At 40.3% G+C, this 235,838-nt stretch overlaps 2 protein-coding genes and 1 pseudogene across 16 annotated transcripts; 1 reads left to right on the forward strand and 2 right to left on the reverse strand.

Annotated features, from left to right (window-relative positions):
- The first annotated feature begins 21,157 nt into the window (after positions 1-21,157).
- On the forward strand, positions 21,158-163,717 carry FBXL2 (F-box and leucine rich repeat protein 2). Of its 7 annotated transcripts, none has more exons than XM_064590495.1 (15): positions 21,158-21,241; positions 53,963-54,024; positions 54,164-54,257; positions 104,584-104,658; positions 110,223-110,317; positions 117,285-117,353; positions 117,454-117,549; positions 117,994-118,120; positions 118,262-118,336; positions 119,969-120,099; positions 122,393-122,453; positions 123,263-123,307; positions 123,871-123,927; positions 161,684-161,896; positions 162,752-163,717. In XM_064590495.1, the coding sequence occupies exons 1-15, from the start codon at positions 21,239-21,241 to the stop codon at positions 162,857-162,859; spliced, it is 1,311 nt and encodes a 436-aa protein (XP_064446565.1). In that variant the 5' UTR covers positions 21,158-21,238; the 3' UTR covers positions 162,860-163,717. The 7 variants fall into 7 exon arrangements, with proteins under 7 accessions (XP_064446565.1, XP_045760064.1, XP_064446577.1 ...); XM_045904108.3 differs by lacking the exon at positions 54,164-54,257 and adding an exon at positions 104,033-104,087; XM_064590507.1 differs by lacking the exons at positions 21,158-21,241; positions 110,223-110,317 and adding an exon at positions 104,033-104,087 and having other exon boundaries at positions 53,983-54,024; positions 117,435-117,549.
- Positions 80,655-80,994, reverse strand: LOC123863974 (eukaryotic translation initiation factor 1-like; annotated as a pseudogene).
- Positions 163,718-164,828: 1,111 nt separating the features above from the next.
- UBP1 (upstream binding protein 1) lies at positions 164,829-219,188 on the reverse strand. Of its 9 annotated transcripts, XM_064590455.1 has the most exons (18): positions 219,173-219,188; positions 218,602-218,785; positions 203,103-203,254; positions 193,044-193,120; positions 187,739-187,844; positions 187,180-187,286; positions 185,280-185,432; positions 185,068-185,178; positions 184,514-184,621; positions 178,840-178,943; positions 176,715-176,769; positions 175,961-176,054; positions 173,020-173,110; positions 172,725-172,856; positions 172,144-172,259; positions 169,880-170,022; positions 168,890-168,941; positions 164,829-166,844 (listed from the first exon to the last, which is right to left on the reverse strand). In XM_064590455.1, the coding sequence occupies exons 2-18, from the start codon at positions 218,712-218,714 to the stop codon at positions 166,774-166,776; spliced, it is 1,785 nt and encodes a 594-aa protein (XP_064446525.1). In that variant the 5' UTR covers positions 218,715-218,785; positions 219,173-219,188; the 3' UTR covers positions 164,829-166,773. The 9 variants fall into 9 exon arrangements, with proteins under 9 accessions (XP_064446525.1, XP_064446521.1, XP_064446534.1 ...); XM_064590451.1 differs by lacking the exon at positions 219,173-219,188 and having other exon boundaries at positions 218,602-219,113; XM_064590464.1 differs by lacking the exon at positions 219,173-219,188 and having other exon boundaries at positions 164,829-166,800; positions 218,602-219,111.
- Between the last annotated feature and the right edge of the window lie 16,650 nt (positions 219,189-235,838).

Genomic DNA, 235,838 nt, shown 5'->3' on the forward strand with positions numbered 1-235,838 from the left:
CACTAATATTTTCCAGAGTCTTCTGTTTTTTGCTCTGGCAAACAGGAATCTGAATGACGAAACATCCTGGTTCATACCTCCTGTTTATACCTGTTGTCCCAGTATCCCATCCGATTTCATATTTGACCCAGATTTTTCATTTTCTGAAGAAATATTACTAGAAGGATTAACATAAGCCAGAATGGAATCCTCAATCTTGTATTTCTAGTTTGTGAATGTTCTCATCTAATAGTGTGTGAGATGCATGTGTAGTTCTCACTTGAAACATGATTAAACATGGAAGCTAACCAGTGACCCATCTCATTTTCCCTGTTCTTTTTCTGATGCCATGTAACCAACTTCTCCCTTTCAAGGACAGTATGCAGGCTAATCAATTATATAATCAAGGGTGCTCAGTCCCAAGTAACTAGGGACAGCTCACTCCTTACGGTCTGTGGTCATTGTGGGAAAAGTATTCAAAGCTCCTTGCAGCCACTTAGTTTATTAGGCAGTTTGCAGTGGCCTGAAAGATGCATGAGGCCACCAGTCAGCAGGTCAGTAGGAAAAGTGGGATATTATAGGCTAGGTTTATGTGAAATATGTGTAGCAAATAGGGACTAAGGAATTTGGACCTGGAGCACTTAGTGTGTAGTTTGAATGCTCTTTCTACTCAGAATGATCATTTATTGTATGGTGTAAATCTACAACTCTTCAGTTATTTATGAGATTGACAACAGTTTAATAGTTATACTCATAGCGTAGGGGAAGAGGACACTGCATGCCATGCAGGACCACATAGGGGTTGGAACTTGGGAACAGAGTGAACAAGTAGGGGCTAAGGGATACAGGCTTTGAAGTAACAAGAAGGTCAGGTGACCTCTGGTTCCTCTGGGAGGATGTGACTGTCCTTTTGAATAATTTTCTCAGGCTGGTGAAGAACTGGAACCTGCTACTCAGAGAAAAGCAGAAACTATGCCTGGTCCCCATGATAAGGAGGATTGTCTGGCTAGGGGACCTTATCCTTGGGATCACAATGGGGAGGAGAACTTGAGGTTAGCCCTGTGAGGGCCTCCTGATTTTACCAGATATCATGACCTTGGGGAAACAATTTAGGTGCTGGGTATCACATCCTTGTTTATTAAATGGGGATAGTAATACCAACGCCTTATCGTTCTCTCTGTGATTAAATAAGATATCCCAGCACACTATAAATGCAGCAAAGTAATTGGCTAAGCAATAGGTCTGTAATTCATTCTCTTCATTACTTGGGAGACACACCAGGAAAGAAAAAGGGCGAGCCAGTCAAATATTTTTATGAACATTTAATGCAGACCTCCTAGCAAACAAACTAATGGTATTGCTAGTGGGAGAGTCTTATCCTTAGAATGCTTTTAGAAGGATGTACCTGGTTTTCTAGGATTGCTTATGGTAAACAAACCTGTAATCTATGGATTCCTGGGGCCTGGGTGCCTGGAGATATCATGTATGTTATGTAACCATCTACATAGAAAGTGGAGTTGTATCGTGACTTAGATGGCTCCTTACATGTAGGTGTTGTTATAGCACACATCCCTTGATGACCTCATCTGCTGAAAGGTGGACAATGCAGGGTCACTAGGTATCTGAGGAAAACCTGTAAGATGATAGATAGAGACCTAACTAAAGAAATGAGAAGTGGGGGAAAAAAAGAGACAATGCAGGGAAAAGAAATCTTCAACAGAATAACTTTAGTGTTCTCATAGAGATAAGATGCTGCATTCAAAAATGTAGAACAGAGTGTTGTACTCTGTTAAAAAGAAAATCACAGGCCCAAAATGGTGTCGCTTAAGTCAAGTCACCCAATCTGAGCTTAATACCTAATTGCAGTTTTAACCTCCCCCAAAATGTAGTCTTAATTGGTTAGTCAGGAATTTTCTGATCAGCATCTATGAGGAATCTATCACAGGTGCTCTCTCCATACCCCCTAAAGAAGATGAGGTAATCTACCTAATAAGACCTGCTGTCCTTTCCCCTAAGGAAAGGTGACCTTGCCTGAAATAATCCTTTCTTTTCTTTTGCTAATAACTTCTTGCTCCACCCTCCTTCCTATAAAAACCTTCCATTTTGTACAACTCCTGAGAGTTCCTCAACTAGGTGGGATGCTACCCATCTAGTTCATGAATCATTCATGAACCATTTAATAAAGCCAGTTAGATCTTTATGCACTTACTCAGCTGGATTTTCTTTTTAACAACCCCTTCTGCCCCCAACAAAAGGAATATTTAGAGAAAAAAAAAAGATTTCTTAGGAAAAAGTATGGAAAACTCCATAGATGGGTTTGAAGGTAAAGTTGAGAAATATCCCAGTTAAGTATAGTGGAAAGATAGAGATAGCAAATATGGGAGAAAAAGTAACACCCAGGATTCCCTTCGCCTGCACTGCTGTGATCTTTCCACATGGTCCCTTGAGGCACGCCAAGTACCTATTCTAGGACCTGTAAGTAATAAACTTCTTTATGGCTTTACTTAACACATGTTAATTTAACAAAGTCACGAGTTTCTGTGAAAAGTCCAAAGTCCACCCAAAGGTTTCTGAAAATTTCTGAGACATGGGTTTTGAATTCCTGCCCCACTTCTGGTTCTACAGAAAGTGGCTGTCCCTTTATTTTCACCCTTGTGTCCATTCAAATGTGGAATTCATGTTGGAGTACCTTTTTCTTTATTTTTACCAAAACTGTTTACTTAAGGCTTTACCTATGAAATAGTCTTTTATTAAAGGATTTAGAAAAGTGAAAGGATATTATTGCATAAATGCAAACAACATAAAACAGAGTATTAGACTTCCCTATTCTTAGCAGTCCTATTGGTCACTCTGCCATTTTCTGTGGACACCTTCTTTTGTTGTCTCCCTGACCCCTCATCTCCTCCTCTCTCTTCTACCCCCAAATCCATATTCTTTTCAGATCCCCCACCTCCCCTAGTTTCCCATCATCACATATAAACACACCACTCATAAACATTCCGTGGTAATTAAATTTGTATGTGAGAAATGGAGTGAGCTTAGACCGTCCCTGAGAGTCCCATTGTTTATATTCAAAATATTTTGCTTCGGTTATGATATTTCAGAGCTCATGCATTCAAAAAGATGTCTGCCTATGCTCAAAGCCCTAGATAATCCATACACTAGTCTATACTGTCTAACTTGTTATCTTGGTTGTAGGGCAAGTTGTTTTTCTGTCTAAAAATCTGACCAAGGACTCTAATGGCCTAGATCATTAAGTAGGATCTCTTAGAATAACCACTGAAGATTTTAAAATTTAATTAGCTTACCTGGCCTCATTTATATCTTGTTATATCCATATTTCTCCTGGGCACATAGAGTCAGAAGGCCAAATATTGATCGTAGTTTTCTTTTTTTTTTTTAAAGATTTTATTTATTTGTTTGACAGAGAGAGACACAGAGAGAGAGGGAACACAAGCAGGGGGAGTGGGAGAGGGAGAAGCAGGTTTCCCGCCAAGCAGGGAGCCCGATGCGGGGCTTGATCCAAGGACCCTGGGATCATGACCTGAGCTGAAGGCAGACGCTTAATGACTGAGCCACCCAGGCACCCCTGATCGTAGTTTTCTTAACAGTGAAGTAATGAATAATGATTGTCCTAAATAAACTTAACATATCACTTTGGTACTGGAAATTCCATTCTCAATGTTAAATGTGCACTAAGAAGTAATTGCCTTTTATTGATCATCTATGATAACCAGGTATTTTAATACATATGTTATCCCTAATCCTTGCAACAACTCCATAGTCAGGTTGCAGATGAGAAAATGGAACTTTTTTCTGTATAGGTTATGCAAATTGCCCAAGGTCACACAGCTAGCTTGGCAAAAGTGGGATTTGAACACAATTGTATATGATTCCAAAATCTCCACCCTTACCTCTTATACACCCTGTAAGCATTTCTTCCTATTAAATTAGGGTTAAATTCTAGAAAGGCAGACTCTAATGTTGACAGTCTATGTTCAGATGTGAGAAAGAAATCATAAGTAACCTCTTGAGTACCTTGTGACTGTACAGCTTAGGTCATGTGTTGTGACTATGTATTTATGGGTCTGTCCCTTTTTCTGGAGATGTTTCCAGGGGTCTTTCCATCCTCTGTATCACAAGTCCCTACTACAGCCCTTATTCCATGCCTGGCACGTAACAGGTACTCAATAAATGTCTGGTGAAAGAATGAGTGAGGTACTTTCCATGGTATTGGGGACACTCCATTTCCCACAGTCCACCTGGATGAACACCTGCTCATCTTTCTTGAATCAATACCAGCATCATCTCCTCTGTGAAGTCCTCTTTGTAACTTAGTCCAGTCTCTCCACTGATGACTCCTTTGTGCTTCCACTGGAGCCTGAATAGTTGTCTCTTAGTCATTATGGCTCTTTAATGCAACTGTTGTTCTGCAGATCTGTCACTCCCACTAGTCAGAATATCCTTGAGGACAGAGTCCATGTCTTTCCTGTGTTGTTATCTCTGCTGCCTTGAGAAGTACCTGGTTCATTGTATGTTCTCAACCTATGTTTGATGAGTTAATCATATACCTCAATCTGCTGTTAACTCATCAAAGGATCCCAAGAAGAGAGCATGTCAAGTGTTATAGTAATGCTCTCAGTATAATAAGGAACTTGCCAGGGGATTGCACAGGTATCTTCTTAGCATCTTCTTTTTAGGGCAATGACTATGTCCTTTCATGTCTCCTTATCTCTAATAGCTAATACAGTATCTAGCACATAGTAGGCATTTAATTAAGCTTTAATGAATAGAAGGATGAATGAATGAGCCTTCCAAGCAATACACACAAGCCAAGGTAGAATTTCAAATGTGATGGATCTGAAGCAGTCTCACAAATCATCTGCCACCAGCCTGAAGCCACATAACCAAAAAATCACTGCACAATGTAGCATTTACATGTAGGCTGCCTCTGGGGCTATGGAGGTTGTGGGCTGCTCCTGAATAAACACAGGCTGCACTGAAGAGCCATTGTGGGCACTGGTAGTTCTTTCAAGTTCCTCTGGGGTCTGAAGTTGATTTGCAGCTGGAGCCAAGTCCCTGCCATGCCCCCCCCACTTTTTTTTTTATAAACAGTTGAATTATTAACTAAAAGAAAACCATCCAGGGTGTAGCTGTTAGCAGTGGGCTGCCAATGCTAGGGTATTTTTATTTTGTTTACTCAGAGTGTTTGCACCTAATCTAATGAAAATTAGGAATGAGCCCACAGAAAGCAATTCAGAAGCCCTGGCCCCAGAGGAAGACAGGCTTTAGACTTGGCAGGCAGCCAAGGAGTGGGGCTGCAGTGCTATCCTTCTTTCCCAGGGGCATGTTATCACAGGTTACTGCCATGCTGGCTTTTCAGGGACCCAGGGAGGACCCCCGTGCTCCAGTCTCCCAAATAGCTCCAGAAGTCCCTGGTTTGAATCCTACAGCTTTCATGGAAGACTTTTATCCTTGTTGAGATTCAGATGCCACTAAGAGGGATGACTCTGGTAAAGGAGTCAGCAGAACTGAGTTTAAGTTTGACTTTTGGAACTTAATATCCATCATGGAGACATCACTTTACATCTCTGGTCTTAGTTTCTTTACCTATAAAATAAAGATGATAATGCTACCTAACATTCAGGGTTTTTGAGATTGGAATTACTTGGTAAACCAAAAAACTTCCTACATATAAAATGATTATCCCTAATAATTTCTATGTGCATGGTACCTTAGCACATTGTCTTGCTCTGTAAACCACATGAGGGCAGAGGCTGTGTCTCTCTTTACATCTGCAGCTTCTAGCTCAGTATATAGCACAGAGTAGGTGCCCAATAAAGGGTAGGCGAATTGAGCAAGGACAACTTGTGGAGCAGGAAGGATAAGTACACTCCAATCTTCTATCATGTCTGATGTCAAGATCCTCACTTCCTTAAAGATCACAGAGGAACTGCTGAACTACATCCTTTTGCTCTGGGAAAGCGGGACACCTCCTGCTCAATTTCCAGTGGAACCCTCAGCCATTAAACAAGATGACTGCTATTCTGGGGACCATTCATCCTAGATCTCCTTCAGATAGTCCATGAATTGTTAATAGAGAGTCCTATTGTACCCGTTGGTATAAATGTACTTGTCAGACTATGCACCCAAATCTTTATTTCCAGAAGAATGGTCATCATATACATGAAACATGGTGACAAAACAGGAAAAACCCAGCCTAAGGATGTGACATGTTAAATATCTCTCATCTTCGCCCATATGTTGATTTTGCTTTTTACTGAAGTATAACAAAGACATAGAGATTTTAACATTTACTTCAAGAAATTGTATTGATAGAAGGGCCCAAGATGCCTGGCCATTAGAAAAGTAGATTCAGAGGGTGCCTGGGTGGCTCAGTTGGTTAAGCGTCTGCCTTCTGCTCAGGTCGTGATCCCAGAGTCCTGGGATTGAGCCCCGCATCAAGCTCTCTGCTCATAGGGGAGTCTGCTTCTCCCTCTCCCTCTGTGTCTCTGCACCCACCACTCATGCTCTTTCTCTCTTTATCACTCTCTCTCTCTCAAATAAATAAAATCTTTAAAAAAAAACAAAACTAGATTCCCCCTCTTAGACTGTCATCAAACCTATTGTTAGGTTAATTATTCTGTTGCCCTCCATTTGTTGTTCAGTAAACCCCTGCAATGGAGAAATGACTGCTAAGCAGAATAATTAAAAGCCCACTGTTTTTCATTATATTTTAAGACAGCATATTTTCGTATCTACTGACTTTTAAGAGGGGCCTGCCAGATAGTCTGTGTATGAATAAATGAGCAAATAAAAGGGTTGTTCTGTTGCTATTTGGACTTGGTTTTTAAGGAAATTCATCTTCATTCGTATAAAAAATAATATTGTCTAGAATGTATTTTAATTTTTTACATGAATGATATAATGTGTAATCAGCAAATTTCTTTATTTTCTCAATAATTAGGTCTTGGGCTTCTATATTAGAACATACAGATTTTCCTCATTCTTTTTTCTTTTTTTTTTTTAAGATTTTGTTCATTTCATTTGACAGAGAGAGAGAGAGAGAGAAAGAACACACAAGCAGGGGGAGCAGCAGAGGGAGAGGGAGAAACAGGCTCCCTGCTAAGCAGGGAGCCTGATGCGGGGCTTGGTCCCAGGATCCTGGGATCATGACCTGAGCCGAAGGCAGACACTTAACCAACTGAGCCACCCAGGTGCCCCTTCCTCATTCTTTTTTGAACAATACCACCAAACGCAGAATGATGGATAGGTAGGTAGGGTAAGGGTTTGCTTTTCTATATGGTTAGTAGTCAAAGGGTACTTTGGATTTTATATAACATTTTGATTATTTTATAAGGTGAATGAATTTTTTTTTTAGTTATATAATTAAACATTTGAAACATGAGTAGTTATACTGGTGAAAAGAGCATTTTGGAGTAAGAACAGAAGACCTTCGGGTAAGAGAGTGTCACCTTGCCAGACAACTTCTTTGGCATTTGGGGATTATTTTTAACATACTGTGTTTATTTTTTAAAAGATTTTATTTTTTTTAAGTAATCTCTACACCCAATGTGGGGCTTGAATTTATAATCCGGAGACCAAGAGTTGCATGCTCCACTGATTGAGCCAGCCAGGCACCCCTAACATACTGTGTTTATAGTAACTTTTACTCTGTAGCATTTCAAAAGATCCTACCCTTCATTTTTTCTCAGTAATTTGGTCAATATTACCAGCTAGTCAATCCATATAATCTGTTCACTGATAACAGAATCTTCCTCTGAATACTGAGTCATTCTTTCCATCCATTTTTCCCTTTGGCTTCTGTAGGCACACATTGTGCATCTCTGTGGGATCTGGAAGCTGAAGTTAAGAGGTGTTTGTTTGTTTGTTTGTTTGTTTTTAACGCTGATCATCATAGTACCTATGCCCATTTATTTGGAGTGACATTAATGCTGATCATTTGGTTAAGGTGGTGTAGGTAAGAAAGAGTTGCCCCTTCTCCTCAGTTTACTTATTCAATTCAATTATTCACTATGTTATTAGCTGTTTGATGCCTTCTGATACCAGAAGTTATTTATCTATAACATATCTACTTATCTATATTTATGCCTATGATATCTGTTTCTGTCTCTGTCTCTGGGACATAAACAGGAAAACTTTAAGGGAATTTTCACTTCTGGTAATGGTGAAATAAATTAGATAAGTCTCTGAAAATGAGGACAATTTAAAAACTTGCATAAAAGCAAAGGAAACAGTCAACAAAGCCAAAAGACAACCGACAGAATGGGAGAAGATATTTGCAAATGACATATCAGATAAAGGGCTAGTATCCAAAATCTATAAAGAACTCATCAAACTCAACACCCAAAGAACAAAGAATCCAATCAAGAAATGGGCAGAAGACATGAACAGACATTTTTCCAAAGAAGACATCGAAACGGCCAACAGACACATGAAAAAGTGCTCAATATCGCTCAGCATCAGGGAAATCCAAATCAAAACCTCAATGAGATACCACCTCACACCAGTCAGAATGGCTAAAATTAACAAGTCAGGAAATGACAGATGTTGGTGGGGATGCGGAGAAAGGGGAACCCTCCTACACTGTTGGTGGGAATGCAAGCTGGTGCAGCCACTCTGGAAAACAGTATGGAGGTTCCTCAAAAAGTTGAAAATAGAGCTACCATATGATCCAGCAATTGCACTACTGGGTATTTACCCCAAAGATACAAAAGTAGGGATCCGAAGGGCTACGTGCACCCCAATGTTTATAGCAGCAATGTCCACAATAGCCAAACTGTGGAAAGAGCCAAGATGTCCATCGACAGATGAATGGATAAAGAAGATGTGGTATATATATACAATGGAATATTATGCAGCCATCAAAAGGAATGAGATCTTGCCATTTGCAGCGACGTGGATGGAACTGGAGGGTATTATGTTGAGTGAAATAAGTCAAACAGAGAAAGACATGTATCATATGATCTCACTGATATGAGGAATTCTTAATCGCAGGAAACAAACTGAGTGTTGTTGGAGTGGGGGGTGGGGTGGGAGGGATGGGGTGACTGGGTGATGGGCACTGGGGAGGGTGTGTGCTCTGGTAAGCGCTGTGAATTGTGCAAGACTGTTGAATCTCAGATCTGTACCTCTGAAACAAATAATGCAATACATGTTAAGAAAAAAAAAAAGAAGAAGAAGAAGGTAGCGGGAGGGGAAGAATGAAGCGGGGGAAATCAGAGGGGTAGACGAACCATGAGAGATGATAGACTCTGAAAAACAAACTGAGGGTTCTAGAGGGGAGGGGGGTGGGAGGATGGGTTAGCCTGGTGGTGGGTATTGAGGAGGGCACATTCTGCATGGAGCACTGGGTGCTGTGCACAAACAATGAATCATGGAACACTTCATCTAAAACTAATGATGTAATGTATGGGGATTAACATAAGAATAAAATTAAAAAAAAAATAAAAACTTGCATAAAATTTGGTAATGTCTACTTAAACGCATCAAACAGCTAATAGCATAGTGAATAATTGGATTGAATAAGTAAACTGAGAAAGGGTAACTCTTTCTTACCAACCCCACCTTAACCAAATGATCAGCGTTAACATTACCCCAAACAAGACTTATTGACATCATGTACTCTCTTGTGCCACCCACTGAGGAGGAAACAGCCTCTGTTGTATTCTTCCCCCAAATCTATGGCCTCAATCTAATCATGAGAAAGTATCAGACTAACACAAATCGAGGAGTGTTCTAAAAAACACCTGATCAATACTCTTCAAAAAGTATTCAGGTCATAAGAGGCCCCTGGGTGGCTCAGTCAGTTGGGTGACTGACTCTTGGTTTCGGCTCAGGTTGTGATCTCCAGGTCGGGAGATCAAGCCCCACCTAAGGCTCCACGCTCAGGGAGAAGTCTGCTTCCCCTCTCCCTCTGCCCCCCGCCCCCCACAGGTGCTTGCACTCACATGCTCTTTCTCTGAAATAAATAAATCTTAAAAAAAGTATTAAGGTCATGAAAGACTGTAGAGAACTGAGGAATTGACACTGACAAGACAGGACAACTAAATGCAATGTGAGATCTTGGATTTGATGCTGGAACAGAAAAAGGACATCAGTGGAAAACTGGTGAAATCTGAATAAAGTTGCCATTCAGTTAATAGTATGGTAGCAGTGGTAATTTCTGAGTTTTGATAATTGCACCATGATTATATAGGATGTCAGCATTAAAGGGAATGATAACAGCTCTGTCCTATCTTTGCAACCCTTCAACAAGTCTAAAAATCATTTCAAAATAAAAAAAATTTAAATCATTATGCAATATAGTCAGCTGTGAGAGAAAAAAACTAAAAAGATTTTGAAAATACAACACATAGTTGTTGGAATTTGTAAAAGCCCAAATAGATGGGTTGAATAACAGATTGAACATGGCCAAAGAGGAACTAGAGAACTAAACATCAAGCTGAGAATATCTCTTGGCACACAGCACAATGAGATAAAAGGTGGAAATTATAGGGGTGAAAGACAAATCTTTTATAGCCTCCTATGGAGAATTCCCACTATGTGTCTAATAGGAATCTCCAGAAAAAGACAATGGACAGTTAACTTTGGCAATCAGCCACAGATGAGAGTGACTTTGTGGACGTCCAGGAGTCCAGCCCTGCTGGAGAAAAAAAAATATCCAAGATTAGATGCATTGAAGAGGGTAAGAAGAACAGCTTCACTTGACCTGTGTCACGTCCCCCAAGGCTGCATGGCTCAGTGCCTAGAGAAACCTACTCAGCCGGTGATTTCTCCCACGGGAGAGAGTGAGACCATGTGAGTGAGCACCTGGCTTTCCCAGCTGTATGGGAGGCTGCCAAAGAGACCCATTCCTTTCTTGTTCCATCCAGAATATGGAGGTATGTGCCACAACTTGGGTGGGGGGACAAGGGGGGGCTGGCAAGAACAGCAGCTAGGGCACTCCACAGCATCAAAGAGACACAGATCCTACCGGCTGCTTTGTGGACTCCACTGGGAAGCCTCCCCACAAACTGCTGGGGATGATTCGTTTGTGGATTCCCCCCCTCAACTGGCTTATGGGTATCCTCTCTATCCCCTACCCCCAGCTTCACACACCTCCCCATGGCTACCTCCCTATGTGCACCCCCAAGGGCAGTGAGTGTGAGCCTTTGCAAATGGCTAGTGAGCACGTGCAGAAAGCCAGCCAAATCATTTTTGCATTTTGTGATGAAAGCTTGATTATCATTAGTGATTTATTACTTTGCTGGAATTGATGTACTAATGTTAATATTGAGGATTTCCACATCTATGTGTATAAGTGAGATTGCCTTCTGTTTAGTTGTTATTGTTTTGCTGTCTATATATGTCTAACTTTTGTGACAAGGTTATTCCCAACTCACAAAATTAGTTTTCCATTTTTCCTGTACTCTGGAATATTTTATGTAAGAGGATTTTTCTGTTCCCTAAAGTTTTTGCAAAACTTGTTTGTAACATCATTTGATACATTTGGGAAGTTTCCCAGATCTTTCCGTTTCTCATGTGATTAGTTGTCTTTTTATGTTTTCTACACTTCCTTTACTTTTTTTTTTAATATACAATTTACTTTTGAAATTTACAACTTTATAGAAAAATGACTATTTTCGTTGAGGTTTCAAATTTATTAGTGCAAAATTATTCCTAGTATTATGTATTGTTCTTCTCATACAATGCCCTTAATGTTTTTATATGTACCTTCTCTCTTTTTGACTCGATCAATATTATCAGTAGTTATCTATTTTACTAAACTTCTCAAAAAACCACATTCTGGTTCTATTCAACTCTAATTTTTTTCCCTGTGATGAATTTCTGCCTTTATAGTTTTTTTTAAATTAATAGACGCTATTTTTTAGAGCTGTTTTAGGTTTACAGAAAAATTGAGGGGCTCCTGGGAGGCTCAGTCAGTTAATCATCTGGCTTGATTTCACCTCAGGGTTGTGGAATCGAGCCGGCTGTCTGGCTCTGTGCTGGGCGTGGAGCCTGCTTGGGATCCTCTCTCCCTCTTTGTCTACCCCCTCACTCCTCTCCCTCTCTAAAAACAAAACAAAACAAAACAAAAAAAACAGGAAAGAAAGAAAGAAGAAAAACTGAGCAGACAATACAGAGTTCACATATACTTTCTATCTCCTGCCCACCCCCATCCCACCCCACATCATCCCCTCACAATTTCCCCCATATCCTGTGTTACTGTGGTACATTTGTTACACCTGATGAACCAATAAATTATTAACTAAAGTCTGTAGTTTACATTAGGATTCAATCTTTTTTTTTTTTTTAAGTAGGCTCCATGCCCAGTATGGAGCCCTATGCAGTACTTGAGCTCACAACCCTAAATCAAGACCTGAGTTGAGATCAAGAGTCCCATGCTTAAATGGATTGAGCCACCCAGGTGCCTCAGTCTTTTTTTTTTAATGGAAGTATAGTTGACACACAGTGTTACATTAGTTTCAGGTGTGCAACACAGTGATTGGAAAAGCCTATACTTTATGCTATTCTTGCCACAAGTGTGGCTACCATCTCTCACCATAAAATGCTATTATAATAGCATTAAAAAAACTGTGCTATACCTCCATCCAGTCATCACCATGACTTACTCATTCTATAATTGGAAGCCTGTACCTCCCACTCTCTTTCACTTATTTTGCCCATCCCCCCACCCAACCCTCCGGCAACCACCTGTTTGTTCTCTTTATTTATGTGTCTGTTTCTGCTTTTTTTGCTTGTTTGGTTTTTTTTTTAGAGTCCACATATAAATGAGATAATATGGTATTTTTTTTCTCTGTCTGACTTATTTCACTTAGCATAATAAAGACTTCACTTTTGTGTTGTATAGTTCTAAGGGATTGACAAATGTATTTCATGTGTCTACCATTACAGTATCATACAGAATAGTTTCACTGCAGTAAAAATCACCTCTGCTCCCCCAGACTCCTGGCAATCACTGACCTTTTAACTGTCTTTTTTTTTTTTTTAAGATTTTATTTATTTATTTGACAGAGAGAGAGAGAGAATGCGTACAGGCAGGGAGAGCCAGAGAGGGAGAAGCAGGCTCCTTGCTGAGCAGGGAGCCTGATGCAGGGCTTGATCCCAGGACCACAGGATCATGCCCTGAGCTGAAAGCAGACGCTTAACCGACTGAGCTACCCAGGCGCCCCTGATCTTTTAACTGTCTTTATACTTTTGCCTTTTCCAGAATGTCATATACTTGGGAGTCCTACAGTATGTAAGCTATTCTGATTGGTTTCTTTCACTTATCAATATACATTAAAGATTCTTCCATGTCTCTTCTTGGTGGTGATAGTTCATTTCTTTTTATGCTAATAATATTCCACTGAATGATGTAGCACAGTTTATCCATACACCTACTGAAGTGTATCTTGGTTGCTTCCAAGTTTGGACAATTATGAATAAAAGTGCTATAAGCTTCATATGCAGCTTTTTGTGTAGATATAAGTTTTTGACACATTTTAGTAAATGCCAAAGAGTAGAACTGCTGGGTCATATGGTAAGAGTATGCTTAGTTTTATAAGAAACTGCTAACCTGTCTTCAAAGTGGCTTTGTCATTTTACATTCCCAATGGTTCCTGTTGCTCTACAGCTTTATTCGCATTTAACCATTCTAATAGGTATATAGTGGTATTTCATTGTTAATTTGCAATTCCTGTATGACATATGATGTTCAGCATCTTTTCATATGCTTATTTGCCATCTGTATATCTTCTTTGGTGAAGTGTCTGTTCAGATCTTTTGCACATTTTTTTTAATTGGGCTGTTTTCTTATTGTTGAATTTTAAAAGTTCTTTATATATTTTGGATACAAGTTCTTTATCAGATACATGTTTTGCAGTATATTCTCCCAATGTGTGACTTATCTTTATCTTTTCATTGTCTTAAACTGCCTTCATTTTAACTAGTTTTTTCTTCAACATAATTTAGGTTTGTGTACGTTTTCTAGTTTATTCTGCTTTGTTTCAGTTGTTTTGTTTTTTATTTAATGATTTAATAATAATTTTTCCTCTGCTGATTCCCACAAGTATTTGTGTTACTTCATTTTGTTTAGTTCTAAATATTTTTATTTCAATTTTTATTTCATCTTTCAACCATGATTGATTCAAATTTGCCTTTTAGCTTTTAAATTTATGATTATGTTTTGTCATTTGTCTAGTTTTATTGAGCCATGGTCAGTGAATAGAGTCAGTAGGGTTTTTTTTAAAGAATTTCAAGCAACATCCTTATGTCCTACTAAGATTAATTTTGGGCAGGGATATCATGTTGCACAACTCTGGGGGTACCAATTATATCCTAATTTGTATGACTAATGCCCCTCATGGTTCATAGTATGTAGACTTTGTAGCTCTCCCTGATTAAGGAAACAGTTTATGTGTTTGAAAAAATGTGCATCTCAGTCACATTTGTCAATTTTTATGTTATGTAATTTAAGGCTATGTTGTTAATGGAATAAAATCGAGAGTCCAGAAATAAACCTATACATCTGTGGTCTGTTGATTTTCAATGGGGTGCCAAGATCATTCAATGGGGAAAATAACCATCTTTTCAAGAAATGGTGCTGGGATAACTGGATATCAGCATGCAAAAGAATGAAGTTGGACCCTTCCCTCACATCATGTACAAAAATTAACATAGGTCAAAGATCTAAATATAAAAGCTAAAAGCTCTTAGGAGAAAACATATGGATAAATCTTCATGACCTTGGATTTGGCAAAAGATTCTTTTTTTTTTTAAAGATTTTATTTATTTATTTGAGAGAGAGAGAATGAGAGAGAGCACATGAGAGAGGGGAGGGTCAGAGGGAGAAGAGACTCCCTGCCGAGCAGGAAGCCTGATGCGGGACTCAATCCAGGGACTCCAGGATCATGACCTGAGCCGAAGGCAGTCGCTTAACCAACTGAGCCACCCAGGCGCCCCTTGGCAAAAGATTCTTAAAGTATGACACCAAAAGCACACACAGTGAAAGAAAAAAGGACAGCTATCCTGATTAGAAATGAGCAAAAGATGTAAATAGACATTTCTCCAAGGAAGATATAAAAATGGTCAGTAACCCTTTGGAAAGATACTCGACATCATTAATCATCAGGAAAGTGTAAATTACAGCCACAGTGAAATACCACTTCACACCCACTGGGATGGCTGGGATCAAAAAGTCACATAATAACAAGTGCTGACATGGCTGTGTGGAAATTACCATCCTCATACACCACTAGTAGGAATGTAAAATGGGGGAGCCACTTTGCAAAATGTACTGACAGTTCCCCAAATGCTTAAACATAGAGTTTGATTCATATGATCCAGCATTTTTACTCCTGGGCATATACCTATGGCTAATGAAAACATTTGTCCCTGCGAAAATGTGTACATGAATGTTCATAGCAGCATTACTCACAATAGCCAAAAGATGGAAACAACTAAAATGTCTGTTGGTGGAGAAATGGATAAGCACAAAATGGTATATCCATCCAGTGAAATGTTATTTGGCCATAAAAAGAAATGAAGTACTGATACATGCTACAACTTGGATGAATCTTGAAAATGTTGTGCCAAATTAAGGAAGCCAGTCACAAAAGCCCAATTATGTATAAATACATTCATATAAACTTTCAGGCTAGGGAAATCTATATATTTTGCACAATGGAACATTATTTGGTCTTTAAAAAGAAGGAAATCCTCAGGGTGCCTGGGTGGCTTAGTTGGCTGAGCCATCAAACTCTCAATTTTGGCTCAGGTCCTGATCTTGGGTCATGAAATTGAGCCCCATGTTGGGCTCGGCATGGAGTCTGCTTGGGATTCTCTCCCTCTGCCCCACCCCTCATTCATGCATGCACTCGTATGTGCTCTCTCTCTCTAAGTAAATAATCTTAAAAAGTAAAAAATAAAAAGAAATCCTGCCATTTATGACAACATAGATGAACCTAGAGGGCATTATGCTAATCAAAAGAAACCAGATGCAGAAAAACAAATACTGTATGATCTCACTTATATGTGGAATCTACAAATAGTCAAATACATAGAGGCAGAAAGTAGAATGGTAGTTATCAGGGGTTGGGGGTGGAAGGAAATGGAGAGATGTTGGTCAAGGCATACAAAGTTTCAGTTATGCAAGATGAATAAGTTCTGGAGATCTAATGTACAACAATGTGATTATAGTTAACAGTAACATATTGTATACTTAAAATTTGCCAAGAGGGAAGATCTTAAGTGTTCTCACCATACACACACACACACACACACACACAGAAAAGAAAATGTAACTATGTGAGATGATAGATATGTTAATTTACTTGATTGTGATGGTTACTTCACAGTGTATACATGTACCAAATCAGAAAGTTGTACATCTTAAATATATATTATGCTTAATTGTCAATTATACATCAATAAATCAGGGGAAAAAATAAAGGGGATTCAAAGAGAGAAGTTCAGGACCAAGAGAGATATTTCATATTGATACAAAGATAAATTACCAAGAATATATTAGAGTTAAGAATGTGTATGAGCCAACAACAGAGTTTTTAAAAAAAATCTTTATTGATATATAATTCACATACCATGCATTTCACTATTTTAAACTGTACAAGTCAATGTTTTTAGTATAATCACAGATGTGTGCAACAGTTTTAGAACATTTTCATCACCCCAAAAAGAAACCTCATACCCCTTACATATCATCTCTGTACCTCTAGTCCTAAATAACAAATATACTCACCATCTCTGTAGAATTCCTCCCTTTCCACAGGGCTTTCTGGTGTTGATTGTTGAAGGTTGCAGTTGTCCATTTCCAAACTAGTTTTGCAAAGATTGTAATCCTTGTCCTGTATGCTCACTGAAGCTTCTGTTCTGTTATCTCAGCAGTGAGCTAGGAAACAGAATATATTTCCTTAAATGCCTGGAGACAAAAAGAAAAAAAAAACCAACCTCCCTTCCTTGGTCTTTGCATATTGGCTCTGGGCTAGGGTACTCCTTAAATGCTAAGCCAAACTAACTACAACTCTGCCTTAGCTTTCACCTCCTACTTTAGTGGAGTCCAAAGATCAGCCAGAGATGTAAATCTAGGGTCCTCTCAGGTCTTTTCTGAGTATGTGTCTGCCCGCCGGGGAATGCACATTGCATTCCAGATCCCCCAGTCCTGCACTGCTCTTGGTCCCCTAAGAATCTTCCTCCTCAGCTTCCTTATACCCAGGCTTTTGGGCCTGTCTGCTATTTGCCTCATCCTTCATTCCTTGCCCCAGGCAGCAATGGGTACCATATAGCTTTACTGCTTCCATCAGATGCCACTCAGAAAGCCAGTCTAACTTGAGGCAGGCAAAATATAGATCAGTCTCTGTGCTGGTCCCTTAGACAGGTCAAATGCATGACCACAATTTTTAAGAATAAGGTCCATATTGCTTTCCCCGGCACCAATACATTGTGCCAGGAATGGGCTGTCCACAAGGCTGCTGTTGATCTGGGGAGTAAAGGATGCTAGGCAGGTAAGCAAAAACCACACAATGTCTCTTACCAAAATTCAGTTGCTTTTTTTCCTCATTAAGCACTTGCTGTTTGACACAGGCATTTGATTAGGTTCCAAAATTCCAAAAAAGTTTATTGTACCTGTTTTTGCTAGCAGAATTCTTTCTTTTTAAAGATTTTATTTATTTATTTGTGAGAGAAAAAGAGCGAGAGAGAGAGCAAGGGGTAGGGGCAGAGGGAGAGGGAGAAGCAGACTCCCCACTGAGCAGGAAACCTTATGTGGGGCTCAGTTCCAGGACCCTGGGATCATGACCTGAGCCAAAGGCAGACACCTAACCGACTGAGCCACCCAGGCACCCCTGCTAGCAGAATTCTTGCTGGGAAGATCAGTTCTTGCAAGGAAACCATTCCTGGAGCTCTCTACTAATCCCATGTCACTTGTCTTGCAAGTACTTTGGAAAACAGTTTGGCACTATGTGGTAAATCTAAAGATATACAAACCAGGAATTCTATTGCTTGTTATTTACCCTAGATCAGTGATTCTCAACTGGGGTAAATTTTGCTTCTCCAGTAACATATGGAAATGCCTGGAGACATTTTTGGTTTTTACAACTGAGGCCATGCCACTAGCATGTGGTGGGTAAAAGCCATGGATGCTGCTAAACATCCTACAATACATACGATAGTTCCCTCTCACCCTGTTCCCCCACCATCTACAACAAAAGATTATCTGTCCCTAAATATCAAAATTGCCAAGAAACCCTCATCTAGAGAAATGAGTACTCACATGCACAGGGAAGATGCTCACAACTGCTTTGTTTTATAATAGTCCTAAACAGGAAATGATTCAAACAACCCAAATGCCCAACAGTGGAATGGATATATTCTTGTATATATATTCAATAGAATACTTAAAAGAAATGAAAATTAATGAGCTATAAAAACTATATAAAGGAGAGCAAGAAAGTGTTTTTTTATATGGGCGCCTGGGTGGCTCAGTTGGTTGGGCGACTGCCTTCGGCTCAGGTCATGATCCTGGAGTCCTGGGATCGAGTCCCGCATCGGGCTCCCTGCTCGGCAGGGAGTCTGCTTCTCCCTCTGACCCTCCTCCCTCTCATGCTCTCTGTCTCTCATTCTCTCTCTCAAATAAATAAATAAAATCTTTAAAAAAAAGGTGTTTTTTTATAAATATTAAGATAGTGGTTATTGGAGAAGGGGGGAGTTAATATTGAGAAAGGACCCATGGTCTCTTCAGAGCTTTTGGCAATGTTCTATTTCTTGAACTAGGTGGTGTTTACATAGGTGTTCACTTTTTAAAAACTGTACATTTATATTTTACTACTTATATGTATATTTCATATTAGAATAGATAAAACTTATAATTACAGTTTTTCTTCTTCTATCACACTCCCTACTTGGACAGTCATATTCTTATTTGTATCTTCAAACTGACCATCCAGTCTGAGAATGTATGTTCATTCATTCAATCAAGCCTCAATATTGAATATCTACTATAAGCAGGAACTGTTTCTAAACAGTAGGAACACAGAGAGGGAACAAGATAGATATCTTGCATTCCAGGGTGAAGAGACAGGATGTAATTAATATACCAAAAATTGTAAAAGATAATTTCAAGGGGCATTAGGTATTTGAAAACAAGACAGTTATAAGAGAGGTTATAAAGACTGTGGTGAGAAAGAGTAATGGGGTGAGATATTTCAAATTGAATGGTCAGTGAAGGTTCAGTGAAGATGACATTTGGGGAGATAAGTGACCTGTTTCAAGCAAAGAAATGGGCAGTGTGAAGTTCTAGAGGAAGAATATTCTAAAAAAAAGGAAACAGTTGTTGCTGAGGGTCTTTTTTTTTTTTTTAAAGATTTTATTTATTTATTTGAGAGAGAGAGAATGAAAGACAGAGAGCATGAGAGGGAGGAGGGTCAGAGGGAGAAGCAGACTCCCCGCTGAGCAGGGAGCCCGATGCGGGACTCGATCCCGGGACTCCAGGATCATGACCTGAGCCGAAGGCAGTCGCTTAACCAACTGAGCCACCCAGGCGCCCTGCTGAGGGTCTTAAGTAGGAAAGTGTTCAACATGTTTGAGGAACCTCAGGAAATAAAGCATGGCTAGTGTGGATTGGATGAGGGAAGAGGGTAGGAGATGAAGTTAGTGCAGGAGGCAAGATCTCCATCACGGAGAGTTTGGATCTTTTTCCAAGTGCCATGAGAAGCCACTGAGATGCTGCTTTGTGTAGACTGTAGGAGAGAAGACAGGTGGCATGGAGACTAACTTAGGCAAGAGATGATGGTGACTGTGAAGCAGAGATGGTGACAAATGGATAGACTCAGGGTTTATTTAAAGATAGAGTCCAGAACATGTGGTATGAGTAAAGGAGAGAATCAAGGATGATTCCTAGGTTTTTGTCCTGAACAACCAAGGAGAAAATGGGAACTTTTGTTGGGATGAGGAAGACTGGTGAGTGAGCATGACATTTGAATCAAGGAGCTGAGATACACTTCAACAAGTGAGTGGATAAAGAAGATGTGGTTCATATATACAATGGAATATTACTTAGCCATCAGAAAGGATGGATACCTACCATTTGCATCGACATGGATGGAACTGGAGGGGATTATACTAAGTGAAATAAGTCAAGCAGAGAAAGAATTATCATATGATTTCACTCATATGTTGAACATAAGGAATAGAGCGGAGGCCCACAGGGGAAGGGAGGGAAAACTGAATGGGAAGAAATCAGAGAGGGAGACAAACCATGAGAGACTCTGGACTCCGAGAAATAAACTGAGGGTCACAGAAGCGGGGGTGGGGGGATGGGGTAACCAAGTGATGGGTATTAAGGAGGGCACATGTTGGGATGAGCACTGGGGTGTTATATGCAACTAATGAATCGTTGAACACTACAACAAAAACTTATGATGTACTATATGCTGGCCAACTGAACAACAACAACAACAACAACAACAAAAGTCTTACTTGGGCTTTATTAAGTTTCAAATACCTGTTAGACATTCAAAGGGAGATGTCAGATTGGCTGTTGAACATGTCTCCATAGATTAATGCGCTGGATTTGAGGATATCTAAAGTTCCCTTCAACCATATTAAACACATGCAACAAATTGCGAATCAATTTAATAAATTCGAGTCTACACGCACAATGCTATTCCATGAATTGGCATGCAAAGATAATTTTTAATTGAAACAAGTAGGTTATAAAAGTGCATATGGTTTGCTTCAATTTTTAAGAATATAATATATTATAATATATATTTCACTGGAAGCAGATAAACTAAAATATAAGCTGTGGTTACCTGCGCTGGGATTTAGTGTGGTTTTAATTCTTGCTATCATTAGTTTAAAATGTCTTTAATAATCCTGTATTACCTGTGTAATCTCTTTCTTAAAGTAAATCCACAAAGGTCTCTTTCAGCTGGGCAGCCTGTGGCTGGGTTATATGTCAGGTGAGGGATGTCAAGGTGATCAGGGTGATGATGGTCCAGATGCAAAGTGTGAAAGGCGAAGAGGCCCCGCCCAAGAGCAGATGCACGGATCGGAGTGGGGGTGCAGGGGGAGGTCCAAACGGCACCGCCCTGCACGTCACGTGCTCGAAAGCCGCCAATGGCCGCCTCCGAGCCCACCTTGGGAACGGGGCGGGGCGCCCAGCTGGCGTCACCAGGACAACGGGCGTTGCCGGCGCCTTGTGACTCCGGGCTGTGGGCGCGCTCGCGGCTCTTCGGCCATGGTGAGTCTGGGGCCCGAACCGGTTGTGCCACCCTGCCCTTCCCCGCTGGGGCTGAGCCCCCGCGCGGCCACCGCTCGGTTCCGGCGGGCGGCGCCGGGGTCGCGGAGAGGCCAGGCTGCGGCCTTCGGGGCTGCGGGGCAGGGCAGGACTGGGCGGGCCCGGGGGAAGAGGAGCCCCGGGGGGCCCGGAGCGCCCGCCTGCCCGGGGCGCCCGCGACGCAGCGTTCTCTGCGTTGAAGGTCTGGGCCTCCGCTGGGACCCCCCCCCCCCCGGTGGGCCGCCGGACAGCGTGACGCTTTTTGATCCCAGCGAGCCTGGGAAGCCACACAGAGAGGGTGTGGTTTTTTTTTTTTAAAGGGATATGTGTATCATATTCATATTAACAGTATATTGCAGTCTGTGTGCTACCTGTCTTGTGTCTACGCAATTATATATAAATAATATAATACACGATAGGTATTTCTTTAAAATTCATCATTGACAGGATTTTTAGCGTGTGGGGAAATTTCAATATGTAATTTTGGATTTTCCCTCCTTTTCAAAAAAAGAAAAATGGGAGCATTAAGCTGGAGGTTTTTTCCTGTGCGCAGCCCCTTAAGGGATTTAATTAGTAATTAGTACATTGTAAACGTCTTAAATCGCTACTTTTTTTTTTTTAAGATTTTATTTATTTATTTGACAGAGAGATAGCAAGAGCAGGAACACAAGCAGGGGGAGTGGGAGAGGGAGAAGCAGGCCTCCCGCAGAGCGAGGAGCCCGATGCGGGGCTCGATCCCAGGACCCTGGGATCATGACCTGAGCCGAAGGCAGACGCTTAACGACTGAGCCACCCAGGCGCCTTAAATCGCTACTTTTATTCAATAAACTTGAGAGTGAATGGGCATACCACTTGGCCCCCATTAAGCTCGTTTTTTAAAACCTGACTTGAGGACTCAGCAGAGGTGTTGGCTTGACTAGACAGGATTCAAGGAATTGCTGACCAAAGGTGTGATATCTCCGGAGGCCTCCAAAGGGAGTAAAAGAAGAGAGGAGCTGGACTCTGCTGGGGACACACCTTTGATATAGAATATTTGAGAGGGGTTTGGGGTGGGTAATAAGAAAATGCCTGGGTTTAAGAAACAGGTTTTTTTAACCATCACTAGTGTAGATTTGCTCTTTATCTACAGTGGAAGTGCTAATAAGCTGAGAAGGCAGGGGGCTTCCCAAGTGCCAGTTGGCATGGAGAGAAAACCTACCATTTGGAACCCTGGCAGACTCTCTTTTTTTTTTTTTTTTTTGATATCTAGGGAGAGGCATGGTAGGAAGAGAAGGTGGCTGGTCTATATCTATCATTGGTGGCCCAGATGTGTGGCCTTTTGATAGTAGGGGGAAAAAACATTACCCACAAGTAATAGAAATGCGGGCTTTATTTTTGTGTATGTTTCTTTAATTCTGAGTTGTTTTTAAGTGACAAATTAATGGAACCCTGCAAAAGTTTCAGAAAATGAATTTTACAAAAATCTGAGTGTTGTAAATATTGCAATGACTTTTCTATGTTATATGTGGGAAAAGCTCTTAACAATTATAGCAAAGAGAAAGGGAGAATATTCAGGAATTCACAGCTCTCTGAAGTCTCATGTTCCTCCTGTTTCCCATTTTCCTTTTCTTCTCTCCTTCCATCCTGACCCACAGTCCACCTTGATTCACTATTGTGCATGTTAGAGTTTTATTTACTTTAAAAGCATTCTATTATACTTGTGTACTGGTGGTTGCTTTGTTAAACTTAGAAATTTTTTTGCTTTTTGTCTATTTTTTAACATTAAGAATTTCATTCATGGAAGGGATTTAATTTGATGATGAGCTGATGCCTAGGCTCCAACGAAAGTAGGGAATGGTTGGTATGTATAGGAGGGGGAATGAGGAAGCTGCCTGTGTAATCCCCCAAACTGTATTCAAGATTGTTAACATTATCGTTCATTAAATGCTTGAATCTAAACATACAACTTTAGCAGTTGATATGAATTACTTTGCACATCAATTTGGAACAATGCTTCACTGTCTCTCAATGAAAATTTCTTCAATTAAGCCACTTGTTTCTATTCTATAGTGACAGCTGGCATTTATTATGTACATTCTGAGTGAGATATTTTTCCAAGCACCTTATATGTCTTATTTAACCATCACAACAACCCTATGAAGAAGATACCATTTCCCCATTTTAGAGGTGAGCAAATTGAGGCACAGAAGGGGGATAGAGTAACTTGCCCAGGTCACCGAGCTGATAAATTAAGCGAGATTTCAAAACCAGGCAGATTGTCTCAGAACCTGCTTATGCAAACACTGGATTATACTGTAATATATAGTGCATCAGTATATGTTCCCCCAATATATATGCCAGGTATATGTTATGAAATTTGTTTTCCTATTTGGATTTTAATATTTTTGAGCACTTAGGAATACTTGTATTTTGTTATTCCTGGCACTGAGCTAGATGCTACAGAACAGGGTAGGCATGCCTAGCCTTCTCTCCTCTTACTTTTCCCTCCCCTTTTTTACAAAGATGAAATGAAGAGGAATTAATGAAGACAGACTGTTGGATTGGGGTTCATACTCATGGTTGTAATAGCATTGAAAGTTTCTCCTGCCATTTCACTTTGCATTCAGGAATTGGCACATGCTTTTTGTGAATCACAAAGACCAGTGTTTTACATAAAGCCATTTAGACTTGGAGGATGAATATAATTAAAAAAATAAAATCCTATTTTCTGAGATTTTTCCTAATAGTAATTTTAACATACATTTTATTTGTATATTTGAAAATTGTTTAAAAAAGACAGCAATTTGATTCATATGGATCAAAATATACATTGGGATACCTTTTGTCATGTTTTTGCTCTTGCCTAATACTTTAGCTTGTAAGGCAGATTTTTTTTTCTCAGAAATATAACATTGTATCATTACTGTTTTCCCATTTTGATTCATTCACTTGGACTTTCCCCTGTTTTGGCACTTCTCCTTCTGTGTTTATCTGTGGTTAGGACTTGTCAGAGGTGTTGGGAAGCACAAGGTGGGGGGAAAACTACAATAAAATATAACAAGATTTACAGACAGTTTTGGTCCATTTGCTATCACATGGTATAGTTAAGAGAGCTAATATGTTTATATAATGAGATCTATGTTAATAGATCATAAAAAGAATATATTTTCCTTCTATTAACAATATTGGTCTCCTTTTGGTCTGCACTGGAATGGGGATGGAGCATAATTTTTAGAACTGTAACAATAACTTTTTCATAGAGCCCTTCCCCACTGTCCAGTTTTAGGCTGATCACATTTATCTCATTTAATCCTTCCACATACCTCTAAGATTGACATTATTATGCCCATTTAGCAGGCCCATATTGATGAGGTAATTTGTCCAAGGCCTCATAGTGAGTGGCAGAGCCTGGATTTGAACTCAACCAGTCTGACTCTAAAGTCTGGCCTCTTAGCCATTATACCATGGCTTCTTTCCCAACTAAAGATTGTTCCCAGTGCCTGGCATGAATGTACTTCTCCAAGATTAAGAATTTCAGTGTTTTATCAGCTGAGCCAGCAAGCTCTTTTTTATTTTATGACAAATGCTCTATCGTGATGTTGTTTAATGACATCCTGCAGGATTTACTTGGCTCCCCCCTCCCACCCCCTTAATAGTGCAGACAGCCAAAGCTCAAATATGGCCAGCCATGGGTTGGACTACACTTTCACCTCTGCCTTCCCTGCTGCATTTTGTGTTTCACCTCTATCCTGTGTAGAGTCTACTACTACCACCTCCAGCACTGGGGTGGCTATGAGGACAAAAACAGAGGACAGACCAGACAGAAAGTGGAACAGGGCAGTTGTTGGGAAAGTTTTTGTGGAGTCAGAATCGAGGTTCAAACCCAGCTTTTTGAGTTCTCAGAGCTGCCCCTACAATTGTCTTCCCATTAAATTTTCTGTTCTGTGGTTTTCTGTCCAACAAAGGTTTATTGTGTGTACTATGTGCTAGTCACTCTTGTAGGCAGTGGGTATCCAACAATGACACAGGCGAGGCTCTACGCTCATGGAGCTTACGTTGTGGTGGCAGGAAGGCATAATAAACATACAGATAAGGTCATGAAAGTGCTTTGGAGAAAAAGCTGAGTGAGAAAGGAAACTTTACGGCAGGATGGGAGAGTGGATGAGAGGAGGGAGAAGTTGCTTTTTATATAGAATGGAAGGGAAGGCCTCTCTGATAAGATGACATTTGAGCAGAGGCTATTTCATGGGCATGCCTGGAGAAAGGCCATTTCAGGAGAGGCCCCAAATGCAAAAGTCCTGAGGCAAGATCATGCCTAGTGTGTTGGAGGAACTGCAAGAAAGTCAGTGTGGCTGGAGTGTCATAAGACAGGGGTGCATGGTAGGAGGTAAGAAGAAAGTAGTTAGGCCAAATCACATAGGGTTTATAAGCCATTTGAAGGACTTTTGCCTTTCCCTTTGTGAGAAGGGGAAGCAATTGGCAAGTGAAGAAGAATGTACTATTCTGTCCTGTGGAAAATACATTTGGGGTATAAGTGAGGGGAGAAAGGACAAAAACAGAGGACACTAGATGGGACATTATTGCAGTAATCCATAGGGTTAGTTGATGGATTCATTGTGGAATAGAAAAGAAAGTCAAGGATGACTTCCATGATTTGAGCCTGAGTGATAGGAAGGAGTTGTCATCTACTGAGATGAAGACCAGGGTATGGATAAAGAAAGCAGGGGTCAGTTTGGGACTTGATAAATTTGTGATGCTCAGAGAAATGTAAAATCAAAGACACAATTAGACTTTCAGAAACTGTGAGGGTATATATTTTAAAAACACAAACTTAATTGTACCTTGAAGTTTTAGATTTGAAGGAGACTTCGAGTTTCTCTAACACAGTCCCTTCAGTTTACAAACTAGAAATATTGAGAGGGTAAATGACTTGTACAGATCGCCTTTTTACTACCTGTTGTGCAGTACAAAGAATCCCTTTGTGCACACAAAGAACTCCTAGACTTGGAGTCAGGAAATATAAGTTTAAATTACAGTTTTTGTTTTTGTTTTTGTTTTTTTTTTTTTTTTTTTTTTTTTTAAAGATTTTATTTATTTATTTGAGAGAGAGAATGAGAGAGAGAGAGAGAGCAAGAGAGGGGGGAGGGTCAGAGGGAGAAGCAGACTCCCTGCCGAGCAGGGAGCCTGATGCGGGACTCGATCCAGGGACTCCAGGATCATGACCTGAGCCGAAGGCAGTCGCTTAACCAACTGAGCCACCCAGGCGCCCCAGTTTTTGTTTTTTTTTAAGTTCTAAACCTTGTGCAAGTTATTTATCTGCTCCAAGTCTGTTTTCTGTCATCAAAAAGGGTAAGAAAGACTCCCACTTTCTGTGAGGATGTAGAAAGTTGCAGAAGTTAGACGTTGGTTCCATTGTAATAATGAGAAAGGTGAAGAAGCTAGAAAATGGTAGTTCTCTAAAAACCCACCAGAGAGCTGAGGACACAAGGAAATCTAAATGAAATAAAATCCAGAACATAATGAGCCTTCCCAGGAAAAAAGGAGATCCATAGATACTTCTATCCATGGTGGGACAGCAGGAGGAAGAACCTGCTATAGACCAGTAAAGAGAAACCCGCCAAACTTTTATTAACTGCGTGTGGGCTGGAGTGACAATTTGGAATTTTGAAGAGTCCCAGCCACAGAGTAAGGCTGTACCCACCTGCCACCCCTTTCCCATGGGCCTTCACTGAGTTTAAGGATATAGTATGCTGGAGGCTGGGGTCAGGGAAAGAGCTAAGAATTAGATCCTGAGGGTGGGTGGAGTCTGAGGTGGGTGGAGGCAGGGCTGGAGAGTTAATACAAATCTCTCTGAGGCACTAGAGGCTTTTGCCAGGTATAAAGTAGGGCTACCACAGGCTGGGGCCATGGCAGGAGAGCTGACAAATATCCCTCTGGCTATCCAGGTTTTCACTGAGGACAAGGCAACAGCCTTTCAGAAGGTGGAATCAGCACAGGGGAGAGAGACAGACAGATTTTAAGGCACAGACGGTGAAGGGTGCTTACTGGAGAACAAAGACAGCTCCCCAGCTGGCAGCAAGAATGCAAAATAGGGAAAAAATCTCTTGAGTTCAGAAAGCAAGCAGCTAAGTTGTACAGCTCAGAGATCTGTAAAGTTTCACCACTGCTCAGATCCTGAGTTCTCCTGAAGGTTAAGTTCTGATCTCACCCTAAAATGATTTTAAGCCATTCTTGAACTGAATCTAATAAATGCTTAAAAAAATCTCTAACCCAGCCCAACCATAGATTAAAAGAATTCAGTCCCCTTTACCTCCTCATCCCTACCCTAAGCAACGTAATTAAAGAAGGAGCTGCCCTTTGTGGAGGTATATTACTGGTTTTTTTAAATTCAAGTATTATTGACATATAACATTGTTAATTTCAGATATACAACTTGATTCAGTATTTGTATATATTGAGAAATGATTACCACAATAGGCATAGTTAATATCCATTGCCATACAAGTTATAAAAATTTTTTTTAAAGATTTTATTTATTTATTTGACAGAGACACAGCGAGAGAGGGAACACAAGTAGGGGGAGTGAGAGAAGGAGAAGCAGGCTCCTCGCAGAGCAGGGAGCCCGATGTGGGGCTCGATCCCAGCATCCTGGGATCATGACCTGAGCCGAAGGCAGACGCACGCTTAACGACTGAGCCACCCGTGCACCCCCAAATTTTTTTTCTTGGGATGGCTGGGTGGCTCAGTCGGTTGAGCGTCTGCCTTCAGCTCAGGTCATGATCAGGGTCCTGGGATCGAGCCCCACATCGGGCTCCTTGCTCGGCAGGGAGCCTACTTCTCCCTCTGCAGGCCGCTCCCCCTGCTTGTGCTCTCTTTCTCCCTCTCTGACAAATAAAATCTTTGAAAAAAAATTTTTTTCTTCTGAAGAGAACTTTTAAGATCTACTCTCTTAGCAACTTTCAAATATATGCAGTACAGTATTACTATAGTCACCATGTTGTACTTACATCCCCATGACTTATTTGTTTTCTAACTGGAAGTTTGTACCTTTTGACCCTTTCCACCCACTTTGCCTACTCCCCAGCGCTGGGAACCACAATCTGTTCTCTGTATCTATGAGCTCAGGTGTGTGTGTGTGTGTGTGTGTTTTAATTTCACATATATATGAGATCATAGGATATTTGTTTTTCTCTGACTTATTTCAGTTAGCATAAATAACAGGATTTATACCTCTAGATCCATGTTGTTACAAATGGCAAGATTTCCTTTTTATGGCTGAAAAATATTTGTATTTTATATATATACCACATTTTCTTTATCCATTCATCCATCAGTCGTCACTTAGGTTTTTCCATATCTTGGCTATTGCAAATAATGCTGCAGTGAACATGGGGGTGCAGCTATCTTTTCAAGTTATGTTTTCCTTTTCTTCAGATGAATACCCAGAAGTAGAATCTGGATCATAGGGTGGTTCTATTTTGAACTTTTTGAGGAATCTCCATACTGTTTTCTATAGTGGCCGCACCAATTTACATTCCCACCAATAGTGTGCAAGATTCCCTTTTCTCCACATCCTTGCCAACACTTGTTACTCCTTGTCTTTTTGATAATAGCTGTTCTGACAGGTGTGAGGTGATCTCATAGTGGTTTTGATTTGCATTTCCCTGAAGATTAATGATTTTAATCACCATTTCATGTATGTGTTGGTCATCTGTCTTCTTTGGAAAAATGTTTGTTTAGATCTGCCCATTTTTTAAATTAGATTTTTTTTTTTTGCTGTTGAGTTGTATGAGTTTATTGTATATTTTAGATATTAACCACTTATATATGATTTGCAAATATTTTCTCCTGTACGGTAGGTTCATTTTAGTGATGGTTTCCTTTGGTGTGCAGCAGCTTTTTTTTTGGTAGTTTGATATTCCACTGTTTATTTTTGCATTTGTTGCCTTTGTTTTTGGTGTCAAACCCAACAAACTGTCTCCAAGCTATCCTTAAGGAACTTGCTGCTTATGTTTTCTTGTAGGAGTGTTGTGGTTTCAGGTCTTACATTCAAGTCTTTAATTCAGTTTTAGTTAGTTTTTGTGATTGGTGTAAGATAGTGGTCCAGTTTCATTCTTTTGCATGTGGCTGTCCAGTTTTACCGACACTACTTCTTGAAGAGACTGTCCTATCCCCATTGTATATTCTCTGCTTCTTTCTCATATATTAATTGATTAGGTATGCATGAGTTTATTTCTAGGCTCTCTAGTCTATCCTGTTGATCTATGTGTCTGTTTTTATGCCAATACCATACTGTTTTGCTTACTCTATCTTTGTAGTATAGTTTGAAATCTGGGATTGTAATACCTACAGTTTTGTTCTTCTTTCTCAAGATTACTTTGGCTCTTTGGAGGCTTTTGTGGTTCCACATTAATTTTAGGATTTTTGTTCTAGCTTTATGAAAAGTACTGTTGATATTTTGATAGGGGTGGCACTGAATCTGTAGATTGCTTTGGGTAATGTGGACATTTTAAGAATAGTAATTCTTTCAGTCCATGAAACATGGTATATTTTTCCATTTATTTTTGTCATCTTCAATTTCTTTCATTACTGTCTTACAGTTTTCAGAATACAGATCTTTAACCTCCTTGGTAAATTTATTTCTAAGTATTTTATTATTTTTGATGTAGTTGTAAATGGGATTGTTTTCTTTTTTTGCTAGTTTGTTATTAATGTATAGAAATGCAACTGATTTTTGTATTGATTTTATATCCTTTGCTGAATTGAAACTTTACTGAATTCATTTATTCTAACAGTGTTTAGGGTTTTCTATATATAGTATAATGTCCTCTATAGATAGTGACAGTTTTACTTCTTCCTTTCCACTTTGGATGCCTTTTATTCCTTTTTCTTGTCTGAGTGCTGTGGCTGGGACTTCCAGTACTATTTTGAATAAAAATGGTGAGAGTAGACATTCTTGTCTTGTTTCTAATCTTAGAGGAAAAGCTTTTAGCTTTTCACTATTAAGATGTTAGATCTTGGTGTATCACATATGATCTTTGTTATGTTTTATGTTCCCTCTGAACTTACTTTGTTGAGAGTTTTTATCATGAATTGATGTTGAGTTTTGTCACATACTTTTCCTGCAACTATTGAGATGATCATATGATTTTTATGCTTTATTTTGTTAATGTGGTATTTCACATTGATTTGCAGATGTTGAACCATCCTTGCATCTCTGGAATAAATTATACTTGATTGTGGTGTATGATCCTTGTGATGTATTTTTTAATTCAGTTTGCAAATATTTTTTTGAGGATTATTGCATCTGTGTTCATCAGAGATATTGATCTGTAATTTTCTTTTTTTGTTGTTGTATTTTTGGTTTGGGTATCAGTGTAATACTGGCCTTGTAGAATGAATTAGAAACATTCCTTCCTCTTCTGCTGTTTGAAATAGTTTGAGAAAGATAGGTATTAACTCTTCTTTAAATGTTCGGTAGAATTCACCTGGGAAGCCATCTGGTTTTGGACTTCGGTTTGTTGGGAGTTTTTGATTATTGATTCAGTTTCATTACTGGTAATCAGTCTGTTCACATTTTTTATTTCTTCCTGATTTAGTCTTGTAGAATTGTATGTTTCTGGAAATTTATTCATTTTTTTTCTAGATTGTCCAGCTTGTTGACATGTAATTTTTTTTTTTTTAAAGATTTTATTTATTTTTTTGACAGAGAGAGAGAGACAGCGAGAGCAGGAACACAAGCAGGGGGTAGTGGGAGAGGGAGAAGCAGGCTTCCTGCCGAGCAGGGAACCCGACGTGGGGCTCAATCCCAGGACCCTGGGATCATGACCTGAACCAAAGGCAGATGCTTAATGACTGAGCCATCCAGGTGCCCTGACATGTAATTTTTTTGTAGTAGTCGCTCATAATCCTTCGTACTTGTGAGGTATGGGTTGTAACTTCTCTTCTTTCATTTTTGATGTTACTTGATTCCTCTCTCTCTCTTTCATTGATGTGTCTGATTAAAGGTTTACCAAATTTAACTTTTCAAGGAATCAGCTCTTAAGTTTCATTGATTTTTTTTTTCAATTTTTTTGTTTCATTTATTTGTGTTCTGATCTTTATTATTTCCTTCCTTCTAACTTTGGGCTGTGTTCTTTTTCTGATTCCTTTTAGGTATAAGGTTAGATTGTTTTTGGAGATTTTTCTTGTTTCTTCTGGCAGACGTATATCACTATAAACTTCCCTCTTAGAACTGCTTTTGCTGCATCTCTAAGATTTTGAACCATTGCATTTCCATTTTTATTTGTCTTTAGATTTTTTTTTTAATTTCCTCTTTGATTTCTTTTTTGACTCGTTGATTGTTTAGTAGCATGTTGCTTAGCCTCCAAGTATTTGTGGGTTTTTTTTCCAGTTTTTTTTTCCTAGTTTCATACCACTGTGATTGGAAAGGATGCTTGATATGATTTCAGTCTTCCTAAGTCGATTAAGATTTGTTTTGTGGCTTAACATGTGATCCAACCTGGAAAATATCCCATGTGCACTTGAAAAGAAGGTGTATTCTGCTGTTTCTGATGGAATGTTCTGTAATATTGGTTAAGTCCATCCTGCCTAATGTTTAATTCAAATCATTGTTTTCTTACTGATTTTTTGTCTGGATGATCTATCCATTAATGCAACTGAGATGTTAAAGCTTCCTATTATTATTGTAGTACTGTCTGTTTCTCTGTGTCTGTTAATATTTGCTTTATATATTTAGGTGCCCCTGTATTGGGTGCATAGTTATTAACAATTGCTATATCCTCTTGTTTGATTGATCCCTTTAACACTGTGTAATAATACCCTTTTTTTTTGTTTCTTATTACAGTCTTTTTTAAAGTCTGTTTTGTCTGCTATAAGTATTGCTACCCCATCTTTTTTTCCACTTGCACAGAATATTTTTTTCCATCCCTTCACTTTCAATCTGCACATGTCTTTGGATCTGTAGTGAGTCTCTTTTAGGCAGCATATAAATGTGTCCTTTTTTTTTTTTTTTATCCATTCAGTCTTCTATCTTTTGAATGGAGCATTTAGTCCATTTACATTTTAAGTGATTATTGATAGGTATGTACTTATCGCCATTTTGTTAATTTCTGGTTGTTTTTGTAGTTCTCTGTTCATTTATTCTCTTCCTCTCTTCCCTTGTTTGATAACTTTCTTTAGTATTATGCTTGGATTCCTTTTTCTTTATTTTTTGTGTTATCATAGGTTTTTGGTTTGTGGTTACCATGAGGTTCATATATAACATCCTATATATATAGCAGTCTGTTAAGTCAACTGTCGGTTAAGTTTGAACACATTCTAAGAGCACTACAGTATTAATCCTCCACATTTTATGTATATGATGCCATATTGTATACCTTTTTATTTTGTGTATCTCTTGGCTGATTTTTGTGGGTATAGTTGATTTTACTACTTTTGTTTTTTATTTTCATTTTAGCTTTGTAAGTGATTAATCTACTACCTTAACTGTAAGTTTGCTTTTATTAGTGAAGTTTTTTCCTTGCCTTCCCTCGAGTTACTGCCTTTTCTTTTCCACTTAAAGAAGTCCCTTTAACATTTCTTGTAAGGCCAGGTTAGTGGTGATGAATTACTTTAACTTTTGTTTTTCTGGAAAATTCTTTATCTCTCCCCAATTCTGAATGATAACCTTGCTGGGTAGAATAATCTTGGTTTTAGCCTTTTTTCCTTTCAGCATTTTGAATATTTCATGCCAGTCCTTCTGGCCTGCAAAGTTTCTGCTGAAAAATCATCTCATAGCTTTATGGGATTTCCCTTGTACTTAACTGTTTACTTTTCTTTTGCTGCTTTGAAGATTATCTTTAATTTTTACCATTTTAATTATTATGTGTCTTAGTGTGGACTACGTTGGGTTCATTCTGTTTGGTGCTCTCTGTGCTTCCTTGGCCTGGGTACCTTTTTCCTTCCCCAGGTTAGGAAAGTTTTCAGCTATTATTTCTTCAAATAAGTTTTTTGTCCTTTCTCTGTCTTCTCCTTCTGGGACCTCTAAAATGTGAGTGTTAGTATGCTCAGTGTTAATCCCAGAGTTCTCTTAAACTATCCTTAATTTTTAAAATTCTTTTTTCTTTTTGCTGTTCAGCTTGGTTGCTTTCCACTACCCTGCTTTTTAGATTGCTGATCTTTTCTTCTGTATCCTCTAATCTGCTTGTATTTTTCATTTTAATTACTGTGTTCTTCAGTTCTGACTGGTTCTTTTTATGTTTTCTCTTTGTTCAAGTTCTCACTGAGTTCATCAGCTCTTCCCTCAAATCCAGTGAGTGTCTTTATGACCATTACCTTGAATTCTTTTTTTTTTAAGATTTTATTTATTTATTGGAGAGAGAGAGAGAGAATGAGAGAGAGCACATGAGAGGGGGGAGGGTCAGAGGGAGAAGCAGACTCCCTGCCGAGCAGGGAGCCTGATGTGGGACTCAATCCAGGGACTCCAGGATCATGACCCGAGCCGAAGGCAGTTGCCCAACCAACTGAGCCACCCAGGTGCCCCATTACCTTGAATTCTTTATCAGGTATATTGCTTATCTTCATTCGCTTAGCATTTTTTCTGGGGTTTTGTCTTGTTCTTTTATTTGGAACATATTCCTCTGTCTCATTTTGTCTGACTCAGTGTTTGTTTCTATGTATTAGGTAGGGTCAGCTATGTCTCCTGGTGTTAAAAGTGGTGGCCTTATGTAGAAGGCATCCTGTGGTGCCCAGTAGCACAGTCTCTCCTGGATACCAGAACCAGGCACTCCAGGGAGTGTTGTCTGTGTGGACTGCATGTGCCCTTTTATTGTGGCTGAGCTACAGCTGCTATAGGCATGCTGGTGGACAGGGGCTGGCCTTCTGCCCAGCTGGCTACAGTGACTGGCTGTGACTGCTACAGGTGCATAGTGGACAGGCCTTGCCCCCAGTGGGCTGGCTGAGAGGCCTGGCTGTAGCTACTGTGGTTATGCTGGTGGGTAAGGCTAGCTCCTCCCTCTCCACAAGGTGGGAGTTACTCTGGAGGAGTGATGATCCTGGCCAGGGCTGCCTGCTGTATGTGGTAGGGTAAGAACTGCTTTGGAGGGGCATCTGCTAAGGTGGGTCCACAGGGGAACTCCAGGGTGGGGCAGGTGGTACTAGGAAGGTAGATGGAGGGTGTCAGAACTGATTCACACAGGTATCAGGCCAGCTGAACTGAAAGAAGGCAAGAGACATGACACCCACCAGCACTTCCTTTCCCATAGAAAGCTCTTGCAGATCAGGTCCTAAAATTAGTCTGTGAATCTCCTTCATGTATAACCCAGGTGCCTTTCAAAGTGCTGTTTCTCTACTGGGTCTTGGAATGAGTGAAACAGCATGCAGGCCCTTTAAGAGCACAGACTTGGTTTCCCATAGCCCTCTGGCTCTCCCAGAGTTAAGTCCTGCTGACTTTTTTTTTTTTTTTTAAAGATTTATTTATTTATTTTATGGGGCATCTGGGTGGCTTAGTTGGTTAAGCATCTGCCTTTGGCTCAGATCATGATCTGGGATCAAGCCTGGCATCAGTGTTTGTTGGGAGGTATTCAATTACTGGTTTAATCTCCTTACTAGTAATTGTCTGTTCAGATTTTCTGTATTTTCATGATTCAGTCTTGGTAGGTTGTATATTTCTATGAATTTATCCATTTCTTTTAGGTTGTCCAACTTATTGGCATATAGTGTTTTTTTAAAGATTTTATTTACTTGACAGAGACACAGTGAGAGAGGGAACACTTGCAGGGGAAGAGGGAGAGGGAGAAGCAGACTCCCTGCCAAGCAGGGAGCCCGATGCAGGGCTCAGTCCCAGAACCCTGGGATCTTGACCTGAGCCGAAGGCAGACGCTTAACAACTGAGCTGCTCAAGCACCCCTGGCGTATAGTTTTTAATAGTAGTGTCTTATATTTCTTTGTATTTCTGTGGTATCAGTTGTGACATCTTTCATTTCTGATTTTATTTGTATCCTCTCTTTTTTCCTGATGAACATGACTAAAATACCTCCCAACAAACATAAGTCCAGGACTAGATGGCTTCATAGGTGAATTCTATCAAATATTAAATAATTAATATCAGTCCTTTTCAAGTTCTGCCAAAAAATAGAAAAGAGAATATTTTTAAACTCATTTTGCAAAGCCAGCATTACCCTGATACCAAAACCAGGCAAGGATGCCACAAGAAAATTATAAGCCAATATCCCTGATGAACATAGATGCATTATTTATCTTTTCAAAGAAACAGCTCTTCGTTTCATTGAACTTGGTAAATTACTGTTTTTTATACACAATATCTGACATAAAATAACAAATTATGAGATATGCAAAGAAATAAGAAAATGTCAGAAGTAATGAGAAACAAAGTCACTGATGGTCCAGATGTTGAACATGGTGAACAGAAAATATTAGCAGGAAGATGGAAAACTATAAAAAGAACCAGTTTGGAATGCTAGAAATGAAAAATATATCAGAAGTTAAGTATTCATTTGATGGGCTTAACAGTAGACTGGACACCAAACCCAAGCAAGATAAATACAAAGAAGTCTAAACTTAGGCAAGTCATAGTCAAATTGCTGAAAATCAAAGTTTTTTATAAAGGAGGTAGAAAAGAAAAATAATATATAAAAGGGTACAATAATATGAATGATAGCTGACAGATTTTCAGAAACAATGCAGACCAGAGGACAATGGCATAACTTTTTTAAAGTGATTTTTTTTTTTTTTTTAAGCAAACATGCTAACTTGGAATTCTATATACAGGGAAATGTTTTTAAAAATACAATAGAAATAAAGACATTTTCTGGCAGACAAAATATATAGCAAACCTATACAAGAAACATTAAAAGAAGTATTTCAGTGCTGAAGGGAAGTGATAATAAAAGAAACTCAGATCTGAAGGAAGGAATGAATTATACCATGAAGGTAAATGTAAGTTTAGGGGATTAAAATATAAAATCAAAAGATTATGGCTATGTAAAGCAAAAATAATAGCAATGTATTATTGGATACTTAGTATAAGAAGTAAGATATATGACTATAAATGCAAAGCAGGAGGAAGTTAAGTTTGTGATAAGTTAAAGATGCACTCTGTAATCACTAGAGCAAATCTTAAAAAAAAATAAAAACAGCCACAGCTATGTGATCATTAAAGGAAATTGAATAATACTGCTTTATCAAAAATAAGTTATGAAAGCAGGAACAAAGAACAGACAGGACAAATGGAAGATAATATCAGGATGCTAGACAAAATGAATCATATCAAGAATTACATTAAACATAAGTAGGCCATACACTCCAGTTAAAAGTTAGCAGTTGTCAAACTGGATAAAATAGCATGACTCAACTATATGCTGTGTATAAGAACACTTTAAATATAAAGGCACACCAAGTGTCCATCAATAGATGAATGGATAAAAAAGATGTGATATATATCTCACAGAATAGAATATTATTCAGCCACAAAAAAGAATGACATCTTGCCATTTGCAACAACATGGATGGAGCTAGAGAGTATAATGCTAAGCAAAATAAGGCAGTCAGAGAAACACAAATACTGTATGATGATTTCACTCATGTGGAATTTAAGAAACAAAACAAATGGACAAAGGAAAAAAGACAAACAAGAAACACTTTTTTCTTTTTAAAGATTTTATTTATTTGAGAGAGAGCACGAGTGGGGGGAGGGGCAGAAGAAGAGGGAGGGGGACAAACAGACTTTCCATTGAGCAGGAGCCCGATGCAGGGCCCAATCCCAGGACCCGGAGATCATGACCTGAGCTGAAGTCAGACATTTAACTGAGCCACTCAGGTACCCCAAGAAACAGACACTTAACTAAAGAGAAGAAATTAATGGTTACCAGAGGGGAGATAAGTAGGGGGATGGGTGAAATAGGTGATGGGGATTAAAGAGTGCATTTACCATGATGAGCAGAGTAATGTATAGAATTATTGAATCACTAAATTGTACACCTGAAACAAATATAATTAATATAACACAGTAAACTTTTGGAATTAAAAAACAATAAGGATGTGATATATGTATATGTGTATATATTTGCATATATGTGTGTGTAATAATTCTGTCTGCTGCTCCCCCTACTTGTGCTTGCTATCTCTCTGTCAAATAAACAAAACCTAAAAAAGTCTTAAAAAGTCTTATCTTTTTTTTTTTTTTAAAGATTTTATTTGTTTATTTGACAGGGAGAGAGAGCACAAGCAGGGGAAGTGGCAGGCAGGGCAGAGAGAGAAGCAGGCTTCCCACAGAGCAGGGGGAGCCCGATGTGGGACTCAATCCCAGGACCCTGGGATCATGACCTGAGCCAAAGGTAGTTGCTTAACCAACTGAGCCACCCAGGTGCCCAAAAAAGTCTTATCTTTTAAACAAATATTAGTTTCAGGTGTAAAATATAGTAATTTGACAATTACATACATACAAAAGCTCTCCACAATAAGTGTAGTTATCATTCACTGTAAATATTTATATATATATATTTATTTATTTCACCACTCCCCTACCTGTTAAAGCTTACCACATTCAGACCAGGGAGCAAATACTGCCCATAGCAGACAAGAAGAGCCTCTGCAGACAACTGGCCTGAAGGATAGAGCAGCCAAAACACAACAGTAGATACTCCCTGAGGTGCCACGCCCTGAACACTATATGACCTCTTTGTAAGGCCATTACTTTCAGGAGGAGAAGACAGAATGGACTTTTCTAACATACAGAAAAAGGCAGAGACTTATACAAAATACCAAGATGGAGGAATTTATCCCAAAGGAAAGAAAAAGATAAGGCCACAGCCAGAGAAATAAGCAAAACTGATATAAGTAACATGCCTGATGGAGAATTTAAAGCAATAATCATAAGGATACTCAAAGGGCTTGAGAAAAGAATAGAAGACATTAATGAGACCTTTTCCACAGAGATAAAGGAGTTAACAAAGAATCCGAGATGAAGAATGCAATAAATGAGATTGGAAACAGGCTTGTTGCAATGAACAGCAGGCTGGAAGAAGCAGAGGAATGAATTATTGACCTAGAAGACAAAATAATGGAAAATAATGAAGCTGAACAAAAGAAAGAATTAAACAACACAAGAGTAGACTTAGGGAACTCAGTGACTCCATCAAATGTAATAACATATTATAGGAGTCCCAGATTTGTCCTATTCAGTGAAGTGTGCACCTCTTGATCTTGGGGTTGTGAGTTCAAGCCCCATGTTGGGTGTAGAGATTACTTTAAAAAAAATTAAAAAAGAAAAGGATTCCCAGAGGAAGAAAGACAAAAGGGGGACAGAAAATTTATTTCAAGAAATAATAGCAGAAAACTTCCCTAATATGAGGAAGGAAACAGACATCCAGATCCATGAGGCAAAGAGAACTCCCACCGAAATCAAGAAAAGCAGGTGTTGGTGCCTTGGTGTTGAACAAGACCTCTTGTAATTAAATTTGCAAAATATAGTGATAAAAGAAAACCTTAAAAGCAGCAAGAGAAAAGTCCTTAACTTACAAGGGAAAATCCATAAGACTAGCTGGAGATTTCTCAACAGAAACTTGGCAAGCCAGAAGAGAGTGGCATGATATATTCAAAGTGCTGAATGGGGAAAATCTGCAGCCAAGAATACTCTATTCAGCAAGGCTATCTTTCAGAATAGAAGGAGAGAGAAAGAGTTTCCCAAACAAAAACTAAAGGAGTTCATGACCAATAAACCAGCCCTGCAAGAAATGTTAAAGGGGACTCTTTGAGTGCAAAGGAGAAACCAAAAGTGACAAAGACAAGGATCAGAGAAAATCTTCAGAAACAACAACAAAACAAGTAATAAAATGGTAATAAATACATATCTATCAGTAATTACTTCGAATGTAAATGGACTAAATGCTTCAGTCAAAAAACATAAGGTGTCAGATGGATTAAGGAAAAAAAAAGACCCATCTGTATGCTACCTACAAGAGACTCATTTTAGACCTAAAGATACCTGCAGATTGAAAGTGAGGGGGTAGAGAAACATTTATGACGTACATGGATGTCAAAAGAAAGCCAGAGTAGCAATACTTATATAGGACAAACTGGACTTTTTTTGTTTTTGTATTGTTTTTATCCTGTTTTGGGTGTCAGGGTGGTACTGGCCTCATGGAATGACTTTGACTGTGTTCCCTCTCTTCCATTATTTGTAGGGTTTTAATAAGATTTGTAATATTGTCATTACTTTTTAAAAAATGTTTGGTATAATTCACCAATGAAGCCATCTGGTCTTGGCCTTTTTTTTTTTTTTTTTTTTAAGAATTTATTTATTTGAGAGGGAGAGCATGCGTATGAGCAGGAAGAAGGGCAGAGGGAGAGCGGGGAGCCTGATGCAGGGCTTGATCCCAGGACCCTGGGATCATGACCTGAGCTGAAGCAGATGTTTAACCAACTGAGATACCCAGGTGCCTCTGTCCTGGGGGATTTTTGATTCCTAATTCAACTTTCATTCTTGTTATTGGTCTAAGAATTAGATTTCCTATTTCTTGGATTCAAGATTCATGATTCAGTTGTGGTAACTTGTGCATTTTTAGAAATTATCTGATTTTTTTCTAAGTTATCTAATTTGTTAGTATATAATTATTTATAGTAATGTTTTCACACTATGTATTTCTGGGATTATCTGTTGTATTATTTTCTCTTCCCCTTCTCGTTTTGGTTATTGAGTCTTCTCTCTCTTTCTCCTTCTTCTTCTTCTTTTTTTTTTTTTTTTTGGTTATGTGGTTAAAGCATTGCCAATTTTTATTTTTTTGAAAACTTGTCATTACTTTCAATGTTATGTTATTGTTTTTCTGGTCTCTATTTTATTTCTGATTTTTCTTTGTTGTTTCCTTCATCTACTAAAATTCAGCTAAGTTTCTTCTTTTTCTGGGTCCTTGTGGTGTAATGTTAAGTTATGGATCTTTTTTTCTTAATACAAGCATTTATAGCATAAATTTCACTCTAACATCTGCTTTTGCTGCATCCATAGGTTTTGAAATACTGTTTTCTTTTTCTTTTGTTTTGAGACATATTTTGATTTACCATTTCATTTTTATTTGGCCCATTGCTTATGCAGTAGTGTGGTATTTATTATTTACATATTAAGTATTTAGTATTTGCACTACGGGTTTTCCAGCTTTGTTTTATTCTATAGTTTATTGTTTATTTTTCTGTATTTTTGTACCATTGTGGTTGGAGAATATAGTTGGTATGATTTCACTTTTCTTAAATTTGTAATATTTATTTTGTCTCTTTTATATTATTCAACCAGGATTCTTCTGTTTGTACTTGAGGAAGATGTGTATTCTCTTTTTGGGGGTGGAATATTTTATATATATCTTTTAGAACCAAGTATTCTGAAGTATGCTTCATGTAAAAAATGTTCTTATTGAAAAAAATAATAACTTTGAGGGTACTCATTTAAAATAAAGCATATCAGATGAGAGGTGAGTGGGGGGATGGGTGAAATAGGTGTAGGGGATTAAGAGTACACTTATCATGAGCACTGAGTAATGATATATAGAATTGTTGAATCAGGGGCTCCTGTGTGGCTCAATCAGTTAAGTGTCTAACTCTTAATTTTGGCTCAGATCATTATCTCAGGGTCATGAGATTGAGCCCCAGCATGGAGCCAGCTTAAGGTTCTCTCTCTCCCTCTCCCCATCCCCACCCACTCACTCACTCTCTCTTTGAAAAAAAATTGGTGAATCACTGTATTGTATACCTGAAACTAATATAACACTATATGTTAAATATACTGGAATTAAATAATAACAAAAAATGAAAAAATATTAAAGAAGTAAATAAATTGAACACTAAGACATACTGTTTGGTTGCTTTAAAGAGCTGTGTAACACATTTTTCACAACAAACGTAAAAATTTGTATCTGATTATAGTGATAATCTAGAAGATTTTTTTGTATACCCAGGAATGTTATGTACTAAAATGGCCACAACAGCACAGCATAGGGAATGTAGTCACTGGTATTTTTTTTTTTTTTTAAGATTTTATTTATTTATTTGACAGAGAGCGAGAGAGAGATCACAGGTAGGCAGGCCAGGCAGAGGGAGAGGGAGAAGCAGGCTCCCTGCTGAGCAGGGAGCCCGATGCGGGGCTGGATCCCAGGACCCTGGAATCATGACCAGAGCCGAAGGCAGACGCTTAACTGACTGAGCCACCAAGGCGCCCCACTGATTTTTTTTTTTTTTTTAAGATTTATTTATTTATTAGAAAGGGAGAGAGAGCCGGGGGCAGGGGGGTGGAGGGGCAGAGAGAGAGAACCCAAGCACACTCCCTGCTGAGCAGGGAGCCTGACACGGGGCTTGATCTCACAAGCCTGAGATCATGACGTGAGCCGAAACCAAGAGTCAGATGCTTAACTAACTGCACCAACCAGGTACCCTTGTAGTCACTGTTATTGTAATAGCATTGCATGGTGACAGATGGTAGCTTCACTTGTGGTAGCAAAGCATAGTGTATAGATAAATTGAATCACTTTGTTGTACACCTAAGACTAATGTAACATTGTGTGTCAACTATACTAAAAAATGTTTTTAGAAATAAAAAATGGAAACAATGTATATTTGAAAATACAAATGTATATAAGGCCAAAGATTACAAGTAAAAGGATGAAAAAGATGCAAAAATCAGAAGTAAGCTGGTTGTTGCTATATTAGTAACAGTCAAAGTAGATTTTGGCACAAGGATAATTTCTAGAAAGAAAGGATATTTCATAATGCTTTAAGGGTTAATTTATTAAAAATCAATAATCTTAAATGTATTATGTATCTAACTACAAAGCTTCAAAATACATGAAACAAAGCTCAAGAGAACCAAAGGGAGAAAGAAACAAATCTACAGTCATAGTTTTAAATAGCAACACCTCTTACTAATTGATAGAATTTGTAGATCAAAAATAATCAGTAAGGATATAAAAGATTTAAACATCACTACCAACCAGTTTGACCTAATTGACATTTATCTAATGATATACTTCAGTATATAAGAATAGCAAAATGGCAAAAATCCTTGTTAGTAATCATTTTAAATGTGAAATTATTAAGCCTACCAAATAAATGCAGACTGGCAGAATGGATTAAAAATCCAAAACCCATGATCCAATTATGTGCTGTCCACAAGAACTCTTGTTAGACCAAAGATAAATCGGCTGAAAGTAAAAAGATGGGAAAAGATTTTCTATACAAATAGTACTGATGTCATACAAAATAGACTTCTGATTTAAAAACAATAAACAAAGATTTTGATAAATGGTCAATTTCGCAAGAAGTTACAATAATTATAAACATATATGCACCAAACAATAGAGCCCCAAAATATATACAGCAGACTGACAGAATGAAGGATGAAATAGACATTTCTACAATAATAGTTGGAGATCCATCATCATAACTATTATTTGTTGAGCACTCACTATTTGCCGAGACTATTCTAGGCATTTTAAATATATAAACTCCTTTAACTCACAACAACCCTTGTGGCAGGGTTACTCATTATCCCCATTTTACAAAAGAAGAAATCATGGCATAGAAAAATTAAATGGACATACCCAAAGTAACAGAGAAGTACATGGCAGAACCTGGATGGTAGATTCGGTAAATTAGATTTGGTTATTAGAGGTTTTCTATTCAAACTTCTCACTGAAAGAAGTGATTTCTTTTTTCAACATTCCTGGTTCTGTGATCTCTATAGAGCACTGTGGATAGAGCATCACTACTTGAAAGAGTAAAACATTCTATATGGGCTATTCTAATTGCTATACAGTTCTTCCCTATGTTGAGTTGCAGTCTTGTAGCTTTGATTCACTGGTCTTTATAATAACAGAAAATAAGCCTGTCCTTCTCACAGCTATTGAGGTGTGTGAAGACTGTCATGGTGTCACTCACCACCACCACCCTCAACACCAATTGGAGACCTCAATCCCATACTTTCAGTGACATGGCAGTTAGCAGATCAATAAGCAAATAGACCTACTGGAGATATATAGAACACTCCACTGAACAATAGCAGAATTTGTATTCTTCTCAAGTGAACATGGAACTTATCCCTATGAAACCTATCCTGTTCTTCAGGGTAGACCTTATGTTAGGCCAGAAAAATAGTTTAATAAATTTCAAAAGATTGACTGCACATAAAGTACCTTCTCTTACCACAGTAGAATGAAGCTAGAGATAAAAAAAAAAAAAAAAAAAACCTGAAGGAAAACTAGAAATTTCACAAATATATGGAAATTAAACAGCACACTCTTCACCAGTGGGTGAAAGAAGAAATAAAAAGGATATTAGAAAATAATTTGAGGCAAATGGCGTTGAAAACAACATATCAAAACTCATGGGATGCGGTGAAAGTAGTGATCGGAGAGAAATGTACTGCTGTAATGCCTACATTAAAAAGAAGAAAGAGGGGCGCCTGGGTGGCTCAGTCAGTTAAGTGTCTGCCTTCAGCTCAGGTCATGATCCCAGGGTCCTGGGATCTAGCCCCACAACAGGCTTCCTGCTCAGTGGGAAGCCTGCTTCTCCCTCTCCTGCTCCCCCTGCTTGTGCTCTCACTCTGAAATAAATAAAAATCTTTAAAAAGAAGAAAGATCTGTGGTGCCTGGGTGGCTCAGTCGGTTTAGCGTCTGCCTTTGACTTGGGTCATGATCTCGGGGTCCTGGGATCAGGCCCTGAGGTGGGCTCCCTGCTCAGCAGGGAGTCTGCTTCTTTCTCTCCCTCAGCCCCTCCCTACAGCCTATGCCCTCTTTCTCATTCTCCCTCTCAAATAAATAAAATCTTTTAAAAAATCCCAAATCAATAACCTAACTTTACATTTCAAGGAACTAGAAAAAAAGTAAATTATCCAATGAACACTGTGCTTAATGGAGCTTGGAATACAACAGGCACTTAATGTTGGTATCTCACTGTTAGAAGGTGGAGGGGGGTCAGGAATGTATCCTCCAGGTTAAGAAGGCACTTTAATACTGAAAAATGAAGCAAGCTACTCCATACCATTTATACAGAGGTTTTTTTTTTTTTAATTTAATTTTATTATGTTATGTTAGTCACCATACATTACATCATTAGTTTTTGATGTAGTGATCCATGATTCATTGTTTTTGTATAACACCCAGTGCTCCATGCAGTACGTGCCCTCCTTAATACCCACCACCGGGCTAACCCCTTCCCCTACCCCCCTCCCCTCTAAAACCCTCAGATTGTTTCTCAGAGTCCATAGTCTCTCATGGTTCATCTCTCCTTCCCATTTCCCCCTCCTTCATTTTTCCCTTCCTTCTCCTAATGTTTTCCATGCTATTCCTTATGTTCCACAAGTAAGTGAAACCATATGATAATTAACTTTCTCTGATTGACTTATTTCACTTAGCATAATCTCCTCCAGTCCCATCCATGTTGATATAAAAGTTGGGTATTCATCTTTTCTGATGGCTGAGTAATATTCCATTGTATATATGGACCACATCTTCTTTATCCATTCATCTGTTGAAGGGCATCTCGGCTCTTTCCACAGTTTGGCTATTGCGGACATTGCTGCTATGAACATTGGGGTGCATAGGGCCCTTCTTTTCACTACATCTGTACCTTTGGGGTAAATGTCCAGTAGTGCAATTGCTGGGTCAAAGGGTAGCTCTATTTTTAATTTTTTGAGGCGCCTCCACACTGTTTTCCAAAGTGGCTGTACCAACTTGCATTCCCACCAACAGTATAAGAGGGTTCCCCTTTCTCCACAACCTCCAACATTTGTTGTTTCTTACCTTGTCCATTTTTGCCATTCTAACCAGTGTGAGGTGGTATCTCAGTGTGGTTTTGATTTGAATTTCCCTGATGGCTAATAATGATGAACATTTTTTCATGTGTCTGTTAGCCATTTGTATGTCTTCTTCAGAGAAGTGTCTGTTCATGTCTTCTGCCCATTTTTTGACTTATTTGGTTTTTGGGTGTTGAGTTTGAGGAGTTCTTTATAGATCTTGGATACCAGCCCTTTATCTGTAGTGTCATTGCAAATATCTTCTCCCATCCTGTGGGTTGCCTCTTTGTTTTGTTGACTGTTTCTTTGCTGTGCAGAAGCTTTTTATCTTGATGAAGTCCCAAAAGTTCATTTTTGCTTTTCTTTCATTAGCCTTTGGAGATGTATCTTGAAAGAAGTTGCTGTGGCCAATGTCAAAGAGGTTTTGATGGATTCCTGTCTCACATTGAGGTCTTTCATCTGTTTTGAGTTTATCTTTGTGTATGGTGTTAGAGAATGGTCGAGTTTCATTCTTCTGCATGTGGCTGTCCAATTTTCCCAGGACCATTTATCAAAGAGACTGTCTTTTTCCATTGCATATTTTTTCCTGCTTTGTCAAAGATTATTTGACCATAGAGTTGAGGGCCCATATCTGGGCTCTCTATTCTGTTCCATTGGTCTACATGTCTGTTTTTGTGCCAGTACCATGCTGTCCTGGTGATCACTACTGTAACTACTTTGTAATATAGCTTGAAATCAGGCAACGTGATGTCCCCACCTTTGTTTTTCTTTTTCAACATTTCCTTGGCGATTTGGGGTCTTTTCTGATTCCATACAAATTTTAGGATTGTTTGTTCCAGCACTTTGAAAAATGTCATTGGAAGTTTTATCGGGATGGGATTGAAGGTATAGATTGCTCTGGGTAGCATAGACATTTAAACAATGTTTATTCTTCCGATCCATGAGCCTGGAATGTTTTTCCATCTTTTTGTGTCTTCTTCAATTTCTTTCATGAGTGTTTTGTAGTTCCTAGAGTATAGATCCTTTACCTCTTTGGATAGGTTTATTCCGAGGTATCTTATGGTTTTTGGTGCTACTGTAAATGGAATCGTCTAATTTCTCTTTCTACAGTTGTGTTGTTAGTGTATAAGAAAGCAACTGATTTCTGTGCATTGATTTTGGATCCTGCCACATTACTGAATTGCTGTATGAGTTCTAGTAATTTGGGGGTGGAGTCTTTTGGGTTTTCCACATAATGTATCATGTTGTCTGCGAAAAGAGAGTTTGACTTCTTTTTTGCCAATTTGAATACCTTTTTTTTTTTTTAAGATTTTATTTATTTATTTGAGAGAGAGAGTGAGAGAGAGAAAGAGCACAAGAGGGGGGAGCACGAGAGGGAGAAGCAGACTCCCTGCTGAGCAGGTAGCCTGATGCGGGACTCGATCCCGGGACTCCAGGATCATGACCTGAGCCGAAGGCAGTCGCTTAACCAACTGAGCCACCCAGGCGCCCAATTTGAATGCCTTTTATTTCTTTTTGTTGCCTGATTGCTGTTGCTAGGACTTCTAGTACTATGTTGAACAATAGTGGCAAGAGTGGGCATCCTTGACGTGTTCCTGATCTTAAGGGAAAGGCTCTCAGCTTTTCCCCATTGAGGATAATATTTGCTGTGGGTTTTTCATAGATGGATTTTATGAACTTGAGGAATGTTCCCTCTATCCCTATACTCTGAAGAGTTTTAATCAGGAAAGGATGTTGTATTTTGTCAAATGCTTTTTTGCATCAATTGAGAGGACTATATGGTTCTTCTCTCTCCTCTTATTAATGTGTTCTATCACATTGATTGATTTGCGAATGTTGAACCACCCTTGCATCCCGGGGATAAATCCCACTTGGTCATGGTGGATGATCCTTTTAATGTATTGTTGGATCCTATCAGCTAGGATTTTGTTGAGGATTTTGGAATCCATATTCATCAGGGATATCGGTCTGAAATTCTCCTTTTTGATGGGGTCTTTGCCTGGTTTGGGGACTAAGGTAATGCTGGCCTTATAGAATGAGTCTGGAAGTTTTCCTTCTGTTTCTATTTTTTGAAACAGCTTCAGGAGAATAGGTATTATTTCTTCTTTGAATGTTTGGTAGAATTCCCCAGGGAATCCATCAGGCCCTGGACTCTTGTTTTTTGGGAGGTTTTTGATCACTGCTTCAATCTCGTTCCTGGTTATTGGCCTATTCAGGTTGTCAATTTCTTCCTGTTTCAGTCTTGGCAGCTTATAGGTTTCCAGGAAGGCCTCCATTTCATCCAAATTGCTCAGTTTATTGGCATATAGTTGTTGATAATAATTTCTAATAATTGTTTCTCTTTCCTTGGTTTAGTTGTGATCTCTCCCCTTTCATTCATAATTTTATTAATTTGGGTCCTTTCTCTTTTCTTTTGGATAAGTCTGGCCAGTGGTTTATCGATCTTATTAATTCTTTTAAAGAACCAGCTTCTAGTTTCGTTGATCTGATCTACTGTGATTCTGGTTTCTAATTCATTGATCTCTGTTCTAATCTTAATTATTTCTCTTCTAATGCGTGGCTTAGGCATCGTTTGTTGCTTTATCTGTAGTCCTTTAAGGTGTAAAGTTAGTTGGTGAATTCAGGATTTTTCTCGTTTTTTTTTTTTTGAGTGAGGCCTGGATGGCTATGTATTTCCTCCTTAGGACTGCCTTTGCAGTATCCCATAGGTTTTACACCAATGTGTTTTCGTTCTCATTGATTTCCATGAATTGTTTAAGTTCTTCTTTGATTTCCTGGTTGACCCAAACATTCTTGAGCAGAGTGGCCTTTAGCTTCCAAGTGTTTGAATTTCTGCCTAATTTTTTCTTGTGATTGAGTTCCAGTTTTAAAGCATTATGGTCTGAGAATATGCAGGGAATAATCTCAGTCTTTTGGTATCAGTTGAGACCTGATTTGTGACCCAGTATGTGGTCCATTCTGGAGAAAGTTCCATGTGCCGTCGAGAAGAATGAGTATTCTGTTGTTTTAGGGTGGAATGTTCTGTAAATATCTATGAGGTCCATCTGGTCCAGTGTATCATTCAAAGCTCTTGTTTCCTTGTTGATTTTCTGCTTAGATGATCTGCCCATTGCTGAGAGTGGAGTATTGAGGTCTCCTACAACTAACGTATTGTTATCAATATGACTCTTTATTTTGGTTAACAGTTGGGGTGTAGATATTTACAATTGTTAGATCTTCTTGTTGGATAGACCCTTTAAGAATGATACAGTGTCCTTCTGTGCAACTACAGTCTTCAGTTTAAAATCTAATTTGTCGGGACGCCTGGGTGGCTCAGTTGGTTGGGCGTCTGCCTTCAGCTTGGGTCATGACCCTGGGGTCCTGGGATTGGGCCCTGCATCAGGCTCCCTGCTTAGCCAGGAGTCTGCTTCTCTCTCTCTGCCCCTCCCCCTCACTTGTGTGCGCTCTCTCTCTCTCTCTGTCTGAAATAAATAAATAATTTTTAAAAATCTAAAATCTTATTCATCTGATATAAGAGTTGCTACCCCAGCTTTCTTTTGAGGTCCATTGGCATTGAAGATGGATCTCCATCCCTTCACTTTCAGTCCGGATGTATCTTTAGGTTCAAAATGAGTCTTGTAGACAGCTTATGGATGTGTCCTGTCTTTTTATCCAATCTGCAACCCTGTAGCGTTTTATGGGAGCATTTAGGCCATTCAGGTTGAGAGTGATTATTGAAAGACATGAATTTATTGTCATCATGTTGCCTGTGAAGACCTTGTTTTTATAGATTGTTCTTGTTTATTTCTTTTCTATATCACTCTTGGGGTCTTTCTCCTTTTAAAGAACTTCCTGTAATATTTCTTGCAGGGTCGGCTTAGTGGTCACATATTCTTTCAGTTTCTGCCGGTCTTGGAAGCTCTGCATCTCTCCATCCATTCTAAATGAAAGCCTTGCCGGATAAAGTATTCTTGGCTGCATGTTCTTCTCATTTAGTACCCTGAATATGTCTTGCCAGGCCTTTCTGGCTTGCCAGGTCTCTGTGGAGAGGTCTGACGTTATTCTGATGTTCCTCCCTCTGTACATAAGGAATCTCTTCCCCCTAACTGCCCTTAAGATGGTTTCCTTGGTTCTAAGATTTGCGAGTTTTATTATTACACGCCGGGGTGTTGGCCTGTTTTCCTTGACCATGGGAGGGGTCCTCTCTGCCTCTAGGACACGAATGTTTGTTTCATTCCCCAGATTAGGGAAGTTCTCAGCTATGATTTGCTCAGATATATCTTCTAGTCCTCTCTCTCTCTCCACCTCCTCAGGGATTCTGGTCGTTCTACATTGGAACATTTCATGGTGTCACTTATTTCTCTGATTCTATTTTCAGGAATTTTGAGTTGTTTTTCCCTGGCCTCCTCTTTTCCCTTTTTATCTATTAATTGGTCTTCTAGGTCACTAATTCATTCTTCTGCCTCGCTTACCCTAGCTGTTAGATTATCCAGATTGGATTGGATCTCATTAATAGCATTTTTAAGTTCTGCCAATTCAGCTTTCATTTCTGCCCTTAGAGACTCTATGTTGCTATTAATTGATTTCTCTGTTCTAGCTATTGTCTTCACAGTTGCTAGCCTGTCATTTGACATCTTGGTTATATCTGAATCCATTTGTAAATCTGTGGCAGAAGTCATAGTCTCTGAGTCTTTCCTATTTTTGGGCTTCCTCCTCCTATAGTCATTCTGTTGAGGGTGGGTGAGGGAATGTATAGAGTCGAAATTATTGACCACAACGCAAGCAAGATGCACCTGTTTTCTAGGGACCTTAGGGTTGCTGGCCTCTTATTTTCCCAGGTTGTCTTCTGGGGGAGGGGCCTGCCGCCTGTTACTCAGGCAATCCTCTTTGGGCAGAGTTGCCCTGCCCCCTTTGGCGGGGGATGGGCTCTGTGGAAACTGGTTTTTTGGGGCTTTTGTTCTCTGGCAGCTTTCCCTGGTGGCTTTCTGCGTCTCTTCTGAGAGTCAGAGGAGAAGAGACCATTTCCAACTCTCTGCCTCAGAGCAGAGAGATCGCAGTCTGTTCTTCAGTGAGCTCTCCAGGCCACACTATGTCCATTTCTGTCTGTGCTGCTATAAACTGCAGCGTCCTGGGCTGTGCGCCCCTCAGCAGCGCTCCCAGCCCTCGCCTCCAGGTTGGGGCAGCTCTCTGCCCTTTGTGCTTCTAAAACTGCCAACTGCCCCCAGTTCGCACGCGCAGCCCCTCTGCTCTGGGTTTCCATCTGAGGGGCTGCCCTAAAGTCCTTTCCCCGCCGCTACTGGTCTGCGAGTCTGTGTCCGGTCCCCAGCATGGGACGGTATCACTCACTGGCGATGTAGGATCTCCATGGCCAGGCTTCTTCCCGCTGCCATTTATCCTCCGATATCTGCCCAGAGTCACGGCTCCCCGCTTCATACCTCGAAACCAACCGCCTGCAATATTCTGTTTGTAGAGATCCAGATCTATCTTCTTACATCTCAGGCTGATTTCATGGGTGTTCAGAGTGGTCTGGTAGATATCCAGCTCAATTCCAGGGACCAGTTGGAATAGGGTCCCCTACTCCTCCGCCATCTTTCCCCCCCTCCCTATACAGAGTTTTATTCAGGTTCACTTGCTGACAGGGTATTGGGCCAGCAGGTGGATGGAGGATCCAGGGTACTACACCCCCATTCTCCACCCAGCTTGGACCTCAACCCACAGCTTTTGTAGTGCAAGAGCTATGGTGGTGTGGTCACAGGGTAATCTAAAGTGACGCCATTTGTGTACTAGAGGATCTGTACTTGTTACCTAAAGTGGTGCCACCTGTGTGCCAGAGCAGGCTGTCTACTAGTTATCTAAAGTGGCACCATCTCTGCACCAGAGGGGAGAACAAGATGCAGGGCCAAAGATGAAGCCAGTGTTGTCAGCAATCCTATACTCACATATACACCACTAAAACTAATCATTGGAAGTATTTTAAAAATGAATGTAGGATACTATTTACAGCATTCTTTTCATTTTTGCAGTTTGCTTTGATGGGTTACGGTGTATGTGGGTTTTTTATTTGTTTTTATTTATTTATTTGTTTATTAAAGATTTATTTATTTGACAGAGAGAGACACAGTGAGAGAGGGAACACAAGAAGGGGGAGTGGGAGGGGGAGAAGCAGGCTTCCCACTGAGCAGGGAGCCTGATGTAGGGCTCGATCACAGGATCCTGGGATCATGACCCAAGCTGAAGGCAGACGCTTAACGACTTAGCCACTGAGGTGCCCCTGGTATATATGGGTTTTTTAATCCATTTTTAAAAATGAGAGATTATAGGGGTGCCTGGCTGGCTTAGTCAGTGGAGCCTGTGATTCTTGATCTCAGGGTTGTGAGTTTCAGCCCCACATTTGGTGTAGAGATTACTTAAAAATAAAATCTAGAAATAGATAGAGATATTACACATATACTGTGAATTTTACCCATTTAAAATATACAGTCTAGTGTGTTTCAGTATATTCACCAAGTTGTATCTTCATCACAACCTATTCAAGAACATTTTTATAACTCTAAAAAGAAACTACATCAACAGCCACTCTCTTGTCTTAGGTGACCACTAGCCTTAATTCTCTCTCCATGGATTTGTCTTTTCTGGATGTTTAATGTAAATGGAATCATACAGTGTGTGGCCTTTTATGTGTGTTGTCTTTTATGTAGCATGTTTTCAAGGCCCATTCCTGTTGTAATATATCAGTCTCCATTCCTTTTTATTGCTGAATAATCTTCTATTGTATGAATATACCACATTTTGATTATCCATTCATCAGGTGATGAACATTTGGATTGTGTTTACTTTTTTGGATACTGCTATGAACATTCATGTACAAGTTTTTGTTTGGACACTTGTTTTTATAGGTAGTGATGATTGGAATTGCTAGTTTTATATGGTAGCTGTATATTTAACTACTAGATTATTTCCCAAAGTGGTTGCACCATTTTACTTTCCAGTGTATGAGGGTTCCAGTTTCTCCACAATCTTGCCATTATTATTATCTTTTTTATTTTAGCCATCCTTGTGGCTGTGAAGTATCTCATTATGGTTTTGATTTGCCCTTCCCTAATGACAAATTATGTTGAACTTATTTTTATGTGCTTATTGGCCATTTGCATATCTTCTTTGCAGAAATGTCTATTCAGATCTTATGCCCATTTTTAAACTGGCTTATTTTTCTGTTTGTTGCATTGTAAGAGTTCTTTATATATTCCCTTATCAGATATGTGATTTGCAAATATTTTTTCCTATTTTATGGATTTTCTTTTCACTTTCTTGATGGTATCCTATGACACAAAAGTTTTTAATTTTGATGAAGTCCAATTTATTTTTTTTTGGTTGCTTGTACTTTTGGTGTCATATTACAGAACCATTATGTAATCCAAGATTACCAAGATTAATGCTTATTTTTTCTTTCAAGGGATATAGTTTTAACTCATATTTTTTTAGGTCTTTGATCCATACTGAGATAATTTTTTAATATAAGGTGAGGTAGGGATACAACTTTATTGTTTTGCATGTAGACATCCAGTTGTCCTGTCACCAGTTGTTGAAATACAGTTCTTTCCCCCCATTGAATGATCTTAGTGCACTTGTCCAAAATTGATTGCTTGTAAATATAAGGGTCTATTTCTGGATTATTCTGTTCCATTGATCTATATTTCTAGCCTATGCCAATACCATGATATTTTAATCACTGTAGCTTTGTAGTAAGTTTCAAAATCAGGAAGTGTGAGTCCTCCAACTTTTCAAGATTATTTTGGCTCTCTTGGGACCCTTGCATTTCTATATGAGTTTTAGGATCAACTCTTCAATTTATTTATTTTTTTTAAGATTTTATTTATTTGACACAGAGAGAGAGAGCACAAGCAGGGGGAGTGGCAGGCAGAGGGAGAGGGAGAGGGAGAAGCAGGCTCCCCACTGAGCAGGGAGCCCGATGCGGGGCTCAATCCCAGGACCCTGGGATCCTGACCTGAGCCGAAGGCAGAAGCTTAACTGACTGAGCCACCAAGGTGCCCCTCAACTTTTCAATTAAAAAAAAAAAAGGACAGCTGGGATTTTGATAGAGATTTCATTAAATCTGTGAACCAGTTTGAGAAATGTTGCTAAACTTAACACTCTTAAAACTTCAAATTCGTGAACATGAGATGTGTTTCAATTTGTTTTCTTTAATTTCTCTCAACGGAGTTTTTTGTATGGGTTTTCAGTATATGTCTTGTATTTCTTTACATTTATTCCTAAATATTTTATTCTTTTTGATACTGTAGTAATTGAGATTTTTTAAAAAGATTTGGGGGGGGCAGAGGGAGAGGGAGAGAGAGAATCTCCAAGCAGACTTCCTGCTGCACATGGAGCCTGACACAGAGCTTGAACCCAGGACCCTAAGCTCATGACATGAGCCGAAATCAACAGTTGGTTGTTCAACTGACTGAGCCACCCAAGTGCCCCATAAGTGAAATTGTTTTAATTTCATTTTCAGGTTGTTCATTGCTAATGAAGAGAAATACAATTTATTTTTATATAAATATATTGCATATTTGTATATTGCATCACTAAACTCGTTCATTATTTCTAATGGTTTTTTTATGGATTTCTTAGAATTTTTTATATACAGGATCAAGTCATCTGTGAGTAGAAGCCGTTTACTTCTTCCTTTCCAATCAGGATGTCTTTTATTTATTTTTCTGGCCTAATAGCCTTGGCTAGAACTTCTAATACAATGTGGCATAGAAATTGCTGTGTCGTATTTTTATGAAATGGTGATGGGGTACAAACTCCTTTTATACCCATTAATATTGAAGGACGGTGGCTTCATGAAATTAGTATCGTGTATGTAGGACACTAATTGGCACTGTTATGATCATGTAACTTTTTTTTCTAGTTGAGGAACATTTTAACAGTGTCCTTGTTTTTTTTTCTTTTAGGTTTTCTCAAATAATGATGAAGGCCTTATTAACAAAAAGTTACCCAAAGAACTTCTCTTAAGGTAAATGTAGATAAACTTTAATGAACTCAGATTTGATTCAGTCATCAAGTTCCAAGACAGTCTTCTTTCTCACTATGAGTCCATAGCATAGAAAAACAGACAGAATTAGCCTAACTGACTTTTTGTTTTTGTTTTATAGAATGCTGTTCAGCTTGTTGTTAAATTTTACTTGGTCTAATCCAGAATGTACTAAGTATGTACATAACATTGGTCTGGATTCTTTTTGTAATGTGGTAAGTATTGTAATAATCTTCAGTAGGCGCCATTGTTTTGGTATCAGTAGATAATTCTCAATGTAGTCAATAACATGAGGAGAGATTATTGTTAAGGTTGTGAACTCCTGAAGTCCCAGACAGACATTTAGATGTTTTCTGATAAACAAGTTTTAAAATAAGTATGATTATATGTTCTTACTGAGCACTTAAAATGCTCAGTCCAAATATTGATATATTTTTGTACATCTTATGAGAATTGTGTGCTAAGTGACAGTGAGTACTGTAAAACATAGTTTTTGTCCTGTATTTCTGGCATCACTGAATATACAGTAAATGGTGTTTTGCTTGTCATTTTACAAATAAAGCTATCAACCAACGTTTGTTGATCCCAAGGCACTGCAGTTTCCTTTAGTACTCTGCAATCATCGAAGAAATCTTATTTTAGTTTTGGATGTTCTATTTTAATTGTTTACAAGTAATTAATACGTGTATACGTGGTAATCTTTGAGTGGCATTTCCCAAAGTCTTCTCATATCACTGATGTTCCACAAAACAGAACAAGTTTTGTGATCAAATAAGTATGGGAAACACTGGGATAACAAAACCAATTTCTTTACTGCATGACTTCTCAGGGCCTTAATAGGCTAATACACATGATGATACTCCCAGACTGGTAGTCGTGGCATTTCAAACTTACTGACCATGGAACTCAGTAATATTCCATATTAATTCCATATTCTGTGGAAAAAATTTTGGGAAATGCTGACATAGAGTAAGTGATTGACCAGATGACTCCATTCCCTTAGCTTCTTTGTGGTAGTGATCACATTTGAGGGGCTTCAGAAGGTGTTCCATTAGTCATCAGGTGTTGTTTGATATTGTTGTCATAAAGTCATTTTACTCAGTTAATAAGAAAATTATGTCATGACAGGATCATATGAAAAATACAGCAATAATATTTTATTTCAATAAAACAAATACTTGTTTGGATAAGAGAGAATATTCTTTGGCATTTTAGACCCTTATAAAGTTAAGAAAGTAGTAACAAGAAGGGAATGATATGTTTTTCGTATAAACCTGGGAGGTCTTGATCAAGCACAGTGAGCTGTTAGAACCAGCATGGCTGGGATAGGATAGGCAGGCTGTTACTACACAAATGGAGGGGATGCCATCCACAACAGATGACAAAGTTCATGGTGTCCCCTGGAATTGTGCAGTGTTTCATTCTTGGTCTGAACTCTTTCTAGCACAGACATCAAGCTGTAATATGAACATGTCCTTCTTCCTCTGGAGAATCTACCAGCTTCAGGCCGATCCATTATTAGTCATTCAACACTGGGGTGTGATTAATCTCCACTCTTCCCATGACTACTACTGCTATCTGTGACTCAAAGCTGCTACCTTAATATTTTCCCCTTCGGTAGGGTTAGCTTTGACACTGTTCTCAGCCTTGGAATAGTTTCTATATGCTGACAAAGGGGGAGGGATTATATCACTTTCTGTGCTAGTGTGATTTCTGAACTGCTGTTTTAGAAGTTTTAGTTCTTTTAAAGATCCATGATGGACCCAGCTCTTATGAATCCTGCAGTTACAGGTTTTGAATCATGCCACAAAGCTCATACAGAGATCCGTTTTCAAAAAGAATTGCCATTTGAGACCAAATGTTCATAACATGTCTATTCATAGATTTGTATTCCCACTTCTGCTCTTATTTTGGAGTCTGTGAGGGGAATTTAAATTTTAAAGTACTGTCTCTACAGGTCTTCTCTGACTCGTGAGTCTCAAAATTAATTCTAACCAACCATGGTATTTTAATGTTTGTTGGTCTTTAAATCATTTCTGCCATTTTACTCTCAGACTTTACATTCTCAGTAATAGTAGATCTTTCCTTTCCTTTTGCTCCTTTCTGAGCAAAATTTTGAAGAAGGGGTTGAGCCAATTTACCCAAGTAGCCATCTTCATCATCCCTTATGGAGCTAAAGTCTTGATTATTTTGCTCATTTAAATGATGTCTTCATACTTTCAGTCTGTCCTAGGCTTACATTTTACTTCATATTGTAGACTTCTTTGTGACAGTGCAGACTTCCTATTCTTGTTAAATTCCTATTCATCCTCCATCTTACTTCATCAATAGAGGTGAATTCTTTGACTTTATGATAATCTTATTTACTTGCAGCCAGGACATTTGTGTCTGCTGTTTTGTTTTGTTTTTTAAGATTTTTTTTTATTACTTGTCAGAGGGCGCACAAGCAGGGGGAGCGGCAGGCAGAGGGAGGAGCAGACTCCCCACCGAGGAAGGAGCCTGATATGGGACTCGATCCCAGGATCCTGGGATCATGACCTGAGCCGAAGGCAGCGGCTTAATCGACTGAGCCACCCAGGCGTCCCATGTCTGCCGTTTTTTACTGCCATCTGTTACCACCCTGTTAAATTCTCTACTAGCTTCCATTACTGATCACATCGGGCAAAGTCTCAGCTTTGGCTTCCGCTTTGGAGCCATTAACAAGCACAACCTAGAATTATGTGTTTCTTTTCATCTTTTTACATCACTTTGAATCAACTCAGAAAAATCTGTGAGGTGGTTTTTCATCTGATCATCTTATTGCTAGTTTTAAGACTACCCAGTATTGTTCACAGATTCCTTCTATCACCCCATCTTTACTTTGTTACTTAATAAGTTTTTACAATTTTGCTTTTTCTACCCAGCTTTCATTCATAAATTGAGGGTACTCCAGTTCTTCCTCTCTACCCTTTAGGCTCACACAATTCAATAGCTTGTAATTTTACTCTTCCTGGGGAGTCAGTTATATAATGCTTATAACATTATAACAATGGGAATCTTCAATTTGTTGAAATCTATATATCTCTTAGTGAGTTGGGTTGTCCTTACATTTAAAAAAAAATTTTTTTTTTAAAGATTTTATTTATTCATTTGAGACACAGAGATACAGAGAGAGAGAGAGAGAGCATGAGCAGGAAGAGAGGCAGAGGGAGAGGGAGAAGCAGGCTCCCCACTGAGCAGGGAGCCCGATGCGGGGCTCAATCCCAGGACCCTGGGATCATGACCTGAGCTGAAGGCAGACGCTTAACCATCTGAGCCACCCAGGTGCCCCGGGTTGTCCTTACATTTTGTCCTCATTGTTATTCTCTGTATTACTTTTGGAGCCAGTGTTGGTTGAGATTTCAGCTCTCCCCATTTACTGTTTGTGTGACCTTAAAGTGACTTAATACTCTGTGGGCCATAATTTCCTATATCTATAAAATGGAGATAAATAATAGTTCTTACTGAATGGAGTTGTTGCTAGCTCTTAGAGGGCCTGGTATTTAATGAATGCTAAATAAATGTTAGCTTTTAGTGTTAATTAATATCAATTTTAGATGCCTGAATTATTCATTAAATGCTATGTGACAATGTAGTCAGTTTTAATGCAAACAACTGATAAAAGCAAGCTGTCCTGATATGGATCTCAGCATATGCTACTGCTAATGATCTCAGTAAAAAACCTGGTTAATAAGTCAGTGTAAGCCAGTGCTTCATTTCATCACTCTGGACAAATTCAGTCTCAATGGAAATTGCACACTACCAAATGATATTAAACTGACAACTACTAGGGATTAGGCAGGTTAGTGGTAGTGGTATGACAATTGGTGATTAGTTCGTATTATAAAAACTGTAGTTTCTTGCAAGGAACCATTCCTCTTTTAAGAAAAGAAATCTTATGTGAATTGAGTATTGGCCTAAAGTTCAGACTGTAAATTTTAATATTAACTCTTTGACCTTAAGTTTTTATTTCTATTATGGTTGCTTTCAGATGTTGATGATGAAATGAAAACACATGTAAACTACTGCACATGAGATCGAGGGTGCTACATGCAGTAAATATTTTAAAACATTCAGAGAAGATAAAGCTCTTGTTAGTAATAAATAATAATGAAAGAAATCTCTTATTAGACACATTTTTAAAAACTGAAATCATTATTTAGGTCATTTTCTCTCCTTGTAAAATTTATGTGGGCACATGACAGAATTAAGTACTAGTAGTATTTGTTGGCTTGATGAAGGGAAGGTTTGATTACCCTCAACAGGAGAGCTGAGCCTAATAATTCTAAGCAAATGAAATCAGCTACACAATTACATATATTTGGCAGTTTCACTAGTTTGGTAAGGAAAATTGTAAAATGACTAGTGCAAAATTTTTCAAATTTTCCTTTTCTTAAAATCATAAACCAATTCTATGAGTGAAAATAATTGTAGTTTTTGTTGCAGTCGTTAAGTTATAGCCCAGTGCTTATGTATAATTGTGGGACCTTGGGGAGCAGTGCAGTGAAGGGCTCATTCCTGGTTGGGGCAGCATTGAGTGGTGTTCTTGCCTGCTGGTTGGTTTCAGCATTCCGTGGGTTTTTTTCAAGGACTGTTGCATCCACCTCCTGCTGTCTGTGATGCTTTATGTATATTCCAAGGCAGCCTAACAGGTAAGATGCTCTTTTGGGGGTACATACTGCAAATTCAAGTTTAAGCAACTAAGCAGGTTTTTCTTTCTTGTTAAAGAATTTTTTCATTTGTTCATTTTTATTGCTTTTCACTTTGCATGAGGCAGTACATGACTGAATTAATGTGTGTTGAAATCAGATGCAGAAGCTTAAAGGCCCTTCCTTTTCATTACCTCTGTATACTATTATGTACTGTTTTAGGGTTGGCATCTAAGTCCAAATCCTGGCAGAAGCAAATTTTCCTTTGTCTAGGTTGGGGTTATAGTTATACATTAAAAGTCTGTTGATGCCTTTGGATTTTTTTTTTTTTTAACCTACATTGAGGTGGCATCAAACACCAGTAAAGCTCCACAGATAGGAATGATAGAACTAATACATTCTTTTCCAGAGCTTCATCCCTGGAAAGTTATGTTAGAGACCTGTTAAATTAAAAACTGTGAATTCAGAAGTTACAATAGAAAAAGACTGGTAAATTTGACCCTATGAATAGTAAAATACATCCAGGTATGTATACCATACTACAGATACAGAGAGCACAGTGGTAGCACAGTGGTGGGTATTTCACCAATTAGAATGCACATTATAAGCAGGGACTACATTCAATGCACAAATAAAAACTTCTTAAAAATTATTAGGTGATAAGGTGGATTATTATTAAAAGAGCTTGAAGAAAGTATGAACAAAGGAAGAAATACAAATGGCCAATTTGTATAGTACTCAATTAGGCCCATATTTAAATAGAAATCAAAATAGTGAGATATTACCTACCTGACTGGCAAAACCCAAAAGGTTGATAATACTAGGTTTTGGTAAGGAGATAGAAGGCAGACACTCTAAGATACTTTAGAGGTGGGAATATAAACTGCTAGGGTCATGCTGTGGGGCCACTGGGGGAAAATCTTCAAAATGCTAAATGTACATATTCACAAATTCCATTCCTTAGAATTTACTAATAGATATATTTGCAAGACACATATACAGGGATGTATATACCAGGGTGTATGGATGATTACTACAGCTTTTTTTTTTTTTTTTTTTTTACTTAAATTGAATTACAGAATTGGATTACTCACAACTCTTGGTTAATCCTACATTTCATCACTGATCCATGCATTGCCTTTTCCCCCTCCCTACTTTTTCAAGAACTTTGTATTTATGATTCCTTTCTTTAAAAGTTTTTTTTTATCTTAAGTATATTTGACTAAATGGTTACAGTGTTTACTTTTGCTTGTTTATCAACTTTGTAAAAAAAAAAAGGTATATCTTCTGAGACACAGTTTTCACTCAAAATTATGGTACTAAGGTGACCCATGTTGCTTCGCTTGGCTATTACTCATTTTACTGCTGTATAATATTCTATTGTGTGAATGTGTCAAGATTCACTTATTGATTTTTTTTTTTTTTTTAAGATTTTTATTTAAGAGAGAGCATGTGAGAGAGCACAAGTTGGGGAGAGGGACAGGGAGAGAGGGAGAAGCAGGCTCCCCACAGAGCAGGGAGCCTGATATGGGGCTCAATCCCAGGATCATGACCTGAGCCGAAGGCAGATGCTTAACCAACTGAACCATCCAGGCACCCCTTATTGATTGTTCTTTGATAAATACTTGGATTTCCAGTGTTTTGTTAATAAAAGCAGTGCTGCTGTGAATATCCTCATAGATGTCTCTTGGTACAAATATACAGAAGTTTCTCTAGGAGTGAGATTGCTGGGGGTCATAAGCTATACAAATAATCAACTTTATTTTAGTAATATTGTTTTTCCAAAGTGGTCTTATCAGTTTACCTTCATACAATGAATAAGAGCCTCTGTTGAGTCACTCTAACATTTAGTGTTGCTACATGTCTTAAGAGTAGAATAGCATTTCATTGTATTCTTTATTTGAATTTCCCTGAATTTTGGTAGTGTTGAGCATCTATTTATTATTACAGGTATTTCCTTTTGTTTGAAATATATGTTTTGCCTTATTAGGTTGTTTCTTACTGATTTGCCATTGGGTTTTTTTCCCTCTTGTTCTTAATATACTGTATCTTCTGTGTTTGTATTTTTTCTCCATCCAATTTGCCAAATAGTGCCTGAATTTAATAGTCTTTACAAGAGGGCAGTTTGGGGTTTTAATGATCAAAACTCATATTTTATTCACTGTAATTATTACACTTTTCTATTTTGTTATTTCTTTATCTTATCTTTGTATTACTAATTCTGCCTCTCTCCTGCCTCAAACCTTTCCTATTACTTTTAGCATCAAGTCCATTTAAATTGTTAAGACCTAAATTATTCTCCCAGAAATGTGTATTTATTAACTCTTACTCTGTTCCATCTCTCATTCTTTTCCAGTTTCCTTGTAAATTCTGGTGGTTCTGAATTAGCGCCAGTCCCTGAAACTATCATCCTCTAATTTGTTCTCTTCAGGGCTCGTTCTGCTTCTTGAAAATGTCTGTCTTTTGCTTTACCCCTCATGCACTTAGTTCAGCCTAAGGCTTTCCCTGAGTTTGAGGCTATGTTCTCTCCCTCTTGAGTGTGCTTATAGATTTCCTTTAAGCATTTTTTAACTTCTGGTGTTTGACCTGGATTTTATGTACCATAACACAGTAAACCTAGCTTTTAAAATAATTTATATATGTATTTGATACGTAACATTACGTTAGTTTCAGGTGTACGGTATAATGATTCAGTATTTGTGTATATTGCAAAACGAACATCACAACAGGTCTAGTTAACATCCATCACCATATATAGTTACGGAAATTTTTTTCTTGTGATAAGAACTTTTAAGATCTACTTGCTTAGCAACTTTCAAATATTCAGTGCAGTATTATTAGCTGTAGTCACCGTGCTGTACGTTACATCCCCATGACTTAACTGGAGTTTGTACCTTTTGACCTCACTCACTCATTTTGCCTATCCCTTTGCCCCCCACCCCTGGCAACCACAAATCTGTTCTCTGTATCTATGAGCTCAGTTTTTGTTTTGGATTTCACATATGAGTGAGATCGTACAGTATTCATCTTTCTCTGTGTGACTTATTTAATTTACCATAATGTCCTCTAAGTCCATACATGTTGTTGCAAATGGCAAGATTTTCCTTTTTTTATTGCTAAATAATACTGCATTTTATATATATATACTCCGCATTTTCTTTATCCATTCATTTATAAGCAACTTAGGTTTGCTTCCATATCTTGGCTATTGTAAGTAATGCTGCAGTAAACATGCGGGTGCATATATCTTTTCAAGTCATTTTCATTTTCTTCAGATAAATACCCAGAACTGGAATTGTTGGATCATATGGTAGCTCCATTTTTAATTTTTTGAGTAGCCTTCATACTGTTTTCCACAGTGGCTGCACCAATTTACATTCCCACAAACAATGTATAAGGGTTCCTTTTTCTCCACATCCTCACCAACAGTTAACCATTTTTTGTCTCTTTTTTAATTTAATTTTATTATGTTATGTTAGTCACCATACATTACATCATTAGTTTTTGATGTAGTGTTCCATGATTCATTGTTTGCGTATAACACCCAGGGCTCCATTCAATACGTGCCCTCCTTAATACCCATCACCAGGCTAACCCATCCCCCCACCCCCTCCCCTCTAAAACCCTCAGTTTGTTTCTCAGAGTCCATAGTCTCTCATGGTTCGTCTCCCCCTCTGATATCTGACCCCCTTCATTTTTTCCTTCCTCCTACCTTCTTTCTTTAGCATATAATGTATTATTTGTTTCAGAGGTACAGGTCTGTGATTCATCAGTCTTACACAATTCACAGCACTCACCATAGCACATACCCTCCCCAATGTCCATCACCCAGTCACCACATCCCTCCCACCCCCCACCACTCCAACCCCCAGTTTGTTTCCTGAGATTAAGAATTCCTCATAGTGAGATCATATGATACTTGTCTTTCTCGGATTGACTTACTTCACTTAGCATAGTATACTCTAGTTCCATCCACGTCATTGCAAATGGCAAGATTTCGGTTTTTTTGATGGCTGCAGAATTTTCCACTGTGTGTGTGCGTGTGTGTGTGTGTGTGTGTGTGTGTTACATCTTCTTTATCCATTCATCTGTTGATGGACATCTTGGCTCTTTCCATAGTTTGGCTAGTGTGGACATTGCTGCTATAAACATTGGGGTGCACGTACCCCTCTGGATCACTACATTTGTATCTTTGGGGTAAATACCCAGTAGTGCAATTGCTGGGTCATAGGGTAGCTCTATTTTCAACTTTTTGAGGAACCTCCATACTGTTTTCCAGAGTGGCTGCACCAGCTTGCATTCCCACCAACAGTGTGGGAGGGTTCCCCTTTCTCCACATCCTCGCCAACATCTGTTGTTTCCTGACTTGTTAATTTTGGCCATTCTGACTGGTGTGAGATGGTATGTCATTGAGGTTTTGATTTGGATTTCCCTGATGCTGAGTGATGTTGAGCACTTTTTCATGTGTCTGTTAGCCATTTGGATATCTTCTTTGGAAAAATGTCTGTTCATGTCTTCTGCCCATTTCTTGATTGGATTGTTTGTTCTTTGGGTATTGAGTTTGATACGTTCTTTATAGATTTTAGATGCTAGCCCTTTATCTGATATGTAATTTGCAAATATCTTCTCCCATTCTGTCAGTTGTCTTTTGGTTTTGTTGACTGTTTCCTTTGCTGTGCAAAAGCTTTTTATCTTGATGAAGTCCCACTAGTTCATTTTTGCCCTTGTTTCCCTTGCCTTTGGTGATGTGTCTAGGAAGAAGTTGCTGCGGCTGAGGTGGAAGAGGTTGCTGCCTGTGTTCTCCTCTAGGATTTTGATGGACTCCTGTCTCACATTTAGGTCTTTCATCCATTTGGAGTCTATTTTTGTGTGTGGTGTAAGGAAATGGTCCAGTTTCATTCTTCTGCATGTGGCTGTCCAATTTTCCCAACACCATTTCTTGAAAAGACTGTCTTTTTTCCACTGGACATTCTTTCCTGCTTTGTCGAAGATTAGTTGACCATAGAGTTGAGGATCCATTTCTGGGCTCTCTATTCTGTTCCATTGATCTAGGTGTCTGTTTTTGTGCCAGTACCATACTGTCTTGATGACAGCTTTGTAATAGAGCTTGAAGTCTGGAATTGTGATGCCACCAGCTTTGCTTTTCTTTTTCAACATTCCTCTGGCTATTCGGGGTCTTTTCTGGTTCCATACAAATTTTAGGATTATTTGTTCTATTTCTTTGAAAAAAGTGGATGGTATTTTGATAGGGATTGCATTGAATGTGTAGATTGCTCTAGGTAGCATTGACATTTTCACAATATTTGTTCTTCCAATCCATGAGCGTGGAACATTTTCCATTTCTTTGTGTCTTTCCTTCCTATGTGTCTTTGTGTCTTCCTCCTAGTTTTCTGAGTACAGATTCTTTGCCTCTTTGGTTAAATTTATTCCTAGGTATCTTATGGTTTTGGGTGCAATTGTAAATGGGATCGACTCCTTAATTTCTCTTTCTTCTGTCTTGTTGTTGGTGTATAGGAATGCCACTGATTTCTGTGCATTGATTTTTATATCCTGCCACTTGACTGAATTCCTGTTCTAGCAGTTTTGGGGTGGAGTCTTTTGGGTTTTCCACATAAAGTATTATATCATCTGCAAAGAATGAGAGTTTGACTTCTTCTTTGCCAATTTGGATGCCTTTTATTTCTTTTTGTTGTCTGATTGCTGTGGCTAGGACTTCTAGTACTATGTTGAACAGCAGTGGTGATAGTGGGCATCCCTGCTGTATTACTGACCTAAGGGGAAAGCTCTTAATTTTTTCCCATTTAGAATGATATTCGCTGTGGGTTTTTCATATGATATTTCATAGATGGCTCTATCCCTACACTCTGAAGAGTTTTGATCAAGAAAGGATGCTGTACTTTGTCAAATGCTTTTTCTGCATCTATTGAGAGGATCATATGGTTCTTGTTCTTTCTTTTATTAATGCACTGTATCACATAGATTGATTTACGGATGTTGGACCAATCTTGCAGCCCAAGAATAAATCCCACTTGGTCGTGGTGAATAATCCTTTTACTGTACTGTTGGATCCTATTGGTTAGTATTTTGTTGAGAATTTTTGCATCTACGTTAATCAGGGATATTGGTCTGTAATTCTCCTTTTTAATGGGGTCTTTGTCTGATTTTGGGATCAAGGTAATGCTGGTCTCATAAGATGAGTTTGGAAGTTTTCCTTCCATTTCTATTTTTTGGGACAGTTTCAGAAGAATAGGTATTAATTCTTCTTTAAATGTTGGATAGAATTCCCCTGGGAACCCATCTGGCCCTGGGCTCTTGTTTTTTGGGAGATTTCTGATGACTGCTTCAGTTTCCTTAGTAGTTATGGGTCTGTTCAGGTTTTCTATTCCTTACTGGTTCAGTTTTGGTAGTGTATACATCTCCAGGAATGCATCCATTTCTTCCAGATTATCTGATTTGCTGGCATGTAGTTGCTCATAATATGTTCTTAGAATTGTTTGTATTTCTTTGGTGTTGGCTGTGATCTCTCCTCTTTCATTCATGATTTTGTTGATTTGGGTTCTTTCTCTTTTCTTTTTGATAAGTCTGGCCAGGGGTTTATCAATGTTGTTAATTCTTTCAGAGAATCAGTTCCTAGTTTCGTTGATCTGTTCTACTGTTCTTTTAGTTTCTGTTTCATTGATTTCTGCTCTGATCTTTATTATTTCTCTTCTCCTGCTGGGTTTAGGCTTTATTTGCTGTTCTCTCTCCAGCTCCTTTAGGTGTAGGGTTAGGTTGTGTACTTGAGACCTTTCTTGTTTCTTGAGAAGGGCTTGTATTGCTATATACTTTCCTCTTAGGACTGCCTTTGCTGCATCCCAAAGATTTTGAATAGTTGTGTTTTCATTTTCATTGGCTTCCATGAATTTTTTTAATTCTTCTTTAATTTCCTGGTTGACCCATTCATTCTTCAGTAGGATGCTCTTTAGCCTCCATGTATTTGAGTTCTTTCCGACTTTCCTCTTGTGATTGAGTTCTAGTTTCAAAGCATTGTGGTCTGAAAATAGGCAGGGAATGATCCCAGTCTTTTGGTACTGGTTGAGACCTGATTTGTGACGTAGGACATGATCTGTTCTGGAGAATGTTTCATGGGCACTAGAGAAGAATGTGTATTCTGTTGCTTTGGGATGAAATCTTCTGAATATATCTGTGAAGTCCATTTGGTCCAGTGGTCATTTTAAGTCTTTATTTCCTTGTTTGGTCTTTTCCTTAGATGATCTGTCCATTTCAGTGAGGGGGGTGTTAAAGTCCCCTACTATTATTGTATTGTTGTGGATGTGTTTCTTTGATTTTGTTATTAATTGGCTTATATAATTGGCTGCTGCCATGTTAGGGGCATAGTTATTTACAATTGTTAGATCTTGTCGGATAGACCCTTTAAGTAGGATATAGTGTCCTTCCTTATCTCTTATTATAGTCTTTGGTTTAAAATCTAATTTGTCTGATATAAGGATTGCCACCCCAGCTTCTTTTGATGGCCATTAGCATGGTAAATGGTTTTCCACCCCCTCACTCATTTCTTGTCTTTTTGATACTAACCATTCTGATAGGTGTGAGGTGATACTTCATTATGCTTTTTTTTTTTTTTTTTTTAAGATTCCATTTATTTATTTGACAGAGAGAGACAGTGAGAGAAGGAACACAAGCAGGGGGAATGGGAGAGGGAGAAGCAGGCTTCCCGCGGAGCAGGGAGCCTGATGCGGGGCTTGATCCCAGGACCCGGGGATCATGACCTCAGCTGAAGGCAGCCGCTTAACGACTGAGCCACCAAAGCGCCCCTCATTATGCTTTTTAGTTGCATTTCCATGATGATTATCGATGTGAGCACCTTCTCATGTACATGTTGGCCATCTGTATGTCTTCTTGGGGAAAATGTCTATTTAGAGCCTCTTCCCATTTTTTCATTGGATTGTTTGGGGTTTTTTGCTATTGAGTTGCATAAGTGCTTTATGTATTTTGGATATTAAATTTTTTTCAGATATATAATTTGCAAATATCTTCTACCATTTGGTAGGTTGCCTTGTCATTGTGTTAATGGTATCCTTTGCTATGCAGAAGCTTTTTATTTTGATGTAGTCCTACTCATTTATTTTTGCTTTTGTTGCCTTTTTTTGCTTATTTTTGCTGTTGGTGTCAAATCCAAAAAATCATCACCAAGACCAGTGTCAGGGAGCTTCCTGCCTACGTTTTCTTCTAGGAGTTTTATGGTTTCAAGTCTTACATTCAAGTTGTTAATCCATTTTCAGTTAGTTTTTGTTTATGGTGTAAGATAGTGGTCCAATTTCATTCTTTGTGTGTGGCTATCTGGTTTTCCCAGCACTACTTATTGAAGAGACTGTTCTTTCTCCATTATATATTCTTGGCTTCTTTGTTGTAAATTAATTGACCATATATTCACAGGTTTATATCTAGGCTCTCTAGTCTGTTCCATTGATCGTGTGTTTGTTTTTATGCTGAGTCCATACTGTTCTGATTACTGTAGCTTTGTAATATAATTTGAATTCTATTGAGTTCCTTATATTCTCAGCACAATCTTTGTACTGAGGTTAATATTTTCTGACAAGTTCTTTCTCCCAGCTTGTAACTTGTTTTTTTTCCCATTCTTTAAGGCATATTTTGATGAACCAAACACCTTATATAAAGTCAAATATATTAATCTTTTATGGTTAGTGTGTTTTGTGTTTTGTTAAGGAACATCTTCCTTACCTTGAGGACAGATATATTCACATATATTTTCTTCTGAAAGTTTAAAATTTGATATTTCAGTTTCTAGTCACTCTGGTGTTGGTCTTTATTTACAAGATAGAATCCATTTTTATTTTCTTTTCCATGTGGATTATCAGTTTTTTCAGGTTCATTTGTTAAATGGTCCTTCCTTTCCTCAAAAGAATGCCATTATTACCTCTATCATATATTCTATTCTCTAATAGTTATATAGTTAGTCTTTATTCTGTTCCATTAGTTAATTTTCTATGTGCCAATACACACAGAAGACATCTGTATTTTGGGGTGACTAGGGTCTTTAAATTTATTTCTCATTGTTTTTATCTGATTTTGGAATTAATACAAGCCTATAGAATTGAGTTATGGAGTATTCAGTCTTTTCCTGCTCTCTGAAATAGTCCGTGTGTTTTGGTTTAACTGTTATTTGAAAGTCTGATAGAACTAAAATTCTAAAATTGTCTGAGCCTAGAATTTTCTCTGTGGGAAAATTTTTTTTTTTTAAAGATTTTATTTATTTGAGACAGAGAGAATGAGAGACAGAGAGCATGAGAGGGAGGAGGGTCAGAGGGAGAAGCAGACTCCCTGCCGAGCAGGGAGCCTGATGCGGGACTCAATCCCGGGACTCCAGGATCATGACCTGAGCCGAAGGCAGTTGCTTAACCAACTGAGCCACCCAGGTGCCCTCTCTGTGGGAAAATTTTTAACTAATTTGATATGAGTAGGATTTTTTAAGCTTTCTATTTTTTCTTGAGTCACTTTGGTAGTTTCCTTTTTCTAGGAATTTGTCCATTTTGTCTGAGTTTAAAATTTTGTTGATAGGTTTTTTTTTTTGAAAGGATATTCTGTCCCACTGTGTCTTATTTATTTATTATTCAAATGTTAACATACAGTGTTATATTAGTTTCAGGGGTACAGTATAATTCAACAATTCTATAAATTTCTCAGTGTTCATCAAGATAAGTATATTCTTCATTCCATTTATTTTACTCATCACCCCACCCCCCTCCTCTCTGGCAACCACCAATATGTTCTCTGTATTTATGAGTCTGTTTTTTTGTTTGTCTCTTTTTTTCTTTGTCCATTCCACATATGAATGAAATCATATAGTATTTGTCTTTCTCTGACTTATTTCACTTAGTATTATATCCTCTCAGTCCATCCATATTGTTATAAATGGCAATATTTCATTCTTTTTTATGGCTGAATAATATTTCATTGTATATATATATACCGTGTCTTCTTTATCCACTCATCTATCAGGGGACACTTAGGTTGCTTACATATCTTGGCTATTGTAAATAATGCTGCAGTAAACATAGGAGTGCGTATACCTTTTCAAGTTATTGTTTTTGTTTTCTTTCAGTAAATACCCAGTAGTGGAATTACTGGATCATATAGCAATTCTATTTTTAATTTTCTAAGGGACTGCCATACTGTTTTCCACAGTGGCTACACCAATTTGCATTCCCAGCAATAGAGCGTGGGGGTTCCTTTTTCTCCACATCCTCGCCAACACTTGTTGTTTCTTGTGTTTTTTATTTTAGCCAGTTTTGATAGTTCTATGTTTATTTTTTAACTCTACAGTATCTGCTGTCATGTATTTATTTTCGTTTGAACTATCATTAATTTATGTTTAAGTGCTCTCCCCATTTTTTATCAATTTTACTAAAAGTTTTAACTATTTTGTTAGTACTTTTAAAGAACCAGCTTTTGGCTTTATTATTATAGTTGTTATTATTATTGTTGTTGTTTTATTATTTTGGTTTTATTATTATAGTTGTTGTTATTATTTTGGCTTAAAAACAGAAATTTATTTTCTCACAGTTCTGGAGGCTAGAAGTGCAAGACCAAGATGTCAGCATGGTTGGTTTCTTCAAAGACTTCGCTCTTTGGCTTGGTAGATGGCCATCTTTTCCCTATGTCCTCACATGGTCTTCCCTCTGTAGCTGTCTGTGTTTTAATCTCTTATTATGAGAGGATAAGTCAATATTGGATTAGAGCCCACTCTAATGACCTCATTTTTCTTTAGTTATGTCTTTAAATATCTTGTCTCGTATCTTGACACATATGAAGTCACACTCTGAAGTACTTTGGTTTAAGACTTTAATATTTGAATTTTGGGAGTACCCAGTTCAGCCCACAATTGTGCACATTATCATATGTGTGTGTGTAAATGTGTACTTATATATATGTGTATATATGTATTGGGTGGGCATGTTTGTGTGTGTATATGAATGTATATGTGAACATGTGCCTGTGTGTGTATGTGTATTTTGTGGGCATATGAGTATATGTGTGTGTGAGAAGAAACAGCATTTGAAAAAATTATACTCCATTTGGTGAATCTTGCAGTTTAGTTTCCTTATACTCTTGGCCCATGTGTGTATTTATTTGCACTTAGTTGGAATGGAACGTAATCATTTTCCTCTGAGCTTTCCCTTACCTAACATTTTATGATTACCCTCCCCTATCGGCACATAATCTTTGTAATTACCATTTCAGTGGCTGCTTAATATTCCATAGAGTGTGTAAGGAATGATTTACTTAACCTTTTTGTTGCTTTTTATAATTGTAGATATGGCTCAAATAACCACTTTAAATTTTTCTTCTTTTGATGAATTATTTCATGACAACTTCCTGAAGTGGAATTACTGATCAAAGAAAGAGAACGTTTTATAGCTCTTGACAAAACCATTGCTTTCCAAAGGTTGTAACAAATTTTCTTATTGAAATATATTGGACATATAACATTGTATACATTTAAGATATACAGCATGTTTGATTTGGTAGTTTGTATATTGCAGTATGATTGTCATTATAGCTTTAGTTAGCACCTCTGTCACATCATGTAATTATCAGTTCTTTTTTGTGGTGGGAATAATTAAGATCTGGTCTTTTAGCAGGTTTGGTTTTATACTACAATATTGTTGTCTATAATCACTATAGATCTCCAGGACTTGTTTATGTACTAGTTACAAATTTGTACCCTTAAACAACATCTCTTCCATTCCCCAGCCTCTTAGCACCTCGTAATTATTTTATTCTTTGTTTTTATGAGTTCAATAAGCAATTTCATATGATATTTGTCTTTCTGTGTCTGACTTACCTCAGCATAATGCCCTCAGGGTCCATCCATGTTGTTGCAAGTGGCAGGATTTCCTTCTTTCTTTTTCTTTAAATTTTATTATGTTATGTTAATCACCATACAATACATCATTACTTTTTGATGTGGTGATCCACGATCCATTGTTTTCATATAACACCCAGTGCTCCGTGCAATACATGCCCTCCTCAATACCCATCACCAGGCTAACCAATCCCCTCTCCCCGCTTCCCTCTAAAACCCTGTTTGTTTCTCAGAGTCCATAGTCTCTCATGGTTCATCTCTCCCTCCAATTCCCTGCCCCCCATTTTTCCCTTCCTTCTCCTAGTGTCCTCCATGCTATTCCTTATGTTCCACAAATAAGTGAAACCGTATGATAATTGACTTTCTCTAATTGACTTATTTCACTTAGCATAAACTCTTCCAGTCCCATCCATGTTGATGTAAAAATTGGGTATTCATCCTTTCTGATGGCTGAGTAATATTCCATTGTATATATGGACCACATCTTCTTTATCCATTCATCTGTTGAAGGGCATCTCGGCTCTTTCCACAGTTTGGCTATTGCGGACATTGCTGCTATGAACATTGGGGTGCATTGGGCCCTTCTTTTCACTACATCTGTGTCTTTGGGGTAAATACCCAGAGGTGCAATTGCTGGGTCATAGGGTAGCTCTATTTTTAAATTTTTGAGGCACCTCCACACTGTTTTCCAAAGTGGCTGTACCAACTTGCATTCCCACCAACAGTATAGAGGGTTCCCCTTTCTCCACAACCTCTCCAACATTTGTTGTTTCTTGCCCTGTCCATTTTTGCCATTCTAACTGGTATAAGGTGGTATCTCAATGTGGTTTTGATTTGAATTTCCCTGATGGCTAATGATGATGAACATTTTTTCATGTGTCTGTTAGCCATTTGTATATCTTCTTCAGAGAAGTGTCTGTTCATGTCTTCTGCCTATTTTTTGACTTGAATGTTAGTTGTTTTTGTTTTTGTTTTTTTTTAAAGATTTTATTTATTTGTCAGAGAGAAAGAGACAGATAGCACAAGCAGGGAGAGCGACAGGGGCAGAGGGAGAAGCAGGCTTCCCGCTGAGTGGGGAGCCCAATGTGGGACTCAATCCCAGGACCCTGGGATCATGACCTGAGCTGAAGGCAGACGCTTAGCCGACTGAGCCACCCAGGTGTCCCTGAATGTTAGTTTTATGGGTGTTGACTTTGAGGAGTTCTTTATAGATCTTGGATACCAGCCCTTTATCTGTAGTGTCATCTGCAAATATCTTCTCCCATTCTGTGGGTTGCCTCTTTGTTTTGTTGACTGTTTCCTTTGCTGTGCAGAAGCTTTTTATCTTGATGAAGTCCCAAAAGTTCATTTTTGCTTTTGTTTCACTAGCTTTTGGAGATGTATCTTGAAAGAAGGTGCTGTGGCCGATGTCAAAGAGGTTACTGCCTATGTTCTCCTCTAGAATTTTGATGGATTCCTGTCTCACATTGAGGTCTTTCATCCACTTTGAGTTTATCTTTGTGAATGGTGTTAGAGAATGGTCGAGTTTCATTCTTCTGCATGTGGCTGTCCAATTTTCCCAGCACCATTTATCGAAGAGACTGTCTTTTTTCCATTGCATATTTTTTCCTGTTTTGTCAAAGATTATTTGACCATAGAGTTGAGGGCCCATATCTGGGCTCTCTATTCTGTTCCATTGGTCTATATGTCTGTTTTTGTGCCAGTACCATGCTGTCTTGGTAATCACAGCTTTGTAATATAGCTTGAAATCAGGCAACGTGATGCCCCCACCTTTGTTTTTCTTTTTCAACATTTCCTTGGCGATTCGGGGTCCTTTCTGATTCCATACACATTTTAGGATTGTTTGTTCCAGCACTTTGAAAAATGTCATTGGAATTTTGATCGGGATGGCACTGAAGGTATAGATTGCTCTGGGTAGCATAGACATTTTAACAGTGTTTATTCTTCCAATCCATGAACATGGAATGTTTTTCCATCTTTTTGTGTCTTCTTCAATTTCTTTCATGAGTGTTCTGTAGTTCCTAGAGTATAGATCCTTTACCTCTTTGATTAGATTTATTCCGAGGTATCTTATGGTTTTTGGTGCTATTGTAATGGAATCGTCTCTCTAATTTCTCTTTCTAAGTTGTGTTGTTAGTATATAAGAAAGCAACTGATTTCTGTGCATTGATTTTGGATCCTGCCACATTACTGAATTGCTCTATGAGTTCTAGTAATTTGGGGGTAGAGTCTTTTGGGTTTTCCACATAACGTATCATGTTGTCTGTGAAAAGAGAGAGTTTGACTTCTTCTTTGCCAATTTGAATACCTTTTATTTCATTTTTTTTGAAGATTTTATTTATTTATTTGACAGAGAGAGACACAGCTAGAGAGGGAACATAAGCAGGGGGAGTGGGAGGGGTAAAGCAGGCTTCCCGCAGAGCGGGGAGCCCGATGCAGGGCTCAATCCCAGGACCCTGGGATCATGACCTGAGCCAAAGGCAGACGCTTAATGACTGAGCCACCCAGGCGCCCCCCTTTTATTTCTTTTTGTTGTCGGATTGCTGTTGCTAGGACTTCTAGTACTATGTTGAACAATAGTGGTGAGAGTGGGCATCCTTGACGTGTTCCTGATCTTAAGGGAAAGGCTCTCAGCTTTTCCCCATTGAGGATGATATTCACTGTGGGTTTTTCATGGATGGGTTTTATGAACTTGAGGAATGTTCCCTCTATCCCTATACTCTGAAGAGTTTTAATCAGGAAAGGATTTTGTATTTTATCAAATGCTTTTTCTGCATCAATTGAGAGGACCATATGGTTCTTCTCTCTCCTCTTATTAATGTGTTCTATCACATTGATTTGCTAATGTTGAACCACCCTTGCATCCCAGGGATAAATCCCACTTGGTCGTGGTGGATGATCCTTTTAATGTATTGTTGGATCCTATTAGCTAGGATTTTGTTGAGGATTTTGGAATCCATATTCATCAGGGATATTGGTCTGAAATTCTCCTTTTTGATGGGGTCTTTGCCTGGTTTGGGGATTAAGGTAATGCTGGCCTCATAGAATGAGTTTGGAAATTTTCCTTCTGTTTCTGTTTTTTGAAACAGCTTCAGGAGAATAGGTATTATTTCTTCTTTGAATGTTTGGTAGAATTCCCCAGGGAATCCATCAGGCCCTGGACTCTTGTTTTTTGGGAGGTTTTTGATCACTGCTTCAATCTCATTCCTGGTTATTGGCCTATTCAGGTTGTCAATTTCTTCCTGTTTCAGTCTTGGCAGCTTATAGGTTTCCAGGAAGGCCTCCATTTCATCCAGATTGCTCAGTTTATTGGCATATAGTTGTTGATAATAATTTCTAATAATTGTTTCTCTTTCCTTGGTGTTAGTCGTGATCTCTCCCCTTTCATTCATAATTTTATTAATTTGGGTCCTTTCTCTTTTCTTTTGGATAAGTCTGGCCAGGGGTTTATCAATCTTATTAATTCTTTCAAAGAACCAACTTCTGGTTTTGTTGATCTGATCTACTGTGTTTCTGGTTTCTAGTTCATTGATTTCTGCTCTAATTTTAATTATTTCTCTTCTAATGTGTGGCTTAGGCATTGTTTGTTGCTTTTTCTCTAGTTCTTTAAGGTGTAGAGTTAGTTGGTGAATTCGGGATTTTTCTATTTTTTTGAGTGAGGCTTGGATGGCTATGTATTTCCCCCTTAGGACCGCCTTTGCAGTATCCCATAGGTTTTGGACCGATGTGTTTTCATTCTCATTGATTTCCATGAATGGTTAAGTTCTTCTTTGATTTCCTGGTTGACCCAAACATTCTTGAGCAGAGTGGCCTTTAGCTTCCAAGTGTTTCAATTTCTGCCTAATTTTTTCTTGTGATTGAGTTCCAGTTTTAAAGCATTGTGGTCTGAGAATATGCAGGGAATAATCTCAGTCTTTTGGTATCGGTTGAGACCTGATTTGTGGCCCAGTATGTGGTCTATTCTGGAGAAAGTTCCATGTGCGCTCGAGAAGAATGAGTATTCTGTTTTTTTAGGGTGGAATGTTCTGTAAATATCTATGAGGTCCATCTGGTCCAGTGTATCATTCAAAGCTCTTGTTTCCTTGTTGATTTTCTGCTTAGATGATCTGTCCATTGCTGAGAGTGGAGTATTGAGGTCTCCTACAATTAATGTATTGTTATCAATATGACTCTTTATTTTGGTTAACAGTTGGCTTATGTAGATGGCTGCTCCCATGTTGGGGGCATAGATATTTACAATTGGTAGATCTTCTTGTTGGATAGACCCTTTAAGAATGATATAGTGGGGGCGCCTGGGTGGCTCAGTCGTTAAGCATCTGCCTTCGGCTCGGGTCATGATCCCAGAGTCCTGGGATCGAGCCCTGCATTGGGCTCCCTGCTCAGCGGGAGGCCTGCTTCTCCCTCTCCCATTCCCCCTGCTTGTGTTCCCTCTCTCGCTGTCTCTCTCTCTATCAAATAAATAAATAAAATCTTAAAAAAAAAAAAAGAATGATATAGTGTCCTTCTGTGTCTCTAATTACAGACTTAAGTTTAAAATCTAATTTGTCTGATATAAGAATTGCTACCCCAGCTTTCTTTTGAGGTCCACTGGCATGGAAGATGGATCTCCATCCCTTCACTTTCAGTCTGGATATATCTCTAGGTTCAAAATTAGTCTCTTGTAGGCAGCATATGGATGGGTCCTGTCTTTTTATCCAATCTGCAACCTTGTGCTGTTTTATGGGAGTGTTTAGGCCATTCACTTTGAGAGTGATTATTGAAAGATATGAATTAATTGTCAACATATTGCCTGTGAAGACGTTGTTTTTATAGATTGTCCCTGTAAATTTCTGTTGTAGATCACTCTTGGGGTCTTTCTCCTTTTATAGAACCCCCCTTAATAGTTCTTGCAGGGCTGGATTAGTGGTCACATACTCTTTCAGTTTCTGCCGTTGTGGAAGCTCTGCATCTCTCCATCCATTCTAAATGAAAGCCTTGCCGGATAAAATATTCTTGGCTGCATGTTCTTCTCATTTAGTACCCTGAATATGTCTTGCCAGGCCTTTCTGGCTTGCCAGGTCTCTGTGGAGAGGTCTGACGTTATTCTGATGTTCCTCCCTCTGTACATAAGGAATCTCTTCCCCCTAACTGCCCTTAAGATGGTTCTAAGATTTGCAAGTTTTACTATTACATGCCGGGGTGTTGGCCTGTTTTCCTTGATCTTAGGAGGGGTCCTCTCTGCCTCTAGGACTCGAATGTTTGTTTCATTCCCCAGATTAGGGAAGTTCTCAGCTACGAATTGCTCAAATACATCTTCTAGCCCTCTCTCTCTCCACTCCCTCCGGGATTCCAAGTATTCTGACATTGGAACGCTTCATGGTGTCACTTATTTCTCTGATTCTATTTTCATGGAATCTGAGTTGTTTTTCCCTGGCCTCCTCTTTTCCCTTTTTATCTGTTATATTGTCTTCCAGGTCGCTTATTCGCTCTTCTGCCTCAGTTACCCTAGCTGTTAGATTATCTAGATTGGATTGGATCTTATTAATAGCATTTTTTTTTAAAGATTTTATTTATTCATTTGAGAGACAATGAGATAGAGAGCATGAGAGGGGGGAAGGTCAGAGGGAGAAGCAGACTCCCTGCCGAGCAGGGAGCCCGATGCAGGACTCGATCCAGGGACTCCAGGATCATGACCTGAGCCGAAGGCAGTCGCTTAACCAACTGAGCCACCCAGGCGCCCTTATTAATAGCATTTTTAAGTTCTGCCAATTCAGCTTTCATTTCTGCCCTTAAAGACTCTATGTTGCCATTAATTGATATCTCCATTCTAGCCATTGTCTTCACAATTGCTAGCCTGAATTCCATCTCCGACATCTTGGTTATATCTGCATCCATTTGTAAATCTGCAGCATAAGTCATAATCTCTGAGTCTTTTCTATTTTGGGGGCTCCTCCTCCTAGTCATTCTGTTGATGGGTGTTTGAGGGAATGTATAGAGTCGAAATTATTGACCAGAACCCAAGCAAGATGCACCTGTTTTCTCGGGACCTTAGGGTTGCTGGCCTCTTGTTTTCCCAGCCTGTCTTTTGTGGGAGGGGCCTGCCGCGCTGTTACTCAGGCAACCCTGTTTGGGCGGAGTTGCCCTGCGCCCCTGTGGCAGGGGATGGGCTCAGTGAGAATCAGTCTTTGGGGCTTTTGTTCTCTGGCGCCTTTCCCTGGCGGCTTTCTGCATCTCTTCCACAAGTCAGAGCAGAAGAGACCGTTTCCAACCCTCTGCCTCAGAGCAGAGAGACCTCAGTCTGTTGTTCAGTGAGCTCTCCAGGCCACACTGTCTCCGTTTCTGTCCGTGCTGCTATAAACTGCAGCAGCCTGGGTTGTGCGCCCTTCCGCAGTGCCCCCAGTCCTGAAAGTCAAGAAAGATAAAGAAAGGCCGAGTGTTCCAGAATCAAAGAGACTAAAGAGACAAGACAACTAACTGCAATATGTGGTCCTGGGCCAGAAAAAAAATGTTTTTCTTTTGTTTTAAGGGCCATTAATGGCACAATTGGCACATTTTTATAAGTTCTATAGATTAAATAATAGTACTGTATTACTGTCCTTTTTTTGATCATTGTACTGTGTCTTTGAAAAAGAACGTCCTTGTTTTTAGGAGATATTGAGTATTTAGAGGTCAGTGAACATCATGTCTGCAGCTTGCTCTCAAATATTTCAGAGACAATGACATATATGTGTGTATATGATATTTGTTAAAAGATAGGCTGAGGTATATTAAAAATTGTAAGAGTTTTTTGAGCAAGAATCAGTTTGGGGCAGGGCTAAAGCGGGGGTGGTTGGGAGTGCTCTACCAGTCAGAGCCAGGGGAAAGGCTTCTATAGAGAAAGTGGGAAAGCAAAGAAAGGAAGTTATCTGATTGGCTGTATCTTAAAGACTCGTTTGCTCTTTATGATTGGTTGTCCTTAGTGTTCTGATTTTATAATTTTGGGGCATTTAAAAGCTTAGTTTTTGGTTGCTTAGGTAGGCTACCACAACATTAGAGCCACCTCAGTCTAATAGCCTCCCTGTTTAATTAATGGAACATATATATATATGAAGAAAAATGCAAATGCAGTATATTGTTAGCACTTGGGAAATCTGGGTGAAAAGTGCACAAGAATTCCTTGTCGTATTTTTGCAACTTTTCTGTTAGTCTGAAACTACTTAAAAATAAAAATTAGTTGGTTTCTTATCTTTTGAAGGGGTCTTAGATTTTTTACAAGTATTATAAGTTTATGAATTTAAACCTATTTAATGATTTTCAATTCATTGCTATTATTATTTTTATTGAAATTCAAAAGGTCTTATCTTTGACTCCTGAGTCCTTTTACATGACCCTAGTAGTTTTGATAGTTTCCTTCCTGACAAATACACAGATGTATGAGGCTCATCTCATATGATACCTGCTCCAGACCTGGAATCAGCCATTTTTTCAAGAAATGTTGGTTTCTTTTTGTGGGAAAGGGTATTTCAGGACTACAGTCTTGTTGCTAGAGGTATTTCTAGACCTTTTCAGTATAGTGAACATATAGAGAGAGATGAGAAACTCATGATTTCATACTGATATATCTGCTGCAAATTCAGGACTCTGTTATTACTTCATCAGTCTGAACGTCTACATCTCCTTTCTTCCACACTAATAGTCCTGGTTCTGACACAGGGGATTATAGAATTAGAATATTCTATATTTGCTTATTTGCTTTATCTACATCACAGACACCATAACCTCAGAATAACAACACCAATATAGTTTTTACCAATATAATTACTGAAAACAATGACTTTTTTTGCATATGTTCTCTTACTCCTCACCCCTGCTTTTAAATGGTTGTACTAAATCTACACTATCAAATATATAGCCATCATATATCCTCTCTCTTTTAACTTCCATTGAGCTTATTTAATGCTCACCACCAGTCTTTATTTAGTGTCTGTGTACCATTTTGTTGTCTGGTGCTTGTTCTCCAGAAGATTTATTCTTCAGGAAGGGTTCATGGGAACCGTATTCTCTAAGGTCTTGTACGTTGATACCAGTTTGTACCCTTTATACTTGAAAACCAGTTTTGCTGGATATAAACTTCTGTGTTTACATTTTCTTTTCCTCATTATCCTAAATCTATTGTTTCATTTGCTTCTGCCATAAAGCTTTGTATATGTAGTTGGAAAAGGGAAGATTACTTTAATGCCGAGTCATCTAATTATGGATATTTTGATGTGTCATCTAAACTTGACAGGTGGCAGTTTCTTTTTTTTTTTAAAGATTTTATTTACTTATTTGAGAGTGAGAGAATGAGAGAGAGAGAGAGCACATGAGAGGGGGGAGGGTCAGAGGGAGAAGCAGGCTCCTTGCTGAGCAGGGAGCCCGATGCGGGACTCGATCCCAGGACTCCAGGATCATGACCTGAGCCGAAGGCAGTCGCTTAACCAACTGAGCCACCCAGGTGCCCGACAGGTGGCAGTTTCTTAAAGATTAGTTGCAAACTGGAATTTTAAAACCATGGCAATCAACCCTTTGTACTTTACTAAGTTAAATTCCATTTGTCTTTGTACTTTGAAAAGATCTTTTCCTTATTCAAACTGGATTTTGAAACATCATGAAATTATCATTTGGAAAATATCAAGATTTGGGACACTGATGGGGCACTTGTGTGGCTCAATTGGTTAGGCATCGCACTCTCGATTTTGGCTCAGATCCTGTCTCAGGGTCATGAGATTGAGCCCCACATCAGTTCTGCACTCAGTGTGGAGTCTGCTTGAGATTCTCTGGCTCCCTCATTCTTTGCCTGCGCCACCCCCCCCACCCCCCCCGCCGACCCCGGTTCACTCACTTGCTCACATGCATACTCTCTTTCTCAGTAAATACAGTCTTTATTAAAAAAAAGATTTGGGACATTGACAATTCATGGTGGCCAGTACAAGTTTTCCAAAATTCTAATTTTTACTCAAAAACTTGAATTTTATCATTGGCACAATTTTCCTTGAAGTGGCAGGCTCACTTCATTTTTTAGAAAATGTCTGTTATGTACTTTAGTCTGAATTACCACAATTTATGTCAGTAGTTCTTTTAATTTTTTTATTAACATATAATGTACTATTTGTTTCAGGGGTACAGGTCTGTGATTCATCAGTCTTACACAATTCACAGCACTCACCATAGCACATACCCTCCCCAATGTCCATCACTCAGCCACCCTATCCCTCCCACCCCCCTCCATCCCAGCAGCCCTCAGTTTGTTTCCTGAGATTAAGAGTCTCTTATGGTTTGTCTCCCTCCCTGGTTTCGTCTTGTTTCATTTTTCCCTCCCTTCCCCTGTGATCCTCTGTCTTATCTCAAATTCCTCGTATCAGTGAGATCATATGATATTTGTCTTTCTCTGATTGACTTATTTCGCTTAACATAATACCCTCTAGTTCCATCCATGTCGTTGCAAATGGAAAGATTTCATTTTTTTGATGGCTGCATAATATTCCCTTGTATATATATACCACATCTTCATTCATCTGTTGATGGACATCTAGGCTCTTTCCATAGTTTGGCTATTGTAGTATGTCAGTTGTTATTTCATGTTAAAATGTTTCATTTAAAAAAATGACTAGTTAAAAAAAAGTGACTAGTTTTGGGGCACCTGGGTGACTCAGTCTGCCTTTGGCTCAGGTCATGATCCCAGGGTCCTGGGATCGAGCCCCGCATCGGGCTCCCTGCTCCGCGGGAAGCCTGCTTCTCCCTCTCCCACTCCCCCTGCTTGTGTTCCCTCTCTCGCTGTGTCTCTCTCTGCCAAATAAATAAAATCTTTAAAAAAAAAAAAGTGGCTAGTTTAGCTCATAGCTCAAACAATTGGTTTTTCCCTAAGACAATCATTTGAAACTTTTTCTTTTGACTCTTTTCAGTTTATTGCATGAACGAGTTACACTAGTCCAAGTTAAAAGTAGACCCCAAATGGTTTCATTATACAAGCTGTGAGATTTTTAAACTTGTGACAAGGGACAGAAGGGAAATTCTATCACTGCAAGGAAATCCTCACTTAAGCTTCAGTGAGCCAAAAGCACTTAAAACCCATGAACCTTCAGCTGGTTGTCCTGTCAGTCCAGGCTCTATGGGGAACTGGCATATGTTCTTGTGCTGGTGACCCTTTAGCTGAATTACTTCTTCATATTTTGAGTGCTCAATTACAGTACCATTGCAGGCAAATTTCTTCTTAAACACCTTCTCTAGCTTCTTTTTACTGTAATCATCCTTGATCCCTTGGACAGTAGTAAGGGTTTTCCTCCCATTTCTCTGTTGTATTCTTATATGGATATAATCCTCAGTGCCAGCAGGAAGGAGATCATCACCCTTACTTGCATCAGCAAAGGGGTAGAAAGAGTGGAGGTTCTTGAGAGCGGACATACAATATGATTCCTTTTCTTCTGTGGGAGAAGGGAGCAGCCGGACAGTGGTGGGATGGAGCGTCGTGCAGTGAGGGAGCTCAGTGATTGGGACCAAAAACCATTTGAAACCTTTTATGTGTACTTACCATTTTGTCACACAGAAATTAAAAAGATGTTTGTTCAAAAGTCAAGATTCAATAAAATCAATAACTTGTTTCTGCTTTGTCCAGGACATTCTTAAGTGAAACTTTTGGGGGTCTATTATTATTATTATTATAATTATTATTATTATTATTGATTTTAAACACTGAGGGCATGGCATTGAAGGCTAAAATGACTCTAAGTACAGTTTTGTCTCACTGCTTTTATTTGTGCTAAGGAACCAGCAGTTTTACTCACCATTTCTTTTGCACCATCAGTGGAAGTGTTAATATAGAAAAGGTAAATGACGTCTTTGTATTGAGAATAGTTTTGACCTGTTGAATCCCTAAAGGAGTCTCAGATGGTTGTCATGGGTCTCTGGAACATACTTTGAGGCCTGCTGGGAGATTCCTGTATGCAAGTGGCACATATCATGTTCTCACATTTACTCGATAATAATCCAACCACACAGCCCCACCTGACTGCTGCAAAAGAAGTAGAGGCAGCTAGCTGCTCTCCAGAATCCATAGAGCTCTATTCTTCCTGGGCACACAGTTAGACATGTATGCCCAGGAAAAGAGAAAAACATGAAATTTGGTGAGCAGCTAGCCACTTATGCCATAGTCTGCCTTTCTGGTAACCAGATTACCATATTGGTGACCCTTATTTCCACAGAGAACACACCTCTTCCCCAAGAGATAAACCAAATCCCATCCATTCACTGCATCCAGCTCCAAGTCTAGGATCTCTGGCTGATATGCAGTCCTCTCCATCGTATCTCCATGTGGTGCTTCAGGATTTTGTTACCTTTCCCCAACTACTGCCCCTCTCCTTATTCGGATCAGGGACAGGGTGATTGCAATAAACAAAATTTGGGGAGGGGAAGATTGTAAGACACACAGTAGTTACTGTTCTATAGCAATGATGAGATTCTGCTAGGCCAGCTTTAAGGAGGCCCCCTTGTGCCTTCAGTAGGGGAAGTTCCGACTCTGTTTTTCTGTGAAGAACTCTCTTCCCACTGGTTTTTGGTGACCCTTAACTCCAACCTCTGGAAGGTTCTTCCTTGCCCATTATCTTTTTTTTTTAAAGATTTTATTTATTTATTTATTTGACAGAGACAGAGAGAGAGAGCGGGAACACAAGCAGCGGGAGTGGGAGAGGGAGAAGCAGGCTTCCCCCCCGAGGAGGGAGCCTGATGTGGGACTCGATCCCAGGACCCTGGGATCATGACCTGAGCCGAAGGCAGACGCTTAACGACTGAGCCACCCAGGCGCCCCGCCCATTATCTTTCATAACTAACCTGAAGTGGATGTTAGGGAATTTTCCTGTCTTGGGGTTTCTTCCTATTTCATAGTCATTTCTTACCTGTGCAGTTTTGGAGACCTGGGGATTAGTTTACAAGTGGTATATTTTAGGCCAAAATTTTGGATGAATTCTTTGACAGAATTTAATAACTCACTAGTCTTCTGATTTGTTTGATTCTAGTTAATTCCCTCTGCCTGTAACCCCACCCAGTTATTTCCTAGACTGCAGCCTCAGGACTCCTGTATTTTACTTTTTGCCTCTGTGCCTCTCTTTCTCAGTGGTATTTCTCCAGAGACATCTGCAACAATAATAGGCTTGGAAAGAAAGGGAGTGACTTTAGTCTTTGCTACAGGCCTTAGTTAATCTATTTAACAGAGAATTTCAAGCAATCTCCTTTAGCTCAAGATACTTTTAAGTTTTGGAAAGTAGTATTTAGACATAATTGGCTTTTTCAACAGTCTAAGGCCTTCAGTTTCTGTGTTCTCTCCCCTTTTATTTCTGCTTGCAAGCCAACTGGTTTTCTCCTGAGTACTTTCTTTGTTGTAATGCCTTGCTAAATACAGCAATGATAAGCCGTTAGTCACTAATCTTTTGGCACTTTCTAACCTCTTCCCAAATTAGATCTACGTACCATGTCTGCCCTCCACATTACCACAGGCAATAGTGTCACATAGTTGCCAGCTGTGTTTCCTGTGCTGTCGGCCGCTATGCAGATGTCACATATTTTAGATTCTTGTTCTAGAAGCACCCTACTCCAAGGTGTCCCTTTCTTTACTAGTGTAGAGTAGGCTAATGTGGCATATGTATTTAATAATCATCTAATGTTTAAAACACAACAGAAGTTTACTTACTGTTCATGTAATAAAGTTGGGAATGGTGTGTGGAGTCATCAAGGAAGCCCTGCTCTCTGCAGTTATTAAAGACCACTTGGAAGGAAGCTCTACTGTTTTCAACCATGGCTTCCCTCCAGCCAGCCCCCTTCCCGTAGCGAGCTCTTAGTTATGTGGCTACTTGCACCTGCAAGGGAAGCTAGGAAATGAAAATTGAACATTGGGATTGACCCCACATTGCAGCTTTTGAGTATACCCTAAGGAAGCTCTTGCAAATGTAAACCAGGTGACATGTATAAAAATGTTCAGGAGTGCCTGGGTGGCTCAGTCGGTTGGGCGTCCAACTCTTGATTTTGGCTCAGGTCATGATCTCAGGGTCATGAGATCGAGCCTCACATCAGGCTCCATGCTCAGCGTGGAGTCAGCTCATCCGTCTCCTTCCCCCTTCTGTCTCTCCTCCTCCGCAGCTCATGCTCTCTCCCTCTCTCTCTCTCAAATAAATAAAAATCTTTAAAAACATGTTCATAGCAGCACTATTCATCATAGTAAAAATACTGGAAACAACCAAATATTCGCTGGAATATGGAATGTTATTAATGTAGATGATAAATATAATGTGATATAATGTATAAAGTGAAGTATAAACATATAATGAAGTGTACTAAAATCTCACAAAATGGCATGGATAAGTCTTAGTGTTATGATGCTAGTGGGAAAAAAGCTAGTTTCAAAAGACTATACAGCATGTACTATTTTTTTAAGATTCAAAATCAAAAGCCACATTTTAGGAATATATACATTGTAGTAAAATCCTGAAGGGAGCAAAAAACAGAAATCATGAACATACTGGTTGAGAGGTAGAGAATGGAAATAAGGGAGGAACACAAAGTAGATGCCGTGATACTGGTAATGATCTAGTTTTTAAGTTTCAGTAGTGATTCATACACTCTTACTATTAGGGACTACAAAGTCATATATTCTTTTGTATGTATCAAAATATTCCTAATAAAAAGATTTGTGGTAAGTTTGAAAGATACGAAGGTATGCTACATTTTAGTCTTTTCTTGATTTGTCTCCTGATTAGATTTTTACTCACGTGCCTAACCACCTTGTTACTGCATCTTCCCTTGGCTGTCTTTTAGTTATCTTTAATCTTTATAAATATTTTGTTTCCCACTTCTCATTCAGAACTGTTCCCATTTGTTGTGTTCCAGCCTTTTGAATCACCACTTACTAAGTGCACTGTTAATTTCTCAAATTACTTTTATTAAAATTCGGAGTTATTTTTTTCATCCTTTATCGTATTTTGATTCAATCTTAATAATATATTCTACCTGGGGGCACCTGGGTGGCTCAGTCATTAAGTGTCTGCCTTCGGCTCAGGTCATGATCCCAGGGTCCTGGGATCGAGCCCTGCATGGGGCTCCCCGCTCAGCAGGACGCCTGCTTCTCCCTCTCCCACTCCTCCTGCTTGTGTTCCCTCTCTCACTGTGTCTCTCTCTGTCAAATAAATAAATAAAATCTTAAAAAAAATAATATATTCTACCTGGATTTCCTTTCCAATGTTGACTTTGCAAATCTCCCTTCTCCAGTTCCATGGTGCAATGATCTAACCTTGGAAAATTTCACCTTTTCCATCATTCACTTGACTTATATTTTAAAAATCAAATATTTCTTCCAGAAACTCAATTGTGGATTCTTTAAGATCACTAGCATTATGGCAGAAGTAGATTCATCATTGTTTAAGCCTCTTGCATTTGCATGAAGTCATTGATCTTTGATTACACTCTTCTCTTTAAAATGTCTTTTAGGGTGGGGGGAATCAGTGAGATAGGTGATGGGGATTAAATAGTACACTTACCCTGGTGAGCACTGAGTAATGTATAGAATTGTTGACTCGTTATATTGTACACCGGAAACTACTTATAACACTGTTAACTATACTGGAATTAAGAACTTAATAAAACTCTTAAAAATTAAAATTAAGGGGTGCCTGGGTGGCTCAGTTGGTTAAGTGTCTGCCTTCAGCTCAGGTTATGATCCCAGGGTCCTGGGATCAAGCCCCACATCGGGCTCCCTGCTCAGCGGGGAGCTTGTTTCTCCCTCTCCCTCTGCCACTCCCCCTGCTTGTGCTTGCTCGCTCTCTCTCAAAAAATAAATAACTTATTTAAAAAAATTAAAATTTAAAAAAGTCTTTTAAATAACTTTAGTCAGAAGCTAACTTCTTTTTGTGATGTGTTTTAGCTACTATTTAGTGCTCAATATTTATGATGAAATCTTTATTCATAAGATAGTAATTGAATAATTGGAAATTAACCACAAAAGTATCTGTTCTTTATTAGAAAATGTAATGATTGCAAATTTTAATAACTTAGTTTTTTAAAAAAGACTTTATTTATTTATTTGACACAGAGAGCTGTGAGAGGGAACACAAGCAGGGGGAGTGGGAGAGGGAAAAGCAGGCTCCCGGCCGAGCAGGGAGCCTGATGCGGGGCTCGATGGCGGGGCTCGATCCCAGGACCCTGGGATCATGACCTGAGCCGAAGGCAGACACTTAACAACTGAGCCACCCAGGAGCCTCTTTAATAACTTAGTTTTAACTTCCCTTTAAAATATGGAGGGTCGAGGGGCGCCTGGGTGGCTCAGTCGTTAAGTGTCTGCCTTCGGCTCAGGTCATGATCCCAGGGTCCTGGGATGGAGCCCCATGTCAGGCTCCTTGCTCAGCAGGAAGCCAGCTTCTCCCTCTCCCACTCCCCTTGCTTGTGTTCCCTCTCTTCTGTCTCTCTCTGTGTCAAATAAATAAATAAAAATATTTTTAAAAAAGAAAAAAATATATGGAGGGTCAAAACCAAAAAGAGACTAGATTCATATGAAGCTAGTTTTGCTATTGTGGAGTCATTTTCTTTCTGTAGTCTTTTCTTTATTATATTTTAAATTAAAAAGCTTAATAGCTTTAGTAAGTGACACAATAAAAAAGATGAATAAAGAAAAAGATAAATCTGTTAACATGCCTCAGCTCTCACACACTGAGATAAAAAGTATAGTGTCTGTGCTTTCAGAAACATTCCTGAAGTGGTTAACTCTTTTAGGGTTTTGGGTTTTTTTTCCTCTTTTAGATAACATCACTAAACCAATGCTCTGAAACCTCAAATTTAATTTAGTAAACGAACATAATTGTTTTCTTTTTACTGATCTACCTTAGTATATGAGAATAGGCTTAGTGGTCTTTAGAAAAAATTTTGTCTTCTGTATCCACATTTTAAAGACTATTCATTTGCACAAAAAAACGAAGCCCATATTCTTATCTTTGGAGGCATTATTCTAAGTAGGTAGTTCTTTGAAGAATGTAGGGAGGGCCTGGCATCACTTTTTGTTATTCGTTATCCTAGCTGTTCTAAGGATATGAAGGAAGTATATAAATATAGAAATGCCGAAAGTCGTATTCTGGGTGTTATTACCACTCTTAACCCACAGCAATTCTTACCAGAACAACTGACATTCATTTAAAGTTCCCCACACTTTCCTAAAGGCCTTAACATTCTGCCTCTGTTGATTCAGTCTAAGGTTTACTAATGATTATTATTTTGGGTTAAAAAGGAATGTTTTCTGATTACATTGTAGCAATTTCATAATAATCACTTGATACTCAAAATCTTTTAAAGTAAAAGGAACAGTTTTTTTTGTTTTTGTTTTTTTTTAAGATTTTATTTATTTATTTGCCAGAGAGAGACACAACGAGAGAGGGAACACAAGCAGGGGGAGCTGGAGAGAGAGAAGCAGGCTTCCCGTGGAGCAAGGAGCCTGACGTGGGGCTCGATCCCAGGACCCTGGGATCAGGACATGAGCCGAAGGCAGACACTTAACGACTGAGCCACCCAGGCGCCCCTAAAAGGAGCAGTTTTAATCAAAAATCTGAGGCTCAAAGGTTGAGTGATTTAAGATTACACAGTTGTTTAAAAACATGATATTTGGAATTTAAAAGGTCTGTGTGGATCTGAGACTTCAAGGCTTTTAACTTCACATCTCATGTTCTTCCTTTATAGCTAAATGTTCTTCACTCAACAAAAATTGTTTCCACGATGTGTTAGTCTTATAATCTATAAAACAAACAGACTAAAAATCCTCACAGATCTCCATATATCTAACTAAAAGATAAGGCATGTAATTTTTATTCTTTTTGGTAGAGCACAAAATTCCAGTTTAATGGGTTATTCAACACTATAGGTCATGTGTCTTATCAAAAATCTACTAGCTCATGTACCTAGTTTTCTTTGCTGTAGTAACAGAGGTGAAGGGTAGCTGACATTCTACTCCTAGAACATTCTGTATACCATGCTGTTAATTGTTATCAAAGCAGAGGAACATCCTGTAACCTTATAATTGAGCTAGTATGAAAACACAGGAGAAACCATGGTTATAATAGAACAAAAAAGCAAATACATAGTTCAAGAAAGAAATAATCTTAGTGTACTGATAACTGGCGATGGTTAGCAAATCAGCTACCAGACTGCCTATAATAACTAGTGGCGTGGATTTTAATGCCATCAGGGAAAGGAGATGAGAGGCCTCACATGTACATGGAGAGGAATCAAATTTGTGACCACTACGTAATGCAGAGACTCTGGAAAGGTTCCCTCCACCATGTAAGATGGGACTTAAATAAACAAAAGACCTTGCTTCTGCTTAGGGTTCTGGGGGGAAAAGGTCTTTCTTGGGAAATCTAATTTTCTGTGTGGATGATTCAAATTCCAAGTTTAGAGATTAATGTAAAATTGATGCTGGAAATATGAAACCTTTGGAGAACTTGGCAGAATCAAATGTTAAACAATTTCATAGGGACATCTCACAAACCAAGATGCATGAGCTTTCCACACATCAATAATCAGATGAAAATAAGGTCATGATAAAATATTTTTTTAAAAGATTTTATTTATTTATTTGAGAGAGAGAGAATGAGAGAGAGCACATGAGAGTGGGGAGGGTCAGAGGGAGAAGCAGACTCCCCGCCAAGCAGGGAGCCTGATGCGGGACTCGATCCCGGGACTCCAGGATCATGACCTGAGCCGAAGGCAGTCACTTAACCAACTGAGCCACCCAGGCGCCCCAAGGTCATGATAAAATATTACAAGTTACCTAATGAAATGATCCAGTATAAGGTAGAGTAAATGGATTAAACAATTATTAGATCAAGCTAAAAATGGAATTAGGAAACTGGAAAATAGAGATGGGAAATTTAACATAGTTCAGCAAAGAAATAAAAATATAGAAAAGGCTAAGAAACCCAAAAGGTGGGATTAGATGATTCAACATACGTGTAAAGGAAATTACAGACAAAGAATATAGAGAAAATGTAGAAGAGGTGATATTTGAAGCAATACTATTGAAAATGTTTCAGAATGGAATAAAGATATAAATCCTCAAACTTAAGTAGCACAGTGGGTCCTGAACAGGATCAATAAAGTTGAGTTTGTACGTAGGCACAATGAAACAGCAGAACTTCAGAGAATAAAATTACCTAAAAGAATTAACAATTAAATTTACAATAGATCTCTCATCAGGAACAATAGAAGCAAAGAGTAGAAAAATATTTTCTGTGTGCCAGTGGAAATGTAAACCTAAAATTCTTTACCTAAATAATCATTCTAAAATGAAAAACCTTTTTCATAAAATAGTGTAGCCACTGTGGAAAACAGTTTTTAGCAGTTCTTCAAAAAGTTAGAATTACCACATGACCCAGAAATCCTACTCCTAGATACATACCCAAAAGAATCGAAAATTCAAATACTTGTACACAAATATAGTGTCATTGTAATAGCCAAAATGTGGAAACAACCCAAATGTCCATCAATAATGAATGAATAAGGGACACCTGGGTGGCTCAGTCGGTTAAGCGACTGCCTTCAGCTCAGGTCATGATCCTGGAGTCCCGGGATCGAGTCCCACATCGGTCTCCCTGCTCGGCGGGGAGCCTGCTTCTCCCTCTGCCTGCCGCCCCCCCGCTTGTGCTCTCTCTTTCTCTGTCAAGCAAATAAATAAAATCTTTAAAAAAAAAATAATGAATGAATAAACAAATTGTGGTATATACATACAATAGGGTATTATTCAGCCATAAAAAGGAAGGAAGTACTGATACATGCTGCAGTGTGGATAACCTTCAAAAACATTTTGCTAAGAAATGAAGCCACACCCAAAAGTCACATATTGTATGATTCCACTTATATGAAGTATTCAGAATAGATAAATCCACAGAGACAGAAAGTGGGTCAGTGGTTGCCAGGGGCTAAGAGGAAGTGAGGAATAGAGAATGGCTGCTTAATGGCATGGTGTTTTCTTCTGGGGGTAATGAAAATATTTTGAAACTAGATGGAGGTGGTGGTTGTACAACATTGTGCATGAACTAAATGTCACTGAATTGTATACTTTAATGGTTTTGTTATGTGAAATTTACCCCAGTTTTTAAAATCACAGTTAAAACGTTCCAACTTTTAGAACTCACCTATCTGAATGAACTGTTAAAGGATAAAATCTAATAAGTTTGATCTCAGAAAGAATGTGTGAGAAACAAACTGGCAAACCAAATGTAACCATGTGGGTAAATATTATTTAGTATTGACTTTAGAAAAAGAAAGAAAATATTGATGATATTGATAATAACTAACATGGAAGATTTCAAGAACAATTGTTAATGGTTTCATTTGGATGATGGGAAGATGGTGATCAGAGTTAAAGTGATTTAAGTTTTTGGGAGTTGATTAACTTCGACTTTAGAAATATTAATGTAAGATAGGCCTTAAGATTAAAAAAAAAACATTATTATAGAGACTTCTACTTTTGTTTAGGAAGGACATGAAAGACTTTTATGGTAATCACAAGAAAAATTATGGACAAAATTTAAAAGTCATACTTTCTGTAGGGCAAGCAAAGAGCAGTGGACAAGAGGAGGCCTGAATGAACTGAATTTCTCAGAGAGACAAGCCCTATCAAGGGCTATCCACCACTATACCTGGTGGTGGATGCCTGGTCATGGTACAGATGGGCCTGCTTTAGACACAGGCTAAATCAGCCATGCTTTGGAGCCTCAAATGCAAGGACAAATAATTTGGTCTAGCAGTTCTTTCTCGTTAGTTCCTCTCCACTCCTCCCTAGTCCTACCAAGTTTTGCCAAGAAGACAGCGATGGAGGAAAGACTTACAAGCAGGGAACAATTATGTAGGCCATCATTCTTGCAATGATGGGATTCAGAATACTTGCCAGACTTAAATCCAAAGGCAAACCAGAGCTATCTGAAACTGCTTCTAGATCATAAACTGACAAGATATTTTTAATGTTATGTATGGCTCAGGAAGTTGGAGATGATCCAGACACAAGTGAAATTTAATTTTAGCTGTGACCCAGCTCCAGCTCAACTCAAGAAGGATTCTGGATGAGCAGATAGAGGAAAGGGCTTGAACTCTGGGAAATAAGCCAAAATGATATGACATTCTTTACGATTTTAGCCACAATATCTGGAATACAGCCTAAAATTATGAGACATACAAGTAAGCAGAATAATGTGACCCATGAACAAGAGAAAACAGTCAATGTAAGCAGACTTTTAGATGACCCAGTTATTGGAATTAGTATATTAGGACTTTAAAACAACTGTTACAGAACATTATAGATTATGATGTGTCTTCTCAGGAAAAGGAAACAAAAGCAAAAAGAAACTTTTGGGACTATACCAAAATAAAAAGCTTTTGCACAGCAAAGGAAACGATCAACAAAACAAAAAGACAACCTACTGAATGGGAGAATATATATGGAGAGGATATATCTGTAAGGGTCTAATATTAAAAATATATAAACTCCTATAACTCAATACTCAGAACCCAAATAATCTGATTTAAAAATGGGCAGAGGACCTGAATGAATATTTCTCCAAAGAAGACATACAGATGGCCAACAGATACATGAAAAAATGCCCAACATCTTTAGTCATCAGGGAAATGCAAATCAAAACCACAATGAGATACCACCTTACACTTGCAGAATGGCTATTATCAAAAAGACAAGAAATAACAAATGTTGGCAAAGATGTGGAGAAAAGGGAACCCTCATATACTGTTTCTGTGAATATAAATTAATACAACCACTTTAGAAAACATCATGGAGTTTCCTCAAAATATTGAAAATAGAAATACCATACAGTCTAGTAATTCCACTAATGAGTATTTACCTGAAGAAAATGAAAACACTAATTTGAAAAGATATATGTACCTCTGTGTTTATTGCATCATTATTTACAGTAGGCAAGTTATGGAAAGAACCTAAGTGCCCATTGATAAATGAATGGATAAAGATGTGTGTAGTTGTGTACACACGTACGCACACACCAGAAAGTTACTCAGCCATAAAAAACAATGAGATCTAGACATTTTTGACAACATGGATGGACCTAGAGGGTATTATGCTAAGTGAGATGAGTTGAAGACAAATACCATATAATTTCACTTACATGTGGAATCTATAAAACAACAACAAATGAGCAAACAAAAATTAGAAACAATCATAAGTACAGAGGGGCACCTAAGTGGCACAGTTGGTTAAGTGTCTGGCTCTTGGTTTTGGTTCAGGTTGTGATGTCAGCGTCCTGAGATCAAGCCCCATGCTGGGTTCCACACTCTGCACAGAGGTGGGATATTTCAGGAGATGTGCAAATTCTAAAAAGAATCAAATGGGATTTCTAGAACTGAAAAATACAATACTAAATTTTTTAAAAAAAAATTGGTTAAGCTTTTCAGCAGATTGGACACTGCAAAAGATAGGATCGATGAACTTCAAGATAGATTAATAGAAGTTATCCAAAGTGACATACAGAGAGAAAAGAGATAGCAAAATTTAACACATCATTAGTACCTTGTAATATCAAATGGTCTAACACAGGTGTAATTGGAGATCCAGAGAAAGAATGGGACATAAAAAAGCTTAAAGAAACAGCCCCACATTTTCCAAATCTGGTGACAGTCTACAGATTCAGGAAGTTTAGCAAATGCCAAATGAACAAATACAGTGAAAAATAGCACCTAAGTGCACTATGCTTAAATTACTGAAAACCAAAGGTAAAGAGAAAACTTAAGATATATATATATGGAATGATAATATGAATTTTCATTGACTTCTTGTAAGAAATAATTCAAGACAAAAGACAATGGAATGACACCTTTAAAGTGCAGAAAGACGTGCTGTGATGAGCACTGGGTGTTATATTTAACTAATGAATTGCTGAACACTGCATCAAGGACTAATCATGTACTATACAGTGGCTAACTGAACATAGTAAAAAAAAAAAATAGAACTACCCTGTGATTCAGCAATCACACTACTGGGTATTTCCCCCAAAGAATTAAATAAAAAACCCACTAAAACAAAGGAATACATGCACTCCTATGTTTGTAGCAGAATTATTTACAATAGCCAAGATATGGAAGTAGCCCAAGTGTCCACTGATTGATGAGTGGATAAAAAAGAAATGGTATATTTATACAATGGAATACTATTCAGCCATACAAAGAATGAAATCTTGCCATTTGCAATGGACATGAATGGAGCTAGAGTATTATGCTAAGCAAAATCAGTCAGTCAGAGAAAGACAAATACCATATGATTTCACTCATATGTAGAATGTCAGAAATAAACAAGGAAGGGGAAAAGAGAGAACAAATACAGACTCTTACCTATAAAGAACAAACTGATGGTTACCAGAGGGGAGGGTGTGGGGGGATGGATTAAATAGGTGATGGGGATTAAGGAATGCACCTGTTGTGATGAGCACAAGGTGATGTATGGAATTGTTGAATTACTATATTGTACACCTGAAACTAATACAACACTGTATGTTAACTAACTGGAATTAAAATAAAAACTTTAAAAAAAGTGCAGAAAGGAAAAGAACTCTCAAAATTATATATCCAGCAAAGTTATCTTTTTAAAAAAAGATTTTATTTAGAGAGAGAGAGAGGGCGGGGGAGGCAGAGGGAAAGGGAGAGTCTTAAGCAGACTCTGCACTGACCGTGGAGCCTGACTTGGGGCTTGATCTCATAACCCTGAGATCATGACCTGAGCTGAAACCAAGAGTTGGATGCTTAACTGCCCAGGCCACCCCACAAGATTATCTTTTAAAAATAAAAGCATTTTCTGGTAAAGAAAAACTGTCAGAATTCATCACTGACATTCCCATACTGTAAGAAATGCTAAAGGAAGTTCTTAAGGCTGAAGGGAGCTGAAAATCATGTACAGGAAAGAATGAAGAACACCATAAATGGTTAAGTATGTGGGTAAATATAAAATACCTTTACCTCTTAAAAATTATTTGAAAGATAATTGTTTTAAGCAAAAATCATAACACTATATTGTTTGGTTTATAATATATGTCAAATAAAATATATGACAACACAAAAGATAAGAGAAGATTAAATGAGAGCATATTATGGTTGTGGCTGTGGAGGTATAATATTAATTCAAACTAGACTGAAATGGGGATGTATTGTATTCAGAGCAGCCACCAAAGACATAAATATCATTTATTTGGTTGATGAATTCTTAAAAGGAGAGTAAAGGAATAAAGAGCAGTTGGGGAAAATGGAAAACAAATGGCAAGGTGGTAGATTCAAGCTATATCCATGATTAAGTGTAAATGAGCTTAACACTCCTATTAAAAGACAAACTGTGTTAAACTGGAGTTGTAAAAATAAGAAGAGACACAGTTTTTTTTTTTTTTTAAAGATTTTATTTATTTATTTGACAGAGAGAGACACAGCGAGAGAGGGAACACAAGCAGGGGGAGTGGGAGAGGGAGAAGCAGGCTCCCCGCGGAGCAGGGAGCCCGATGCGGGACTCGATCCCAGGACCCCGGGACCATGACCTGAGCCGAAGGCAGTCGCTCAACCAACTGAGCCACCCAGGCGCCCAAGAAGAGACACAGTTTGATCGAAAGTAAAAGATGGAAACATTAAAAGCTGTTCTGGCTATGTTAGCATTGACCATGTAGACCTTAAGGCAAGGTGTGTATTAGACACAAAGAGACATTTCTTGGTAATAAAAGGTCAATTGGACAGCAAGAGGAATCTTAAGTTTTGATGAACCTAATAAAATAAGTTGAAAATATATAAAGCAAAACTAAAGGGAAAAATAGACAAATCCATAATTATATGTAGAGCTTTAACATACTCCTGATAGACTTATAGTAACTGGTAGAATAATCAGACAAAAAAATTAGAAAGGATAGAGGAGATTTGAACCATACTTGACCAACTTGACATATATAGGACACTACATCCAATAACTGTAGAATACACATTCTTCTAAAATATACATGAAACACTTATCAAAATGGATTTATATGTTGAGCCATAATGTAAATTCAACAAATTTCAAAGAATTGACATTATCTAGAGTATGTTCTCTGACAATAGTGGAACTAAACTAGAAATCAAGAACAACAAAATATTAAGCTACATATTTCTAAATTCGTGGATCAAAGAAGTTATCACAGTGGAAATCAGAAAGTACTTCAAACTAAACAATAATGAAAGTATGGCATATCAAAATTTGTGGTATAGTGCTTAAGGGAAATGCTTTAAATACATGCATTAGAAAAGAAAGGATGAAAGTCAGTGATCAAAAGTTCCATCTCAAGTAACTGGAAAAACAGCAGATTCAAAGAAACTATAATGAAGGAATTGATGAAGATAACATAGATTAATGAAATAGAGAAATCAACAAAGATAATTTTTATTACTAAAATTGATAACTCTCTAGCTTGATTGATCAAGGAAAAAAAAAACAGAAAAAGAAGTGATCCCAAAAAAGGGACATTACCGATTTTTAAAAGTAGTTATGGACATAATTATGGAATGCATTTGACGACTGTATGAAATTAGATTTAATGGGAAAATTCCTTGAAAAACACAGCTTTTAAACACCAGAAGAAATTAAAAATCTGGAATTATCTGTTACTACACTTGCATTAGCCAAAAGGCCAAGAAGCAATGGAAAGTTATCTGTTAAATAGAATTTATTACTAAATTTTCCTGCAGAGAACAAGCCCAGAAAGCTTTTCTTTGAATTTTCCCAAACATATAAGGAAGAAATGATACCAATCTTACACAGACTCTTTCAAAGTATAGGAGCAGTTTTATGAGGCCAATGTAACTCTAATACCAAACTGAAGGAGGATGTTATAAGAAAGGAGAATTATAGGTCAATATTTGTCATGAGCATAGATGTAAAAATCCTGAATAAAACTAGCAAGTCAAACCCAGCAGTATATAAAAAGCCTAATAATTATAACCAGTAGGTTTATTTTAGGAATATAGGATTTTTTTTGTATATTTGAAAATCAATCCATGTGATTAAGCACAATAATCTGATTTTCCATTTTTGGAAACTAGAGAAAGAGAATCAGTAGAAGTCTAAAGCAAGCAAAAGAAAGGACCTAATAAAAAATGGAGCAGAAATCAATGAAATTGAAAACAATAGAGGAAATCAATGAAACCAAAATTGGTTCTTTGAAAATATCAAAAAAACTGACAAACCTCTGGCCAGATTAAAAAGAATGAGAGAAGACACAAATTAATACCAGAAATGAGAGAGGGATCATCACTACTGATCTCATGAACATTAAGAGGATAATAAAGGAATATTATGAGCTCCTCTATGTCCACAAATTTGATTACTTAGTTGAAATGGACCAATTCTTCAAAAGACAAAAACTACTAACTCTTACACAAGGAGAAATAGATAAACTTAATGGACATATATCAGTTAAATACATTGAATCAATTATTAATAACCTTCCCAAACAGAAAGCACCAGACCCAGATGGTTACATTGGTGAATTCTGCAAACATTTAAGAAAGAAATGATACCAATTTTTTTTAAAGATTTTATTTATTTGAGAGAGAAAGAGCACGAGTAGGTGGAGGAGCAGAGGGAGAGGGACAAGCAGACTCGCTGCTGATTGGGGAGCCCAATGCAGGGATCCCAGGATCCTGAGATCATGACCTGAGCTGAAGTCAGACACTTAACCGACTGAGCCACCTTGGTACCCTGAAATGATACCAATTCTTTATGTCATCCAGAAAATAGAAGCAGAAGACTTCCTAACTCATTCTGTGAAGATAGCATTACCCTCACACCCAAACCAGATAAAGACATTATAGAAAGGAAAAACTACAGAATATTATATCTTGTGAACATAGATAGAAAGTCTTCAACAAAATATTAGCAAACCAAATTGAACAATCATAAAAAGAATTATACACCACAACCAAGTGGGATTTATTTCAGGTATGCAAGAATGCTTCATTCCAGAATTGAGGTAATCCATCACATCAGTTGTTTAAAGAAGAAGAAATTATATGGTCATCAGTAGATGCAGAAAAAGCATTTGACAAATACTAATGTCCATCATGACAGGAACTCTCATCAAACCAAGAATAGAGGGGAACTTCCTCAACCTGATCCAGAATATCTACAAAAAAACTGGCTGGCTGGCTGGCTGGCTTAGTCAGTAGAGCATGGGACTCTTGATCTTGAGTTCATGAGTTTAAGCCCTATGTTGGGCATAGAGCTTTACTACCTCACCCCAGTGTTCATAGCAGCAATGTCTGCAATAGCCAAACTGTGGAAAGAGCTGAGATACCCTTCAACAGATGAATGGATAAAGAAGATGTGGTCCATATATACAATGGAATATTACTCAGCCATCAGAAAGGATGAATACCCAACTTTTACATCAACATGGATGAGACTGGAGGAGATTATGCTAAGTGAAATAAGTCAAGCAGAGAAAGTCAGTTATCATATGATTTCACTTATTTGTGGAACACAAGGAATAGCATGGAGGACATTAGGAGAAGGAAGGGAAAAATGAAGTGGGGGAAATGGGAGGGAGAGATGAACCATGAGAGGCTATGGGCTCTGAGAAACAAATTGAGTGTTTTGGGGGGGGGGATGGGTTAGCCTGGTGAGGGGTATTAAGGAGGGGACGTACTGCATGGAGCACTGGGTGTTATATGAAAACAATGAATTGTGGATCACCACATCAAAAACTAATGATGTGTTGTGACTAACATGATAAAATTTTAAAAAATAAAAAATATCTACAAAAAACGTTCAGCTAACACTATACTTAATGGTGAGAAACTCAATTCTTTTTTCCCGAGATCAGAAATAAGAAAAGGATGGCCACTCTTACTATTCCTATTTATCATAGTACTGGACCAGAGTCCTAGCTAATGCAATTAAATAAGAAAAGGAAAGAAAAGGTATACATTAGGAAGGAAGAAATAAAATTGGTCTTGTTTGTAAATGAAATGATTGTGTATGGAGAAAAATCCCAAAGAAGTGACAAAACATTTCTATAACAAGCAATTACAGCAAATTCTTAGGATAAAGGTTAATATGTAAAAGGTCATTGCTTTCCTATATGCCATCAGTGAACAACTAGAAGTTGAAGTGAAAAACAATAACCATTTACATTAGCATAAAAAATGAAATACTTAGGTATAAATCTAGCATAATTTGTATAGAATCTATATGATGAAAACTCTAAAACTCCAATTAAAAAAATCAAAATCTAAATAAATGGAGAGATGATATATACTCCTGGATAGGGTGACCTGTGTTGTTAAAATGTTCATTCTTCCCAAGTTGATCTGTAGAATCAAACATAATCCCAATCAAAATACCACCAGGTTATTTTGTGGATATCAACAAGCTCATTCTAAAGTTTATATGGAAAGTCAGAAGACTCAGAAAAGCCAGTACAATACTAAAGATCAAAACTGGAGGACTGACACTACTTGACTTAAATACTTATTGTTAAGGGTACAATAATCAAGACAGTATGTTGTGGGTGAAAGAATAAATAGATCAGTGGAACATAATAAAGACCCCAAAAATAGAGCCACACAAAGTCAACTTATCTTTGACAAAGGAGCAAAAGCAATCTTAAAAAATTATTTATTTATTTATTTATTTATTTATTTATTTATTTATTTATTAGAGAGAGGAAGAACATGCATGAGCAGGGGGAGGGGCAGAGGGAGAGAGAATCTCAAGTAGACCCTGCTGAGTGCAGAGCCTGACGTGGGGCTTGATCCCATGACACTGAGATCATGACCCAAGCTGAAATCAAGAGTCGGATGCTTCACTGAGCCACCCAGGCACACCAGGAGAAAAAGCAATTTAATGGAGAAACTCTCTTTTTCAACAAATGGTGTTGGAACAATTGGACATCTATATGCAAAGGCAGAATGTAAACACAGACCTTACATCTTTCACAAAAATCAACTCAAAATGGATTATAGACCTGTATGGCAAATGCAAAACTGTAAAACTTCTGGAAGAAGCATAGGAGAAAAAATGTAGATGGCCTTGGGTTTGGCAATGAATTTTTAAATATAGTACCAAAAGTATGATCCATCAATGAGAAAATTGGTAAGTTGAACTTTATTAAAATTAAAAACTTATCTGAGAAAGAATGTTAAGAGAATGAAAAGACAAACCACAGACTTGGAGAAAATACTTGTCAAAGTCATATGTGATAAAGGACTGATGTCCAAAATACACAACTCTTAAAATCCAACAAGAAAACAAACCAATTAAAAATTGGGCAAAACAGGAGCACCTGGGTGGCTCAGTGGGTTAAGCGTCTGCCTTTGGCTCAGGTCATGATCCCAGGGTGCTGGGATTGAGCCCCATGTCAGGCTCTCTGCTCAGTGGGGAGCCTGCTTCTCCCTCTGCCTGTCGCTCCCCCTGCTTGTACTCTCTCTCTGTCAAATAAATAAAATCTTTTTTTTTTAAATGGGCAAAATATTTAGACAGGTACCTCACCAAAGAAGACATACACACGACAATGAGCATATGAAAGGATGCTTAGTATCATGTCTTTAAGGAATTAAAAACTAAATAATGAGATATCACTGTACACCTATTTAGAATGGCTTAAATTTAAAAATCTAACAATACTAAATGTTGGCAAGATTCAGAACAACAGGAGCTCTCATTCATTGCTGGTGGAGATTCAAAATGGTACAGGCACTTTGCAAGACAGTTTGGCAGTTTCTTACAAAGCTATACATAAGGTTACATGATCTAGCAATTCTACTCCTAGGTATTTTTCCAACTGAGTAGAAAACATATCCACACAAAAACCTGCATACAAATGTTTATAGCAGAATTATTCATAATCAGGGGCACCTGGGTGGCTCAGTCATTAAGCATGTGCCTTCAGCTCAGGTCATGATCTCAGGGTCCTGGGATCGAGCCCTGCATTGGGCTCCCTGCTCAGCGGGAGGCCTGCTTCTCCCTTTCCCACTCCCCCTGCTGTGTTCCCTCTCTTGCTGTCTCTCTCTGTCAAATAAATAAATAAAATCTTAAAAAAAAAAAAGAATTATTCATAATCACCCAAAACTGAAAGCAAATAAGATGACTTTAAATAGATGAATGGATAAACTGGTACATCAGTTTCAATATTATACAACAATAAAAAATAGTGATCTATTTTGACACTAAAAGACGAAGAGCCTTAAATGCATATTGCTAAGTGAAGGATGCTAATCTGAACAGGCACATACTATATGATTCCAATTATGACATTCTGAAAAAGGCAAAACTGTGGAAATGTTAAAAAGACCAGTGGTTAACAGGGCTTCATCTGAAGGAGGGAAGGGATGAACAGGTGAGGCAGGTGATTTTTAGGCTGGTGAACTATTCTGTATGATACTGTAATGGCGAATACATGTCATCATCCATCTGTCAAAACCCATGGAACTAATTGTACAATACAAAGAGTGAACCTTAACCTAAACTGTGGACTTTAGTTAATAATAATGTATCAGTATTTATCAATTGTAACAAATGTGCCACACTAATGCAAAATGTTAATAATAGGGGAAACTGTGTCAAGATCGGAGGTAATATATGGCAATTCCGTGTATTATCTGCTCTTTTAATAAATTCTTAAAAGAGATAAATGAATGTTAAAGTTGTTTAAATCATGCGTGGACAAAAACCTTTTACAGGGTATAACAAAGTAACTTTTAAAAGTCAAAAAGGTAGGGGAAAAACCCTATAGTAAATATCTAATCAGTGATTAAAAAGTGACAGTTTTTTCTCTGAAATGGCAATGAGAAAAAGCTGCCTTTCCTTAGCATTATTGGCCCTAGAGGAGATCATAGCCACTTCAATAAGGCAAGACAAAGAAAAGTATTGGAAAGGAAGAAAATCAAATGAATTGATTCTGTATGTAGAAAATCATTAGAACTGGGGCACCTGGGTGGCTCAGTGGGTTAAGCCTCTGCCTTAGGCTCAGGTCATTATCCCAAGGTTCTGGGATTGACCCTGTGTCAGGCTCCCTGCTCTGTGGAGAGCCTGCTTCTCACTCACCTTCTGCCTTTCCCTCCCCACCCCCACTCATGCTCGTGTGCACGCTCTCTCTCTCTCTCTCTCTCGCTATCTCAAATAAATTAATTAATTATTTAAATCTTTAAAAAATCATTAGAATTTATTAATGAATTTGGAAATATTGCTGGATACAAGCTAAATATGTGGAAATTTATATACATATATGTGCATATATATATTAACAATTAGAAAATGACATTGAAGGGACACTTGACTAGTTCAGTTGGTAGAACATGTGACTCTTGATCTTGGGGTCATGAGTTCAAGCCCCACTTTGGGCATAGAGCTTACTTAAAAAAAAAACACACAGAAAATGACATTTTAAAATTCCATTTTAATAGTAACACATCAAATAACCAGTGAGGGGGAATCTAAAGATGAACAGAGTATCAATATGGAAAACTACAAAAATTACTATGAGAAAGACATCCTAAATAAATAATGAAATATATCATGTTTCTGGACTGGAAGACTTAATATTGTAAAGATTTCAATTCTCCCTGAAGTTTCTATAACTGCAATGTAATCCCAGTAAAAATTTCATAAAGTTTTCTTGTGAAAATCGACATGCTGCTTCTAAAACATAAGTGGAAATTCTAAGAACCAAGAATAGCCGAGGTAATCTTGAAGAAGAACAAAGTTGAAGGACTTAACGTTACCAGACCTCAAGACTTACAAAGCTTCATAATTAAAACAGTCTCATTGGCACAAAGGTGGAGAAACAGACCAGGGGAATAGAATACAAAGTCCAGAAGTACATCCACTCCTCTATACCCCTATATATATTTGTTGATAACCAAGTTGCCTTTGCAGTGCTTTCCTAATGAAGGGTGAAGTTATCACATTTGAGGTAGGAAGCAATTTCCAGGAAAAAAAAGATGCTTTGGAAAGGCCAGAACTCAATTTACCATGACTCTAACTCCTCTAGCTATCTCTGTTTCTATTGCCAGTGTCCCAGGCTCTGTCATTCAAGGCATTTATCTTATTCACTGAAACATGATTCAGGAATTTGGCTTAGGCTGCATTTGGCAGTTTGGAGTCCTATCATGCCTATTTAACTTGTGCAAATTCACCTACATTCATGGGGTGATGGGAAGAGGGAAAATAATGTAAACACTAAAGGTAATCTACTTTTTCATTCAGTAACCATAAAATTTGGTAGGAAGCACGAGAGGAGTAATGTGAACTTTTGTTCCGGCTGTTGGTTCTCATGTGTGTCTGGATGTGTGAGCATTTTGCTTTAGTTAGTGTGATTCTAGCATTCAAAGATAGGTGTTTTCCATACAGCATGCTCACTAAGCACAATTACTTCATCTGCTGTTCAGTTGCAAAAATAGCATCTAGTCCAGTCCTGAGGGAAAAACAGCTGTGTTAAACTTTCTAAGGCTGTTATGTGTAGTGGTCATAGGCTTGGGCTCTCAAGCCAGACTACCTGGGTTCAAATCCTAGCTCTGCTCTTACTATCTGTATGACCTGGGCAGGTTACTTAACCTTTCTTTTTTTTTTTTCTTTTCTTTTCTTTTTTTTTTTTTTAGTTTCAGATGTAATGTTCAACAGTTCATCAGTTGTGTATGAAACCCAGTGCTCATCACATCATGTGCCCTCCTTAATGCCCATCACCCAGTGACCACTTAACTTTTGTGCTCCATTTCATTCTCCAAAAAACAGAGATAATAATAGCATCTCGTAACAGTGTCAAAACGATTAAATGACCAACACAAACTGTGGCTAGCACATAGTAAATACATAATCAAAGTTAGCTATCTTTATTAACATCAGTGCAATTGTTCTTACCAAGAGGTGATAGAATGTGGTCTCCAGGGTGGTACAGTCTTAAGGGATTCTCAAGGGAAACTTTAGCTAACTCCTTTTTCACCTAGTCTCGTACTTTAGAACCCGACCGCAGCATGAGATATTCTACCATATGCATTTCTCTGTCTGGTCCTTGGTCTTTTAGGGAGCTAGTGATGAGTTGTGGCTCATTGTGGCATGGTCATATGGCACAGAACATGGATGTTTGAGGCAGAAAGGCCTGTGGGTGGGGCAAGATGTATTTCCACAGAGGCAATATAGGTGTTTGCAGACACCCTGAAATATGTTTAGCATATACTTTAGTGCATATTTTCAGCCACCAGCATTTTCCTATATACAAAGTTCCATTCAATCTTTTAAGGTCAGTGCAGCCCTTATGCTTCTGTCCTTTGCTTTTAACTAGAAAATGATTGGAGCCTATATTGTAGAATGGTATCTATAGCATCACTAGCCCCATGGTGCTGCTTGTGTATGCATTATTGTAGGGTATTGCTCTGGTGTTTTATGGATCTACTATCCTTCCCTGAGCCCATGGATTTTCAACTGACCACTGATTGTTATCTCTGGAGAATTTTGAAGAACTTGATAGGTGGCTGTTCGCCATCTTACCTTCTCCCGCTTCTACACAGAGATGGAAACTCATATTTATCTCCCAGGACTATAAGAATTGAGATCCTATTGTCCCTTACCTCATCCTCATTCACCTTTCTTCTCGCAGAAAAGCTGCTCTTTGTTTGCAGCTGTTACTGCACAGCACTGAGACACACGCAGCTATTTGCCACTCTGCTGTCATCAGCAACTCATGTCCACCACCCATGTTGGGACCTCACTCAGACCCCTGCCATGCTGACAGCTACTGCTTCCTCTAAGGGCACTACTGATGTCAACTAGGTTTTTGTTTATGGCTCTGCTTTTCTTTTTCCCCATCTTTCCCATCTTCTGTGGTTCTTGGCTTTTGCTCAGGAAAAACTGGTCACTGTAGAACTTGCCAATGAATGGGCTCCATCTTTCTATCCTGTGAACTAATACATCAAAGCCAAATGGGTTTTATCACTGAGTCTTTCTTGGCTGTGTTATTTGAGGCTCAGGCATCTGAGCCTGTTTGGTACATCTATTACGAGAAGAGGAGTTTGTATTGTAATATGTAAGGGACATGAGAATTAGAAGGATTTAGATCTCCCCAGGCTTAGTGTCTAGGAGATTAGAGAGTTGGTTTTTGAATAGGACAAGTTATGATCTACTGTCCCATGTCCATGTCATAGAACAAGGGACATAAAAGTTTAATGGGTTCTGTTTTAAGGGGATTTGTGTAGTGAGTCTCAAACAGCTTTGGAACATGTGAGCCTTTGATATTTCACAGTAGTGTTGTAGAATTATAGTGAGCTTGTGTATTGCAAATTGAGGAATCTTGAAAAAACTTATGATATATCCAGATGGCGCATTAGATTTTATCTTTCAAGTTGTAAATATTCTAAAATGTTAATACCATCTCATTTTTTTGTTTTTCCCCTTTCTTCCTAGAATATTTTCCTTCTTGGATATAGTAACTTTGTGCCGATGTGCACAGATTTCCAAGGTAGAGTATTAACCAGATTTTTATCAATCAATAAATATTGAGTTTTATTAGAATGAGAACGAGTTTTAGTTCAAGCAAGAAGTTAACTTTTTTTAATTTAATTTTTTTAAGAAAGCATGCATGCGCGTGCGTGTGCAAGTGGGGGGAGGGGCAACGGGAGAGGGAGAGGGTGAGACTCTTAAGCAGGCTCCATACCTAGTGCAGAGCCAACTCGGGGCTCAATCCCAGGATCCCAAGATCATGACCTGAGCCAAGATCAAGAGTTGGATGCTTAGCCAACTGAGCCACCCAAGCGCCCCAAGCAGTTAACTTTAAATGTCATCTTTTACATTTAATATAACATGGTGTTATCATAATTCCATATTTGATTATCCACTTAATGTATATCAAGAATAAAAGTTTGGAAATACAAAGGTTGAATCAGGACTTCCATTAACAGTCTCACTTAGTGTATCTCTTTCACCCCATCTCTCCTCCTCTACCTCCCACCCCCTAGGCTTGGAACATCCTAGCCCTGGATGGAAGCAACTGGCAAAGAATAGACCTTTTTAACTTTCAAACAGATGTAGAGGTAAGTTAGCTTTATTTTAGATAAAAGACTTTTTTTTTCTTTTAAAGATTTTATGTATTTATTTGACAGAGATACAGCAAGAGAGGGAACACAAGTGGAGGGCGGTGGGAGAGGGAGAAGCAGGCTCCCCACTGAGCAGGGAGCCTGACGTGGGGCTCGATCCCAGGACCCTGGGATCATGACCTGAGCCGAAGGCAGACGCTTAAACCAACTGAGCCACCCAGGTACCCTTAGATAAAAGACTATTTAAAAAGATAAGTAAACTGGTCACTCTTTCCTGCCCTTTTCTTTTGCTGCATTTAGATTTAATATTAAGATGTCAAGGTGTAATAAAGAAGAAAAAAAGATATCTATGTACATCAAGACCAAAATTCTGCTTGTATTTTGCTTTGGCTCTGTATCAATAGCAAACTACTTTTCCTCCTTGTTCATGTCTATAACCTTGGTATTACCACTCAGCTTTTTAAAGCCTTATACTTGCATTATTAACACCCAGTTCAGTGCTTTAATCTTAGGAGACTCCTGACAAATATTTATTGATCTGAAAGATCCACTGAGAATTCTAATTCAGCATCTAGAATGGAGAAATGGCAGAAACAGGGGTTCAGGAGTGAAGCTGGAGACCTGAGATATCACTGCAGCTCAGCCACTTAAGCCATATAATCTCTCAATGCTTCAGTTTTATTATCTATAAAATAAAGAAGCAAAATAATCCTTAAAACCTTTTATAATTCTAGGATTCTCATGTATTTATCTGGAAATATGTGAATATCCCCATGTAAGAGTGGTAAGCCTGACCAAATGAGAAAAGTTTATTTTTCTTAATTTTTTTTTTTTTTAAGATTTTTATTTATTTGACAGAGAGAGACACAGCGAGAGAGGGAACACAAGCAGGGGGAGTGGGAGAGGGAGAAGCAGGCTTCCTGCCGAGCAGGGAACCCGATGCGGGGCTCGATCCCAGGACCCTGGGATCACGACCTGAGCCGAAGGCAGACGCTTAACGACTGAGCCACCCAGGCGCCCCGAGAAAAGTTTATTTTAAAACAACTTTTAGATTAAATACAATTTATAACCAAAAAGAAAGAGGGAAGTAATATTCACTGCACATAATAATTATCTAGACTACTCTTTTAAGGATGTGGAGATTCTGAAGTTTATCTACGCAATGTTGGGAAAACCTTATTCATTTCTAGTTTAGCCAATTCAGTTGTAGTCATGGAGTTGTATTTTAATTCAGTTCCTCATATAGCATTTTCATCAAGTGTTTTTGACAAAGTGTATGTTTTGTGCCTTTTTTAATGGATAAGGAAATAATCATGCTTAACAGTGAGATGAGCCCACACAGTTTCCTATGAGTTACTGAACCTGGTGTTCCCTAGAAGAGCTAGCAATCAGTTGTGACGGCCCTTCCCCTACTTCTCTAGGTTACCAGCTGGAGAGACTCTGATCCCATCCCAGACCGGTGGAGCAGAGCACCTGCAGCAAGTGGGGCCGAGCACAGGGTTTCCCACTGTGGGTTTCCTTGCATGTTGTGGTGTTCTGAGTTTGGAAGGGTCGGGGACCTCAGGGCTTCATGCCCAGCCTGGAAAGATAAGCTCTCAGTTGCTGTTTTGGACTGTGGTCCCTGGATTAGGAGTTCTTTAATGCCCTTTCCAGACTTAATAGCAGTGATTGTAGCAATGTCCACCCAAACATGCTGACATGTGATTCCTCTTCAAACTGATAATCTCTAGATCTTTGTTCATTGTGTTTACTTAGTGATGTTGAGAAGCACATTAAATTCCAAAAATTGTAGTCATTTCTGCTCACCAAAGGAGAGTCATTGTTTTTTAAAATTTTTGCAAATTTTTCTTTTTTTGTGGCTCTTATTGTCCCCTCAGTTTTCTTTGATGATTTTTCCAAACTATACAACTTTTTGAAAGGCATATTTAAAACTTTTAGATTCAGATTTTTAAAAATACTGTTTCAAGTAAATAGCACTACCTTGTGCATTATTTGATTTCAGAATTTTAGCTGATGGCTGACCGCAGCTATATAAACACATTGTAGAAATTCTTAAGAGTACTTCCACTAAAGGAAAGACTAGTTTATGGGTCACCAGTTATGTAAAGAATTACATGTGAAAACTTTTTTCTTTTTTTTTTTTTAAGATTTTATTTATTTATTTGAGAGAGAGTGAGAGCAAGAGAGAGAGAGAGAGCGCGAGGGGGGTGAAGGGCAGAGGGAGAAGCAGACTCCCTGTGGATCAGGGAGCCCGATGCGGGACTTGATTCCAGGACCCCGGGATCATGACCTGAGCCAAAGGCAGATGCTTAACCGACTGAGCCCCCCAGGTGCCCCTACATGTGAAAACTTAAAATAGCTGGCACCATATTAGTATTAGTCTAGTCTAATACTATTTGGTTGCCCTTTTGGGGCTAACAATCCAGATTGGATTATGAACCAAGTGTTGAAGCCCCCTGTGTTGTCTAAATAGGACCCATTGGATACTCACCCTGGGAAGCATTCCATGGATAAACTGATCATCTCAAGTTATTTCTTTGGGATGAAAATGATTTATGGATATGTTGAGAGAGGAGAGAATGTACCAAGGTTCAGGATTAATATACTAACAGTATTTACTATGTGCCTGGTACTATTTAAGTAACTTTACATATATTCATTTAATCTTCTCAAAAACACCATATTGAAGAAACTGAGGCACAAAAAGTTTGAGTAACTTACCTGAGGTCATTCATCTAGTAAGAGGAGACAGTAGGTACCCTGAACACAATGGGTTATGTAACTGTTGTGTTTCAGAGAAAAGGTAAAATAAAGTAACCAGATGACAAGAGTACATTGTGCCTTTCCGTGAGCATCACTCTTTCCTGAATAAGTGTTGTTACCCTGATGTTTAGGCATTCTCCATGCCTTTAAAAGTTGAGCATTTTTGTCAATGTCTTCATAGTTAATAAAGATTCCTCCAGGCCAAGAATAAGAAATAACCAAGTAGCATGTTAATCTAAAAGTTACAACTCCAAAGGTCTCTCCATTTAGGCCTTATTTTTCTCTAAAGCCTTTCATTCCAAAATCCACACCTACAACATACTATCTAAGTGGATAATATACAGTCATTGACTTGAATTTTGCATTTGGAAACAATTTGCTAATTTTTTCTCTTAGAAACAGTGGAACAGTTTTCTCTTGGAAACAGTGGAACAGAAAATTCTGAATGTAATTTTTTTAATCTGAGTACAAAAACTTTTACTCCAAAGAAAGGAAGAATAGAAAGCTTATATCAATGTGACTAACTTGAAATGGAGAAAAATATCTTGTGTACTCTATTTGGAGACATTGATATGGAGGGGTTTTCACTGTTTTATTCTGCACTTGGACTTCCAAGTCATAATATTTTTTTCCCTCTAGTGACAGAGATTTATTAACTTAGAGAATACTCAAGAAAGCATAAATAAAGCTATTAGCAATATCAGAGTGTAGATTTTCATCTTAAGATGTTAGCCAGGTAACAGTACAGGTGAGCCCTGCTCCTGTGAACCTGTTGTTTGATGTGTCCTAGTGAATTCTTAGTGCTCACAGTTCAGTGTCAAGGGTGCTATTTTATGAAGTGAGGATAATAGCATTTTTTTTAAAGACCCAAATGGCTTCCTTTCAGTACTTCCTTCCTTGTGGAGGCAGTGGTTGTGCAGCCTTTAGAATCAAATAAATCTCTTAGAACCCTAACTCTACTCCTCACTAAAGTGTAACCTTGGCAATTTAACCATTTAATTTCTTTATTTGCAAAATGAAGGTATGAATCCAGTCTGTTAATAGTCAGGATTCTCCAGAGAAACAATAGGGTATGTATGTATACAAATATATGGATTTATTATAAGGAATTGGGTAATGTGATTATGGAGACGGAGAAGTCCTAAGATGCTGGAGACCCAGGAGAGCTGATATGTAGTTCCAGTCTAACCTGTGAACCAGCAGAGCCCATGGGGTAAATTCCAGTCTGAAAGCTGACAGGGTCCAGACCTAAGACGAGCTGATGTTTTTCAGCCCCAGTCCAAAGGCTGGAAAGGACCAGTGTCTCAGCTCAAGCAGTCATGCAGGGCGAGTTCCCTCTTACTCAGCTTTTTTCATTCTATTCAGGTCTTCAATTGATTGGATGAGGCCCTCCCACTGCTACTTTACTCTCTCCACCGATTCAAATGGTAATCTTATCCAAAAATACCCTCACAGACTCATACAGAATACTGTTGGGCCAAATGTTTGCACACCCTGTGGCCCAGTCAAGTTGACACATAAGATTAATTGTCAAAAGTCACCCCTTGTCAACTTGGCACCCATATGCATCACCTTAAGTCATACTTAATCTCCAAATAAAAACAATGACAAGGTCTTAATTCGACCTAATGTGGTAACAAGTATACAGTGCACAACCAAAACCACACTAACTCCTTCCTCAAAAGAAGAGATAAAGTCCTTGAGTGGTGTTCACTTTTCTTGATATCCTGTATCTTAAATACTATGATATAGAATTAACAATACTTAAATACCATGATACGGTGTCAGCACATCTTATTTTACATAAGGGAACAGAAGAGGAAAGAAAACAAATATATTGGCTTTACCCACACACATACTCTAACAAAATAAGGAGAGACATTCATGACAATTACAGTTTTCATTTCTGTAATTGGTTGCATGGTGGTAGTTGATATTTTTAACTACCTTCTATACCCATTCTGTGTTCCCTTTATCTTCAGCAAGCACCTCAGCTGGTCATGGTTCTTTACCTGGTAGAGTAATCGTTATTCCTGAAGTGTATGGGCCATTGGAAGTCGTGCCTGGATTGACTTGTAGTTTTCCATTGACTTAATCACAGGGCATGGTAATGTTAAGAGAGATGACCTGAGAGATTTGTATTCCAGACATACTCTTCATGGTCTCCATTGTGGAGTAGTAGACCATGAGGTTGTTGTGAATAGTAAATGAGCCATAATAAGTACAAGAAAGTGTTAAAATCGTTCCTGAAAAAGTGAAAGTGCTTAATCACTGTTCATTTTTTTCCCTTTAATGAATCTGCCGGTATCTAGCCCAAGTTCCTATCTCAAAGCAAATGTGTTTCAATAGGGGATTTCTAAGGAGGATGAGGGGGAGCTTTTATGATACATTTTGAAACGTTAGAGTGGTAATGTTTAGCTAAAATAGAATTTTTTTTTTTTTTTTGGAGCAGTGTGGTTTGAGAGTGCCGCTCAGCAGCCAGTGTTCCCACAGCTGACCTCAAAGAGCCTTGTAATTGGCGAGGTAGCTCTGAGCCCTGGGTACGGGAGGCCTACCTCCAGGGCTAAAACTTCCAAAATATAGTGCACTAATTTTTTTTTGAATACTTAATGCTTTAATTGAAAACATTTTTCAATGCTTGCAGCTCCTTTAGGAACAGAGTGGGGTGTTGGAGGAATGCTCCAAAATAACTTCTTTTACACCTGGAAAAATATATTCAGTTTCTAAAATTTCAGGTTATTATGCTGTTAGATAAGCAGCATGAAAAATGAGATTTTTTTCTGACTTTTTGACTCAAGGGTCGAGTGGTGGAAAATATCTCAAAGCGATGTGGTGGATTCCTGAGAAAGCTCAGCTTGCGAGGCTGCATTGGTGTTGGGGATTCCTCCTTGAAGTAAGTTGAATCCACAGTGACTCACTCTGTAATGGCAGCTTATAGCTGACTTGTCATCGGCAAAAATAAACCAAGCATATTATGTGCTTTTTTTCTGTTAAATTCTTTCTGTGGTAATTTGCGTAGAGAACTAAAAGAACCATGACTTGGGAGTCAGCAGGCCTGGGTCTGGGATATGTCTTTCGGACAAATTATTTCACCTCTCCGAGTGTCCGCTCTCTCTTCTACAAAGAGAAGGCAGCTGTAGTTCCTGCATGAGAATGTCATGAGTATCACATGAAGCAACATGTATGAAGTGCCTGGTGCATAATAATAGTTGACTCTGCTGTTCCCTTCTTCATTTGCTGATATTCCTAGTTTCATTCTCATAAGAGTGACTACCTTTTTTGTATATTATACTACCTAACAAAATAATTCTTCCAAAAACTTCCTTAGCACACCTGGGATTTTGCTTACTCATGATGGGATGTAATTATCTAATTGTATCCTATCCAAACAAATGCTTGCCCACCTCTTATTGGCTAGCCATTATTTATTGGAAATGTTATCAATCCACTGTAAGGACACGTGCTTTTCTGGAGACAAGACATAATTAAACTTTTATGTTCTTATCCTTATGGCCTCTACTATTGTTTGAGGTTGGCTAAATTAGAACACACACTGCCCCCTAGAACCTTGGGATAGACTTTGTCTCTTGCAGACCTAAGCATCACTACCATGTATATCAATTGCAGTTGCCAGTAAGAATGTGCAGTGCATAGTGATTATAGATAGTGGAGTTGGTAATTGAAACATCTGCTGTACCATTGCTTAGAAAATTGATTCATAACATATTTTAAGGATCAAAACACTGCCTATAAATGTTAAGGAACAAAATTTTTTTTTTTTTTAATCAAGAAATTCAGATCATCAGACCAAATTTTCTGGTACTTTAAAAGCTTTGTAAACTGATGGAATAGATTGATTCTATTTTAATACAAAGCTTAAATGTACCAAATAGGTCCTAAGATAATTTATAAAAGAGAACATAAGTTTAATAGTGGTTCCATTAAACTAAAATAAATGTGAAGATGTGGATTGTCAATGAGGAATATCAAAGAAATATATTCTCATTTCACTTAGCATAATACCTCCGGTTCCATCCATGTCAGTGTAAATGGTAGGTATTCATCCTCTCTGGTGGCCGAGTAATATTCCATTGTATATATAAACCACATCTTCTTTATGTTGGCTAATTGAATTAAAAATATATATATATTCTTATCTTGGCAGTTGGAATAAAGCCATATATACTAGCAAAACTATCCTGAGAGGCTAAGAATGTTAGTGGTGTACCATAATTTTTATAGTAGAAATCTATATTAATATCTTGTACACTTTTTTTTTTTTTAGAGGATGCACATGCAAGAGAGCCGGGGGGGGGGTGGCAGAGGGAGAGGGAGGGAGAGAGAATCTTAGGCAGGCTCCACCCTCAGCAGTGCAGAGCCCCATGCGGGGCCCAATCTCACAACCCAGAGATCATGACCTGAACAGAAGGCAGATGCTTAACCGACTGAGCCACCCAGGCGCCCCATTATCTTATACATTTTTGGTGTGTGAGACCAGATTACTGTGAGAAATAATGATAAGCATAATTCCAGAATACAACTCAGACAGAATTTTGTTATGCCTCCAGTTTTTTATCATAATCACCTGAAGCCAGCCTTGGCCTCTACTCTGTCCCACGTATTGTTGTTGTTTTAGATGGAGGGAGGCTATTCATTTGCAAATGTTTATTGAGCCCTACTCCACCAGGCACTGATCTAGGGACTGGAAATACAGCAGTAATCAAAATAGATTAAAATTCCAATACTAATGAATCTTACATGTATATTCTCTGTAACTCCTGCTGCATCATAATATATGAAGTCCTATGGATTTTTAACAGTTTTATTGAGATATAATTGAGATACAATAAACTGTATTTAAAGTATACAATTTGATAATTTTTGAAATATGTATTATACCCATAAAACCAACACTATAATCAAGATAATGAACATACACATGTAAAAGTTTCCTCATGTGCCTTTATAATCCCTCCCTTCCTCCTTCCCTGTCTCTGTCCCATTGCTAAGCAACCACTGATCTAGGTTAGTTTAAATTTTTAACAATTTTTATGTAATTATACAGCATATAGTCGTTTTTTCCTGGCATCTGTCACTCAACATAATTGTTTTGGGATCCATCCATGTTGTTGTGTGTATCAATAGTTCATTCTTTTTTAATGCTGAATAGTAGTCCATTGTATGGATATACTACAGTTTATTCATTTCTCATTTGGATTCTTTCCAGTTTGCAGCCATTACATATAAAGCTGCTATGAATATTTGTGTACAAGGTTTTGTGTGTCATATGTTTTCATTTCTCTGGAGTAAATACCTAGGAGTAGAATGGCTAGATCATTTGGTAGGTGCGTGTTTAACTTTTTAAAAACTTTCAAACTCTTTCCCCAAAGGATTATACCATTTTATATTCCCACTAGAAGTGTATGGTACTTCCAGCTCCTTCACATCCTTGTCAACACTTGGTAGGTTTTATTTAAAATATTTATTTATTTGACAGAGAGAGAGAGCAAGAGAGGGGACACAAGCAGGGGGAGTGGGAGAGGGAGAAGCAGGCTTCCCGCTGAGCAGGGAGCCCGATGCGGGGCTCGATCCCAGGACCCTGGGATCATGACCTGAACCAAAGGCCGATGTTTAACGGCTGAGCCACCCAGGCGCCCCAATTTTAGCTTTTCTAATAGATGTGTATAGTAGTATCTCATTGAGGTTTTAATTTGTATTTCTAATGACTAATGCTGTTGAACATCATTTTATGTACTTTTCCTATACACATATTTTCTTTGCTGAAATATCTGTTCAAATATGGGGGTTTTGCCCTTTTTTAAAAATTAGATTTTTTGTCTTATCTTTGAGTTTTGAGAGTTATATTCTGCATACAAGTCCTTGATGAGATTTGTGTTTTGTAAATGTTTTCTCCCAGTCTGTGGCTTATCCTTTTATTCTCTTAACAGTCTTTTGAAGAGTTTTTCATTTTAATGAAATTGAACTTACCAGTTTTTTTGAATGAATCACGCTTTTGGTGAATCATACTTTTGGTGATATACGAGATCTTTGCCTAACCCAAGGTCATAAAGATTTTCCCCTGAAGTACTGATTTAGTAGGATTTCACAAATTCTAATTCTGTGTTTACATTTTTGTTCCATTAAAAATGTATTCTCTTTCCCTTTTGATTTCTTCCTTGACCCATGGGTTATTTAGAAGCATGTTATTTAGTCTATAAATATTTGGACATTTTCCAGGTTTTTTGTTGTTGTTTATTGATTACTAATTTAATTCCATTGTGATCAGTGAATATACTTTATATGACTTGAATCCTTTTAATTTTATTAAAACTTGTTTTGTAGCCAAGAATATGGTCTGTCACGGTAAATGTTCATGTGCACTTGAAAAGAATATGTACTCGGGCGCCTGGGTGGCTCAGTTGGTTAAGCGACTGCCTTCGGCTCAGGTCATGATCCTGGAGTCCCTGGATCGAGTCCCGCATCGGGCTTCCTGCTCGGCAGGTGCTCCCTCTGACCCTCCCCTCTCTCATGTGCTCTCTCTCATTCTCTCTCTCTCAAATAAATAAATAAAATCTTTAAAAAAAAAAGAAAAGAATATGTACTCTACTGTTGGGTGGAGTATTATATAAATATCAATTAAAGTTGAATTAAGACTGTTGATCAAGTCTTTTATATCTTCACTGATTTTCTGACTTCTTGTTTGATCAAATATTGACAGAATTATACTGAAATCTCTGCCTGTAATTTCAGATTTGTTTCTCCTCAGGTTATTTCTTCATGTATTTTGAAGTTCTGTTATTAGATATATAGACTTGTAGGGTTGCTGCACCTTTATGATGAATTGACCAGTTTTTCATCATCACATGGCCTTCTTTTATCTCTGGTAATATTCTTTGATGTGAGGTCTACTTTGATATTATATAGATATGCCAGCTTTCCTTTTTTTGGCATATGATTTTCGATTCTTTTAGTTTTCACCGATTTGTGTCTTTATATTTAAAGTTGTTTTATTTTAGGAAATATATGGTTGGATGTTGCTTTTTTTGATCCATTATTACAGTTTCTGCTTTTTGATTTTTGTATTTAGATCATTTACATTTTGTGTGAGAATTGATGTTATGATTAGTTTTAAATTTACTCTCTTGCTGTTTTCTATTTGTCCCAGACATATTTTCTTCCCCTTTCCTCTTTTTCTGCCTTCTTTTGTATTGAGAATTTTTTTATGATTCCATTTTATATATCCCTTTTAGGATTAGAGCTATAAGTTATTTTTTTGTAATTTTAATGGTTGCCTTAGAGTTTTTATAATGTAATGTACATCTTTAACTTGTTATAGTCTACCTTCAAATTGTATTACAGATCACTTCCATTTTTCCCCACTCAGCCTTTATGCTATTATTGTTACACATTTTAATTCTACATATAGTACAAACTACTCCACACTAGATTGTTAGTATTTTTTAATAGTCAATTATTTTTTAAGAGATTTAAATAACTAAAAAAGTGAATATATGTACCCAAGTGGTTACTGTTTCCAGTATTCATTCCTTTGTGTAGTCACTCTTTTTTCTACCTATAGAATGGTCCTTAACATTTCTTGTACTGCAGATCTGATTAATTCTTTCAGCTCTTCTGTGTCTGCAAAAAAAAAAAAAAGTTATTTTTCCTTAATTTTTGAAAAAATATTTTTGCTCAGTATACAATTTTGTTGACAGTTGTTTCAGTATTTTAAAGATGCTTCTCCTCTGTTTTCTTGCTTTTTTTGTTACCAGTGAGAAATCTGTCAACCTTATTTTTCTTTCTCTGTACATAGTGTGTCTTTTTCTCTGGCTGCTTTTAAGATTTTTCTGTCATTGGTTTTGACCAATTTGGTTATGATATGCCTTGATGTATTTTTCTTCATATTTCTCATGCTTGGAATTCTTTGAGTTTTTTGGATTTGTAGGTTTATAGTTTTCATAAACTTTGGAAAAATTTTGGCCATTGCTTCTTCAGATATTCTACCCCATCCCAACCCCTGCCCAATCTCCTGTCCCTTGGGGACTCCCAGTCACATGTATATTAGATTGCTTGAATCTGTCCCACAGCTCATTTATGCTCTGTTCTTTTTTTTTTTCTTCTTATTTTCTTTCCATGTTTCATTTTGGATAGTTTCTATTGCTATGTCTTCAAGTTCACCAATCTCTTCTTGATAAAATGTCTAATCTGCTGTTAGTCCCATCCAGAAAATTTTTATCTTAGCCATTTTCCAAAAGTTTAATTTGGGTCTTTAAAAATAACTCTAATGTCTCTACATAACACATTTAATAAACAAAACATGTGTAATCTTTATGTAGCTCCATAGGACTATATTCTACAGAACACAGTTATAATAACTTTTAATGTCTTAGTCTACTATTTCTAATATTTGCAACAGTTTTGGGTCAGCTTTGATTGATTTTTCTCCTCATAATGGATATATTTTCCTTCTTTGAATACATGCCAATTTTTTGCTCAATGCCAGACATTGTGAATTTTATTTTGGATGCAGAATATTTTTGTATTCCTATAAATATTCTTGAGTTTTATTCTGGACACAGTTATTTGGACATAATTCCTTTCAAATCTTTTTCTTTTTTTAATTTGTTAAGTTGGACCAAAGCCATGTTTAGTTGAGCACTAATTGTACACCTGAAGCAAAGTACTTCTCAGTGCTCTACCCAGTGCCCCACAAATTGAGACGTTTTTCACTGTTGGTTTATGGAATGGGCACTTTCCTGGCTCTGGGTGAGCTCTGGCTATTGTTCCTTCTAATGCTTTTTGATGATTCTTTCCCTGGCTTTGGGTAGTTTCCCTATATGCATGCTGATTAGTACTCTACTGAATTCTTGAGGGGAACCCTCTGAAGTTCTCTGTGCCCCTGTACTCTTCTCTGATAACTCTAATGACCTTGGTCAGATTTTGGCTTCATATCTTTAACTCGGGGATTCCACCAGCCTCCAGGTCAGTTCCATTACACCATACCAGTGCAGGAGGAGCAGATAAGAGTGACATGGTTTGAGGCCAGGTTTTGGAGACATTTGGTTACTGTATGGAAGAATCAGGACTCAACACTGTAAATACGTTGAAGCTGTATTTCAGGAAAATGTAGGTGACCCAAGCCAGTCCTTGCTGAATATGTTAAGGAATAAGTGGTGAGTAAGGGATGTTTAATTTTCCACTTTTGGCCTTTCTGCCAACCCACAAATCATAGAGGAAGTTGCCCTTCATGACTCAGTATCCTCACCAGTAAGTGAATGGTTCTTCATACTGATCAACTACTGACCCTATTGATGGCCAAAGACAGTTTCTTCAGAAAGGCTCTTGAATAACCAAATGACCATACGGCACAATACAAGAAAGATTCAATCCCCTTGCTTCCAACTGATTTTTCTATAGAGAGGAAGGAACAAGGAGCCAGGGCCTCCATTCTCAGGCATTCACCAAGGTGTGGGTTGAAGGAGAATTATGATGGATACATCATCACTCTTAGGCTTTGCTTCTCCAAGTGTAGTTCCCAGAGTAGCAGCAGCGGCATCACTTGGGAATTTCTTAGAAATGCAGACCATCAAGCAGTTTGTCAAGCTATGCCATTAGAATCTGCACTGTGACAAGAACCCCAGCTGTTTCATGTGCATATTAAAGTTTGAGGAGCACCAGTACCTATAGTCAACAATAATATATTGTACACTTAAAATTTGTTGAGAGTAAGTCTCATGTTAAGTGTTCTTTCCACAGTAAAATAAAATGTAAAAGTTTGAGGAGCACTGTTTTAAATGTGAACAGTGACACGTGCCCTCTAGTGGCTGACCAGGGAGTTTTAAAATGTTTTCTCTTTTTAGGACCTTTGCACAGAACTGCCGAAACATTGAACATTTAAACCTCAATGGGTGCACCAAAATCACTGACAGGTAAGGAATGAGAATGAGTTTGGTGACTGATTGACCATGGGGAGAGTGAGGGGAGAGAAACATGGTTGAAAATATCTTTAGTGTGTCTGCTCTTTTCCAGCACGTGTTATAGCCTTAGCAGATTCTGTTCCAAGCTGAAACATCTGGATCTGACCTCCTGTGTGTCCATTACAAACAGCTCCTTAAAGGGGATCAGGTGAGAGTACCTGTTGTCAGAAGAAACACCTAAACCTATGAGCATCCTGGTGTGTCTAAAACCTTTCTAATGGGGTGCCTGGGTGGCTCAGTTGGTTAAGTGACTGCTTTCGGCTCAGGTCATGATCCTGGAGTCCCTGGATTGAGTCCTGCATCGGGCTCCCTGCTTGGCAGGGAGCCTGCTTCTGCCTCTGACCCTCCCCCCTCTCATGTGCTCTCTCTCTCTCATTCTCTCTGTCTCAAATAAATAAATAAAATCTTTAAAAAAAAAAAATAAATAAAAATAAAACCTTTCTAATGATCCCATTGGAACAAGAAATTGGTGCCTCAGGTCACAGAGGTTTTCTCTCCCCTTAATTGTTTGTGATTTACTAAACTCAGATTTGGTAATGAACTATCTATAGGATGGATTGCACATGTGTGGTCTTGTTTCTTGCTCTCTCAGTGAGGGCTGCCGAAACCTGGAGTACCTGAACCTCTCTTGGTGTGACCAGATCACAAAGGATGGCATTGAGGCACTGGTGCGAGGCTGTCGAGGCCTGAAAGCCCTGCTCCTGAGGGGCTGCACACAGGTACTGAGGGGCTGCTTGAGGTGTGTCTCTCTAACATGAGTTGTGGGCACTTCATTAGAGAACGTGCTGTTGTGTTTTTCTTAGTTCTCCACTATTCCCTCACCTGGTTCCATCCCTCTCTTGTTTTCTTTGTCCACTCAGTTAGAAGATGAAGCTCTGAAACACATTCAGAATTACTGCCATGAGCTTGTGAGCCTCAACTTACAGTCCTGCTCAGTAAGTAACGTGTTTTCCTGGGAGCACCCTCCTGTCCCAAATTCCCTGAGTCTCCTGTGGGCCCCATTTTGAAGCCCCCAGGCAGGAGGGATGGTCGCCACACCCTTTTTTCTTATTCTGCATCCTCATATGATCTGTCGGTTTGCCACAAGATGAAAGGATAACAGTCTAAACAAAGTGGCCAATACAAAGCCACTCACATTTCCTTCTAAAAATAATATAGATTGACGTCTTGGTTTATTTTAAGATATCAGGAATGCTGTGAACTAGTCACTAACCTGAACAAATTCATGTAAGGTCTCAGTGTCTTTTTTTTTTTTTTCTTTAACTTATGAACTGGGGATAATGACACCGCTCACGTCTCAGTGGATAAAATGAAATGATAGATGTGAAAATGCTTTGAAAAATAAAGGATGCATGCAGGAGCAAGGTGTAATTTTCATCATGGCATTAGCATGTGAAAAATTCTGTCCTCACTGCCATTGTCAGTATTGATCCTTAAAGAGAATGCTTGCTATATCCTCCTGGATTTCTCAAGGGGAACATAAATTTTGAGAAATGTAAGAGAAATCCTTGCAGTTGGTATTCAGTGAATGAGTCATATGTCTTTAGAATCCTTGATGGTGGGAGTTAGAACAGAAACTGTCTTCTGGACAGTTTCTGTCTTTCTGGAATTTCTTCTGACTTATGGGCACTGCTCAATATTAGGATCTTGCAGTGTGTGTAGGAGAGCACTGGCAGACGACTTCAAGTAGAATATAAATATGCAAGCCAGGGGCACCTGGGTCTCTCAGTTGGTTGAGTGTCTGACTCTTGGTTTTGGCTCAGGTCCTGATGTCATGGGTCATGATCTTATGGGTTGTGGGATTGGGCCCCCTGCAGGTCTGCTTGAAGCTTCTTTCCCTCTCCCTCCCTCCCTCTCCCTCCCGGCACTCTCTCTCTCCGTCTTTAAAATGGATAAATCTTAAAAAAAAAAAAAAATGCAAGTCATTTATCAGTAATTTAATTAATCTGTAGAAATTCAACCAAAAATTATGATGTCACTTAACCAGGCAAGTCTTATGAGCTCTTTATTTAATCTGATGTTTAACACAAGTTTATGAATTTTTCCTGGAAAAAAAAAATCAAATGAACTCTGGGGAAGGGGATGAAATTTTTGAATTTCACTCTTGGCGGGGCACCTGGGTGGCTCAGTCAGTTGAGCATCTGACTCTTGATTTCAGCTCAGGTCATGATCTCTGGGTCCTGGGATCGAGCCCTGTGTCAGGCTCTGTGCTCAGCAGGGAGTCTGTTTGAGGATTCTCTCCCTCTTATGTCTTCTCTGCACCTCTGCCTACTTGCACACACGCTCTCTAAATAAATAAATAAATAAATAAATAAATAAATAAATAAATAAATCTTTTTAAAAAATTTCATTCTCTGTTAGTAATGCTAGAATAGTTTAAAGCTGTGCAGAGATAACAAATACATGTCAACCCTGTACTTCATCTTGTTTTATTTAAATTATTAGGATAAAATGCTAGTATTTGGCAACCCAACTACCTGACCAGCAGTAGATCCCATTTTTCTGCGGCTCTCATTTCAGTATTGTTGGTGCCTTCTGACATTCCTTCCTGTTCTGGCTTTCCCCAGCACATTACAGATGAAGGCGTGGTGCAGATATGCAGGGGCTGCCATCGGCTACAGGCTCTGTGCCTTTCTGGCTGCAGCAACCTCACAGACGCCTCCCTCACAGCCCTGGCTTTGAACTGCCCGAGACTTCAGTGAGTGCACCATGCTTCTGCTTTGTAGCTCAGAGCTTGGCTGGACTGACCAAGAGGGCTTCCTGCAGGAAGGGAAAGGCTTGCCAGCAGGCCAATAGGTAGTGATGGAGGTGGTGGTGGTTGTGTTATTGTTGGCTTTTGTCACATGGGTTGGGGCAGAACAGTACATAATCCAGTTTATTTAGGGATGTATGGGGGCTACTGAACTGTCCACCACCCCCAGGTGGAACCTGAACTGTAATTTCTTGGTGCACTTGACACATGTGTCCACCTGATTTGCCTCATCCTGTTATAGCTTTGACATCAGAGTGATCTGATAGTGTCAGAATGACAGCCTCACATCCAAATGTCACCAGATTTTCCCCTCAACCAGTTGCTAAATGGACAGAAGGCGGGGAGGGAATTGCAATCACCTTATTTATCACCTTCCCTAGGAGAAGACGTTTTGTTTTAACAAGTAAAGATTGATTTTCTCCAATAATATTGTGAATATTAAAACTTTAATTATGGCAACAAAATACTAATCATAGTTAACATCAGTTGAACTCATTTATGTTCCAGGCTCTGTGTTGGGCAATTTTATAAGTATTATCTCATTTAATCCTCACCACATCTCTAGGAGATATGCACTGTCATTCTCACTTGTTTTGCAGAGGAGGAACTGGGAGTCAAAGAAAATCACATACTCTGTCCTGGGTCATATGATGAGTAGGAAGTCTAAAACTAGAGTTTGAACTTGAGACTTTGTTCAGAACTAGCAATCTTACCCCTGCACAAGAGGCAGGAAAAGGATACTTATTTTATTTTACTTCTCAGTAAAACTGATCCGTTTCTCATGCTTACACCAGTTTCACATCTTTTATGGATTGTCTATTGCCTTCCTGTGCCCATTTTTCTTACTGTTGCATTAAGGATGATTCTAGATAATTTTTTTAAAATTTAATTTAATTTTATTATGTTATGGCTTACACCAGTTTCACATCTTTTATGGATTGTCAATTGCTGTCCTTTGCCCATTTTTCTTACTGTTGCATTAAGGATGAGTCTAGATAATTTTTTTTTAACTTTTATTTTATTTTATTATGTTATGTTAGTCACCATACAAAACTTCATTAGTTTTTGAAAAAGAAAACAAAACAAAACAAAACACATCATTAGTTTCTGATGTAGTGTTCCATGATTCTTTGTTTTTGTATAACACCCAGTGCTCCATGCAATACGTGCCCTCCTTAATACCCATCACCAGGCTAACCCCTCCTCCCACCCCCCTCCCCTCTAAAACCCTCAGTTTGTTTCTCAGAGTCCATAGTCTCTCATGGTTCATCTCTCCCTCCAATTTCCCCCCCTTTATTTTTCCCTTCCTTCTCCTAATGTCCTCCATGCTGTTCCTTGTGTTCCACAAACAAGTGAAACCATATGATAATTGACTTTCTCTGCTTGACTTATTTCACTTAGCATAATCTCCTCCAGTCCCATCCGTGTTGATGTAAAAGTTGGGTATTCATCCTTTCTGATGGCTGAGTAATATTCCATTGTATATATGGACCACGTCTTCTTTATCCATTCATCTGTTGGAGGACATCTCGGCTCCTTCCACAGTTTGGCTGACTTTGCTGCTATGAACATTGGGGTTCATATGGCCCTTCTTTTCACTACATCTGTGTCTTTGGGGTAAATACCCAGTAGTGCAATCCAAAGTCATAGGATTCTAGATAATTTTGATATTTCTGAATAGTAGAAGAATGTGGGTGATCAAAACTGGTCAGAAAGGTGGTCAAAATTACTGCTACAAGGGAGTATTTAACTTTAAAATGTTATTTATTCCTCTGTCCCTATTAAGCATGGGCATTGAGAATTAACTCACATTTTTCATTGGCTGCAAATTTTTTTAAATTCCTTTTAGGGTAACTGGGAATTTCATTAAATGCAGTATATATCAAGATAATTTTGTTGAGTAAAAGTTCATTTTAATTGTGTTTAAGAGTCAACAAATACTGGAATAATATTTAAAAACAACAGCAGCAACAATGTCCTGGAATTGTGGGAAGATTCCTGGGTTCGCCCCCTGAGTTTGGGCTGGAACTGTCAGACTTAGGGCAGGCCACACTTCTCCCTAAGCCTCCTTTCCCTCATCTATCCAGGGGAATGGCATTTGCATTTACAGTCCTCAGGACTATTCCAGAAGCAGAGGTGTGTCCGAAGGCAGAATAAACTCAATAGTGTGAATCATAAAGTGTGTGTTTCTGTTGTTAACCAGTCACTACCTTTTCCTCCCACACACTCTCTATCCCAGGATTTTGGAGGCTGCGCGGTGTTCCCATTTGACTGATGCAGGCTTTACACTTTTAGCTCGGGTAAGCCAGAGGTTTCAAAAAATAAAACCAAACTATAATTCACCTCCCTCATTTCAAAATAACTTTCTGTGGTTTTGGAGTGTGCAAAAATGTGTGTACCTTCAGAAAGGACAGGTACCAAGTTGGATAGAGTCCTCAGTACATTTTCCCATTTTCCCCAGAAAGCGAAAGTGGTCCTGTAGGGGGTTCTGGAGCAGGTCTAGACCTCACTCTCATTTGGTCGGGTGGGGCCACAGCAAGAGGAATGTCCTCCCTGGCAGGACATGCCCTTCCTCATACAAATGCTGACTCAGTCTCTCAGTGGCCTCCCCTAACTGAGCTGTGCTCTCCCTCTGCTCCTTCTTCCACATCACCCTGCAGACGCTGACCATCATAGGGGTCCCTCTGGCCTACAGCTGGGAACCCATGACTTTCTAGGGATGGTGATACACTCTTCCTCCTACCCCAACCCTCACCTGTCCAAACTGCCTGAGCACCCCACCCCCATGCCTTCCTGAGCCTATTCTATGGCTAAAATTTACAGGATGATATCCATAGTCACTGGGAAGGTGGAGGCCACTAATCTTTCCAGGTGAGAGAAGGAAATGTAGCTCCAGGCAGCCACATTCCCATTTCCAAAAGGAATGTGATTCAAAAAGCACCTGCTCAGAAGTGCTGGCTCATTGGGTCACTTTAGGAATAGGACACACTCCTTAATGGAAGAGAAACAAGGATACTGGGCCAGTACTCAGAGGGACACGGCAAGCCACCAGTGTTGCCCTGACCACTGACCACATGGTGTGTGGGGGGGGTCTTACGGACTTTTCCAGAATTGCCATGACCTGGAGAAGATGGATCTTGAAGAATGCATCCTGGTAAGTAGACTCCTGACAAGCCCTGCAGGGCCGCCCCTCAGTCCTGAGAGGCAACCAGGCATAGCCAGAGACCCCAGCTGGCTGTTGTGTGGACCCTCCTCGCCCCAGCATGTCAGGAATTGGGAACCCAATAAGGACCATGGCAGTGGGATGCGAACTTTGGGCTGTACTCAGCCATCAGAGCTACAGCTGAGAAGTTCAGGGTAGCTCCATTTTTTGCCAAACATTAAAAAGAAAGTCTTTCACAGAACTGAAGGGAGAAATAAGTTTGCATGTCCAGTGATGAGGTGACTACAGAGGAGAATCCTGGGGGACCCTCCTTACCAACTCCTTTTTCCCCTGTCCCTGGGCCCCCTTGGGGCACCAGAGGAGAGACCAAAGAACAGCTTTGTGTCTGCAGGATTTGAGGTTGTTGGTGAAGAGAGGGGCTCCCAGCCTGAGTGTGCTTGAGATGAGTTTTTAATTCTGTTTTACACCTTTTGATTCTCATGTTCAGGAGAAACCAAAATTAGGTATTAAGTTCTGGTGTGGAAGTCACATTGACACAGCTTGTTTCTCTCCAGATCACCGACAGCACACTCATCCAGCTCTCCGTCCACTGTCCTAAACTGCAAGCCCTGGTGAGTCTGAGTTTTTCGTGACATTCTTCACCTCTTAGGGAGAAAGAACTCTCCCACCACAGCAAGAATCTGTCTGGTTTTCCTTTCTGTAAAGGTGTCATCATTCTTGGTTTCAAAGATCTATTAGTTGGGCTAACTTGGGAGGCAGATTATCTAAACGTTACTGCTTTCGTTTTAGGATGTGAACCTATAATAGAGACCCATGTCCTTACTACTCCGTTCATGTTCAGGGAGAGTGAAACTTAGCATGTTACAATGATAGAATCTAGAAAAAGATTGAGGCCATCCTTGTGTCATATTTCATTCCATACCTGCTCATATATATCTATGGGGAGAGGAATTAAAATACATTGAAAGAGAGGAGGGGGGAAAAATGGCGGAGGAGTAGGGGACCCTATTTCAGCTGGTCCCCGGAATTGAGCTGGATATCCACCAGACCACTCTGAGCACCCACGAAACCAGCCTGAGATGTAATAAGATCTGGATCTCTACAAACAGAATATCGTAGGCGGTTGGTTTTGAGGTACGAAGTGGAGAGCTGTGATTCCGCAGGCAGATATCGGAGGATAAACGGCAGCGGGAGGGTGCTTGGCTGTGGGGATCCTACACCGCTGGTGAGCGACAGCCTTGCATGCTGCGGATGGGCACAGACTCGCAGACCGGTAGCGGCAGGGAAAGGACTCTAGGGCAGCCCTTGGGACGAAAACCCTGAGCGGCAGGGTTGCACCTGCGAACTGCAGCCCCCGGGGCGGAATCCCTGAGCGTCGGGGTCGCGTGCGTGTGAATTGGGAGCAGCTGGTGATTTTAGAAGCACAAAGGGCAGAGACGTGCCCTGACCTGGAGGCAGGTCTGGGAGCACTGTGGAGGGGCACACAACCCAGGCCGCTGCAGTTTATAGCAGCATGGACAGAAACGGAGACGGTGTGGCCTGGAGAGCTCACTGAAGAACAGACTGAGGTCTCTGCTGTAAGGCAGAGGGTTGGAAATGGTCTCTTCTGCTCTGACTCGTGGAAGAGATGTGGAAAGGCGCCAGAGAACAAACGCCCCAAGACTGATTCCCACTGAGCCCATCCCCCGCCACAGGGGCGCAGGGCAACTCCACCTAAACAGGGTTGCCTGAGTAACAGCGCGGCAGGCCCTCCTGCAGAAGACAGGCGGGGAAAACAAGAGGCCAGCAACCCTAAGGTCCCAAGAAAACAGGTGCATCTTGCTTGGGTTCTGGTCAATAATTTGGACTCTATACATTCCCTCAAACACCCATCAACAGAATGACTAGGAGGAGGAGCCCCCAAAACAGAAAAGACTCAGAGATTATGACTTATGCTGCAGATTTACAAATGGATGCAGATATAACCAAGATGTCGGAGATGGAATTCAGGCTAGCAATTGTGAAGACAATGGCTAGAATGGAGATATCAATTAATGGCAGCATAGAGTCTCTAAGGGCAGAAATAAAAGGTGAATTGGCAGAACTTAAAAATGCTATGAATGAGATCCAATCCAATCTAGTTAATCTAACAGGTAGGGTAACTGAGACAGAAGAGAGAATAAGCGACCTGGAAGACAATATAACAGATAAAAAGGGAAAAGAGGAGGCCAGGGAAAAACAACTCAGATTCCATGAAAATAGAATCAGAGAAATAAGTGACACCATGAAGCGTTCCAATGTCAGAATACTTGGAATCCCAGAGGGAGTGGAGAGAGAGAGGGCTAGAAGATGTATTTGAGCAATTCGTAGCTGAGAACTTCCCTAATCTGGGGAATGAAACAAACATTCGAGTCCTAGAGGCAGAGAGGACCCCTCCTAAGATCAAGGAAAACAGGCCAACACCCCGGCATGTAATAGTAAAACTTGCAAATCTTAGAACCAAGGAAACAATCTTAAGGGCAGTTAGGGGGAAGAGATTCCTTATGTACAGAGGGAGGAACATCAGAATAACGTCAGACCTCTCCACAGAGACCTGGCAAGCCAGAAAGGCCTGGCAAGACATATTCAGGGTACTAAATGAGAAGAACATGCAGCCAAGAATACTTTATCCGGCAAGGCTTTCATTTAGAATGGATGGAGAGATGCAGAGCTTCCACGACTGGCAGAAGTTGAAAGAATATGTGACCACTAATCCGGCCCTGCAAGAACTATTAAGGGAGGTTCTATAAAAGGAGAAAGACCCCAAGAGTGATCTACAACAGAAATTTACAGGGACAATCTATAAAAACAACGTCTTCACAGGCAACATGATGACAATTAATTCATATCTCTCAATAATCACTTTCAACGTGAATGGCCTAAACGCTCCCATAAAATGGCACAGGGTTGCAGATTGGATAAAAAGACAGGACCCATCCATATGCTGCCTACAAGAGACTAATTTTGAACCTAGAGATACATCCAGACTGAAAGTGAAGGGATGGAGATCCATCTTCCATGCCAGCGGACCTCAAAAGAAAGCTGGGGTAGCAATTCTTATATCAAACAAATTAGATTTTAAACTAAAGTCTGTAATAAGAGACACAGAAGGACACTATATCATTCTTAAAGGGTCTATCCAACAAGAAGATCTAACAATTGTAAATATCTATGCCCCCAACATGGGAGCAGCCATCTACATAAGCCAACTGTTAACCAAAATAAAGAGTCATATTGATAACGTTAATTGTAGGAGACCTCAATACTCCACTCTCAGCAGTGGACAGATCATCTAAGCAGAAAATCAACAAGGAAACAAGAGCTTTGAATGATACACTGGACCAGATGGACCTCATAGATATTTACAGAACATTCCACCCTAAAAAAACAGAATACTCATTCTTCTCGACGGCACATGGAACTTTCTCCAGAATAGACCATATACTGGGTCACAAATCAGGTCTCAACCGATACCAAAAGATTGAGATTATTCCCTGCATATTCTCAGACTGCAATGCTCTAAAACTGGAACTCAATCACAAGAAAAAATTAGGCAGAAATTGAAACACTTGGAAGCTAAAGGCCACTCTGCTCAAGAATGTTTGGGTCAACCAGGAAATCAAAGAAGAACTTAAACAATTCATGGAAATCAATGAGAATGAAAACACATCGGTCCAAAACCTATGGGATACTGCAAAGGCGGTCCTAAGGGGGAAATACATAGCCATCCAAGCCTCACTCAAAAAAATAGAAAAATCCCGAATTCACCAACTAACTCTACACCTTAAAGAACTAGAGAAAAAGCAACAAACGATGCCTAAGCCACACATTAGAAGAGAAATAATTAAAATTAGAGCAGAAATCAATGAACTAGAAACCAGAAACACAGTAGATCAGATCAACGAAACCAGAAGTTGGTTCTTTGAAAGAATTAATAAGATTGATAAACCCCTGGCCAGACTTATCCAAAAGAAAAGAGAAAGGACCCAAATTAATAAAATTATGAATGAAAGGGGAGAGATCACCACTAACACCAAAGAAATAGAAACAATTATTAGAAATTATTACCAACAACTATATGCCAATAAACTGAGCAATCTGGATGAAATGGAGGCCTTCCTGGAAACCTATAAGCTGCCAAGACTGAAACAGGAAGAAATTGACAACCTGAATAGGCCAATAACCAGGAACGAGATTGAAGCAGTGATCAAAAACCTCCCAAAAAACAAGAGTCCAGGGCCTGATGGATTCCCTGGGAAATTCTACCAAACATTCAAAGAAGAAATAATACCTATTCTCCTGAAGCTGTTTCAAAAAACAGAAACAGAAGGAAAATTCCAAACTCATTCTATGAGGCCAGCATTACCTTAATCCCCAAACCAGGCAAAGACCCCATCAAAAAGGAGAATTTCAGACCAATATCCCTGATGAATATGGATTCCAAAATCCTCAACAAAATCCTAGCTGATAGGATCCAACAATACATTAAAAGGATCATCCACCATGACCAAGTGGGATTTATCCCCGGGATACAAGGGTGGTTCAACATTCACAAATCAATCAATGTGATAGAACACATTAATAAGAGGAGGGAGAAGAACCCATATGGTCCTCTCAGTTGATGCAGAAAAAGCATTTGACAAAATACAACATCATTTCCTGATTAAAACTCTACAGAGTATAGGGATAGAGGGAACATTCCTCAAGTTCATAAAACCCATCTATGAAAAACCCACAGTGAATATCATCCTCAATGGGGAAAAGCTGAGAGCCTTTCCCTTAAGATCAGGAACACATCAAGGATGCCCACTCTCACCACTATTGTTCAACATAGTACTAGAAGTCCTAGAAACAGCAATCAGACAACAAAAAGAACTAAAAGGTATTCAAATTGGCAAAGAAGCAGTCAAACTCTCTCTTTTCGCAGATGACGTGATACTTTATGTGGAAAACCCAAAAGACTCCACCCCCAGATTACTAGAACTCATCCAGTAATTCAGTAATGTGGCAGGATCCAAAATCAATGCACAGAAATCAGTTGCTTTCTTATATACTAACAACACAACGGTAGAAAGAGAAATTAGACGATTCCATTAACAATAGCACCAAAACCCATAAGATACCTCGGAATAAACCTAACCAAAGAGGTAAAGGATCTATACTCTAGGAACTACAAAACACTCATGAAAGAAATTGAAGAAGACACAAAAAGATGGAAAAATATTCCATGCTCATGGATCGGAAGAATAAACATTGTTAAAATGTCTGTGCTGCCCAGAGCAATCTATACCTTCAGTGCCATCCCGATCAAAATTCCAATGACATTTTTCAAAGTGCTGGAACAAACAATCCTAAAACGTGTATGGAATCAGAAAAGACCCCGAATTGCCAAGGAAGTGTTGATATAGAAAAACAAAGTCGGGGGCATCACGTTGCCTGATTTCAAGCTATATTACAAAGCTGTGATCACCAAGACAGCATGGTACTGGCACAAAAACAGACATATAGACCAATGGAACAGAAGAGAGAACCCAGATATGGACCCTCAACTCTATGGTCAAATAATCTTTGACAAAACAGGAAAAAACATGCAATGGAAAAAAGACAGTCTCTTCAATAAATGGTGCTGGGAAAATTGGACAGCCACATGCAGAAGAATGAAACTCGACCATTCTCTAACACCATTCACAAAGATAAACTCAAAGTGGATGAAAGACCTCAATGTGAGACAGGAATCATCAAAATCCTAGAGGAGAACATAGGCAGTAACCTCTTTGACATCAGCCACAGCAACTTCTTTCAAGATACATCTCCAAAAGCTAGTGAAACAGAAGCAAAAATGAACTTTTGGGACTTCATCAAGATAAAAAGCTTCTGCACAGCAAAGGAAACCGTCAATAAAACAAAGAGACAACCCACAGAATGGAGAAGATATTTGCAAATGACACTACAGAGAAAGAGCTGGTATCCAAGATCTATAAAGAACTTCTCAAACTCAGTCAAAAAGTGGGCAGAAGACATGAACAGACACTTCTCCGAAGAAGACATACAAACAGCTAACAGACACATGAAAAAATGTTCATCATCATTAGCCATCAGGGAAATTCAAATCAAAACCACATTGAGATACCACCTTACACCAGTTAGAATGGCAAAAATGGACAGGGCAAGAAACAACAAATGTTGGAGAGGTTGTGGAGAAAGGGGAACCCTCTTACACTGTTGATGGGAATGCAAGTTGGTACAGCCACTTTGGAAAACAGTGTGGAGGTGCCTCAAAAATTTAAAAATAGAGCTACCCTATGACCCAGCAATTGCACCTCTGGGTATTTACCCCAAAGACACAGATGTAGTGAAAAGAAGGGCCTATGAACCCCAATGTTCATAGCAGCAACGTCTGCAATAGTCAAACTGTGGAAAGAACCAAGATGCCCTTCAACAGATGAATGGATAAAGAAGATGTGGTCCATATATACAATGGAATATTACTCAGCCATCAGAAAGGATGAATACCCAACTTTTACATCAACATGGGTGGGACTAGAGGAGTTTATGCTAAGTGAAATAAGTCAAGCAGAGAAAGTCAATTATCATATGGTTTCACTTATTTGTGGAACATAAGGAATAACGTGGAGGACATTAGGAGAAGGAAGGGAATAATGGCGAGGGGGAATTGGAGGGAGAGATGAACCATGAGAGACTATGGACTCTGAGAAACAAACAGGGTTTTAGAGGGGAGGGGGGATGGGTTAGCCCAGTGATGGGTATTAAGGAGGGCACGTACTGCATGGAGCACTGGGTGTTATACGAAAACAATGGATCGTGGATTACCACATCAAAAACCAATGATGTATTGTATGGTGAACTAACATAACATAAAAAAAAAAACTAAAATGACAAGATACTGGTTTTCCTAGCTAAGTTTTCAGCTTAATTATCATCACATGATATAGAGAAGGCCAATTAAATGCCATGGAAAATTCATTCTGTTGTTTCAAAAGGCTAATTTCTATAGCAACTCCAAAATTACTGTAGTTTAATAAAGCTGATTTTTTAATTTATACAAAAAAAAAAATACATTGAAAGATCCTGGGGCGCCTGGGTGGCTCAGTCAGTTAAGCATCAGCCTTCAGCTCAGGTCATGATCCCAGGGTCCTGGGATCGAGCCACGTGTCAGGCTCCTTGCTCAGCAGGGAGTCTGCTCCCTCTGCTCCTCCCCCTGCTCATGCACGCATGCACGCTCTCTCTTTCTCTCACGTGCTCTCTCTAGTAAATAAATAAAATCTTAATATATATATTTATATTTATATATTAAGATCCTAAATGAGCAGTGAGAAGTCTCATTGACGCTCTTAGCCATGCAGACCTCTCATGCACATTTCACATGTAGCTGTTAGACTGCAAGCCTGGAGCAAGGATGGAATCCCCATCCACTGGGCAAGCCCATGTAAACTGTGCTACTATGCCCACTAACTAGATACATTGTCTCATTCTGTCCCATCCACAGCCCAGTGATGTAGGCACTCCATACATCCCCATTTATTAGTAAAGACACCGAGGCTCAGAGCAGTTAAGAAACTTGCCCAAAGTCACACAACTGTTCAGAGGCCCCAGATTTCTTGGACTCCATGGGGTCTGGTGTTTCTACTGTCCTGAGACACACAACAGATTTTTCTTAAGCCAGCTTTTTCTGTTGTCTTTGAAAGTTGCTCTCTCTTTGGGGGTTGAGAGACCCCATTTGGCCTTGAGAGACAGTCCCCACCAATTTTCCCAATTTTCACATTTCCTTTGGATACTGTCTACCTCATGCACAAGTAGAGGTGGGCCTTGGACAGCTCTGGGACTTTTTTTGTTAAGAGTTTGGGGTCAGATTTCAGAGATTAGTCAGGAACCAACCTGTATCCAAACTCTCCGACTAGAGGTGCCTGGGTGGCTCAGTCAGTTGAGTATTGGACTCTGTTTCGGCTCAGGTCATGGTCTCATGGGTTGTGGGATTGAGCCCCGAGGTGGCCTCAGCACTCAGCGGGGCTCTGCTTGGGGATTCTCTCCCTCTGCCCCTCACCCCCACTAGCATGCTCTCTCTCTCTCTGTCAAAAAACCAAAAACCAAAAAAACAAAAAAATCATAAATCTTTAAAAAAGAAAGAAAAAAAGGCTTGTTTAAAAAAAAATAATATAAAATAAATCTTCAAACTCTCTGACTAAATTGTTTCCCTCTACATATAGCAGATAATTTTGTAGTGTTGTCTTCACTCCCAAATAAGTTCAGATCCAGTTTTATAATTGACAGAACCTGTTACTCAAATGTACTTTCTCCCTTTATCCTCTCCACCCTTTTGTCTCTTGACCCCCAGCCTCTCAGAGATGGGAAATTTAGGAGTCCTGTGCTTTATTTTTCACTTTAACCCCTCCTTTCTGCTGCTCAAGGGCTGACAGAGCTCTCCGTCCACTGTCCTAAACTGCAAGCCCTGGTGAGTCTGAGTTTTTCGTGACATTCTTCACCTCTTAGGGATGAAAGAACTCTCCCACCACAGCAAGAATCTGTCTAGTTTTCCTTTCTATTCCTTCCTATGCTAGCCTAGACTCAGACTCCCAGCACTTCATCAGTATCTACAAGAAATCTTGGATCTGGATGGAGGGACCCAGGGAGGGGCTGCACTAAGTCAGCAAGGCTTCCCGTTAGCTCTCTACCTCCTGTCCTCGCTGCTGCCTCCTCAAGAGTCAGGGTCCCCTGGCAACTTGCCAGGGAACATCTAACAATATAGGGTGTTCTCCCCAGCGGGGAGACTTACGACTGAAAATCTTCTTCATCTTGTTCCCTGTACTTACACAAGCTACTTCTAGAAACATGACTTAGCATGAAAGATAAGCTATAATAAAGCCAAAATGCCAAGATAAGAGCCAAAATAAAAACCAAAAAGGATTATTAGCAGAAAAGCAGGGAAATAATGGCAGTTAGAATCTAAACTTAGCTTTGAGGATGTCTACTAGCCAAGACAGAAAAAGGAAATGAGCTGGAGTCCATCTGTTCCACATTCACCTCATTCACTCTGCTGTCACCTCCAGACCATCACATGCCAGGCACTATTCTAGGCACTGAGGAATAAAGACAGTTCATCTGGAGAGACAGCTTTGTCCCTGCTCTGCAATCCCAGAGAAGTGGTCTGGATCCTTGTGTTAGGGGTACTGTTGTCCGGGAGCACTGGTGCTCTGATGATGGACAGTAAGAGCGGTGCCTCTGTCAGCCCTCAGGTCAAGCTGAGGGCAGGTTAGGGAGCAGGTTTTGTTGGACAGCGCAGGTATGCAGCGGCCTGCAGTCACCTCGACAAAACGGCAGCTCTGGGAGGATGTGGGATGGCAAGCTGCGAGGGTGTGCCAGGTCTCTTCTCGTCCCAGGAGCGGCCCAGGCCCCACCATAAGGCAGCTCACCTTATTGACGGAGCCTCAGACAGTGCTGTCTGTGACAGAGCTGGGAATAGGCTGCTCCAGGCTCCACAGCAGGGACTCCTACCCCAGCCTGCAGACATCAGAGGAGGCAATTATTGTTGGGGGAAAAACTCTGTAGACTCAGAATTTTGAAGCATGGCTTTTATGTTTTACTAAGGATGTGCAAGCAGAAAGAAATGAGGGAAGTGACTACCAGTCCAAAGCCCAACACTGCAGTGTCCCAGGTGAGGCAAATGTCACACACACACCACCCCTTCTGGGAGTCACTCTCGCAGGCAAACCAAAGGCAGAAGGCTGTTTGAAAAGGAAAACTGATCGTGTTTATTTGAAAATAAGTCGTGAGATATTTGCAAACAAGGGGAATTCCAGATTCAAAAGAACACAGGGTAGGACGTGGAAGGATCTGTAGAGTCATGAAATTTGTTCAGAGGAGGTTAAGGATCTTTCTGGTATGTCAGTTTTTTACTTGTAGCATGTATCTTCAGCAGGTTCTGTTGATTTTGAAACTTGCTTTGTTTCCTGGTTTCCTTTTCAATACCATACCAGTCTTGGGGGGCTTTTAAATATCTTATTATGCAACTCATTGTCCTAGAAGCTATCCAAGAAGAATTTTAGCAGCTATTATGTGAAAGAATAAGGAATGTAGCCCAAAAAGGAAATCCCCAGTACTGTCTTCATTGCTAGAGAGTTTTATCTTTCATCATGATTTATCAGAACTCAGTGACGTATAGGAAGCCCAGGTCATCACGTGTCTAGTCAGGCATGGTCCTTTCAGAACGACAAGTGTACAAGTTACCTAACTGGTGCAAAGCTGCTCTTGATGATATGAGACAATCTTATTATCAAACCACTACTCACCTGGGACACAAGAGGAAAAATAGGGACTCAAGCCTTGATAAAATTTAGATGAGTATTTCATCCATTTTAAAATGAAACATTGAACAACTTGGAAAATAACAACATGAAATAGAATGTATGTTGTTCATGTCTCAGTGTCACACCCCACGGTCTGACCAGCATCTCCTGTCTTTCCCAGTCACTCTGTCACTGAACTGCAACCAAAATTGAACCTAAATGGGTCCCTTTGAACCCACCATCTTTTCATTGTCAATCCCCATTTGATGTGCCTTCCCCCTCCCCACTCAGCCTAAATTGTGTGGTCAGTTATTAACTCACTTCCTTGATCCTCAAAATTCTCCTTCTTCACTTAGCTCAGCTATCATTCTCTTGAACTCTCAGCTGCTGAGCCAGTCTTGAAGCAGAAACAAGAGTAGAGAAGGGCTTACTGGCATTGTGTATGGAATGTGTATGGAGGAAACAGCACATATTCTTAGATTGACAGAAGCCATGGCAGGGTTTCAGAGTGAGGGAGGAGAGGAAATGAGGCTGAATGGGAAGCAGGACCAGAGCCTCACAGCCCCTACTAAGGAGGGTAGACCTGTTCCTGTTCCTCTCAACTATCTCTGTGAGCCTAACCAGGCTGATGGTGAGAAGCTGAGATGAGGGCTCACAGTCTGAAGGGCCAGTGTTCTGTGGCACACCTGAAAGAGCAGCCTGGCCCATGTTTTGCTCCCAAATTGGAGACCCTGGTTTATTCATTTCTTCTAACTGTCTCAGCTTAGAATATTGAGATTCACTAGACACATTAGACCAGTCCTAAAACTTTATAAGCAGAACAACTCCATGCATACATGGGGGCCCACAAATCCTGTACCAGTTGCTGGGACTAAACCCCATATCCAGTTCACAGTAGCCTCCCATGACAAAGACCTTATATTTATCCTCACTACTATCTTGTCCTCTGATTTGGGTGCATACAAATTTATGATTGTTATATCTTCCTGAAGAATTGACATTTTTTATCATTATTAAATGTTCTTCTTTATCACTGATAAAACTTTGTCTTGAAGTCTACTTTATCTGATGTTAATATCAGTCTTTTTATGCTTATTTTTTGCATGAGATATCATTTTCTTTCAACTTATCTATGTTTTCATATATAAAGGCTGTCTTGCTTTTATCCAGTCTGATAAGCTCTCTTTTAATCAAAATGTTTAGTCATTTATGTTTAATGTAATATTGATACAGTTGGGTGTTTTCTCCCTTTTGTTTTCTATTCTCTGCTCTTCCTTTCCCACCTTCTTTTTGGGTTAACTAAATATTCGTTTTAACAGCATTTTAATTTGGCTGTTGGCGTTTTTAGTCATATCTCTATGCCTTGATTTTTTTAGTGCTTGCACTAATAGCCAAGGAAGCTTTCCTCAGTGGGAATTTAGGGGTAGTCTAGGATTGGGATTTAGACTATCAATTCCCAGAAGACAGAGACAGGATCTTCCCTCTTTCCTTTACCAACAGCACCTTGCACAAGGCTTAGCCAGGAGAAGCCACTTCTAGTGCTCTTTGGGAACAAAGCGGGATCTAAACAAGGCAGCCCAAATCTGAGAGAGTCAGACACAGAAACTGTTGTGAGTAATGAGGGTGATCCCTACAACTGTGGTGCTCAGGTCCTGAGGATTGCAGCCCTTTTCAGGAGACTACCAGCAGCTCCCTGGCCATGCTAGAACCCCACCATGAGAAGCTGCTGGAGGAAGGAGCAGATGAGGGGTTCCTGCAGTCAGGAATCCTAAACTCCCCCAAGTTCCCCTTACCCATAGTATCAAGCAACCTTGTCAAGGCAGCCTGGCCAGCTCCTTTAGTTTCACACCACCAGACTCAGGGAGGAAAGGAGGAGGGAAAGAGTTCTTGATGTTGGAACAGATCTCAGGGGAAGATTCTGGGCCCTGGAGAAGAGGAGAATGTCTGGATTCCTCAGGTCATGGCCTACCCTAATTTTAACAGATAAGTGGCTTGAATTTTTTAATTTCTTTTTAATATTTCAGTTCAAATTCCATTAAGTCCCTGGCTTTTGGTGGGGAGCACTGCCCAGGATGTGGGGGACACACACTCACACAAACACACTTCTGAATCCTAGGAGACCCCTAGCAGCCTAGTAGAAATGGAAGAAAGGGGGTGAGAAAAAACAAGTCTGAGTACTATCATGTCAGCCTTCTATCTCTACTGTAAGTGAACTTCCTTAGCTTTAAAAATAGCAGTAATAAGTCCTTCCTTATCAATAATCACTCTAAATGTAAATGGATTAAATTCCCCAATCAGAAAACATAGAAGTGCTAAATGGATTAAAAAAACCATGACCCAGCTGTATGACCAGACCTAAGACGATCTAACTTTACACTTTGAGCTAGAAAGGAACAAACGAAGCCCAAAGTTAGCAGAAAGAAGAAAATAACAAAAAATTAAAGCAGATAAAAACTTAAAAATAGAAAATAGAAAAAAAAATAAATGAAACAGTTCTTTTAAAAAAAATAAAATTGGCAAACCTTTAGAATAACTATGGAAAAAAGAGAGAAGACAAGTAAAATCAGAAACAAAAGAAGAGACATTACAACTTATGACATGAATAAAATGAATCAAAGGAGATAACTATGAAGTTATATGCCAACAAACTGAATAACCTAGGACAAATGAATGAATTCTTAGAAACATATAACCTACTAAAACTAAATCATGGAGAAATAGGACTCCTAATCAGACCCATAACCAGTATGGAGATTAAAACAGTCATCAAAAACCCCCTAACAAAGAAAATCCAGGACCAGATGGCTTCACTGGTGAATTCTACCAAACATTTAAAGAGGAATTAATGCCAGTCCTTTTCAAATTTTCCCAAAAAAACTGAAGAGGTAAGAACATTTTCAAACTCACTGTATAGGCCAGCATTACTTTGGTACCAAAACCAGACAAAGACACCACTAGAAAAGAAAATGACAGCCCAATATCCTTGCTGAATATAGATGGGTACATCCTCAAAAAAAACCTAGCAAACTGAATCCAACAGCACATCAAGAGAATAAAAGGTAAAATCACAAGATCATCTCAGTAGATGCATAAAAAGCATTTGATAAAATTCTGCCCCTTTTCATTATAAAAACTCTCAACAAACCAGGAAAAGAAGACCCAGAATGAGGCAATGGTGCCTACGTGTACCATTTGTTTTTAACATAGTACTAGAAGTCCTAGCCAGAGAGGTTAAATAAGAAAAAGAGATAAAACACATCATCCACATTGGAAAGGGAGAAGTAAAATTATCCCCGTTTGCAAACAACTTGGTTAAACTCTCAACAAACCAGGAAAAGAAGACCCAGAATGAGGCAATGGTGCCTACTTGTACCATTTGTTTTTAACATAGTACTAGAAGTCCTAGCCAGAGAGGTTAAATAAGAAAAAGAGATAAAACACATCATCCACATTGGAAAGGGAGAAGTAAAATTATCCCCGTTTGCAAACAACTTGGTTATTATGTGTAGAAAACCCCAAAGAGTCCATTTTAAAAACTTAAAGAACTAGTAGATAAATTCAGTAAAGTTGCAGGATACAAAACCAACATACATGATTTGGTTGCATTTTTGTACATTAACAATGGACTATTCAAAGAGGGAATTAGGAAAAATTCAATTTATAATAATATCAGAAAGAATAAAATATGGGGCGCCTGGGCAGCTCAGTCAGTTAAGTGTTTGCCTTCCACTCAGGTCATGACCCCAGGGTCCTGGGATCAAGCCCTATGTCGGGCTCTCTGCTCGGCAGGGAGCCTGCTTCTCCCTCTCTCTCTGCCTGCCACTCCCCCTGCTTGTGCTTGCGCACTCGTGCGTGCTCTCTCTCTGTAAAATAACAAATCTTAAAAATACTTAATGAACTTAAGGAGGTGAAAGACTTATGTACTGAAAACTACAAAACATTGATGAAAGAAATGAAATAAATGGAAAGACATCCCATGTTCCTGGATTGGAGGAGTTAACATTATTAAAATGTCCATACTACCCAAAGCAATTTATAGAGTCAGTGCAGTACCTATCAAAATTTCAAAAATATTTTTTACAGAAGTAGAGTGATGCTACAATTCATATGGAGCCACAGAAGATCCTGAATAGCCAATCCTGAGAAGGAACAAAGCTGGAGGCATCACACTTCTTAATTTCAAGTTATATTTTGAAGGTGTTGTAATCACAATGGTATGGTACTGGTATAAGGACCAAAATGTACTTATGGAACAGAATAGAGAGCCCCGAACTGAATCCATGTATATAGGGTCAACTCGTTTTCAAGAATTTAAATCAGCACCTTGAAGGGAGATTAGCACTCTCATTTTCACTGTAGCACTATTCACAACAGCTAAGATATGGAAACAACCTAAATGTCCATCCTCAGATGAATGGATACATAAAATGTGGCATATACATAGAATGGAATACCATTCAACCTCAAAAAAGAGGGAAATTCTGCAATATGTGACAACATGGCTGGACCTTTAGGACATTATGCTAGGTGAAATAAACCAGACACAGAAAGACAAGTACTGCATGATTCCATTTATATGTAGTATCTAAAATAGTCAATTTATAAAATCAAAGACTGGAATGGTAGTTACCAGGGTGTGTGGGGGTTGGAGAATGGAGAGTTATCAATAGGCATGAAGTTTTAGTTGAGTAAGATGAATAAGGTCTAATGATCTTCTGTACAACATTATACCTATAGTCAACAATAATATACCCTTAAAATGTGTTAGAAGAATAGAGCTTATTTTAGCACAAGTAAAATCTAAAAAGAAAAGACATTACTATATAACAGTTATATGAGGGTATCTATAGTTGTCAAATTCGTAGAAGCAAAGTAGAATGGTGGTTGCCGGGGGCAGGAGGAGGGGAGATGGGGAGTGTTTTTTAGTGAGTATAGAGTTTTGCAAAATGAAAAAGTTCTGAAGATCCATTGCACAATAATGTAAGTTACATAACACCTTTGAACTGTGCACTTTAAAATGGTAAAGATGGTAAATTTTTTTTTTTTTAAGATTTTATTTATTTGACAGAGAGAGACACAGTGAGAGAGGGAACACAAGCAGGGGGAGTGGGAGAGGGAGAAGCAGGCTTCCCGCTGAGCAGGGAGCCCCATGTGGGGCTTGATCCCAGCACCCTGGGATCATGACCTAAGCCGAAGGCAGATGTTAACAACTGAGCCACCCAGGCGGCCCAAAGATGGTAAATTTTAAGTTACGTGGTTTTTACCACAATTAGAAATTTTAAAGAAAGAAAGAATGAAAGTAATGAAAAAAGGGATCTTAGGACATAGGAAGAAAGAACAATGGAAAGAACAAGGAAAAATGTATAAATAAAACATTTTCCCCCTGAGTTTTCTAAATTGTATTTGACAAAGCAAAAATTATAACATTGTCTGATATGGTTCTCAGTGTATATAGAGGAAGTAATTAAGAGAGCATATATAGGGGCACCTGGCTGGCTCAGTGGAGCATGCAACTCTTGATCTCAGGGTTGTGAGTTCAAGCCCCAGTTGGGCATAGAGTTCACACACACACACAAAAACAACATATTATGAATGAGGGAAGGGTGAAAGGACTTTTTAAAAGGAAGGTTAAGTTTTCATATTTAACTCAAACTGGTAAAATATTGATGCCAGTAGGTGGTGATAAGTTATGGTTGCATAATAATACCTAGAGCAACCTCTAAGAAGTCTACAAAAGAGAAACACTCAAACACAATAGATAAATCAAAATGGAAATCTACAAAATGTTTCAGAGATCATGGGATGGCAGAGAAATGAAAATCTGAAAGAATAGGGAAAAAGGATCAGACTTAAGCCCAAGTATATCGTTAAATATAAATTGGTTAATATACCAATTAAAAGGCAAAGATGGCCAGAATGGATAAAATAACATGATCCAAGTATAAGCTGTAAGAAACTCACTTCGAATGTCACACTATAGGTTGGCTAAAGTAAAAGAAAAGGAAAGATCTACAAAAGAAACTTCATTTTTTTAAAGATTTTTATTTGAGAGAGAGAGTGCAAGAGAGCACAAACAGTGGGGAGGGGCGGAGGGAGAGGGAGAAGCAGACTTCCCGCTGAGTAGGAAGCCTGACGTGGGGCTTGATTCCAGGACCCCAGGATCATGACCCATGCCAAAGGCAGATGCTTAGCCAACTGAGCTACCCAGGTGTCCCCAAGGAAACTTTATAAACAAAAGAAAGCAGGATGGTTATGTTATTATTAGATCCAGGAAACTTGAAAGCAAGGAAAATTACCAGGGAGAGAGAAGGACATGACATAGTGATAAAAGAGTCAATCCACCAAGATGATGGGGCACCTGGGTGGCTCAGTCAGTTAAGCGTCTGCCTTTGGCTCAGGCCATGACCTCAGGGTCCTGGGATTGAGCCCTGAGTCAGGCTCCCTGCTCAGCGGGGAGTCTGCTTCTCCCTCTTCCTTTGCCCCTCCCCCCTGCTTATGCTCTCTTACTCTCTCTCGAATAAATAAAATCTTAAAAAAAAAAAAAAGATGACAATGCCATTTTTGATGTATGTACACCAAACAACAGAGATGCAAATTATGTGAAACAAAAACTGATAGAAACAGAAGATCCACAGTTATAGTTGGACACATCAGTATTCTTCTCTCAACGACTGATAGAACAACCAGACAGAAAATCAGCAAGGATATAGAACTTAACACCACTATGGGAATGCAAACTGTTGCAGCCACTCTGGAAAACAGCACCCCAAGGAAAGCTTTTTAAGAGTTAAACTAAATGAAAATTAAAGTAGAACGTATCAAAATATGTTGGATGCAATAAAGCAGTGCTAAAAGGGAGATTTATGGCATTAAATGATTGCATTGAAAATAAAGTCTTGGTGTGTCTTTTTGGTTCAGTCGTAAAGCACGTGACTCTTGATCTCAGGGTTGTAAATTAAAGCTTATACTAGCACCCACATTAGGTATAGAGATTACTTAAAGTAAATAAAATAAATAAACTTTAAAACAAAAAGTCTCAATAATCTTAAACTCCCACCCAGATGAAACCAGAAAAAGAAGAGCAAAATGAATCCAAAATAAGGAAAAGAATATACTAAATATAATAGTAGAGATCAATGAAAGTAAAAACTGAAAAATAATAGAAAAAAATCATCAAAACAAAAAGCTGGTTCTTTGAAACAGACCTCTAGCAAGACCGACGAAGAGATGACACGTTACCAGTAACGGGAATGAAACAGGGGTGCTATGGTCTGAATGTTTGTGTCCCCCAAAATTCATATGTTGAATCCTACCCCCCAACAGGGATGGTCTTAGGATCTTGGGGAGGTGATGAGGTTCAGAACTTCCTCATGAATGGGTTAAATGCTCTTATAAAAGAGGCTCCAGGTGGACCCCTCCCTGCATCCACCTCTGACGGAGTGTACAGTGAGGAAGCATTGGCTGCGAACCAGCTACCACATCAGATCTGCCTGCAGCATGATCTAGGACTTACAGCCTCCAGACTGGGAGAGAGAAATTTCTGTGGTGTATAAGCCAGCCTGTCTAGCATTTTGTTACAGCAGCATGAACAGACTGAGACCTGCACCATCACCACAGGCCCTGAAGACATTAAAGGATGATAAGGGAATACTAGGAACACCTCCACATAAATCCGTTTGACCACTTCCAGTACGTTTAAAAGCACAAACCAACACAGCTCATTCATTATAAAACATCATTTGAATAGCCTTGTTAGTACTAAAGTAATTGAATTTATAATTTTTAAACTGCCAAAAAAGAAATCTCCAGGCCCAGATGGTGATACTGAAGAATCCTATCAAACACTGAAGCCAATTCTACACAATTTCTTCCAGAAAATAGGTGACAGAATACTTCACAACTCATTTTGAGGCCAGTAATACCTGATGTAAAAAAGAGGTAATAATAGTACGAAGAGAGAAGACTACAGACTAGTATCCCTCATAAATACAGAAGCAAATGCCCTTAAAACATTAGCAGATAGAATTCAGCAATATATAAAAATAATTATACACCCTGACCAAACAGGGTTTCTTCCAGGGACGCAAGTCTAGTTTAATATTTGAAAATGGATCAGTGTAGGGACGCCTGGGTGGCTCAGTCGGTTAAGCATCTGCCTTCGGCTTAGGTCATGATCCCAGGGTCCTGGGATCGAGCTCCGTGTCCGGCTACTTGCTCAGCAGGGAGCCTGCTTCTTCCTCTGCCGCTCCCCCTGCTTGTGCTTTCTCTCCTTCTCTCTGTCTCTGACAAATAAAATCTTAAAAAAAAAAAAAAAAAAAGGATTAGTGTAATCTACCATGTTAACAGGCTACAGAAGAAAAATTAATGATCATACCAATTAATGCAAAAAAAAAGCATTTGATGAAATTCAAAAGAAAAAATTAAAGTTTTTTTTTTAAGTGCCAAGAGTACAAGAGAAGAATCGCACTCTCATTTAAAACCCCCAGTTACTCTGTTTCCCCACCTGCCCCCTTCAGGGATAATCTCTGTGGCCAATGTCTGTTCCTTCTAGAGAAATTGTATGTGAGGTTGAGAGATTTTCTTCCCCCACTCATCCTCCTCCCAGCAAAAGACACCTGCTGTTTTGCATTTAAAAGCAGTAGTACTCCCTGCTGTGCATATTTGTCCCTAACCCCCTTGACTACTTCTGCCTTCTCAGGAATGCTAGTATAAGCTGTTCACCTCCAGAACGTGGCACTCCTTTTTTTTTTTTTTTTAAGATTTTATTTATTTATTTGACAGAGACAGAGATAGCGAGAGCAGGAACCTAAGCAGCGGGAGTGGGAGAGGGAGAAGCAGGCCTCCCCCTGAGGAGGGAGCCCGATGTGGGACTCGATCCCAGGACCCTGGGATCATGACCTGAGCCGAAGGCAGACGCTTAACGACTGAGCCACCCAGGCGCCCGGGAACGTGGCACTCCTAATTAGCCTGTGGATAGATAATGCCTAGCAGTGGCAAACTTGTTTTTCTGGAATATCCCTTCCTCCTAACACACCTGCCATAAACAGATGAGGAAGTATAAATAGTCTTAAATCTGTAGGATACCAGGGGTGGGCGAGATAATGCAGGGCAGGGGGAGAGGCTTATGAAGGCTAGCCTGAGCTTATTATAATGGGCAAGTCTCAACTTCTTTGAGCCTTAATTTCCTCATCTGTAAAATGGCGATTCGCAGGGAGGCCCTAAAGCATAAATGAGATAATGTATAAACAATGAGTGGCCTAAAGCAGATGGCTTTGACTGTTGGCTCTTTATTAGCATAAACTAAAAGGCCCCTCTGCTCTGTGAACCATGGTGGCAGATTTTCCTATAAACTCAGGGAACATGTCAAGAGCCCCTCTGATTATCCTTAAATTAAACCAGTTTTTAAATTACATAAGCACTTGCCTATGCTAGTGTAGAAGCTTGTCAGTTACTATGAGAGCATCTGTCTCCTTGGTCTGCAACTGTTAACTTTTTGATTCCTCAGTTCCCCTGTTTTAAAACAATGAAGTTGGTACTCTGACACCATCTCCATCAGCTCCATCTTCCTCTAATCTGCGTGGTGTTATATGTGTGTATATTCATGTATGTGTATATGTAAGTAATATATATATATACACATACACACTTTGTTTCTGGTTGTACTTTATTGTAAATAATTAAATTCTATTTCTTTTTAAATTTTTAAATTAAGTTTTCTTTTCAAATTCTGTTTTTTTAGAGATTTATTTATTTATTTAGAGAGAGGGAGGGAGGGGCAAAGGGAGAGGGAGAGAGAGTTCCAGGCAGACTGCACACTGAGCACGGAGCCTGACATGGGCTGGATCTCATGACCCTGAGATCACCAGCAGTTGGACACCCAACCGACTGTGCCACCCAGGAGCCCCTCAAATCCTCCTGAAAAGCTTTCTGGCTTTATCCATAAATCAATTCCAAAGCTAAAGACAAATGAACAGCAGTAATTGATTACATAAATACTATTTCACATAGAATCATATGGTGTGGTTGGATTCACGAGAAAGGAAATATTTCCCATGTTGCTCAAAGAGAGCTCAAAGAGGAATCATTCAAGCATCAAGGTCTGACAGAATTTCTCTTTTTCCTTCTAGGTTCCCTTCCCTCTAATTTGTACTCAGCTGACTATTTCTTGTATCCACTATCAGTCTTTCTTGATTTTTTTTTCACTTTGCAGAAATATCTCACACCCATCTACTTATTTGTCTCCTCCACCAGAACTCATCAGGTCCAAACTAGCAGGCATTTCCTTGCCTCAAAGATTATAGTAGTCTTCTACTTGCTCGACTGCATCCACATTTACATTCTGAATAATCTGGTAGGCAGGGTGGCTTATCTTTTCTTTTTTCTTTTTTTCAAATTAATTGATCTATTTTTCAGTAATCTCTACACCCAACATGGGGCTCAAATTCACAACCCCAAGATCAAGAGTCACATGCTCTTCCGACTGAGCCAGCCAGGGTGGTTTATCTTTTCAGTTTTAATTTTTTACTGAAGTAAAATATACATGCAGGAAAGAGCACTTATTATAGGTGTATATATCAGTGCATTTGCATAAGCTGAATGATGAAGAATCAACATTACCAGACTCCAGACAGCCCTTTTCTGCTGCTCTCTTCCGGCCACTAACACCCGCCCCACCACTGCCTAGATTAGTTTTGCCCTTGTTTTGTAATTTATTATCTACACTGTATGAATGGGGGGCATCTGGGTGGCTCTGTCAGTTAAGCGTCTGCCTTTGGCTCAGGTCATGATCCCAGGGTTCTGGGAACGAGCCCTGCATTGGGCTCCCTGCTCAGTGGGGAGTCTGCTTCTCCCTCGGCCTCTCCACCACTTGTGCTCCCTCTCTTACTCACTCTCTCTTTCTCTCAAATAAATAAATAAAATCTTTTAAAAAAAATAAACTGTATGAATGGAATTATCATATGTACTCTTCTGTGCCTGACTTCTTCACTATTATATTTGTGAAATTTATCCATTTTCTTGCATATAAATGAACATTGTTCAGTCTCATTGCTGTATAGAATGGGCACACTATGATTTAGTTATCCTTTCTACTATTGATTATTTGAGTAGTTTCCAGTTTGAGGGTATTAAAACCAGTATTGTTCTGTCTTATGGTGAACACATGTATGCATTCCAGTCAGGTGTATCCAAATCCCGCTGCAATGTAGGAGAGTTCCAGTTGCTCCACATCCGCACCAATAACATCTTTTTCATTTTAGCCATTCTGGTGGGTATGTAATAATACATGATGGTCTCTTGGAGAAACAAACATCACATTCTCCTTAGAACTCTTCCCAATGACCTCAGAATCAAAGTAAAATTCCTTTACATGGCCTGCACAACTGTGATCTGGTCTCCACCTCTGCAAGTCCATCTGCATCTAGATACTTCTTTCTTCCCATGCACAGTGCTTGCCATTCTCCTCCTGCTACCTGGGGTATGACACACAACACACTCTTCACACTCTTTTTCCTTTTTGGCTCCTCATCCTTCAGATATCAATTTAGTGGTCATTTCCTCAGGTCACGTCCCACTGCCGTGTGCTCTGAGAGCACTTACCTTAGCTTCAGTTTAATAGCTGTATATTTCTAGACCCTCGGCTCCAGCAGTGCAGAAAAGTGTGTTTTTATTCAACATTGCAACACAGGGCCTGGCACAGAGGTAGAACTCATATATTTGAAGGAACAAACGCATTAGGGGGCTTTGATGTACTACTTTTTGCCTCTGAACTTTTATGGTGGGGTATTACATTTTATATGCATTTGGTGAAAATGTCAGGTCTGAAACTATTGATATGGAGAACTTAAATTACAGAAATGCCATTTGAGGGACACCTGGGTGGCTCAGTCAGTTGGGCATCCAACTCATGGTTTTGGCTTGGGTTGTGATCTCAGGTTCCTGGGATCGAGCCCCGCATCAGGCCCTGCGCTCAGCATGGAGTCTGCTTGGCAGTCTTTCCTCCCTCTGCCCCTACCCCTGCTCATGCACGTGCTCTCTCTCTAAAATAAATAAATCTTAAAAAAAAAAAAAAAAGAAATGCCATTTGGCTATATAATATTAATCTGAATTTGTTACGTTCTGCAACCTTTACTGTTTATACCCAAGAGAAGCCAGTAATGTCAGATCACAGTGTTCAAGATCTATTTAATTATAACCATCAAAAGTGCTCAGTACGTCTCTGTGTCATAGCTGCACAGTTTTCTAAATGACATGGGCATCAGCCTCTTTGCACTGGCCTCCCCTCAAGTGGGGAAGTAGGCTATGAAACTGCACTGAATGGAGTAAACTGAAATTTCCCCTGCAATCTTTTTTTTTATATTAAAAATGGACTTTAATGATAAATGAATGAATTAATAACATTTTAATAAAAGTGACCTAGCAGCTTACTCATTGCCATGGTTAAGAGTGGGCTTTGATTCCATTCCTTAATCACCAGAATAATAGCAACTCTACAGTGTAAGTGGTTTCAGTCCACACTGTAATATCCAGCAGTTTGCTTTTCTTCAGCACCCTGCTGTCCACCTGCTCTGAGGGCAGTAAACACTATCTATTATTCTTTTGCTTATTATTGAACTGGATTCTTAGAGCCCCCCTGCCCCGGAGTGTGGGAAACCCTGCTTAGGCAGACCACCCAGGATTCCACAGAAAAGTCAGTCTGAGTGCAGGTGGTTGATCTCAGTTTCTGTTAAGACCCATTAACTCTGCCTTGATGGGCACTTATGCGCATTTACTCCTTCATTCCCAAGCCTCATGGGCGCTAGAGTTTGAATTTTCCAGAATTACTGCTATTCAGAGAGAGTCCTGGGTACCACCAGCTCTGGTTCCTTCTTCTTTTTCAATGGAGATATACTTGATAAAATATTATATTAGTTTCAGGTGTACAACATAATTTGATACTTGTATATATGGCAAAATGATCAACATGATTGAGTTTAGTTAACAACTGTCACCCTATTTACAAAAATTTTTTTCTTAGGATAAGAACTTTTCAGATTTTCTCTCATTATATCCCTGTAACTTATTTAATGATTGGAAATTTGTCCATTTTGACTCTCTTCACCCTTTTCATCCACCCACCCCGACCCTACCACCAAGGTGGGTTTTTTTTATGTTTCAAGTTTTTATTTAAATTCCAGTTAATTAGCATACAGTATAATATTGGTTTCAGGATGTATTCTCCATATCTATGAGCTTGGTTATTTGCTTGTTTTTTAAATTCCACATATAAGTGACATCATATGGTATCTTTCTCTGCCTATTTCACTTAGCATATTGCCCTCAAGGTCCGTCCATGTTGTCACAAATGGCAAGATTTCATTCTTTTTTACGGCTGAATAATATTCCATGTATGTGTGTGTGTGTGTGTGTGTGTGTGTGTGTGTGTGTGTGTGTGTGACATTTTCATTACCCATTCATCCATTGGTGGACACTTAGGTTGTTTCCATGTCTTGGCTATTGTAAATAATGCAGCAATGACCATGGGAGTGCAGATATGTTTTCGAATTAGTGTTTTCATTTTCTTCAGATAAATACCCAGAAGTGGAAGTGCTGGATCATATCGTAGTTCTGTTTTTAATTTTTTGAGGAACCTCCATATTGTTTTCCATAGTGGCTGCACCAATTCACATTCCCATCAGTGGTGCACAGGGGTTCCCTTTTCTCCATGTCTTTGACAACACTTGTCATTTCTTCTTTTTTTGATAATAGCCATTCTGACAGGTGTGAGGTGACACCTCACTGTGGTTTTGATTTGCCTTTCCATGGTGATTAACGGTGTTGAGCATCTTTCCATGTCTCTTTCGGCCATCTGTATGTCTTATTTGGAAAAAATGTCTTTTCAGGCCCTTTGGCCACTTTTTTTTTTTTTTTGCTACTAAGTTATATGTTATTTGTATTTTGGATATTAGCCCCTTATCAGATATATGTTTTGCAAATATTTTCTCCTATTCTTGCCCTTTCATTTAGTTAGTGGTTTCCTTTGCTGTGCAGTAGCTTTTAGTTTGATGTAGTTCCACTTATTTTTACCTTTGTTGCCTTTGCTTTTGGTATTCATTCCAAAAAATCATTACCAAGACCAATGTCAAGGAGTTTATTGCCTGTTTTCTTCTAGGAGTTTTATGGTTTCAGGTCTTACATGATTAATTGCTAATTCGAGTTACTTTTTGTATAGTAAACCTTAATTCGAGTTAATTTTTGTGTATACTATAAAATAGCATATATATTTATTTGTATAGGCTATTTTGTATATGCTATAAATAGGATATTTTATAGGTATAGGATATTTTATATGTATATTCTATAAAATATGGTTTCAGGTCTTATATGAGTAATGTTAATTCGAGTTACTCTTTGTAAACTTTAATTTGAGTTAATTTTTGTATATGCTATAAGAGTAAACTTTCATTCTTTTGCGTGTGGCTCTAGTTTTCCTAGCACTATTTATTGCAGTGTCCTTTTGCCACTGTATATTCTTTGCTCCTTTGTCGTAAATTGATTAATTATGTGTGGGCTTATTTTGGGGCTCTTTATTCTGTTCCATTGATCTGTGTGTTTTTAATACCAATACTGTACTTTTTTTTTAAATTTTTTATTGTTATGTTAATCACCATGCATTACATCATTAGTTTTAGATGTAGTGTTCTATGATTCATTGTTTGTGCATAACACCCAGTGCTCCATGCAGAACATGCCCTCTTTAATACCCATCACCAGGCTAACCCATCCTCCCACCCCCCTCCCCTCTAGAACCCTCAGTTTGTTTTTCAGAGTCCATCATCTCTCATGGTTCATCTCGCCCTCCGATTTCCCCCCCTTCATCCTTCCCCTCCTGCTGTCTTCTTCTTTTTTTTTTTTTCTCTTAACATATATTGCATTATTTGTTTCAGGGGTACAGATCTGAGATTCAATAGTCTTGCACAATTCACAGCGCTTACCAGAGCACATACCCTCCCCAGTGTCTATCACCCAGTCACCCCATCCCTCCCACCCCACCCCCAACTCCAGCAACCCTCAGTTTGTTTCCTGAGATTAAGAATTCCTCATAACAGTGAGATCATCTGATACATGTCTTTCTCTGTTTGACTTATTTCCTCAGCATAATACCCTCCAGTTCCATCCACGTTGTTGCAAATGGCAAGATCTCATTCCTTTTGATGGCTGCATAATATTCCATTGTATATATATATACCACATCTTCTTTATCCATTCATCTGTCGATGGACATCTTGGCTCTTTCCATAGTTTGGCTATTGTGGACATTGCTGCTATAAACATCGGGGTGCACGTACCCCTTCGGATCCCTACATTTGTATCTTTGGGGTAAATACCCAGTAGTGCAATTGCTGGATCGTATGGTAGCTCTATTTTCAACTTTTTGAGGAACCTCCATACTGTTTTCCAGAGTGGCTGCACCAGCTTGCATTCCCACCAACAGTGTAGGAGGGTTCCCCTTTCTCCGCATCCCCGCCAACATCTGTCGTTTCCTGACTTGTTAATTTTAGCCATTCTGACTGGTGTGAGGTGGTATGTCATTGAGGTTTTGATTTGGATTTCCCTGATGCCGAGCGATATTGAGCACTTTTTCATGTGTCTGTTGGCCGTTTCGATGTCTTCTTTGGAAAAATGTCTGTTCATGTCTTCTGCCCATTTCTTGATTGAATTCTTTGTTCTTTGGGTGTTGAGTTTGATAAGTTCTTTATAGATTTTGGATACTAGCCCTTTATCTGATATGTCATTTGCAAATATCTTCTCCCATTCTGTCGGTTGTCTTTTGGTTTTGTTGACTGTTTGCTTTGCAAAAGCTTTTTATCTTGATGAGGTCCCAGTAGTTCATTTTTGCCCTTGCTTCCCTTGCCTTTGGCGATGTTTCTAGGAAGAAGTTGCTGCAGCTGAGGTCGAAGAGGTTGCTGCCTGTGTTCTCCTTTAGGATTTTGATGGACTCCTGTCTCACATTGAGGTCTTTCAACCATTTGGAGTCTATTTTTGTGTGTGGTGTAAAGAAATGGTCCAGTTTCATTCTTCTGCATGTGGCTGTCCAATTTTCCCAACACCATCTGTTAAAGAGACTGTCTTTTTTTCCACTGGACATTCTTTCCTGCTTTGTCAAAGATGAGTTGACCATAAAGTTGAGGATCCATTTCTGGGCTCCCTATTCTGTTCCATTGATCTATGTGTCTGTTTTTGTGCCAGTACCATACGGTCTTGATGATGACAGCTTTGTAATAGAGCTTGAAGTCTGGAATTGTGATGCCGCCAGCTTTGCTTTTCTTTTTCAACATTCCTCTGGCTATTCGGGGTCTTTTCTGGTTCCATACAAATTTTAGGATTATTTGTTCCATTTCTTTGAAAAAAGTGATGGTATTTTGATGGGGATTACATTGAATGTGTAGATTGCTCTAGGCAGCATTGACATCTTCACAATATTTGTTCTTCCAATCCATGAGCATGGAACGTTTTTCCATTTCTTTCTGTCTTCCTTAATTTCTTTCATGAGTATTTTATAGTTTTCTGAGTACAGATCCTTTGCCTCTTTGGTTAGATTTATTCTGAGGTATCTTATGGTTTTGGGTGCAATTGTAAATGGGATCGACTCCTTAATTTCTCTTTCTTCTGTCTTGTTGTTGGTGTATAGGAATGCCACTGATTTCTGTGCATTGATTTTATATCCTGCCACTTTACTGAATTCCCGTATGAGTTCTAGCAGTTTTGGGGTAGAGTCTTTTGGGTTTCCCACATAAAGTATCATATCATCTGCAAAGAGTGAGAGTTTGACTTCTTCTTTGCCGATTCGGATGCCTTTTATTTCTTTTTGTTCTCTGAGTGCTGTGGCTAGGACTTCTAGTACTATGTTGAATAGCAGTGGTGATAGTGGACATCCCTGCTGCCGCGTTCCTGACCTTAGGGGGAAAGCTCTCAGCTTTTCCCCATTGAGAATGATATTAGCTGTAGGTTTTTCATAGACGGCTTTTGTGATATTGAGGTATGTCCCCTCTATCCCTATACTCTGAAGAGTTTTGATCAAGAAAGGATGCTGTACTTTGTCAAATGCTTTTTCTGCATCTATTGAGAGGATCATATGGTTCTTGTTCTTTCTTTTGTTAATGTATTGTATCATGTTGATTGATTTGCGGATGTTGAACCAACCTTGCAGCCCAGGGATAAATCCCACTTGGTCGTGGTGAATAATCCTTTTAATGTACTGTTGGATCCTATTGGCTAGTATTTTGGTGAGAATTTTTGCATCCATGTTCATCAGGGATATTGGTCTGTAATTCTCCTTTTTGATGGGGTCTTTGTCTGGTTTGGGGATCAAGGTAATGGCCTCGTAAAATGAGTTTGGAAGTTTTCCTTCCATTTCTATTTCTTGGAACAGTTTCAGAAGAATAGGTATTAATTCTCCTTTAAATGTTTGGTAGAATTCCCCTGGGAAGCCATCTGGCCCTGGGCTTTTGTTTGTTGGGAGATTTTTGATGACTGCTTCAATTTCCTTAGTGGTTATAGGTCTGTTCAGGTTTTCTGTTTCTTCCTGGTTCAGTTTTGGTATTTGATACATCTCTAGGAATGCATCCATTTCTTCCAGATTATCTAATTTGCTGGCATAAAGTTGCTCATAATATGTTCTTATAATTGTTTGTATTTCTTTGGTATTGGTTGTGATCTCTCCTCTTTCATTCATGATTTTGTTGAGTTGGGTCATTTCTCTTTTCTTTTTGATAAGTCTGGCCAGGGGTTTATCAATCTTGTTAATTCTTTCAAAGAACCACCTCCTAGTTTCGTTGATCTGTTCTACTGTTCTTTTAGTTTCTATTTCATTGATTTCTGCTCTGATCTTTATTATTTCTCTTCTCCTGCTGGGTTTAGGCTTTATTTGCTGTTCTTTCTCCAGTTCCTTTAGGTGTAGGGTTAGGTTGTGTACTTGAGACCTTTCTTTTGTCTTGAGAAAGGCTTGTATTGCTATATACTTTCCTCTTAGGACTGCCTTTGCTGCATCCTAAAGATTTTGAATAGTTTTCATTTTCATTGGTTTCCATGAATTTTTTAAATTCTTTAATTTCCTGGTTGACCCATTCATTCTTCAGTAGGATGCTCTTTAGCCTCCATGTATTTGAGTTCTTTCTGACTTTCCTCTTGTCATTGCGTTCTAGTTTCAAAGCATTGTGGTCTGAAAATAGGCAGGGAATGATCCCAGTCTTTTGGTAATGGTTGAGACCTGATTTATGACCTAGGATGTTATCGATTCTGGAGAATGTTCCATGGGCACTAGAGAATGTATTCTGTTGCTTTGGGATGGAATGTTCTGAATATGTCTGTGAAGTCCATTTGGTCCAGTGTGTCATTTAAAGTCTTTATTTCCTTGTTGATCTTTTGCTTAGATGATCTGTCCATTTCAGTGAGGGGGGTGTTAAAGTCCCCCACTATTATTGTATTGTTGGCGATGTGTTTCTTTGCTTTTGTTATTAATTGCCTTATATAATTGGCTGCTCCCATGTTAGGGGCATAGATATTTACAATTGTTAGATCTTCTTGTTGGATAGACCCTTTAAGTAGGATATAGTGTCCTTCCTCATCTCTTATTACAGTCTTTGGTTTAAAATCTAATTTGTCTGATATAAGGATTGCCACCCCAGCTTTCTTTTGGTGTCCATTAGCATGGTCAATGGTTTTCCACCCCTCACTTTCAATCTGGGGGTGTCTTTGGGTCTAAAATTAGTCTCTTGCAGACAGCATATTGATGGGTCTTGTTTTTTAATCCAATCTGATAGCCTGTGTCTTTTGATTGGGGCATTTAGCCCATTTACATTCAGGGTAACTATTGAAGGGTAGGAATTTAGTGCCATTGTATTGCCTGTAAGGTGACTGTTACTGTATATTGTCTGTGTTCCTTTCTGGTCTATGTTGCTTTTAGGCTCTCTCTTTGTTCAGAGGACCCCTTTCAAGGTTTCTTGTAGGGCTGGTTTCGTGTTTGCAAATTCCTTTAGTTTTTGTTTGTCCTGGAAGCTTTTTATCTCCTTCTATTTTCAATGACAGCCTAGCTGGATATAGTATTCTTGGCTGCATCTGTTTCTGATTTAGTGCTCTGAATATATCCTGCCAGTCCTTTCTGGCCTGCCAGGTCTCTGTGGATAGGTCTGTTGCCAATCTAATGTTTCTACCATTGTAGGTTACAGATCTCTTCTCCTGAGCTGCTTTCAGGATTTTCTCTTTGTTTCTGAGACTCGTAAGTTTTACTATTAGATGTCGGGGTGTTGACCTATTTTTATTGATTTTGAGGGGGGTTCTCTGTGCCTCTTGGATTATGATGCCTGTTTCCTTCCCCAAATTAGGGAAGTTCTCTGCTATAATTTGCTCCAATATACTTTCTGCCCCTCTCTCTTTTTCTTCTTCTTCTGGGATCCCAATTATTCTAATGTTGTTTCGTCTTATGGTATCGTTTCTCTCTCGAATTCTGCCCTCGTGATCCAGTAGTTGTTTATCTCTCCTTTTCTCAGTTTATTTTCCATCATTTGGTCTTCTGTATTACTGATTCTCTCTTCTGCCTCATTTATCCTAGCAGTTTTGATTGCATATTTGATTGCACCTCATTAATAGCCTTTTTGATTTCGACTTGGTTAGATTTTAGTTCTTTTATTTCTCCAGAAAGGGTTTCTCTAATAACTTCCATGCTTTTTTCAAGCCCAGCTAGTATCTTTAAAGTGATGATTCTGAACTCTAGATCTGACATCGTACTAATGTCCGTATTGAGTAGGTCCCTGGCAGTCGGTACTACCTCTTGTTCTTTTTGTTGAGGTGATTTTTTCCGTCTTGTCATTTTGTGCAGAGGAGAAGAGATTAATGAGAGAACAAAATGCTACCAGGGTAACAACGTCCCCAGAAAATATACTCTAAACAAATCAGAAAAGACCTGAAGCCGGGGGAAAAGAAAGGGAAAGAGAGAAAAAAGAAAAGAAAAAGATAAAGATAAAAACAAACAAAAACAGAACGAAACAAAAAAACCCAGAATATGACCAAATATGATCAGGCTGGTGCATAAATCAGTGCCACACACTAGATTTTGGGTGTATTTTGGTCTGTTAGAAGAAAGTGCCTCCCAAAATTTTAAAGAAAGAAAAACGTATATATGTATAAAAATAAGAGTTGATATGATGAAGGGATGGAATATGACTGTAAAGATGGAAATTATAAAAAATTTTATAAAAGGAATTGATAAGTTGTTTGAAAAAAGAAGAGGATTAAAAAAAAAAAAAAAAAAAAAGGAGAGAATGTGATCCAGCAGGGGAGTAGGAAAAAACCATACACTAGAGATTTAGGGTATATTTTGATCTGTTAGAAGAAACTATCTCAAAATTTTAAAGAGAGAACAACTTATATATATATGCCAAAAATACGGGTAACTACTATGAAGGGATAGAATATGACTAAAAATGAAAAATAAAAATGTTTTTTAAAAAACGGATTGATAAGATGTTGGTTGAAAAAGGGAAAAAGAAAAATTAAAAAAAAATTAACTTTGAAAGACTACAGAATCATGGTAAAAAAGCCATTAATTCTACGTGCATTATTCCCCTAGCGCTGGAGTTCTGCCATTCTCATTGATCGGTAAACTTGGTCTTGGCTGGCAGTTCTTGCTGATCTTCTGGGGGAGGGGCCTGTTGCCATGGTTTCCAAATGTCTTTGCCGGAGGCGGAATTGCCCCGCCCTTGCCTGGTCCGGGCTAAGTAATCTGCTCGGGTTGCTCTCTGGAGCTTTTGTTCCCTGTGAGCTTTCCGTACAGCTTTGGAGGCAGAGAGTGAAAATGGCGGCCTCCCAATCTCCGCCCCAGAGGAGCCGAGAACTCGGGGCCCTGCTCCTCAGTGAGCCCCCAGAGAAAAGCCGTCAGTCACTCCCGTCTCCTCGGTCTCTGGCCACACTCCGTGCTCACCCGTCCTGTGACCACACGTTTCTGTCTCTGGCACCCGACCCCACGTGGAGTCTCCAAACCCAGCAGATCCCTGCAGCGCGCTCCCGCGCCACTTCTCCCAGGGGAGGAAGGGGAATCTCCCCGTTTCTGCCACTTATTGGGTCCCTGCTGGAGGAGCAGGGGTCCGACTGTGCCACGGATCACGGTTTATGGCAACCCCGAGCTGAGAGCCCGCTCCTCAGCTCTATCTCTGCAGCCGGCTTCCCCGCTCTGATACCTGGGAGCTCTGCCGCACTCAGGAACCCCCGGTCTTTCTGTGACCCTGAGGGTCCTGAGACCACACTGTCCTAGCGAGGGTTCCACCCCCCACTTAGCCACTGGAGTGACGTCCCTCAGCAGAGCCAACTTCTAAAAGTTCCGATTTTGTGCTCTGCAGCTCTATCACTTGCCAGAAGCGGCCGAGGGAGGCCCCCTCCCCCGCTGTCTATCCTCCCGAATATTGCTTCGGATTCACTTCTCTGCATGTCCTACCTTCCAGAAAGTGGTCGCTTTTCTCTTCAGAGAGTTGTTGCTATTCTTTTCTTCGATCTCCTATTGAGTTCGTAGGTGTTCAGAATGGTTTGATCCCATCCAGCTGAATTCCTGAGACCAGACGAAATCCAGGTCTCCTACTCCTCCGCCATCTTGCTCCGCCCCAATACTGTACTGTTTTGATTACTATAGCATTATTTGTAATATAGCTTGAAACCAGGGAGTGTGATGACCTTCAGCTTTGTTCTTCTTTCTCAAGACTGCTTTGGCTAATAAGGGTCTTTTTTGGTTCCATACACATTTTAAGATGGTTCTATATTTCTTTTCCTTTCCTTTTTGTGTGTGTGTGTGGTTTTTTGTTTTGTTTTTGTTTTTGGTAGGCAGCAAAGCCAAGTTTATTGATCCATAGTTATTGTGCGATAGTACAAAGCTCCCCAAGAGGCAGGGGACCCAAGAGGGTTGCCCAGGATTTTTCTATATTTCTATGAAAAACGCAGCTGGAATTTTGATAAAGATTGCTTGAATCTGTAGATTGCTTTGAGTAGTATGGACATTCTAACAATTTGAAATTTTATGATCTCTGAACACAAAGTATCTTTCCATTTGTGTCATCTTAAATTTCTTTCATCAATGTCTTATATTTTTCAGAGTACAGGTCCTTTACACCTCCTTGGTTAAAGTTATATTAGGTTTTTTACTCTTTTTGATGCAATTGTAAGAGAGATTGTTTTCTTAATTTCTCTCTTTTTTTAGAGAGAGAGAGCAAATGTGAGTCGTGGGGCAGAGGGAGAGGGAGTGAGGGGATCTGAAGCAGACATGGGGTTCGATCAAATGACCATGACCTGAGCTGAAATCAAGAGTTGGATGCTTAACCAACTGAGCCACCCAGGTGGCCCTTAATTTGTCTTTCTGATAGCTCATTATTAATGTATAGCAATGAAACCAGTTTCTATATGTTAATTTTGTATCCTGAGACTTAACTGAATTTATTAGTTCTCACTGTATTTTTGTGGAGTCTTTAGGGTTTTCTATATATAACATCGTGTCATCTGCAAATAGTAAGTTTTTTACTTCTTTCCAATTTGGATGCCTTTCTTTTTCTTGCCTAATTCCTCTGGCTAGGATTTCATGTTGAATATCATGTTGAATAAACATGGCAAGAGTGGGCATCCTTATCTCGTTTCTCACCTTAAAGGAGAATCTTTCAACTTTTCACCATTGAGTATGATGTTAACTATAAGCTTGTCGTATACCGTCATTATTATGTTGAGGTATGTCCCTTCTTTACCCACTGTTGAGGGTTTTTTTTTTTTTTTTTTTATCATCAATGGATGTTGAATTTTGTCAGATTCTATTACTGCATCTATTTAGATGATCATATGATTTCTATCCTTCATTTTGCTTATATGCTGTATCCTATTGATTGATTTGAAAATGTTGAAACATCTTCGCATCCCTGAAATAGAAATTCCACTTGATTGTGGTGTAATATTCTTTTAATGTACTGTTTGGTTTGGTAATATTTTGTTGAGGGTTATTGCATCTGTGTTTATCAGAGATGTTGGTCTGTAATTTTCATTTTTTGTAGTGTCTTTGTCTAGTTTTAGTATCAGGATAATGCTTGCCTTGCAAAATGAGTTTGGAAATGTTCCCTCCTCTTTTTTGGAAGAGTTTGAGAATGATTGGTATTAATTCTTTAAATATCTGGTAGAATTCACAAATGAAGCCATTTGGTCCTGGACTTTGTTGGGAGGTTGATTATTGATTCAATCTCCTTACTAGTAATCAGTATGTTCAGATTTTCTATTTCTTCATTATTGTTTTGGTTGGTCTTTGTTTTTAGAAACTTACCTGTTTCTTTTAGGTTGTCCAGTTTGTTGGCATATAATTTTTCTTAGGAGTCTCTTATGATCTATTGTATTTCTGTGGTATCAGTTGTAACATCTCTTCTTTTATTTCTGATTTTATTTATTTGAGCCCTCTCTTTTCTTGGTGAGTCTAAATAAAGATTTGTCAATTTTGCTTATCTTTACATAGAACCAGCTCTTAGTTTCATTGATCTTTTCTATTGTCTTTTTAGTCTCTTTCATTCATTCATGTCCTCTCTGATCTTTATTTACTTCCCTCTACTGATTTGGGGCTTTGTCATCTTTCCATAGTTTCTTAAGGTGTGAAGTTAGGTTGTTTGACTTTTTTCATTCCTTGAGGTAGGATTTTATTGCTATGAACTATTGCCTTAGAACTGCTTTTGCTGCATCCCATAAATTTTGGTTTTTGCATTTCTATTTTCATTTGTCTCAAGACATTTTTTAAATTTCTCTTTTGATTTCTTATTTGACCCATTCATTGGTGGTTCAGTAACATGTTAAATATCCACATATTTGTGAATTTTCCACATTTCTTCTTGTAATTATTTCTACTTTCATATTATTGTGCTTGGAAAAAATGCTTGATAATGATTTTTATCTTAAACTTACTACAATTTCTTATGTGTTCTAACATATGATCTGTTCTGGAGAACGTTCCATGTGCACTTGAGAAGAATGTGTATTCTGCTTTTGGATAGAATGTTCTGTATATATCTGTTAAGTCCATCTGTTCCAATATGTTGTGTACAGCTGATGTTTCCTTACTGATTTTGTCTGGATGATCTACCTGTTGATATAAGTGGGTATTAAAGCCCTCTACTATTACTGTTATTGCTATTACTTTAGGTCTGTTAATATATGCTTTATATATTTAGATGCTCCTATGTTCGGTGCATAAATATTTACCAATGTTTATGCTCTTGTTGGATTGACCCCTTGTATCATTATGTAATGTTCTTTGTTATAGTGTTTTAAAGTGTATTTTGTCTGATAAAAGTATGGCTACCTCCAGCTTTCTTTTGATTTTTATTTGCATGGGCTATCTCTTTCCATCCCTTCACTTTCAGTCTGTGTGTGTCCTTGCACCTAAAGTGAGTCTCTTATAGGCAGCATATAAATCGGTCTTTTTTTTTTAAATTCATTCAGGCACTCTATGTATTTTGTTTTTTGGGGTTCTTTTTTTAAGATTTTGTTTATTTGACGGGCGCCTGGGTGGCTCAGTCGTTAAGCATCTGCCTTCGGCTCGGGTCATGATCCCAGAGTCCTGGGATCGAGCCCCGCATCAGGCTCTCTGCTCGGTGGGAAGCCTGCTTCTCCCTCTCCCCCTCCCTCTGCTTGTGTTCCCTCTCTCGCTGTGTCTCTCTCTGTCAAATAAAATCTTTAAAAAAAAAAAAAAAAAGATTATTTATTTGAGAGAGAGCAGGAGAGATAGTGAAAGAGCACAAGTGGGGAGGAGAGGGAGAAGCAGGCTCCTGGCTGAGCAGAGAGCCTGACGCAGGGCACCATCCCAGGACCCTGGGATCATGACCTGGGGCTTAACCAACTGAGCCACCCAGGCGCCCCAACTCTATCTTTTGATTGGAGAATTTGGCCCATTTACATTTAAAGTAATTATTGATAGTTATGTACTTATTGCCATTATGTTAATTGTTTTCTGGCTGTTTTATAGTTCCTCTCTGTTCCTTTGTTCTCTTCCTTTATAGTTTAATGACTTTTGGTGGTACGCTTAGATTCTTTTATCTTTTGTGTATCTACCATAGATTTTTACTTTGTGGTTACCATGAGGCTTACATATAACAACTTATATTTGTAAGTCTATTTATGATAACAGCTTACATTCTTTTTTTTTTTTTTTTTTTAAAGATTTTATTTATTTGACAGAGAGAGACACAGTGAGAGAGGAGCACAGGCAGGGGGAGCCGAGCGGGGAGCCCGATGCGGGGCTCGATCCCAGAATGCTGGGATCATGACCTGAGCCGAAGGCAGGCGCTTAACGACTGAGCCACCCAGGCGCCCCAGATAACAGCTTACATTCTAAAGTTCTACATTTACCCCTCCTCCCTCCTCCGTTTTGTTTTTGATGTTACATTTTACATCTTTTTATCTTGTGTATCACTTGTGTATCACTTGTTAGTACTTCGGGTTTTGTTGTTGTTTTTTTTTTGTCTTTTAGCCTTAGTAATAGCTCTATAGATGATTCATTCATTACACCTTTACTATATATTTACCTTTACCAGTGAGATTTATACTTTCACATTTTATTAATTAGTGCCCTGTCTTTTCATCTCGACAAAGTCCCTTTAATATTTTTTGTAAAGCTGGGGTGCCTGGGTGGCTCAGTTGGCTAAGCGACTGCCTCCAGCTCAGGTCATGATCCTGGAGTCCCAGGATTGAGTCCCACATCGGGCTCCCCGCTCAGTGGGGAGTCTGCTTCTCCCTCTGACCCTCTCCCCTCTCATGCTCTCTCTCTCAAATAAATAAAATCTTTAAAAAAAAAAAAATAAACAGGGGCGCCTGGGTAGCTCAGTCGTTGGGCATCTGCCTTCGGCTCAGGACATGATCCCAGGTCCTGGGATCGAGCCCCGCATCGGGCTCCCTGCTCGGCGGGAAGCCTCCTTCTCCCTTTCCCACTCCCTCTGCTTGTGTTCCCTCTCTCGCTGTGTCTCTGTCAAATAAATAAATAAAATCTTTAAAAAAAAATCATATTTTTTGTAAAGCTGGTTTAGTAAGGTGATTAACTCCTTTAGCCTTAACTTGTCTGTAAGACTCTTTACTTCCAATTCTGAATAACTTTGCTAGTTAAGAGTATTCTTGGCTGGAGTATTTTTTTCTTTCAGTACTTTGAATGTTATCATGCCATTCCCTTCTGTCCTGCGGTTTCTGCAGAAAAATCTGACAGTCTTATGGGGGTTCCCTTGTACATAACAAGTTGTTTTTCTTTTGCTGATTTCAAGATTCTCTTTAACTTTTGACATTTTATTATAATCTGTCTTAGTGTGCATTTCTTGGGGTTCATATTTATAGAACTCTCTAGACTTCCTGGATCTGGATGTGTGTTTATTTCCCTAGGTTAGTTTTCAGCCATTATTTCTTGAAATAATTTTTCTGCTCCTTTCTCTCCTCCTTCCAAGAGCCCTATGATATGAATGTTAGTCCACTTGATGTTGTCCCATAAGTCCCTTATGCTACCTCCACTTTTTTTCATCTATTATAGCTGTAGAATCAGGGTGTTTATGGGAGGTGAGTTCAAAATCCTCTCAGAGCTAGGTGATCAAGGAGCATCCCTGAGTAGCATGTCCCAAAGACTGGGGCACCAGAAGTAAAACTGGGACACCAGATGCATATAAAAGCTCCCCTCCGAGAGATCCTGGTGCCCTCCAGAGGTCTCCAGTAGGTATAGTCAGCCCTTAGATGTGTTTAATTAGAAGCCTGCCCCTCAGGCTGCAGCTGTGATGATAAGCTGTTAGGCCTCTTTTAGACTGAACTCCTGGGCCTGTTGCCTCTTGCTGTGCCCTGGGGATACTGGCCATTTAAGAACTCTTTCTCTGTTGGTTACAGTCCTGTGAGGCCCACCAGCATAAACCCCACTGGCCCCCAGGGCCAGGAGATGTAGAAGTGCCCTCTAACAGCAGCTGCAAAAACCAAGGTACCAGATGTAAAACCAGGGCACTGGACACTTGTAAAAGGAACTTGTAAAAGTTCCTTCCTGAGAGATAATGGCATTCTGAAGCACAGTAGAGGGAGAGTGAGAAGTTGGCGCCCACTGGCTGGGGAGTGACAGAGGGAGAGCATAGAGATGGTGCCTACCAAGAAAGAAAAGTAGAAAAAGAAAAAAGCCTAAAAGGGTTTTTTGTTTTTTTTAAAGCATCCACCAGTTGGAGCAAGATAGAGGGAGTGCACAAAGATGGGTGCCCACCAGTCCCCACACAGAGTACCCCAGCATGCCCCCAAATGTGTCAAATCAGATGCCTGACCCTCAGGCCAGTGTTCCAAGACAAGTATTAACAAGCCTCTCCTGCACAAAGTCCAGGCACCCTTCAACGGGCCATGTCCATGCTGGGCCCTGAGGTGGGTGAGTCCAAGTGTGTGAGCCCTTTAAGAGCTGCTGGGATCACCAGTCTTGTGGGTCCTGTGGATATAATCCTGTGGGTTTTCAAAGCTAGGTATTTTAGGGGTTTATCTCTCAGGTACAGATCTTAAGAGCTGAGATGCCCAACGTGCGGTTCAACCCTTTGCTCCCCAGGCTGTTTTGTAGTTTTGAGTTCCCTCCCAGCTGTGAGTTGCTGCATTGGGGGTGGGACTTATGGCAAGATTGTGTCCCAGCTTCTCTGACCCCCTGTGACCTGGACCTTTTCTCATTCAGTGTGTACGAGTCAGTCTTTAGAGTTTTTTTTCCAGAGTAGGCTGTCCTTTATGTAGCTGTGGAATCAGGGAATTTATGGGAGGTGAGTTCAGGATCCGCTCACATTGTCCTCTTCCAACTGTATCATCACCTACAATTTGATGTCCATCTTTACATAACTGGAAAGATGAGAAAGGCCACCAAGAGCTCAGCGAACCCATGGCCACAGGACCCTAAGGTTTCGTGTTTAATCCTCCTGTGATAAGCGGTTACCGTAGGACCCTGCTCGGGCCAGCTTCTGTGCTTCTCACAGGCCTAGAGCCTTGGAAAGAGCAGGTCTCACAAACATCCGCGTGTGTCTTCTTGTTCCAGAGTCTGTCCCACTGTGAGCTCATCACAGATGACGGGATCCTGCACCTGAGCAACAGCACCTGCGGTCACGAGAGGCTGCAGGTTCTGGAATTGGACAACTGCCTCCTCATCACCGACGTGGCCCTGGAGCACCTGGAGAACTGCCGCGGCCTGGAGCGCCTCGAGCTGTACGACTGCCAGCAGGTTACCCGCGCGGGCATCAAGCGGATGCGGGTAAGGGCAGAGGCGGGGGGGGGGGGTGCTGGCACACTTTCTAAGCAAACAATGAATATGTCAAGACTCCATCTTCTACATTTTATCCTAAGCTTATAGTGATGCAAACTGATGTATTCCTCAAGTGTCTTCTTACTCAAAATTTTATTAGATCTCACCCTGGCAGATTCAACTTCCAGAATGGGTGTGGGGCAGAGAGGTTCCAGAGTTCAGTGATCAGAACGTTTTAAGGAAAGAGACTTAAGGTCATTACCAGTGGGAAGGAGACCATGGTCTTGGTTAACTTCCAGAGAACAGGCTTAAGTAGAAAGTGGCTTTTCTCCCCCCAGGTAGTTCACCTAGTCTTTTTTTTTTTTTAAGATTTTTATTTATTTGACAGAGAGAGACACAGCGACAGAGGGAACACAAGCAGGGGGAGTGGGAGAGGGAGAAGCAGGCTTCCCGCTGAGCAGGGAGCCCGATGCGGGGCTTGATCCCAGGACCCTGGGATCATGACCCGAGCCGAAGGCAGATGCTTAACAACTGAGCCACCCAGGCACCCCTCACCTAGTCTTCTTGAATAGGCTTTAAGTTGAGGCAGCTTTGCATTTACCTCCCAGAGCTGCCCCAGGTGCTGGAGCTGTGCGGACTCTGCTCGGTGTACATATAGGACTCGTGACCGCCCCGGGCAGATATTCGGGTCTCTTCGCTTCAGGTCCCCTGTAAACAGAAATAGCTCTAGCCTACACCAGAAATTCTGTTTCTGCTATTTGCCTGAGAATCAAGGAGAGCTGTGGGCTTGTCTAGGATTGTGCCTGTAGCCCTCCAAATATGCATGTAATGACTACTCCACGTCCGTCTGCTTTCTGCTTCCAGGCTCAACTCCCTCATGTCAAAGTCCATGCCTACTTTGCTCCTGTCACCCCCCCGACAGCAGTGGGAGGAAGTGGACAGCGACTGTGCAGGTGTTGTGTCATTCTCTGACGGCGGCTGCCTGAGCCCAAGGCACGATGAGGTGTCCCTTCCTCCAGAGAAGACCTGAGTCTTCCTGACCTGCTCCACCTTCACCCAAATCTCTTGGTTCTCCATCGGGAAAGACATTTACAGGTAAAAGAATGCAGTAGGGACTGCAGTAACTCTGGTGATAGTTTTCACCTTTAATCTGCTACGATGCAATTGAATCAAAGCCTTGTGTCTGCCAACACCCGGCAAGAGTGGTCTCAGCGCAGCCTGGACCATGCAGGAGACCTGGATCTCTTAAGAGGTGGGTGCCTTCTTAGGTACCAAAGTCCTGCTGTTGGCGTTGTCAGCATTCCTCAAACAGCCCATCAGTGTTAGCACAAATCGAGCAGAAAGAGTAAGCTGTTGATTTTCTACCTGATTCTTAAGCCAGTGGCCTGCTTTAATTCACACTGATTTCATTTTGATTAGCAGGACTTTTCCACTTTGAAGATGAAATAGCAACTTTCTCAAAGTGACCTGTACTGCAAATTCGTGATGCCTGAGAGTTTTATACGTAGACACTTAGGTGGGAGGCAAGTTAGGTTTCCATGAGACACCAAAGAAATGAGGACTCTGAACTGGGTGGAGCAGGGTCTTCACCTTTCTGTTTCTGTCAACTTGTCATATACACTTCCGGGGACCAAAAGCTAAACAAACACAACTCAGAGTCTGTGTGGCCAGACTGCAAATAAGCTGTGGCAGGCGCTACAGCACAGAGTGCATTTTTGTTCTAGGAGAAAAGCTAATCATGTCATCTCTCACAAAATTTGGGGGACCTTAAACAGAATTAAGGCTTAAGTTATCTACAATATATATAATCAATTAAAAATAATGAATGGATGCATGTAGAATGGGTGTGATTTTTTCCAAGTTTATTTTAAAATCTTAGAAATCAAGTTACACCAGAACTATTCAAAAATTGTACACACTTAAAACTCAGATCAGTAAAGTGTTGGCACCTTTTAGACTCAATATAAAAATGAATAAACCATTGCAATGCTTAAGTCAGAGGGTTTTATTGCTATAACCTTAATGGCAGACAAATCTGAGCAAAACCATTGGATGGGAAACCATTTTCCAAATTCAGACCTTCCTCATATTATCTAAAATCAGATAAGCTCTAGTTTCCATCCTGTGCTGTCCACATGTGTGATATTTATGAAGATTAGGAACCCATCGCCACTCTCACATCGTCAGCTTCAGTGTTCATGGCAGCTGACCCTTCCTAGCAGCCATTCCCCACCACGAAGAGCACGGAGCTCACGGGAAGCTGGAGTGGAGCAGCAAGCCCTATACGGTGCTTTCCCACGACCAGCCGTGCTTGCATCAGACGGACCATTTAGGGGCACAGGGGAAGAGAAGGCAGGTGCATACATGATCCCTTAATTTAACAAGATCATCAGAATAAGCATTCAAGCCCTGAGGACCTCACCGCCTGACGAGATCCTCCAATATTCCCAGGTCTAGAATGTGTGCGTATATACCGCAGTGGTTATTTTCATACACATTTACACCACTACGTGTGGGGGCATGTCTGATGCAGGAAGCTATTTAAATAAAGAGCATAAGCTTCAGTAAATTATAGTCTCTGTTTTAAAATTTTCTATGACCAGGGCTTTCTATACTGTCTTCTTTGAGCCAGGACACAACCTATCAGTTACTGGACTCACTCCTCAATGACCTATGACCTCATTAGAAGACAGGAATAGCTCAGGTGAGGTTTCTCAGATGAGAAAATCAGGTTTGCTTCCTCTGTAGGAGTGGAACAGTGAATGGAATAATTTGTCCTCCGTTGCATCAGCTTTGAGAAAACTGAAAAGAACACAACACCTAGGCCTCACCTCTTACAATATGTGGGCTTAGGGGGGCTCAGAACACATGCACGGAACCCCCTCGATTCCAGGACTTGAGGGGATACTGTCAGGAACTGGTATTTTAAATGACACACGCGTTTGCAAAACAATCGGAAAACATTTATTATACTGAAATGTATACATCCTACTATTAAAAAAACAAAGTAACAAATTTGCTGGTGCCATAATTTAACCTGCTTCACTGGGACAGACTAATGTTCAATGCTGCTTAGTATAATTTCAAGTTTGATGAGCTTTTAAGTGTTTTTAACCCCACTTCTAAAACCTGATGAGGAATTCAAAATAGCATACAGCCTTAAATGACATTTATTGTTCCATATACCTTGAGACTCAAAAAGGAATGCTAAACAGACAAGCAAAAATCTGAAACAAGAGATATGCTCACTTCTTTCCCAAGTGATTGGTAACAGAAAACGTGTTCATATGAAAGCAAAGGGAGATGACAGAAAGGAAATATTCCTCTGCTTTTAGGGCCTATAGGAGTTACAGATATTTTCAAACTAAAGATGAAAATATTTAGAGACTGGGCTTCTCTGTATCCAATAACCCTTTAAGAATAAAACACAGAAGGTCAAAGCTTTTACACACTGAACTAGTCTGTCTTCTGGGAGATTTCAAAGCCCAAATTACTCGTTCCTATTTCTGCCGGAACAAAGATAAGATTCAAATAACACATTCAGAACCAAGACAGCTGCGTAACTGGTCAGAGATGCTATAGTTAAAGGGGAACTGAAGTTTAAAGAACTGGTCTGCTACACCACAGGCCTCACAGATGCTTGCCGGTGCGTGTGGGGAAGGCTCTGGGCAGAGGGAATCGAAAAGACAGGAAAATTGCAAAAGCAGTGGACTCCCTCTGAGAAGTGTACTGGCAGACAAGCATTTGGTTTTGTGGAAGAGGCACCCTTTTTATAGAAGAAGCTATTATGTGGTGTTTAAGAAAGCCTCTCAATCACCAAAATATTTACCCATGATTATACTAAAGCTCCTATATTTCAGAAGTGTGGAGAATTTTTACAGTACAATTTAGTGTTTCATTTATGACATCTCAATTGCCGTGAATAATTTCAACTTGTTGATAACAAAGACCCCTTAAAGCACATCAGAAATGACCCTACGTTTCCCCCTACCTAGGTCACCTGTTTCCATTGTCTGGGACAGGGCTTTAAAAATGTTTTAAGAATAGGATGGTGCTGGGTGGGGAGGGACAGAGAAAGGGAGGACCACCACATGAGTTTAAAAGGCAAGGGGGTTCAAAAATGAAAACCAGAAACAAAATGCTAAAAATGGAAGCAAAAGCAAAAGGTTTTTCAATAAATCTGGGACAAAGCAAAAACACAAAAGTCTTTGTACCTATTAGGATTTACACTGATCCTCTCACCAAGGTACTCTTGATAATGCAGTTTGTTTCAAGGCTGACTTCCTGGCTTGGGTCTTCCCCGATCTGGCACGAGCCCGTCACACATACCCTCAGACATGATTTCTTCCGAGAAGGCGCCAAGCCTCTTACCTGACCCACGATCACGGTCTCGGCACATCGCACCTGCAGACAGATTCCGTGCCGGCTCCACGACAGCACTGTCCCCCACCCCCGCTCTGGGGCAGCAGAAGGTTCAGGCCATAAAAGCCAAACTGGCACAGAAAGGTAAATGCCCACAGTATGTTTTACATTCATTTCCAAACCGCATACAGTGTAAAAAGACAGCAAAGGCTGCTTCTAGGAACTGTATCTACTGGCCTCTGCCAGAGAAGCAGGCAGCCCCGCCGGCACGTGGCCCCCAGAGCCGCACGCGCACTGTCCCGACGTGCTCACGCTCACGAGGATGCTTGGCTATGGCAGTGACAGTGAGGAGATTCACCTCTCATACAGCTCATTAGAAAGGTCATCTTGTGTTTTCAATATGAAACATTTCATACGCTAAAATCCAATCCCAGGACTTCTTGGATTCAGTCTTCACACACTTTTAAGCGTGACTTTATTTGGTACTGAATATAGTTCAGACTAAGTACGACGTCACTTCAAAACTATGTGGATACCATCACCGTTCTCAGCTGCAGGGAAAAAGAGATGTGACACACACTTCTTTCAGGCAGGCCTAGGAAAACCAAGGCCGTTAAACTGAAAACTCCCAGAAAGCTGCAGTTTCCCATCCCACTTGCAGCTACCTTTAAATGATTCTAGAGAAAGAGCATGCACACAGTCCCTGGTGAGGTATTTCACGTTTTGATGTCGGGCCCATGCTGCCGGTCCGCTCTGGGGCATGCGGGGATGGAGACAAGCGGCCCAGGCGGCATAAACAAAGGGGCACGGGAGCAGGTGTGGACGCCGCGGCAGGCCCCAGCACAGCCAACTCCCCACAACACACACACACACTGAGTGCATCCATCCAACCTTCCCTGGAAATCAGCTCTGAGCTCCTCAGAGGCAGATCTGAAACGTTTTGAAAATATCACTACTTTTGTCTGACGGCCTAGTGTTTCTCAGGAAATGGCTAGAAGCGGTACAGGCATCCACCAAGGAACAAAAGAAATATTTTCATGAGGACAGGACTCTGAAAGACAGCATCCTGAGATTGGAGGGGATGTCCTGTGGTGTCTGACGTTAGCAACGTCCCCTGCTGTCACGGAACACAACCATCCGATTACAGTATGAATTTCCTTTTTTAGACAATTTGAGTTTTGCAGAGTAAAAAGCTGTATTGCTTTGACAACAAAACGCTGAGCAGAAGAGCACTAAGCCAAAGGTGCTGTGACAGCGAACGAGGAAGTGAGCCAGCCCAGGTTGGAGCCACCACGCCGCCGACGGGGTGGCAAATGCAGGGCGCTGCTGTTCTGCACTCCGCCCTTCAAGAGCGCCTCCCGGGGAAGGGGGGTGCAGGACCTGCTCTTCGAGCTGCAGCTTTTGTGCTCGGACTGGATTTGGATCTTAACTCACTGGACTTTTAAGTCTCTTCTCCTCATCATAATTTTCATTTAAAAATCCCTCCATTAGCCCTCCAGTTGGAACTTCTCTGAGACCCATCTGGGCCCTCCTTCCATATATTCTTTCCCTAAATGACCACAGTGACTTCCACAGCTGAGGGTCACTGCTGATGTGCTAAAGGCTTCCCAGTTACATCTCAAGCCCAGGCCTTTCCTGCCAGCCCCAGACAGGGACAATTCACTGCCAACTTGACCTTTCCAAGCACATCTGAAATGGAACTCTTGCCGCCCCCCGCCCCCAACCGGTTCTGCCTCTCTACTAGGGACACTGTCTGCCCAGCTGCTCTTACAAGAGTCACCCGCCCTCCCCCGACCCCCGCTCAACTGTGGAGCACAGCAGGACCTGCCCATAAATGTGTCAGACCTAGGTGACCTCTCCTGCCTCCTGCCTCCAGCTTTCCCCCAATTCCCATCGGCCTCCACAGAGTTGCAAGAGTGGAAGAAAAACATAATCACATTCCTTCTTTGTTTAAACAATTTCACGGACTTCTCAACGCATTTCAAGTAAAATCTCAACTACCGTTATACCAGGTCCTGCACACCAGACTGCACCTCCCACCCTGACTCCATCTTGCTCCGTGTGCCCCTGACACAGCCTTCACTAGGCCCTGCACAGCAGCCCGGCTCTTTCCTTTGCACACAGCCTCATACCCCCTTGGGGTGTTCCTAGGGTGAGCAGCTCCCCTCACTCTTCAAGTCTCAGCATTATTGACACCTTCTCAGAGAGGCCTCGCTCATCTGCTCCATGTCCCCCTACCCGGCACCCCCTTAAACACAAGCACCCCCACTTTCCCACTCCTTCACAGCACTTAAAAGATTTTGTAATTGTATGCACTTGGTGGCTAATTCTGGTTTGCTTTCCCCGCTAGGAGTTCCACGGAGTGTTCTGTTCAAGACCTTTCTAGCACCAAAAGCTGTCTGAAAGGTGTTCAGGAAAATGGTGGCTGAATTGAGTATTTTTTCCCAATAATCTAGGACTGACTCCTCTTATTTGCTAGTTTATTAACCACTAGGAATATTCTCGATTCATTTTTCAAACTCTTAAAACTAGTAAAGCCAGCATTTTCAAAAGTAAACACACAAGATGACTACTGATTACAGGCACACATCATCTTTCATGATTTCAGCATTTCAAGACACATGCACTCATGCAAAGTACCTTTTACTGTGAAGAATAAAAAACAACTCTCATCTTGAAAGTTCTGAACCATCTAGAAGGATAAAGCAGATAACACAATTAAGATCCAACTGTTTTTTCTGAGCTGATCAGAAAAGAATAGAATTGGCAGCTCCAGGAAAATGTCATCATCTATATACTGTTGCACAAATACAGAACTCGGTGGTCGAAACGGTAACTGATGAAGGCAGCGTAAGGTAGTAAACGTTTCCACCTGCTGCACTGGCGGGGCCTCGTGCTGGCGAGGCCTGCCCGTGCCCGGTCCCTGAGACAGCCCTACAACCCACCTGACCCACTGGGAGCTTTCCCCGACAGGCCCTGTGAATAACAACTCTCAAAAGAGTCACGGTCTTAGCGGTCTTCTATTATTACCTGCTTGTCGCGGAACACTGGGGGAACAATAACCTTAATGTTTTTAAAAACCAGCCATCAGGAGCGCCTGCGTGGCTCAGTCGGTTAAGCGTCTGCCTTCGGCTCAGGTCATGATCCCAGGGTCTTGGGATTGAGTCCACATCAGGCTCCCTGCTCAGCGGGAAGCCCGCTTCTCCCTCTCCCTTTGCCCCCCCCCCCCCCCACCACTCGTGCTTTCTCTACTAAATAAAATCTTTAAAAACAAAAATTTTTTTAAATAAAGATCAGTCATCAAATAGGAAAGAAAACGAAAACACATCCAAAGACCCCCCTACATAAACCTGGCCAAAGCCCCACTAACCCCGGAGCCCCCAGTGAGTGTTTAAGGGAGGGTGGAGGGCAGAGGGGGCCAAGCCATAGGTCTGGGTTTATATCCCTTGTATCACCAGGATACCCGAAACTCCTGGTTTTAGATTCTTACAAATTTGACCCCAGCTCTTTAAAACTGATTCTCAGGAGTACTTGCACAAGAGATCACAGAATTTTTCCAGAGTTCTTCAGTGACAGAAAATAAAGGCCAGCGTGGAAGGGAGAAGCAATGGCACGGCCAGTTCACGTTACCTGATCACTAACAAGAATGTGAATACCAGTGGGCCCCTGTCTGTAGACCTGGTTAATCTGGTGGAAAGGAATATTAAACACCAATGCAAGTTTTCGAGCAACTTCTGAAGCAACCATTTCTTCCAAGTAGATTGCATGATACACTGAAATAAAAAATAAGAGTATTTTAGCAGTAATCTTTGATCTGTTTTCCATGTCATCTCTAAGAAGATCACCCCTTTCAAAGTACTAAAAAATATATAAAAATTAAAAATGGGAACTAGTTATTTCTTTCCTCCCTTACCACCTACTGAAATAATAATAAATTATACCACACGTACAATTTAATAAACATTAACACTAATATCTGTACAGAAGGATCTGAGGTTTTAATTTTTCTTAAAAAACAAACAGGAATTAACTGCAAATGGGCACAGGGGCCTTTCTGGAGTAATGGGACTACTAAAACCCGATGGTGGTAATGGCTGCAAAACTCTCAAGTGACTAAACTGTCTTGGAACTGGACACTTACAGTGGAAGGATTTTATGGTATATAAATTATAGCTGAAGAAAGCAGTTTTCAAACATCATGTGTTTCTAGTGATATATAAAAAGAACTCTGTTCTTGATTCAGTAATCCTACTATGGGGAATGTATCCCAAGGAATCCCCCCGAGAGTAAATGGAACACGGTGTAGAAGACACAGCATAAAAAGCTAAGGACGTGGACAGTGGCACCTACTGTTGCTTCCCACAAGCTGCAGTGCAGTCCAGCCAGGGGCCCGGGTTTCTGGAACCTTTAACTCTGCAGCAGCCGCCATCTGCTGCCAGTGCATCTGCAGCGAGCACGGCTCTTGTAGGTCCTGCTCAGTTACGGCCTAAGCCAGCCAGCCAGCGAGCAGAGCATCAGTGCTAGAACTTGGCTTCCCCAAACTGGGGTTTCTTGTGTGCTTACAATAACGGAAACCTCTGCTAATTACACATTATGGAAAGCTTCGGATGTGGAACTACAATTAAGGGGAGACACAGAGCTGATCTAGAGCGGAGTCCCCAAACTACAGCCTGTGTGAGCCCAGCCCTGCTCTCACTCGTTCTTTCCCAACAGAACTGTATCAGAACGCAGCCGCACCCATCACTATATCTGGTCTGGGCTGGTTCTGGCGCCGCAATGGCAGGGCTGGTGGGAAAGAGCCCCCCGAGTCCACAAAGAGGCATTTCCTACTTGGCCTTTTAGGGAAGTTTGCCGAAACTTAGAAAACCCCTGATCTAGGGCTAAGTTGGCCAACATTTCCCACTCTCCTCCACAAACACGTTCCCCAGTCCAACAGGCCTGACCGCATAGATGGAAATGATATACAAGATCCTGGTGATACTGGAGAGCTCCTTTAGAATGTTACCGTTTCAAGCTAAGCCTCTGTATCTTTAGTCTTCAAATTCACAGCTTTTAAAGTCAAAATGACACCAAGTGGAAAGGCTCACAAGAGTGATGCTTTCTTTTGGATTTTTCGAACACCAAGTGATTCTCGGAGCTCTACCCAAAATTAGGGTAAATGATCGCCTCTGTGAATTCCATAACACACTTCTCTCTGGAAAATTCTGAGTGTGTTGCCCTTATTTTGTTTCAGAATATGGGAAGAGGGAAGAGGGAAGGTATTACCACGCACCCAACCTTACAAATAAGAAAACACATCCTTTAAAAGGTGTAATTGCTTTTGTTTTTAAGGGCCATATTCAGAGGAGAGAAGGGCCAGGGTCTGTTTCTGCCCTCAGCCAACGCTCTATTATACAAGTAAGGAGAATCCGTAGGCTGAGAAGGATGGCTACTGGCGTGGAGTGCTCAGCACACAGCTCACAGCACTGGCCGGCTGCACGTCAGACACAAGTCCGTGCACCTGGTGCTGGGACGCACATGAATCTCTCCACATGTGACAGTTTATGTTTCTCCCCCCAGTCAGTAAAATGGAAAGGAAAAAAAAAAAAAAGAAAAACCCTCCTGCTTTCTTGCCATGCTACCAATGTTATACTCATCATTTCAGTAAATCTGAGGTTTGTGGGGGGGAATAGAAGCCAGCAAAACTCCAAAAAGCACTTGAGCTGGGCTTTTGCTTGTTAGCTCTTCTTTCCAGCAAGGAGACTTGGAGAGTGGCGGCGAGAACAGAGAAAGGCAGCTCGCTTCCTCTCTGGGGAGGCCTTGGCCCCAGGACCACTGCCCAACCCCATGCGGTCTGCACTCCCACCCAGCCTTCCTGTTTCTGCCTCGCTGTCCGAGGTGCGCTCTGGACCCACCGTAAGGCGTCCCACCGCCACTGTCGCCTCCGCCGCCGGCCGGCTGCTGGCCCTGCAGGGGTGGGCTGCTTGGCTGCTCCTGGCAGACGTAGATGGTTAAGCGGGGCCTAACTGACCTGCAATCAGAAGACGCCCCGTGTGAGCCGGCGGGAGAACGCCGCCCCGCAGCAGGTACAGATGCCAACTACAGGACTCTAGGTTCTATTTCCTTACGCAGACTTTACGGTATTAGTTCATTACACGAAATAAATGACTAGTAAAAATATAAAAACACACACCTCACACCAACTATCACAGGTGGTCTAATCTGATGATCCAGACTCTAAACCATTGAGATGGTCTGTCAGATGCTGGTAAATTTAAGTTTCAAGATTAAGTCAGCAATTTAAAGTTAATAAGATTCAATTTTAATGGAATTCTCACGCCACAAGTCTAGAAATAGCAACGATAGTAAATGCATCTTAAAAGCCCGAAGAGTTTACAATCCCATCATTTTCATTCACAATCAGAAGTTTACATTTTTAACAACTGTTTAGTATTAGTCATATGACCTTGAAAGCCACAGATTCTGTATCGCTCACCTAAATGAGAAGTTTGTTTTCTTGGCAACAAACCCAGTCGTCTTCAAGAAATCAGTCCTGCCCATGTGCATTTCTACAGCCTTACAGTCTACCTCTGCCCTCATCAGTGCCTGCATCATACCTGGGCCCGCCCTGAGGGTGCACACAAAACAGTCTTCTTGTGAGCGCAATGCCGCCCACGCCCCACAGCGCGCACGTGCGCCAACCGCCAACCTAGCGCGGCCACGTTCTGCCCAAACTCCCCACGCAAAGGCACGTCCTCAGCTCAAGCAAACAGTTCCTATCAGTATTTTACCTGGACTTCAGGGAATTATAGAGCCGAATTCCATCGGCTGCACCACAAATTTGTACTAAATCCTCCTTTGTCAGTTTTAGTAAGTCGGCACCTGGAGAACAGCAAAAAGAGATTCTTTTCAAAGAGATGGAAAAAGAACAAGCAGGACTGGCTGCCTTACAGCGTCTGCCTTCACACAGTGAGCTGTCCCTCAAAACCACCATGGTCTCCTGCGTGCACACTCGACACAAACACGAGCGCGTGCACACACTCCCTGCCCCACGGAGAAAGCAAACAAGTAAATACAATGCTGGCACTTCCGTGCCCTGTACGAAGGAGGGGCTCAGAAGCGCAGAGGCAGGTCAATCAGACAGATGCGCGGGGCCCACAGGCCTGTCTGTTCCCCGCACACGACCTCACCGCCCACCTTGTTTTGGCTGGCTGGTGGTTTTGTGGATAAACAGGACTCTGACCCCAGATAATTAACCTTGAGATCACAATAATAATGTTTTATTTTACAAAAAGAGGAAGTGGAAGTCTAGCGTTTTGGGGACCCGCCCAAGCTGGTGGCTAAGTTAGGACTAGGCCTCTTTACACTTGCCAACATTCTGCAGCGTAACTGTCAGCAGCCAGTTCTAGTACGAAAGCGAAAATCCTACGAAAGGATTTTCCCCCACAGATCGCCAGCGTAAATGACACGGTATCTAGGATTTGCTTTAAAATAGAATAGAAAAGCGGGAGAGAGAAGAGAGCAAAACCGACCAAAGGCTGGGGGTGGTTACAGGGAAGTTCATACTCTCCTACTTTTTATGTTTGAATGTGTCCGTAATCTCTTTTTTCCCTCTATTAACACTCAAGATGTAGTTTATTGGTACAATTAAGATGACCTCTGGGATTAAGGCATGACTTTCATGTAATAAGTACCTGCTGCTTAGGTATGTAACAAGATAATGGGGTTGTCTTTCTATTTTTGAAGGCCTGAAGGGGAGAGCCTGGTTAACTTCTAGCTTGTAAAAGAAATAAAGACCAGAGAAGCCCACCCCCATGAGGCACGAACACTAAAGGAGTTGTTTTTCAGAGCCAGGGAAGCAAAGACTGGCTGGCCCCGGTCTCTCCTGGGGCCCACAGCTGTGGCCAGGAATGGGTGTGTGCATCCCCTCAACCTGCACAAAGAACTGGACAGACGCTCGTGCGCACAGCCTTTTCTGAAGGTGAGTGCCCAGAGGCTCCGAGCCAGCAGCCTCACCCTCTCCTTCCGGTTCTGCTGGGAAGCTCCTCGGTGAGGAAAATGCAGGAGGCCAACCCATGGGAGTGCTGCTCACAGTGAAAAGAGCTTAAACTTCTCCAGACAGAAACATGGATTCATCTAACAGGACCTCCCTCGGTTCCCACTGCCGGAGCTTTTTGTATGTGCTCTGCTCTTCATTCATGTGTCCTCCCTATGAAGGTTCAAGATGCATCTTCCCCACACAATGAAATTTTTAAATTTCCAATTTTTCACAGATAAAAATATAGTCATATAAAAATGTGGCTACAAGCCAGCAAGACTTTCATGCAGTACTTTAATTTTAAAGAGACAAAGAGCTACACAGGGAATGACTACTCACTGCACAACATCGCAATAAATGGCTGACGGAATAGGAAACCACGTTCTTTGTGCAATCAAGCTTTCCCCTAGGCCAGGCGTGTGCACGCAGTTCTGTCCTCTTCGAAGGCTTGCCAGTACTGCACTTCCCTGGCCCCACAGCATCATGGGCAAGGCAAGCTCACTACCAGTTTAGTGTGGCCCAGCAATTTCTCGGGAGGTGTTTAGCCAGGCTATGTTAGGGAAAGGGTCCCAGGGCCAAATACACTTGGGAAATGCTGCCCCCGCCCCACGTGGTCTATCTATCACTGTCTCTCTAAACAGAGAGCACCACCTGGAGAAGCTCTGCTTGGTCCCTTTTAATATTCCATCAACAGCGGCGCCTGGGCAGCTCAGTTGGTTAAGTGTCCAACTCTTGGTTTTGATTCAGGTTCTGATCTCACGGGTCGTGAGATCAAGCCCCGCATCAGGCTCCACACCCAGAGGGAGTCTGCTAGGATATTCTCTGCCTCTGCCCCTTCCCCAACTTGTGCATGCATGCTCTCTCTCTCTTCCCCCCATATAAATAAATAGTATCTTAAAAAAAAAAAAAAACCAACATACTCCCTTAGCTAACTCTGTAAGAAAAACTTAAAAGTTTAAGTATACAAAAATCATACCTGAGTAGATTCATATCACATACTACTACACAACAATAAAGAGGAACTATTACTATATGTAATCACTTGGATAGACTCCAGGGCATTAGGCTGAGCAGAAAAAAAAGCCAATCTCAAAAGGTCACATACTATGTGATTCCAATTATATACAACATTCTCGAAATGATAAATCCAAGAGACAGAAAACAGATTAATGGTTGCCAGGGAACAGGTATGAATGGGGGAGGGGCAGGGAAGCATAAGGGAAATCCTTGTGGTGATGCTGTAATTCTGTATCTTAATTTCGGTAGTGGTTTCACGAATCCATACATGTGATAAAATGACACAGAACTATATACACACATTGCACCAATGTCTATTTCCTAGTTTTGAGATCATACTACGATTATATGAGAAACTGAGTGAAGGGTACATAGAACACCTCTGTATTAACTTTGCAAAAGATAGGCAAAAATTACTTCAAAATGAAGTTAATAAAATGAGAAAAATTGCACAGAACTCTATACACTTGTACAAAAATGAAGGCACATGAAACTGGTTTTGGGAGATTGTACTGATGTCAGTTTCCTGGTACAAGAGGTATGCAGGATGTCACTAGATGAAACTGGGTATGAATCCATCATTACTTCAAAAAAGTGTTTTAAATTAAGGTTAATAAAAGTACAGAAACAAGTACAAAAGACACATGTACACAAAGATGCACACACACAAAACATACCTGAAAAATTGGAAAACAGTCTTGTGTAGGAAGAGAATCTGTTTTTGAGCAGCCATTGTTGTGTTTCCTGGATCGTGGCTGAAGGCTGAAGTTGCTATTAACAAAGAAAATGAACACAAACAGAAGAAACTATTCAAACTTACCAAAAAACCCCCAAGTCACTGGCATGTTATAAAGAACAACACTTAAACAAAACACAGAACTCCTCCAAGGTTAAAGTAAAAAAAAAAAAAAAACACCCAAGAGGAGGACAGGTCTGACTACTCAAAGACCCAAATAATGCCTCAAGCCCCTCTAAGAGCCTTAAAACGCAGGCCCCTGGGCAGCTCAGTTGGTTGGGCGACTGCCCTCGGCTCAGGTCATGATCCCAGGGTCCTGGGATCGAGTCCCGCATCGGGCCCCCTGCTCAGCGGGGAGCCTGCTTCTCCCTCTGCCTGCCACTCCTCCTGCTTATGCCTCTCTTTGTCTGTCAAATAAATAAATAAAACCTTAAAAAAAAAAAAAAATTGCAGGGGCGCCTGGGTGGCTCCGTCAGTTAAGCAGCTGCCTTCAGCTCAGGTCATGATCCCAGGGTCCTGGGATCGAGCCCTGCATCGGGCTCCCTTCTCAGTGGAGAGCCTGCTTCTCCCTCTCCCTCTGCCTGCCTCTCTGCCTATTTGTGCTCTCTGTCAAATAAATAAAATCTTAAAAAAAAAAAACAAAAAAAACGCAGACCCCTTAGAGCACTGGACAGCTTCAGGATGAAAACACTTACTTCAATGGAGGCCTGTGAAACTCCATCTCCCTGATGGTTTGGGGAAGAAGAATTGCTGGGGAGAACGGAAGGAAAGAAAGGAGAATTATTACACACACACACACACACTTAAATCAAGACATTAAAGGGTATTAAACTGGGTAAATTTAATCTAATATTGTAGAACAGAGCATGCAGATTTGCAATTAAGAATGTTGGCACCACTGGTCAGGGAGTATGATGAAACTGACAGGAGGCGGTTTAACTGGTGCCTCCTCCTCCAGCAGTTCTAGTAAGAACTTCAAGTTTTAGGAAACAAAAGGATTCCAATTATTTCCAGGGGTGCCAGGAAATTGAAGGATACTCACTCATTTTAGTAAGGAAAAAGATATGAGAAATTAAGATAAAGAGTTAAAAGTAACTGCAAAATACACACACATACACACACACTTTAATAAAATAAGGAGCTCCAAGAAATGGTCCTAAGTAAAAATGGAGAATGATACCCCTTTAATTAATATTTACCCATGAGTAAAGAGAGAGAAACTCAGGGAAGCAAAAGGAACAAAGGTGTGCCACTCTCTCTGAGTTTTTAAGGTCAAACGAAAATGAAGACAGGGAGTGTGGTGCCTTCCTGGTCCAGGGCTCAGACCCCTTCCTCAGCGCCTGTACTTCAATTACGTAAGTTCCAATGCTGACTGGTGACTGCCCCTCTGGGCCCATGCAGACAGGGAAGGTGTGCGTCACCTGCAGAGCAGAGAGCACAGGTCCTGGCCAGCGCAAGGTGCGCGGCTCCCGGGAACTGCGCGATCAGCCAGCAGTGTGGGAGCCCAGAGCCAGCCTCCGAAGTCATGACTGTGGCCCAAGATGACTCGGACTGGGCTGAGACTAAAACGGCCCCCACATGGGGACATGCCACTCCCTGGTCTCTCCGACGCACAGTCCAAGAGTGTGTTCCTCCTCGAAAAGCACAAAGATCTACAAGATGAGCTGCCTGCCAATCTACTCATCTCTGCAAGGAAAAGCATGTTTTTGTTTGTGTTCTTATCAGACCCTGTTACAGACTGGATATTTGTGTTCCTTCAAAATGCTTACATTGACCAAACTCACCCCCCCCGGCATGACAGCGTGAGAAGGTGGGACCCCTGAGAGATGACCAGGAAGGCAAGATCACAAGGGCCTCTGCTCCACCACGGGAGGACCCGGGTGGCACCTGCAACCCAGAGGGCCCTCGCCGGAACCACCCGGACCTCACACTTCCAGTTCCACAACTGCAAGAAACAAGTTTCTGTTGTCTCTAAGGCCCTGGTCTGGTGTTCCGTCATAGCAGCCAGAGCTGACCGAGACAGACCTGCTGTCGGCGTGGGCCCGAGTGTAAGGAGGAGAACCTTTCCCTCAGCAGTCTTGTGTAACTTTCCTTCCCAGCGAGAAACTTCTGATCTGACCTGCTCGGAATCAACTCTTCAGCAGAGCCCCAGGAAGGCAAGGCCCCCCCCAACCCCGGGGTACCATGTGGCACCTGCAGGACCCCTGTGACACCGTCCCCTGCCCCCACCCAGAGCCTGCAGGGTTCACAGATGCCAATCACAGCCAGAGAATAAAATAGAACAAGTCCACCATCCCCATTTCTAAAACCACAGTAAAGTTTTAGAAATTAAAAGCCTTTCCTTTAAGTTTAAAAACTTACCATAATAAATAAATAAATAAGTAAACAGTGTGTATACTGTGAGGCAGAAAAAACAGGGCAGGAAACAGCTCTTGTTTGATACGGTGCGCACTGAAGACAAACGTTCTTTATAATAAATGCAATCTGAACACATCCAAGTCAAGTTTCACCTTAATAACTCACAGTCCTTCTCTATCCATGAACTCCACTCATGTTCTTTTTCTCTCTCAAAGAATGCAGCTTGAAAACGCCCCCTTTTCTACAATTTCTACGGCTGTGAATGTGTGAGGCATGAAGGGCTAAGAGCAAAAAGGCTGGCAAGCAAAGAAAAGACAGTTCTCCTCTGAAACTGAGGCGGCTAGCTCCCATGACCATACACCTCAGATATATATACAAAAGAGGATGTTGGCAAGTGAGAGGGACGGCAATGAAGGAGCACGGCATGGCCAGCCCCGGGTGAGCGACGGCACGAAGCGGTACCTGTCGGGGACGCTGCAGGTGCCCTGCTGTGGGGACGTGAAGGCGGGCGCTGTGGAAGGGCTGCTATTCACGTAGGCTGTGGGGGTATCGGGCCATGGAGAACACTAAGGATAGAAACAAAAATAAATTAACGGGAGGCTTTTAGAAGTGTATGGAAGAAATATTTTTGTAAGTCACTCTCTAGTCTGGCCAAATGCGAAGTTATAAAACACAAGACACCTGACACTCATCAAGCAACCTCACAGAAACGTATCAAATTTACTTCTGTGTGGCTTTCCCTGCCACCTGCATCTATACACGGATTCATCTCAGGGAAGACCTGAGTGATGAGAGCAGCAAAATGTATGCAGGCATTTTTAACATATACTTCTCCAAGAACTTCCACTTCCCTGTTTATCAGCTCTGCAGCAGGTACCTATCAAGGTTTAGAACAGCAGAGGCAAGAATGGATTCACAAGCGACATCTGACACCTACAGTGACAGGGGCTCTGTCCCCCTAGCGCTCCTCTGCCCTCTTGCCCAAGGAGCAGCCTGGCCAGTACCCACTTGCTTCCTTGATTCCTCTAAAATTAATAATCCCCAAGCAAGGTGAAGCAGGCCTAGCATCAACACACATCAACAGGTACCGTGCTGCCCATGTCTCTCTACCTGTCTACACATGTTTAGTATTTATAGTTTCTGGAAGGGGCATGGTGATCTAGGGCATTTTTCCAACCCGGGTCCCATTCTGACCAAAGATAGAGCAAAGATACAAAGAGATGCACTGACTATTACAATCAGGAGAGGTGAAAAAGCTGAAGTCAAAAGCATGCTGAGCAGGCTGAGCAGGCCAGGGCAGCCAAGTACAAGTCTTTAAACCTGAGCTACGTATGGAGCAAGTCCATCTCACTCCCTGATATTCCATCTAGAATGAGTCCATGTCAGGACGTCCTCGGTTCCAAGGCCCCCTTCAGCATCATTATTCTCCCATTTTACACAAAAAGTCATTATACCTCACCATGGACGGGGGATAGAAGACCCTCCCCCAAACCAAGCAAAAGACCATTCAAAGATATTAGGATAAATAAAAAAGTATATGACTCTTGGGGCCCCTGGGTGGCTCAGTCGTTAAGCGTCTGTCTTCGGCTCAGGTCATGATCCCAGGGTCCTGGGATCGAGCCCCGTGTCCAACTCTTGCTCAGCAGGGAGCCTGCTTCTCCCTCTGTCTGCCACTCCCCCTGCTTGTGCTCTCTCTCTCCTCTGACAAATAAATAAAATCTTAAAAAAAAAAAAAGTACATGACTCTAAAACAATTCTTCTGGTGGCACCTGGGTGGCTCAGTCAGTTAAGTGTCTACCTTTGGCTCAAGTGATGATCCCAGGAGCCTAGGATCGAGCCCCACATGGGGCTCTCTGCTCAGCGGGGGGCCCACTACTTCTCCCTCTCCCTGCCGCTCCCCCTGCTTGTGCGCACACTCTGTCAAACAAATAAATAAAATCTTTAATAATAAATTTAAAAATTTTAAAAAATAAAACAATTCTTCTGTATGTCAGGCAGTTTTCAATTCCTTGCCTTCAGAAACTTCAGGAGACCTGGTGTCAACTGACACGTACTGAAATAATCTACCTGTTCATACAAAAATAGGTCACTGGGCTTTTGTGCAGATAACTCAAAAGGAATTTCAAGACCTGAATGACACTGCTCAAAGAAAAATAAGCACATCTAAACGAAGTTTCTCTTATCTATAAAAAAAAATCTAGAATTTGGTTGCATTCTACCCTGTCTCATTCTTCATGATATATTTCCAATAACATTTCTATGTTTACAATTAACTATTCATCAAAATGTATATGATTTGTTGTTTTGATAAATTGGTACTAATCATTAAGTAGTTTTCAATTTCTCGGGGTGCCTGGCTGGCTCAGTCAGTAGAACATGTGACTCTTGATCTCGGGGTCATGAGTTCAAGCCCCACAACGGTCACAGAGTTCTCAACTGACTTACAAGCCTTATGGTCAGAGGAAATTTTAAATCTCAGTTTCTGTAAGTATGTCATAAAGAAGTAATTAGGGTGATCATTTAAAGATTTTCAGGCAGGGGCACCTAAGTGGTTCAGTCAGTTGTGCATCTGACTCCTGGTTTCAGCTCAGGTCATGATCTCAGTGTCGTGAGACTGAGCCCCATGTCAGGGTCTGAGCTCAGCGGGGAGTCTGCTTCTCTCCCTCTCTCTCCCTCTGCCCCCTTACCCTGCTCTCCCGTGTGCGCGCGCTCTCTCTCTCTCAAATAAATCAAAATTCAAAAAAAAGATTTTCAGGCATAAAAGTACGTCATACTGGGATTAAATTATTTATGGGGAGTGGAGGAGAAAACAGATCAAGAAGGAAGAGTGGGATAAAATTTCAGACTTAAGAGCTTCATCATGAACTTTTGAAATGAAAGATACTGGGTGTCAAATTGCTATGAATACACTTCCAAAAGTAGTGTAATAGCTTTCTCTTAAATTATAACACAAATATTTATGGTGCCAGAAAATTGTCTTCTTTGCAACTTATGATGAAAACTTTCCTGTTAACCTGAACATGTGCAAGGGAGTATATACTTTCTCAAAATTCTTTTGCATGATGATGATGAAATTTATAATGAAAACTTTCCTGTTAACCTGAAAACGTGCAAGGGAGTATATACTTTTTCAAAATTCTTTTGCATGTAGAAGGAGGTAAGAGACTGTGAAGCACTGAGGGCAGAAACTAGTCTCCCCAACGGTTATAGGTGCTTACAACATATCTGACACCCATCAGAAGTATGGACAGAAGGAAAATAAAATAGAAATCCCAGGCTCTTAACATTCTTTACAACCACTCATTATGTATCCCCTCAAAAACTGGAAAAGTGACTACTACAGACTTACTGTTTCAATTACTACCAAGTTTCAAAAAAGCAATCGAATCTAGCTGGACAGCACCGCTGAACTCACTGCATGCACACCAATTTCACTCTAAACACCCTTTTACACACAACAGTGCCCCCTCCTTTTAAACTAGGGCCTCGTTTCTCTCATCTTACAAAGTAGTACCTCTGCTGCTCGTGCAGTCTGAGGAACCCGACTGGCAGATCTAATAACTTCTGGCTGTCACATGCTCATGATCAGCTCCACTATGTGGAAGATGATTTTCCTGCTACACCATCCTCCCCAGATACAAAATACTACGATAGAGCCTAACATGCACATCTAAGTAAGGTGAACCTTTTAGTATCAAGCCTCCCCACACCTGCTGTTCATCACTGCCCACTGTCTGAGGACGTGAAGCCATCAACAGCTTCAAGTTAGCACAGTAAGATGGTGGGGACACCAAATGTGCAGAACCTCCATAAACACAACTATTTCATTTTTACATACCTCAATTCCTTTAACAGGAGAAAAGCAGGATTGCTAATTAATAGCTGACATCTAAAACTTGCCCAATAAATAGGAAGCCAGACTCACTGAACACCAGGAAACCAGTGTTTGGAGAAAACTGTCCTGTTGGGAGGCCTCGGCTTTTCGGGAATAATGGGTGGCAGGGTCTCAAATGGCCAGGCTGCTTGCCACACTGCAGCCCGCCTGCACATGTCTTACGGGCTCCTCTCCCAGTCTCAAGCCAGGAGGGCAAGGGCACACGGAGGAAGACTTGCACGATGTTTCTTCTACCTTGTCCTGCCTCCCTGTCTGGAAAGGTAAACAGTGCTAGACTGCCTCTGGTCCTGAGCAGAGTCTGTAATTCATGATGCCTCCAGCACTACCTGGCTTGGATTTGCGTGGGCACAGTTTTGGTGTACCGTGAACAAAGCCCCGCCCCCAGCAGCCTGGAAAATGCTGACCCACCTTAGACTGTAGATATTGGCAGTCCCGATGTGAGCCAGTAAAATACAGCTCAGAGACCAAGACCCCCAGATGCATTAAAGGGTTTGCTGGGTGGCAGCTCTTCAGAACCAACAGTAGGGCCTCTGTTCAGTGTGGGACCGGTTCACACAACACCTTTTAACAGGTGAGCCTGACCTCCCTTCCTAATGAAAGCCAACTGTCACTATCCAACAACTATGAGAAATGCTGGCCTTTCTTTGTAGGCACTTGCAGAAATATAGGAAATGCTGCGGACTTTTTTTAAGGGATTAATCTGTACCTTGCTTTTTTAAACAGGTTTCAAAGAGTAGCTCTAACCACCCCCTTGAAGTAGCTTAACCCAACCAAACACAGCCCAGGGCAGCAAGAAACACACTCTAGGAAGATGTGAAATCCCAGGCCAGTGAACTGCTGACGTTTTGCATACTTTAGACTTGAGTTAAGAATTATTAATAATTTACCAACAATTCTACCATCTCCAGATTAGCTCTGGGCTATAACAGATTTCTTTAATTTATGAATTATCAGAACTCATTCCTTTTAACTAAATAGTTTCCAACAAGAAGGGAAAAGTGACTTGAGTTACAGGATCTCCCCAGAAAAGTTTACGGAGAACTATTTGTGAGTCTTCAGCTGGGAAATGAGATAGAGGATTAAAAACATAAAACTGGAGGGGGGCATTCCAGGGAAGGAGCATACAGTTGTTCCATACAAACTCTGACCCAAATCCAAAAAGCCCAGTTAAAGAAAATGCATCATGTGTGCTCCCCATCCATCCAGACGACTACATTTTCAGGGTTATTGCATAAAGAAGCACTAAAATATCGTCACGCAATGCTTTAATTTGGAAATGAGGTTCTTGTGATAGTGCCTGTGACTTTCATAGCACAGAGAATTATATACATGTGTGAGCGTGAAAATCCCATGTTTGGCACCTTGACAGTACAAACACTGCAATGAGATGGAGAGAGTAGTGACTGATACATATGATGACAGTTACTTTTAAAAATTAGAGAATGCTCTGTGTTTACATTAATAACTGCGGGTACATGGTGATCTAAGTTTAAAGAACAGGATGAACCTTTGTGGACCGTTCGATAAAGAACTGGGTCATAAAATAAGGATCTGCTGCACTGAAGCTGACAAAGCCAAACCCCTTGACTGCATGTTGGGTCCGAGGGTAGCAAGGTGCGCTATTCTGGCCTGAAGCAGAAGATCACGATGCAGGAGCCAAGAGGAAACACCGATGCAAAGATTTCTTTTTACCAGTGCCGCCAAATGGGCTTTTAAAAGCACAGACGCACATTCTTATACTACATGCAGGGAAATGTGACACAAAGTATTGCATGTTAATGTCAAGCTTGCTGCCATCATTTCTCTAAAAATCCATGAAAGTTTCTTAACAGTTATAAAACATGAGAAAGCAAAACCTTTTTTAATTACACAAAAATGATAACTATTTTACTAAAGAAAGTATTTTCAATTAATTTCAGTGCTCTTGAAGGAAGTGTGTGTGCAGAGGAGAGAGAGGGAGGGAGGGAGGAGGGGGAGGAGACAGGGAGGGAACACATTTCTGAGTGTCGTTTTTCCCTCCAAAACCACCCAATATGGTTAACTTTGTTTTAAAGTGTTAGATTTAGGAAATTTTCCTCAGTGAGGAACAAACAGAAAGCAGGAAGTCTAAACAAAAGCAAATTAAATCAAGACAAGGACATCAAAAACAAATTTGGCTTTACTTTTCGGCGGAAGTTGATCCTATATCTAACACTGCACAAGGTTTCTTGCACAATGAAAAGAGAAGCAGAAGTCCCTTACACTGCCTCGCTTTGCCAGAGAATCACCGTAGTCTGCTGGCAAAGTCCGCTTGCTGGACTTTTTCTGCTCATGTTCAACTGCATCTTCAATTATAGGCTCAAGCCTCATCTGGACAAACACCAAAGATTGGGATCAATGTCTTTTCATTATACAAAGAAAGATCTAATACCCTGTTTTATGTCTCTGCAGTCCAATTAAACAAATGTATGACTAGCAGGATTCAAAGTTAAAGAAAATGCAAAACCCCAGCAGTGACAAAAATCAGACATTCTAGGCCCCGACTTAATTTCTTGACAACTTCAAGGTTTGTAAGGTCTGTTTCCGAGACCAGATTGGGATTTCAGCATCTTCATTCAAGACCCCACCCAGGAAACTAATCTATTAAAATCCCCAAATTTAAATAAAATCTATCCCCCGCAAATTTCACAAAGAATATTATGTCAATCTACCACCCAATCTTCCCCAACCCCTTTGTAGCAAAACCCCTCCTAGAGAGAGTGCTAATACGCAAACAGCTGCTTCGCCTCAGAAACCGAAACGCTACTGTGCATTACCTCGGTGAGGATAGTGGTGTCGTAGGATGGCTGGTACTTTTCTTTCTCGTGAGCCGTTCTCTTCTCCATCTTCTCTCGGTCCGTTTTTTGTTTCCTGTCTGCACCTTTAGGCTTAAAAACAAAATAGATGATCTCATCCATCAGGTTGAAGATGGACAATTTACAAGCAAAACTGGGCCTTAGTTACTAAAAGCCTCGTTTCTATCGCTTACCTTAAACACTTTGATTTGGCAGCTAGCCGAGTGGAGATGATCCGTGTACTCTCCGTTCTCATTCTGCTTAAAGGTGTCAACCTGAATCCTAAAAGGCACCCCCTTCTCACCTCCATGCTTCCGGGGAGTAAACTCTGTGCTGATGCAGTGCACCTGGAAAAGAACTCAAGCTGAAAGGGACTCAAAGTACCGCCCACTGAGTCTCCTTCAATTTGGCTCCTTCTCAGGTGTTCTGCCACAGCCATAAATTCAGGATCCTTCCAAACGAACTCCTGCATATTAGCCAGACAGCTGTCATGAATTCCTCTGCGTGGCTTTCCTTTCATAAATCCAACTGGGCCTTTCTGAGCTTTCTGGCAATGAGCTCTTCCCCAGTCCAATGCCTCTCCTCTCACACAGGACTTGTTCGGGTCACGTGGACGTCTCCTACCTCCACACTCTGGACCAAATGATGCTCTCAGCCCCAGCGTCCTTGGCCTTGCACGTGGCTCAGTGCACAGCAACCGACCCCTAACTGCCGAGAGCTTCTGTCGCCTGCCCTCTTCTGTCACCACCTGGACTCTAGCCAGCCCATCAGGCTCCTGCTGTGCCTACACACACTTATGAGACTACCTAGGGGCCTGGAGGCATGGCCACGACTCACCGTGCCCATATCAATCTGAACTCTGCTGTCAACCTTCAAAGTTCACCGAGGACAACGCTCATCTCCCACCACTTCCGCCCCTCTCCTGGCACCAGCACAACGTCAACTAACATGAACCGTGTCCCTAGTGACTATTCGTTAGCAGGAGACAGTATTTGGTAAACCACAAAAAACACAAAATAGTAAAGATTCTTAAAAAATAAATACATAAGTAAACAAATATTCTTTACAGTTCATACAAATCAGAGACTACTTAGGTTGATCAGCAATTAAGCAATCTCCCTTTCCACATAAACATTACTCAGTTTTAATTCCACCACTTACAAATATACATTAATATACTGAATATACATTAATACTTCTAAAAAAAACTCTTAGAGATACAAACTGAGGATTTATGGGTGAAGTGAGATGCCTGGGAGTTGCTTTAAAGTATTCCATCAATAACGAAAACAGAGGAAACTACTAAATAACTGTGAAGCCAGGTGATGGGTACATGGAAGATTCATCATTATTATTCTCTTTCTTTTGTGGGGTTTGAAATTTTCAGTATTAGAAATGTCTTTAAATTATGCTAGAGAGAAAATCTTAAAACTGTACTTTTTTTCAATCCCACCCTTTTATTCTACTTTATTTTTTTAAGTAAACTCTACGCCCAATGTGGAGCTTGAACTTACGACCCCGAGACCAAGATTCATATGTTCTACTGACTAAGCCAGCCAGGCGCCCCAATCCTACCCTTTTAAACAGCTTTTATTCAAGAGAAATGCATCTTATGAAAAACAGAAGTTTTGATTACTGTCACTAACCATGTTAAAAGTTAACGTCTGTATAATGCTTTACATATCCGATTGTCTTTGTATATGTTAGCCTATAAATGACAGATTTAGTAAATTAACTCCAATTTAACAGTATATATGTAATTAAAATATATATAAAATAGAAGACATTACAAGATAGCTTACAAATAAGCATTTAAAGAAGGTATAACATCATGGGACGCCTGGGTGGCTCAGTCGGTTAAGCATCTGCCTTCAGCTCAGGTCATGATCCCGGGGTCCTGGGATCGAGTCCCGCATCGGGCTCCCTGCTCCACGGGGAGCCTGCTTCTCCCTCTGCCTCTCTCTCTCTCATGAATAAATAAATAAAATCTTTAGAAAAAAAAAAAAAAGGTAACATCATGTGTCAAGAATTTAATCTCATCCATGGCCTTTTAAATGACTAGGCAAGTATACTAATAATGCAAAAACTCCAAACCTGAATGAAAGCAGATGTGCGCTTTGCAGGGTCCCACAGAAATTCAACCGCATTTAACTGGCTTGGATTTGTCCTTGTGTCAATTATTCCCACAGACATTGGAATATCTGTATTTTAAAAAGAGTTACATAGAAACTCATCCACTACAAATAATTAAAAAGCTTACAACTTACTATAATTATGTTCACATGCAATTATTTCACCTCCATGCAGAACCTTTTCCGTCAGCGTTTTCCCGGTCAGCGATGCTAACATCGAAACCCACCCAATGCGATCAGACTTTCTCCCACCATGGTTTCTATTTCATTTTATTCAACATACAATGGATGGTGCCAACTGAGAATTAAATAAATTATTTCAAAACTCCAAATTCCTGGCTCAGGTTCTTTTAGAGCTAAAAAACCACTTCATTTCTAAACTATAGAACAACTCAAGGCACACCGGATCTGCTAACACCAAAACTCTCTCCATACAATTATACACGGTGCCTTCCCTACCCACCACGCACAGCTAAACAAGTGCCTGAATCTCTCCAGAGTCTTCTGACAGCCACTTGTACCTAAATCGAGAAGTCTGTCTCCTGGACGATTCCACTTCCAGCCTTCAAGTTGCTGATGCTCTGTATATTGTAGCCGTCTGTCATGGAATACAACTCTTATGATGCTCTACGGAACAAGTGGGGAAAATGAGTACTTTTAAACTGGTCCAGCTAAAATCCAGAAGCATTTTCACTTCTTACTCATTAATCCATAATAGAAGAGCATACCAAAAAAAATTCTGCTCTACACATTTTCTAAGTGAACTGCTTTGTTCTTGGAGTATCTGAATAACTCAAATAAAAGGCACAAATAAAATGATTACTTAGGTAAAATTTTTATTTACAATCTGATATTGCAATTCAAAATTAAGGTACACGCCCATAAAATCAGTGAGCAAGAATTCTATTTCTATGAAGAAAACATCGGATGCAGACAGGAATTACTAAAGTCAAAGAGTAGTATAAACAGAAACAGAGAAACCCAGGTACAATGGTAAAACTGTTCATTTAAAATAAGTTAATAAATGAACTTCTTTAAAGATCATCAAGGATGAATACTAATATACAGAAATGCTGAATCATTATATTGTATACCTGAAACTAATATAACACTGCATGTTAATTATACTTCAATGAAATTAAAAAATAAAGAGATAGTCAAGGAATAGGTGGGGGGATCTGCAAAATAAGATCCAGCAAAAACAAAAACAAAAACAAAAAAAACCACCACATATGCAAAAGTAATTCTCTACTATTTCATTTGTAAGAGGTTATCTGAGGTAAGCAAGGGGGGGAAAAAAAAAAAACACCAACCCACAGGTAAACTTGATCCAAACACTATGGTTCCTAGGTAAGACTTTACTCCACAAACTCTGGGCCAGTTCTCTGCTCTCCACCCATCCCTCCTTTGCCTCCCACAGGTTTGGAGTGCCAAGTATTGTTTCATTCCAAGAACAGGAAAACAGGTCATCCAAATGCCTTCAGATACCACATTTGCACGAATTCGTGTTTGTGACACATTTTTGATAACTTTCCCATAATGCAATAAGATATTCATATTTCCAGTAGATGCTCTGGTATAAATAGGAAATAATTTGTTACCAATACATATAAATATTACTTTAGTGCCCCTGTCTTCCCTACCCACCAGGTACTGCCCATAGCAGATAAATTTTGAAGCAAACTATTTAAAAGTAGCCATATTTATTTTTTAAAGATTTTATTTATTTATTTGAGAGAGAGAGAGCGAGAGAGAGCAGAGCAGGGAGAAGCAGGCTCCCTGCAAGCAGGGAGCCCAATGTGGGGCTCGATCCCTGGACCCCGGAATTATGACCTGAGCTGAAGGCAGATGCCCAACCGATTGAGCCACCCAGGCGCCCCAAAGTAGCCATATTTTAATTTGAAACACAGCTGACCCTTGACAACATGGGGCTTAGTGGCGTTGAACCCCCCCCAAACTTAAGTACTTAATAGCCTACTGTTGACTAGACACTTTACAGATAACAACAGCCGAGGAACATATATTTTATATGTTATATATATTATATACTGCTTTCTTAAAGTAAGCTAGAGAAAAGGAAACAGTTACAAAGAAAATCGTAAGAGAAAATACATTTAGAGTACTGTACTGTATTTACTGAAAAAAATCTGCCTGTAAATGGACCCACATCGTTCTGTGTTGTTCAAGGGTCAACTGTCATTTACAAAGAGGCCAAGTCAGTCGTCAGGACCAAAGTAGAAATCTACAAAGGCATGGTCGCTGCTCTGATTCAAGCCCATCTGCCTTCCCCACCTGCACCCGCATGCACAGGGCCTGCCCAGGCGGTCCACTACACCCACTTCACGCCACCGCCTGCAGGCAGCAAAGCCTCACATTGAAGGTACACGGGCTGGGGGCAGCCCCTGGGTCACTCACCAACACGCTGAACTCAGAATAAAGTGCAGCAGAGAAATGACATGATTTTGATTCTTCCGTATTTAACTGAATCCACAAATTCAGATGAAAATAGCATGAGAATGTAAGTACCAGATTTGAGAGCTTTACTAAACGCCATTCTAGGAGGTCAGACTAAGATAGTTCAGTAAGGAATATGAAAGAACCATAGTTAAGAAGTGGCAATATATAAAAGAAAACTTAAATGAAATTGGAAGGGAAAAAGTCATGAACTCAGACACCCAGCAACAGATAAAGGGGCCCTGACAATACGACAAATAGAACAAGCACCTCATTGAGTACAGGAAGCACTTTCACCAAGTTCCAAAGCACCCCTGCCACCCCACCCTTTGTCCCCCAAGACTCCCCCACAGTAGCAGAGTCAAAGATCGTGGAGCCAGGTTTCAGACTTGGGGAGCTTCTAGGTAAGAAAGGACGTGATTTGGGGGAAATGCACTGTGTAGCCTGTGGCGGTGGCCGACTGTGGCTCTGCATCCAGGGCAGACTCTCGGGATCTAACCAGACGTTTTCTGGCACAGCCACCACATATGAGACAAGTGGCTTATCAAGGGGAGATGAAACCGACTTAAGACCTTTTAAAAATTAACCTTTCCAATCCGGAAGCTAACTGTTTAGGGAAACTGATGCTTTCAAATTAAGTACCCTTGTCGAGGCAGAATATGCTGATTTAACGTCAACAAAACCTCTACTTTGCGCTTGTAGGGGGATGGTTTCTTTACTGTCAACAGTTCCCTATCTCATGATAAAGAGTTGTTTTTTGCCTTCATTTCTTAACTTCCGCTAATTGTGTATATTAAATGTTCTTACGTATTTTAATTTGGCACTAAATTCCAGTAAGCTGAATTTAAAACAGTCATGTAACAACATAACTAATCCTGCCATTCCAACTTAATCTGACAGATATTTTTAACTAGCTTACCAAAAGTATTTTAAACATTAAGTCTCCTCTATCAGACTGGTCCTTTCTAAATCTTACCACCTATTCACAGTGAATCTCCCTAGAAAGCCATTTATCTTCACTGATAAATAACAAACGGCTTCAAAAGTGACTTTCTCCAGTGCTTTGATGGAAACTTAATTTTGGCATTGGATCCACATGCCAAAGTGTGTTTTATTTTCCTCAGGATGCTGAATAGCTATGAATGACGAGCTTAGTTAAAATTACTGTTTAAAAGAGGAATTAAAATTATGAGTTAGTAAATTCTGTAGTCCAGCCAAAAAAAAATGGAAAAGGAAAAAGGAAAAAAAAAAAAACAAGCACAAGGGGGGAACAAATAAAACAAGACTGGCAAACTGCTGACAGTTGTGGCCACTGGTGGGAGAACTTATCCTGGGCACCCATGACACACATGTGAAATTCATCAGAAACCACCACATGATAAACACATGTGGATGCACCATACCATTCTACCTCTGGGTATGTTTGAATTTTACCAGATAAGTAGTTTTTTAGAGTATTCTAATATTTTTGGATCCAGTTTTAAGGCTCTCGATACAGGGCACATAATAATGCCTTACTCCATTTTACAGGCAAATCTACAATTTAAACAATTTTTCTACACTTCTACACTGATTTAAAAAAAAAAAAAAAAAAAAAAACAGCATCTCACAGCCACCAAATGTATATGTAACTTTCATAGGGACAAAAGAGTTCACCCACATCTTCCCTTAAAATACGTATCACTGGTTAGATTTTAACTGGGTGTGAGACAATTGGTAGATCTGCTGAAGGTGAGCCGGGGTGCCCAATGGCCTGACAATAAGCCAGCTTGGGACCAGGGCATTCTGAGAGAATCTTGGACATTCCTAAGCTTCCTACACACTGGAAAATGAGAGCTGTTAAGTCTGGCTCCTCCATTTGTCACTATTTGTCATAAAAGCCCAGCAGAGAACAGCCAATCCAAGTAAAGCTTGCTCACTCTGAACGCTGATGGCTTTTTTAAATGGTGAGCCCAATCAGTATGCGCTATGGTCAGAATGCCAAAAGGAGGGAATGAAAAAAATAAGACCATCTGACTTACCCTCCAGGGAAATGACCAAATCCACTAATAGGGCATAGACACAATAGACTCAGTACAAATGGCAAAAATAACCTCTCCCTCTGTTCCAGGTAAGATAGGAGCCCCGGGGGGCACCTGGGTGGCTCAGTTAGTTAAGCGTCTGCCTTCAGCTCAGGTCATGATCCCAGGGTCATGGGATCGAGCCCCACATCGGCCTCCCTGCTCCATGGGAAGCCTGCTTCTCCCTCTCCCACTCCCCCTGCTTGTGTTCCCTCTCTCGCTGTGTCTCTCTGTCAAATAAATAAAATCTTAAAACAAAAAAAAAGGAGCCCCAGGAGTCAGAAGTCTGGGAGTTCACTCCAAGTTGGCAAGACACTGATCGGCAGGGCGCAGACTCCCAACTTTCTCTCAACCTCCCAAAGGACTGGGGACTTCCTGCCCCCAAGAATGGGAGGAACATTAAAACATCCCAAAGACTCTCAAGGCCTCTGTGTGCTGGGCAACTGGCTTTCCCAGAGAAGCCAAATTTGTTAGCCTTAATATTAGTATCCATTCCCCCTGTGAAGGCTGTCTTTCCCCACACTCGCCCTCTAAAAAGGCAGATCCACAGAGGGGAGTCTTTCCAATGGAATGCCTCTCCATACTGAGGGCCCAGCAGTGCCCAGGCCCCTATATGCCTCTCTGTGGGAAGATGGAAGCATCAAGAGAACTCATGCCTGCTTCTCTCTTGCTAACAGTTAGATGAAGTTCTCCCTTCCTCCAATTAAGCTTCTTCCAGAAGTCTTGCCCTGTAATACTGTGGATTTATAATACACCGTGGTGTGTGACAGGTAGAGGCTAGAGGACCCACCCTGCATGACACTGGAGGGGACAGAGATGGTTCTGAAGATATATCCTAAGAGGGATGAGCTACACTTGGAATGACTGCCTTCATTCAGATACATCAACAGAGTGAACAGAGAGTTCAAATTTTACTTAGACAAATTTAAGAGGTGAAATAAAAGGGTTTTAAAGAGTTTCATATTAACACTTACATTTCCCCCCATATTATCTTTAACTTTTAAAGAAAAACTTAAAAGTCTTCATTGTGGTGGTAAATTTTTTCCCCATAGCCACAACTATGGTACCTTAGTTTCCCAAGGGCTTTCACATTTATTTCACCCAATAACTGCTATCATTTCTGTTTTACAGATAAGTAAATAAAGTATAGCTCAAAAAGTTAGGAGTTTCAATATAGCCATTACTTCTTAAAGTGAAATCAAATGATTTTTAAATAACTCTTATGCAAAAAACCCCAAAACTTTTATAGCAAAACTGCTACTTTTTTCAATCATTGTAATATCTGTTAGCAAATAAGATGGCTCATCCTTACCTTTACCAATTTTCCAGTGATCTCAGGCATATCTCCCATTTTCCGGTTATCCAGCATCCGAATTTCATAAGACTGACCTATTTTAAAGAAATTACTGAATGTAAAGAAACTGTGTATCACCAACAATCCATATAAAAAAACATGACTCTGTTTAACATAAAAATTCAATGGTCTCTCAGGGCGCCTGGGTGGCTCGGTAGGTTGAGCAAAGGACTCTTGATCTCGGCTCAGGTCATGATCTTGGGGTCGTGGGATGGAGCCCTGCATCGGGCTCTATGCTCAGTGCTGGGTCTGCTTGGGATTCTCTTTCCTTCCTCCTGTACTCCTCCCCCTCTCAACTTGTGTGTGGGTGTGTGTGTACGCGCAGGAGCACATACGAGTTTGCTCTCTCTCTCTCTAGTAAGTAAATAAAATCTTTAAAAGAAAAAATTCAACTGTCTCTCAACTGGAGAAGCAAATTCAGGTTGATCTTTCTCTTCCCTGCAAACACCATCCTCTCCTTCTTGCACAATTACAGAAGACTGAAGAGTTTCTCTCCCAATTTATTTTCATTTGCTATAGTCCCACATACTAAATTTTTATTATGCATATATGCATAATCCAAGACCAAATTTTTATCAGTTTTATTGAGATATAACTTACATACCATAAAATTCACCCTTTTATTTTTTTTTAAAGATTTTATTTATTGGGGCGCCTGGGTGGCTCAGGCTGTTAAGCGTCTGCCTTCAGCTCAGGTCATGATCCCAGCGTCCTGGGATCGAGCCCCACATCGGGCTCCCTGCTCAGCTGGAAGCCTGCTTCTCCCTCTCCTACTCCCCCTGCTTGTGTTCCCTCTCTCTCTGTCTCTATGTCAAATAAATAAAATTTAAGAAAAAAATCTTAAAAAAAAAAAGATTTTATTTACTTACTTGACAGAGAGAGAGAGACAGCGAGAAAGGGAACAGAAGCAGGGGGAGTGGGAGAGGGAGAAGCAGGCCTCCCACCGAGCAGGGAGCCTGATGTGGGGCTTGATCCCAGGACCCTGGGATCATGACCCCAGCTGAAGGCAGTTGCTTAACCAACTAAACCACCCAGACGCCCCCACCCTTTAAAAAAAAAAAAATGTACAATTAACTGGTTTTTAGTACATTCAGAATTGTGTAACCATCACACTACCAATTTTAGAGCATTTTCATCACCCACAAAAGAAAATCCTACTCCTCAGCAGTCACTTTCCATCCTCGCCCACCCCAGCCCCTAGAAACCCCTCATCAATCTACTTTCTGTCTCTAGGGATTTACCTACTTAACACACTTGATACAAATGGAATCACACAGTATGTGATTAACTGACTTCTTTTACTAAGCATATTTTCAAGTTTCTCACATGTTGTAGCAGGGCAGATCTCCCTTTTGTTGTGCTCTGCTTTATCACACTTTGCAGAAATTATGGTTTTTTATAATTGAAGGTTTGTGACAACCCTGAATCAAACAAGTCTATCAGGGCACCCTTCTTCCAACAGCATCTGCTCACTTTGTGTCTCTGCATCACATTTTGTGATTCTCACAACATTTTGAACGTTTTCATTATTATATTTGTTATGGTGAACTGTGATCAGTCATTATAGCTCACTTTTTAAGCAATAAAATATTTTTTAATTAAAAATGTTGGGGCATCTGGGTGGCTCAGTTGGTCAAGCATCTACCTTCGGCTCAGGTCGTGATCCCAGGGTCCTGGGATTGAGCCCCATGTTGGGCTCCCTGCTCAGTGGGGAGCATGCTCCTCCCTCTCCCACTCCCCGATTGTGCTCTTTCTGTCAAATAAATAAAATCTTAAAAAAAAAAGGTATATATATGTTTTCTTAGACATTAATGCTACCCCACACTTAACACACTCAGGATGGTGTCAAGATAACTTTTATATGCACTGAGAACCCAGAAAACCCATTTGACTCACTTTTGGGCTACATTTACTTTATTGTGAAGGTCTGGAACAGAACCTGCAGTATGTCCGAGGTGTGCCTGGACTGCACTCCTTTCTATTGCAATTATTTCACTGCACAAACATACCACATTTTGTTCATCCATTCATCAACTGATGGACATCTGGGTTGTTTCTCCTTCATGGCTATTATGAGTAATGATACTATGAACATTTGTGTACTGCATTTTGTGTGAGCCCAGACCAAATTTTAATGCTAGAGCCTTCTTCCTTGTGACCAATGAACCCAACTCACATTCTCTCACTGCTCAGTTAGTGTCCATAAGAAAACACAAACAGATATTCACACACCAACTTTATAATTAGGAAAATAAGCTGCTGCCAAAAGTTAAGAATGTACTCCAAAGCCACAAAAATGATTTCTGGATTATCTGTCATTAAGTAATAAAGACAGTATACTTTGATATGGAGAAAATCAACAGTAATTAAGGAGTTCTTCTAGTACTATATGAAGTTGGGGATCTTTATGGTCTAGTCCACACTCCAATGGGGCTTACCCTGTATAGAAATATACTAAGGGTACTAGATCATACGGTCACATAACACAACCAAATCACTCCAAAGCTGGTGAAAGAAAACCATTATATAGAGTATGTTACTAAGGAAGAGTCCTTAAGTCATTCAATGAATTGAGAGAGATACCACTAATACTATGGCAAAAGACATTTTTAAAAAGTTAAATTTGCAACATACTTAACAAAGGATCTAAGCTCAGAAAATAAGAAATTTCAAAATAAAGCACATAAAATAGGCATTTTTTAAAACTATACCATCATACACTTAAAATTACACTCAACCTCACAAAAATTTAGGCAATAAAAATTAAAATGTCTGTGGCTAACTATCAGATCAACAAAAAATGTTTAATTAAAAACCACATGGATGAGGAGAGGGGAGAAATAAGCACATAAAATGTGGGAGGAATATGAACTGATAAAAGTCTTTCTGAAAACCAACCTGGCTACCCCTGTTAAGTTAAACACTGTATTCTTTGACTCAGGGATTCTGACTAATCATTACAAACAGGAAAAATGCAAGAGAAGCAATATCTGCAACTCACATTAGACACAAAGGGTTATGCTCCCTAATACAAACAACTTTACAAAATCACAAATGCCCAACATCCCTATAAGAAAAAAATGAGCAAATGACATGAACAAGTGGTTCACAAAAAAAGGAAATGCCAACAGTTCTTAAATATATTAAAAGACATCCAATCTCCACCAGAGATATGCAAATTAAAATCACACTGAAATCAATTTTCACTTATCAGGTTAGCATAAATCCCTCAGTCTGAAACAGTCGCTCAAATACTGACAGCAGGAGTGGAGATGGTAAGAAACTGCCACTCCAGAGATTATTTTGAAGGGAGAGCCTACGCATTTGCTGGTGTATTAGATGTACAGTGTAAGAGAAAAAAAAAAAAAAAGAGTTGAGGATGATTCCAAATTTTTGGAAGGTCCTGAACATGAGGAAGACTACCAGGAGTAGATTTGGGGGAGAAAATCAAAAGTGCAATTGAACACATTAAGTCTGAGATAACTACTGGCCATCCAAATTGATAATCAGGTTGATTTACAAATCTGGACCTAAGAGGAAGAAATCCTGACTGGAGATATTAACAGAGGACTTTTCAGGGTTACAGCTGTTAGGTAAAACCACTTAAATACAAGATCATCTGAGGAGTGAGTGTAGAAAAAGAGCAGAGGGTCAAGACACTTCCCTGGGATAGATAGTAACCCAAAGAAAAGCAGCCAGTGAGATGGAAAGTGAAAGAGGTGCATAGCAACCTGCCCAGAACAGAGAGAAAACTTGTCCCACCAAGATTATCTTATGATCCTCAAAATCTCAAAATTCTCAGGATTAAAAAAATCAAATAAAGGACAAAACCTCCATGTTCCTGTCTTCCTTTGTATCATTTTTCCTAGTCAACCTAACAAGGATACTTCTGTGCTCAATATAAAGTTCAGTCTGTTTCCACAAATACATCTCAGGATCTGTTGCTCCTATATTAAAGCACTGCAGACTTTTATTCTTCTAAAATCAATCTTTTTTTTAAAGGCTCCATAATACTTGTTATTCTTCAAATGGTTTCTCTAGGGGCACCTGGCTGGCTCAATCAGTGGACCATGCGACTCTTGATCTTGCAGTTTTGAGTTCAAGCCCCATGCTGGGTATAAAGATTGCTTAAAAATAAAATCTTTAGGGGCACCTGGGTGGCTCAGTTAGTTGAGCATCTGACTTCGGCTCAGGTCGTGATCTCAGGGTCCTCGGATCGAGCCCCATCTTGGACGCCCTGCTCATCGAGGAGTCAGTCTGCTTCTCCCTCTCCCTCTGTCAACTACCTTATGTGGAGAGTATTAAATTAAGGAACTTGCCTAGGCTAGCAAGTGATGGAATGGAATCCACACACAGGCAGCCCTGTTCCAGAGACTGCAGACTCACCATGGCCCTTCTCCACCTCCCATCTCACCACATGCAGAAAAAGACCCAAGATACTTTTAAATCACTGCTCACTGTAACTAGGTGAAACATTTAAAAGAAACCAAAAGGTATGTGAAGAATGTGCTTAAGGACATCTAACATGCAATGGAAGTGTTTATATCCTAGCAGTGCTGTTTCATGGGCAACCATGTATGACAGCATCTACCAGGCCTTACTACAGAGATGCTAGGTTTAAGTTCTTTTTTACATTTCATCCTTTAGTGACAAGACCTCAGATTCACCACAACCACGCTTAAGCACACAACTCACCCATCACATGAACAAGTAAGTTTACTGGAATAAATTCAATAAAATATTAATGGTATAAATTTTTGTCATACAAAGACTGTCCTAAAACACAATTAGAATCTTCTTAGGTATTTTAAAATGGTTCTAATTCAGTGGCTGCCTGAGGCAAGCAGAACTCAATAACTGGGAGATAGGGAAAGAAGACTTTTTATTGTATACCCTTTCATACCTTGCGAATTTTGTAGTATGTATATAAATCATCTACTTAAACTGTTAAATTTAAAATGTTGCCAATTAACTAAAAACTTAGAAAACACTGGAACTATTCCAGTAAAGAGACTTGGTAGTTAAGAAAACTAGATTTGGAATCAGAAAACTCTTAAATCTTTATCTGTAAAAAGTATGGCATGGTCCATAATCCAAATAGATAACTGTAGGAGTAATTACTCCCTCCGAAGTTTTCATAAAATCATAACATGGAGAGAACTGTGCTTTCATTAATCATCACCATTATTTCCAATTTTCCTCTCGTGTACTAGAATGAATGCAGATAAATTCACATGTGAGTTAAAAAAGAATAAACTTGTGCTAACAATCACACCTTCAAGTACCCTGTCTAATTCCTTCTTACAGAATTTTTACGTCCTTTTTTGATAATGCAACATTGCCATGTTAAGTCATTTTCCTTGGTGGAACTGAAGAATTCATCTGAAAGCAAGAAAATGGATTCATGAGCCTTAAAAGTGAGTGCCAATCTGATTCCTAAAAACATAAGCAGTAAATTATGTCAATACTTAGTCAAACCATCAATACTAAAATGGTGTCACCAAGGCAGACTTCACAAGAACTTCCATGACAATGTCACTCCCGCTGAAAAAATATTCACGGGGTTTTACTGGATTCCAGATAAAATTAATCGAGTCTCATTATTATTTTCCATACCTAACCCTGATTCTCTTTATACTATATATTGCAGGAAAAGTTTCTATAAAAAAGTATCAACACTGCACATGCACTACTGAGAACATTTCCTTTGAAAAGAGAGCCCCATCATCTAAAGGTACTTTGCTGAGCCTAGACCTCTATTTGCTTCCGCAGCTTAAGAGATGGGGTGAAAGACACAGCCACACCTCTCCCCAAGCCAAACCTTGCCTGGCTCTGGGAAGAGCTATGGATCCTCTCCTTAGAAACATACACATTTATAAAAAATTGAAAACAATCTTAGGGGATTCATGAAAAACCATGGGCCCAGAACCTTTTGTCAAAGTGATAAATGCTAGGAGACAAGTCTGTAAAAGAACTATACACATTGTAATATGTATATTTGATACTTATATATTAAAGGTTTTACAATTCTTTTAAAAGATATGTAAAATAGGGGCGCCTGGGTGGCTCAGTTGGTTAAGCAACTGCCTTCTGCTCAGGTCATGATCCTGGAGTCCCGGGATCGAGTCCCGCATCGGTCTCCCTGCTCAGCAGGGAGTCTGCTTCTCCCTCTGACCCTGCCCCCTCTCATGCTCTCTCTATCTCATTCTCTCTCTCAAATAAATAAATAAATAAATAAATAAAATCTTTAAAAAAAAAAGATGTAAAATAATCCCTTTATGATTACTCTAATGTGTTTCTTAATGGTTATTCAAATGGTATTTTTTAAAGATATATTTATTTTAGAGAGAGAGAAAGAGAGCGCGCTCATGCATGTGCTCAAGCAAGGGAAGGGGGAGAGGGACAGGGAGAGAAGCAGACTCCTCCCTGAGTGGGGAGCCCAACACATGGCCTGATCTCACAACCCTGAGACTATGACCAGAGCCAGAATGAGAACACTTAACCAACTGAGCCACCCACACACTCCATTATTCGTGTTTTTTTTTTAAAGATTTATTTATTTGAGAGACAGCGCACGCACACACGTGCGAGAGAGAACACAAGCAGGGAGGAGGGGCAGAAGGAGAGGGAGAAGCAGACTTCCTGCTGAGTAGGGAGCCCGATATGAGACTCAATCCCAGGACCCTGGGATCATGACTTGAGCCGAAGTCAGATGCTTAACCAGACACCCCATTCATATGTTTTTAAAAAATATTTCTACATATGCAGTTCACTTTTCCACTTTTTTCTTAAAAGATGAAGAAATTAAAAGATATATTCTACAGCCACGAAAAGATTCATCATTAATACTGCAGTGAGGGCGCCTGGGTGGTCAGTTGGTTAAGCGACTGCCTTCGGCTCAGGTCATGATCCCAGAGTCCTGGGACCGAGTCCCGCAGCAGGCTCCCGGTTCGGGGGGGGGGGGCCTACTTCTCCCTCTGACCCCATCCCCTCTCATGCTGTTTCTCTCTCTCTCTCTCTCAAATAAATAAATAAATAAAATCTTTAAAAAAAAAAAAAATACTGCAGTGAGCAAGAGCCCCTGGGTGGCTCAGTTCATTGGGTGTCTCCCTTCGGCTCAGGTCATGTTCCTGGGGTCCTGGGATCAAGCCCTACCTCGGGCTCCCAGCTTGGTGGGGAGTCTACTTGTCCCTTTCCCTTTGCCCCCCTACCATGCTCGCGCTCTCTGTGAAATAAATAAATAAAATCTTAAAAAAAAAATACTGCAGTGAGCAGAGTCAAGTGCAATAAATCACCTGCACTTATACTAGTTATAGTCAAGCTGGAGTAAAATCTGGGAGGGGAATACAAGGGAGCCTGCTGGGGTGCTGGAAATACTGGACATAGTAGTTTCAAGGGAATAATATATATAAAAATTCACTGAGTTATACACTTAAGATTTCCTTTTTCTCAAATCTAAGCTTGGCCAAATTCACACTGAGCAAGTTAATCAACTGCTCTCAGCTTGTTTTATAAATCTGAAAATGGATCTTTTTTAAATAAGCTTGCACTCATGACCCTGAGATGAAGAGTCACATGTTTGACCTCAGGGGCGCCTGGGTAGCTCAGTCGTTAAGAGTCTAACTCTTGATTTTGGCTCAGGTCATAATCTCAGGCTCATGAGATTGCGCCCCACATAGGGCTCTGTGCTGGACATGGAGCCTGCTTAGGATTCTTTTTCTCCCTCTTCTCCCACTTCATGCTCTATCTCTGAAAAAGATAAAAGAAAAAAAAAGTCGCATATTCTACCAATTGAGCCAGCCAGGTACCCCTAAAATGGATTAATAAAACTTCTCCTAGAGTTATTGTGGGAACTATATAACACACGTATAGTACTTAGTACAAGGCTTCATACATAGTAAGCACTCAGTGAATGTCAATCTAATATATCATTACTACAGATGGTGGATTGCAACTTTTATCAACATGAGATATCTTTTTCCAGTTTAATAATAACAGTGATAAATTACGGCTATTTCCCCATGCCAACAGATAGACACATCCAATGCATTCCCTTAAACAGGGGTGTGTGTGTACACTCATTCATCCCATGGTATGCAAATAACAGAACTTACTCAACTATTCCCCAAGTAAGAGAAATACAGGTCATTTCCTTGTCGTTAGAAATAAAGCTACAGTGAGTATCCAAGCCCCTACATGGTTACTTCTGATATTTTTACATCTAAAACAAATCTTGCCATATGAACTCAAGGTACTTTCTTTTTTTTTTTTTTAAGATCTTCTTTATTTATTTGAGAGAGAGCATAAGCGGGATAAGGAGCAGAGGGAGAAGTAGACTCTCTGCTGAGCAGGGAGCCTGACTTGGGGATCAATCCTGGGACCCTGAGATCATGACCTGAGCCAAAGGCAGACGCTTAACTGACTGATCCACCCAGGCGCCCCTTTAAAGTACTTTCAAATAGGACACTTAAGGGATGCCTGGGTGGCTCAGTTGGTTAAGCGTCTGCCATCGGCTCAGGTCAGGATCCCAGGGTCCTGGGATGGAGTCCTTCACTGGGCTCCCTGCTCAACAGGGAGACTGCTTCTCCCTCTCCCTCTGCCCCTCCCCCCTCCACTCATGTTCTCTCTAGCTTGCTCTCTTTCTCTCAAAAAAAGGACACTTAAGTCTCAAACGACAGAATGCCTACCCAAGGGGCGCCTGGGTGGCTCAGTCGTTAAGCATCTGCCTTCGGCTCAGGTCATGATCCCAGGGTCGTGGGATCAAGCCCCGCATCGGGCTCTCTGCTCGGCAAGAAGCCTGCTTCTCCCTCTCCCACTCCCCCTGCTTGTGTTCCCTCTCTTGCTGCGTCTCTCTCTGTCAAAAAAATAAATAAAATCTTTAAAAAAAAAAAAAGAAAGAAAGAAAAAAGAATGCCTACCCAAACAATGTTAACGACAGAGTTAGGGTATTGTACAGGTGCTATGGTAGAATAAACTGGGGTAAAACCTCACAGATCCTACATTTATATCAAATGAAAAGCTACAGTAAGTTATTCTTCCGCATTTCAGAATACTAATCGTAATAGTCTAAAATCCATAGCTGTTACAAACGTTCAAAGAAATAAAGATTTTATTTAATGACAGAAAAATAATTACAATATGCTCTTAAATGAACAAATATTAATTCTAATTTTGTTAAAATAAAGTAGACAGACACACAAGAAAATATACCTAAAACATAAACTAGTTATCTTGGTGAAATGCAACCACAGTCAATTTCCAGCTTTACCTCTTATTTCTCAATCTTTCTACAGTGAGAGGATGTACTATTTTTGTAAGAATAAAGTTCCGATTTTGTTTAAAAATAAGAGTGCAACATGCTTTCGGTATATGTATCCAACAAATTCATAGCTGTGTAACAAAGTACTTCTGTTTAATTTGGTTAGTCACACTGGCCTATGCCCAAACTGCTAAGAGAAGCTCAAAAAAATCCCTTATAATTTCCAACAGTAAATTCTACCCCCACATCTCTATCTTCCACTCTGCCTGCTCTCACTTTCATATCACCAAAACAGCATATTCTCATAAAATGCGGACAAGATACGAGTAGACAAAATCTGACACGATCTATTTTAGCCACAGACTCCATCTTGGTGCAGCTTGTCTATTTTCAGCACAAACCTGCTTCAGGCCTGAGACCCAGGTTCCTTGATTCAGTCTCAAGTTCCATATTGAAACCAGTGTTCCTAAAAATAACTGACATCCTTTCCTACTTGCTCCTCCTTTGGATTTTGTCTGAAAAACCCTGTAATAAATCTTATTGCAGGGGCCCTCTTTATGCAAATCAGTTTTCACAATTTTCACAAACTATTACTTTGTTGGCTAACAGTAAATGCCTACGATTTTTGTTAACTAAAGTTGTCAAATTTAAGAAAAATAATCTAATTTTAAATTATTACCCATAAAGTAGGCTGTAATGCCAAAACGCTTTAGCTATGTGTCAATTCTTACATCAAAGCATGACATAGCCATACTCACCTTGGTTCAAGTAAGTGAGAGTCTCATCGTGCAGTTTCACTGCTGGCGAGGTGGCAGCGCACATCACATATTGAAAGGGTGGGTGTTTAGTCTCACCGTCCAATGGAAGGCTGGAATCTTCCTGCTTAAAAATGGGCAATGCCAAGACATCGCTGAAAGGCAAAAGAATCAACACTGACCTTGAGTTTAAAATATTTAAAAGCATATAAAAACATGTAAAGGCAGTTTTAAAATTTAAGCTCGGGTGCCTGGCTAGCTCAGTTGGTGGAGTGTGCAACTCTTGATCTCAGGGTTGTGAGTTTGAGCCCCATGCTGGGTGTAACAATTACTTAAATATGAAATTTTTATTAAAAAATAAATAAAAATAAAATTTAAGCTCAAAAATGTCATGTAGAATAAAAACTATTAATGTTAATTTGGCTCCCCAAAAGATAGTATTAATAACCCGTATCTCTAGTTGTGGGTATGGGGAGAAGGGGGGGAGCAGCTATGATGAGGCAGATAAAGTAAAAAGTATTTCATAGTTAATAAAGTCCATGCTACTGATTAAGCAAGAGATCTAATATACATGTTACTTCTTTAAACTCCATATTATTTCTATTTTAAAAAGAGCAAGTTGGGCACCTGGGTGGCTCAGTCGGTTAGGCGTCTGCCTTTGGCTCAGGTCATGATCCCAGGGTCCTGGGATGGAGTTCCCCACTGGGTTCCCTGTGGAAGAAGCGGGAAATCTGCTTCTTCCTCTGACCCTCCCCCCTGCCATGCTTGCTTGCTCTCTCTCTCACTCTCTGAAATTTTTTTTTTAAATCTTAAAAAAAAGAGCAAGTCAAGAGTGCATAGCTACCTGTTCTGAAAGGTCGGTCCACAGGTACCATAAAATCACAGAGCAGCATTTGATTAAAATGGTACGCTACAAAATGTGCCCTGCAAGGCCTGGCAAACGCTGAGAGCATAAAGCTTCATGCTTAGTCTAAAACAACGGCTTCTTCTGAGAAGCGAACAGTAGCAGTAGAAACAGCTGCTGTTTTTTCCCCCCAAGAATAACTTGGGGCATTGACTGGAAGGGAGGAGGGTGGGGGGAGGCCTTCTGGGGTACGGTCTATATTCTCGGTTAACCCAAACACACACAGATGTGTTATTTTGTTTTGTTACAAGAACAGCTGAGAATATAATTTACATTCCATAAAAATTCACCCTTTTAAAGTGTGTAATTCAATGGGTTTTGGTATTATTAACAGAGTTGTGCAGTTATCACAACTCTCTAATCCCAGAACATTTTCATCACCTCAAAAGGAAATCTCACACCAGTTAGCAGTCATTCCCCAGCCCTATCCCCTGACCCTACCCCTAGTCTTGGCAGTGATCTACTTTGTCTCCATGCATTTACCTATTCTGAACATTTAATGCAAAAGAATCACATGGCCTTCTTTTACTTAATATGTTTTCAAGGTCCACCCCTGCTGAGCATGTATCAGCACTTCATCACTCCTTTTTGGGGATGAATGATATTCCCTTATGTATGGACAGACCACACTGTTGTTTATCCACTCTGGGACATCTGGGTTGTTTCCATTTTTTAGCTATTATGAATAATACTGCTATGAACAGTTGCTTGTTTTTCATGTAGACATATGTTTAATTCCCTTGGATATAAACCTAAGAGTAGAACTGCTAGGTTATATGGTTACTCTGTTTAACTTTTTGAGGAATTGCCAAATGGCTTTCCAAAGCAGCTGCACCATTTTACATTCCCACCATTAATGTATGAGTTACAGGCATTTGTTTTTTTAGATTTTTATTTATTTATTTGACAGAGAGAGAGATAGCGAGAGCAGGAACACAAGCAGGGGGAGTGGGAGAGGGAGAAGCAGGCTTCCTGCCGAGCAGGGAGCCCGATGTGGGACTCGATCCCAGGACCCTGGGATCATGACCTGAGCTGAAGGCAGACGCTTAACGACTGAGCCACCCAGGTGCCCCCAGGCATTTGTTTTTGAGATAAATCACTGACTTGTACATTTGTATCTTGATAATGTTTCTATGTTCATTCCTCAGGAAAAAGTAAAATAATAACAAAATATCCAAATAAGGGGTGCCTGGGTGGCTCAGTTGGTTAAGCTATGGACTCTTGATTTCGGCTCAGGTGATGATCTCAGGTTGTGAGATAGAGCCCTACTCAGCAGGGAGTCTGCTCCAGATCCTCTCTCTCCCTCTGCTCCTCCCCCCCCACCCCCCGTGCTTGCTCACTCGCTCGCTCTCTCTAAAATAAATACATCTTTTAAAAATATATATCCAGGGGCGCTTGGGTAGCTCAGTCCTTAAGCATCTGCCTTCGGCTCAGGTCGTGATCCCAAGGTCCTGGGATCGAGCCCCACATCAGGCTCCCTGCTCCACAGGAAGCCTGCTTCTCCCTCTTCTCCCCACTCCCCCTACTTGTGTTCCTCCTCTCGCTTTGTCTGTCAAATAAATTAAAAAAAAAAAAAAAACTTTATTAAAAAACAAATCTTAAAAAAAAAAAATTAAAAATATATCCAAAGAATAACTACTATATCAACACCAATAGCAAGGGTTTGTCTGAATTGCTTACTTTCCTTTTTTATTTCTACAAGCATTAACTAAGAATTTGGCTAGCCCATTTCAATTAAATTCAATTTAAAACAAAATGTTGAAATAAATGAGATGGGAGAGAAAGCCTGCATTGCATTCCCTCCTCCCTGCATATACTCCCTGCATATACTCTATTAAAGCATCAGACTGATCATTCAGAAACTAATTACCCACTAGTTCTGCTCTTTATACCTGGAAATCATCAAAACGCTTCTCAGCATACAAGTATAACTGAGAAACACACAGTCAGTGGCGGTCCCTAGCCCTCCTCTAGAGCTCTTCTCAGCACTGCAGCCCAGGGGACACCTAAGTGGCACAGACATAAAACCTTGTGGCAACTATAGAAACTTTTCAGGTGACCACCAAATTTGAATTCCAGGGGATATTCTGGGCATTATACTGGAGTTTGGGGGAAGAAAAGTGCTATAAAATGAGATTCTAAGGCATGGCCTAAAATAATACTAAAACCACTGGTTGAAAATTAAAACATTTTAAAGTTTATAATAAAAAGATACACTGGTATAAAAAAAGTGGTACTTTTAAGACTTAGAACAACTCTCTTCATGAAAAAACAACTATCAGTCAAAATGGTTCCACGGTAGACGAAAATATATATATTCTTATGTCCTATATATGTAAGCATTTAAAGGATAAGAAAAAGAGGCGCCTGGCTGGCTCAGTCAGTAGAGCATGCAACTCTTGATCTCTGGGTTCTAAGTTTGAGCTCCAAGTTGGGTGTAGAGATTACTTGAAAATAAAATCTTAAAAAAAAAAATCATTTGCTATTGAAATCCCAATTAATTTTTTACTTCATTAGAAAATGCATTCCAGGGGCACCTGGGTGGCTCAGTTGGTTAAGCGACTGCCTTCGGCTCAGATCATGATCCTGGAGTCCCGGGATCGAGTCCTGCATCAGGCTCCCTGCTCAGCAGGGAGACTGCTTCTCCCTCTGACCCTCCCCCCTCTCATGCTCTATCTCATTCTCTCTCAAATAAATAAATAAAATCTTAAAAAAAAAAAAAAAGAAAGAAAGAAAATGCATTCCAATCAACACAGCAGTCAGCGATCCTCCTGAACAGAAGCCAGATCATTTCACTCCTTTGAAATTGCTCCCTCAGCTCACTTTCAACTAGGGTCCCTTCAAGGCCTCACTCACTCTGCTCCTTTCCCCTCTTCTACTTGCCCTCACTCCCCCTGCCCCCCACACCAGCCTCCCACCCTGCCTTTTTCAAGGCATCTGCACTGGCACTGGGTTTGGCTCCACTCTTCTGCCAAAGTCCGTCTAGTTCACTTCATTTAAATGTCACCTTCGCAGTGACAGCCGGATAACTGCAGTCCTCTCATCCATGTTCCCAACTTCCCTTGTCCTGCTCTATCTACCCACAAAGCTCATCACATTCCCACAGTACACCGGACTTAAGTCTGTATCACCCAGAAGTACACAACCATCTCCCCAAATTTGTTTCACTTCACTGACTCACCCCAGCATTTAGCATAAAGAAGGGTCTATTTAAGATCATCATTTCTACTAGGCCAAACCTGAAGAAAGTTCTAGTATTCAGTTGTTTTTGTAATCCCATATCCCCGACAGGTAGAGCTCCCAGGGATCTGACAAGCAAATGAAGTTTCTCAAGGCTTCAAATCATTACAAGTAATTTTGAAATGCCAGTACCCAAAAATAACCAGGCACACAAAGACAAACAAGACTCTGGGAGCAAGAACCAACAGCAAAAACAACAGATGGCATACACCCAGTTCCAGATCGGTCTGTTGGTATTCAGCTCTTTTCCGCCTCTGTTGCAGAGGGTTCGAGGTCTGAAACTACACACACAAGACGTGTTGCCAGCTGGAGTCTTGCTAAGTTGTAAAAGGGAAGCACTGGTGGGGAATTAAAAGGGAGTGGGAAAAGACAGAGAGGCAGGAAACCGCACAGATTGCAGCTACAGGAAATTTCCGGGCTCCAGCAGCCATGCCTCCAGCAGCTAGCCTGAGAGCAACCAGGTAACAAGTGCCCGCCCCCCCCCCCCCAACCCTTCCAGCACCTTTGCAAATACTTTATTACATCTTTCTCTAATTTAAACATCTAAATGGTTTCTATTTTCCTAATTGGACACAGATGGATATCCCCAAAGAATTCAGATGCTAGAATTAATGGACTCACGCTATAAAATTATGCTTACTCTGTTTAAAGAAATAAAAGACAAGCCCAGGGTGCCTGGGTGGCTCAGTTGGTTAAGCGACTGCCTTCGGCTCAGGTCATGATCCTGGAGTCCCTGGATCGAGTCCCGCATCGGGCTCTCTGCTCGGCAGGGAGTCTGCTTCTCCCTCTGACCCTCCCCCCTCTCATGTGCTCTCATTCTCTCTCTCTCAAATAAATAAATAAAATCTTTAAAAAAAAAAAAAAAAAGACAAGCCCAAAGAGATCGCAAGGAAGAGGAAATTTTAAGGGACAGCAAAACTGAAAAGGAACAAACAGGACTTCTTTTTTTAAAAAAAAATTTTTTAAAGATTCCATTTATTTATTTGACAGAGAGAGAGAGAGAGAGAACAAGCACAAGCAGGGAGAGCAGCAGAGGGAGAAGGAGAAGCAGGGTCTCTGCTGAGCAGGGAGCCCAATATGGGGCTCAATCCCAGGACCCTGGGATCATGACCTGAGCCAATGGCAGACACTTACCTGACTGAGCCACCCACGCGTCCCCAAACTTCTAGAACTGGAAAATAAAACTGCTAGAATTAAGAACTTAGCTTTAACAGCTCAGACAGAAATGTAGAGTAGAATAAATAAGGAAACTGAAATATAGGCAAAAATAAGTTATTCAGAAGGAAGCAAAGAGTGAAATGATGGAAAATGCAAAAAAGAAAGGACGGACAAAGTGAGATTTTACACTGAAGTTCCAGAAGAGGGAAAAATATTGTGGAGGCAATATCTGAGATAAAGGCTAAGCAAGTTCCAGAACTGATGAAATATACCAATGCACTGATTGAAGAAGCCCAAATAACCATAGCAGGATAAATAGAAGAAATCCCCACCTAAATACATCAAGAAAAACATCTAAGCCAGTATAGTCTGTGGAAGGAAGTACCAAGTAAGGGATTCAATCAGTGGAAAGCGGGAATGGGGAGGAAGTGGTGGAAGGGTCCGAGGAGTCCTGGAGTCATCAAGTGCTGGGGGTGGGGAGCAGTGGATGAGGCCACTATGAGAACAACACAGGGGCAATGGCAAAAGGATGCACTGGAACTGAGGCTGTAAACTTCAACTGAGACCCATTCAATGTTTTTCCAGACCACATTCAGCTGCTTAGATGACTTAAAGTGAAAAATCACATTTAATCAGGGTTACAGTTTTGCTAAAATAAAAAAGATGGGAGGGGAATAAAGCAAGAGAAGGCAAGAGAAACAAGGGTATATGCAAGAAACTAATACAACGACTGACCATGAAAATTAAAACTGGCTGAAGAAAAAAAAAGGTGTTCAAGTGGGTGATGGGGCGCCTGGGTGGCTCAGTCGGTTCAGCTTCTGACTCCATTTCAGCTCAGGTCATGATCTCAAGGTTGTGAGATCAAGCCGCACTCAGCAGGGAGTCTGCTTCTCTCCCTCTCCCCCTTCCCCTGCTTGTGCTCTCTAAAATAAGTAAATAAATAAATCTGAAAAAAAAAAGGGGGCAAACAGAGTCGGATCAAGGACTGTAGTTGGGCCAAATGACAGCAAGAGGAAGGTACTGAGGGAATGAGCTGAAAGGGTAGAAGGTGGTAGTTAACACTGAACCCTGAATTTGAGATTATACGTGGGTTACATGATTGGAAATGTCAAGGTCTAACATATGATCACAGGATTGAGAAGCTGAAGATAATACCACTGTAAGAAAGATACAAGGAACAGAAACGTTAGGCTACTGGCAGGTATCTTCGGAAATCACCAAGAATTTAGTAGTGTCAGAGAGTGATACTGAACCAGGACCTAAAATTTTAAAAACGAGGACTGACCCAGAAATCACTGAGATAACTGCAATAATTGGGTGACCGAGTGGTTGATATTTGGTTAACATGAAATTCAAAGTTGGGGGAGTCTTAAATGGAAGGAGAAAGGGAGAGGGAGCATAGCTTAAAAGTAGCAGTGAGAAGTAAGGAGGATCCTTCCCTCACCTTCTGGGCAGTGGGAAGCCTGTGGAAATAAACTACCACCACTTGCTGGGGCTTCAGAGGAAAAGTATATACTGAGAGGACTGCCAGCAGTCCAAAAGAACAGGAAGGTGAAAATATCATTATGAGACAAAGTTGCCTGTGTTAGTTTCCTCAGGCTGTCCTAACAAAGTACCAAAAACTTAAAGCAACAGAAATTTACATCTCTCAGCTCTATAAGTCTGAAATAAGCATGCTGGGGAGTTGGTCTGGGCCTCTACTTCAGCTTCTGGTGTTTGGTGAAGTCCTCTGCACTCCCTGGCTTATGGATGCATCCCTCCAATCACATGGCCAGCTTCCCCTTGTAAGTCTTCACTTAGTCTTCTCTCTGTGCCCAAATGTCCTCTTTTTATAAAGATACCAGTGCCTATCCTCATTATATCATTTTAACTTGATTACCCCTATAAAGACCTTATTCAAAAAAGGTCGCATTCTGAGGTCCTGAGGGTTAGGACTTCCAATACCCTTTTGGGGGGACACAATTCAATCCATGTGATGGCAGACTGAGGATTCCAGAGGACAAGGTGGAAGGATGTTCAGAACCGGTAAGAAAAGGGAGATGGCTAAGAACTAAGGAGGTGCAGGGGCACCTGGGCGGCTCAGTTGGTTAAGCGTCTGCCTTCAGCTCAGGTCTTGATCCCAGGGTCCTGGGATTCAGCCCCGCATTGGGCTCCCTGCTCTGAGGGGAGTCTGCTCCTCCCTCTCCCCCACTCGTGCTCACACATACACACGCACGCTAAGTAAAATCTTAAAAAAAAAAAAAAAAAGAACTGAAGGGGTGCAGCGCCACAGTGCTGACCAAAATGCAGGAGAAAAGCAGTGTCCTGAAATTGGAGTTTCTTGTAGTCTTTTGTTTTTTTTAAAGATTTTATTTATTTGACAGAGAGAGACATAGTGAGAGAGGGAACATAAGCAGAGGGAGTGAGGGAGAGAGAAGCAGGCTTCTAAAAAAAAAAACCTAAAAAGCAGGCTTCTAAAAAAACCTAAAAAGATGAAAATATCACTACCAACTTTATGCCAATACATTTGAAACTATGGATAAGATGAACAATTTCCTAGAAAGATAACTTATCAAAACTTTCTTCAATGGCTGGCTCAGCTGGTGGAGGATTGACTCTTGATCTTGGGGCTGTATATTCAAGCCCTGTGTTGGGTGTAGAGATTACTTAAAAAAATAAAATCTTAAAAAAACTTTCTTCAAGACATAAAAATCTTTTAAAAATAATCCTACAGAGACTGATATTGTGGTTAAAATTTTTCCCCCAAAGAAAATCCCTGCCCTAGAATGGTTTTATAGGCAAGTTCAGTAAAACTTTCAAAGATAGTTCTTGCAGAAAGTCTTCAACAGAACAGAAAGAGAAGAAAAGACTTTGACTCATTTTATGAGCCTAATTTTGAAGTCAAAACTAGCCACAAACAGAACTAAAAAAGAAAATGAAAAGCTCGTTTCAGCCATAAATATAGAGGCAAAAGTCCCAAATTAAGAATTAACAAACCAAATCCAAGAGTATAATGACAAAGCATGATCTAGTCGAGTATTCCCCAGGAACACAAGGACAGAATACAGAATCTGGAAACAGAACACCACACTTCTGGACAGTTGATTTAGAACAGAATGGCATTGTGAAGAGGTTCGAGAAAAGGTCTTTTCAAGCAGGGCAAAGTGAAATTGGCCTACTTCATACCATACCAAAAGAAAAAAAATTATTCCAGACAGACTGTATACTTAGGTATGATATATAAAGTAATAAATCTTTAGAAAAGACTATAAGAATATCTTATACCCTCTAAGTCACAGTAAGTAAGGACCAACTATAAGTGAAAAGATTAGTCAATGTGACCATATCAAAATCTAGAACATTCAAAAGCCACCAAAAAGAGAATGGAAAGGCAAGTCACGGAGGTGAAGTATTTATGACATATATGCATGATCAAAGGCTAGTGTCCAGGATATATGAAGAACTACAACAAGAAAGAAAATAGGGGCTCCTGGGTGGCTCAGTCGTTAAGCGTCTGCCTTCGGCTCAGGTCATGCTCCCAGGGGTCCTGGGATCGAGCCCCGCATTGGGCTCCCTGCCCCGCGGGAAGCCTGCTTCTCCCTCTCCCACTCCCCCTGCTTGTGTTCCCTCTCTCGCTGTGTCTCTCTGTCAAATAAATAAATAAAATCAAAAAAAAGAAAGAAAATAAAAAAGAAAACAACAGAACTGAATGAAGAAAAAGGTGTTGCCCTCAAATCCCGCGATAGACTTAGCTGAATATATAGCTTTAAATGCATCTATTAGAAAACAAACACCAAAAACTAAGGAGGAAAACGCATCCAACCAATGAAGTTGGAAAATAACAAGAGCAAGCAAGAAAATGAGAAAAAAATGACCACAAAAGTAGAATAGAAAATCCAACAGAAAAGAAAAAGAAAGCCAAAATTTGGCTTCTTAAGAAGCACTGAAGATACAGACAAACCTCTGAAATAGGTCACAAAAGAAGGAAAAGACAATAATAGTAGCACATAAAGTAAAAGGGAATAATCGCAAATATTGTAGAGATCTTCTTTAAAAAAATCTGAAAACTTAAGAGCAATTTTCTATGAAATTTAAAACTACCACCACTGGCTAACATGCATAAATTCTGAATATTCCTATGTCTGTTAAATCGATTACAGGTACAAACACCTACTTGTGCATAAAAAGTTAAAATCACCAAATACAGGCTGTATTCCAGGTGAGCTTTACAAAATCTTGAACAAACAGTTAAGTCTCATTTCATAAAAAACTGTTTAGGGACACCTGGCTGGCTCAGTCCACAGAATATGCAGCTCTTGATCGCAAAGTTGTGACTTCAAGCCCCATGTTAGGCGTAGAGCCTATATGTACGTATATATACCGATCGGTATATATACGTACATATAGGTATGTATTTACATATGTATATATAGGTAATAGGTATTTACATGTATATATGTACGTATATATACACCTATATACACACAAATACATAAATAAAACTTTTAGCCCATAAAAAGAGCAAGCTATCCAACTCACTTGACACTGATACAGCCTTGATGTTTAAAAAAAATAAAAAACAGGAATGGAAGAAAAAAAATTGAGGACCAATCTCATTTAGGAATAAAGATAACCTATTTATGAAACTTTGGGAACATTCTCTAAAATCAGTAAGAAGACTAAAAACTCAAGTTTCTAGTGGTTCTAAATAACACTGCAGTGAAGCCCTACCCAACACACTAAAGCAAGAAAATGAAATGTAAAGATCATATAGGAAGAAATAAATCTACCATTATTTAAAGATATTGTCTAACTAGAAAGTCTAAGATCCTACAAATTATTAGAACTATTAAGTTCAGGGGTGCCTGGGTGAATCAGTCGGTTAAGCATCTGCTTTCAGCTTGGGTCATGATCTCAGGGTCCTGGAATCAAGCCCTGCATTTGGCTCCCTACTCAGCAGGGAACCTACTTCTCCCTCTCCCACTCCCCATGTTTGTGCTCTCTCTCTGTCAAATAAATAAATAAAATCTTTAAAAAGGGAAGAACTATTAAATTCAGCAAGGTCCTGGAGGGGAAAAAAAAAAGCAAGATACAACAGACAAAGAAAAAATAAATATAGCCTTCCTGGCTGGTTTTCCTCCTATCCAGAAAGATCATGCTCTACTACCTTGAGAAGACCTCTCTATTAATTGGTAGGCAGCCAAAGGGTGCAATGGAAAGAAGTAGAAGCCATACCCTAGCTCTGGAGCTTCAAATTCTAGCTCCACCATTTGTTAAATGACATTGTGGCAGGCTACTTAACTTCTCTGAGCTTTAATAATGGGTTTACTTTAATTTAGAAGAAAACATTTTAAGTATCTAAACTGTACACACACATTAAACCAGAGATTCTCAAAAGTGTAATTTGTGGTATGCTGAGGAAACAGATTCTTTCAGGGGGTTAGGAAGGTCAAACCTATTTTCAGAATAATACTAAAACATGATTTGCCTTTTTCACTTTGATGACATTTGCACTCAACCAATGGTGATTAGAACTGCTGGGGCCTTGGCATGAATCAAGGCAGTGACACCAAACTGTACCCAAATCAAGGCAGTGGTGGTCACTGCATAAAAATTATTAATTTTAGTATATATTGGTTCTTGGGTAGGCATAACATATTTCTGCTGCACACCGAAGTGCAATGGTTGTCTCAAGGAAAGCTTTTATGCCACCATGTTGATCTGCAGGCTGACCGAGCAGTTTCTCTCATGGAGTATCACTTTAACTTGAAAGAAAAACTAACAAACTATGATTATTCAGATCTGGGTATGTGACAGAAACTTCCTCAAAAATGAACAAAGTGAGCCGATCATTTCCCAGAAAACAACTACGATGGTTTCAGAGTAGGCAGTTAGTTAGGTTCTAATAGGATGCCTGCAGGCCAGCATACAGGAAGTCATTGCCAACTATGAGGAAGTCAGAGGCCTGTCCTAGCAGCACTCAAAAACAAAACCACAAGAAACTGGACCAAACCAGACAGGTCCAAGGTGGCTGACAAAGTAGGCCAAGGTTCACATTATTCCTTTATTATACTACATTACCATACCTAAAATCTCCTCCCTATAGGTGCCATGACAGGAAACCCCTGACCAAATAAGGAAGAAAAAGCTGCGCTTCCAAGAAATCCCTTTCTCAAGTAGTGAAGATTCCACCCCCTTGTTAACAACTGTTAAGATAGAAACCCAGGGGCACCTGGGTGGCTCAACTGGTTAAGCATCCAACTCATTTTTTTTTTTTTTTTTTTAAAGCATCCAACTCTTGATCTCAGCTCAGGTCTTGATCTCCGGGTCTTGATCTTAGGGTTGTGAGTTCAAGTCCCGCGTTGGACTCCACAATGGGCGTGGATAAAAATCCAAACCCTAGTGGACACCACTCTCCCACGCTCCCTGGAGCCCACTAGCATTCACATTTTGAGAGCATACTTTTGCTTTAATAAACTTTCCTGCTTGTACTGCTGTGTTGTGTCTGGCCTTGAAGGCTTTCTCCTGATGAGATCAAGAGCCTCTGGTGAAATCTTTTGGACAAGATGGGTCAAGAGCCTCACAACCCGAGGTCTCCCCAGTCTATGCGGCAACAAGACCAATGCCTTCTGTAAAGTAATAATTTAATATTTTGTGTGTAATCTAAAGAGGTCACAGTACTTCCTAAGTCCTAAAAATTAAGTTGTTACAGATTATAAATTTCATGTAAACAGTAAGATGGAAAGAAAATTACCAGGTGGCCCAAAAGACCCTCTTAAGAACGTTTTAATGAGCTACTTTCTAAAGGTCATTTAGTTATCTGTCCCTTACTTCAGAAAACATGAATGACCCAGATTTCAAGTTACAATGGGTTTCAGCCTTCCTTCAGTGAGGGGAAGGTTAGCCTTCATTTGGAATGGTAGTGCCACTAACAGGTCACCTGGACCAACACTGTTAACATCTATGGGCTTCAGTTCAAAATAAAAGGATTGGTTTAGAAGTTTCTAAGGTCTCTTCATCCATCTCTAAAATCTTGATATTATAACTAAGATTCTAAAAAACATTTATGACCTGCCTCATTTCAAACAGAATCTGCAGTAGCTCATACCTCACATACAAATGTGGTATACCAGTACACACAGAGAGGGGAGGGAGAAGGCAGGGGCGGGAGGGGGGAGGGGAGATAGAGACAGAGAGAAAACTAAAGAGTCAAGAGGAAAAAAAGGAGGGGAAGAAGCAAAGGCAGTATCAGAAATTTGCCATGACATACCCAATACTATCAACCTGCATTGTTTAACACAAATAGTTTTGTTTTTTGTTGTTTTTTTTTTAGAGTAGGCTCCATGCCTAACATGGGGCTTGAACTCACCACCCTGAGATCAAGAGCCACATGCTCTACCGAGCCAGCCAGGTGCCCTAATGCAAACACATTTTTAAGTTAAGTCAGACTACTGAGAAAAACCATCTTTCTTACAAGGCATTTTCCCCCATTTTCTTAAAAAGTCTTTAAAAATGGATAGTTTAAGGGGCTCCTGAGTGGCTCAGTCGGTTAAGTGTCTGCCTTCAGCTCAGGTCATGACCCCAGGTCTTGGGATGGAGCCCCACATAGGGCTCCCTGCTCAATGGAGAGCCGGCTTCTCCCTCTCCCTCTGCGGCTCCCCCTGCTTGTGCTCTCTATCAGATAAAGATATAAAATCTTTAGGGGCGCCTGGGTGGCTCAGTCAGTTAAGTGTCTGCCTTCGGCTCAGGTCATGATCCCAGGGTCCTGGGATCGAGCCCCGCATCGGGCTCCCTGCTCTGCGGGGAGCCTGCTTCTCCCTCTCCCACTCCCCCTGCTTGTGTTCCCTCTCTCGCTGTGTCTCTCTCTATCAAATAAATAAAATCTTAAAAAAAAAAAAAGAAATAAAATCTTTAAAAAAAAATAAAAATAAAAATGGATGGTTTAAGCCATCCAAAGAGCAAATATAATAAGCACACTTCACTTTACTTTGGAATTCAAAAAAATTTACTTTGTAGGCAGCCTTTCATTTCATTAAGAAGTCACTTTTCCAATAATTTCAAATATAGCACCTTGAGTTTACTTCTTGAACTTAAGAAAGAAATCAAAGAGAAAGATAAGCATCAATAGCCTTACGTCCCATTTGATGCCAGATGAAAAGAGACTGCCTGCCCATACAGAAGACAGATACCAGGCTCCTAAGATCCAGCCTTCTTAGGACTCCAGGTCCAAGCTGGGAAGTGCAATCAAAGGAAGCCTCCAATAGCCTAAAGCCTTCTTCAGACTTAGTCCATATCAAGTCCATTTTGGAACTGCCCAAGTTTAAATTTCAAATAAAGGGCCTTGAATTTGCAAGAGGCAAGCAAGTATTCTCATCAGCTCCTCAGTTTTGAGGACCCAATTAAATATGGGAAAAAAAAAAAAACCTAAGTAAACTCCTTAAAAACTGGTATTTGCCTTCAAAAATATCTGAAATTTTGTATTAAATGACACACCGTGTAAGCAAAGAACCAAAAACATTTAATGCAAAGTTTCCCCATGGCAAGTGTTGTAAAAGACCCGTAATCATAAAGATGTCAGATATTATTTTAAGAACAAGGTCAGGGAAAGGTTAAAATCATGATATTCTTTCCTTTTCACAGAATAAACCATAGACAAAAGTTCATTAGCTGGCTGAGTCACTAAAACAAATAAAACTCTAGGAAAAAAGTAAAACCTCAAAATAACCCTAATAAGCAAAGTTCTTGGCAGCAAACTTTCATTTTACCATAACTGAGAAGTGAGAAGCAACTTTTCAGTTGAAAATACTAAATTCCCTTCATGTACCTTAACGGGTCTCAAGGAGCAGCATGGCACTTGAGGCCTGTGTTTTAACTAGGAAATCACCGTCTCTAGTACTGTGTGGGATGACCCCATGTCTTTCAATAGATCAATTTCTTCAACTGAGACAGTTGTTCTAGAAAATAAGTCACTTTATCCAGAGCCCTCAAGTTGCACAACTGCGGAGAGCAAGTGCCAAGTTCAGGGAGAGGAGCACATACCCAATCAGTGTCAGAGTAGGGTTTCCTCCATACACTTCCACACTCTTTTAAGAAACATCTCCTCCTCTCTGAGAGTTCTTTATTGCCCAGAGTTTCCCCTTTAAGATACAAAAGCTGAATTTCTTCAGGGAGCAGCCCCCACCATTCCAGGCCTGCTCTGACCCCTAAGTCTCTCTTCAGGACATTTATGCTCTCTGTCCTCCCCGAGAGCAGCAGTGAGATGTATGAAAGCTACTGGGAGACTGGACAGCACTTCAAAGACATCAGGCATTAAAGAACGCATTTAGAAATATCTCAATTCGCCTTAACAAAAAGCTGCCAAAGCACGGAATTGTACACTTTAATCAGGTGAACTTAATAGTGCATACACCATATTTCAATATACTGCTAAAAATAAAAATAAAGAACCACCAAACTGACAAGTTAAAAGCAAAACAAAACAAAAAACCCCAACACAGCATTCTTCAGGATAAAGACCAGAGACTAAGCTCTGATGTGTTTCCACCTTCAAAATGAATGGCTGCTGGTACAGGCAGCAGAGACTGAACAAACTATTGGCTTGTTGTGCAATCACTGCATCTTAAAGCCTTCTCCAAAATAAAAGAGCCTAAGAGGGTGGTCCCCAAAACGAAAAATTTCACTTAGAAGTAATCAAAAAACATCACTAAGGTGCTTTTTTCCCCCTGCGTCTACTTTCACTTACGATATAATTACTATTGTAACAGCAAGTGATTAAAATTTGCAACCAGGAAAGACTACAATGTAAAACAGAATAGGAACTGATAACCAAACCTTGGACAGTATTTTCCCAATACAAGTTCTACCGTTTCGTACACTATATTCCAGCTCCAAGGGGCTTGTAAATCACTTGCAAGGAAAGGAAGCCCCTTCCCCCACCAACCCAAGCCATCCTAACAGCCGGCCAGTTTTACAGCAGAAATGAAGCCTTCAGAGGCAGTTCCCGGGGCGTCTTGCAGGGCCAACCTCCCACGCCCGCCACACGGGTGGACAGACGCCCGCGGGGCTCCCTGGGCCCGACGGCCACGCGGCAGGGCCCGGACCCCGCGGCCGGGAGGCCCGGGCACCGCTGGGCGCAGCCGCGCCTGGCAGAGGCTCTGGGTCGTGCAGGCCTTCCCCAAGGAAACCAAAGCTTCCGCCCGCCCGGCCCGGGGCGCCCGGTACCTCATGCTGTAGGCGCCGGCACCCAGCTCCTGCCCGATGCCCGAGAGGCTGGCGTCGAAGTCGTGCACCAGCCCGGACTCGATCACCTCGTCCATCTTGAGCACCCAGGCCATCTTCCGGCCTCGCCGCCGCCCGGCGCGGCCTCCGCGAGCAGGCGATGGGGCCGGAGCTCCGCGGGCGCGCCCTGGGGGAGGGCGCGGGTGAAGCCTCGGGCGGCGCGGCGGATGGTCACCACAGGCGGCCCGGGCGGCGGCCGGGACGAGAGCGTCCGGGGCCCCGCAAACAGGGCACGGCGAGCCCGGCGAGCAGCTGCAGCGGGAGCGGCCGGGCCGCCGGCAGCGCCTCCCTCCCGCGGGCGCCGGCCCCGCGCCTCATGCCGCCGCCGCCGCCCACCCCCTGCGCCGCTAGCGCTGCAGCCGCCGCCGCCCGCCCCGCCCCGGAGCCCCCGGCCTCATCCTCCCCGGCACTGCGCGGGGGCGGGAGCTCAGCCCGCCAGTCACCCGATCCCCGGTCTCGACCCCGGCCCTCAGCCCACCCGCCCAGATACTAGGGTCCCGCCACCCCGGCCAACCCCGCCGCCGCCGCTCCGCCGGCCCGGACGCAGGCTCCTATATGGCTGCGGCCTGAGCTCTCTCGCCGCTTCCGCCTCCTCCGGCCCCGCCCCGGCCCCGCCCCCACCCGGGCTTTAGCCCCTCGCCCGGGCCCGCCCCGCACGGCCCGGCGCTTCGGGAAACTCCCGACGCTTCACGACCGAGAAACTGTTCAGGCCGGGTAGCGCTGCCCCGCCCACGCGGCCGATTCGCAGCCCCTGCGGCCCATCGCCTCCCCGCACGCCAGCCCAGGAAGAGGTGGTGCCCGCTGGGCAGCCAGTTCCCGCCCCTCCAGAAAGGCGAGCTGATTGACAGGCGAATTGGACAATAATGGCAAGTGCTTCCTCGAGGCTCCCGTGAGTCTCTGTGCCCCTCTACTAAACAACCAATCAAAACGTTCTTCCTCTTGGGCGGTCTCGAGGCCGGAATTGGCTGCCAAAAGAAAGAGTTCATTGGACCGCACCGGAGGCAGCCGCCCTAAACGCCGCTCCTGGATGGGCTTTGCTCCCTTGTGGTCTTTCCAGATAGTCTCTGGGTTTTGCCGAAACTACAGATGGAAAGATCGGTTGGGGCGGGGCGGGGGGGGGGGGGGTGCCTGGTGGCTGAAAAGCCTATTAGGCAGAAAATCTTGATTGACGTGGGTGTAGGCCAATCAACGCTCCTGTAAAGGGCTCCGGCTGTCTCCCAATTGCACATTGCAGTGAGCATAATGGCGAGCCTGGGTTAAGCTGGGGATTCAGTCGCAGTAACATCCCGCAATCATGTTATTGTCATCGCTCATGGTTCTGGAGGTTCACTGGGCTTAGCTAGATGGTTCTCGTTCAGGGTCTCTCCTGTGGGTGGAGTGGCATGGCCGGGGCTAAAGTCATCTCAAGGGCTTCCCCACTCAACGTGTTTTATTGCTTCATGTTGGCTATCCACTGGAACCTCAATTGGGGTTGCTGGAATGCCTACACAGTGGCCTCTCCGTGTCGTCTTGACTTCCTCTCAGCGGGGCAGCTGGGTTCCTAAAGCAAGTGTCTCAAACAACAGGAAGTGGAAATTGCTGGTTTCTTAATGACAAAGATTCTTTGTTTGACCAAACTTAAGTCAGACTCCAAATCTTCTCCTAGACCCATCTGTGCACTTTCTTGTAAAATTCAGTTTTAGCAAGAACCCTCTACCTCCTTATCTGCTCAGGTCCCTTAGCCTCAGCCATCCCCCAGGTGATGTCTGATCACCCTGGCGGGCCTTCAAAAGAATCCTGTTAGGTACCGGCCACAACAACCCCGCCTTACCTCCTAGTAATTTCTTCATAGTAACTTTACATTCACTCACCCCCAACTTGCTCCTTGGCTCCAGATTCCCACTTAGCCATGCTGTATTTGGAGTTGAGCCTAATCTCCACTGCAAAATTGTGTTGGTGTGGTCGTTAATACCTATTGTAATGGTCCTGTGTAAAGTCTGTCTTGCCATTTTTAACAAGTGACACTGAATATTTTTTTCTTTAACACTGAAGGCCTGGAACCAGAAACTGACACAGACTCTTTATTCTGTACTGTATTTGTGAAGCAGCCATAGAATAAGATTGATGGGAGGAAAGTTAAATAGTTTGGGGGGGCCGTGTTTTAAAACTTCCAAAATCCACCATCTGGCCACAAATGTTGTATACTCTTTCCACATGCAGTAAACACTCACCTCCTGCCCAGACCCCTGCAAAGTTCTCATCCCATTACAACATTAAGGTTCGAGATTTTGTGAGGTCCTGGAACAGATGAGGCTCTTTGGCTGCAGTTCCTCAGGTGTGCATTAAGTGGGTCTTTCAAGTGGCTCCTCTGGATGAAGATCTGTGAGTTAAAAAGACAAATGATCTGCCCCAGCCACTACCACACGCCTCACAGGCAGTAATGTGAGAGGCACAGGAAACTTACCTCTATTGACATTTTTCTTCAAAGAGGGGAATAGAAGGCACACTAGATCATAGACATTCTAAAATCCAGTTGGGTAAATGTTGCCAGTTCCTTGCTTAGGACTTCATCATACTTCCTGGGAATACTCAGTGGCTCTTATCTCCATCCGCTGGACTCTTGATTCCGCCCTCTGACTTATCCTTCCAGTTCCTTAAAAAGTAGCCCATGTTTACAACAAGTAGTTTTCTCAGCTGTTTTCCATCCGTAGTTGTGCAGGAGTCTGAAGTACTCTTTTCACGTGGTACTCTCGTTGTCCTTTTTAGGCCAAACTGATACAATTCATTTTTAAGCTTTGTGGGTTTTTGGGAATCAATTTATAATCTACTCCAATAAATAAAATCTTTACCAACACGTATCTGAGGGGCAAGCTTTGCGGCATTGTTCTGGCTCAGGTTTCTCTTAAGGTTACAGTCAGGATATCAGCTGGAGCTACAGTTATCTGAGCGCTTACCTGGGGCAGGAGGATCCATTTTCAAGCTTACTTGCATGACTGTTGGCCAGAAACCTCAGTGCCTCATTTGGGACCACAGGGCTGCCTGAGTGTCTTCAAAACATGGCATCTGGCACCGCACCGCGCCCCTCTCCCCAGAGTAAGTAAACCAAGACAGAGAAAGGAGGCTGCACTGCCTTTTATGACCTGGTCTCCAAAGTCACACATTATCCCTTCTACTTTATTGCTGCTCCATACAAGCAAGTCACTCCATCTAGCCTCCACTCAAGAAGAGAATTTGTTGGGGCGCCTGGGTGGCTCAGTCGGTTAAGCATCTGCCTTCAGCTCGCGGGTCATGATCCCACGCTCTGGGATAGAGCCCCACATTGGGCTCCCTACTCAGTGGGGAGCCTGCTTCTCCCTCTCCCTCAGCAGCTCCCCCTGCTTGTGCTCTCTCTCGCTCTCTGTCAAATAACTAAATAAAATCTTTAAAACAAAGAGAGAGAGAGGATTTGTCTCCATCTTTTGAAGGATAAATGTCAAAGAACTTGACATATTTTTAACCAGAACAGCAATGTTCATTATTATTACTTAATAGGTTTTTGAAAGCACTAAAAAACACAATTAAATCAGAAAAAGAAACTAGAGATATAAAAGTAGAAAAAGGAGGTTAAAGTTATCACTATTTATAGATTATATGTTCATATATCTGAAAATCTCATGGGGAAACAAGTAAAAATTTAATAACATAGTGGCATACAACATGAATATTCATAAATCAATAGTTTCATACAAAGAGCATTGACACCATAATGAAAGAAAAGGATCAATTTATAACAGGATTTAAAAAGATAAAATATCCTGGGGTGCCTGGGTGGCTCAGTCGTTAAGCGTCTGCCTTCGGCTCGGGTCATGATCCCAGGGTCCTGGGACGGAGCCTGGGCTTGAGCCCCGCATCGGGCTCCCTGCTCAGCGGGAAGCCTGCTTCTCCCTCTCCTACTCCCCTGCTTGTGTTCCTGCTCTCGCTATCTCTCTCTCTGTCAAATAAATAAAATCTTAAAAAAAAAAAAAGATAAAATATCTTGGAACTAACCTAACAGGAAGTGTAAAGAACTATGTGAGCAAAATTTTTAAATTCTCAAAATAAACACAAAAGTACACTGAACATAAAATACTACATCCAGTATTATAATGGTAGTTCTGCTTAAGCTAACCAGTAAATTTAATGTGCTTCCAATAAAAACACTGACAGAATTTTTTAATTGGACAAAATGATTCTAAGATCAAAATGGAAAAGTAAATGAGCAGAAATATTCAAAAAAATTTTAAGTTTAGATATTAAAACATTATAAAACCTAAATATTTTAAAACAGTATTCATTGATGAATGGATGAGCAAAGGAAGAGAATGAAAAAATCCAGGAACAGATCAATATGCATACGGAAATTTATTATGCAATAAAGCCGGCATCTCAAATCAGTGAAAGAAAATGGACTATTCAATAGCTGGTTTGGGGATCAACTTTAAGCACCTGAAAAAGCTTATACCAGAATACATTCCAAATGGCTCAAATTTCTTTTTCTTTAAAAAGGCTTAAAAGGATAAAAAGCAAAATTATAAAGCACTAGAAGAAAACGTGGGAGAACAATTTTAGAAACTTGGGAAAAGGCTTTTGTAACTATGACACAAAATCTAGCAATCTTAAAGGATTGATGCACCTGACAACATAAAACTATTACTTTTTTATAGTAAACACCACCATAAGTAAAATTAAAAAAAAAAACAACTATTTAGAACTTAGATCATGAATAAAAGTTGTGTTTCCCTAACATATTAAGAGATCCCACAAATAGGGGTGCCTGGGTGGCTCAGTCGTTAAGTGTCTGCCTTTGGCTCAGGTCATGATCCCAGGGTCCTAGGATCGAGGCCCGCATCAAGCTCCCTGCTCCGCGGGAAGCCTGCTTCTCCCTCTCCCACTCCCCTTGCTTGTGTTCCCTCTCTTGCTATGTCTCTCTCTGTCAGATAAATAAAATCTTTAAAAAAAAAAAAAGATCCCACAAATAGATTAAGCAAAGTATGGTGAAAATGGCATTTGTATTCCAAAGAATACGCAAGTTGGAGTACATCCATTTGAGATACATGCACATAGAAATTTTCATTGAAGAGAGCAACTAAGTTGAAGGGCTGCTTCCTGCAACATAATCTAAAACCTGGTCACTAGAGTTTTATATTGCCAGTAATGGGTGAAGATGAGCAGCATCTGAAGAACACTCTGGTCTTGCTGTTTTGCAAAATTGTGAAAGCAGCTGATACAGCTCTCAACAGAAAGGCTGCTATAGCCATGGTCAATGATCCCATACCTACCATTTTCTCCCAATTAAATGTGACCCTGGGGATCAGCTAAAGGAACAACTGCTCTCCTTATACAATCTTTATCCAGTCAGTACTTAGTAACAGCTACTGAACAGGAAGATACAGCTGGTAAACAGGAAGAACAAGCTCTTGATGGAGAAAATCGGGTCTTAGAAATGTTCACATTTGACTGCTGGGATTAAAAAGACCTACCTGCTTGGACTTCTGCACAGCAATTAATTCTTCCCCAGGAAAAATTAGTGATAGATGATATAATTTTCAAATGCTAACAAGTAGCAAACACCCTTTCTGTGGGATGGCTCTTGGGCTGCTTAACCATTGCAAAAGGTGTATCCTTTCAGATTCGGTCTTTGTTAAGATGTTCATGGGTGCTAGCATCTGAATGCTTGCATCTCTTCAAAATTCAGATGTTGAAATCTACCCCTCACCAAGGTGATAGTATTAAGTGAGGCCTTTGGGAGGGGCTATGCCCTCAAGAATGGGACTAGTGCTCTTATAAAGAGAGACCCACAGAGCTCTCCCCCTCCCCTTCTGCCATGTGAGGATACAGTAAAAAGTCTGCACCCCAGAAGATGCCCCTACCTGACTACGCTGGCACCCTGATCTCAGACTTCCAGCCTCCAGAACTGTGAGAAGTAAGTTGCTGTTGCCTGTAAGCCCCCCAGTTGGCTGTATTTTGTTACAGCAGCCTGAAGAGACTAAAGCAGTGGGGTACTGGGGATACCTCTGAGACATGCTGAGGTTTTGGAAAAGCAGTGCTGAGTATCCAGTGAGCCAGAGTGTCAGTTAACTTTTGCTGGGTAACCAACCACCTCAAAATGTAGGGATTTAAAACAACGGCCATTTACTCAGTTCTGTGTGTCAGAACTTTTGCTGGGCTCAATTGTGCAGTTCTTCTGAGCCCAGTGAGGCTTCCTCATGCATCTGTAGCCAGCAATGGCTCTGCTGATCTTGGCTGGCTTCCTTGCATGTCTGGGGTTTGGCTGGGACATCTGGGCTGACTTGAGTCACACTACATGGTCTCCACTCTCCAGCAGACCATGTCTGCCTTGTTCTCATGGTGGTGGGATGGGTTCTGAGAGACAACAGGCCAGTGTAAGACCCCAGCCCAGCACTAGAACGCCATCACTTCTGCTGAAATCTCTTAACCAAAGCAAGTCATTAAGACCAGCCCAGATCGAAGGGATGAGGAAATAGATTCCACCTCTTGGTGAAAGCAGATGCAAAATCACAAAAATTATTTGGCATAAATGCTGACAAGGAGCAAAGATGCTTTTTGTCTGGTGGTTCTTAAAATGCTTCACCATTATAAAACACATTTTTCAGATTCTCTCTTTGAGAGAAATGGGAGAGGGACTGGAAAATTGTGGTCATTCTTGTGAACAACACCCACAGTCAGGTAGGTAGCAAGATGTTTGAAAAGCTTCAAGTCAACTGGATTTAAAACTAGCAAAATTTGTTCCTGGAACAGTTAACAAATATGCTCATTCTTAGATTGGTGGATAACAATGCCATTGGGTGGGATTTGATAAAAAGTCTCTTTGCTTTTAAAATGAGAATGTTACCTTCCTGGTTCTGTTTGCATGGAGAGAATGCCCTGCAATTGGATTTTGAGAACTGGAATGGTGTCAAAAATAATGTGAACATCATATAGACCACATGACCACAAAGATGGGCCAAGTGCTCCTTTGAATATAACGTAGTAGTTAGACTCTGTAGCTAGATTGCCTGGATTCAAATTCAAACTCTGCCAACTATGAGTGTGTGATCTAGGACATTACCTCAGTTTCTCCATCTATAAAATGGAGATAATAGTGTATCTCCCTCATGGAGTTGTGAGGATTAAATAAGTTAACACATTGTTGAGCTTAGAACTCGGCCTGGTTCATGTAAGTGTTTGCTCTTGTGTGTAACCTCTGACCCATCTCACCAACAAGAATGAGTTGACTACTAAGTATTGGATAAGCAGGCAACTCAAGGACAGACATCTCATTTGTCAGTGCCCTTGCTGTCACCATTCACGGTATTTTTGACCACGTCATAAAATCCAACAAGGGGTGAAATGTTACTTGACTATATGCAAATGTGGACAGTCTCTAGTTTATAGTCATTTTACCAATACCCTGAGCCACTTGGGAATTTCTTAGATTTTTTTACTCAGCAAAGACTGAGCCAAGTTTGACCCTGGAGAACTATAGACCGGACAATCCAAATATGCTTCCAAGTGCCCTTCATCTTGAGGAAAACAGAACAGGTAATTTTTTTTCTCGTAGGCACATTTAATATAAAATTATGCTTCTCCAAAAAACTTAATGATCTTTCTTATTTTTTTCCTCCAACTATGTATTTAAAATTTTTTTAAAGCTAAAAGAACAGAAAAACAATCAGCTATATATTCTTTAGTCACATATTATATTTCACTATTGTTAATTTCTCTACTTCTGTTCATTTGTCTACTTATTCGTTTAACCATGTGATTAAGTTGCAGCTTTCATGATAACTCATGCCTAAATTCTTCACAGTGTATTCTTTTTTTAAGATTGTATTTATTTGTTTGAGAGAGAGAGAGCAAGTGCTCAGGGGGAGAGACAGAGGGAAAAGAACAAGCAGACTCCCCACTGAGCATGGAGCCCAACGCAGGGCTCCATGCACGACCCTGAGATCATGACCTGAGCTGGAATCAAGAATCGGATGCTTAACCGACTGAGCCACTCAGGCGCCCCATTCACAACGTATTCTAAGAGGACAGAAACAATCCATCATGATTCTAATGTCATTTTTTAGAGTTTATTTACAGATAAATTGAAGAGAGTACAGAGAGTTCCCATATAATCTATACCTAATTTCCCTTCACATAAGTTACTTTTAGGCTTGGCCCTTTCAAAACTCTCAGGGAGTCTTGGCATTCTCTTTTTTGGGGGTGACGTATTTGGTTTCCTTTAACATTCAGACCTGATGGACAGAACTTTACATCACTGGACATCTGGACTTTGGGTAGGGTGTTGACTGAATGGGACTTGGGGTTGTATCCCTTACACGAAGAGTCACTGTGTTCTGTGGGGAGGGCATAGGTGTGCACAGACATTTGGTGGCCAGAAAGGTGGATGGACTGTAGCAGAGTTGTTATTTTGCCAAGCCACATTTCTTTTGTTGAGCACACAAATAAGGTACAGTTCCCAGTCTCCCTTGCAACACTAGAGATGGCCATGTCGTTATGGAAGTCCTAGGCAGTGGAACACAGGTGGGAGTGCCATTTGCCTCTTCCAGGCCCTCCCACTCTAGTTCTCCCTTGCAATTGTCCATGCTTGTTCTCCCTTTATCATCGAGTCAGATGCAAAGTATCCAGTGGGGGACTGTGAAGCCTAGGGGCTAGTGGAGCCCCTGATTGGGCCCAGGGCACCAGATCCCCATTGTGTCCATGGAGCAGAAGAGCGCCTGGTCTGCCTGCATCTTTCTGTACCGTGGATGAGAGCTGAATGTTTGTTTTACGAAGCCACTATGCTTTTGGAGATGTACGCTGAGGCAGTTAACGTACCTGCGCCACCCCAGGCCTGGCTCCATACCTTAGTTTCCCAGCGCACTGTAACAGACTCCTGGGTGGATTAGAACAACAAAAATGTATTATCTCACAGTTCTGGTGGTCACAAATCCAAAATCAACTTCACTGCACTCAAGTCGAGGTGTCAACAGGCTGCATTCCTTTGGAGGTTCTAGGGGAGAACCTGTTTCCTGGCCTTTTCCAGTTTTCTGGAGGCTGCTTGCATCCCTTGGTTCCTACATCGCTCCAACCTCTGCTTCTGCTGGCATGTCTGCTCCTCACTCTGACCCTCCTGCCTCCCTCTTTCGCTTATAAGGACACAGTTGATGACAGTGGGCCCACCTGGCTAATCCAGGCTAAACTTCCCCTCTCAAGACCATTAAATTAATAACACCTGCAAAGTCCCTTTTGCCATGTAAGGTAAAATATCCAAAGGCCCCGGGATTTAGGACATAGACATGTTTGGGAGCCGTTCCTCTGCCTGTCACCCTCCACTTCTTCACCTCTGCTCAGCATCCTTCTCAGTGAGGGCTTCACTGACCAGTCTTTGGAAGATTCGATCACATCCTCACCTTTTAAAATCCTCCTTCCCTGATTTTTTGTGGTCCCTTAGTCTTTGTCACTATCTCAGGTATACTACATTTTTCTTATTTATCTTTTCTCTTTGACTAGAATGTAAGTTCCAGGAGGAAAGAGATTTTTGTCTGCTTTTTCAATGTGATATTCCTAGTGCCTAGAACAGTGTCTGACGTTTGAATAGGCGTCCAAGTGTTGTGGGAAGCACAGGCAAAAGAAAAATTAAATTTCCTTACTATCTACAGCCCACTGAAAAGTCCTTCAAACAGGCAGAGTGACATTCCTCTAGGGACTCAGCTGCCTCGATGTTAATACTTTGCTAAAGGCAAAAGGCAATCTTAGTCCGATCCCCAGGATCCTGTAAGTCTTCTTTAACATATAAAAATTCCTTTGTAACTTCATCTCTACCCCTCAAGATACATGTTGATAATCATCCCCCAAGCATATGGCCCACTGATATACATCTGAAGGGTTTCATGACTAAGGTTTTATTAGACAGTAATAAATGACCTTTTCCCAACAATAGCTAGCCCCCTCAAGGTCCTGGAAACCTTGCTTCCAAAATGCCTGGAAGGCTTACGCCATCCCTAACCCCCTCCCAACCTGAAAGTACATAATGGGCCACTCCTCCTGATCCCAGTGCAGTTCTTTCTGCCCACAGATCCTGTCCCCAGGCTTTCATAAAGCCACCTTTTTGCACCAAAGACGTCTCAAGAATTCTTCCTTGGCTGTCGGCTCAAACCCCAACATCTTTCCTACATCACAAGTACTTGTTGAATAAATGATTTTTTAAAAAGATTTATTTATTTATTTGAGAGAGAGCTCATGTGAGAGCATGAGCAGGGGGAAGGGAAGAGAGAGAGAGAATCTCAAGCAGACTTCCTGCTAAGCACAGAGCCCTACTCGGTGGCCCGATCCCAGGACCCTGAGATCATGACCTAGCCAAAACCAAGAGTCAGACACTTAACCGACTGAGTCACCCAAGCGTCCCAATAAATGATTTTTCAATAGAATGGAATTACATTTATGTTGTAGTATTTGTTGCTCAAACAATCCATTTGATTGGTAACTTGAATCAGGCTACTTGCTATTTCACCACGATCCAGCGTACCTGTCATTGCCAGAAGCTGTGATCTTGGGGATGTAGTCCCAGAATTCCCAGTATTGTAGTTAATACATTTGTTCATAGATTTCCTATGAGAATGTGTAATGAAAAGAAATAGCCGCTAACTGGAAAGCATTCAAAATGGAGTCCATAAGCTGCTTGACAATTGCTAAAGTGAAAGGACCATACAACATAAATAACATCAGTGTTGTTTACCACAAACACCTCTAGATCAGTGCTTCTCACACACAAACATGTATATGAATCGCAAACCATATGAGTCACCTGGGGAGTTTGTTAAAAATGCAGTAGGTCTGAATGATGCTCATGCTGCCGATTCGCAGAATAGCAAGATCTTATATGATATTAAAACCAGAAAATAAAACCAGAAAAGGTAATAATTTTTCTCCTGCAGGAAAGATGTTAAAAGCCGAGGTCTGGGGACCTAGAAAAGCAGGAATCAATCTGCCCCAATTACCCAGGGATCATTGATGTGCTAAGAGGTTTTCTGAACTGAAATACCACTTTCCTTTGCCAAATGGCATGCTCCAAAGACTGGTGTCTGTCATGTAAAAATGCTGGTTTAAATGTGCAGGCAGGAAAAAAAGGCACACTGGACCCAAGGAAGCAAAGGGAAAGATTGGAAGGCTTATTTATTTGTTTATTTATTTTTTGGTAGAGGTAAGACTTTCATAAAACAAACATAAATTTCCACAAATGAAATTATATGCCACATCGCAAATCCTCTTTCTTCTCTCTTCCTCAGGTGAACCCCCTACCTCCACATCCTTGTTTGCAATCTGGAATGTATTCTTTCTGTTTTCCCCAACTTTAAAATCCTATGTCATGCACACATGGGTTAGTTTTTCTTCCTTCCTTCTTTCCTTCCTCCCTTCCTCCTTCCCTCCCTCCCTCCCTTTTCTCCTGCTCCTTCTTCTTCTCCCTCTTCTTCCTCTTCTCCTCCTCCTTCTTCCTCTTCTTCTTTGTTATTGTTTTTGCCACCATGAACAGTACACATCTGGAAGTGCTGGTGTAATTTATTTGTTTTTTGTTTTTTTTAAGAAAACCAAAGTGGTAAAAGTACATAGCTGAAAACAGACACAAATGCTGCTGAGTTTATAACAAAGCTCAGACCCCTGCCCCAGTCTCCCTCCTCAGGAGACTGCTACTTTCCAAAGCAGCTACTTTCAGCCTTCAGCAATTTCCTTCCATTCTTGTTTCTAGATATTATCTATTTACTTTTTTACAATGGCAGGTGAGGATTCAATGATCTATATACTCCTGCCTCGTCAAAGTTGTCACAGCTCTTTGATTAAGTCAGCTTTCATTATTATTATGTTTAAATATTATTCACAGATGAGGATATAGTATATTACGCTACGTACTTTGCTTTCCATGTGCTTGTCAATTTACCCACATTAATTCCCTCCCCAAATCTGAGAAAATTCCCCCAATACATGAACTCATCAGGTGAGTCCCCTCCTTTTGTCCCCCTCTTTCTTTCTCTCCTCTCCTTGGACACATTCCTCCCAGAGCCTGCTCTCCCGGCATTTCAGTCTGGGCTGGCTACCCTCCTTACGGCTGTTGAATGCTGTCCTCATGACACTTCTCTTCACCATCCGGGTTTGAAGACAGGCAAGTGAATGGAGGCAGGACAACTGGAAAAGGCGATGTAATCCGCTGTATTCGCAGCGTCAGTGAGGCGGGAGAGCTGGACCTCCTGCTGTCATGCCTTGCATCTCCAAGACAAATGTGGTTCGGGTCGAGTTATCATTTTATAAATGCTTCCAGTATGATAGAGGATATGGAAAATGCATCCTTTTCTTTAACTACTATGACTATTTTTTTTTTTTTAAGATTTTATTTGCGAGAGAGACAATGAGAGACAGCATGAGAGGGAGGAGGGTCAGAGGGAGAAGCAGACTCCCTGCCGAGCAGGGAGCCCAATGTGGGACTCGATCCCGGGACTCCAGGATCATGACCCGAGCCGAAGGCAGTCGCTTAACCAACTGAGCCACCCAGGCGCCCCTACTATGACTATTATTTTTACTTATTTTGATTACTTCCCTAGGTTAGATATATGTATTTTTAGAAACTCAGTGTTTTTTATGCTCCAGTTATTCAAAATTATATATAAAGAGCAGTTTTTAAATGCCATAGCTTTTTTTTTTCCTTTAGACCTTAAAGGGTGTCAGTATTCACAAAGTTGGAGCAGAACCTTACAAATGTTCCTGTACAATAACTAGAGCATTTCTAGTACAGAGATTAAGTTTTCTATCTCTGGCCTCAGATAATCTGGTTTTAAAACTTAGTTACAAGCTTATGGCTATAAGATCTTGGGCAAATCAATTAACTTCTCCATGTCTCAGTCTCTTCTGTGAATTGGGGTTGATGATACTACCTGAATCATGGGATTGGAATGAAGACTTAATGCATCTAACGTGCTGAGCACAAATCCTGACACATGAGAAAGAACAATCAGTATACAGTGTTTATTACATACTTTCAAGCTAAAATGTAAAACACCAGTAAAAATCTGAAGTGTGAAAATGTGCACAACAATTTATTGTTTTTAAGAGATTTGGATAAAGAGTCACTGAACTAATTCATTCGTGTATACATTTATAAAACAAATATTAAGACTTGCTCTTTATAGTATTGCTATGTTCCAAGTATTGTGGACAGTGCTAGAAACACATACATGGTTACAAAAAAAAAAAGACTGTGTTGCATTATCATAGCCAAGAGGTGGAAGCAACCCAAATGTCTGTTGGCGGATGAAAGGATGAAGAAATGTGTATATTCATACAATAGAATATTATTCAGCGTTCAAAAAGAAAACCTTGTTGCATGCCACAGAACAGATGAACCTGAAGGACATTATATGAAGTGAAAAAGCCCAGCACAAAAGGACAAATACTATATGATTCCACTCTTATGAAGTATCTAAAATGATCAGAATCACAGAAACAGAAAGTAGGGAGGTGGTTGCCAAGGGCTGGGGGAGGGGAATTAGTTTTTAATGGGTACAGAATTTCAGTTTTGCAAGATGAAAAAATTCTAGAGATCTGTTGTACAACAATGTGAACATACTGAACGCTACTGAAAGTACACTTAAAAGAGGCTCTGATGGTAAATTTAATGTTGTATGCTTTTTACCACAATAAAAAAAAAATAATACTAATTGTTAAATCCCCTTGCAATTAGCAAGTGAAATGCTGGGTTTATGATCCTTAGCTGGAGCAGCCCAGGTCCAAGGAGGGTGGAGTGACTGAGCATGAAGGGCGGCAGCATCCCAGTGGGTCAGCTGGATGACCACTGTCCCCGTCGGAAACTAAAGGCCATCCCGTGCGGAGTGTCAGGCTATGCCTAATAAACAGGCATTATTTCATCGAGTCCCCACAACGATCTCATGTGATAAGTGCTGTTGTTCTCGCTGTTCTGTAAGATGAGGAATTGAAGCTTTGAGAGATTAAGCAACTCACTCAGGTGGTGGAAATAGTGATTTTTCCGTGATCAGTTTCACGGCGTAATGCCTTCTCTTAACCAGTCTGCTGCTATACCTCTCTTGGGAAGGTGAGGAAATCTGTGGGCCAGGTGCCAGTAGTCAGTGCAAGAGCAGAGGCAAGGGTGACAAGGGGCAGAGGGTGATAGGTCTGCCTACGGTATAAACCTGAAAGGAGGCTTCATTCTGTGTGTGCAATCTAGAAACATGGAGTGAGAGGAGCGGCAAAGCCAGCATCAGGGAAATTGACATCATGGACAAATGAGCAGCGTGTACAAGAGAGGAAGCAAAGATCGGAATTTCACAATTCCGTGGGTAAGCACTATCAACACATCTCAACACAGCTGTTCTTTAAAGAGTTGCTTCAATTTGCCTGCTCTGTTCTTATATATACGCTGTATGTATACGGATATAGATAGCATTCGATAGATTATCTACCTGATCATCTTTACGTATTGGCATTCTCGGCAATCAGGCGGTGAACAGAGTTCTTGAATCACTTTTATATTGTGACCTCATTTTAATGATCATTAAGTTATTTTTTATTATTCCTAATTGTGGTAAAATACACAACATAATATTTACCATTTGGTCACTTTAAAATGTGTAGGTCAGTGGTGTTAAGTACATTCACACTGCTGGGCAGCTATCACCACCGTCTACCTCTTTTCATCATCCCAGACAGTGACCGTGCCCACTAAACAATCACGCCCTATTCCTCCTTCCTCCAGCCCCTGGCACCCACCAAGCCATTTTCTGTCTCTATGAATTTGACTACTCTAAGCACCTCATAGGTGGAATCATGCCATATTTGAATAACTATCAAGTTTTTAACACTGGCCAACCAACCCCAAGGCCATTCTTGAGGGTCTCCTAGGTGAACCGCACTGCTGCTGGCCTGGAGTGAACCTCACTGTATGGAAATTCTCTGCCCTCAGGAGCTCGATAATCAGTTCCTTGAAATAAAAATCACCGTTTCTTTAATGAGAGCAAAATTGGAGGGACTAACTTTGCATTAGACTGAGAGTTCAGAATGGAGTAAGTTGCAGAAGAAAATGAGCCAGGATGGTTTGGATTATGTTGGGGGTCAATGATTTATGTTGAATGGTTGGCATGTGAGCCCATATGTATTAAAAATGGGAAAATTCATCTTCAAATTAGTCATCTAGAAGTGAGTTCTGGATTGTTTACCTTTCTACTCAATCTTTGTGTAAAAAACCTGAGTCAGTGGCTTTTGGTTTTTTTCCGACTCAATGCTTTTAAACTGGGCTATATTACCAGGGCAGCTGTCCATGGCAACTCCTTTGCTTTAATGCAAGGTTTCCCAGTTTGGGCATTATTGACATCTGGGGCTGGACACCTGTTTGTTGTGGGGGCAATCCTGTGTATTATAGGATGTTTGGCAGCAAGCATCATTGGCCTTACCCACTACACGTCACTGGCCCTCCCTGCCAAGTTATGACAACCAAAAATGTCTCCAGATATTGCCAAATATCCTCCAGTGGACAAAATCACCAAGTTGAGAACCACTGTTCTATGAGGATGGAGAAGAAAAAGCACATTTCTTGCTTTGTCAAAATGATCTAACTCTGAGTCTAAGTCTCTACTCTGATAAACTTTGATAAAAACTAGTATAAATTTGGCTGTAGACATAAAACCCGCAAACTGATTATTAAGCAGTCTTTTTGTACTCACTTCCAACAAAGTAACTGATTTATACTTTCTTAAGGGTAAAAACACTGCCTTAGAGGTCTGACACCACCAACAGTGGAAGAACCCTGGGAGATCAGGGCTGCACACAGTGCATGCCCTTCAGGATGGCGGGTTTGCTCAGAGCACCACTGGGCACTTTTCTACACTGAGTCATTGAGTCACGGGCCAGCACCTCCCATACTAATCCTTCTGAAAGCACATTAATGCCTTTCTCTCGTTATCAGATCTACAACTATGTATCTACAGCAGACAGATTGAAGGGGGTTCAGATGCACAGCAGGTGCTAAAATATTTAACAAGTAAATAAAGGTAATCAGAACCAGATTCACAGAGATCAATCTGTAAAAAATTGTAGCCTAAAACACCTCACTTCTGAAGTTTTCAGAGTATGTAAGATTGCAGTGTTTGTGATGTTAATTCTAATCACATTATTCTTCTGCATAAGTCTCGGGTGAACTCTTTAGTTCAATTAGATTTTATCTTAGAATACATATCTAAGGATATCTAACACTCCATCTGGGGTCCTTCCTCCTCTGGTACCCCGTTGGTCCAGCTAAATTAAACTTAGCCGTGTATGGTGGCCAGCTGCGGAGACATAAGTGATTTGTTCAGTTTGGAGAGCAAACTCAGTATTAGAACTTTATAAGAAAAGAAAAAACTCGTGAAATAAAACCACTGAAAGAAAAGCTATACCCAAGTTTTCTTGATTGGTTTAAAATACACTCTTTTTGGGGCACCTGGCTGGCTCAGTCGGTAGAGCATGGGACTCTTAATCTCACAGTTGTGAGTTCAAGCCCCATGTGGGGTGTGGAGATTACTTTAAAAAAATCTTAAAAAAAGTAACAAAGCTCTTTTTTAAAAAAAGATTCTTTAAAGTTTTTTTAAAGCAATCTCTATTGCTTACAATAAAGAAAGGTAACTTTTTATTTTTATTGAAATTCCAGTTAACATACAGTGTTATATTAGTTTCAGGTATATAATGATTCAACACTTCCATACATCACCCAGTGCTCCTCACAGCAAGTGCCCTCCTTGATCCCCATCACCTAATTCACCCATCCCCTCACGCACCTCTCTCTGGTAACCATCAGTTTGTTCTTTTTTTTTTTTTTTTTTAGATTTTATTTATTTATTTGAGAGAGAGAGAATGAGAGACAGAGAGCATGAGAGGGAGGAGGGTCAGAGGGAGAAGCAGACTCCCCGCCGAGCAGGGAGCCCGATGCGGGACTCGATCCCGGGACTCCAGGATCATGACCTGAGCCGAAGGCAGTCGCTTAACCAACTGAGCCACCCAGGCGCCCCATCAGTTTGTTCTCTATAGTTAAATTTGTCTCCCTCTCTTATTTTTTTTCCTTTGCTTGTTTGTTTCTTAAATTGCACGTATGAGCAAAATCATACGGTATTTCTTTCTCTGACTTATTTTACTTAGCATTATACTGTCTAGTTCCATCCATGTGG

Source organism: Mirounga angustirostris, unplaced genomic scaffold (assembly GCF_029215605.1).
Source record: "Mirounga angustirostris isolate CCGP_5_RB_7025 unplaced genomic scaffold, mMirAng1.0.hap1 SCAF_1, whole genome shotgun sequence".
Lineage (NCBI taxonomy): Eukaryota > Metazoa > Chordata > Mammalia > Carnivora > Phocidae > Mirounga > Mirounga angustirostris.

Coding starts and splice junctions, on each gene's coding strand:
- FBXL2 (XM_064590495.1), top strand. Junction 110,318..117,284: donor GTTGGGGATTCCTCCTTGAA/GTAAGTTGAATC, acceptor TTCTCTTTTTAG/GACCTTTGCACAGAACTGCC. Junction 118,121..118,261: donor TCCTGAGGGGCTGCACACAG/GTACTGAGGGGC, acceptor TTGTCCACTCAG/TTAGAAGATGAAGCTCTGAA.
- UBP1 (XM_064590455.1), bottom strand. CDS start 218,714: ATGGCCTGGGTGCTCAAGATGGACGAGGTGATCGAGTCCGGGCTGGTG. Junction 187,845..193,043: donor TCACTGGAAAATTGGTAAAG/GTAAGGATGAGC, acceptor CTTGTTCCGTAG/AGCATCATAAGAGTTGTATT. Junction 172,260..172,724: donor AAAACAAACTTCTCATTTAG/GTGAGCGATACA, acceptor TTCTGATTGCAG/GTCAGTTAGGCCCCGCTTAA.